General features: G+C 39.7%; 2 protein-coding genes, 1 long non-coding RNA gene and 1 other non-coding gene across 16 annotated transcripts; 3 read left to right on the forward strand and 1 right to left on the reverse strand.

Moving 5' to 3' along the window:
- The first annotated feature begins 37,925 nt into the window (after window positions 1–37,925).
- Window positions 37,926–83,136, forward strand: TFAP2D (transcription factor AP-2 delta). Its single transcript, XM_058164750.1, has 8 exons — window positions 37,926–37,964; window positions 38,952–39,449; window positions 42,614–42,674; window positions 60,688–60,853; window positions 63,677–63,795; window positions 71,961–72,102; window positions 76,258–76,371; window positions 82,917–83,136. The coding sequence occupies exons 1-8, from the start codon at window positions 37,926–37,928 to the stop codon at window positions 83,134–83,136; spliced, it is 1,359 nt and encodes a 452-aa protein (XP_058020733.1).
- A 23,789-nt stretch (window positions 83,137–106,925) lies between these two features.
- Window positions 106,926–172,961, forward strand: TFAP2B (transcription factor AP-2 beta). 13 transcript variants are annotated; one of them, XR_009155049.1, is made up of 11 exons: window positions 106,931–107,132; window positions 108,320–108,581; window positions 112,892–113,350; window positions 121,161–121,221; window positions 138,683–138,902; window positions 142,630–142,748; window positions 148,523–148,664; window positions 163,631–163,890; window positions 165,683–165,745; window positions 166,352–166,462; window positions 172,759–172,961. XR_009155049.1 is itself a non-coding variant. In XM_058182794.1 (10 exons), the coding sequence occupies exons 2-9, from the start codon at window positions 108,501–108,503 to the stop codon at window positions 165,721–165,723; spliced, it is 1,383 nt and encodes a 460-aa protein (XP_058038777.1). In that variant the 5' UTR covers window positions 106,931–107,132; window positions 108,320–108,500; the 3' UTR covers window positions 165,724–165,745; window positions 172,759–172,961. The 13 variants fall into 13 exon arrangements, 10 of the variants coding, with proteins under 10 accessions (XP_058038758.1, XP_058038814.1, XP_058038777.1 ...); XR_009155045.1 differs by lacking the exon at window positions 172,759–172,961 and adding an exon at window positions 168,519–172,725; XR_009155044.1 differs by lacking the exon at window positions 166,352–166,462 and adding an exon at window positions 168,519–168,665 and having other exon boundaries at window positions 106,932–107,132.
- Window positions 172,962–199,316: 26,355 nt separating this feature from the next.
- LOC131189413 (U2 spliceosomal RNA) lies at window positions 199,317–199,504 on the forward strand. The gene has a single exon (XR_009153026.1). It is a non-coding gene; the product is annotated as a U2 spliceosomal RNA (small nuclear RNA).
- Window positions 199,505–279,769: 80,265 nt separating this feature from the next.
- Window positions 279,770–283,433, reverse strand: LOC131198333 (uncharacterized). The gene is made up of 3 exons (XR_009155055.1): window positions 283,384–283,433; window positions 280,731–280,840; window positions 279,770–280,590 (listed from the first exon to the last, which is right to left on the reverse strand). It is a non-coding gene; the product is annotated as an uncharacterized LOC131198333 (long non-coding RNA).
- Window positions 283,434–288,358: the final 4,925 nt, after the last annotated feature.

Genomic DNA, 288,358 nt, shown 5'->3' on the forward strand with positions numbered 1-288,358 from the left:
GGTGTTGCCTTGAAATTTGGATAAAGACAGATGTAAAATAAAGTACAAGGTCAGCCAATTATGAGTGAGAAATTTTCTAAATGGTCAAAAATTCCAGTTTCAACTTTAGTCTCAGCATAAGAAATGAAAATGTGCGTATTATATACAGCTTAATACCCTTGTTTCTTTAAAGGAGACCCGGGTTTTTTACTATTGTGAAAATTAAGAATTCAGATTATCCTCAGATAGCAAAATTCTTGGGAGAAGCAAAAAAGCTTTAAAAGACAAGTTACAGCTTATATTATAGTTGTGTCCTGTGAACATTTCAGAATTATACAATATTCACATGAACGTACAGCTCAATCTACATCTGCCCTTTTTCAGTTTGCATACAATGAATCACCAATCCCCTCAATCATTTTTATTTGCACCATCTTCTGTTTTTTTAAAAAGCAAGATAATTGTCACCGAATCTGCCTATAACATTTCTTAATAAATGCATTTTATGTGCATCTTTCCCTGAATAGAAATATTGTTATTTGCAACTTATTATATACAGCCAACTCTATGGTATTCCAATTTGCAGATTATTTAGATCATCTTCCTTCAGAAGCCAATTTTTCAGTGAAATCAATCCACATACTGAGCTGGCAATCATTCAGCATATAGAAATGTGGTGATATGTGTGTATGCATGCTCATGGATGCATGTAGAAACCAATCTGTGAGGAAATGAATAATATAATTAACGTAAGAATAAATAGGTGAAACTACCACAGAATAAATACCAGGAATATGTGTCCAAAACCAAATGTCCTGTTTATTTGATAAAAAGTATCCTTTCATTAGTCTTCATTCTGATAGATAATTACCATAAAATACTAAATGATTAAGTATAAAAACTACATTGTTTGTTTGTTTGTTTGTTTGAAGTTAGATGCCACCCTACTATAAAACAATGTTTAAATTTCGATTAATTCTAAATAGAATGATGTTCAAGGCTGGTCTGGTTCTAAAGATTCCAAATAAAGCTACAGGTAATTGGATAGACTGTCTATATGCCTATGTGAGCAAGCATGTCTCTGATTTTAATATGCGGGAAATAAACGCTACTGTTCATTTTGCTGTGATATTTTTAAAGACACCTCTCCCGACATGAAGACACTCAGAAACAAAGGTGAAAATGATTGCACACCACCACACTGAAATATTCACACTTCTGTGTGGAGCCAAACGGGAACAGTAATATGTGAATGACTGAGCCACTGTGGAACACCATCTGTAAGAAAATTCTGAATAGTAAAAAATGACATTTACAGTCTGACAGGTTTTTTTTAAGGTTTTTTGGGAACTGGGATTAAGGGAGAGCTGCTACAACATGAGTAACAAAGAAGTGTCTACTAGTGTTTATATACAGTACCAAAGAGTATTATTAAAGACAGATAACAGAAAGTCTTTATGAGACTATGGATTTCCTCCTCATTTAATCAGAATTTTGCAGGATCAGACAGGATCAGATGTTATATCTATGAATTCTTGACAATGCTTGTATCTTTTTAAAACATCTTTTTAAAGTTTACTTTATTGTAAAGCTTTGTTATTCATTGTTAGGCTCATTGTTATGATTTTATCTTAAGGATTAAGAGGACTGACTTTTGGAAAACATATGGAGGGATTAATTTCTGAAGAAATAGAATCAGTGAAAGAATTGCTGTGAAATGACCAGAACAACTAAAATACAACCCCATATGAGAGGGAGGGAGGGAGGAGGGAGGGACTGTCTCATGATACAAATAGAAAAGACACCCAATTGATCCTATTTGAATTTTATGCTAGTGAAAAACTGCTAGTCCAAGGCCCAGAAATGGATAGAAGAGAAGCAGAGATTTTCAGAAAGAAGTAGACTGAAGCATAGGAAAACATCTATGCTTGCTTTGGGTCCACTGCTGTCCCTGTAATGGGATTAAATGATACATATAAAAGAGGGGCCTATTCTTCCACTGTAAATAATAGAAAGTCTTAGTTTTGATCTTCAACTAAAATACCAAGCTGTGCCGTTATATCTTACAAATACAAGTATTTGTTGATGGGTATATTAGAGAAAAGGAACTTCACACAAAACTCTGCATTCACAAATAAGTAGAAACATTGCTAACATGCTTTCAGCTGCATTTCACATTTAGTATTGCTTATATGAAAAGATTACACACAGGAAAAACTCATACTATTAAATGAACTGTTCAAGCACTGTCCACACCTTAGTCCCCCAAGCAGTTTGGTCTATAACTCCCCTCAACCTAGCTGGGGTTGACAGATGTTGGTGTCCAAACTATTGACAGAGAAAAGCTGCTGTATGTGTCTTCCAATTACTTCATATCAGGCATAGCAAAGAATAATGTAGTGTCGTAGTATGTTGTGTCACCTCATATTTATATTGGTGTAGGCTTTCATAGCCAGCATCAATCAAATGAAAGTGTCATCATTTGTCAGATAACTTAGGTGCTCTATACACAGTAGATGATTCCAGATTTCAGATGTAATGTGTTGTCTCAGCCATGAATCCTTAAATGAACATAGCTTCCAATGCTACATAATACAGTGTTGCAGGATACCAAAATTCATGACAAAGTCTATGTACAATAGAAAGAAAATAGTGTTCTAATGTAACCTCCATCTTTCATGATCTTGTTATGATAACATTACCTTGCATAGATGAATAGTTTGGAATGTGTAAAGTAGGAGAAAATATTTGTAACTAGCTGATAACCCAGCGTTGCCAGGGTATTTATTTATCCCAATCCTGTATTAGACAGGATTGTTTGTTTGTTGTTTGTTTGTGTTTGTTTTTAAGAACAAATCCCCCTTACCAGAGGGAGCACCCTTGTGGAGTACTGTGAAGCTGTTACCATGTGCTGTACAGTAGAAGCCATTTTAAGGCACAGCAGGCTGTATCTTTACAGAACTTGAATCAAAAATGCACACTATCACTGTGAAAAGTACTGTGATTTGACACTATAGATATACCGTATATACTCGAGTATAAGCCGAGTTTTTCAGCACATTTTTTGTGCTGAAAAACGTCCCCTCGGCTTATACTCGGGTCTATACGGCTTATACTCGAGTTTTGTTTTTTTTAAGCCCCTCGGCTTATACTCGAGTATATACGGCTTATACTCGAGTTGTTTTTTTTTCTTTTTTTCACATTTTACCGGACGGAAGCCCTGCCGGTGCAGTGAGAGGGCGGGGCGGGGGAGCCGCCAGCCTTCTCAGCTGAGGGAGGAGGTTTCAACCAGTAGTTGCCTCATTTCCCACCCTCGGCTTATACTCGAGTCCCCAGTTTACCCCAGTTTTTGGGGTAAAATTGGGGACCTCGGCTTATACTCGGATCGGCTTATATTCGAGTATATACGGTAATTCATTCCTTTTCATTTCAGCAGCCCAGGCATTCCAGGGTAATGCTGGAACATACACACACACACAAACACACACAGACACACACAGACACACACAGACACACACAGAGACACACAGACACACACTGAGGGGTGTTAGGGGTGTCTTACCCCCACAGTATTTCTTTCCAGAGAGTAAGTCATCTGTGTACCAAGTTTGGTTGAAATTGCTGAAGGCGTTCCGGAGTTATGCTGGAACATACACACAAACCATTGATTGATTGATAGATAGATAGATAGATAGATAGATAGATAGATAGATAGATAGATAGATAGATAGATAGGTAGGTAGGTAGGTAGGTAGGTAGGTAGGTAGGTAGGTAGGTAGGTAAGTAGATAGATAGAGAGACACTATGGGAAGGAGAACAGTTAGAGAACACCCTATGGTCAGGGTGGGGAGAGGAAATTTCAGCTGAACAAGATTCTGAGCTGGTCTTTGGTGTGCCACCCTTCCTTCCTTTCCTTTAAGGATCATTGCATTGTTTATAATAAGAACAAGGCATCTGAAAAGCTGATGGCCTACCTTCTTCTTTTCTTCCAGAGTCTTGCTGACTTCACATTCACTAAACAGATCCTGATTAAGGGTAAATCTTAACAAACAATGAAACATTAAAAATAACACCATCAAAGAACAAGGAAGCCAGAGGAAATAATGGGAGGCAAGGACAAACAAACCTTGAGGGAGGTTTCTGGAGATATTAATGGTAAATGGCTACTGATACTATTCATGGTTTTTATTTTTGGAGAAATATATATAATCCTCACTGGTAATGGAAGGGATATGTTTTTGGCATACTCTTAAATGTTGCCAAGGCAACATGGAACTCATTTCCAAGTTAAAGCAAGATCTTAGCTGGTTTCCCCACCCCCTTCCAAATAGTATGTTTTTTTAAATAAGGTATCACAGTAATACAGACAGACAATGCTTTTTTTCTAATTTTCTGATTTTCTAATTAGAAAATTTCTAATTTCCTTTTTTAGAGATAGATAGATCATCTTAAATTGAAAGTATATTTGTTGTGTTGTAATTCAGCTTGAGATATATATCATGTGCTCAGTGTTAATGATTAAACTATGATAGAGAGATTACATCAGAAATGGGGTATAATTCATGAATCAATGTGGTCCACTCTGAAGATTGCTCTAAATTTTTGATGGATACAATTGAATCTTCTTTGAGTTGGACTTGAGCTGGACAGATCTTTCTGAGTGTATTGACCCGAGACTTCTTCTGTTAGCTGTGGAGAATTTGAGCCTATAAATCTCTAATGCAATGTCCCTGAGGCTGGGGATCTACTGTATTTTTTAGGTATGTGACCTTCCTGCTGGTCAAGGCCCTCTGGGATAAGATATGTGGTTGGGTCCAAGAAATAGAAAGATTACACTACTAATCAAAGATTACACTACTAACCAAAGCATACAAAACATTTGCTAGACCAATTCTCGATTACAGCTCGCCTGTCTGGAACCCACACTTCATTGTGGACATTAATACAATTGAGCGTGTCCAGAAATATTTTACAAGAAGAGTCCACCACTCCTCTGACCACAACAAAATACCTTATGCCACCAGACTTGAAATTCTGGATTTAGAAAATTTAGAACTACGCCGCCTTCGGCATGACCTGAGCATAACTCATAAAAATCATCTGCTACAATGTCCTTCCTGTCGAAGACTACTTCAGCTTCAACCACAACAATACACAAGCACACAATAGATACAAACTTAAAGTGACCCGCTCCAATCTTGATTGTAGAAAATATGACTTCAGTAACAGAGTTGATAATGGAATGCACTACCAGACTCCATGGTCTCATCCCAAAATCCCCAAAACTTTAACCTAAGATTGTCTACTGTTGACCTCACCCCATTCCTAAGAGGTCTGTAAAGGGCATGCATAAGAGCACCAGCATGCCTACCGTCTCTGTCCTAATGTTCCCTTTGGTTGTATTCAATTTGTGTGGTTATTTCATGCTTATGCTTATATATATTGTGTTTGACTAAATAAATAAATAAATAAATAAATAAATAAATAGTGAATTCATCTTTGAGTGAGGAAATGATCTTGCTTGCCTTGGATAAAGTGATGTTACATCTCCTCTTCAACCCAACAATGCTAGTCTCCATCTTCTCTTTTTAGGGAAGATTGGGGAAAAAATGTCTAATAGTCACTTAAGTGAAATGGGTGGTATAGAAATTTAACAAGTAATAAAAAATAAATCCTTGCAAATTTGGGAGGCTCTGGATCACATCAATTCCATGCTATTTTATATGACTTAAGAGTTATGTTTTCTTGGTTGCTGTGTCTGCCCTATAGAGCTCCACTTGGTCCTCTTCTAGTGATCTTCAGGAAGGAACTCATAACCTGGCTTTTCCTACAAGTCTTAATTTTAGGTATGATCCTAAATTAGGTCTGATCTTATTAAGCATTACTAATGGTTGTAATACATCTGATTCATTCCTCCCTAGCATGGTTGTTTGTTAAAGCTTAGTTTTATTGCTTTAGCCCTCTGTAAGCCATTGTAAATACCTTGTTGTTGACAAGGTTTTGAAGAATGCAGCTAGTAGAATGAAATATTATTAAAATACTGTATGTATTACAATTAATACATTTAATAAGAATTGATTTAGCAAATCTCATATGCAATATCTATTCCCGCATATGCTACAATGGATTTTTGAAAATACCATTGCTAATAGTAAGGGAAGAAGAAAAAGGAGAGGGAGAAGGAGGGGGAGGAGGAGATGGAAGTAAACATGGTTCACACCAGGGGTCTCCAACCTTGGCAACTTTAACCCTGGAGGACTTCAACTCCCAGAATTTCCCAGCCAGCTTTGCTGTCTGGGGAATTCTGGGAGTTGAAGTCCTCCAGGCTTAAAGTTGCCAAGGTTGGAGATCCCTGGTTCACACAATACCCTGAGAATTTCTTTTGATCGATCAGAAATTGAAATGAAAAATCATAGGTTGCAATCCTATGATTTTGCAATCATAAATGCAAGCCATTCCAAATTCATCCAATATACTAAATCTTGTGTAAGCTGTAAGCAATTCCAAAAATATTGAATGGGATATGGGTAAGATGACTGCATAATATTAAACCTTGGGATGGCTGCTCATATCATACAATACAAAAATTCTCAAATTGATCTTCCTCTGTTTCTTCCCTGATCACCTGCTGAAGGAAGTCTACAGGTTTATCACCCTTCCTTGATTTGACAGGCATTATTAAACAAGTACTTTGCTTTTTATATGATCTCAGTGCTTATATCATCAACAAATGAACTCCAACAATTGAAATTTATTTTGATTATCCTTGCTTTGCATTATTTATTGTTAATTGTTTATATATGTATGTATAACATATATATTATTATTCAATTACTTAATTTGATATGCTTGTTGCTTAATTAACATTTTGAGACAGCAATAAAAATTCATATATATTTGGCCTTCAAGATAGCCTTGACCTATAGCTACAAATCCCTGCAGTTTACACAAGTGGTTTGCCCTTGCGTGCTTCCCAGGGCTGAGAAAGAGAAAGTGACTGGCCCAAAGTTGCTCAGCTGGCTTTGTGCCTAAGGCAGGATTGGAACTCATGTTCTCCTGGTTTCTAACCTGGCACCTTAACAACTGCATCAAACTGGATCTCTAATGAGAATTTAGACATATTATTCATACTTCTGTTTTTCTGTGTTTACAGATCTGGTCTTGACTTAATTCAGGTTTACCTGTATCCAGTTCTGAACTGTTGATGGATATCAAAGCAAACACAAATTTGGGGATTCAGATGAAAGAAAAGATGGGTTTCAGCAGCATCAATTTACTGTAGCAAACAACCAAAATTCAAATCCTTAAAAAAATAATATGTTGCTGTTCCATAGTTAAGAAAGTTTTTATGATTCATGGGTATGAAATTTTCATGACACCTCCACAGATCATAATTCTTATTAGAATGATTAATCTAAAAATGGAATTGATAATAAAAGGATGTAAAATGGCAATACCTATAATTATTTAATTGTAAAACCAGATTTTCTTTAAATAAAACTTCAACAAATTTGGAAAAGTTGAACTATAAAAATGTAGTGACTTCCAATAAAGTTGAAAATAATATTACCCTAAGAATTAATTTAATGCCCCAAATTGCAAGCATCTAATAAAAAATGTATTTACCTGGAAGGAAGATGACCTTGAATTTTAGACAATCCTGCTTGCCAAAAGGACGATTAGAGAGGAGGAGGGGAGCCTCATCTCTCTCCATTTTCTCCATTTTCACATTCTCAGAGAATCTAAAATGTTTCTCCTATTTTAAAGATAAATTAATGGGGGGGGGAGCATTCCTTTCAAGTCAATGCATTACCTTGGGAGGTGGAGGTGGAGAGAAGTCCTCCTTTAGAGCTTTCTCACCTTTCAGGTTTCAGAAACCAAAAAGTCATATGACAGACAACTGCCTGTTAGGATTTCCCATTAGGTTTGAGTGTGTGTGTGTGTGTGTGTGTGTGTGTGTGTGTGTGTGTGTGTGTGTGTAAGACATACAAAAACCTATTTCATATTTTTTAATAAACACAGTCACACGATAACCGAAGGAATCCATTATCCTTTCAAAATAAAGTATGTGCGATCCCCTTAATGGTGCCATTTTAAAAGCCTTATGCATTAAACATTATGGAAGGGAGTAGAACAGCTCCAGTTCAATCTATGACTTGTGAGCTATCACAGGGCCTCTGACTCAGGATGGTGAAGAAATGTTCACTGACTGTCACAGCAAAGGTAGGAGAGGGAGACTCTCTAAGGACCAATTAATGGGAATGGAAGAAAATTCTGGTGGATGGGATGCCAGTCGGGAAAGGCAAGGGAAGAATGCTGAGGAGTAACTATGTTTGTGGTTTACTTATTAGTTCCAGATACTGAAAGAAGAAAAGTAGTGGATGCCAAATGAGAGATAACGAAAGATCCTTTGTAAAGACCACTTTCATTATTTAAAGAATGTGTGAATAGACTGTCATAATCATTCAGCTTTCCTCCCTCCCTTGCTCTCTTCCACCCACCCACTCACCCACACACAATAAGAGCTTTATTGCTAATGAACTCCAAGGTCTTGCTGTGTATCACAGATTAGTAGTATTCTGCTACAAAGGAAGTTTATCACTCCAGTTTCTTACCACTTGTAGCCTTTAATCACTGCTGAAGTCATGGCAGTTTCAGACAGAGGTACTTGTGATGAGGTTTATTATTTGACTGTTTTCTCTTTTTAATTTTTTTAAAGTGCTGTTCTAGCATTTTTCTCTAGCTGAAGGTCTTAGATCTCCTAACAAACACTAAATTAATTACATTACCTGACACTTCGCAGGGCTCTCCAAGTGCAACTCACTGAATGAAAGGACAATATGCTGGAATCTGACAGAAGACAATTTTGTACAAAATGAGCATTCTGTTGTTTCGTGTTCATCTGGTTGTTTATGCACATTTTGATCCAAACTTTTCCTTGATGCAGTTTAGTGAGGTGCTTTGTCTCAGTGCCAGAAATGGTTTAGCATATGTCCTTCACTGATGTTCTCAGTCGAGCTGAGAAAGAGTTCTTTACTTAACTCAATCTAACCTCAAATTAGAAATCTCCAGTTTCTGGGTTTGGTTTCTTTAATCCTTTGAGTGCCTTCCACGCACACAAGTCATTAATGTCTGGTTCTCTTGTTCCCTTAAGTGTGCCAATGAGAGTAGGATGGAGCCACCTGCATCTATTGTAGAAATCAGTTGGGAAGAGACAGGAGTTAAAATACAAGAATGTGAGAACTTGGGAGAACTTTGATTCAAGCTGTATCCCATGTCCTATATCTATGAAGGCTAGGATTCTTATAGCATGTCTGGGTTTACAGAATGAACCTGAGTCATTTAATGATCCCATGTGTTGCATAAACAATGCACTCAACTAGTAGTGGGTCAAGAGAGGGTCCATTTCAACCCTAAACTGGGTTGTAGCGGATCAATTAGCAAATTATCTTCCTTCCCTTGTTGTGCTTACTCAAATCCCAGACAACACTGAGAGTCCAAGGTTCACTGAATCATTCTTAGAAAATGAGACAGGAGTATACAGCAGTCACAGGGCATGGCTGTCAGCCTAGCCAGGTTCTCCAGACAAGACCCATGACCAGATGGACTAATTCTACTTTATTTTAAGGTTACTTTAATAGAATCTTGCAAATCTTTTTTTTTTAATTTTGTCATAACAGTATACATAAACATTGACATAAAACAACAACACATCATAAAAGAAAAACATATATATAAGTAAAAGTATGCAGTAACTATATTAATTTGATATAATGAAAGGGAACAATAGGACAGGAACAGTAGGCACTTTTGTGCTCTTATGCACGCCCCTTATAGTCCTTTTAGGAATGGGGTGAGGTCAATAGTAGACGGTTTTTGGTTGAAATTTTTGGGATTTTGAGTAGAGACTATAGAGTCAGGTAGTGAGTTCCAAGCGTTAACAACTCTGTTACAGAAGTCATATTATCTGCAATCAAGTTTGAAGCGGTTGACATTAAGTTTGAATCTATTGTTTGCTCTTGTATTATTGCGATTGAAGCAATTTCTCCCCTTTCATCTATACAGCACAAGAAACTAGGAAGGGCCCTTCTAAGACATTTGCCTCACCCACATTCGTTAAGCTTCCTCTTGTCCAACCATTCCTCTGGCCATGTTCCTGTTCCTCACGTCTCCCAAGGTCATTCCACATTCAATTACGGCACTTCTTTATAAGGCCTAGTGACCACAGAACATACTGCCTAGCACTGCTTAGAGGAGCACACCCACTGTTTCCTGTTTGGTCAAGGGGGAATGGGGCATTAGTGCAATGAAGTCATGTGATACCAGATAGACAATAGGAAATAAGTGGGGATTTTTGTTTATTTATTTATTTATTTATTTTATTTATTTTTCGTATTTTTATACCACCCTATCTCCCTAGGGACTCAGGGCAGTTCACAGCCAGATAAAAATATACATATAAATACAAATAAAACATCCATTAAAAAACTTATTACAAATGGCCGAATAATTAAAAATGACAATAAAAATAATAAAATCCCCATTAAAACCAATTCGAATTTAAAATCTAGTCCAGTCCTGCGCAAATAAATAGATGTGTCTTAAGCTCGTGGTGAAAGGTTCGAAGGTCGGGAAGTTGGCGAAGTCCTGGGGGAAGCTCATTCCAGAGGGTGGGGGCCCCCACAGAGAAGGCCCTTCCCCTGGGTGTCGCCAGCCGGCACTGTCTGGCCGACGGCACCCAGAGGAGTCCCTCTCTGTGAGAGCGCATGGGTCGGTGAGAGGTATTCGGTAGCAGTAGACAGTCCCGTAAGTATCCTGGCCCTATGCCATGGAGCGCTTTGAAGATAGTCACCAAAACCTTGAAGCGCACCCGGAAGGCCACAGGTAGCCAGTGCAGTCTGCGCAGGAGAGGTGTCACATGGGAGCCACGAGGGGCTCCCTCTATCACCCGCGCAGCCGCATTCTGAACTAACTGGAGCCTCCGGGTGCTCCTCAAGGGGAGCCCCATGTAGAGAGCATTGCAGTAATCCAGACAAGACGTCACGAGAGTGTGAGTGACCGTGCATAGGGCATCCCGGTCTAGAAAGGGGCGCAACTGGCGAACCAGGCGGACCTGGTAAAAAGCTCTCCTGGAGACGGCCGCCAAATGATCTTCAAAGGACAGCCGTTCATCCAGGAGGACGCCCAAGTTGCGCACCCTCTCCATCGGGGCCAATGACTCGCCTCCAACAGTCAGCCGCGGCTGCAGCTGACTGTACCGGGATGCCGGCATCCACAGCCACTCTGTCTTGGAGGGATTGGGCTTGAGCCTGTTTCTCCCCATCCAGACCCATACGGCTTCCAGACACCGGGACAACACTTCGATAGCTTCGTTGGGGTGGTCCGGTGTGGAAAAGTACAGCTGGGTGTCATCAGCGTACAGCTGGTACCTCACACCGAAACCACTGATGATCTCACCCAGCGGCTTCATATAGATGTTGAACAGAAGGGGCGAGAGGATCGACCCTTGCGGCACCCCACAAGTGAGGCGCCTCGAGGCCGACCTCTGCCCCCCTGTCAACACCGTCTGCGACCGATCGGAGAGATAGGAGGAGAACCACCGAAAAACGGTGCCTCCCACCCCCAATCCCTCCAACCGGTGCAGCAGGATACCATGGTCAATGGTATCAAAAGCTGCTGCGAGGTCTAATAGGACCAAGGCAGAGGAATAATCCCTATCCCTGGCCCTCCAGAGATCATCCACCAACGCGACCAAAGCCGTCTCAGTGCTGTATCCGGGCCGGAAGCCGGACTGGAACGGGTCTAGATAGACAGTTTCATTCAGGTACTGGGGTAATTGACATGCCACCACACTCTCTACAACCTTCGCCGCGAAACAAAGGTTGGAGACTGGACGATAGTTACCTAAAACAGCTGGGTCCAGGGAAGGCTTCTCAAGGAGGGGCCTCACCACCACCTCTTTCAAGGCGGCCAGAAAGACCCCCTCCACCAAAGAAGCATTCGTAATCTCCTGAAGCCAGCCTTGTGTCACCTCCTGAGTGGCCAGTACCAACCAGGAGGGGCAAGGGTCCAGTAAACACGTGGTGGCGTTCAACCTACCCAGCAACCTGTCCATGTCCTCAGGAGCCACAAGGTCAAACTCATCTCAAACAATCTCAACAAGACCGCCCTCCGACGTCTCACCTGGATCTACCCAATTTTGGTCCAGACCGTCCCGAAGCTGAACGATTTTATCGTATAGATAACCACTAAACTCCTCAGCTCGTCCCTGCAACGGGTCATCCCACTTCCCCTGTTGAAGGAGGGAACGAGTCACCCGAAACAGGGTGGCCGGGCGGTTATCTGCCGACGCAATGAGGGAGGAGACGTAGCAACGTCTCGCTTCCCTCAATGCCACTAGGTAGGTCCTATTATAGGACCTAACTAGTGTCCGATCAGCCTCCGAACAACTGGACCTCCAAGAACTCTCTAGGCGTCTTCTCCGGCGTTTCATCCTTTCTCAAACTGCAGAGTCTTGACTCTGTTAAGATTCTTCCAAAGGAGCCTTGACCTACTGAAAGGCTGTTGAAACCTGGCTTTCACCCCAGGTATTAGGATGGGATGTTAGGATGTTAGTGGAACCACAGGTATCTGTTTTTGTGAAATTGCTATGCACTGCCTCAGGTTTTCTCTTTTGCGTAGGATTGTTTTAATTTGTTGTGGGATGGATAGAGGGAGAGAAGGAGGGATGGATGATTTTTGTAAGGATTGTTTATCACCCAGAGTTACATATTTAAGAGGGGAGCTATTTCATAAATTAATGTAAATAAATATGTTTGTCAAATTGTTGTCAGATTTAGGGTATAATCACATGACTATAGGAGTGCTGGGACAGCCAGAACTTTGAGGACTCATCGTAACAACTCATACAGCATCAGTTGCTGAATGAATGATCCTAAACTGAGCCCTACCTGTATGAAGATACTTTTAATTCTTTCAAAGTCAAGCAATGTGTCTGCACATATGCACGGAATAGCTTGTGAGGGTAAGGTTATGCCCAGAGTGCTATTTTGTATCATTGTACCACTGACAATATGGTGTAAGACATGGAAATAAACTGACAAAGCATGTATCCCTCAACAGGTGTGTAAATCAGTTTCTTGGAACCACTCTGGATCAGGAGAAGTCAAGAGATCACCACATGTGCTCCAGATGGCTGCTTCTCATGAGAAGACTGCAGAACAGTGGTTTTCTGTGCATTTTAGCACTGAGAAATGGTGAGATTAGCCATCTTGTTCACAACCACAGCAGACATTTAAAGGACATTAGGTTTGCAAGCCTCACTTTCTAATCACTTTCATAAATTGCTCATTAACTACTTGTAAGCTATTAGAGACCTTTGTAATGATGAGTTTGAAAATGCCAGGTGAGTCTGCTTTCAGTCCTGAATAAAACTTTAAATCTGAAGTTTAAAAAATTTAAAAATCTGAAATAAACAGAAAAAGCCTACAGATTTTGATCTTGGAATGTTATAAATGAACTATGGGCCAGATAAAATTGAAAAATTGAAACATGATTTTGGAACTTTTTTTAAAAAAAGAGTATAGCACATGTTAGCCAGGGATCACCAAGGTGGCCGGCTGCCTCTGTGAAAGGAATTTTTTTGGGTGGTGTTATCTTTACCCGAGGGATGCAATCAGTAGGCAATTGGGGAGGCTCCTTTCTTGTCCCTACGCTGTTTATTCAGTCACAGGAATCGAGCCTCCAACCTCAGGGGTGCACAGGCCCAGTGTCTTACCACATGAGCCACTCTTTCCCCCTCCCAATTTTGGAACTAATTATAAAGAACAAAAAACTTTATGTGTGAAATAGATTCCATTTTGACATAAGAAAGATAAGCAATTTCATGATTTCAAAAACTGGGCACTAAAGGGGACTAAAGATTTTACATAGATACACAGACCCGCAAGTGCAAACCATTATAACAATAAAAATATTAAAGGAGACTTTTGAAGAGTGGAATCAGAAAATAGTAGCCACAATATTGACAATGCTAGTACTAATATCTGCTTCTATAGATAGAGTTAGACATAGATGTTCAACTGTGAGATATTCAACTAAGAGGATATTGAAGAAACAACAGATGGTGTACAAATTTTATCTGACAAGATAGAGATGGTATTAAATGAGTATTTACAACTAACTGGCCAAGAGAATTATCTAGAAAAGTATGTTTCACTGGATCTACAAAATAAGCTGACTAAGGTTTCAAAATTTAAAAGAGAAATGCAATAATAAACCAAGAGACTGACCTGGATAATTTTTCCTATTGGATTTATAAAAGAATTTGTTAAAGCCTTGAAGAACTGTGTGCGACGGCATAAAGAAAAACTCAAGATAAATCAAATCTTATAACAATATTTGAATAAACTAAAGTTTAAGACTGTTACAAAGAAGGAAAAGTTCAGTTATTTGATCAAGTTTAAAACAAACTATGTTGTTACTTCTGCCAACCCTTTATGGACTTTCCTACTGATTCAAAATTTAAAAGTTTGTTTTATGAATTTGCTTATAGATAAGAGATGAGATATGATTCCTTGGGTGCAAAAAAAATGCAAATGTTTAAAGCTGGCATAATAATGTTTCATATTATACTATCCCTAAAACACAAAATTAAAGCATAAGGAAGTCTGACTTAAAAGATTCATCAGATGCTTTCAGAAGTATATTATAAATAGATGAAATATAATTTTAAAAAACTTACATAAGTAATTCATTAAAATAGGCGTTCCCACCTGGAATTGAATATTTGTTTACTGAAATAAGAAGCCAAAGCTCTATGTTTCTTAAGAATTTTGATGATCAGTATGACAAAACTTTTATGAGTCACAAATCATAAAATTTTATTTCAACCAAGCAATTATTTTAATTAAACTCCAAGCACCAAAGTTAAGTAAAATATACTATAATACTTAGCTTTTGTTTTAGTATCCTTTCTCATACTTGGCAATGCTATTTATTTTAGAGTAAACTTTTTGTTCAGGATCCAGAGCATTGGTTTTCAAGATATTAAAAGAGGCTTATCTATCCCCCATAGCAGATTTTAGTAGTTAAAATACTAATCCTAATTTCTGATAACATGAATAAATTTATTTATTAGTTTCCTTATTAATGATTGGATTGCTAATTGTACACTGTAAATGGGTTATTCTAGGAACATCTAAGAGTTCTCCTTGGAAATACTAACTCCAAAGCCTAGGAAATGTCAGGATTAGGCCCATTAGTATGGACAGCCTGAAACTGGTGTAAATATCTTTCTTTTCAACATTAAGGAATTAAAGACGGGACTTTGAACATGAAGACATCTTCTATTCCTTTTCTCATCTCCACTTAAGATTGTTCTGTATAATGGCAATCCACCCCTTATCGTCATGATCTTTATCATCACTTGGTTAACAAAATAATTTGTAAAATTATTCACTTCCCATCACATGTGATTAATAATTTCAAATTTAATTAGCCTAAACAATTTCTTGATAATAAGGGAGGCATTTATTTGATGATAAATGATAAAATGATTGCATGATTCACCTTGTACCTGCTTACAGGCAAAGACTTAAAGCCATAAAACCAATAATTAAATCAGTGAAAACCTGGACGGAGGAATCAGAATTAAAGCTACAGGCATGTTTTGACTGCACTGATTGGAATATTTTTAAAGATACCTCTGCAGACCTGGATGAACTCACAGATACTGTAACATCATATGTCAGCTTCTGTGAAGACCTATGTGTACCTACAAGGAACTTGCGAATACACAGTAATAACAAACCTTGGTTTACACCTAAACTTAAGCAGCTACGACATTCCAAAGAGGAAGCCTACAGAAAAGGTGATAAAATGCTGTACAATCAGGCCAGAAATGCACTAACAAGGGAGATAAGAGCAGCAAAAAGAAGCTACTCTGAAAAGCTAAAGAATCAATTTTCAGCAAATGAACCAGCAAACATGTGGAAAACTCTTAAAAATATCACCGGCTATGGCAAACCTCCTTCCCAGGCTGAAGGTAATCAACAACTGGCAGATGACCTGAATGAGTTTTACTGCAGGTTTGAAAGGAAACTACAGCCACCTATCTCCACAACCCCATCTCAGACACACCAACAACAGCCAAGCCTCCTACAACTGACCCCATTTCATTGGGTTCACAACCCTAGTGATCACAGAAAAGGAAGTGCAGGACCTATTTCACAGACAAAAGCCAGGAAAAGCTCCAGGCCCAGACAAGATAACTCCTTCTTGCTTAAAAGTCTGTGCTGACCAATTGGCCCCATCTTCACCCATATTTTCAATAAATCACTAGAGATGTGCTATGTTCCTTCTTGCTTCAAACGCCTACCATCATCCCAGTGCCAAAGAAGCCCACCATCAAGGAACTGAATGACTACAGACCAGTTGCTCTAACATCTGTAGTCATGAAAACCTTTGAAAGGCTAGTGCTTTCCTACCTGAAAACCATCACGAATCCGCTTTTAGACCCCTTGCAATTTGCATACCGAGCAAATAGATCAACAGATGATGCTGTTAATATGGCTCTGCACTACATCCTACAACATCTTGAGTCTCCAAAGACCTATGCAAGGGTCCTTTTGTAGACTTTAGTTCAGCATTCAATACCATCATTCCAGACATTCTTCTAACTAAGCTAAACCAGCTACAGGTACCGGAACAGACTTGTAAGTGGATCACAAGCTTCCTAACAAACAGGAAGCAGCAGGTGAAGCTAAGCAAGATCACATCAAATACCTGTACAATTAGCACAGGGCCCCCAAGGCTGTGTGCTCTCCCACTTCTCTTCTCTCTGTATACCAATGACTGCATCTCCAATGATCCATTTGTTAAGCTACTGAAGTTCGCAGATGACACAACAGTGATTGGTCTCATTCGAGACAATGACGAATCCGCATATAGACGAGAGGTCGAACGACTAGCCTTGTGGTGCAACCAAAACAATCTGGAACTGAACACACTCAAAACCGTAGAAATGGTGGTAGATTTTAGGAAAACCCCTTCCATACTTCCACCTCTCACAATACTTGACAACACAGTATCAACAGTAGAAACCTTCAAATTTCTGGGTTCTATCATATCCCAAGATCTCAAATGGACAGCTAACATCAAAAACATCATTAAAGAAGGACAACAAAGAATGTTCTTTCTGCGCCAACTCAGTAAGCGCAAACTGCCCAAGGAGCTGCTGATCCAATTCTACAGAGGAATTATTGAGTCTGTCATTTGCACCTCTATAACTGTCTGGTTCGGTTCTGCAACCCAACAAGAAAACACAGACTTCAGAGGATAATTAGAACTGCAGAAAAATAATTGCTACCAACTTGCCTTCCATTGAGGACCTGTATACTGCACGAATCAAGAAGAGGGCCGTGAAAATATTTGCAGATCCCTCGCATCCTGGACATAAACTGTTTCAACTCCTACCTCAAAACGACGCTATAGAGCACTGCACACCAGAACAACTAGACACAAGAACAGTTTTTCCCAAGGCCATCACTCTGCTAAACAAATAATTCCCTCAACACTGTCAGACTATTTACTGAATCTGCAGTAATTAATTTAATTTAATTAATTTAATTAATCGTTTCATAGTTCCCATCACCAATCTCTTTCCACTTATGACTGTATGACTATAACTTGTTGCTGGCAATCCTTATGATTTATATTGATATATTATCATCAATTGTGTTGTAAATGTTGTACCTTGATGAACGTATCTTTTCTTTTATGTACACTGAGAGCATATGCACCAAGACAAATTCCTTGTGTGTCCAATCACACTTGGCCAATAAAATTCTATTCTATTCTATTCTAAAATAAAAAATAAGCCCAAATCTGCAGGAAACCTTGAAATTTTACTGAACAAGTATAACATACACATAAAAATACTCTCAACCCTTCTCTAAATCTCAGGGGTGAGGTCAATACTAGATAGTCTTTGGTTAAGGCTTTGGGGATTTTGGGAAGAGACCACAGAGTCAGGTAGCACATTCCAGGCATTAACAACTCTGTTACTGAAGTCACATTTTCTGCAATCTAGATTGGAGAGATTCACTTTAAGTTTGAATCTATTGTGTTCTCGTGTATTGTTGTGGTTGAAGCTGAAGTAGTCATTGATAGGAAGTACATTGTAGCAGATAATTTTATGAGCTATGCTCAGGTCATACCAAAGGCGGCGTAGTTCTAAATTTTCTAAAGCTGGGAATCCTCCTTCCCCCTTTTGCACTTTTATTGTTTTTCGTTCAAATAAATATTCATGTTATTTTACTTGGCTCTATCTTTATTTTTTACATTGACCAGTAGCTGCCTCATTTCCCACCCTCGGCTTATACTCGAGTCAATAGTTTTTCCCAGTTTTTGTGGTAAAAATAGGTGCCTCGGCTTATATTCGGATCGGCTTATACTCGAGTATATACGGTAGAACTGCAGAAAAAATAATTGCTACCAACCTGCCTTCCAGACCTGTATACTGCATGAATCAAGAAGAGGGCTGTGAAAATATTTACAGATCCCTCACATCCTGGACATAAACTGTTTCAACTCCTACCATCAAAATGATGCTATAGAGCATTGCACACCAGAACAACTAGACACAAGAACAGTTTTTTCCCGAAGGCCATCACTCTGCTAAACAAATAATTCCCTCAACACTCTCAAACTATTTACTAAATCTGCACTACTATTAATTTTCTCATCGTTTTCATCACCCATCTCTTTTCACTTATGACTGTATGACTGGAAATTTTTGTTGCTATCATTAAGGGTTAAATTGCAACCTATGACCATCATTTGTGTTGTAAATGTTGTACCTTTGATGAAGGTATTTTTTTTTCTTTTTCTTTTCTTTTATGTACACTGAGAGCATATGCACCAAAACAAATTCCTTATGTGTCCAATCACACTTGGCCAATAAAAAATTCTATTCTATGAAGCATGCCATAGCTGTGTTGACCTAATTGCCTTGTAAGCACTGAAACTGCATTTGAAAATTCACTTGGAGGAATGTTCCTTCAAACAAATGAACAATATCATTCAAAGTGGATTTGGTCTAGATGATTATTTCTCTTTTGCAAATCAGCTTTCTATATATGATTAGTCTTTTACAGAATACAGGAAGTAATTGAAAATAATAAAACAATAGATTTCTAAACCATGCACAGAAATTAAAACATGCTTTTCAAAACTGTATCCATTCTTCATGCTTTATTTTATTTACTTATACATTTCAAGGCAATTCTTAACATACAGAACATCCTAATCTTACTAGGAAACCCATCTTTGGCCTGATACTTTCATTCTGATATGATGTGCTAATGTATTAATGCTCCTTATACAGTGCTGTCTTTTTTTCTGATCCACAATAATAAAATTAGATACTGTATATAAAAAGGTAAAGGTTCCCATACATGCTAGTCGTTCCCGACTCTAGGGGGCAGTGCTCATCTCCGTTTCAAAGCTGAAGAGTCAGCGCTGTCCGAAGATGTCTTCATGGCCATGTGGCCAGCATGATTAAATGCCAAAGGTGCACGGAACGCTGTTACCTTCCCACCAAAGTTGGTCCCTATTTTTCTACTTGCATTTTTTTTTTACGTGCTTTCAAATTGCTAGGTTGGCAGAAGCTGGGATAAGTAACAGGAGCTAACCCCATTACACGGCAGTACTAGGGATTCAAACCGCTGAACTGCCTACCTTTCTATCGACAAGCTCAGTGTCTTAGCCTCTGAGCCACTGCATCCCTCCAGATACTTTATATAGCCAGGTGATATTCCTCTGAGCTGCTTGTCAATGCTATTTTTCCACCCCAGCTCTGCTTTGGTAGAAGGTGAGATGGTAGCAAAGTAGAATGCTTATGATGGGAAATCTTCTCCCAGATGTTCTCTCTGACCCATCAGATATTCGTTCTGCTGTTGCTTCAGAAGTCTATAGCAGTGTCTCTCACCCTTGGTCATTTGAAGATGTATAAAGTTCCCCAGCCAGCATTTCCCAGGCTCTGCCTGTAGATACAGGAAAACTAAAGCTAGTATAAAAGGCTTTACCACTACATCATGGTTATCCCTGGCTACCAATGATCAGTGAATGGATTATGTTTAGAAAATTGTCTTGAGTAGCATTGGGCATCCTGCATCCAGGTATCCTGATTATAATTAGACACAATTATTGCAAATACAAGATAAATCCTATTTGGTGACTGCGTCAGTTTAAGATGTGAATGTAGATGAGACGACATTAATGCTTGGTATCTTGCTAAAATCCAGTGCATTAAACAACTGAATAGCCTTTATATGAAATTTGGGAAGGGGAGGCAAAGAGGAGATACTAACTCTGATGTGGTAAGATGGTGGAGCAACAGTCAAATCTCCTAACATTCCAAAACTGTTCTAGCCACTGAGCTCTGCTGCCTCCCTAGGCAACTTTTACAGATCCCTATAATAATCAGTCAGAGTCAGTCTGCTGTAGGGAACAGAGGATTCCCACTAACATCTTTTGTTTTACTTGAAAAGGCCCTTTGATATTTCTATGCCATCGGTGAGCATCCGGCTCTTTTTTTTTTTTAAAGCCTCTTCCCTCTGGATACATGGGATATATTAATATGATCCCTGTAACAAGCAGCAGAAGAAATAAAACATCTAGGTAAATACGGCAAATGAGACTAAAACCCGTAGCTTGCTGATCAAACTCTGTGACACAGAGTTTCGAACAAATTAAACTAAATGTGCCAGTGTTTAATGACTAATCCTTTTAAGTAGTTTAATGCCCAAATGAAGATTTCTTGGGAGTGGGGGGGTGGGGGGGAGAGGGAAAGCATATGTGGTTTCCGTTAGAGCTTGCCTCCAGGCGTAGAATTGAACAGATTGCTCCTCTCTTTCTTTAGCTCTCTTAATTAATATTTCACTGCTTTTGTTTTTTCGCGGGCAAGCACCACGTGGTTGTCTGGTTCTGAATGGACAGCTCCCTGCTGAAGTCGGACTGACAAACAAGAGGCCATGTGCTGCAGGGCTGGGAGGGTCACTAAAAGAATTGCTCCTGCAGAAGCCCAATGGGGAAGTGGCCTTGTGAGAGGGAGGCGACAAAGGCGTCTTCCAACCACAAGATTTAAAGGCAAATACACCGAGCAGATTTCCATCTATCTGCCTACCAACCAATTTACTTCTCCATAATCCTCAACCAGGTGTTTTTTGGGAGACAATAAAAGGGGGCAATACTTTCCACACTTTTTTTAAAGGTTCTTCCAGAAATGAAGTGACTTGATAGTGTCTCAAAAGCAGGCAAAGATGAGCAGATTGGGGGGAAAATGGGGGAGGGGAACCCAGAGGGTTTTGCACACTGACCGTTTGTTTTGCACTAGTAAATTAGAAGTAAAGTTGCTTTTCCCTAACCATCTCTAATCAACAAAGCAGGAGAAAGTAAAGGGAATGGAGGAAGCTGGTTGTCAAATTAAATTATCCACAGCTTGACTGTTGCAGCATGCACTGTCTGGGGCTTCTCTTGAAAAGTGCCTGAAAGTTGCAATTGGGGGAAAGTGCCATATGGCAGTTTGGCTGCTAATTTCTGCAAGGTAAATTGTCTCATGAAGCCTGTTCCAAAAGATACACACCAGTTATCAAAGGTTTGTCAGGCGCAATTTTAGGTTATTCATTGGAAAGGTGGGATAGAAATCCAAATCATAATAACAGTTTATTCTCCTGGGAGTTCCTTTTCTCTTTCTCTCTTTGCCCTCTTCCCTTCCTTTCCTCCATTCTTTTCTCAAGCTTTGTATTGTTAAATGATTCAGCTAGCGGTTTTGTCTTAATTTTGGTGTGTGGGTGTGTATTTGATAGTTACTTTGATCAATTGCTAGAGCAGAACTGTGGTTTATGATTCAAACACATAAATAAAGGAAACTATGGACAATTTTAAATTGTATGAATTTGATTTTTGCCAGGTACAAGATGAATACATACTCTCTCTCACACACACATATAATAGAAGCATGTGATTTTATCACTTATCTTCCAGTTCATTAAGTAAACCAAATTTTATATTTGCAAGTTCACAAACTTGTGAGCAGATTTATGCTCACTCTGAATAATTCACAATGACTCACTCCTGAGGAAAGTGTCACAACATTTCCATGGAATGAGTGTAGACAAAAATAACACCTGGGTTTCAAGTGTTATGTTGTTGTTTTTGTTTCAAAATGGGAAACTATGGACAATTTGCATAAGAAAGCATTTGTGTTGGTTGAAATATGAATTGAAACAATCATCTTGAAAATGATTCACCGTAACACATTAGACATTGGTAAAATGGTAAAATATAACAAAATTTTGGATAACGGGGGAAGATTAAAATCCAGCCAAGAATTGGATCCAACCAGGAGCAGGGAATAATTACAGATTAGTGGCCTTATCTCCAGCTACAACTGAGATACAAAAAATATTTAGAGGAATTTGGATTTGAATCAAATTTAACACAACTAGACAAATTATTAACAGGCTCAGAAGAGAAATTACTATTTAAAATATATAATTATTTATTTAATTTTGATTTGGAAGAGGAAATCGTAAAGGGGCCAATGATAGCTTGGTCTAAAAATGTGGGACATAATATTGAGTTAGAAGATTGGAAAAAAAATGGAAGAAAAATTATACATTAACAAAAACTGCTGCATATAAAGAAAATCAGTATAAAATGTTCTATTGGTGGCATTAGCTCCAACAAGACTTGCAAAAATGTACCCCAATCTAAACCCTAACTGCTGAAAATGTAAAAAAGCACAAGGTACCTTTTTTCATGTATGGTGGCTTTGTCCAGAAATAAAAAAATATTGGATTAAAATACAAAAATGGTTAAATGAAATTACACTTTGCCAAACAGAATTGAAGCCTGAGGATTATTAAGGGAAAATATCCTAAAAAGATTAAATAGTTGATCATTCATATTATTACAGCAGCGAGAATTCTACTTGCACAAGCCTGGAAAATGTCCACTACACTGACAGATTGTGTAATAATCTGGAAAAATTTTGAGTGTACAGAAATGGACAAACTTACTATAGAATTAAATAACAAGGAAGACTTGGAATATTACTCAACTTGGGAAAACTGGTATCAGTGGATAGAAAATAAAAATAGGAAATATATAGATTAAAATAAGACATAAATTGTGTTTACATATATTTGATCAAGATGGAATATCTGAGAATATATGAATAGAGTTGAGACTTGTGTACTGTTGGAACTATGTTGAATTGTACAACTATCATGGACGTATTTTTGTTATAGATGTATTTGTATTAATATTTTAAATTTTAATAAAGGTTTTTGAAAAATAAATAAAAAGAAAATGATTGTGGAGCTTTCTTTAATTTTCATCAATTAGCATAAGCTATTTTTAAAAAATATTTCCTTTACTCTAATTCTGAGCTATAAGATCACATTCCCATGTACGTTGGGCACACCATGTAAATAAAACATAGTCGCCTGAATAGATACTCCATGCTTATGATAATTCTAGGACTGCATATGTTTATCTAAATTTCCAAACTTTATTAAAAAGCTGGAGTTATTATTTTAGTGACAAAGCTACAGATTTCCAAATCTGTATTAGATACAGAAATTATTGAGACTGCATGTTACTTTTGTTCTTAAGATATGATCTGAAAGTAATTCTATTGAACCTTAGAATCAAATTGACTTTCCAAAGCAAATCAGTGAATCCAATTGAACAGCCTCAGATCAATATAATGATTCAGAATGGTTTTGTGCATATGCAAAAGATCCTGGTTAAAATCTATTTGGAAAATCAAATTACTGCTTCAAATTGACTCATTTTCTAAATCAATCCAAATCAAGTCAACAGTTGCGATTAAAATGGAGTCAATCCACACATCCTTAAAATTATAAAATCTTCCAAAATATTTACCCAAACTGATTCTTTTTTCCCGTTAGTGGCCACTTCAAATGGTAAATGAATTGGAATGTGCAAACGCTACTGTAAAATATTTTCTTTTCCAGTTTTGCAAAAGTCCATATAGGAGACTGGTAAAAACTTTAATGCTGATTATTTGGGTAGGAACTATAGCTGTCTCTAGTTTATTGCTCAGGATTGTAAATATATTATTTTGCATATAGCAAAACAGGTACCCTTTTTCCATTTGCCCTTTTTTTTAATTACAAGGAAAGCAGAAAAGAGGAATGTATTATTTTTTGTATACATTTCTTAGTGTCATATATTTCTCTGTGAATTTCCATCTCTATCAGTAATGTGATTTTCTCTCCTATGAAAATATTATACTATATTCAAGGCAAACAACTTCTCTAAGATGGAAGGATGCATCTGCATTCTCAGTTGCCATCTCAAGAGATAGCCTTTTAAATATACCTATAGCAAAGGAATTAGAGATCAAATATTCCTGTTTGTCTGTACGATGTAGCCTGTTCTCACCAGATGGCATGTCCAAGTTTAACTGTCATGTAAAATTACTTCCAAATGATGTGCCTGATCTCCTTAAAAATCAATTCTCAGATATTTATTTTCTATTTCTTCTTTCATTCTAGCACAGAATCTCAAAGATATGTTTGGGACCACATCTTGACCCCATCTCAAATCAATGGAAAGAATTCTATTTAATATGAGCTTTGGCCAAACCCTCAGTCTTCAAAACTGAGATTTCTAAAGTATTAAGGTTTTAATTGTTCAACCTTTGTTCATGAGAATCCACCAACTGTCAACAAGACAATTGGCTTAAAGTTTATGTGCTGACATTACCGAACTGACTCCATAGTTTGTATTGTCAGCACACACAATGAGGTATTAGTTATTACCAAAGAAAAGTTATTTTTGAAATCCCTCCTTTCTTCCTGTTAAAACAAAAACTCACATTCAGTAATGATCACTCGCTGATTAAAAATGAAATTTCACTGCCTATTTTATTGCTGGGCTGCTGAAGATGTGGTTTTTTCCATATCATATTTAATTCTTAATTTTAAGTGGTAATTCTCAGGGAATATCTTGATTTTATTCATGAGTTATGATCAATGGGGAAATTAAAATATGTTTTAAAAACATAAATACATATCCCCTGATGGATTCCACTATCTCTGAAGTAGCTGGTTTCAGTCTGGGGAATGCAGCATATGCATTTTAATAGCAAAAATTCAAGGAAAATATGTGCAATATATCTTGGATTCTTGAGTCAATAAAAGCCTCATGTTTCAAACCATGAATAAATATGTATTCAAATTTTGACAAAAACACCACCTTAATCATAGATTTATTCAAGCTGCTCATACCCTTGGGAGAATAATAGCTTAAAAATATTAATAGCATTGCCCTTCATGTAGTGAGCATTTACTGACAAACCCTAGATGTAGAGCAAAGCTACAGAAATCTGGCAAAATATATCCTTGTATGAAATATTGCAAATGAGTCATATGTGAAATGCAACTATTTATCTGAAAGGAAGACAACCCTGAATTTAAGGTGAGCCTCCAAATAAAAGATTGGATGGGAAACATTATAAATACAGACAAACATCACATCGTATACAATGCCTATCAACTTAGGTTGGCCAACTTATGTCACACTTGTGTGATCATGTGTCTATTGGACCTATCTACTGTATACACTGTACTTGTTAGAAGCCACAGTCCAGAGAGAAGGGAGATGGGGAAGGAGAGGGGAAAGAAGGAGGAGGAGGAGGAGGAGGAGGAGGAGGAGGAGGAGGAAGGAAGGAAGGAAGGAAGGAAGGATGGAAGGATGGAAGGATGGAAGGAAGGAAGGAAGGAAGGAAGGAAGGAAGGAAGGAAGGAAAATTGACTTTAAAATAAGACAGCTAATTGATAAAATAATTGATCCCCATCTGCATATGCCAATCAGTCTCTTTCACAAATCCAGATTACTCTTACATATAGAAATACATCAAGACATTGTATTCCTTTCTTCCAAGAGAAACAGGAAAAACAACAAGAAAGTGGGAGGAAGGTGGGAAGGAAGGAGCAGCTGCAATGAGAAAGAAAATAAAGAGAAAGGGGAGAGCAAAACTGGATGGAAATTAGGAGAGAGGAAAAGGTAGTTAGATGGAAAAGGAAAGACAAGAGAGAGAAGCCCTCTCTTTAGGGATTACAAAAAGGGTTAAAATTCACTAGGAAAGCAACCCTTCCCAAGCAAGGGCTAATCTTCAAGCTAATCTTCAAAGGCATCTAGGCTTTTCATCATCTTTGCACTTACAGCCCAATCCTTTGTTTTAAATAGCTTATCTATTCTTCTCAAGTAACGTAAAATGACCCCTCCCCCAAAATCCAATTTACAGGTGATTGGGAGGGGAAAAAATTATTTATATCAGTTAATATGGCAATATCAAAATGTTTCACATTTATGGGTGACTGTTAATCTCAGACGAACTATGGAAATCATAGCATTCTTTCACCTGTGTACTCCTTCCCAAACTGGATCTTAGCTAGTAGCTTTATATTTAGGTGAATCTCATTATTCACTGAGGTTCCTTTGACTCCTACCACATTCACCTGCAGTTGCCAACATTTGTGAATTCCAATGCTGAGCCTTGTCTTCCAATGAATTATTTTAAAGTAATGCCATAATTTTGATGGTCCTACCATTGTGCTATGGATTTAAAACGTATAAAATTTGTTATTACTAGGTATAATTCTCAATAATCTAAAGAATCTGATGTTAATCACACTTTACTGATGTTTTCTTTCTCAACTACCATAGAGAAATGTAAAAATTGGATCCTTAAAATGCATCTGGAAAATGACATAAGTCTAGGGTTTTTTTTTTAATGGAGCAACAGCTTGTCACCTGGTCTGATATTTTTTAACAGATAATTCTTTTATGAGAAGTATGACCAGGTTCTAGCTGAGAACTTGGAAGAGTCTGTGTGGAATCTTTTGTTATGACTCTTAGTCAGTTTTTCATTTTTGAGTAATTGGGACATTCTTTCTTTCTTTCTTAGTGAATATTAAGTAAGTCAAGATAAAAGCAGGTTGTCCCAAAAGAATTGAAGGCCTTTCTAGACGAAGGTCTTTGAGAATTTAAGGACAATGAATCAGCACATCAGCATTCACAGATCAGTTTCCTCTGCTCTTTTTCTTTCTAGGTAAGTATGGATAATGTCAAATTCTTTTATTAGTTGATAATCTTGAGTGACACTTTCTCTTCTATAATTGCTTATGGCTTGGTATAATGGATGAAACAGTCATCCGTTACTGTGCTTCTTAGAGCATGCCTATGTGATAATTCTGAAAAAGGCTTCCACATTTGATGTACGGTATATGGACCTTCACAAACCTATCTTGAGCAGATCCTTTGCCATTCTTCACTATTCCAAGCCTCAGCTACTGGATAACATCAATCTGTTATCCAAACTGGGCAATGTCAAACTCTTTTATGACTTGATTATCTTGAGTGACACTTCCTTTTCTACAATTGCTCATGGCTTGGCATAATGGCTTTGCTATTCCAAGTTTCATCTTGCAAATTTTGGACTAACCTGCATTTAACATTGTCATAGAAAAGGCTATATTATGAATTCAAAGTTGTATGATTTAGATTCTGTGAACCAATAATTTAGAATCTTAGGAAAGATTTGGATATTTTTTTTAAAAAATCTTATGCTGAAGGAATGGAGTCCTTGGACAACCTAGGCAAAAGGCGCCAAGAATCACATGTAAGATGAACCATGAAGATATGTGCACCAATATTTGCTGCAGAAGAAAACTGCAGGACCATTAAAAGTAAAGTAATTTGTTGGTAATTCTAATCGGCTGAAGGAGGGACCTTAAATAATACAGGTTAAGCAAAGCAGTGACATAAGCAAACAAATTAAACCAACAATTGATGTAGATGGAAAGATGAACAAATGCAGTTTTCCCCCTGCAGCATCAATGTAACTGCTGTGAAAACACGACAACCGTCCTCACACACTGAGAAGGCATTAGCATGGGAAAGGTTGAGCAAATGTGTACAGGAAGATTTTTCTTTACTTTTCTAACATTATTATACCTGAAAACTATTTCCGTCAATCCAATCTGCTATTGCTTTAATGTTGATTCGTATTCAGGAATAGAATTGTACTTTAATTGCTATCAATGAACTATGCTTATGTCAAACCTGCAAGGTAGAGAAGATGCTAACCACAGCCAGCATCAGGCCATACATTCTGGATCACTCAATATTCCTAAGGACAACTTTGCTGAGGAGCACTTTAGAAATTCCAGAAGAAGAAGAACTATAACCAGCAGAATAACAGATGGAGAGATACTGTTCGTTTTTTCACAGATACATTCAATGTTTTAGAACAGGGTCCCCAAACTTTCGGACCTCAGGGACCACTAAATTCATAATTTTAAATCTCGTGGACCACTCATATGATCTGCTTAATGACCAGCTGGGTGGGTGTGGCTAGGTGGTCATGTGACTGGGTGGGCATGACCAATTTGATTGAGGGGCACTCACCTTGCTGGCCTCTACTCGCCCCTCCCCTCCTACCCACTCCTCCCCTGCCTGCCCGGGCTCCTTAGGGCCCCAACAGGAAGCAGTTGTTGGAGCTAAGCAGCCACCATGAGAAAGAGTTGGCAAAACAGCTGGCTCAGTTCAAATTGGATCTGACCGAGAAGGAGGCTCAGCAGAAGCACCTCACTGAGGACTAGGAGCATAGGCTTTCCAAGCAGAGGGAAGACCTGCAGGAGTGTGAGGCCAGGTACCGGAGCCTGGAGGCTCAGCAGGCTGAGATAGTCAGCCAGTTCCAGGCCATGATGCAGTCCCACTGGCATAAGGTCCTCCAGCTCTTTGCCAGCCCACACAAAAAGACCCTGAAGGGGAAGACTCTCTGCAGCAACACAAGCATTCATTACATGTATCCAGTCCAGGGGCCGTAGTTTGAGGACCCCTGATTTAGTGCAATATAAAAAAATGCAAATAATTTTTCTGGGGACCACCAAAATTTTCTCGTGGACCACAATGGTGGTGACCACTGTTTTAGAAGCTTAAAATGTATCTTTTTTGACTCATTGAAGTTTTATTCCTCTCAACTTTCTTTTTTTCAATATTGCATGGACCTTCTCTGTACACCATGCACAGTCCAGTGCAAGAAACTCACCTGACAGTGAATGCTTTCATTTCTATGATGGCTCTAGTTTGATTTTATATGATGCATTGTTTTGCTCTTTTTTTATGGTCTTATCTTGGCTTTATTGTGCACTATTGTGCAATATTTAAAAAATACTTTCTCCAGTTATTGACTAGAGTAAGTAAGCGAGAAATAGATAAATAAATACTGCCTCAATTGGTGATGTGTGTTATTTCCCCCCCATAGAGTGTTCTGTGCATTTTATTTAATTGAAGCAAGATCTGCATGGAGTAATTTCATTGTAAAACCCATAAAGTAAATTCCAGATGTGAATGACCATCAATCTCAGCATCACGTTCTCCACATCACATTCTCAAAAGAATTTTAATTTTACTGTGCATCATAAGTCATGCATGTCTTTCAGTGAAGTACTGTAATTCATACATTATTCCATTTGTTCATCATACAGCATATGATGTGACATCCCTTTGTGAACAGTCTGTGAAATACTTGACGTAGGGCAGAGATGGCAATAGGTGAACCTAAAGAAAAATACTGATTTTTTTTTCACACACCCGTCCAAAGAAGAACAAATGTTATCGCATAGATATATCATAAGTTACAACTATTATTCCTAAATAAGATATTACTGATAGTAAGAATTAGGAGAGAAAATCTCCTTTGCTTTCTTGGAAAAAGGGAGGAGAACAGTCAGCTGGGCAAGAAGAATGATTTAATTGTAAAATATAAAATTATTTTTCTAGAGTTACAATTAATTTTATTTCTTTTCTCTACTAAACAAACCCCACTCTTTTATTATAACTACAAATATATATATTTTCCCTTCCATAGAATAGAATAGAATGGAATAGAATAGAATAGAATTTTATTGGCCAAGTGTGATTGGACACACAAGGAATTTGTCTTGGTGCATATGCTCTCAGTGTACATAAAAGAAAAGATACGTTCATCAAGGTACAACATTTACAACACAATTGATGATCAGTATATCAATATAAATCATAAGGATTGCCAGCAACAAGTTATAGTCATACAGTCATAAGTGGAAAGAGATTGGTGATGGGAACTATGAAACAATTAATAGTAGTGCAGATTCAGTAAATAGTCTGACAGTGTTGAGGGAATTATTTGTTTAGCAAAGTGATGGCCTTCGGGAAAAAACTGTTCTTGTGTCTAGTTGTTCTGGTGTGCAGTGCTCTATAGCGTCGTTTTGAGGGTAGGAGTTGAAACAGTTTATGTCCAGGATGCGAGGGATCTGCAAATATTTTCACGGCCCTCTTCTTGATTCGTGCAGTATACAGGTCCTCAATGGAAGGCAAGTTGGTAGCAATTATTTTTCTGCAGTTCTAATTATCCTCTGAAGTCTGTGTTTTTCTTGTTGGGTTGCAGAACCGAACCAGACAGTTATAGAGGTGCAAATGACAGACTCAATAATTCCTCTGTAGAATTGGATCAGCAGCTCCTTGGGCAGTTTGAGCTTACTGAGTTGGCGCAGAAAGAACATTCTTTGTTGTCCTTTTTTAATGATGTTTTTGATGTTAGCTGTCCATTTGAGATCTTGCGATATGATAGAACCCAGAAATTTGAAGGTTTCTACTGTTGATACTGTGTTGTCAAGTATTGTGAGAGGTGGAAGTATGGAAGGGTTTTTCCTAAAGTCTACCACCATTTCTACGGTTTTGAGTGTGTTCAGTTCCAGATTGTTTTGGTTGCACCACAAGGCTAGTCGTTCGACCTCTCGTCTATATGCGGATTCGTCATTGTCTCGAATGAGACCAATCACTGTTGTGTCATCTGCGAACTTCAGTAGCTTAACAAATGGATCATTGGAGATGCAGTCATTGGTATACAGAGAGAAGAGAAGTGGGGAGAGCACACAGCCTTGGGGGGCCCCTGTGCTAATTGTACAGGTATTTGATGTGATCTTGCTTAGCTTCACCTGCTGCTTCCTGTTTGTTAGGAAGCTTGTGATCCACTTACAAGTCTGTTCCGGTACCTGTAGCTGGTTTAGCTTAGTTAGAAGAATGTCTGGAATGATGGTATTGAATGCTGAACTAAAGTCTACAAAAAGGACCCTTGCATAGGTCTTTGGAGACTCAAGATGTTGTAGGATGTAGTGCAGAGCCATATTAACAGCATCATCTGTTGATCTATTTGCTCGGTATGCAAATTGCAAGGGGTCTAAGAGCGGATCCATGATGGTTTTCAGGTAAGAAAGCACTAGCCTTTCAAAGGTTTTCATGACTACAGATGTTAGAGCAACTGGTCTGTAGTCATTCAGTTCCTTGATGGTGGGCTTCTTCGGCACTGGGATGATGGTAGAGCGTTTGAAGCAAGAAGGAACATAGCACATCTCTAGTGATTTATTGAAAATATGGGTGAAGATGGGGGCCAATTGGTCAGCACAGACTTTTAAGCAAGAAGGAGTTATCTTGTCTGGGCCTGGAGCTTTTCCTGGCTTTTGTCTGTGAAATAGGTCCTGCACTTCCTTTTCTGTGATCACTAGGGGTTGTGAACCCAATGAAATGGGGTCAGTTGTAGGAGGCTTGGCTGTTGTTGGTGTGTCTGAGATGGGGGTTGTGGAGATAGGTGGCTGTAGTTTCCTTTCAAACCTGCAGTAAAACTCATTCAGGTCATCTGCCAGTTGTTGATTACCTTCAGCCTGGGAAGGAGGTTTGCCATAGCCGGTGATATTTAAAGAAACAATTAGAGAGCATTTCACCGAGGCAGCCTTCGTCGGCGCCATCTTAGGCATCAATTGTATCCTATTCTCTAACTACCTGGAAAGGATCCTGCAGTTTTCTTGGCAATGGTTTTCCAAAGTGGCTTGCCATTGCTTCCTTCCTAGGGCTGAGAGAAAATGACTGGCCCAAGGACACCCAGCTGGCTTTGTGTCCAAGGTGGGATTAGAACTCATGGTCTCTCAATTTTTAGCTTGATGCCTTAACCACTACACCAAACTTGCTCTCCAAGTGCATTTAATGGGGCACATATTTCATCGAAGGCATTTGCTTAAAGAGATATGAATGTGAACATTCAACATTATTGAAATGGTGAAATCTAGAAGGGCTTTAGGGCTAGATGGAATAAGTATAAAGTAGTGCAGAAAATTCTGCAAAAAAATAAGGAGAGAGTATATCCCCTCTAGTGTTGGAGATACATCATATTAAGAAATTAATATACTTGTAATTTTGAAATAGATTGTTTAGTACATTATCAACAGCCTTGATAAGAAAATTACATAATATATTACCTAAATAATACATCCGGCATAATCTTGTTTTATGAAAGGGCATCATCAAAACTCATATAATATAAGACTCTTGGGCTTTATAATACCTTTGCTGCTAAACATGAATCAGCAGTTCTAGCATCACAGAAAACAAGAAAAAACCTGTCATGTGGTAACAATTAACGCTTTGGATCAAAGGATGTTGGAGTTTAAATTTCCTATGTAATTTATTTCTTGGATAATAACTCCTCCAATCCCTCTACCTGAGGATTTCCTAACAAGAATATATGATTGTTAATCAAAATGCATTATGAAATGACTCAACCATCAACCTTTAACTCCTTTAATTTTCAGTTTAGTGTTCAAAACTATGGCGTGCCTAATAAAGCCAGTTGGTGGTAACTGGAAAATACAGGTAGCTGAATTTAAACATAATTTGATGCCATACCATTTAGGTCTTCTATGTCTCTACATAAGACCTTCCAAAGATCTTCACATAAGTTTATAATTCCTGTTTTTAAATGGCTGGTTTTACTTTTTTCTTTTCATTGTTCACAGATCAAAGCATTGGTATTTGCCAGAAGATTGATGTCACCATTAAAAAAATATAATAGGAGGAAGCCAATGCACTTGTTTGCCTTCTTTTATTAGAGTTATTTTCTCTTGGGCAGGGTGCTTGGCTGTGCTTAGGCCATCACCCTTAGACCTAGCTTTCTTTTCCTAGATATTGCTCAGGAGGGGCCCCTTGAGGGAGGCCTCATATTTGATTTTTAATGCCTCCTTCAATCAAGGGAGGGCGCTATGTTCTCTGTCGAAGGGCATCCTTGGATCCCTCCCCTGTTGGCAATTAAAAAGTGGTTTCAGTTTTATTATTCTTAGTCAAGCGGATGGTGGCTGCACCGCTCCAGGTAATTCTGGATGAAATGTCTGGAATCATATTTTAATATCCTGATTTCTGGTCAAGGTATGGTATGGAGCAGCCTTGATCAGGTGGACACTTTTGTTCAGAGAGTATGAAAGTGGTAGTGTTTTTCTGGCTTGCACTTCTTGATGTTTGGACAGCTTTGATACCATTCAGTATAATGTTCTCCTGAACTGTCTTGTGGAATTGGGAGGTGGAGGTGTGATTTTGTAACGGTTCAGCTTCTTCCATGAGGATAGGATTTCTGATGGAGAGGATCACTGCTCCACAGTCCTTGAACCACAGAGTCCCATCCTGTCCCCCATGCTTTTTAATAATTCAGTGAAGCTACTGGAAGTTGTTAGTGTGGATATAGAGTTGTGCACCATCTGTACATAGATGACTCTTAACATCTACTTCTCTGTTTCATCTGAATTACAATAAGTGTGGCAATTGTTAAGTGGGTCAGCCTGTGACTATGCCTGGTTTTCTGTAGCAGTCATTAAATGAACACAGCAGTCATTAAACAAATGCTACGATCATTGAGGAAATGCTGCAGTCATTAAATGAATCCATTTTATCCAATGGCCATTTTTGGCTGGAAATGGGAAATAAACACTGGAAACGGGCAAAAGCACAGAAATCATTTTTAAGAATGTTCATCTAATACATTTAAGTTTGAAGCAATTCAGTGTCTTGTTTTGATACTGCTATTATTTATGGATTGTGTAAATGTAGTTTGGGGTTGTAATATATTTTTGTAATTTTTGAACTTTTATGAACAGTTTTGATTTATGTTGCTAATCTTCTCAAGGAGTCGGGTGGTTATACATTTGATAAAGAAACATAATAATCAGAAAAGAAGCAACAGTAATATTTTCCCCACTACTTAGATCTTCCTTTGATTGCATATTGATCTTGGTTTATTTATTTTACCCTATCTTTATTACTTTATAAATAATTGAAGGTGATAAACATACCTAATACACCTTCCTCTTCCTATTTTCCCTACAACAACAACAACAATCCTGTGAGGTGGATTGGGACTGAAAAAGTGACTGGCTGAAAGTCACCCAGCGGTGGAGCTTGAACTCACCATCTGCTAATTTCTTGGCCAGCACCTCCACCACTACATCAGACTGGTTCTCACATGTTGTTCTGATAAGAAAAAACACAGAGATTTCCTTTTCCTCACCAACAACCAACACCCTGCCGCTGTAGCACAGGATTCATACTGGACCATGCTGCATCCCTCCTCATTCCTTCAAAATCCTTTCTCAGAGGCTGCCTGGATGAAAGCTGTGAAAACTTTGGGAGAGGTTGCTCTAAAGTAGGCCATTCATTTATTATCACCCATCATGTCCCAGCTTTACAGAATTGCTCTTGTAGCCAGGACAGCACAGGAGGGAATCAATTAGCTAAGTGAAAACTGTGATTCATTTCTTTAGAAAGATGGCTTTGGGGTAGCAAGTGAGAAGCCATTCTACAGTTTTTATTAATTACACTTGGATGTAGACAATTTTTGCACGGGGCGGGGTATGGGTAATTTTGGATGGTTTCCTTGAAAGGGTACCACCAAGCACGTTCAAAGCATGGAGAATGCAGCTGGCATAACAGAATTTTCCTATCCTCCTCCAGAGCCCAGATCATTTGTTTCAACCCCTGATTTCCCCCATTAGGGAAAGAGGCCCCTGTTGCTGTTCCTCTGCTGGACCAGAGGAGTTACATTCTCCTCTGGAGGAATCTCTCTTTTGCCAAGGAAGCCGAGGAGGAGATTGGCAAGGTCTGTGCACCTCCTCTGCCTTGTTTTGGCTGCAGGGAAATGAAAACTGCTAACCAGCCTAAACGAAAACAAGGAAGATTAAAATGTAGCACTTTCTGACTTCCTTTCCAGTTGGCCCTTTCTTCTCCCAGCTCCCGCTGCCCTCGCTTTTCTTGGGGGGTGGGGGGAGAACGAAGGAAACTTTCTGTGACAGCAACGATTATTATGGGAATCAAATTGAGAGAAAGCTCAACTGCAGGTTGGGGAGAAGATTCTTCTTAGAGCTGCAGGACGCTGAAGTCTTTGGGGCACCGGATTTAGAACTCTTGTGGTTTCATCTGGTCCTACTCCCAAAGCTTTGATCTTAAGGCCATCTTTGGTTCGATCTGGCAGGATTTCCTTTTCAGTCCAGTTGAGAAGGAAATCGGAGTATGGCCGCCTGATCCTAAGCGTTATTTTCACGTTTCCATTGGGGGGGGGGGAGAAGGAAGGAAGTTCCATTGAGATAGACAGGGCTTCTTTCCAAAGGGGAACGGCGAGGCATCTGGGATTTAAATCCATATAAAACAGCACCTCTATTTAGTCAAGGAAGGGTTTACAAAACTGTATGCAAAGTTCGGAGTTTCTATGAATTCCTACTGAGAGAAAAATGCTTAAAAATCCATACTGTACAGGGACGGGGCTGGAGGAGGAGAGGAGTCCTAGGACTCTGCGGTTTGAGTTGGGACTCCTTTAGGTTTCCGAATTGGACTGTTGAATCATTGTCATTATCCTAAGGGGCAGGTAGCTTTCCAGGTCTGGGTAGGCCACCCAGACGTTTAAAAGAGGAGGTAATTCGAAAGGAGTCAGCGCCAGGTTGGGAGGAGGGCTGCCGTTTGGGACGGGGAGGGAGAGAGACCCAAGGACCTTTACTCGGGAGCAAGCGGCCAGAGGGATGTCATCGCCCGCTGGAGAAATGTGTAGAAGGTTGCTCTGCTCGCAGAACATACAACTAGAAGCGTCCTAAAATAATTGCAGGGCAGCCTGGTCCATGCACCGATTTTTTTCCGCCCATCTTTATTAGTCGAAACTCGAACAGCGCCCGAAGGCTGAGAAACGATCGTCGGAGTCTCATTAATAAATAGCTTTTCAAGATCAAAATGTGAGGCGGTCTCTTTGTCTCCTTTTCTTTCTTACGGATGACTTAAGCGAGAACTCCTTTCGCCAGGATCTTTCTTCGGAGAAGTCTGGCCAAGCTGAAGGGTTTGCTACTGAGTCCTGGAAAGGGCCCGTATGGTAACTCGCCTTGGCCGTTTCCCGACAACGCATTGCCATTCTGGTCGTGTGCCCGGGTCCATTTGTAGAAAGAAAAACGGCTTGACTGACAGCTCTTGTTAGCCGACTCAAACAGATAGCAAGAAACCCTCCCCTACCTCGGACCTTCAAACAGAGCCCACCTGTCTCTTCGCCCGCGGCTTCTTCCGAAAAACCCTTCGCGGTTTAAATACTTAAAAGCCAAGCAAATTAAATGGCAATTAAAAACCAGTACCACCCGCTCCTTATCGCCACTGCTGGCAATATCAGTTCGCCGGCAGCAGAAGGGAGATGCCAGGTGCCCACGCGCCTGCTTTCGCCCAGGCGCGGCGACAGCGCACAGCGCAGAACCAGGCGGGCAGGCGCCTGGACTCAGGCAGCGGGGCTGGGATGCTTCTACCGGGCCACCTCCCGAAAGGAACTTGGCCGATTGTAGTGAATCAATAGGGGGATTGGTGGGGGGCAGCTTTGATTAGCGTTCCACCAAACAATATAAAGTATGTGGCACTGCCGGTATATTTATCCAGTGGAAAATGACCATCTTTCTCTTACAGATGTTCCACGTTCAATGTTATTTCCACTCTATGTCAGCGTGTGTGAGACTGCATGTGCAGTACATAAATAAAACGCATCGCAACAGCACCCAGGTTTCAGATAAGTTCTTCCTTGGAAACGCTTTCTTTAAAAAAACAAAATGTGATTTCATTTAGGATGTCCCACATTAAAGAGTTAGGCTGTGATGGGGGCCTAATTTCGATTCTGTTCTTTAAAACAAAAACAACTCGGCTAATTGGTTTTCTCTAATTTGGGGTGGGGGGTAGAAATTCAATTACATACAAAACAAATTTCCGCCCTGGTCAAAAGTGTGTGTGTGTGTGTGTTATGGGGGGGGGGACCCAAATACAAAACAAATACAGTGCGCTAAAAGAAGCAACTTACCAATTGAAAAGGATAGTTTAGCTTAAATTCATCTATATTGTTTGATGTAATAGATCTAGATCTTCCCAATAATATGAATTTTAAAAGGTCGGCGTGGAAGTGCTGAATGTGGGGATCCCACATTTGGCTAAGTACGGGTGAGAAAAAAGCGTTCTGAAAGAGCGAAGGGGAAAATGTATAAAAACGTTGAAAGAACCTCCAGTTCCTTATTAGGCGAAGATACAATATTTATTCCTTGTCTCCTGGGATGAAGCTGCTCTATCTATTGTCCTCCCAGTTCTCAGTGCTGATGCTTAATTTTCAAAACTTCTATATTACCAAGGGACCTACGACATCAGCCAAAGAAATACCCAGCAAGTACAAAATCTGATCCGGGGAGCCGCTTTTGTGCAGAGGGGAAAATTGTTCCTACAGGTTTTTAAAAGGCTTGTATGGCGGAAAAAGGGCTGGCGATTTCGACAAGCAGATTGGGGAACACTTTTGCATTTAGACAGAATATATATGTGTCTCTATTTTTTGCCACATTTGGGGGAAACGGGAGACGACGACAATTTTTCTAATATTTTTTTTTTAAAAAAAGAAATTATTCTTGGTTTGATGGTGGCTTTGGTTCTTTTCTTTCCTTTTTAAATTTGGAGAAGGAATTTAATTTTACGCCTCGTTCGAAGAACGCAAAATGTCAACTACCTTTCCAGGACTCGTCCACGATGCGGAGGTATTTTGTGTGTGTGAGCGCGCGGGTGTGTGCGCGTGTGAGTGTGTGTGTGCGTGTATGCTTATGCATGTGTGTGTTCGAATGAGCCTCTATGTGCGCGCGGGTGTACGGCTGGGTTTTCTTCTCTTTCTCTCGCGCACGCTTTCTTTTTTTGGGTATGTATGTTAATCCACGTTGGACCGTTACATTTAATTATAATCCGGCTTCAGAAAGAACTTGGGGAAATAAAGGGCGAAAATTCGTTATGACATCTGTCGCCGGGAACAGGCAAGGGGCAAACCGCTGCCTCATTCAAACGGTTGCCCGGACCAAAACAGACTGAGCGGCGCGAGAATATGCTCTGAAATGTTGGCAACGCTGGAAAAAGTAGTCTCTGGGAACTTGGGAGCCCAGCAACCCACAACTCCCCTTCAGATTGTCGGAAGGGGAGGTCTGGGTATGGGCTTGTTACGGGACGGGACGGAGATCTTTTTAAACCAGAAAGGGTAAAGGCGTGTCGAGAGCCTCAATACGGAGCCGTGGAACCTGCGCTCCAAAGTAAGGGGGCCCTGCGTCTTTAGCCAAGGAGTCAGGATCCGAAAAGGCGCCGGTTTGCGCCTGACACCAACGGGGGAACGGAGCGGCTTTTGTGTTGGGCGATTTCGCCAAAGCAACTATGGCGAACACGGGGAAAGAGTGACTTTTTGGCCAGTCGGTGTTGATTCTCGTTTTCAGGCGCAGGTTTTACTCCCCTTTCCTCCCCCACCCGAAAAAAAATACCATACTCACACTTTGATTTTGTCTCTCTCCTTTAAAAAAAGAAACCAAAGCAAAGCTCAGAGCTGCCCGGCATCAGCCCAAGGTGTAGGCGAGGGCCAAGGCTAAGAAAACCGGGCTGGGGGCGGGGAGAGCGTTAGACAGGACGGGGTACTTCGGGCCGCCCCGCTTTTTCCCCATGCCCGGCCTGCCATCCCTGGGTTACCTTTTTCCACCATTCTGCCTTTACAGATACGTCACGATGGATCAAACAGTTACCGCTTAATGCAGCTGGGATGCTTGGAGTCTGTGGCCAACTCCACCGTCGCCTACTCTTCCTCGTCGCCGCTCACCTATTCCGGCACCGGCACTGAGTTCGCCACCCCCTATTTCTCTGCCAACCACCAATACGCTCCCCTACACCACCAGTCCTTCCACTACGAGTTCCAACACAGCCACCCGGCTGTTAACCCCGACGCCTACTCCTTGAATTCACTCCACCACTCTCAGCAATACTACCAGCAGATCCACCACGGAGAACCCGCCGACTTCATCAATTTGCACAATGCCCGGGCGCTCAAATCCTCCTGCTTGGACGAGCAGAGGCGCGAACTTGGGTGTTTAGACGCTTACCGCCGGCACGACCTCTCTCTTATGGGCCATGGAACCCAATATGGGATGCATCCAGATCAAAGGCTCCTGCCGGGACCAAGCCTTGGGCTGGCGGCCACAGGAGCGGACGATTTGCAGGTAAACGGCATGCGCTTCCTGGGCGCGCGGAATCGCCCCGATTCTCCTCCACTAACTCTCCCCGACGCCTCGCCTTTCCTGCCCTGGATGTTCCTGCCCTGCCCAGACAGACTAGTATTCCCTCGTCCGCAGCCCTCGGTCCTACAGAGAACCCGGTATAAGAGTCAGGCAGGACGCGTCGCGACCGAATGGCAGCCTTTCCCACAAAGTGAGGGGGGGGATCGGCCCCCCCTCCAGGAAACGTTAAACACAGGAAAGGTGGATTTCCTACTAAGTCCCGAAATGAGGAAACCGCCAAAGGTTACAAAATAAGACCAGAGGTGTTAGTAGGTGAAGTAGCTCTGAAAGTAGTGCCGGGTGTGATTATATCTGAACTTCCATCCACTCACAAATCCAGCCAATTTCTTTTGTTTAATCTCTTCCTGGCCTTACGGCGAAGGGGGTTTATTTCTATGGGCGCCTTAGAAATGTAAACAATAAAGACCTCCCTACGTTTCGGCTTACCTCTCAGCTCTGCCTACCTCGAAGCACTCGACTATTTTTGCTTACACATATTTTCCATCGTAAAATTTCGGTACAGGGGAGAGAGAGAGAGAGAGAGAGAGAGAGGAGAGAGGAGAGAGGAGAGAGAGAGAGAATAATTTTCCCGGGTACATCTGATAAAGTGATTCTAGTTACCGCGCTTGACACCGCGATCGTTTAATGTCCTAGTTTTTCTTGCCACTATTTCCTCCCTCAAACGACATAGATTATAATACTTTAATATTAAATTATTCCTTTAAAAGTGGTTTTCTATTTTCAGCGAAAAACAGAAAAGAATTTCTAAGCCTAAAGTGAAAACCGACGGGTTAACTAAACGCTAACTAAACGAAAGCTTCTCACACTCATACACGGCGGAATCTCCAGAAGAATAAAATCCTCAGGGGCCATAAACTCCTTAAAACCTGACTTTCTGCGCTGAAACTCACTCAATAATTTTCTACGCGTCTGTTGCCCCCTTCCCACCCACCCCCGTTCCGTTTTCAACAAGAGCTTCCCTTATGTTCCTCCTTCTCCCAAATCTGCCATTCACTGTTTAGCTTCACTAAGACCTATTTACTCCCCTTTTTTATAACCACGTCTGCTGCTGATTTTTTTAGCTGTACATTTTTTTTCTATGCCCAAGCACAAAGCCTTGTATCTTTTTTCAAAAGAAGGGATTAGCGTCGTTTGCAAGGAAACCCACAATGCGTAAATCCTGTGCGAGAAAGCACCATAGTTTATCCAATTTTCGACTTAGTGCCATTCAACTGGTCACTTGTGCAATGTCATCCGACCAAACAACGTTTTCCCCCTTTGACCCTCCCTTTTCCCTCTCCAGCCTGGAGACAGAAGATTCATTTCGAAGAATCATTTCCATTTTTAAAAAAGTTTTTTTTTATTGTTTCTAGCTAAGAAAGGAGAAAAGAAGATCAATCTTCTCTCCTTTAAATAGGTGCGTGTGTGCTCATTGGGTATTTGACCTATGCAAGATTGTTAAAAAGCTCAGTTAAACAAAACGTTTCTCTGATTCTTTAATTATACTTGCAGCCTGGCCAACTTTCTAATCAGGATACAGAAATGCTGGTTTGTTTGGATCGTGCCACTGTGGCTACTTCCTTAGTTGCAAATCAGCAATAGAACTATATAAAGAGGGACGGGACTCCTGTAACTTATTTATGCAGCTTATAAGCTTATTGATGCTTTGTTCATTTCACTTCCAGGTTTTATAGGAGCAAATAATCAGATTGATGACCCAAAGTGAAAAGACCACTCTAGAAGAGTGTTACTCTCAAGTCTTTCAGTCTCTTTCTTTTTTCATCTCCTCCCCCCCCCTTCTTTGCCACTTTCCTCATCAACATATGTCTCATTTCTAATGCAACAAATGTAAATATACTTTCCCCTGCTCAGAATGTTAAGTGAAAGTCCAATAGTTTGGAAGGCTGTTTGGAAGGCTGTTTAAGTCAGCCTAACAGATGCAAGGATTCTTGAAACCACAGTGGACATCTTTCAGCCCCCTAAAAAGATTTTCCATGGGCAACAAAAGAAACTGTCACACCTTTTCCCATCATTGCTTTAATTTATGCTCAGTCGCCCAGTTTTGTCCATATTGATTTCATAATCACTTTAAGGCAGAACATTTAAACTCAAAAGAGGCCTTGGAAAAGGAGGGGGTTTTAGGCCAGCATCAAGATGGTGAAAAGGGGGGTGGGGTGAAGAAGGACCATAAAGATTGCTTTTGTAAAAGGGTTTTTCCCGGGGAGGGGGTAGTACGATTATTATGTACCAACTCTTTCTCCACATGAACTTAATTCATCACAGACTGCTGTGTAGGTGAAACACCTTTAAAGGCTTACTCCATACTTAAAACCTCATTTGTTTGTGGAGGGAAGTGTGTGTCTTTGTTGAAATTTGCAGTACTGAAAAAGAATTGGGGGATGTAATTGGACAGAGAATATAAGAACACACATGCATACACATAAGGAAAGGTTATTGTTGTTGTTTTTTTAAAAAATCAGAATTCTCCTTTGCAGTGATGCTCACTTTATGTACTTCCATGGGCAGTACCTAACCTGTCTTGGTCATTTTCCTGTTCAGCTTAGACTAGAAGTATATTGTTTAGTTAGAAGCATCCATTTTTATATGGGTACATCCCTCCAACTTAACTCCATTCTTAGATCTGTCCATTGTCTTTCTCTAATTTGATTCACTGGTGGCAATTTTGTGACACAGAGATGCTACATTTCCAGAGGCCGTGCATATTTTATATGCACAAATAGGGAGAGAGTCACTTTCATTTTTATTGTTTCTTTTTTTTTCATGTGCCAAATATCCCTTTGGCAAGTTCTGTCTGTGTCCATGCTACTCGTTTCCTCTTTGTCTGCCTGCCAATCAATCCGTCCGTCAAAGAACTGTCATATTTGAGAACAGAAAAAAGAAGAAAAAGACAGGGCTTATTTGTTTTGGGCACAAGCTGTGCTTTTCTAAGGCTTCTCCTTCCCATCTCACAATTCCAAAGGACAGTTATTATATCCATTGCAACGACTGCGGCATCTACTAAAATCCCAACCATTTCAGCCTTGCAGCTACATATGCATTTTACCTGTGTGGATTTTTGAATCTGGTTTTTCTCTTCTTTATTCAAGGGTTCGGTGGAGGCCCAGTGTGGGCTAGTATTGAATGGACAAGGTGGGGTGATAAGGAGAGGTAAGCACTTTTTAATATATATAGATATATATATATAGGTATATATCTCCTCTTCCCCTCCCACACACACAAAAAAATCAAGTTGTTTGCCTAACACGTGGAATTTGGGGCAAGTTTTGTGGGACAAGCCATGTGTCCAAAATTTAGTTTTAAAAAGTATTTGGGGATCTTTACAAAACTGTCTTTTGTATTCCTGTAACACTCTCTCTCCCTCCGCTCCCCATCGGTGGAATCTTGTAAGAAACCTCAGAAATCATACTGAGGGAAGAAACAAGTTTAAGTGATCTGTGCTGCTTGGAGGGCTTTTGAGTTCAGACATGGCCATATTGAAGTGGAAAATTCAAGAACGAAAGACATGCTCTCTTTGCGACTTCATAGTGATGTTGTGTGGACCTTTTCTCACCTACTGGCTCCATTTCACTGTTTGGTAAGTGTCTTGTAGCGTTCCAGTCACGCTTCTGGCTGGAACAATTTGCACCAGAAAACAGAAAGCCAGGGGAAGGAACATGATGACTGTTAGCAATTCAATCAATTCTATTTAAAATCGAAGGCAGTGTTTGCAAATGAAAACACTGGCAGGTGCAGGAAAAGTGCAGCAACGGTAACCTGTTGGGGAGTTTTTGCAGTCCAAATTCTATATTCCTCTCATAATAATTTAAGTGTATGGAGATATATTTGTCTGAATAGGAGGTGCCAGTATATGATCTTATGTCACCAATATTTTATTAGGCACAAGAGTTACTTTGTCAGGATCGGAATGAAGGTGAAGGAAAATATGACGGCAGAACCTTATTCAATCTTATCATGCTGTGAAATATATTAGTGAATAGACTAAACTGAAAGTAAATGAACAGAAATGCATAGGTTGATTTATCGCGTTCTCCAATTGGCTCATGTATACAACTAAGCAAATTCCAGATTTGCTTTTGTACTATATATGTTATACATTCAGTTTAATGTCATTGTGGAAGAAATTATTGGATTGAATTTTAATTTCTAGGAAGAATGGGCCACAATGAGCACAGGGAATTTAGATCTAGATCTATGAAATCATGATTGTTTATAAAAATAATATGAACTGTGTTATTCTAAAAGAAGCACAAGCTGAGGCTGGCAATGAAATCTCCTTTAAAACCGTCAAACTTCGAGGGTTCCAAAATCGCATTAATTGAGGAAAGACGATCGGGATAGCTTTTTGGTGCTGAAATGGACAGCGCCTTGACTAGACATTTTCTGTCGAAGACAATTCGGTTGACGGTTTTGGTAACTACGCCTTCAAAGTCGAGGTTTTATGGCTCTCTCAGGTCTCTCGGCTTAAGTCCTTGGAAGAGTGGGAATCTACAAGGCTTATTCCTGCTATGGCTTGCATGTTGTATTTCCCTAACTGTAGGCCGATGGAACTATCCATTCTAAACCACAGTCTCAATTGTAAATTCCTTCCTTCTTTCCGGCTTTTGACCCTTCCGACTTTTGATCCTCTGCAACCAAGGTTTTTGTTTTTCTGTTTGGAGTTCCACAAATAATTTTATTTGTGGTGTCCTGTGGTTAAACTACATGGACATTGGAAATCAATAGGAAAAGGGAGTGGCTTAAGAATAAAATACTTTTTCCAAGGGTTAGTTGCAGTTTAGATATGAAAGAGTCATTTATCTGGCATAAGCCACTTAAAATAATTAAAAACTACTTCTTCGTTCTCAGTGAAATAACTATTTCTCACCACAGGAGGGAGGGATTTTGAGTTTCTAGGAACTCAATATATCAGAGATAAACAAATGCTTTTGTCTTTTGGGCTAGATCATTACTGCCAAAAGATAAAGAAGTTGTGTTGCCTTCAACTGAGGTGCTACGCTTGTATGCTTGTATTGCTTGACTGCACTCTAATCTCCCATCTGAAGGATATTTTTCTTCCGATAGTACCATACAATTTCTTTAAACTCTTTCCTGATAATTACTAGAACTACTGATTGCAGGAAAGAAAAACTCTTTCTTTCTTTCTCTCTCTCTTTCTCTATTAAAGAATGATAATGAAGAAATCCTGTCTGAAAATGGAAAGCTGTTTCTTGACTAATCTTAAAAAAATTCATGCTCTGGCTCTATGAGCCACCCATCTGCCTTCCTAAGGAAGACAGCGCTGTATGTTTTAAATGTGTGCCTAAAATGTATAATAAATACTGTATATTTTTTAAAAAAACATGATAGAAATAATCATAACTGCTTCATTCAAAGAATGAAATATAATTTAGACGGATCATGAAATTTTCAGTATGGAATCATCCAGATTGTCTCCACTTTGGCCACTAATACTTTAAAACATATAGCTGGGGGGCATCATATATTTTGAACTCTTTGTTAAAACTCTCAAAGGTAGGTTAGGATTATTTGAAGGAAGGAAGGCACTGTAGGTTTTAGAAGGCATATGGTAGGAAAGAAGGAAAAGAAGACAATGCTTTCACTTAGAAACCAAGAGGAGGAAAAGAGAGGGAGAGAAAAATCTTGTTTGGTTTAAGAAAAACAAGTAATTTGAATTCCCAATTTGAGGGGGGGGTGAGGAAAGAAGGATACAAAGACTTGGCTTTAGAAACGAATAATTATTAAACAGATGGGGCAACTGACGAGTGAAGCATAAGCTACTCATGCGAAATAAAATGATGGGATATGATAGTGGAGACGATTTTACTCCGGATTTATCTTGGCTCTGGGCTGCTGCACATAGGGTTTTCCTGTGTTCTTGGAGACCCACTTTCCGGGCCCCCAGCACCTCCATCCCACCCAAGAAGCTGCCTCCTGCCCGTCTCTTCCTCTGACTTGGCTGGTCCGGGCCCCGTAATGCCTGGATTTTTTGGCTTGGCCTGTTCGTTGCTTTCATGAGAGTCGAGACAAGGAGGACGTTTCTTTTTGAAGATTGCAGTGGGGGAGGGGCGATTGGGACGGCAGGCCTTCAATGTTGGCGAGCTAATTACCAGCCAGCGCCAACAGTAGCCACTGATTAGGTGGCCCAGCTCCCACCGCTATCACTTCCAGTTAATGACGTGCAGGATTTCGCCTGGAGCTCAGCTCCTTGCACCATCGCAACCAATAATCTTTACTTTACCTGCTGCGGGCGTATCGATAGCTTCTCTAGCCTCAGGCATCAAGCTTTGATATGGTAATCTTTCTGAGGACCCAAATTCTGCAGAGATCATATTAATGTTGTACATACAGACTGGCACAGCTTTGCTTTAAAAGTTGAATATTCAGATCGGTTGTTTCAAAAGGAATCACTTGCAAAGATACGAATTTCCTATTTACAGAAGATGTCTGAGATTTTTAATCACAGTGGATGGGATGAATATATATATGTGTGTGTGTGTGTGTGTGTGTATGTATGTACGTATATGTATATGTATATATATGTGTGTGTGTGTGTGTATACATACATACATACATGTATATATAATCTCCAGCCATTCCCCCCTTTCTATTTTCTTATTTTTTTAAAAACCCTCTAATTATAAATCTAGGGCATGTGTGTGTATTTGTGGGTGTGTATGCACGTGCACACACATGGGTGTCTCTCTGTTTTCCTTAATTTTTTCCCTGGTTCTGTTTTAGTTCTTCTGTGGAGCCAGTCTAGGAATGGGCAACCAAATGCACCAAACAAGTAGTCTCAAGGAAGGAAGGAAGGAAGGAAGGAAGGAAGGAAGGAAGGAAGGAAGGAAGGAAGGAAGGAAGGAAGGAAGGAAGGAAGGAAGGAAGGAAGGAAGGAAGGAGAGAGGGAGGGAGGGAGGGAGGGAGGGAGAGAGGGAGTGGAGGGGTGGGGAGGGGAGGGGAAGATAGGCCAATGGTGATATTTAGCCCTCCTATGTCGTTTTATGAAATGGCAATCTCCCTCCCCCTCCCCCTCCCCAAAAAAAGAAAGGGAAAAAAAACCTGCCTCTTGTTTCACTTTGTGATCGTCTATCTTTCCCTGCCCCAGGCTAATTTCAGCAGCTTAAATACTGCTATCGCCTCTGGGCCATAAAAAGAAAAAGGGGACCCAGGCTATCCACACTGTCTCTTTCCCCGATTGCCCTTGGCAACGTGAAATACAAACTACTTTGAATCAAAACATTTTGGAGAAATTAATATGATCTGAACTCTTCCCGTTTTAAGAGATCTTGAGTTTGTCAAATCGCTTAGAGGTGACTGACATGAAAAAGCTGAGGTATTAATGCAGAGCTAGGAACATTGTCAGATCTTATTTGATTAAAAATATCTTTTTAAAAAAAAAAAGGCGTAGAAAAGGACTGCGCATCAGTCACCAAAAAGCAGTCTATCCAATAAAGCACCTCTATGGACAGCCCCCTTTCCTGCCTTTGATGTGTTTACTTAAGGCGCAGCCTATTCGGTTTTGATTGTATACCTTTGATCTACAATTTTAATTTGAGGCACTTAATTATGAAAACTAAGCCTAATGGTTATTCGGGATGGCGGAGAGAGGATGGAAGAGGGGGAGAGGAAAGGGAATTAAGGGAGTTTTCCAGCATGGGGTGGACTACAGCTCCAGGGGGCAATATCTCAGACCTAGCATTTTATCAACATTTTTTTTTTTGCTTATGCGTTCATTCTGATAGGATATAGCGCAACGACTCATCGCACATGCCGTATTGGGAGAAACTCAGCTTCTCCTCCCCGCCGCCCTCCTCGAAACCCGGGCGTGTGGAAGAGAGGATTAAGAAAAGGACGCAAGCTGGGCAGGAAGGGGCAGCGGTTCGTGGGGTTTAACCGAAACTTAAAAGACATTTGGGCGCAGTTTCCCCTCCAAATCAGGGCTGGAAAGAGAGAGGACAGATGATGGCAGAGTTGAGGTTCGAAGCGATCCTACGCCTGTTTTCTCGAAAGTCTATGCCTAGTTCCTCGCGACTAAGGCTGGCAGGGTCAATTCGCGCAGGTACAGCAATGCGCCGCCTGCAGCCCTTATTGCTTTGTGCTTTTGTTTCTTTCCCCAGATTTCGGAGCCCTTTTACTCTCAAGATACTACACACAAGCTGTGCGGGCCGGCCTTTTATTGCCCGTTTTGTAAAGAATGCTCTCTCTCTCTCTCTCCCCTCTCCCTCCCCCTCCCTCCCTCTCCCCCCTATTCTCCCCCCTCCCCCTCCCTCTCTTTGGGTTGCGCGCTTTCTTCTTGCCCCGTCGCGATCCTTCTTTCCGTTCCCTCCCCTCCCAATTTTGCGCTACGCTCAGCGGTTAATTTAAAAGCCACGCAGGAAACAGCTCCGGTGCATGGCTGGACTTCCACTGAGGAAGCCCTCGCCACCTTTAGTGACAGGGTCCGGCACTCTCTCCTCTCTCGCCGTAGGATCCAGGGCTCAAGGAGGATCGCCGCCCACCTTTTGCTGCGCCGCCTGGAAGGTTTAGTTGCGACTGGAGCTCGGCGCGAGGCCAGGAGAAAACAACGCCACGCTTAAACTGTAGCCTTTCTGCCTGTCGTCCCAATTCCCTCCCCTCTTTTCAGCTCTTGGCTGCCCGCATCTTGATAATCCCATAATACGTATAATTTGTCCGTACTGTATTGTCCTTAACGCGGCTGCCTCTTTTTCAAGAAGCTATTAATCTGCGTCCCATTGAAAAGCCTTTAATGCGCTAGGTTAATTAATAGCTCCAGTCGAGCAGATTTCAAATGGACTCACAACAAGGCAGGCGGGGCGGGGGGGACGGAGAAAAAGAGGAGCGTGCGGGGAACTGACCGGATGGTCTGGGGGAAGGACGAGGGAAACCTGGCGAAATGAGCGGGTGGCCGGCCGTGACGCCGCTGCTGGGGTTTCCAAGGTGGTTGGGCTGGCAGCTCAGGCCGGGTTGGTGGGTCACATGAGCCTTCGGAGTAGAGGCGGCTGTGGCTAGTGTTAATTCGTTGGATCCCTTGGTAAACAGCATTTTGAGACAGGTCTTTCACTTCCGAGCCCAAGGGTACAACAGAGCTCTCAACTCTGAATCACCCTATGCATGCAAGTCCATCGTTGGACGCTTGCAACCTGAAACGAACACAAACGTCTATCAGAAATTATAGCCAAAGTGCTTTGATAAATGGCTTTCTGAACATACAGAAACCACTTCATTCACGTTTGGTGTGAGCTGGTCAGGGAGGAAGCATACTGTATAGTGTGTGTGTGTGTTTATAGGTACATGTATAGTATGTATATATAACTAGAGAGAGAAAATGGAAAGTAAGATGGATCCTTGTTATCTACAGTTATATTCTTTTGTCTGGGAGGAATTCAGAGGAAATGTCCAGTTAAATTTCTGTTAAAATCAGTAAAATAAAATACATAGGGTGGGGGGGAAACATACTCAGGGAGTTCATCATGCTCTCTACTTCCACCCCAAAGTACAGGAAACTAATTCTAAGAGTGATTGATTTCCATAGGATTGAACCGTCTCTAAATATTGCCCAATAAAGTCTTCGAAGTCAATAGAATTTAATTAATGGAAAGAGTGCATTTAAAATGGAGGGGTTACAAACTTTATCAAGCGGCAGGTTATGAAGTAATTCATAACATAGTCAACCTAATTTGAAGCAGGTAGGATTCACTTTGAAAAAGAAATACACAACATTAAGATAGGCAACATTCAGGTTTAAGTCTATGCGCTGTTATTCTGATCCAAAGTGCAACTGTGGTGGATGACCCTCTCTGTAGATCGGGTCATATTAGGTAGCAGCAAATACCTGCATATATAAATTTGTGTTGTATTGAAGAGGCACGCTTCCAAAATTCTCATCTGTTTCCCCCCCCCCCTTTCAGATGTAAAAGTTTGGAATTAGATGAAGTACCTCTTGTATTTGAGAAAGCGTTTGCTTATTCAAAAGAGTGTTCCACAATTTTTAACAGGTTTCCAGTCCTTCGGTTCCCACATATCTTTATCTTGGTATGCATTTTCATTGCACGTGTGCATATTGATGAAGCACTGCAAGAAATAATATTCATGGCATTCAACTATGTATGATGTGTACCAGCAGGTCACAGCATAAAAAGAACCTCCGTGCCATTACAAAAAGATCGTATCAAGGCTGTTCCAGACAGTATTTCATTCCTGTTTGCCAGTATATAGCTGGAAGGGATATATGATATTACACCCCACAGGCTAAGTCCATTTAAGGTGATCTTTACTTTTTTTAAAAAAGGAATAGGAATATCACAGGCAAAGAACGAGTCAGAAGGAGACAATTTTTTACTGATCAGAGCATTGAATTCTTCCTTATAAAGGAAAATCAAGAGGTCAATCCTTTTTATTTAGAATAGAGATGAGGTTTTGTGACCTTCCAGACATTGTTGAATTTGACATTGTTGCATGTTGAGTTTCCAATATTCCGCAGTATTGCCAGAATTGGTTGAGACTGATGGGAGTTAGAGTTCATCCACCCACCCCACCCCACCCTCTCTCTCACACACACACACACAAAATAACGATCTTAGTCTTTATTGAACTGTTTTGTTATTACACTGATAACCAAAATGCCCTTCTTCCTTCTGCTGTCTCTCTGTCCCCTGGACCAAAGGGAGACAACAAAGTGAGAGCAAACATTTTGCCCTTGTAAATCCTGATAACTGGGATAAACGTTTGCAATAAGGATTGGAAGCATCTTTTTGAACAATGCAGGATGCATCATTGTGCCTGATCAAGGTGACCTGGCATTGAACGGGCATCTTTCCATTTCTTGGCAGCCTCCAAGAAGAAGAAACCTTTGCTGATGCTAGAGAAAATTTCAAGGGCCAGAAAATAGCATGGATTTGAAAGTAATGCTGCTGCTCCTGCTCCTGCTGCCCAGGCTATGAATAAAGTTTCATAATGAGTGTTATCTTTTTCTGGGCATCCTTATTGGCAGAAAAGAAAGTCTGGATGGTGAATGTAGAAATCTATCCATCTACAATTCACTTGTAGAGATTTCTAGCACAACCTTTCCATCCTTTCTATTGTTTGTAACGCTATGCACCAAAAACATAAGCTAAAAAAAAAACAACTCTTAAAAGAACTGATTGAGAATTATTGCTAAACAAATAAACATAAATCTGTAGCCTTAATATCTCATTTTATTTCACCCAATTGATTCACTGTAGAATTTATAGAATATTATAGAATATAGAAAAACACTTTTCTAATTTCTTAAAATGTACTTCCCTCCTAAATATACTTTCCTTTGGAGCAACTTTAATTATAGTAATTTATTTCAAGAATTCCTTAATTACAATTATTAATTAGATTTGTACGGTTGCCCAGGATTGTGTTTTTAAATGGGTTGCCTTACAAATCTTTTGATTGAAATAAATTAAATGACTCTAATCACTATGTGAGACGATGTAATTTAACTCCTATTCATCTTTTAAGCTAACGTGAATGTGTGTCTTAGAGTCAGCATTGATCCCTGAAACTGTCTGGACAAATCCATGCAATTTTCTTAGAAATAGTTTGCCACTGCTTCCTTCTTAGGGATGAAAGAGAAGATCTGATCCAAGGTCACCCAGTTGGTTTTGTGCCTTAGGTGGAATTAGAACTCATGGACTCCTGATTTCTAGCCTGGTGTCTTAACTACTACATCAAACTGACTCCTTCCTTTAAACTAGTGCACTAGCAAAAACAGTATCTGACTTTGTTTGCACGAAGAAGTTATCTTTTTCTTTCCTTCTCCTCTTTACATATGTATCAACTGGATATAGAGCAGAAGGTAACTCTTGATAGCAGAGGACTGGATCTGGGGTTGGACACTGCCTTTCCATCATTGGTACCAAGCAATATCCAGCAGGGATTAATTCTGTCTTGTGGAAGGGTGAGCTGCTCCATTGGGCAGGAGATGATGGCAAAATGGTCTCAAAGGAAAAGTTGCTTCTGTTGCATTATTGCTTAGAAGCTTCCTGCTTAATTCAGACACCTGAGAACAGATATAATGCACTTTTGATCAAAATGTATGAAAGGGCAGAAGTGTTAGGCAATGGAGGAGGTTGTTGTTGGCTATTAGACATTGCCGGTGTTCTATGTGTGGTGGAGGTGTTGTGTGAATCCAATCACAGCTGGTGGAGGAATCTGTAGCTGAGCCTACCGCACAATCAAGCAGGTTTTGAAAGTGTTCCACAGAGTGGACTGCAGCATTTGGAAAGGATAAATCAGATGTCATTGAGGCAGCTTGACAAAAGTCCTGGAATTCTAAGAAACTCAAGAAAGAATTCTTGTTCCTTCTTTCATTCTTCTCTACAAACTCAAGGCAAGGCCAAGAAGTGAAAGTGATGAAGCTGCCTAATGGAGTGAGCATATCAAAACTGTGATAAGGAACCCCTAAATGAATCAGGGAAAAATATATTTATAGAAAGATCTGTATGCTTTTAAAATAAGGCCACTGTATATATTAGCATTATTAAGAAACAAGTATTTACTGAATCTCAAAACACTGTAAGAAGTAAATGGAATTGTAAGCTAAAGAACAATAAAACTGTATGTCCCATTTCTTTTTCTGTTTCCTTCCCGTCAACACTTCACAATTCTTCTTGGGAATGTAGGGCTAAAACATTTGATTAAATATGTGTAAATTTAGTTTTATTTTTGTCTTCCTCCACTGCTTTTTTTTAGCATAATGTACTTTGATGAAGATTTCTAGAGAATTCAAAAACACTACCGGTATTTGGTGATATTATAGTCAGTTATAATAAAGAATTGAATGAACTAAAATCCATGTTAATAAGAAACATCATTAAGAATTTAGAAAATGTGTTTCAGTTGAGTTTGGCTATTTAAGAATAGGGAATGAAATAAAAAATGTATTGAACATAATAAACAAAAGTAGATACATTGACCACCAGGGGAAAAAATCCAAAATATTTTAGTAGAGAAACAGAAAATTTAGAAAATAGCTATAACCTTTTGAATTTCCAAATGGCACTGATTACAATTAATTGTCACAATTAAAATCCAGGAGATCAAAAGTTTGCGGAAAAGTTTATGATGAGTATTACTTCATAGGATGGAAGGCACAACTGAATGTTTTTCTCTTTCTTTCTTTTTTCAGTTTCTTCCTTGCATGTCTATTTCTTATTTTCTATCTCTCTTCTGATTTATTTTGTATATTATGTTATGTTCAAAATTTCTAATAAAAAAATAAAAAATGCCAAAGGGAAAAATGTGGCAGAAAAAAAAAAATACAGCCGGAGTCTAAGCCATGAGTCAGATATGCAAAAGTACCATTAGGATCCTCAAAGGGGTTTTTTTTTGTATGTAATATCATAAATCAATAAAATTGTTATTCACAGAAAAAAATCAAAGCTTTCAGGAAAGAAAGAACAAACAAAGAATTGGTTTTCCTATTTTTGAATATATAAAATATATAAAAACTATATTTTATTTGGGTGACATATTAAATCCCTATTAGACTGAAAACTATTCAGCTAGGTATCCATTATAGCAACTGCTACTTTAAGATGTGGAACTGAATAAGGCTAAAGAAAATACCAGAGCTGAATTAGAGTTGTTCGGCAGACAGCTGGAGCTAGTAAGATTATGATGTAAGTTAGTATTTTCCACTTGTTGTCAGTTGTTGCAAATAGATTGGGTATTGTTGTAGTATTTCAAACAACATAAAATTTGCTCGTTCTACTTAGTCAGACAGGAAAATAGGACCCAAAAAAAATGACACGTCCACCTTGGGCAGTTGTGCTTTTGCTGTTAAGGGGGGGGAAAAAGAGGGGAGACAGGGAAATTGTGCATTGTCAATTCTGCAGGTCTAGAATTGCACTTGGAAGCATCTCTGCTCATAACTGCAAAACAGGTCAATGTCAACATCTTCTATATCTTGACATGAAACACATGGTAGTCAAATAAAAAATGTCTGGTTAAGGAAAATGAAAGAAGAGAAACTGCGAACTGGAACTATTACCACCATATACGGAGGGAAACAGCAATATTCTGAAGGCCATTATGGTGGGCATGCTCACCATGCCAGTTTTTCCTTCCAGAGGCATTTTCTACCCTTCATTCAATGGCTGAGCCCTTCAGCTGGTACTCTCTTTGCTGAATAACAGCTGCATGGTACCAGCAACCAAAAAGGCTGCTTAGAACTTCACATTCCAGTTTACTAACTTAACTGGTGAATTGTCTAAATGGAGAAGATATCCCCCTATTTCAAGATGTGTCTTTATTCTTGCTGGCTGAGTTTCAAGGAAATGCACAGCTAGGTCTTCATGCCCAAAGCAAATTTGGCCTGGAGGTTGTCAAATAATAGCAGTAGTGGACATTCCATAAGGGAACTGCCTTTAGAATCTGAGGGGGCTTTCAAAACAAGTTTGGATCCTACAGCTGGGGGTGGGGGATGTGTGAGAGAGAGAAAGAGAGAAGTGCAGAATAAGTCATGTGATAGAACAGTCCAAAAGACGATCTGTAAGCCCACTAAATTCTGGAAGTGTACCTAGTACAGTCTTTGCGATTTCAGCCCTTTATTTTCTTTTTTAATCTTCACTACTTTTACCATTTCAAATGATACTGCTTTATGAGCCAGTTGTGTTTTAAAACTTTGCGCAATTGGTTGTGTTTATACCAAATGATGAAGTTTTCAATGAAAAAGGTTGGAACAAAATGTTGTTAATAAATGGTATAATTATGAATTCAGTACACATTGTTTGTACAAATAAGGCTGGACTATAAAAAAGAAATATTAATATTTCATTGATTTGTTTCTACCTTGACGGTAAAATCTGACTTAGTTTGTCTTTGACATTGCAATATAAAGAACCATACTGCAGGTAATATTCTACTTGCATGCAAGTATACAAATAACCTGTATTGTGAACTATATTGTGCCTTCAACTAAGTTCATTAAATATTTTTTGACTGGATGAAATCTAGTGTAGGCACAATATAACACTTAAATATTTATTTATTTTGTTTATTTATTAAATTTACATGCCAACTGTATCACTGACAAGCGAGCCTAGCTTTCTCTGAAATGCCAATTTCTATTGCAGGTGAATCAAACACACATTGTTTATTGCATTTACTGTTTAAAGTCATTAGAATGCTATGTTTTATTAACTTGTTGGTTTTACTGGGATATACATTCAACTAACTTAGTCTGGAATTATCATTTGAATCCCTTACATTTATTAAGAAAATTGGATTTCAGAAATAATTGTTTTTATTTATCATATTATACAAGAGGTGTTCTGTTTCAGGAAATATCTTTTTGAACATTCCATGTGGTTGTTTATATCTCTCTTGAAAGTATATAAGATGTTTTCTTATGCTGCTTCTCATTATAGAAATTCTTGGAATGTTTACAATGACTATGAAGTGATTCTAGAGTAAAACAAGGTAGAAGTAAGTAGAAGCTACATAGGTATAGACTAAATACTTGAAAACAATCACTTAAATGGAAATGATAGGGAAAATTAAGTTGGGGAATGCCAATTCAGGTGGAACACCTGAAATTTGTCAAATTTGTCCTTTGGGAAAGAGATTCCCAAACAAAGAAGTCCCATCTACTACCTACTGTCCCTGTCCTAATGTTCCCTTTAATTGTATTCATTTTATGTATTCAGTTCATGCTTATACTTATATATATTATCTAATTCAGGGGTCTGCAACCTTGGCAACTTTAAGACTTGTGGATTTCAACTCCTCAAAGCTGGCTGAGGAATTCTGGGATTGAAGTCCACAAGTCTTAAAGTTGCCAAGGTTGCAGGCCCCTGATCTAATACATACTCGACAAATAAAAATAAATAAATAAATAAATAAATAAATAATAAATAAGTAAATCTTTTTGTCATGGGCAAGTATAATAGAGAACAGAATCTTTTCCCTAAGAAAAGACTATATCTGATTGGGAGTCTGTTCTTGAAGGTCCTTCACACTCACTATTATATCTATTAGAGATTGTAATGCCATTATTGTGATAAAGCAAGTTAGGTGAGACCTATATACTAAGGACCAGGGGAGTCCTCCAAGGTATGGCCATTGTTTGGTCTCAAATAATGTCCATGCAATTTCTCAGTGGCAACTCATATAAAACAAGAAGCATTAAAATAGCTTCACTCAGCATGGCCAAAAGCATGAGGAGTGCTGGGATTTGTGGTTTAGCAACCTCTGGAGGCCACCAATTCCCCACTCCTATGATACTGGCTTGTTCTAGTGCAACAATTGAATGCCTGCTTTGTATGAAAATGTTTTTGGTTCCATTCCTTGCATCTTCAGGTAGATCCGAGAACAATTACAGAATTGCTATCTTCTAGAAGTTAAAATATGGTCGTCAATAAATCAGTGAATATGCTCAGTATAAAATAATAAAATAATAAAAATAATTGATAGTTGATCCTAAAAGGCAGAAGCCTTCCATCACTGCAATATCTTCACAGTTAGTTTTAAGGCTGCTGGTTTGAAGTATGGCTGGAAACTGTTGAGCAGAATTCTGGTTAACAGTGTATGAGAGTGTAAGAGCACAGCAGAATTGAGTATGCAAAGCAGATTTTTGCTCTTCACATGTAGTTCTCAACTTGTGGATGTAATTGGGCTCTGAATTATGGTCTTAAGTTGTTGGGGTCATTAAATGAGTCAACATGTGATCGGACCCAATTTTATGACATTTTTGTGGCAGTTAAGTGACATCAACCAGATCTATTTTATCCAATGGATGGGCTGTTTTTTTTTTGCCAGAAACCAGAAGTAAATGCCAGAAAACAACAGCAAATCTTAGTCACATGACCGTGGGATGCTGCAAATGGCTGTAAAGATGAACCAGAGGACAAGTATCCAAAATGCAATCATGTGACTCTGGCAGTATGACTATCATAATTTCAGAATCGGATCCTAAGTAGCTTTTCAGGGTCTGTCATATCTTTAAACAATTGCTAAGCGACTGGTCGTAAGTCAAAAACTACCTGTACCGAAAATGTGTGAATGAAAGTTTAGTTTAAGTTTTTTTACGTAAAGTGTGGGAAATAAATAATATCTTACCCTTTCCTTATGTTTCTGAAGTATATATTAACAGAACAGATGGACTGAAACAAGCAGATGACTCTGCTGGGGAAGGAGACTGATAAAAGAAATTGGATTTTTGCCTTTTTTCCTGATATAAAAAAGACATTATAGGGGTACTCTAAAGGACATTGTACATGTTAGAAGGTGCTAATATCAGTAAAAGCAGATGGGCTTGGAACCTTTTTTAAAGGCATCGGATCAGACCATAAATCTAGCTACAAAGGTCATAGAAGTTACAGTACATTGTTTTCTTTATTCCTGTGGAATAGTGCTGAAGTATATAACCCATTACATTGGTTAGTTGGGGACTGTTTTGCATTCTTTGGGCCAGGAGCTCAGTAATCACTATAGTTTTTATGCCATATATCTCCAAACACTTTGGTTCTTTTTTTAAAAAGTGAGCATTTTCCCACAACGAAATTGGATAGCTTGAATTATAAAATATTCCATTTGAATATGGAGTTAAAGTTGGTTGCCATATGTAAAAAGAGCAGTATGTAATGGAATTATAGCATATGTAAGAATGAATCTTATGAAGCAGGGAGTGTGCTAAGAAAGTACCATACCTCTTTGCTTGTTAAATCTATTCATGAATAAAGTATAAGGAATGTATATGGTGATATTAGAGGTGTGTTGTTTTGAGATATGAAGGTACATGTCACTTTGTATGGAGATGGAGGGCCGCGGTGTGGCTCAGGCTGTAAGAAGCCTGTTATTAAACACAGCTGCCTGCAATTACTGGAGGTTCTAGTCCCACCAGGCCCAAGGTTGACTCAGCCTTCCATCCTTTATAAGGTAGGTAAAATGAGGACCCAGATTGTTGGGGGGGGGCAATAAGTTGACTTTGTATATAAATATACAAATAGAATGAGACTATTGCCTTACACAATGTAAGCCGCCCTGAGTCTTCAGAGAAGGGCGGGATATAAATGTAAAAAATTTTTTTTAAAAAATGATGCCCTTTGCAGCAAATGTTAGATAGGCAGTATGATGCAATAAGACAAACGGATCTGGAAGGCAATATATTGACACCCAATATAGTTGTGTTGACAGACAAAAAAAAAGTAAGCGTTTGAAAGATATAGAAAAAACTGGAGGTTGGAGGAAAGAGATAAAAGGCAAGAAAAGATTAAATAATGGTTGAAATAGGAGTAGAAATACAAGAACAAATAGGAGGAAACAAACATTGCAGAAAGGAAATTGTGTACATGCTTATTTATATGTATATATGTAAATAAATAAATTAATATTAGAAGTATATGTATAAAAGATACATTAGAATAAGGAAGAAAAAATGTATAAGTAAGAAATTTGTTACCGACGGGAACCTGTTGAAAAGAAAAAATTGTCAAAATTTCTTTTTGTTTTTAAAAAATGTTTAATAAAAATATTTTTTAAAAAAGAAGAAAAAACTGGAAAAAAATAGATAAAATAACTAGTCATACTTCTTGATACAATGTTTATTGGAAAAATGAAGAAATTTGAAGAAGTGAATATGTTGATAGACAGACAGTAGAATGAGTATTTGACAAGAGAAACAATTTGTGTAATTGTGCTTCTGCTCACTTTACTATATAACCTGGAGAACTAGACAGGGCAGTAGAAACATAAATAAATGTAAATTGAGTGTAATGGGAATGAGTTGCTTCAGTATGAATGATACAAAAAGAGGTTGAGATAGGTTGAGAATAAATGTGTGTGAATGAATGTGATCCAGATAAAATAAATAAATAAATAAAACGAGGCCCTAGTGATTCGATCATATAGTGAAAATAAACGAGGATTGTGCCACAAACAAATAATGAAGGAAGAGTGGATTTATTTATTCAATATGTTTAACTGCCCCTCTCGACAAATGGTGGTGTATTAAATATAAATCAACCTGCCATCCAAAGTTCCTTAGTTGAGGGGACCCAATGAGAATGCCCATCCTGACAGATAGGATTGGACAAGAAGGAACAACTGGGGAAAGACAGTCCCTCCAATGATCCAGTTCCAACCCAAGAAGGGCTTCAAAGGAGACAAATGACACTTTGAATTGCACCTGGAAGCACACCAACAAACATTGTGCCTCGTGTGCTGAGTATTCAGTGCTATTTTTTATTTGTGCATTCTGCAGCAGTTGAATTGTCAAGAGGAAGGGAAGACTGGGAAAACCAAGAGTGGATGTTGAAGGGGTTAAAAAAAGGGGGACAAGAATTAAGAAAACAAAAGACACTGTATGAATTGATTGGTTGAATGCAAAGATGGCTTAAAGGAATAGAAAGCTATGGAGAGTTATGGTTATACATGGAGAGGTATGATGAGTGATGTTCATGTAGTTTGGATTTAAGTAAATTTTATTTTCTCTTCTCTTTCGCCTTTAACTTTTTAATCTTTTTACTTGTAACACTTTTTCTCTGCTTTGCATAATATTGCTTATTCCAAAAGGGAATAGCATTATGAATTTATATGAAGCAGTTCAATATCACTTCCTATTAAAAAAAATCTCAGATCAGGCTACAATTAAAACATTAGGTTAAAGGACTTAAAATATATATTAAAAAAAATTAAACGACACAAAAGAAAATGAAGAAAATATATAAGGTGAGTGACATATATAACAAGGCCCTTTCTGTGGGGATGTCCCAAATGTGGAACTCCTATGTGAAGAAATACATAAGTTATTGGTTCCATTGATATGGTGCTGAACCAATCTTTGATTCAACTTTCATGATTAATTGAAAACTATGATAGCAAATGTGGTTTTGGTTTCCCTGGTGCTCATTTTATTACTTTTTTTTTTTTTACTATCCTTCATGATATTTTTAGTTTTTAATTTGTTTTGCTACCTTTTTAATGCAGGATGGTTACCAAGTGAAATGAACAAATAAAATAATAATGTAATCACTTCTCTTCTTTTAAATTGGTGATGTCAAGGAAAGATAATAAACATCCATCAGTTGTGTGTTTCTGCGATCCTTCTCATCATATTGGTATTTTAGTATATAACTATTATTATTTACAGCTAAGAATTGGGGCAAATATCTGAAGTTAATGGTAACAAATTGTATTTCTTTATTTATTAGATTTATAACCGACACAATAAAAAAGACTCTTAGCAGCAATGAGACAGCCCATTTAATACATCAAAACAAAATAAAAAAGATAAAATTGATCTGAACGACACCATACACTTCCAAACCAATAAAAAGTGGAGCCAATTTATATCTCAAAGGTTTCCTGAAATAACTCGATTTATAAAAAATGTCAGAATGCCAACAACACTGACTGAATTTTTAAAAGGAGGCTATTCCTGAGTGCAAAGGCATGATAGATAGAGATGGCATAAATAAAGATGGACCTTTAAGTCACTTTTGACTCCTGGCAACTTCCTGGACAAGATTTTTAGAAGTGGTTTGCCTTTGCCTTCTTCCTAGGGCTGAGGAAGGAGCTAGAGAGGTACCAAGGTTACACAGGCCCAAGGTCACACAGCTGGCTAAGGCAGAACTGGGATGGATATATAGATTGGGGTACTGATTGTTTGTTTTTAATCTAAAGGGCCATGAATTTGTGTGCCACAAATTTAGATCCACGGCTTATGGATCCATACGGGAAGTAAAGGGGAAGCAAATAACACAGTGTAGTGACAGTATCCCACTGTTCAGAGGCTTGCACCAGACACTGGGACACAAGAATTATAATGGAATTATAATTTGGATCATGGCATCCTTGTGCATATGGCATTATGTGGGCTTAATTGCAATTTATTGTGGCTATTGCAGTGTGCTAGGCATTTCTTCCCACCCAGTATTTCTACCTTCTTCTGATACCAGCAGTTGTTTTAAATGGAAGCCCACATGTGTGGTTTTCCTTTGTAGGGACTCACTATAAAAGAAATGAAGATCTCCACCACAAATCTAAATTGTATCTCTATTTATGAATTGCTTATTGAGATGTGCTTTTGAAAGTGATAAAACTGCCAAAGATTTCAGTGTCACCAGTACCATTTCAGGTGACAAGCTCTTGGGCTGAACCTCTTAACAATGTATTTTAATCTACATTTCAGGTGGTACGTGTGTTGTTAATCCCACGGATCTCTTTTGCTCAGTTCCCGGTCGCTTATCATTACTCAGCTCCACTTCCAAATACAAAGTGACCATTGCAGAAGTGAAAAGGCGATTGTCTCCACCAGAATGTCTCAATGCCTCTCTTTTGGGAGGGATTTTGAGAAGGTAAGAAACAAAAAACAAGGCGCATGAGGGCAGATAAAGATCAGAAGAGGGAAGAAGAGCATCCATATCCTTGCTTATTCTTTTATTTTATTTATTCTTGTAGAAGTAAAGTTGTTAAGTTGCAAACTAAGAACATGCAACTCGTAAGCAGAGATCGCGGATATTTGTAAATTTATTATTTATTTATTTATTAGATTTTTATACCGCCCTTCTCCCGAAGGACTCAGGGACAGCCAATATAAAACAATAACAGTGTACAATTAAAACAGAGAATTAAAAAACTTATTATATAATTGGTCTGTTTAACCTAAAAACCCTTAAAATTCATATAAATTACAACCCCAGTTAAAATTAATATATATTAATATTTAAAATTAAAAATTAAGAATTTAAAAAATTTAAGCCAGTCCCGTTCGGATAAATAAATGCATTTTCAGCTCGCGGCGGAAGGTCCGAAAGTCAGGCAATTGACGCAAACTAGGGGGGAGTTCGTTCCAGAGGGTAGGAGCCCCCACAGAGAAGGATCTTCCCTGGGGGCCACCAGCCAACATTGCTTGGCAGACGGCACCTTGAGAAGTTCCTCTCTGTGCGAGTGTACGGGTTGGTGGGAGGCATGAGGTAACAGCAGGCGGTCCCGTAAGTACCCAGGCCCTAAGCCATGGAGCGCTTTAAAGGTAGTAACCAGAACCTGAAAGACCACAGGCAGCCAGTGCAGTCTGCGCAGGAGCGGTGTTACATGGGAACGGGTGCGGCTCCCTCTATCACCCGCGCAGCTGCATTCTGAACTAACTGAAGCCTCCGAGTGCACTTCAAGGGGAGCCCCATGTAGAGAGCATTGCAATAATCCAAGCGAGAGGTCATAAGAGCATGAGTGACCGTGCATAAGGCATCCCAGTCAAGGAAGGGGCACAACTGGCGAACCAAGCGAACCTGGTAAAAAGCTCTCCTGGAGACGGCTGTCAGGTGGTCTTCAAACGACAGCCGTCCATCCAGGAGAACACCCAAGTTGCGCACCCTTTCCATTGGGGCCAATGACTCGCCCCCAACAGTCAGCTGTGGTTGCAGCTGGCTGTACAGGGGTGCCGGCATCCACAGCCTCTCCGTCTTGGAGGGATTGAGCCTGTTTCTCCCCATCCAGACCCGTACAGTTTCCAAGCACCGGGACAGCACTTCGACAGCTTCGTTGGGGTGGCCTGGGGTGGAAAAGTACAGCTGTGTGTCGTCAGCGTATAGTTGGTATCTCACCCCAAAGCCACTGATGACCTCGCCCAGCGGCTTCATATAGATGTTGAACAGGAGAGGCGAGAGAATCGACCCCTGTGGCACCCCACAAGTAAGGCGCCTCGCGGTCGATCTCTGCCCTCCTGTCAAAACCGTCTGTGACCGGTCAGAGAGATAGGAGGAGAACCACTGATAAATGGTGCCTCCCACTCCCAAACTCTCCAACCAGTGCAGCAAGATACCATGGTCGATGGTATCAAAAGCCGCTGAAAGATCTAATAGGACAAGGGCAGAGGAACAAACCCTGTCCCTTGCCCTCCAGAGGTCATCCACCAACGCGACCAAAGCTGTCTCCGTACTATATCCGGACCGGAAGCTGGACTGGAACGGGTCTAGATAGACAGCTTCATCCAGGTATTGGGGTAGCTGCCATGCCACCACACTCTCTACAACCTTCACAACAAAGCGAAGGTTGGAGACTGGATGATAATTTCCCAAAATAGCTGGGTCCAGGGAAGTCTTCTTGAGGAGGGGTCTCACCACCACCTCTTTCAAGGCGGCGGGGAAAACCCCTTCCAACAAGGAAGCATTAATAATACCCCGGAGGCAGCCTCGTGTCACCTCCTGTGTGGCCAGCACCAACCAGGAGGGACACGGGTCCAGTAAACATGTGGTGGCATGTAACCTCCCCAATAGCCTGTCCACGTCCTCAAGAGCCACAGGGTCAAACTCATCCCAAACAATCTCAGCAAGACGCGTCTCCATCCTCTCACTTGGATCATCGCAATTTTGGTCCAAACTATCCCGAAGCTGAATGATTTTATCGTATAGATAACCACTAAACTCCTCGGCACGTCCCTGCAAGGGGTCATCCCGCCCCTCCTGATGAAGGAGAAAGCAGGTCACCCGAAACAGGGCGGCCAGGCAGTTATCTGCCAACGCAATGAGGGTGGAAACATAGGAACGCTTCGCCTCCCTTAGTGCCACTAGGTAGGTCTTAGAATAAGACCTAACTAGTGTCCGGTCAGCTTTGGAACGGCTGGACCTGCAGGTACTCTCTAGGCGTCTTCTCCGGCGTTTCATCTCTCTCAGCCCCTCAGAAAACCAAGGGGCCAGTTGAGATCTACGCCGGGTCAGAGGCCACAAAGGCACGACCCGGTCCAAAGCCCCAGCCGCGGCCTGTTCCCAGGCCACAACTAGTTCTTTGGCCGTGCCGTGGGCCAGATCCTTAGGGAATGGCCCAAGCTCCGTCAGGAACCTCTCAGGGTCCATCAGGCGCCTGGGACAGAACCAACACATTGGTTCCGTCTCCCTGCGGTGGTGGGTGGCGGTCCAAAAGTCCAGTCGAAGGAGAAAATGATCTGACCATGACACAGGTTCTATTACTAAATCTCCTAATTCCAGATCATTTAACCACTGTCCAGAGATATAAATCAGGTCCAGTGCGCCTCCCCCACTGTGCGTAGGGCCATCAGTTACTTGAATCAGGTCCAAGGCCGTCATGGAAGCCTGGAACTCCCGATAATCAAATAATCGAAAACAAATGCTAGCAAAGCTAAAGAGAAGATTGTCTTCACTTCCTTCACATTTCTTTCCCGATAGAGCAAAATCCAAAAATGGAGGGCGGTGTTTAAGAGAGAAATTGGACAGACTGGGCCTCAATTTGCCTGCTGGAAGGAGAAAAGCTGCCAATGTCACCCTCTTGACATCCTTGGTGGAAGGTAAGATTTGTTCTAACTGTGATATTAGACTTTTTAGCTTCTGCTCCTGGGTTACACTTAATTTCTGAGTAAAAAAGGTAAAGGTTCCCCTCGCATATATGTGCTAGTCATTCCCGACTTTAGGGGGCAGTGCTCATCTCTGTTTCAAAGCCGAGGAGCCAGCGCTGTCCGAAGACGTCTCTGTGGTCATGTGGCCAGCATGACTAAACACCAAAGGCACATGGATCGCTGTTACCTTCCCACCAAAGGTGGTCTCTATTTTTCTACTTGCATTTTTTACATGCTTTCGACTAGCGATTCGAACCGTTGAACTGCCGATCATTTGATCCACAAGTTCAGCATCTTAGCCACTGAGCCACCACATCCCCTACATTTCGGAGTACTCGGAAACAAATGAGAAAACTCTTAAAAATCATTAGACAAAGACTGTAAAATCAGGAATTTATTATAAGTGGCATGATTCCTGAAGATTCCCATGGTAATTCCCTTCTAAATTTTTATGTGAGGTGGAAAAATAATTGGAGAGAGAATGGAGCTGGGGGGGCAAGGATAGAAAGAGAAATTTTAAAAAAATAATAGAATCATGCTAATATTTATTGTAAATCCTTAGCAGGATGCACTCAATTACAAAAGTTAATTGACAAAATAGTCATTGTGGCACATAAATGTTTTTGTTGACACATGTCTACATTTATGATATTAAGCAATATGTAGAAATAAACCAATGATCAGCCTCCAAAATAGGTCTTAAAACACACACAAAATTAACACTCAGATTATGTTTTAGCAGTTTAAAGAATATTATCCACTTTTATTAGTGGAATTATCAGTTAATCTATGTATGAGAGAGACTGTTTAGGCACCAATGTGTTGTTCTTACAAGAGCAATTGAGAAATAAAAAAATCAGAAATGATGTTTTGTCCTAGCAATATGGCTAGCTTTTCTTTCAGTAAGATAGCAAGCATTTTTTTTCAGTCCCCCCCCCACAGCCTCAGTTGGGTAAACTGATAAGAAATAAAGTGTTTGTAAGCTAGAAATAATGTACAGCATTTTTTCAGCTTTAGTTTTGCAGGAGGATGGGTACAGAGTAGACAAGGGAGTCTTGGGTTTCTCCATCATTGTTTACATTTTCCTCATAGAGGACAGGAGAATATGAAATACATCCATGGTTTAGGACAGGGGTCAGGAGCTTTTTCACCCCTCTGCTGTGGCTCCTTGTCGCTCAAAATATGCGTCACAACTGCCAATGTGCGACACCCGCCGGCACCCGATTTATTTCAACCCCCAGTAGGCCAACCATGGATAAATCCAATAAAAGAAAAGTTTCAGAAGAAAACAGAATGTTTAATTCAACTACATATGCTAGTTTTGTGGCCTCTCAAGGAATAGTCAGGCACCGGAAGGGTTTTGGCTCCCGGTGTTTTCTTTTCTGTGGGAAATGGATCCAAATGGTTCTTTGAATGTTTAAGGTTGCAGACCCCTGGCTTAGGAGAAAGTGTTTTAATATTTCAGCCTTCTCCACAAATCAGATTATGGCTGATGTGGGCCTTTAGGATTTGATTTTTTTAAAAATTCAGTGCACAACTCCAGAATATTTGTAGGCAACAACAGTCTTTTTTGCTTAGCCTCACTTGATAAACTTAACTAACTACACTGAGGTCCCATTGTGAATTCTTCCTTCCTCTCAAATCTTGATAATGCAGAGATGCCTTTTGCACTTTATTCTGCAAAGCAAGATCATTTGTCAGGTTATTAGCTGGTTTTTCTTGGGGTGATAAAATAATTTGACTTTTATCCTTTATCTTTATTGATCTGCACAGAATAGATCATATATTGGCATCATCATCCTCTGTAGAACTCTAGCATTTTTCTCCACATCAAGTATCTTCAGCAAACGTCTTCAGATTTTCCTTGGTGTAACAAACCTTCAGCACATTGTTTTTATAACTTTAACTATAAATCAATAGCTAAGTTCATCTGGGTTGCTACTACTTCCATTCCGGCACAAAGGGATGTGGTGCAGGGGTAAAATCTACTTACCTTCCTTACTGGTTCAGAAGTGCAGGTGCCCTGCACACATGTGTCACATGCGCGCACAGACCTTCTGCGCATGCACAAAACTTTATGCGCATGCACAGAAGATAAAAAAACACATTACTTCCTGGTTAAAACCAGGAAGCAATAACACCTGGGCGGGTAGGTGGAGCTTTGCTCCGCAATCGCTACCAGATTGCCTAACTACCGGCCATGATCACCACTGGATTGCACAATTGAGCATTTCACCCCTGATATAGTGGTTGCGGACGAGTATGATGAGCCAGCAAATAGCCACAGCAGCTAGAGGCACATCATATTACTTCCTCCTGGGGAAGATTTATTTTTCTGAGGCCTTCACAATGTTTCATTTGTAGTTCTGCTATAGATAGGTCAGTTCCCTATCTAGGCAGGAAATGAGCAATGTGGTGCTGTTTTCCTGAACAAGGCAACAGAACAAATTTGTATGATTACAGTGTCAAATACCAGTTTGCCACTCCTCTGTTAAGAGTATTTCATTCTTTTCTAACCAAAGTTAAAGTTTGTGAACTGTGATTGCTGTGAATTTTTGATCCCACATACCCCTTTTCCCTTGGTAAGAACTTTTTGAAAGATAAAAGGTTCAATGTATCTCATTTTAATATTATTGCATTAACACTGCTCTCACCCTTACATCAGAAGCATCAATGCACAGAACAAAAGAAAGGTTCCCTCTTAACACAGGATGCTTGCACAAAGCTCTCTTTTAAATCTTGAAATGCCTGTTTGCACTTGGGAGTTTAATGAACTTTATTGAGGTACTGCCTGGTTACACGTAGAGAGGTTTTGCATTGCAGCAGGGATATCCAGCATCAAAATGGTGGATGCAGCTGGATGATTGATGACCCCCCCTCCTTTTAAGGTAAGTTATATGCATCATGGACACAAACAAAAAAGAGGCAGGGGTTTGATTGCCTAGCTGTGTTCACCGTTTTGATGCCATTGACTCTATACACACCCACTGAAAATATCCCTGCTTCGATTGAAAAATGAGGTACTAATCAGTCATAGAATCTCACAGCTCTGGGGATCTGGGATGTTGGAGGTTGCTGAACAGTTTGCACTTTCTACTCTTCTGTCTTAACTTTTTGTTAGTTGATAATGTAACCTAAGACAGACATTAAGCTAAAGGTGTAACCTAAATAAGACATAGGCCATCAACAGGCACATAGAAATAAACCATATTTATGCACTTTCAAAAGAGGCAATAAAAAAAGCTAAGAAGAAAAAAAAAAGACCATAACACTTCCTCTCTAACAACCGACATGCAAATAAACAGGGATTAACATTACAAGCAGAAAACAATACCCTAATCAAGGAACTGCCAAAAAGAAAACAACACTCCCACCAAAACTGGTAGGGCAAGCTATTGTATATCAAGGGGACGCAAACCCCACACTCACTCACACCGACTATCTCAGAGGTGTCAAACTCAAGACCCACAGGGCAAATCAGGCCCATGGGGTGCTTAGATGTGGCCTGCGGGGCCGGCCTGGAAATAGCAAAGGATCGGACCATGGTGCTTCTGCTAGCAAAAATGAGGTCCGGGGGTGTGGTGCACAGCCTCCCCAGCGCCCCTTTTTTGGCCTGGACAGCCTCCTGCAGCACCCTGCTGGCCAAAATGGGCTGGGGGGCATAGGCAGCCCCCCAAGCCCCATTTTAGCTGTCAGGGTGCTGCAGGAGGCCATCCAGGGTGCAGGGTGGCTGGCAGAATGCTGCAGGAGATGTCCATCCCATCTGCCGTCCATCCTGTCTCCCTCCTCCTCCCGGCCAGCCCACAGAGGACAACTACAATTCTGAACTGGCCATTGAAGAAATCAAGTTTGACACCCCCGGACTATCTCAAATAATTAGGAAATGAAACATCTGCAAGCAAGCAAGCAAACAAACAACCAAGTTCAGAAAACACCAAGGAGTCCCAAGTAATACAGTTCAGAAAAGCCCAATTGAAATTAATCTAGTTTAATAGTTAATTTGGCTACTTTAAGATTGGAAAAAATCTTAATTGTTCCCCATGTTCTTCTGCAGTAAATAACAATATCAGCCAAATATGGTTCATAGCATTTTCCCTGGCCCACAAAAACTTTGGAGGGTATATGAAGTACAGATAGTCCTTGTTTAGCATATTCCTCAAACAGCAGCAGTTTGCAATTACAGTACACTGGTGATGAAAATATACCTCTGCAATGAATCCTCACATTTATAAGCTTTGCTGATCTGTAAAGGAAAGGAAAGCTGAAGTTTATATGTGAAGTCATGGATTCACATAGTAACCATTTTGCTTAATGACTGAGTTGTGGCTCCCAGTTGTGATTCCTACAGTATATGAGGCTTGTACAGAAGCAGCTTTCACTTTGGGAGAGTCTATGGAGATTCCCAGTCATCCAGATTATGGTTGTCCCAAAGGTGCTTTTTTCAAGAGGCAACTGGACTTTCTGGTAGAAAGTCCATTTGCCTCTTGACAACCAGAAAGTCCAGTTGCCTCTGGAAAAAAGCACCTTTGATTTCACTTTGAGAGTTTTCTTGAAAGAAATTTGTCAATATTCCTTAAATACGAAGTAAACACATATTTTCCATAAATTTAACTTCTTTTTTGTCTTAGGAACTAAAACTATGTGTGAAGACCATTTTTACTAGTCAAGAACAGATTTTTTCTTTGTCTTTCTTCAGGGCATCTCTGTAATACGATATGTAATATGATCTCTGTTTCTGTGCTCTACTAATGTAGTAGTGCGTGGCTTATTTGTAAAAATATCATTGAAGACTTCTTAGATCTGCTTTTTGTTGTGAAGATAAGCTGAATTCTACCCATGTCTCAATGCATTCGGTATGAGTGTAAGTGACAAGCAGGTTTATAATTGCCCTGCTGAATAATCCAACCTATGAGCTCACAATTCTAGACTTGGCTCTTTTTCTTTCAATCCACTGCTTGACATGACAGGCTGTGGTTCCTTCACCCTCAAGTCTATTTTGCAGTTGGCAGGTTCTGCTTTGTGAATTGCATTTTGCATTCCTGGCAGGCAGCAGAAGCCACACTCTATCTGCCCCCTTCTAGTGATTTGTTTCTGCCTTTTCTATCATACCTTACCTGCCTTTTGCATATTTGGCAGTAGTTTTGGGTGTTCTTTGCCTTGTCACCTAGTTTCTGCAATTTTTCTCCTTGACTGAGAACTTTATTAGGAACTTTATTAGTCCAACTCTCCTTCACCCCATCTATGACTTTTCTTGATTTCTTCCACACAGCATAACTTAGGAGGGCTGCTTTCCTGTGGAAAGCCTGTGACTCTTCTCTATATAAGGAAGGCACACATTCCAGGGTTTGAATCATCCTGGGCAGGTTTCTTTTACATGTTGTTCAGAGTCTGATTTAATCATTCAGTTAATCCATCTGTCTGTGGGTTCTCCTGCCAGATATCCCCAGTGCTATATATAAATGCTTTAGCAAAGCAGATTGGAAGTTTGGGGCTTGATCTGTGAAAATCTCATTAGGTACACCCACTCTACTGAACAGTTTAAGCAACTCATTGGCACTGACTTTTGTGGTAACTGCGGAAGGGAATTGCCGCAGGGCATCTCATAGCATAATCAGAAATTACAAGGCTAGACTGATTTCCTTTGGCTGACTTTGGCAAGGGACCAGCAATGTCCATAGCAATTCTAGGAAATAGAAAGGGGGACAAAAGGATTTTTTTTTACATGGGTGTCTTGTTTTGTCCTTCCTTGGGGGTCTTCCCTAACTCTATAAGAAGAACCCAATTTTTCTCCACAAATCAGGATGTGCTACTCGCTCATCACCATTTTCAACCACTGCCCTCCTACAGCTTATCAAAGAAGGGTCTTTTTTCTTGGAGAAGTGTAATATCTACCTCCCATTTGTGCTTTAAAGACTGGATTTTGTGCCTGCTCACCTATCAGTCTTTCTTTATGTGGCTGCTTCTCTGGAGCAAAGATGTGGCTAGGATAGCAATACATCGGAAGAGAATTCTGCTCCTCGTTGCTTTTCTTGTTCTTGTAATTATTTACTATAAAATTTCTTTCCAGGCATTATAGCCAACATATATTCTTCTAGTACTTTGGGCTGAATGCACCCTATATCATCCTTTTCGCAAGTAAGATTGCAGAGTATTGAAAAATTTCACGATACATCCGTGTTCCTGATTAAGATATCGAATGAGGAAATCAGCCTGCCCATGTATTCACCCATGTATTCATGCATACATACAAAGCTCATATTTACTCACAGACCTATAACAATAGAGAAAGAGAAGGGATGATTGTGAATTGGCACTTTCCCAAGATTACCACCATTTTATCAAATAAGCCCAAGCTGCCAAGCATTAAAAATAGCAAATTTGTTTAAGAGTTCTCTCAGCAATTTTTTTCTTGAATAAAGTTCTTTCATATGTTATTTATATGTCAGTGGAGCCACAAGGCCACACTTCTGGCTGTGATAAGATAACATCAAAATGTGTTTGTCTTGTATTCAGATACAGAGTTTTCTACTTTCACCTTTATGACTAAATTCCTGAGCCATGTTGGACTTAAAAATCCACACATTTCTTAATTTTTCTGTGAAATTTTCCAATTAAAAATGTATGCAAGATAGAAATCAAATATATCAACACATACACAGTGCTAGAAAATATTTTAAAAGAATTGGGTATATTAGGCAAAATGCTAATTTGGATTGGGCAAAATGCTAATATTAGGCTGGGCATGCTGTGTCCCATCCGCCAAGGAATATCAGATGGTGGAGACTAGGTGATATGCCTTCTCTGCCACAGTCCCTGCCTTCTGGAACATTCTCCATTCAGAGTTGGGGATGGCCCAACCCTGTTGGCCTTTTTATAAGAAGACCTGGTTTTGTGCCCAGGCCTAAGGCTCTTATTAAGGGTCGTATTAAGGGTCCTGTTTTCTGGCTGTATTGACATCTATGATGACATTTTTTTCTTGGCTGCCACAGATAGATAGAAAGATAGGTAGATAGGTTGAGGTAGAGAGAGATATAGAGACAGAGATACATATATAATTTTGTAATTGTTTTTAATTGTTTTATGATTGTTTGCTGCCCAGGCTCAATTCTTTGAGATGGGCAGCTATAGAAATTGAACAAAGAAATATACAAAGAAAACTTCATTGTTTGGAGAGCTATGCCTTAAAACAAATGCAAATCTTAAACAAATCTTCAGTACGGTGAACTGAATTTGAGTCACACAGATGAAAAGTTGAGGAAAAATTGAATTCATCCAATTTATATTGGTAAGAAATTGTGACAAGCTAATATTGGCATATAGTTGCTTCAAAATTGGATTTCAATTCTCAAGAAAGACTATCAAGGCACGGAGTACATTCCTGACACCTGGGTGATGGGATGAACCAAACATTTAGCTCAAGGTTGGCTTTAGAGGTGAGGATTTATTTTTGGTCAAGCCACAGGCACAATCTTGAGCAAACCATCCAGCATCTCAGTCCCATTGGCTTATGGCGCAGTGTAGAGACCCTTCAAATGAATAATACATGAAAGATCCAAAGGAAACAAAACAGTGACAAAGTACACAGACTCACAAAGTGCTTGTAAGTGTTGAAAAATAATAGAAAACAGTAGGAAAATCCCGCAGAAATATGGTGACACCTAGGGAGGAGGTAATTGTTTCTAACTCTCTAGTTAGGGAGGGTATTAAATGAGCATTACAAATCATATTCTCACTGGGAGGTGACTGAGGGAGGTTCACTCCCCACTTTGGGCAACTTCCATTAGATCCCCCTATTAGCTTTTGGCTAGCAGCTTTCATTCCATCCAACTCCAGCACTGGAAGAGCTGGAATGGCAGCAATAATTCAGCTGACAAGTTAACTCCATTTCGTTCTATTCAGGTGAATCCTCCAATGTTAAGAACTGCTGCAGATTTTCCTCCTTGCTGTTTATGAATTGTAAAAGGATAAGAGGGTGCTGTCTTCTCATGGGCAGTGATATTCTTGAATGATTCATCTCAGGAAAAACCAATTTTTTTTTTAACTAACCAAGGTTTTAAAAAAGCCCACTTACAAAACATGCTGCTTGTATAATTCACTGGTATTTTGTCTGGTCACAGGAGAAGCTTTGCATTTGGCCAGGGACTTTGGCTATACGTGTGAAACTGAATTCCCAGCCAAGGCAGTCGGAGAACATCTTGCCAGGCAACACATGGAACAGAAGGAACAGACAGCAAGGAAAAAAATGATCCTAGCAACAAAGTAAGTTGTTTAAAGGCTACCTTGTTCACCTGTGAGTCTAGAAGCTAACTATACTAGGCTTCCAACTGGGATGTGGTAGCTCAGTGGCTAGGACACTGAGCTTGTCGATCGAAAGGCCGGCAGTTCAGCGGTTCATTCAGCGGTTCGAATCTCTAGTGCCACGTTATGGGGTGAGCTCCCGTTACTAGTCCCAGCTTCTGCCAACCTAGCAGTTCGAAAGCACGTAAAAAATGCAAGTAGAAAAATAGGGGCCACCTTTGGTGGGAAGGTAACAGCATTCCGTGCGCCTTTGGTGTTGAATCACGCCGGCCACATGATCATGGAGGCGTCTTTGGACAGCACTGGCTCTTCAGCTTTGAAACGGAGATGAGCACTGCCCCCTAGAATCGGGAACGACTAGCACTTATGCATGAGGGAAACCTTAACCTTTACCTTTTTAGGCTTCCAAGACAAATGATTTTGAAGTTGGGTGGATTTAACAAGTCAAATACATAAATAATAAAAAAAATAAATGCATAGAAGGTGAAAATTATTTATATTTTGGTACTTTAAGGTATTCACAGACCCAGAGGGGATGCTGAGGTCCCACAAACATGCACAAAGTAACAATCCTTCATATATGACTTAATATAGTCAGGTATGCACCTGTGGTAACTATTCTGACCATAGTTACTAATAAATCCATTTACATTGAACTGATTGAGATTTATTTAAAAATAACAATGGATATGCTCTATAAATAATTTCTAATAATATATTGGCAGTCGAAAGAAAACTTTTTGAAAGGTCTATATGACATTGTCAAATATAGGATGCCAAATCACTTGGCAGGGTACTTTTCCTTATCTTTAAAATGTAGAAATTCTTTCCTTTTCTTTCTCTTGATTTTATTTTCATAGGGGGAAAAATGCAGTTGCATCCAGCATCATACCTCTACTGTTTAGCTAGGCTAATTGGGTGGCAAAGGACAGTTGAGAGAGAATTAGACTTTTTTTACCCTCACAAACTTGCTGATGATGTCTAGAAGCATCAACCATCTGATGACTCATATTAAGTGATGAATGGATGGCTTTGTGATCTTATATCATCATTACCCTGTTGCAGTTAATTAGAACTTAGCCAGAAAGAGTCATATTTATTTATTTATTTCTTGGAAAGCTTTATTTAGAAAAAAAATGTGTAAATGGTGTAAGAATACAGCTTCAGAAAGTTCCCCATAGATATGTCCATTAGGGACTCAAAGCCTATATAATACAAAAGATGTTTCAAGTTCAAAAATGGGTTGTGCCACCTTTATCATCCTTCTACTAATACTTATTGATCATTCCAAAAGTTTTCTGAGCTTGAGCCTCCTTTTCATTCAGAATATTTCTGGAATATTTGAAACAGTTCCAGTAAAATTGGAGCAGTTGGTTTGAACTTTGAACAAATTTTTTTTGGATTCTAACATCATTAATGTCAGCATGTTAGATGAACAAATTGTAGATTCTGCAGTTAGCAAGAACAGTGAGGGACAAACCAGAGAGCTGAACTGCTGCCACAGTGATTTGCTCTTGCAATGATACATAGAAATCAATTATTCTTTATCCATGGCATTCTTATATTATTATGTAAATTAAGCATTTAATAAACAGTTTAAGAAATATTGATAAACTATGCACAGGTATTCTGGATTTAAGAAGGTATTCTTGGGGGGGGGAAACTTTCATACATACTTTCTGTAGTAATATAATAGCAATAGCAATAGCATTTTGACTTATATACTGCTTCACAGTGCTTTACAGCCCTGTCTAAGTGGTTTACAGAGTCAGCCTATTGCCCCCAACAATCAGGGTCCTCATTTTACCAACCTCAGAAGGATGGAAGGCTGAGTCAACCTTGAGCCTGGTGACATTTGAACTGCCAAACTGTTGGCAGCTGGCAGTCAGCAGAAGTAGCCTGCATACTGCATTCTAACCACTGCGCCACCGTGGCTCTTTTAATCAATAATAATCGATCAAATCACCTTAATCATAGATTTGAATCTAGTCTGATTCACAAGTAAATTCTACTGATAATTCTCAGGCCAGTTCTAGAGATTATGAATTTACTCAACCAAATATGCCCAGGTTTGATTCATCCCCCCCCCCCACAAATCTGTACCAAATCATGGGACATAGTAAGGTTTCTTTGATCTCCCAATTCATCATTTTTTATAGTACAGTGGGCAAAATATATTGGTTGCATTGAATGAAGTCATGCTGTTGGCATATAAACAAAAGACTCAGGTAGTTCCTTTGACTGCAACAGGACTTTAAAGTGGTTTCTTCACAACTCTGCGGTTCATTGTAAGATTATAATCTGATCCACAAACCATTCAAAGTATATGACATAATCCAGATTTAAGTGGTCTTATGCGACTGTATAGGGTTTAATTGATAAGAATCCAGTCCAATGTGTTTGTCAATCAGGCTGCCTACATTATATTGCACTAGTTCTAAGCATGTGATTATAGCCAAGGACAGCCATGTCCACTAAGGCGTGTCTTTGTATTTCTGCGTGGCCACGACTTGAAACCTGGTGACAAGAAGGAGGTTACTGAAAAGAATACATACAGTATCAAAGGGTTTCATAAAAGTAGCAAGCTTTCTGCTTCCTTTGAAAGGGAAACCTCTTCCCTACTTGATGTGTAACCCCTCTTCAAAGGATCCCCTTTGGCTATATCAGCATGCCACGATCCAAAAAAAAATCACCAAACTGACTTAAAGTGGCAGAAAACAAGCCTCCCCTTTTATTAGGCCACACGCAGGCATTACAATTGGAAGTTCTAAAATGCACAAACATACCAGAGGCAAGCTGGCCTTATTATAAAGGGCTCTGTAGCTTCCCAAAGGAACCGTAAAAAAAACAATTACGCTGCCGTGACCAAACAGAATCTTAAAACATTTACTAAGACAAAAGCAAGCCAATTGGTGCATCTGCATATGTGGCAGGGTACCCTTTCAAAGTGAGCCTTTTCTGCCAAGAGGTACATAGCTTTGCTTAATCTGCTCCCTCTGAAGGAAGGCTCACCCACTCTAGTGGTTTCCATTACAGCTTTTCAGGCTGTACGGTTTGAATAACACAACCTATGCAGGGGTGGGTTCTACTTACCGTTACTACTGGTTCACAACGGGATCATGCACATGTGCTTGCTTCGCTCGTGTGCACGCCGAGCTGCTGTGCCGGCGCAGATCGCCTATGATGACATCCGGGTCAGTGGGCGGACCCTCCTGCCAGCTTTACTGCTTGTTCTATAGAGCCGGTCTGAACTGGGGGCAACCCACCACTGAAGCTATGTGCATTCTACTTTCATTTTAAAGTAGTACTGGGTTTATTAAATTTGATTTTTTTAAATATACAGTTTAAGAGGTAGTAATGAAAAAGACAAGAAAGCCCTTTGCCAGGCATCTATGGGATGCCATCCAAATGTGTCCAGGAAGTCTTTGTGGCTTCTGAATGAATAATATTTCCACTTGATGTTGTGGGTGTGCATTGTGATAGTTTAGATGATCTTTTCTGGTGCACCCTACCCAGTGACTTACAATGTTTGAATGATACTACTCAAGCCATGAGTACCACTTGGCTTTTGGTTTACATAGCAGGTTCAGGAGCAGGGAGGGGGAGACTGGAGAGGAGGGGAGAAGATGAATGCATACCAAAAAGTGAACAGAGCCAGGATAATGAAAAATGCCATGACAAAAATTAACTTTTTCTTTAAATTTACACAATTGATATGATTCCTTCCCACCTCTTTCATAATGTCTGCCTTCTGGCACATTAAAAAAAAAATGAAAAAACCCAGTGACCACTTTTGAAAAGGTTCAGAGGGATATGCCAAAATTTTTAAGGATACACACTTGTTCTTGATAGTCTTAATATTTAGGTCATCCAGTATTTTTTTTTTCTATCGATCACTGACAAAGCAAGAAAGTCAGCTATTCTGCTATGTGAATAGCATTCATTTGCCTCTAGTGCAATCCGTTCTTCTAGTAGAAATTTACATAAAGTGGTATTAGTTATCTATTATATTTGTATAATTATGCTGAGGGAAGCATGTGTGGTACGAAACTTAAAGCATTTATTCAATGAATATGGTAAGTAACCTTAATGAGTATGCATCTATTTTGATTCTAGGCAAATATGTAAAGAATTCCAGGATCTCCTAAGCCAAGACAGGTCACCTTTGGGTTCCTCAAGACCTACTCCAATATTAGATCTGGATATTCAGAGACATTTAACACATTTCAGGTATGACCACCAAAATCTATCGAATGGAATAACTTTATTTAAAAATCAGTTCTGAAGTGTTAAGAGTACTTTCTCTGTGCAGAAGTATTAAATGTGTTTTATATATGAAGATCTTGCCCAAAACAGATGTTTTGGCCCTTCTTGCACATGTCTTCTTCCAAGACAAACAGAGGTGGGTTTCAGCAGGTTCTGACCAGTTCTGGAGAACCGGTAGCAGAAATTTTGAGTAGTTCAGAGAACCGGTAAATACCACCTTTGACTGGCCCACCCCCATCTATTCTCTGCCTCCTGAGTCCCAGCTGATCAGGAGGAAATGGGGATTTTGCAGTAACCTTCCCCTGCCACAGCCACTAAGCCACACCCACCAAGCCATGCCATGCCTACCAAGCCATGCCCACAGAACCGGTAGTAAAAAAATTTGAATCCCACCACTGAAGACAAAGATGAGGAAATGTCAGAATACTCCAGAGACTAGCGATCCAGGGAAAGCTACATCTTGTAGTAAATCTTTTGGTTTACAATGGTTGGGACCATGAATGCTTTTCAAGCTGCTCTGGTGATTTGCTGTTAATGTTTTTTTTTAAAGTAATTGATTCTTCATTTATCTCAACATACATAATCAATATGTATTTTTATAGAATTTGCATGGATTTTTGATGAAAAATTGTCTAGTTGAGTACACAGGGTTTTGTTTGTCAGAGAACACAAAGCCCACATCCAGGGAACTTCGCACTCAACTCACATAAGCTAGGATTCCACAGAGAAGTTTTCCTCAATTTGGTACCCTCAAAGATGAAACATCCCAAAATGCATGGGATTATGGCACATCTGAAGACCACACAACTGAGGAAAGCTACAGTAACAGAATAGATTGGTCAAATTTAATCCCAGTCTACAGTTTTGCTATAAATAAGTGGTCAGGTGCCCTCTAGTGATCCTTGAAATAACTAAATGTTTCTTGTTCGAAGGAAGTAGAGTTGATGTCACATCTAAGGAAGCATGAAGGGAAGGAATATTAATTTACACTTTCACTGTTGCCTCTAAAAGAGCATTTTATTTCAAATACAGTTCCACTTTTATCTAAGTAGAACAATGTGAGAAAAATTGCTTAGTTTTTCCCCAGATATCAGTTACATAAATATGGTGGAACAGTACCATGGTTGGAACAAATACATATGAAACATTATCTTATATCTATAATGGAAAGATGGCCTTGATTTTTCTAACAATTATTTTATAAATTCTAGAAATCATACAAATTTTAATTTAGTCCACATAGATGGTCTCCCTATCCTATAATAGCATGTAAGTTTTCCCCCGATTATTATGTTCTATGTTGTCTTCAAAACAAATATTAATATAAGCACTACCCTTAGAACACCCGTATTTTTTCTTGATTTAATTGAATTTCATGTGTTTATTCTAATAACAGCCAATATAATTTTTGGCTAAGATCAAGTATAGTACTATAAGAATAATTATGAGCTCCAGTTGCCAAATCTCCCTAGTAATCTCTTCATCCTCCTAATATCCTCTTTATAATAATGACACTATTAAAATGCATAATGTTTATAACTTTTGTGGGTCATATCAACATCCATATAACCCCCAGAACTGCATTTGGGATTAATTTGTGTCTTCAGAGCTGGTTTTGTCTAATGGTTAAGACATTTGAGTTCTAGTCCTACCTTCAGCACAAAGTTTGCTGGGTGACCTTTGGCTAGTCATTCTCTCAGCCTAGGAGGGGGACACTGGTAAATTTCTTCCCAAAATGCTGCTGAGAACTTTCATAGATTAGTCCATGTAGTTGCAAGAGTCAAGACTGACATAAAAGCATAAATAAAAAAATAATTAATTTTGTATGACTTCTGCCAAAGAGTATGACAAGAGGAAAGGATTCCCATTAATAGCCACATGACCGAGTTACACAGTTTACTCTGACTTTACTTCCAACATCAGGGTAAATGCCTGAAAAAAAGATGCCTACCCTTTGTTCTCTAAACTCGTAACTAATTTTTTTGTAAAGATCTATGTTCCCTGCTATAAACACGACACTATCTAACCTAAAATCCGAAGAAGAGCCTAACTGGATCAAGTCATTGGCCATTCGGCATCACACCATGGCCCATTAAATGTTTTCAAGGAGCTGATGAGCATTAATAAAGGGATGATAGCCCTTCTCTACTTTGGTTTTCTAGCAGCTAATATTTAGGGTATGCTCTTTGCAATTCCTCCATTATATTTTCTAGTTCCCCTTTTTGAAGCCATCCTAATTAGTAGCCATTACCGGGATTGGCATCAGTTTTTCATATTTCTAAATCATATTGTTTACATGCTAACTTCCTTTTTTCAATATTGAAATTGTCTGCCTTTAATTTCAGTGGAAAACCCTAAATTCTGCGGGATTAAAACTTAATTCCATCTATATTGCATTATTTTTCCTACCTTTAGCCCTGGGCAATTCATGCATGATTTCATGTACCTGTATCATATCTCTTTTTACCTATCATTTGTCTAAGCTAAAAAGTACAAGTACTAGGATGAGCCATTCTAGCCGCCTCATCATTTAGATTGCCCCCTTTTTTGTGTCTCTGCTGTATCTATCCACTAGATACAATAAGTTTTATGTTGGTTTAATTGTAATTAATCATAAGGACTAATCCGAGGACTATTACGTGATGAGTGAAACAATGATGGCCATCCATAATAAGCATGGCTGGTTAAAAAGGCATTTGTAATTTTTTTAAAAAAAATCTGAAGGTGTGGATTACTGTAAAGAATGGAGTAGTTTACTGCAGGTCACCATTTTATCAACTCCAAGGAATGCTGGTAGTTTCTCTGATGTTGAAGCCTGAGGTGAAACATTACAATTATCTTTTAAGATATTCTATGGTGTGCAGGTAGATTCTGTTGAAATCACATGGTCCATCCCTGGGGCCAGATGTTTTTCACATGAGCAAGGCGTAGCAAAAAAAAAAGTGAGTCTCTTTGAGTATCATCCACCAGCCACAGTATGTTGTAAATATTTGATAGCAACTTCTGCTGCTAACGATACCCAGACTTGGCCATTGTTGGAAACTGGAGATAGACAGATGGCATCCTCCTCTTCTTCTCCCCCTTCTTGGTGGAAAATGACAGTATTTCCTTTGCAGAAAGACTAAATTGTGTCAGCCTTGAAGGGTGGGGGTGGAAGGGTCGGGTAGGATGTGAGGTACCTTGTGGATGCTGTCAAAGAAGAGTCCAAGTCTTGAGGGCAGTTTGGCTGCTTTGACATACAATGAAAGAATATCATTAAAACATAACAGAGGCATCCCTTCCATCAAGCTCTGAGAAAACTGCATAATGACTAGAAAAGACTAGCAGTAAAGCTCCCTTTCTCTTTTAAGATCTCTGAAGATTCTTGGCAAATGTGAACAATCTGAGTTCATGATGTTCAGGAATTTCTCTATAATTAATCTCAGCTTTATCCAAGAGAAAGAGTAGACTTCTAACCTTTGCGGAGAACTTGCTAGGCTCATTGAACCCTTTCAGTATAACCAAATAATTGAAATGCTTTTTTTAAAAAAAAACCTTAATGGCAGTGTGAGGATGAGACACCTTCTTTGCCCACAAGAACTAAATCAGGTGATGATCCGTTTGCTATTTCTATAAAAGGAATGATATTGGCCCAGTATGGATCTGGGCATACTGGATCATACAATATATCAACCAATATAGCCCATCAGCACAGACAATTTCAAAAAATCCTGACAGCAATTTCCAAAACAATTCTGAGTGGAGAAAGCCTAGGGCTCCTAGATTTTGGTTACACAAATCTGGATCATCATTAGAGATGTGGAAAACACAAATTCTTACTAAGTGCAAATGGTCACCTGGAGTTTGTAACTCTGATCTAGTAGCCTTAAGAATTCCAGTCTAGGAAGTTTTTCCTAGATTCCTCCACAAAGGACTGGCTGCAATGCAGAGTCATGTATTGTTGAATACCATGGGCTTTTTGTTGGCTTGTCAGCTGATTTCCTAGAAAAGAGGCCACAAATCATTAAGGGAATAGCCATTGGATACTATGAAAATGTTCTATATATTCTCCTTGCAACATTTAAGCAGAATACAATTTATTATTTAACATATTTCTATTCCACCACAATTGAAAAGACTTTTGGGAAACTGAAACATTTGAGGTACCTTTAATCCATTCCCTGTAGATGGCAATGCAGACATCTGGGCAGGGATGCAGCCAATAGGGTTGTCAGCTCTTTTTCAAGGAGAAATAAATAGGCAGATATCTCACCTGGCCATTATGACTATTTTGTGCATCACTGTGATGCATTGTGTGCCTCACTTGTAGAGTGCCCAAAAAATTACTCTTTTGATCCTATTATTTAACATCTACATAAAACCAATAAGGAAAGTCATCCATCAGTTCAATATTATCACTGCACTAATAGCCAGTTGTGCATCATCACTCTGGGCCTTATGGTTGATGCTATGGGAATTTTGCCTGGAGACTGTAACAGTTCTGTCTAGGACAAAATTGACTGAAATTGGGCCCAGGTAAGATGGAGGGTTCATCAAGATTCTCAATCAGCTCCTGCCTGTTCATCTAGCACTGAGGGATTAGATCAATTATTTTGGGTCCTCTTGGAATCAGACCTACTACTGGATAGAAAGGTGGAGGCTATAGCCGGGTGCCAGTTTGTGCCAAGAGTCATACCTGAGGCAAAAAGATCTCACAAAAGACCTCATTTATTTATTTATTTATTTATTTATTTGTTTGTTTGATTGATTGATTGATTGATTGATTGATTGGATGCCCATCGTGTCTAGAGGTGACTCTGGGTGGCTTACAAACATTACTCTATGGTTAAATGGAGAAACTTCATTACTACATGGCTGGACTCCTGCAGTGCATTCTGTCTGAAGAAGCCCATTTATTGGCAGGTGCTCCCTGCAAAGAGCCTATGATACTATGGGCTCTCCATTGTTTACACTAAATTTCTTGTGCAGTCTAACAAGCTCATTTGATATATGAAACCCTAGATGCTGTGATGCCTATGTATCTGCTGGACTCCATTCTCTAAAAAGAATCAGTTTGTTCAGTGTGATTCTCCTCGAAGAAGCTCTTAATTGTACCATATTCTCTGTTGCACCACCTTATGGAATAAGTTCCTCTTAGAAGTGAGGTTTGCCGGTGATATTTTTAAGAGTTTTCCACATGTTTGCTGGTTCATTTGCTGAAAACTGATTCTTTAGCTTTTCAGAGTAGCTTCTTTTTGCTGCTCTGATCTCCCTTGTTAGTGCATTTCTGGCCTGATTGTACAGCGTTTTATCACCTTTTCTGTAGGCTTCCTCTTTGGAATGTCGTAGCTGCTTAAGTTTAGGTGTAAACCAAGGTTTGTTGTTACTGTATATTCGCAAGTTCCTTGTAGGTACACATAGGTCTTCACAGAAGCTGACATATGATACTTACCCCTTGTGCCCTTTATGTCTGAAACAAATGAAATACCTTCATTTTGAGGGTGGGAATTATTTATTTTGTGGAAATGTACCCTTTATCACCCAAGGAGGCAAATCCAATTGGTAACCATATGCAATTGGCAATCATATGAATTTCTTAGAGAGCATGCGTTTATGTAGACTTGCGTCCATGGGAGTTCACAGCATCTTCATTTAGAAAAAAAACATCTTTGACACCATATCTGCCTGGATGTGTTAATTGGGGGGGGGGTGTCAATCTTCTTTCTATCAAGAGTAATAAATATTTATAAATAGTAAGTAAATATAATAAATATTTTAGAGGGGTGTGTGTGTGTGTGTGTGTGTGTGTGTGTGTGTGTGTGTGTGTTTAGGTCTTGGCGTATTCGGGTCTTTTCCCATGAAAGGTTGAGAGTATCTTGGCAACGTTTCAATGAGGTCTCACTCATCATCTTCAGGCTGGTGCTTATAGCAAAAAGAGCTGAAGATGACGAGTGAGACCTTGTTGAAACGACGCCAAGATACTCTCAACCTTACACGGAAAAAGACCTAAATATGCCAAGACCTACATACCTATACCCGTGAAAACCTACGAATATATATATATATATACATATATATATGTAGGTCTTTGGTTATTCGGGTTTTCTCCTGCGTAAAATTGGAAGTGTCTTGGCGACGTTTCGACGAAATCTCATTCATCATCTTCAGGCTTCAGCTTCGTGCTTCTGGGAGCAATGTGTGATTGCAGTGTGATTGTTTCTTCCTTTTTAACTGCTAGTGGGAGTTTGAACTGATTGGGTGGGAGCTTGGCTGTGCTCTGATTGGATGGGGTTTTTTTTGTGCTCTGATTGGCTGGGGGTGTGTCCTGTTTGGGTGGGGGCTTGGTTGTGCTCAGATTAGTCTGAGTTGCAGGGGGATTTGAGCTGGTGAGCTGCATTGCTGTTGTTTGGCTTCGTGTTCGTGGTCGTACAAACAAACACCCGCGAAAACCTCAGAAAACATATATATATATATATATCACATATATAGTAAACTCTTCAATATTTCTCTCTTTTTTGCCTGCTTTACAGTTTGATTACTCATGGCTTTGGAACTCCTGCGATTTGTGCTGCCCTAAGCACTTTCCAAACTGTTCTAAGTGAAATGCTGAACTACTTGGAAAAACACACAGCGCACAAAAATGGTGGAGCAGCAGAATCCGGCCAAGGACACAGCAATTCAGAGAAAGTCCCACTGAGGAAAACGTCAGAGGCAGCAGTGAAAGAGGGCAAAACAGAAAAGACAGACTAGCAACATCAGACAGAATCTATTTCCAGAGAACTTTGCTGCTGTTATTTTTTTTAAAAAGAACATATATCTATCTAACTATATCTATATATGCCTGTATATTTCATTGAAGGTCATCTCGCTCCTGTGGACCAAACTGAAGGGGGGGGGAAGAAAAAAGTTGTAAAAAAAATCTACCAACTCTACGGACATCAACCATGTGATGAGACTATCCATTTTTAAGTGTTGCTCTTGAAACTGCTGTGTGTGTGTGTCTGTGTGTGTGTGTGTGTGTGTGTGTGTGTGTGTGTGTGTGTGTGTGTATGCACATGCGTGCACACATTCATTCAATCATTCCAAACATTACATCAATACACATTTTCTTGGCATTTCCAGACTCAAGAATGCCATTCAGGATCATGAAAATATATGATCATGGGATACACTTGTACTAGTGGGGAAAATTGTATCGCACCACCCATCTGATGAAAGAACACCTCTTTTCACTTCTGACAACATACAAAAGACCCCTGACTGAAAGATGAAAAACCTTAGAGCTCTTAAGAGTACAACCACCGCATTGCCAGGACTGATGATTTGAGGCCTGGGAATTTATAAATAATCCTCATCAGAGCTATGTCAAAGTCCACCAAGGTCGAATCCTTCTCATTCAAGGATCAGCCTCAGGATGACATCACAGATTAGAATGAATGAGCCTGGACTTTAATCTATCGCCTTTTTATTTCTGCTTAGTAGAAGTCAAATGACACATTCAATGAGTATCTTTCTTATTTGCGTTTCCACTTATTAGCCCATTTTCATCTCAGCAAGAAATGGTATACAGTCACATATTCTTCTGGTTCAAAAGAAGGGAATGGAGAAGACTATTGTATTATTTTGATATTTCTGGGGGGGTTTGCCTTCTTTTTCATAACAGCTCTGATTCAACACCATATGTTCTCCAGGTGGTGATAGAGAACAGGTCTAGGTTAGTCTTCCTTGTTCTAGTTCTCTGAGGCATATCTCCAGGAATGCTTGAAAGAATAACAGTATATGCTGAGTTGTTGAAAGTAAGTAGGCTCTGGGCATCATTGAATAGGCAAGGTTCTCCTAGAACAGCCTGCATAAAGAGTGCCCATTGCTGCAGATGTTGTCTTGTCATAGACAAACTAAGGATGTAAAAATAAACTAAGGTGACCATCCTTAGAAGACATACTTATGTATGGGTTCCTGGCTCTCATATTGCCATGGTGATATGAGTGATATGCTTACAGAAGCAGTGAAGAGTTCTTTTTAATCCAGGAGGAAAGTAAAACTTCAAAAAGTAAAATCTGCCCATTTAAATCACCCACAAAATTTATATGATAATAATATAGAACTTGGTTGCCATTGCCATTTTTCAAGGTTTTTTTAAAATATTATATTTATCAGGAAATTAATGCCCAGCTTCCTGTTTGTGGCAGTTTATAACTATCTAATTTTGCCTAGACTTGTTTGCCTACCTAAGTACTAATCTAACCTGCTCCCATTAACTTTTTGAGATCAGCCAAGATTGGTTAGATTTACTTGTCAGGACTGAGTCACAAATTAGCAGTATAGGTAATCCTCATTCAGCATACACAATTGGGATCAGCAACTCAATAATTAAGCAAAGCAGTCACTATGTGAAACTGCTACTGTGCTTAAGATTTTACTTCAGTTTTCCTTTGCTTTATAGATCTGTGAAGGTCACCAATGCAAGGATTGGTTGTAAAGTTACTTTTTCATCCCTGTCATAACTATGGTTGCTGAACAAGGAAGCAATTAAACAAGGACTACCTGCATTGAAATCTCATCTAGTATCCTGGCATAGTTCATTCAAAGCCTTTGATCTGCCTAAGCATATTACTGCCCTATTATACAAAGCAATTATGGGGCCAGTATGCTGCCATATAGTGAGCATGTTATTTCAGTTGGAGACATTTGTCTTCCCCCTCCCCAAAAAAGCAAACACACAATCAAAATTAAAAAGGTACAAAGGTAGTTCCATCAAAGTCAATTGATGCTATAGTAAAATCTACACACTAAGCAATAATTGTAATTTCACTAAAATATGGCTAAACTTATATGATTGTTTAAGTATTATAATCATGTCTGGTAGGCCATATGAATGTATTATTTGTACTTTTGGATTCAAAAGTGAGTTTAACAAGCTTATCTTTGTTAGGTAGAATTTCATGTCTTTGGGATGGGTAAGAGGCACAAGTATCTGGTCTGATCTGTCACTTGTTAGTTTCTGACAGCAACCAACAAACAATGAGAATAAGATCGTCAATGATTGCTTTTACTAAGAAATGTTATTCTACATTCAAGAATGAGAAGATGTTTTCAATCAGAACGGCTAGGTCTCTTGAGAGTGTACGTTCAGCATTCAGAGGTCTACTTGTCATTAAATAATTGCCTATATTTTAGATGGCAACAATCAAGACCCTTTCTCTAATTGTGAAATTCTGGTAAAAACTTCATTGCAACTTTTCAGTCCTTTCCTTGTTCAATCCACATTTAAATATCTCACTTGGTCTTTAATGACCAATTTGGCTCTTTTTGTTGTTATTATTGATTAATAAGTAAGCTCAGCATCCAAAGATCTCTGTCTGACATGCAACCATATTTAGGGCATCCTTCACATATTACATGTTTATAAAATGCATATCTAAAAACTAAATAGTGTGGAAACCACTTGTCTGAGACTAGGAGGTAAGCTGCGGCTGAATATAATATAGCCTGAGGCTTCATATCAAAGAAAAAAATTATTCGTTGCCATCTGATGTGTAGTATGACTGTTTCACCTATAACTTGATGATCTAACAAACACAAAGGGATCTAGTGAATGATCTCGCTCAAACCTCTGTGTAAATATGGCACCCTGTTCATACCTTGCTTTCAAGATTTCCTCACAAGCATGATTGTTTTGTAGAAGCACTAATCTGATGGCACCCTGTTTTGTTTCTGGTTTTTTTATATATATATATATACTTGTATTCTTCTCTACTCTTGGTGATTTTAATAAAAGAAAAGGGGGGAAAGCCCTCTTTGCTCTGGACACTAATCCACCAGAAAGGGATGAGGATTATTCTCCATCAATTGATCTTCAAAGAGATCGTGCCCCAACAGTTGACTTATAAAAGGGCAAGAAAAACCAGCAGCAAGAGATTTCAGGCCAATAGCAATGCTCTGAGAGGTGATGTTCAAATCATTTTTCTCCTGGCTGGATTGCAGTTCAGGAGGCTGAGAAGAGCAGGTGGTCTTCCCACATCAGATAAAGATCCGGTTTCAGTTCCAGTTTACGATGATTGTAATTTAAACCCATGGCTTTCCTTTTGTATGATGGACTCCATATAGCAATCATTGTACTTGTATTTAAATGTGAGTGAGCACATGGACACAAGCAAGACTTTGTGATTTCCCCTCCCATTTTGATGGGATCCTTTATAATTTGGCAATGAAATGCATAGTTTTTTTTTCCTGTTTCTTATATGACTTGTCTATTAGACATGACCCTAAGAAAATATGACCACATTTAAGTGAACATTTCACAGCAATAAAATCAATGCTGATTTATGTACTTGGAAATAATTTCTAAGCAGCAATAACATGTGAACGGCAGAGATGCTGCCTTTACCACCACCTTTCTGGGTAAGAGAAATGCAAGTAGAATTGTGTTGTCTATCAATCAATCTTCCTGCCAGGTTAAATTGATACCTTTTATATAATGGCTGTGTTCACACAACATATGAAACCAGGGTTTGTGAAATCATCTAAGCAGAATTTGCCAAACATTGTAAATTAGTGTTTAAAAACCAGAGTGATACAAAGAAAATTTTGCAAGTTGTGAGAATCCAAGCAATGTAAGGACATGCAGTTCATATTTATTAAGCTGGTATGTGGTTTATTTCAATATAACTTAGCAAGACATGTGAATTCAATTACTATGTCCTAGTGAGCAAACACTGCTTCAAAGTAATCAGTGGGATGTGTTAATCTAGCTAGAATGGCTTGCAAAACAGTATCAAGTAGAATAATGAGAAGACCTTGTCTTATTCTTCTGTATTCAAGAGTTCCACTAAATGTAGTGAGTCTTACTTCCAAGTAACTGTACTTAGGCATAAAGGTAAAAGATCTCTTGACTACTCTGAGCCCTGAAGACTTTGTTACAGATACCAGAAACAGTAGTCCTGGGAAGACTTGAAAGCTTTGTAAGACATAATATTCCTGGGTCTGATCACTTTCATGATCAGAAAACTGAGAAGACAAAATAATGAAATTACTTGGTTGGGGGTGTGTGTATTTACAGTACAATTTGAAGATATACTTCCAGGCACAACAATAAATTTAACCTCATCACTTAACGGTTGTGTTAACACAACCTACCACATATTGATGCTCAAATTTCATCTTCTTTTTTTCACAGTAATTCAACCCATCTCTCTAAATTACCACTCAGGAAGGTTGACATCCATCCAGAAACAAAAGGTCTATTTGATTCCTGAGTATAAACTGGGTCGGAAGGGTCTTTTTGCCCTATTAGATACCGTATTTTTCAGAGTATAAAACATACCTTTTTTCCCCAAAAAAGAGAGTGACAATTTGGGTGCATTTTATACTTCGAATGTAGCCCCACCCAGCTTCTCAAATGGAGGTTTCAGAGGCTGAAAAGAAGCTTCAGAAAAGAAGCTTCAGAAAAGAAGCCCCCAAACAGAGCTTCAGAAAAAAAAAACCCAAATAGAGTTTCAGAAAAGAAGCCCCCAAACAGAGCTTCAGTGGCTTTTTTTCTGAAGCTGTTTCAGAGGCTTTCAGAGGCAGAAAAAATAGTTAAAAAAAGCAAGGCACAGAGCTCACAACCAAGGAACCTGTTGTTAAAATTCACCTCTGGAACAGCTGACTGGGGGTATTCCCGGAGGCCGATCCACCTGCCAATCAGCTTTTTTCTTATTTTCCTCCCCAAAAACTAAGGTGCGTTTTATACTCCAAAAACTATAGTACATAGTATCACAAACTGGCTAAGGAAATGATTGTGGAGGGAGAGAAAGGTACTTTAGAGATATTTCAGATAGAATCAAGGAAGGGTGCAGAACCATTTCATGTTCACTTTTATCCCCTATGCCACTGTCTTTAAGCAAAACATCATGTCATGGATCTAATTTGGCCCATTTGCTATTAGTACTGGTGGAACCTTAGCGAAAAATGTATTCTCCTAGTACAAAATTGGCTGCAGGAAAATAGCAGAGGAAAAGACAGTTTTTTTCCCTACTTAGTGCTTCCTAGCTATATCGGAATAACAATCCCCAAAATTTTCAGTCACTAGGTTGGCCTGATTATATCTCAGCAATACGCAAAAGGGCAAAGATTTTCACTTTACCGGGTTGTATCACATACAATATTCCCTCTAGTGATTTGTGCCAGTAAGAATGATTCAGGGATCTTTGCACTGGAATTTGGGAAGGGTCCTGACGAACAGGTAGTCTTACCTTTTATGAACACAGTTGTCTGTAAATCAAATCAGGACGCAGATAAGTTTAGTCTGAAAGGAATCAATCAATCAATCAATGCCAAAATGAAACATTCCAGTACTGCTGGTGTAGTGACTAAACATAACTGATAGCAGTTAAATCTTTCTATAAGAAATGAATCTTTCAATGAAGATTCCCTAAATTTTCAAATGGTCCTTTAGTGGGCCAAGTTCCTCCATGGGTACAGCTGACAAAGGGACATCCCCTTGTGTTTCCAGTCTACCATGGACTACAGAATCACATTTTTTTGTGTAATTCCCATGCAATTCAGCTGCCCTAGAGATTTAGTAGCTCTTATGAGAATTTTTTTCTGGATATAGTGATCAACTCTTGCACTTGTAAATGCTGACAGTGCAAAATGAAATAAAGAATAACATTTAACATGTATATATGCTTGGGGGTAGAGCATATTCCACTCTTGTCTGGAACCAACCAGCATTCCAAGTGCACCCACTGACATGAATGAGACAGATTTCTAGTTTTTATGATTGCCATGTTGGCTGGCTGCCTTTCTTTATTCTGAGATGAACTTATAAATGGAATTACTCATACAGATAGCTGAATAGTGAGTGATCTATCCCCAGACAGAATAACAGAATAACAGAGTTGGAAGGGACCTTGGAGGTCTTCTTATCCAACCCCCGGCTCAAGCAGGGGACCCTATACCATTTCAGACAAATGGCTGTCTAATCTCTTCTTAAAAACCTCCAGTGAGGGAGCCCCCACAACTTTTGAAGGCAAGCCTTTCCACTGGTTAATTGTTGTCACCATTAGGAAATTTCTCCTTAGTTCTTAGTTCTCCTTCTCTCCTTGGTTAGTTTCCATCCATTGCTTCTTGTTCTGCCTTCAAGTGCTTTGGAAAATAACTTGACTCCCTCTTCTTTGTGGCAGTCCCTCAAATATTGGAAGACTGCTACTATGTCACTATAGTCCTTCTTTTCTTTAAACTAGATATGCCCAATTCCTGCAACTGTTCCTTTGTTTAGGCCCCTAAACATCTTTGTTGCTCTCCTCTGCACTTTTTCTAGAATCCCAACATCTTTTTTTATATCGTAGTGGCCAAAACTGGATGCAATATTTCAAGTGTGGTCTTACCAATTATACCAATTATAAATTGGTACTACCACTTCCCATGTTCTCTATTGATGTAGCCTAGGGCAGCATTGACATTTTTGGTGGATGCAGCACACTGTTGGCTCATATTTAAGTGGTTGCCCATTAGGACTTTAATTTTCTTTTCAGTTATTCACACTGCTATTACTGCTATTGTAACTCTTTCAGCTTGTCTTTATAACATGGATGCAATGTTATTTTACAACATGCCTCATGACATTGAAAGAGCTCCTCCTTCAACATTTCAAACTAACAGTTCTACTCTGGATAGGTGGCAAGGGAGAAAAGCTGGAGGAGCCAATGCACTCCATTGAAATTTCAGAAAAGAAATGATGTTCTCTTCCTAATCTTTGGTAGATTAGAAAACTTCCATAACTTTATTAACTTCCAGTGAATCCCCATCTCAGCAAGATCAAGATCAATTAATCCTAAAACTCAAATTGATTTTATTGATGGTAGATGGTAAATTTGCAGTATGTTTGGAAAGTGGCAAATCTAGGATCCATGAAACACAAAATCATGAAATCCCAAGGCTTTAAATTTGATAAAGATCTGGACGCCTTGAAGAGCATTATTGCTATTTCTCTTGAAATTATAATTAAAACTTTAAAGGAAAAAAAAAAGAACCAATCCCCTGATAAACTCATTACAAATTTACAAACTGCACTACATAGAGTGCAGGGGCAACTCTCCAGAAATAATTTAAAAATAATTAACCAACCTTTACACACCAAGCAGCAGAAGCTGCTGTTAAATTACATAGAAGGATGCCTTCAGGAAATCTTCTCACTGCTGGCTGATTTTAAACTTGAAATAATGGATGCTTACAAATTAAGGGCAATAGGCAATCCCTCACTGAGACCTGCCCCTATAATTGTTAAATTTCTAACATCTAGTATAGAGGTCAGCTCCTACAACTTTCAAGACAACCCACCAAGCTGAAATACCATGGATGAAAAAATGTGATTTACCCAGATCTTTTTTACAGTGTTCCAATTACAGCAAGACTTATATTTGGTGCTTTTGCTTGCAAGAACTAAGAGAGTGAAATATTTTTTCTGCATCTGTCAATCTTCTGTCTCTCTTGAGTATGAGATCCAAGTGGTCCATATGAACAAGTTGATAGGCTGCTGTGGAAGTTTTATATGCTCTGGATGATGAATAACAGTTTTGTTTCCCTTTCATCTCCTTCTTCTTCTATGTGAATTGGAATTGCTCTCATGACCACTTGGCCAAAAGATACATTTGCAAACCATGTGCTAAGCTACATGCACCTTTTAGAGATTTCAGAATGGTCTTTGATTTAATTTCCCAGCCTAAGCTTCTTCTCTTTATGTATAAATTATATGATAATTCAGTTATAAAATTCAACTTCAACTCCAAGGGACATTATACTAAGGAGATTCCTGTCAATAGTGGAGTCTGGAAGGGATACATTCTGCCACCATCACTGTTTAATTATTATATCAATCCTTTAGTTGCTAGAATAATTGATCTCTCTCATCATCCCTAGAATTTGCATAGGAACAGTTCTCTTATATGCAGAGTTGTTTAGAGTTCATCAGGTCTAAAAAGAACATTGTAGACCCTGGCTGTATATTATAATGCAGCGACACTAGGGATTAATTATAATAAAGCCAATGTGTTTGCCCTTTAATTTGATTCTACCAGGCAAGTCAAGTGCTTTTAAGCATCTCAATGTCATATGCCAGTTCACAACCAAACATTGGATTGCATGCATAGGGAACATGCAGTTCCAAAGGCCTGAAGATCTGCCACCGCCAGGCAAACATTTCTTTGTATCACACGTTCCTGCTGTACTTGCAGTACATTCAGTTCAACTTCATGCACAATTATAACATGGCCAGGTAGCTCTATAAACCTCTTTTGACCCCTTGCAAAAGGTCCAGGCTAAGTTTCTTAGAAGCATTTTGGAAATTCCATGTTACACTTCAGATGTAACTGTACATCTCCAAGCTAATATTAGTAAGATGAAGCTAATGCTTAGATATATATCTTTACGTCATTTTTGTCCCAGCATATATAACTTCCTATTTGGACTTGGGCTAAGACAGTTCACAAGCAACAAAATTACTAGCTTTTTTTAATCTAGAATGTGTGTTAGGGCATGAGCATGCAACAGAGATACTCAAACAAGGTCTTAAGAACATCCAAATTTAATTGAATATGATATTCCTCCCTAATTTTTAAAAGTAGGTCCCACAATGTTTCCAGACCTATTTAAGATATTTAAGATATTTAAGTCAAATTGCTATCCCTAAACTCAGGAAGGCTCTAATCCTAGCATGGTTCAATGCATCCCCATGAGTGACTTTAGTGGGGAGAGATAAGGGCATTCTATTCAAAATATAAATTACACCCATAGGGAGACTAGTGATATTGGAATTAATAGATATTGGGGCATAACCAGGGGTGAAATCTAAATATTTTCCCTACCGGTTCTGTGTGCGTGGCTTAATTGGTGGGCGTGGCTTGAGGGGGTTAGGTGACCAGGTGGGCGTGGCCAATAACAATAAATAATAAAAATAATAAACAAAGTATACAAAACAATAAGAGATACCAAAAACCAACTTTCACACTTTACACACACACACAACACAACTGACTCACACACAATGTAAAAGCAGCTGTACTTCACCCAAAATGGCCCCTGCTACAAGCAGGAACCTCACACAGCCACAAAAAGCTCAAAAACCAACTTTCACATTTTACACACACACAACACAACACGACTCTCTCTCTCTCACACACACACACACACACAATGCCACATACAGCTTTGTGAGATTTTGTGTGTTTGTGTAGTTAGAGTGAAACACTACAGAAACACACCTAATCTCAGAAAGCTGCACAAATATTTTATTTTATTATTTTATTTTTTTTATATTTTTAGATAAAAACAGCTAAATTTAAAACTTCCTTAACTTTAAATTGCTGTCTAAAAAAAAACTACTTAAAAAAAAACCCAATTAACTATTTTTAAAGCTCCCCCACCCCCCGTTACTTACCCAATTCAAGGGACAAGGCAGGCAGCTTGAGTTGCTCACTGATGAGATGGATTGCAGGCGGGCAGATTCAGTTGCTAGCTGATGCAATTGATTGCAGCAGCCGAAGCAAAGCAAGGCAGGAGCGAGCCTGAAAGAAGCAGCAAGAAGGCAAGTGGGGACCGGGCGATTGGGTGGGCATGGGCGGGGGCTGTTGTAAGAGGTTGTAAAAAAATGATTTTAAAAGCCTGTGATGATCAGGCAACTCAGCTGGGATTGCCAGAAGAAAAAAACCTTTTAAAAGGCTCTTCTGAATCTTTTTAAAGGATTTTTTTAATAACCTCTTCGGCTGAAGAGCTTGTAGAAAACATGCTTTTTAAAGGTTCTATGTTCTGTCCTCCCTCACCTCCATCCGAGTGATGGCTTAATTAGCCGGCACTATCAGCTCTGGCTGCAGAATAGCCAGCGTCTGCCAAGAGCCTCCGTTATCTTCCACAACGCTAGTGAGTCACCCAGAAACAAACTTCAGCTCTTAATCAGTGGGTTTGCCTGTTACAAAGAGACACAGCAGCTCTCGCTGCCTTTTATATCCTGTGGGGTGTGGCTCCATGACTTAGCACTTCCTAGGCCTGCCCCAACCTTGCTTCTGTTGTTCCCTCCTCTCCTGCCTACAAAACCTAGGGTTCAACCAAGCCTGATTGCTGTCAGCTGGGTCTGCAGGCATGGCCTGGGGGGGGGGGAGAGTTGGGGAAGGAGGCCTCGTTATCTCTTTCACCTGGCCTGCTTCTGGCTCCTGGAGCTGAGCCAGGGAAGCCAGTGCTCCCGAGGTAAGTCCTGACGGCCCTTCCCCCTCACTGTCCAAGTCACTTTCTGGCAGCAGGCCCGGCTCCAAGTCACTTTCTGGCAGCAGGGCCGGCTTTTAAAGGGTTCTGATGATCCCAGCTGAGCCGCTCGATCATCAAAGGTTTTTTTTTTACTTTTAAAAGCATTTTTTCGGCCGAAAAAAAAATGCTTTTAAAAGTAAAAAAAACAACACTCTGATGATCACGTGGCTCAGCTGGGGCAGGGGGTAGGGCCAAGGATTTTTGCTACCGGTTCTCCGAACCACCCGCCACCATAGCTACTGGGAGCATTTCACCCCTGGGCATAACCCAAATATGCATATGGCAAGGATTGAGTGTGGCAGAGCTGGGTCTGGCTGCTTTAGTGGCAAAGGATGTGAGCAACTTAATGGAGCAACTTGCAACTTTCCTTGCCACCTTCCTCATTTGTTTGTGAAAAACTGGCAGAGAAGGCTGCAATTGACAATTCTGTGACTGTGGGACACTGCAACTGTCATAAGTGCAAATAGGTTGCCAAGCACTCATACTGCAATCACATGACTCTGGGAGTGCTGGGAAGGCAGGAACTTCAAGGACCAGTCATAAATACCACTTATTCATTGCCACTGTAACTTTTAACAATTGCTGAACAAGTAGTCATTAAGCATGGACTACCTATATCAGGAGTGTCAAATTGGCAGCCCGTGTTGTGTCTTGCCCGCTCTCACCGCAGCCGGGGCCTTCTTATCTGCTCCCGAACACGGAGGAATGTATGCCTCCCAGCCCCAGTCCTGGCTCCATGCCCAGACAAGCTGAAGAGGAGGGGGCACCTCCCGGTCCCAGCCCTGGCTCCATGCCCAAGCAAGCTGCAGAGGAGGGAGCACCCCCCGGCCCCAGCCCTGGCTCCATGCCCAGGCAAACGGAGCAGCTAGACCCCTCCCCCTCCTCCACAGCATGTGAGCCTGAGGAAAGTTTATTTCCAACAGCTGCTGATTGGAGTGACCCTCGCATCAGAAGATTGGATAGGCGGAGGCAACAGAAGGAAGGGAGGGGCAGGCCTTAATGAGTGCTGAGTCATGGAGCCACACCCCATGGCCTATATAAAGGATCTGCTTTCTGGCAGTCTCTGAGTCAGGCAAAGTCGAACTTATCTTGCTGAAGTCACTTTCTGGTCTCCTGCCTGCTCTGAGGACTTTGCTAGGACTTTGGGCAGAGCTGCAGAGGCAAGCCTGATTCGGATTTCCCTGACCCGGCCGTCAGCGGAGGAGTGGGACACGACAGCCCGCAGGCTGGATGCATCACACACAGGCCACGTCCACCCCAGCTCTGCAAATGGGAAAAACATTATGAAACATCATGTTACAACAACATGACACCGCGAGTTTGACACCCATGACCAATATTATCATATGCGCATTAAAATTCTTCAGCCTTAAGATTTAGGTGGGGGTTTTTTTTTTCTATTTTGGTAAATCAAGTTATGGACTCTACAAAAGGCCCTATCATAATCTCAGTTTGTGTTCCAGTGATCCTTAATACTAAAATTTAATCATCATAAATCAGTCAATTCTAGATGGTATCAGAATATTTCCCTCCTAAGAGATTGTCGATTTGTGGAATATATTAAGAAGGAAATATATTCTTTTTCGGAAAAATAAACCAGACGCAACCAACTTGTTAACTCTCTGGAATGCATTTAAGGGATCCCTGATGGAGGCACCAAGGGATCCATTATCACTTGTGCCTTTGCAAAGGGGAGACTCTGAAACTATAATCTTATACAGATGGGAAAAAATGGTTAAAGATTCTGTTACATGCTAGAAACCCACCGATGAGCCATATCAAGCATTTATAATAGCAAAGCTTAAATTGGGTATTCCAAAGTACTGAGCACTATATGTTGAATTAAATATTTCTAAAAGTATAAATGCAATTTCAGTAGCTATAACCCAATAGTAAAAAAAATCCATCCTTTGGGGCAAATGTAATGTTATCAAAATGAACATTATATCAACCTAAAAAGAGGTTCTTATGTTACTTCCTATTCGATATCTTTCTCAGATAAGTAAGCTAATGAGAAAAATTTTATGACAAGCTAAATTTACTCAAATACCTTTGGCCAAATCCAGGTTATTTTATGATGATGGAAGCTTTAATCTTCCAGATTTTCAACTATATTATAGGGATATTATTGTAATGTCTTTTCCCCTTTGGAGTTAAACTTGTATTATTTTCTTCTTTGGGAGTCATATGAAAAGCAAACATGTAACATTTTTCAAATTTTGGCAAGTTTATCATCCAGGTATATTAAACAGGGATGATCATTTTTAGTTTTGAAACCTGACAGGCACTTTTCGTTTATTAATAAGTAGAGGTCACTTTTTGATCCAGAATCACAAAAGAAATAGACATTGTAGAACAAATACTTGGAAGATGGGATTTTTTTTTGTATGTTTGGACTAAACATTGATCAACATTTTACATTGATTTCTAATGGTTGTTTTAAAGGCTTTTTGAGAGATTGCACGTTGAGTACCAATTACCTGCAATATTCTTTTAGTAAGGCATACAATTGAAACATATACTAATTTAATTAATACCGTTCATCTACTCTAGCAGCCTCCAATTTTTTACCATTGGTAATATATTAAACCCCACAATTTTTTTTAATGTTGGGACCGTAAGCAAGTTGCAGGAGTTTTTAAAACTTGTATGATTCAGTCTTGTGCAGCTATAGTCTTGTTTGGTTTTAAATAGCTATATACTGTACACCAGTACAATTTTTAAAATAAATATTATGGTAAAGAATCTCAATGTGCTGTTGAACGATATTCGCAAAACATGGAATTTACTGGGAAATGAACTTATTTCTCTGATTTTGAGAAATGGATCTAGGATATGAGTTCATGACCTATTTGTGAAAAGTTTCTGTATTCCGAAAAGGAGGGGGGGAAAGGTGAAATATCTTTCTGTATCTTTCTAGATTTAATCATAACTTTCAGGACTGAATTGACTTTATATGATGATCTGTAATTATTACATGGGTCCTATATTGGTGTTTTTTATTTTAGTTTATTTTAATCATTAAATACATTTAGATTTCTTTTCTTTTTGTGAAATGACATTTTCTTTTGTGTGTGTATGTGTGTGTTTGTTTATTTTTAAAAAGGTATGAATAAGAGACAGGAGACATCAAGGTCATTTCTAAGAGGATGTCTGCTTTGATAAGTGTAGCCTTACAGCTTTCATAGGGAAAGATCGCATGCCTGGTATCATAAAGATCTCAGGTTGCTATTCTAAAATATCATGGGAACATGCTAGCAGTTTGCAGCAGGGGCCAAGGGGAAATGCCTTCCTGGATCCTGATAAATTACTATCAATTTTCTTCCACACTCGTGTGTGTGTGTGTGTGTGTGTGTGTGTGTGTGTGTGTGTGTGCACGTGCGCGCACGCGCAAATCATATATATATATATATGTTTTCTGAGGTTTTCACGGGTGTTTGTATGTAGGTCTTTGGTTGTTCGGGTTTTCTCCCATGTAAAATTGGAAGTGTCTTGGCGACGTTTCGACGAAGTCTCATTCGTCATCTTCAGGCTTCAGCTTCGTGCTTCTGGGAGCATATATACATACACACACACACACACATGTATCCGTCCTCTTCAAGTCATATTACATTACCTACTTTTGCAGTTGTACCTAATTTCTCCTTCTATGATTTCATGTATTTTTTTTTTCTATTTCCTTAACCAAAACTGTGATGATACCTTTTTCTTAACAATCTTCTTGCACTCAAAATATTATTTGGGAGATTTTCAGTGCCCCCTAGTGGTTAATGTATATTCATGAAATGAAAATACATTCCCATACAGAAGACAAGTATTGCACTACTGAGTCTATGAAAGCTATAAGACGACTACCTTTTTTAACCAAACTGCAGCAACTGAGAAGCAGTTATTACATTATGACACAAACAGGGTTGGATTCTTCAGGCGAGGCTGGAGATATTATGGAGATATTCCGTATTATAACGATTCATTTTGTAGATTAAAGCCTCCTTTCCCAGCTGCATTGGATTAAATGGATTACAGGGCACATTCTTTTTATTAAATTTTATTGGGGCTATGTATGAATTTTAGGGTTTTAAAATTGACTGTTTTAAATTTCGGCCATTTATATAATTATGCTTGGTTTTAAGTTTTTTGTTTTAATGTGTATATTGTACGGTTTTATTACCTGGCTGTACACCGCCCTGAGTCCTTCGGGAGAAGGGCGGTATAAAAATCTAAATAAAACTAAAACTAAACTAAACTAAACTTCAATTTACAATATAAAAAGGAGGCACTCTTTGAGTTGTCAAAAATCTGTTTGTTTTTATTGCAGCTGAGGGACCTAAACAAGACAAACTAAGTACATTGCTCAGTATTCAGTGACATATTGTACTATATTTCATCAACACTATACTATACAGTTTCTGGCTGCTTTATTTAAAAATATTAAATGGAGGGGGAATGATTCAGGAATATAACTGTAACTGTGTTTGTGCATTTAATTTTAAATCATTCTAAACTTTAAAAAAAAATTAACCAGGGAAGATACCGTATATAACAGGATGCAAATAGACAGATGGTTTGGAGTATTATCTGAAGGAGAATAAAATGACAAAACAAGCAAAACCATGTCTTCTGTGAAATGGCATAACCTAAACAATAAACAATAAAGTTTAATGTTTTGTTCCATACCGTTAAGAGTCAAGCCATGGCACTAAGTACTCATTATCTGCATTCTAAAATCAATAATTGAATTTGAAATGTTTGTGGCTCAGTTCCCATGCTCAAAAGATACAATCCCCTCAGTGGTGGGATTCAAGTAATTTAACAACCGGTTCTCTGCCCTAATGATTTCTTCCAACAACCAGTTTGCCAACTGCTCAGAAAGTTAACAACCAGTTCTCCTGAAGTGGTGCGAACTGGCTGAATCCCATCACTGAATCCCCTTTTCCCTAAGCAGATTAAAGGCAACACCAAAATTTGACCATTTTGACACCAAATTTCAACAATGCAGTTTTTGAGAACTTTGGGACAGTTGAGGAACAACCTAAGTGGGGAAAGAGCAAATTTCTTCTCACAAATTTCTTATTTCTGGCTTCCATTCCCACTATTAAACATTTGAATGCTGGTTACTTCTCTCTCCCCCCTCCACCCCCAGTTGTCATTTTTGGCCTTCCAACTGTTTGAGGGTAGGGAGATGGTATGTTTTCCATCTCTGAATTAGTCTATAATGTGTAAGCAATGAAGCTTACTTTCAACTGATGATGCACAGCATGAAGATAGCAGTAGGAGAAAATAATAGTTCTACCCTATGGATTGGATATTAATTATGTGTGGTGTGGGGGGTTTGTGTGCACGTGTGTGCATGCAGGATATTCCTCCTGAAATCCATTGTTATTGAAATTTGGTTGTCTGTAGATGGAGAGAGTCCTTTCTACCACATAGCACAAATATGATCACGTGTCCAGAGTTAGTTTGGCATAGTGTTGAAGGTGCTGACCTAGAAACAGGAGATTGTGAGTTCTAGTCCCACTTTAGGTATGAAAGCTGGATGAGTGACTTCGGGCCAGACCCTCTCTTTCTCTCTCTCTCAGCCCAATTAACCTCATGGTGGTTGTGGGGAAAATGGAAGAAGGAGTATTAAGTAGATTTGCTGCTTTGAGTTAGTAGGTATGTTTGCTGCCATGAGTCATATATGCATTGCTGCCATTCACCGCAGCCCATTTCCTGCAGTCCGTTTACCATGGCCCCTTCACCACAGCCCATTCACCACTGCCACCCATTCACCCTCTCTCATTCACTGCCACCACTGCAGCCCGTTCTAGAACAGCTAATCAGTGCCGCACCAACTGCCCTCTCCCCACCATAATATTTGGAGTATGAGACACATAGACATTTCCACCCACTTTTTTGGGGGGAGAAAGGTGCGTCTTATACTCTGAAAAATACGGTAACTGGTCTGTAGTTGCCTGGGGCTGCCCCTTTTTGCTGGATCTTCCATTATTGGATATGTTTTACTAGATGTTAACCAATCTTCAGTTGCAACTCCTTGCAGTATATTTAACTGCTTGACAATGAGTGTGTGTAGACCAGTCAGATGTTTCAACCAAAAACTATGCAATTCATCTTCTGTGCTGCTTTCGCCACCATTTCTGCTGTTATTACAAGTTCAGCTTCTTCTCTTTTTTTTTCTACTTTTTTCATCTCCTTTATCTAAGCTGCATTTTTGTTTTATTTCTTTGGTTTGTCCCATAGCTGTGCCCAGAATTACCCTGTTCCTTTGATTTTGCAGCCAAGGTATTCAACTATAACTGCAACCATGGTTTGTTTCTGACAAAGTGCTTATTTTTTGATATTACAGCATTGGCCTCTTTTAATAGTTGTCTAGATGTGTCTTTGTAACACATTACAATGCAGGCAACCTTATTCGGTTGTTTTGTGCTATTTTAGATGCTCAGTTATTCTTTGTTTCCATTACTTTTGCTTATTTGGGTAGATGGTGTTGTTCCTTCTGAGGAAAAGGTAGAGGAGAAGGTGCCTGGTTTAGAAATGAAAATGATGTTCCTTCTTGCTTCAAATGCTCTACCCATCCCAGTGCCGAAGAAGCCCACCATCAAGAAACTGAATGACTACAGACCAGTTGCTCTAACATCTGTAGTTTGAAAACCTTTGAAAGGCTAGTGCTTGAAAACCATCATGGATCTGCTGTTAGACCCCTTGCAACTTGCATACCGAGCAAATAGATCAACAGATGATGCTGTTAATATGGCTCTGCACTACATCCTACAACATCTTGAATCTCCAAAGACCTACGCAAGGGTCCTCTTTGTAAACTTTAGTTCAGCATTCAATACCATCATTCCAGACACTCTTCTAACTAAGCTAAACCAGCTAAGGGTACCTGAACAGACTTGTAAGTGGATCATAAGCTTCCTAACAAACAAGAAGCAGCAGGTGAAGCTAAGCAGAATCACATTAGATACCTGTACAATTAGCACAGGGTCCCCCCAAGGCTGTGTGCTCTCCCCACTTCTCTTCTCTTTGTATACCAATGACTGCATCTCCAACGATCCATCTGTTAAATTACTGAAGTTCGCAGATGACACAACAGTGATCGGTCTCATTTGAGACAATGATGATCAGAACAATCTAGAACTGAACACACTCAAAACTGTAGAAATGGTGGTAGACTTTAGGAGAAACCCTTCCATACTTCCACCTCTCACAATACTAGACAACACAGTATCAACAGTAGAAACCTTCAAATTTCTAGGTTCTACTATATCACAAGATCTAAAATGGACAGCTAACATCAAAAAACGTCATCAAAAAAACACAACAAAGAATGTTCTTTCTGCGCCAACTTAGAAAGCTCAAACTGCCCAAAGTGCTGCTGATACAGTTCTACAGAGGAATTATTGAATCTGTCATCTGCACTTCTATAACTGTCTGGTTTGGTTCTGCAACCCAACAAGACAGACACAGACTTCAAGGGATCATTAGAACTGTAATTAGAATTGCTACCAACCTGCCTTCCGTTGAGGACCTGTATACTGCACAAATCAAAAAGAGGGCTGTGAAAATATTTACAGATCCTTCACATCCTCGACATAAACTGTTTCAACTCCTACCCTCAAAACGACGCTATAGAGCACTGCACACCAGAACAACTAGACACAAGAACAGGGTTTTTTTCCGAACGCCATCACTCTGCTAAACAAATAATTCCCTCAACACTGTCAAACTATTACTAAATCTACACTACTATTAATCTTCTCATTGTTCCCATCACCCATCTCCTTCCACTTATGACTTTAACTTTGTTGCTTGTATCCTTACGATTTATACTGATATTGATATTGTTTCCTGATTGCTTATTTGTAGCCTATGACTATCATTAAGTGTTGTAAGTATTGTACCTTGATGAAGATATCTTTCCTTTTATGTACACTGAGAGCATATGCACCAAGAGAAATTCCTTGTGTGTCCAATTACACTTGGCCAATAAAAAATTCTATTCTATTCTATTCTACAAATGATTCAACAGCTATGCTGGCTTCTTCCAACTCCCCTGGTTTGCTTCTGAGTTACTTCTGGCAAGGCTTCAGTTTCTTAGCTCTGAATATATTGCTGCAGTTCTTCCATTTCTATTTCTCTGAATACTTTATTTTGTATTATAAATTGATGCTGATGTCATTGTCCTGTTATTTTTTCTTTGTTATGTTGTTTTTTAGAACACATATATACAAAGCCAGAATTGATAGCAATTGCTGCCTCTGCAAAAAAGCCAAAGAAACAGTGAGCCACATACTTAGCTGCTGCAAGAAAATCCTATAGTCTGACTACAAACAATAGCATGGCAAAAGAGCAGATATGGTGCATTTTAATGGATGCAAAAAATATCACTTGCCTGCAAGCAAGAACTGGCAAGACCACAAAATAGAGAAAGTAATAGAATATGAAGAATCTAAAGTGCTCTGGGACTTTATTATTCAAACAGACAAGCACCTGACACATAACACCTCAGACTTAATTATTGATCAGAAAGACCAAACAATATGTCTGGGTAGTGGACATTGTAGTACTTGGACATGGCAGAAGAAAAACAAAGTATTGTGGGGGGTGGGGGAGGTCACAAGAATCTATAAGAAGTAGAACGACTGTTGCAAAAGAAAGCAAAGATAGATGTGCCTTGGATACAATGCCAAAATATCAGCATTGTGAAGCATCACTTGAATAACATTGACAGTGATAAAATCACAAATTGATTGCAAAAGCAACTTTATTTGAAACAGTTTACATCATGTGACAATACCTTTACTATTATTAAACAGTATCTGCCTATCCTGTATCTATAGGAAGATTTCAGTGCCAAGTCTAGTCCAAGTATCTGGCTGACTGTGCACAATAATAACCATAATAATTATGTGTGTTTCAAAATAAATACTAGGGATATGCACATTAGCCCAAATTTGTTTCATTGCAGAGAACAGGACATTGCAGTTCTCAATATGGAAGCAAAGAAGAAACTTAATTTGCTTCAAAGGATGCTTGGCATAGCTTTTCAGTCTTGACTAGCATTTGCAACAGCTCACAGAGGCTTTATATTTTCGTACAGGAGTTTCTTTGGCCATTACCAGTGCCAATCAAGATTGCTTTGAGAAGATAGCAAAAACTGCTAAACTGAATAGGCTACAGTGTCTTATAACTCTATTGGGTATTTGGAAAAAACTCCAGGCTGATCTGCAAGCGGTGTCCTTTGCAGAGACAGCTCAGTGATTTAAAAGTTGATGCATTCCATAAACTCTTGTGCAAGAATGTTGACATGTTTGCTTTGGTGGTGGAAAGTTGTATGGACAGAAAATCTTGTCCTGGGTTTTTACAAAGTGGGAGCAGAATAAGGCAGTGCCTTGATTTATGACCTGACTTTCAAATATTGCCCATGGTATCTTCTGAATCAGCTTTTTGGAGGGATTGCTCAATTTTGTGATAGCTTTTTATGTGGTCCCTAGGGGTTGAAAGCCACTTGATGGGACATAATCAGTCAGAAATCTTTTCTTCTATAGAGATAAATATTAAAATGGTTCTGAGGGCTGCACAGCTAATCATTGGCCTGTGCTTTTGGCCTCTTTTGCTTTTCAATACCTGTTTAGATATCCTGGGAGGGAGAAAGCTCCACCCAGTGACAGGCACTGGATTTTCATTCTACTCACTGTGTTTGGTATTTCAATTCCATTGTATTCCATGGACGTTCTGAGTCAGCACTTGAAATGTGGCGGATACTTGGACAGGAGTAAACAAATTAAAATTTAATCCTGGTAAGACAGGGGCATACTGAATAGGAAATTTACAAAGTGGCAATGTCAGCTGTTGTACTGGGGAATGCACCCCCTTGAAGCGATCAGACTCATAGCTTGAAAGTTCATTTAGATGCTCAGTCATTGATTGGTATCAAGAGTTTGGGCTGGTGGCCCAGGCGCATCTGTTCTTGGTATACTTAAACAGTCTGGTGCTTTAGTTATATCCACTTTGAATTATTTTCCTAGATTTACATGGGACAGCTCCTGAAAAAGTAAGACATGAGAAAATTTATTTTATACCAACATCAGACCCTGTTCTTAAGTAGCCCATTCCCACTGTTTTCGGTTCTCCCCACCCCCAGGGATCACATTTCTAATGCACTCCCTTCCCAATTGTATTCAACGAAGTAAGAATATATTCTTGATCTAATGAATTGCTGCCTGAAATAGAAAGAGAACATTCTGGAGTTTGAGGCTATCTTTTATACAATCTCACACATTTAATCATTAGCCTCAGTATCCCGTTTTTTAAAAAAAATAAATGTCTTCTGCTAAAACGATACTTTTTTACATTTTGTATCTGAAAATCAGCTTTGCAGATGAATTTATGCTTCTGTGAAAATCATATGACATATAAAAATATGAGATATAAAGAATGTCTCCGAGCTGATTAAGATTGAGGGTAATGCAAGTTTAATGAAATAATTGGTGTATTATTCATTTCCATCCAGTGGCAGATTTTTGCACTCCACATATACATGTTCCTGAATAACAGCACGCTGAAATTTCAGTGTCACTATTTCCTACATTTTCTGGCATTTTTAGTAGTTAAGACGTTCGAAATAAATATGTTATTTTGAAAATGGGACCGAGGTCCAGCACTAATTTAGAAATTTGGTTCTGTTCATTCGGATTCGGATTAGCTTCAATAACGCCTGCGCCTGCTTCCATAAAACCAAAATCGGACCATTGTGCTGAACGGGATCATTCAGTTTCTAGACAACAGAAGAATGCAATTATTCTGAATCCTCCCGTTATCTGCAAGAGATTAAAATCGAGTTGCAGTTGTTTTAAAGAGCAGCGCGGGAAAACGCCTACGACCTCCAGCAGAGGGCGCGAAAAGAAATCGTTTCAAAACCAAGGCCGAATTAAATGGCCGCTTCTCCGATGACCTCGGCGTTCCAGGGCTGCGTTCGTCGACTCTATAGGGACCCGCTTACTCAAAAGAAAGAATGGGAAAACTCCCAGCTGATCTTTGGTGGAACCAAACAGTTCACTGCATTGGAAACGGCAAACGGGGGAAAAAATATCTTTCCGTGTCCCGTCCCCCTCCCCCCAAAGTAAAAGCGGGATAGGGTGGAGGAAAGAGCGTTTAGAGACGCCTTTGAATTGCGGAGTGGCCACAGGTGTCTTGGGTTACTACAGCTGAATAACTAGCGGTCCTCCGAACCTTTGCATACACGAACGTTCTTCAGCCACATCCATGGCTGCAGCTCGAACCACCGTTCTTTCTTTTGTCAGATTTCTGTTCCCCAGGAGCGCAAGTACAACATGCGCAGCGCTCCCGCTTCCATTTCTCTCCCCCACTCACAACAAACCACTAGATAAAGGTAGATTGGCTTCTTCTGTTGCTGAGGACGGGTTTGAATCTAAACCTAGCCAAACACCTTACACCAAAGCGTTGTTAAAATACCATGCTCGCTTTCATCTTTCTTTTCATAAAGGAGAGGACCGCTTCCTGCCATCCCCCCCCCCCCGTCCTCGTTTAAAAAAACTGAAGGTTGATTTCCACAGTTTGCAGCTTGCAAGAGCCCATAGAGGGCGCTGTTGTCCTGTTGAATTACAGGTTTCTCTCCCCCCACCCCACCCACCCCCCACCCCAGCCGCCGCCGCCGCTTGTTTCACACTCAAGCTTCCCATTAATAGGAGTTCGAAGATCTGTTGTAGCCCGTAGAAAGACAGGTCCCCCGACTGTAATTTTTCTGCCGTGCCAAGTTCTCTTGACATATTAAACCTGCGCGGCTAAATTGCCTTCAACGGTGTGTTGGCGTTTCCCACACCTTACATCGCATTTTAGAGGCAGTGCACTAAAATATACAGTGCGGTAGAAGTCCCAAGGAACGTGACTCTTACGGTCTTAGTGTGTTTAAATCCCAACTTTTATTCGCCCCACCCCCACCTGGAGAAACATTTCACGGGGAGACGAATTTCTCTGGTGTCTTCACCTAAATTGGATCGTGCAGTATTCTCGGGCCTGTCCAACAGCCAATTCAGCTGGAACACCTAGAGGCGAGTGAAAAGTGAAATCGCTACCTGTGTACAGTAAAGCATTGCCTGAGCAATCTTCCCCACGCTCAGTCCGAAGGAAGCCCCAATTCGTTCAAGGCATTTATTCCCAAGTTCGTGAGTGTAAGATTGCAGGCTGATCCGGGCGGGTAAGGAAGAGGAATCAGAACGCATTCCTAAATTAAGACTATGCTTTCTTTTTCCTATCCTGCAGTGGTGAAGCCTTAAACGCTTCAATTTCCTATTCGACCGCACTGCACGTCTAGTTGAGCTGCAGGGGAAGTTCGACCTGACTACTAACTGTCTGCTTCAGCGCAAATTGGGCCTTCTTTCCCCACCCCCGGGCTCTGGAGGAAGGCTGGAAGCCAGAAGCTCGCACGCTTAAGTTTAACACCTCCGGGGCACAGTTTCGTGCAGGAAAGGCAGTAATATCTTTTGTTGGCCAACCAGCCAATAAGGTTACAAATCCGGTTTACCCTTTGTAGTATTTTTATGCACGTGGGTTTTCCCAACAGGACCAACCTGACCTCACCACTGCGAGGACAACAGGGATCACTTCCACCTCAACACAGCCCAAAGGGATCGGCTCCCGTCGCAACCGGAGGAGAAACCGCGCTAACGATTCGGAACCGGGAGGAAGGGGGGAGGTGGAGTGGGAGGACACAGGGTACACAAATCATTTTCCAGTTTGTCCTCTGCCCGATGGCAAGGTCATAATCCTTAGCTCGAAAACTGGGGAGTCCATTCCCGGTGCCAAGGAGCGAGTCACACTTATTTGGGGTTGGCCCCATTGAAAGCGGCAGGACTAACTCCCCAGTAAGTAGAAGCTGAAGCGGCTGGAACCCAGACTTGGAGCTCGGGGTGAAGATTTTCACTTATTGTAATACTGGCAGCTTTGAAAAATGCACATTCCTCCTTGTGTGTGCGCGCGCGTGTGTGTGAGAGAGGGAGAGAGGGAGGGAGGGAGGGAGGGAGAGGGAGAAAGAGTGAGAGAGAGAAAGAGATGCGCGCGTGCATTCTCTCCTTCCTCACACCCCCCCCCATCCCTCACCAATTAATGGGCTCTGCTTGGAAGCCTGAAATCGTTTCCTCTCTCTCTCTCTCTCTCTCTCTCTTTTTTTTTTTTCCTGTCCCCAAAGCTGTGCACGGTGTGTTCAGGGCTGCGCCGCTCCCGTCCTAACGCCGCCGCCGCCTCTTCTTCCTCCCACTCCTCCTCCTCCCGCCCAGACCCGCTTATAAGACGACAAGCTTTGCTGCCGCGGCTCCCTCTTCCCAGCTTTCATCACTTCCGTGCAAAGGCCAACCTGCCTTGCTCCTCTTATTCCAGCTACCTGCTGGCTGCGAGAGCGTCTGACCTGCTCCCTCCTCCTGCCCTTTCCGACAGCTCCTGCTGGAAAGGTGCATTCTGAGGTTACGGGCACCGGGAGGGGGGAGAGGGAGAAAAAAAGAAAGTTGGATTTCTCACTGTTATCGGGGTGGGCAAGGACACCTGGACTCTGCGCTGAGCAGCTCACCCCTTTCCCCTTCCTAGAAGGCGACAACTCGATGGCTTGCCCACTCTTGCAAAGACCTCTAGAAGGGTGCGTTTTAAGGCAGCTGTTCTCGTCCTAAGTCACTTTGGAGGCTTTGCGAAATTCGCAGACCTCTCGAAAAGTCTCTCTGAAATCCGAGTGCGAAAGGCCTGTTTCCGCACCCAGCCCAGGGTCGGTTTTTCCCCTCCGTAAGGGGCGAAAGCTTACCAGCTTGTCTAGCTGAGATGGAGCTCGTTTTAAAACGTGCAGTTCGTTAAACGTCCGCTCAAAAAAAAACCAGGCAAGTGTGGAAACAAAATAAAACAAAGAGAAACCGGTTCATGAGAGGGAATCTTTGAAATTCGCTTCCCTGGGTTAAATACGGCCGGCCTGAGTAGGAATGGTCCTAGTGTTTGGACTGCCTTGGTTTTCAACCGAGGAAAAGAGAGCAAATGGTCTGAAATGAAAGGACACGGGGTGTAAACTTAAGCAGCGTTTTCGCCTCTGTGGTCGTTGCTGCCCCTTGTCTTTGCATTTGTCAGTGAATCGGAATTTATAAAACTCTGTTTCTCTCCCACCTCACCAAAAAGGAGGAAAATGTCTATTTACATCACAAATAATTCTCTGTGTTGTATGTGCCTAGGTGTGCGTGTGTGTGTGTCTTTTTGGTTGTAAATTTCACACATATGAAATAGGTGTGTGCGCCCGTATTACAGATAATATAAACTTATAACTTTAAATTATTTGAAAGAGTGCTTGGATATACTGCATAAACAAATCGATTTGTAGAAGTAAATGTGTGCAATACACACTCCTTGTGGTCAGAAAGTTGAGATCCACGTTTGTTCCTTCCCTTGAGTGTGTCCCTTACTTGTATGTATATATATGTGTGCAAACATATGCACAAATCGGAATGTTTACCTACAGAAATATCTCCAGCGTTCTTTTTCATAACTTGCCTGTGCGCGCGCGCGTGTGTGTATGAACATATAGCCGTATCAAGGGTGGGTGAGTAATTATATGCATAATCTATGTGTGTTCAATATGTCTATGTGTTCTATATAAACTCCACAGATGGGAATGATTTTTCCTCTCTGTCTGAGGCTTCCTTCTCCAGCCTATTGTTTCAGACAACAGATATAAGTTGCGATGGGAGAGGAACGTCGGATTTGGTGTCTGTCCCCCATTTCCAATTATAGATGGATCATTACAGACAGAGAAGTCCTGAGAATCCAGACATCTGCTCTTCACATGAATGCACTCACCTCCTAGAGGACAGCCCGCCATCATGCTCTGGAAACTGGTGGAAAATGTGAAATACGAAGACATCTACGAGGTCAGTATGGAGAGAAGAGGCACCTTGGCGGGGCAAAGAAGATTTACAGAACCGGGCAAGAATCTCGGGAAGGCAAACCAGAGAGAGAGAGGTCTGAGGCTAGCCGGGCGCTCGACTCCAGGAGTCCTGGAGTCGAGTGCCTGCCTCGTGGAGGGGAAAGGGAAACGGGGCGGAGGGGGAAAGGCAGGCAGGGATTTCGGAGGCTTTCTTTAACCGTCGCCTTAGATCCAAAGAGGAACTTTATTTTCTCATTATTATTTTTTTGCTTTCGTTTCCTTCTCCCTCTCAAGAAATGAAAGAGGCAGGCAAGCTGCACTCAGCTGGCGGGGAAAGCAGGGATTCCCTGGAACCGCCGCGCTCGCTTTAGATCCACCGGAATTCGATTAGACCGCAGCCACCTTTCCTTTTCCGTATATTTTCACAAAGGCAGCTTCCTGCGGAACCGAAGGGCTTGCTTTGCTCGGCTCGCTTTTCTTTGTGAGGCAGTGCGAAGCAGGGCGGAAAGGCACAAGTCCAGACGTGCCCCGGAGACCCCCCCCCCGCCCGCCAGAAGAGCCCTTGCTATGATCCCGGCTCTTTTCCCTGGGCTTTGCAGGCATCTTCCTCGCCCGAGAGGCAGAGAGTCGGGCTCGCTTACTTCCCACTTTCTGCTCTCTCATCTCGAACCGCTCGTCTAAATTGCCAGACGCTATCCGGCTTTCTCCGAACCGGGCAAGCGTTGCCATCCAGTTCCATTTGCTCTGCCACGAAATAAATCCATTTGCCCCAAGCGCTTAAGTTCCACATCCTTAGGTTAGACTGTAGCGTCTATTCCGGGCTGATGAAAAGAGAATTTTCTAATTTCCAACGTTTGGACTCCGGATAGTTTCGGGGTGATTTCCCACCCCCGAGACCCTTTTCTTTCGGGTGGGCGACCAGGTGGAGCCCCTGGAGAAAGCATCGCGCCCGAGGCAACAGGACGATCCGAGTCTCCTCCGGCCGGTTAAGTTGACCATTTCTTTCTGAATGAACCCAAAGTCTGCCGCCGGCTTGCCCCTACCAGTTAATGTTTGAAAGCTTAAACTTGTGGGAGAAATGGGACTGCCTCGCCACGTCTCCCTCCAAGGCGCTAGGCTGCGGTACTCGTGTAGCTTGCCTTGCAGCCCCGGGACAGCTCTCCAGATGTCAAAAAAACGCCCTTCAGGACAGGGATCAATGGAGCGCCGGCAAAGGTGCTCAGGTTCTGTTCCATTTCCCCACTGCAGACTTCTCTCCTCTCCGCACCGCTCTCGGTGGTCTTCCCCCTCGGAATCCCACTTCCCATCGATTCACTTAAATGCAAGGTTCAAAGTGAGCCGCGTCTCTATCGGAGGGAAAGCGAGCCAGCGAGGCAAAGATTCATTCCGCCTGTCAATTTCTGCCACCCTTCAAGATCAAATTATGGGTCCTTCAGCCGGCTAGCGAGGGTTTCTAAGTACGCCGAGGTATTTCCTTTGGTCAACTCTTTGTTCTTTTTCCTCACCCGAATAGTGTTGAACTGTCTTTGGATGGATCGACAGACACTTGCAAATTCTAGAAAGGGATCCGAAACACTAGAAGGACTCTAAAACCGCTCTATTTAGAGTTTTCTAACTATGCCATTCTTTAAGACAGGTGTGTATGTGTGTGCGCCGGCCCGGGCGTGTAAACGCACCCACCCTCGTGTAGGGAATCCTTCCGCTTTCCTTGCCTACATCAAATCGGCGAAGCTCTCAAATGCAAGGTTAAAATAGTGGTAAAGTAATGATAATTTTTTGGAACTCAAACATCCAAGTTTCTCCTGAAACTGATTTGGGGCTTTGCCGACCGAGGAGGCGTTTAGGAAACAGTGTTCGGTTGAACTTTAACCGGTGCGGTTACCAGAGTAGGACAGCGGCTCTTGTAACGTGAGAAAGGTTTTCTGTCGCCTCTGGCTTTGCGGCAGAACTATAAATTTGGTTTCTCTTTGGAATCATTGCATACACGTTCTGTCCAGGTGACTGCTGGGCGCCTTTTTGGCACAGCAGCTGCCAGAGGCAAAGTAAATGTACCTTGGGCGGGCGCACACTCGGCCAGGTACCCTGGCTGGCTTTCGGTAGCCCGCTGCAAAACGTCGCCAATCTCTATAGCAGGGTTCGGTTGAGTTCCCTTTTTTCTTTCTTTTTTTTCATAAGCTTAATTGCTTCTGTAAACAAATTGCTTTGGCTACTTTTAAATGCTTTTTAAAAAAATGATAAGATTGGAGAAGCTCTTATTTGCTTTAAAAATCAGATCAAAAGTACCGAGGGCAATCGATTTTCCTTCGTATTTGGAATCTATAATTAAATGTAAAAAACGGGGGGGGGGGAGGAGAGAGAAGGGAAATATGATTTTCTTCCTCCTTTCTTTTTGCCTCTAGCGTTGCTCCAGATCACTTCCTTGCTTCAGATCAGTAGTGCCTCGTTTACACGTCTTCCCCTGTTCAAATTAATAGAAGTTCTGCCTCTTGCCCGCTCAACTTTTTGTCCCTTCCCTCTCGCTCTCCCCCAGCTCTGCCTCCGCCAGCCCCCTCGTCTGATTACATCTAGTAATTCTCCACTGAATGAACGTCATTTACAATACGAGGGGAGCTCTCGAGCTGCCTGCAAAGCCTTCACGCTCCATTTGGTCTTGCATTCTCCCTTTAAAGTAGTCGTGTAATATTAATAGTCATGAATATCAATTATTATGAGGCGGCGTAGGGAAGGGAAAGGAGAAAGGGGCACTGGAGCAGTCTGAAGCTTGCCTTGGGTTGAAGAGGATTGCTTTTGGAAGCGCAACGGGCGGGGAGAGGGGGGGCCAACACGAGGACGCTCCTCGCCGACCGTAGACTGACTCCATACATATTTTCCTCCAAATTTTGGTTTTGATGGATAGACTCGGAAATACCTCCAGCTGTTCTCCTGGGTGCACCAAAGTCCTTTGCAGATTTTCTTGATACCGCCCCTCTCCTTGTTATTAGAATTATTAATATTAATTTATTTGTAGTAGTAGTAGTATTCTACTGCTATTTTATTTTTACCTGTTTCAAGATTTTTTAAAACAATTTTCCAGATGTTAGTCCACACCTATTCCGCTATGGTGAGTTGGGTCTGTGTTATGATTTAAAATTGCCCTATTCTCTTTGCCCCCCCCCCGGTGCCTTGCCTCTAGACCGTCTCTCATTCCTTCTCTCTTAGCCTCCCTCTCTCTCCTTCTCTCCCAACGCCTTTGGCTTGGTAATTTAGCACAATAATTGGAAGACGCTTGCAGCTGCTTCTCCATTTTGCATTGTGTGTTCTTCATTTGAACTGGGGATGGGGAGGGGGGATCAGTGAGGGGAAACTTTTTCAGGGAAGGTGGGAGATATTGCTGTTAAGAAAAGGAGCTACATTTTCTGGTGTGTGTGTGTGGAGGGGGTCTAAAATTGCAGCTTTGTTTCAGTTATATAATCACTGTTATCAGTGTTATACACTGTATCAGTGTTATAAGAATATTCGTTGACCTTTTAATTCTTTTTTTCAGGTTGTTAGGGATAATCGTTAATATATACTCTTTTTTTATAGTCATTTAGTAATTTTTTTTTCTGTTAGAGGCAAAAGTAATTTGGGGAAAGAGTGTAAAGAGTCCAAGACCAATATGTTTGTTTCGGACCAGACTTATTTGTCCATGGGACCATTTTCTTTTGAAGCTGAGTTTCTTCGAGAAACGTTTTGGTTAATGCTGTTTTTATATCTTCCTGCCCTTGGAATTATAGCCTCCTGGTCATATGTCCTGCCATCCTGAGTGGATGGCCCCTTTGTTGATTTCTTCTCACGTTTTAAAGATTGTTTTCCCCCCTGAAGCAATTGATGGTTTTATATATAGGTTCATATTTATTCATATGCTATCAGTTTGCTCAAGCACATTATATTGTTATTATTATTGTTGTCATCATTCTTCCTGGTGCAATTTAAGCCTTTTGGTGAACTTTAAAAAAATAATAATCAATTTTATCATCTTCCTCAACCTCATGCTCATTGTCCCACTTGAGCGTTGGACTTTAAAAGACCATTTAGGTGTGTTATGATTATAGTGGAATGTATGGGGAGAAGATAAGAAACAAACTGTTATTAATCCCAGGGAAATATTTACATTGACTGGTATGGTGGCACATGGCGACCATCACCGTCACTACATTGGGAGAAACAGGAGCACTTTAGGATGGGTGTTTGTTTGTTTTTTAATCACACAGGATAACTTTTTAAAACGCGTCTCTCTTTCTCTCTGCTTCTTTTGTTTGTATCTCTGTCTGGGGCCTGAACTGCTCCCTCCAGGACCGGCACGATGGCGTCCCCAGCCACAGTTCCCGGCTGTCCCAGCTGGGCTCGGTCTCGCAAGGCCCTTACTCCAGCGCCCCTCCGCTCTCTCACACCCCTTCCTCGGACTTTCAGCCGCCCTACTTCCCGCCGCCCTACCAGCCTCTTCCTTACCACCAGAGCCAGGACCCTTACTCCCACGTCAATGACCCCTACGCCCTGAACCCGCTGCACCAGCCCCAGCAGCATCCCTGGGGGCAGCGACAGCGGCAAGAAGTGGGCTCAGAGGCCGGCTCGCTGCTGCCCCAGCCACGGGCTTCTTTGCCGCAGCTCTCGGGCCTCGACCCGCGACGGGACTACCACTCCGTCCGGCGGCCAGACGTCCTTCTCCATTCGGCTCACCATGGCCTGGACTCCGGCATGGGCGACGCGCTTTCCCTCCACGGCATCGGGCATCCCGGCATGGAGGATGTGCAGGTAAGTCCTCGCGGGAGAGCTGTGAGGTGTTGGGGATCGCGCTCCGGGACCGGCTAAGGCTAGGGTCATTGCCCCGTCAGAGTTTCTCGGAACCTCGGGAGCCTTTTGAGGCTAGAAAGCCACCCTGATACCAGTACAAGCTGGATTGGATGCCACGATCCATCAGTCCGGCGAAGTGGCCTAAAAGGGCTCTGCTGCCCCAAGCAACTTTGACGGACCAGGCTCCGGAGGAGGCCTGGCGTTTGCAAGAGGCGAGTCCGCCGCCTTCGTTCGGCGGCCAGTTGCCGGAGGCGCGACTGGGTTCCACTGGAACTGCTGCGCTGCCAAGTTACAGACCCAAACCCAGTGCGGCGGCAAAGTTTCTGCCCAATCTTAGAAGGCCTTGTCCTGTCGCATTTTCCCTAGCTACAAGGAACTCATTTCTAAGGAGAAGCTGCTCTCAAAAACGGGGCGAACACCCAGCTGGCCGACTCCGGATTCTGGAGGATGGTCAAAGAAATGGCGAGATCCCAACTCCAATCTTGCTAGTCCTTGTAGTACGCTATTCCCTCCTATGTTCCTAGGCTGTCTTAGAACCGCCGGGTCTTCGAAGGAAAAGGCTGGGCAGGAAAATTTACATTCCAGGCCAGCTTGGGGAAGTCCAGGACTTTGTGTCCCAGTCCGTCTAGCGTGGGGTGGGGTGGCTGGCTCAATTTTAGTCTGGCTTTCCCCTTTTCCAATTTAGATAAACAAGTCTGAAGAACTTGACAGGTTAACCTGACCAAAGAAGCTGGCAGTGTTAATGTGGTGTCTTTTGGTGGGGAAGGGAAAAGAAAAGGGTGTCGCCTTCAGCCTATATTGTGTGGGGCTTCTTAGCTACTGAGCTTCGATGGATTCTGGCCTTGATTATCTATCTATCTATCTATCTATCTATCTATCTATCTATCTATCTATCTATCTATCTATCTATCTATCTATCTATCTATCTATCCCTATCTCGCCCTCTCTCTCCCCCAGCGGCTTTGGTTCCCATGGCCGGCTGCGTGTGTATATTTGTGTATATGTAAATAACCTTCCAAAACAAAAACTGGAGCTGTGAAAAGTAGAGAAGCAAACAGTATGGAGAAAACAGGGGCTCACCGCATGTTTAGCAGCTCAACCGATAGGAAGTGGGACGCGGGGAGCACGAAGGTTTTGCGTTTCTCCACAACTGGGGCGGTTTTCTGCTGCGTTTTCCGCTCACCCTTTCCGGATTTTGGCGTGCAATTTAATTGCCCGAGGCAAGCTCCTGCGATTTAACAGACATGATCCTGGCTTTTTCCCTGAAGGGAAACCTCGGCTAGGCAAAAGGGAGCCTTCCTTTTCTATTTCTTAAAACTGCCAGAGTGAATGGCAATGAACCGAGCCAGATCATAAGAAAAGGCCTTCTTGGAAAAAGAACCTGACTATCCACTTTGACCATAGATTTACCCCCTGCTCTATCCCAAACCTGGAGTCCCGGAGGGCTCTAATCGAGGATCGATATTCTAATAACCAGTTATTCCCTTACTTCCCCCATTAGGTGTAAGGGTCTTTGCAAAGGAAGGCAATTTAATTTTGAAATACACTTATTATAAAAAATTCTGAAACTATTCCTTTGCAGACAAGAAACTGTTTAGCAGGAATTATCGTAGAAAATCAACACGCCCGCTTAGAGATCACCTTCGGGAGTAAAAGCAGGGAAAGGGAAGGCCCTGCGATATGTTACATTTTCAAGGGTGTTTGCCAGATGAAGTTAGATGCCTTGTTTTCCCTTCTAGTAGTTCTTCTCATCCTTCTAAGTCGAGTGTCTGTTTATTTAGAATTTATAAGGAGAACCTGGGGCGGCTCCCATATTATAATACACGACTTTATCTGGCTTCTGGGGCGGGATGGGAAGGGGGAGAAAGCTGAAAGAAAATACATCTTGTTCCCTTTCACTTAAAGTCGGCTGAATTGGAATGTGTCTGACTGTGACCCAAAGAAATCAGGCAAGCAGAGATGGGAGAAATTAAGGAGAAATACGCATCCCGCGCCCCTTTCTGTGCTTCTGAAAGAAAGACGGATCCCCCCCCCCCCCCCCCGCCACCGGTGTGTAGATTTCTGCCCCTGGCCACGTGCAGCTCAGGCTTTTGCAGGCTTATTCTAAAGAGAATTTAATTGCGTTCCAAGCTACTGGCTTCTAAGCCAAAGGTGCCTAGAGCGGCAGAGCGGAGACAGTGCCCCGAAAGTTGATCCAACAGGGCCTGTGGGTTGCTGTAATCAAGACCGGGAGGGTGTAAGTTGCAGGGTCTTGGGTCAATAAGATTGGGTCCTCCACACATCGCCCCGGTCATGCAGCCTCTCTCTCTCTCTCTCTCTCTCTTTCTATTTTTAAAAAAATTAGATTTCTCTGTGAGAAGTAGTGGCAAGAAGTTATTTAAGTCATGGATCGGTTTAAAAACTATGTAATCTGGGGAAAGTTAATAGACTAGGATCTTTTCCATCAATTCGGTGGAAGTTGGGTTCCTCTAACAATGGCTGGCCTGTAAGGGTAAAACACTGTTGAAAGAGCGGAGAATAAGATTGTCCAAACATTCCGTTATCCCCTTAAGAGATCCGATTTTAATTTGCTTTAGACGATTTTTTTTTAAAAAAAATGTATGTTGGTGTTAATGGGTTTGAAGAAACCATTCCATTTATTCTGCTGTAAGTACACTGACTGAACTGAGGCTGACAGGTGCCATAGTTAAACGGATTAAATTTGCTGCATCTAGAGGTACCACTATATGACCTGTCCATTCTAAGCTGGATTCTTTAAAGAGAGTTGCAGAATTCTGCGGGCAGGAATTCATGAATGGTTAACAGTTTCGGTTATTAGGTGGAATTGTAATTTTCAAAATAAAAATTTCACTTCGAAGTTCAGTGAGACTTATTTCTAAATATAGGATTGGACTCTTAAAATATATGTATACCTATAGGTAAACAAACGTTATATCGGGAGCTTGGTATTTCATAATTTCCTTTGTAAATTAAAATTAGAAAGGAGAATATGATCGATAGAAGGTTACAACATACACACGTGCGAAGGCCAGGAAGATGCTTGCAATTCTGGCTCCTCTAATTAAAATATGAAGGTCAACTTATCTCTGATATCGAGTTTGATATATACTCATGCAGAGTGCTGTCTACATGACAGGTGTCTGTGTGTGTGGGAGAGAGATTAAGGTAAATATGTATGAGATTATTATTAGAAACATCGGATAGTTCTTTCAGGTACACATCGCCATTCACAGTTCCGTGTGAGCCATGCACTGGGTTTTGCTTTGCTTATCACTTCCGTTGCAAATTTTATTACCTGGAAGAAGATGAAAGGGAAACCAGGATGTTTACTCCCCACGCCACAGTTTTCAGCCGTGGGCCTTACTGCTTCCCAAGTAGATGGCGTTGCAAGTTTGCCAAGCGTGCATTTCGGCTTCTCTCGTTGTGGGTCAATTTTGTTTCAGAGACAGGTTCGCCGTCCAATTGGATGGAGCCTTGAACAAAATGCTCATTTGCAGCCGCGCGCTCTTTAGCCTCGAGAAGGGTAGCCCCAGTAATTTCCCTCTGGCAGAAATCCCTTGATGGGGCGTTCTCATGCACGTGTCTCCCACGGAGCTCAAGGAGCGTGCATCAGGTTGCAACCCCACTTTTGCAAATTGATGTGAAAACGAATCCCCTGGCAATGCAAGATGCTGACTTCCGAGCAAGCGTTCAAGAGGAAGCAAAGGGCTAGAGATGTCTCCCCTCGCGCTCCGTCCCTCCCCTTCACCCTGATTTTGTTAAATCGACTGGGGAGAAATATTTTCAATTGGTGGTGGGTCATTAGTGATCTCTCTTCTTCTGCGCTCCAACCTTTCTCCTCTGTCTTGCCGCCTCTCCTAACAGGAGTTGAAGAGATCAAGTTTTGTGGCGGGCGAAAGACTAGAATCTTTCCCAATCCGATGCCCACTTCAGCTTGGACTTCAGCTCCCATCTTCCCTCGCCGGAAAGGCCCAGGGAATTCTGGGAACTGAAGTGCCTCTGGACAGGACTTCTGGAACTGAACCCTGCAATTAAAGAAACCCAACAATTAAAAAGTGTGAGGGGTGTGTGGGAGTTTGTGCTAGGTGGGTGGGTATCCGTGCACGCGCATGCTGCTTTCCACGTTTCCGCGCCCAGTCCTAATTAAATCTTTACGATTCTCTCTGTGACTATTAACTGCCAGCATGCTGCGCGAATATCCTGTACAAAAACCCAGCAGGCGGCCGTAATTAGATAGAAAATCAGACAAGACTCTTCTCATTAACTACAACAGCTCAACCACATTGTGGAGTGGGGGAGAGGGGAGTGGGAAAGGAGTCGGAGGTCGTGTGTGACCCTTGTCCGAAGTTAGCACCACTCATCCGCCTTCCATCCCCTCGAAGATGGAAGGAAGTTAGTATAGAGAAACCCAGAATAATGCCAAATTGGCAGATTCGCATTTCGTTCTGCCCTGGAAGAAAATGACACACGCAGTTGAAAACCCACCTTCTCCCTCAAACACTGCCGACATAAAGTAAACCTACCAATGAAGAAAGTGGGATCTTGTTTGGACAACTCTGGGTCTTCGGAGAGTCACTATAGGACTGCTGAGCCAGTGAAACTCTTTTTACATTCTTAACAGCTCACCTGAAACTATAAAAGGGAGGAAGGGGGAAGGAGCATGGCAACACTTTATCTTTAATCACTTTATGGGGGCTTCTAACTTCCTCCCAGCTGAGAGGTTGCGGTGGGCAAGTTTTTCACCCCAGATTTAATAGCACTGCAGGTGCAAGAACTATTGGTGAGGTTCACCCATCACACACTGAGTTCTGGGGATGGGATACGGTGTTCCGGCTGAGTTTAGGGGTCAGTGTAGGATGCAAACCCCATGTGATGAGCAGCTATATGAATGGAAGGAAGAAAGGAAGTTTATGACATATTAGTTCTGTCATGCCAATGTGCCACTGCCAAGAAAAGCCACATAGTAAAATGTGGCCCAAGATCACAAGCTCTCTGGCAGTGAAATTTCCAGATGGTGGAGATGAGTCTTTGACATTGGAGCTGGAGGAAGGCTGCTTGGAATTCTGGTCTGTTCAATCTGTCGTGCCTGCTTCCAGATCAATGTGTTTGGGACCAAATTATAAGTGACTGGACCTGGGTGATGCAGAAAATCTTGAATTGGCATGGCATGGTGGCTGCCAGCCAAATGTAGAGTCAGAAATGTGGGCTGTGGTTTAGGACACAAGGTGCCTAGAACCATACTTGGCCTCTTGGCTCAGCCCCAAAACTCTGGGTGGGTTGATTTCATAGATAGATGTTCAGTTTACAAGTTCTATGTTGAATCTTATTTCTTGACTATCGTGCATAATTATTGGGAGTCCTGCTCAAAGCTTTCTTATGTTCTCTGGAGCAACTGAATGAGCCTAGGGCCTTGGAGGAACAAAGTTAATTCCTTAGATTTCAGCTGTCCTCTTCTGAAATAGGACTGTGGTTACTTCAAGGCATTTAAGGTTTATTGAACAATGGTTTACACAACACTGTTTTCTGAATTTCTAGGATGCACTGAATTCATTACCATGGTTGGCTTCACACAATGCCTTGATCTAAAATATATTAACCATTTTTGAGATAATGGGCAGTGCGAGACAGCCTATATTTTTTTATAAAACAACAACCTAAATTGATGTAAACTTAAGGGAACTTAATATTTAACTTGGGCTGAGAGGCAGAAGAGAAAGGGTGTGACCAGATTATGTTCTTGCCATCTGTAAGAAAGTGGGGAATGATATATTCTAGTTCCATATGGCCTTTCTATTTGTTCTTCTTTATCACTGAGCCACGGTTGCTAATTTGCCTATTTAATGGCGGAGAAAACAGGGAACCTCCTTCTGAAATTAAGACTCTCTGTTGATAAACTGAGGCAGATTCAGGCTGGCTAGGTTCATACAATTGTAGCAGGAAATGTTTCTGATACAAATGGGAGGGACTTGATTGATTGCAGGGGGGATCCCCTGCTCCTTTCAAGATGCTTCTGTCCACTGCGAGTTGCTACATGTAAGGAGTCTGCAATTATCATTCAGGAGAATGTTAAGAGCACAGCCCCATTGCTTAGCAGAAGAAGCCCCTTCCTTCCATAATAAGAGAGTACAGTATGGTGCAACGCTGCATCTGCCAATATAGAAAGGACACCTCCCCAAAATGCTCTTCTGAAGTGTTTGAAAGCATTTCATCAAAAGGCATGAGCTTTATTTGAGCTGCACATCACGAAAGCTAACGGCCTCTTATAAAATGTATTGGTCAGAAAAGATGCTGTCACTCTTGATTTTTTTTGCCAACTTACACTAAAAAGGCTCTCCCCCCTACAGTGTCCAAAATGTTGGTCTTCTATCATCCCTACTGACTAGTGATTAATCAGAGTTTACCATTCTTTGATTTGCATTCTAAGCATATCAGATGCAGATTTATCAGCCTTTGGTAAATAACAAAGCTCAGGCTATCTAAAGCAATATTAAAATTAAGCATCATTGGAGCTAATTCCGTTTTTATAGACATGGCAGTTCCCTGTAAAAGTTGAGGGGCCTCTTGTTTCCTTATCCTCAGGTAGCAGCCACAAGGTAGTAAGGAAATTTCTGCTGTCAAAAGTAAAAGTTGCCCTTATAGGGAGAATGATAAGTCAATCAGTTACTACTCCCATCCCATCTATTCTTTGTTCCCTCTCAAACTCCAGAAGGGCTGGAGTCCAACTGTACAGAAATAAATAAAAGCTGAAATCACCTCTTTACTCCCACTACGTGTGGCTCAGTGTCATAATGTATATTTGAGACCTGCCACAATTCATTTTCTTTGCATTGCCTTCTATGTCATTATAATTTCTCTCCCTCTCCCTCTCTTCTCATCCATTGAAGTCAATTGTCCCACAAAAGGGAGTGTGGCAATTAAAATGCCGAAATAACTCTTGAAATAATATTTTCTTTGTTCAGTTATCTGCTTTAAAAGAAAACAAAATCTTAAATGCTTGATCATGTTAAATACTGAACTGTGTTTGGGGTGGTGCCCCTCCTCCAGTCAGTAATCCTTAAAGTTGGTGGACTGGAAGGAGTTGGGTAACTTTTATGTAAGTTTGTGCTAATTGGTTGACTTCAGGGTCTAAATCCATTTCCAACATCCATCAGAGACTCAGCGGCATAAATTGTGCAATAAACTTATAGCAAGCCATTGATCTTTATAAGGAGGAATGCAGAGTCCCTCGTTTATTTTCTCCCAGAGCAAAACTCTGTACCTATTTTCTTGGGACAAAACCTACTGAGCACAGGGAACTCCAATAAAAGCTAGGTCAGAAGGGAAGTGGATAAATAGCAATAAATTCAAGAGTTTTCTTGTCGAGCAAACTTGCACCCACTGCTAATTTTTTGCCGCCCGTCAAAAGTTTAGTTGCAGGTGTCAGTGGGCTGCACATATACCAGAGCCAAAATTGTAAGGCTCCAGGGAATAAAGGCTGAGCACCATTGATGTGTTACTTGGCCTCTTAAATCATTACACGGATCACGCCGCTGCACGTTTTCTGTTCACCCTAAATCCCCAAAGAAAAGGAAGCTTCATTTTCATACCATTTTAACATGGGGAAAAGTATATTTCCCCAATTAATTGTTCTTCGTGGAAATAATGAGGGTTCATTAATGAATTTGAGATGGTGTGGGACTTTGTCCAGCTCTCTGCTCCTCTTTGTTCTTTTGCTAAGTGCTGGGAAATTTGAATAGTGATTTTTCCCTTCTTTCTCCCCCTCTGTCCTTAGGCAGTAGAAGATGCTAATAACAGCGGCATGAACTTGCTGGACCAGTCGGTCATCAAAAAAGGTATGGGTAACTTTTCAATTGTTGCAGTGTTTGTTGAGTATTTGTGGGCACTTTACAAAGGCCTACTTGGAAGTAAGCTTCACGAGGGGCTTTCTTCCAGGTAGCGTTGAGGATGGGGTTGTGTGCTTTGTATACAGAGAAAGCTATTCAAATCCCAGAAAGGAAAGCCCTTGTTATCCGGATTTGATTCAATATTTGCAACATAACGGTACCATTCTTAAGCACTGTAATCAGGAGCAGGAAGTAGAGATACTGAACGAAGCAGCCCATTGGCTGGGAATCTTGCCCACCACACTGCTTGCGTGAAGCCTTTTTCCTCTAGTTCTGGGAAATAACTTCCCCTCTTTGCCCATCGTCGTTGCGGAATTAGCTCAGCATCGCCTGCAAGAGACCGAATTCTTGACTTGGGTGCTTTTGGTTTTGCTGGAGCTTCTTTCCAAGCAATATTTTAGGGGTTGTGTGAATATGAGCGGAATCTGCTTCCAAGGAGGATGGGTGATTTCCAGGATGGGTGAAAATCTGCCCTGTTGTTTAAGTTTAGCTCCTGTGAAGAGGGAGGGAGAGCTTAGCACTCACAGAAAACGTCTTATTTGAAGGCTGGGGATTCCACCTCTCTTGTGCGGATGTACCTATATCTAGGTAGAAAAGATTTCATCCACCCCCAGAGCAGAAGGCTGCCCTTGGGAGTATAGTAAACGTACACTCTCTTCTGTATAAGCAGGTGGGGGGGAGGCGTCGGTCTTCCTTGGCGATATGTTGGATTTTTTATAGCCGCCCAGTACTTGTGGGCCGGAATGAGGGGACCGAGCATCTCTGTTCAGGATTCCACCCCACCCCCCCGCGCTTCATTTGTCTACACAGGCATACGTGATTTAGTGTAAGTGTGCGGCTTCGCCCCACTCTAGTAGAGGGAACGTGATCTTAACAAATGTTTGCAATCTCTTGTACAGCTGTAAGCAAAATAATTAACTAATTAAACTAATTAAATGTAATTACAATAACTCATTTTGGGCGTATTGCAGCTGCTTCATGCCCCCCCCCCATTTCCCGTTTTGAATTTCTTTGACAGGCTCGGGGAGAGACACGCCCCCTCCCTGCGCAAAGCTGCTGAAGGAGGGAAGGAGCGAGCTTTAATTAGCAGCGGAAAGGCGCGCTTGAAATTCAGCTGATCTCTCTCCCCGAGAAGTGGGGAAAGCTCATTCCTTATTATTTCTGTGCTTACCCCCAAATAGGAACAACCTTATCCGAACTAATGGGAGTTTTCCTCACCTAGAATGCTTGTTTGAGAACAAATCGAACAGGTCTCGGGGTTTGGGCCAGTTCAAGGGCTTCCTCTCCTCCCCCTCCTTCTGGCCCTTGGGTGGAATTAGGACCTGGTCTTGTCTCACGCGTGGGCCGTCTGCACGGTCCGCAGGCTGACTTGGATGCTCCAGAGCAGGGGTCTCCAATCTTGGCAACTTCCAAAGTCCGCGCAGGCGCAGGCAACTCGCTCTGCTATGGGCCACCTGTCGTAAGGTCCCACTGATCTCCCCAGGCTTAACTTGGGATCTAGTTTTCTGGCCAATTTTGAAGTCAACCTTCCAGCAGAGTTTACACAAAACGCCTGCTTAGTAAGAGGCGTCGTTCTGGAACGGCGAGGCAGAATTTGGAAAATAAATACCCCCATTCAGGAACGCTTGACATAAGTAGCTCCATTCTTTTCAGACCCTTAAGTAAATGATAGTTGGGCAAGAAGCAGAATGGGGGGAACCAGCGGCGATGTCATCCAGATGCTGCTTGCTACCTTGATACAGCCTTCAGAAATCAGAAATGGAAAATGGAAATAATGTCTGCTCATCTATTCAATAATTCAAATCTAGATGCTGTTGCTTGAACAGAAAGTGGAATCGGAAAGTGTATCTTCACCCATGAACACTAAGGGTGTTTAGGATTGGAAAATAGGCCTTGAGGCGTTTTCTTAGAAGTGATTTATAGCATCACCCTAACTATCGGTGTGGCCACAGAAGTCTGCCTTCATTATTCTGTCGGGCCCGCGATGGGTGGATAACGCTGTAAATCACGAGTTAAGAAATGGCCTTGGTGGAGCTTACTTTGGAATAAATAGCCTAGGAATAGAGTGTTTATCGGACATCTGTTTCACTGAAAGCCTCTGGGCTTAATTTCCAGGTGAATAAGTTTATTATCCTCGTCTTGAAATGTATTAACTATTCTTTATAATACCTCCTGGGAAGGTAACTCCTTCTCTAGCTTGAGAACTTCCGTCATCTCCACGCTAGTTACCACCTACCAGGCTCTATTGTCCACTAAATCTCGGGTCGTGGGATTTTTAACTTGGTTAACTGAACAGTAACTTGTCCAATTAATTAACTATGTTCAGGTTCGCACGACGCATTTGGTTAGAATACCTTGGCTAATTTACGGTTCTTCTGTTTTGTTGTTTTTGGGCGTTTGCTACAACGAAGTGGAGCCTCCCTATCGGAATGCCTCCGGTGGCTTCTTTCTCTCCAATCCGCTGAATCCATGGGAAATGGAGTTGACTCCTGTGTTACCCAGAACTCTCCCGGTTTTCCTAGCACACAAATATTATTGTGACCAAGATAGGCTAAAAAGATAAATTATTAAATACAAATAACCCATCCCTCAGAGCCTTGTTTTTATGGAACTGAGGCCTCTAAAACAGGGGTCCCCAACCTTGGCAACTTTAAGCCTGGCAGGCTTCAAATCCCAGTAAAGCTGGCTGGGGAATTCTGGGAATTGAAGTCCGCCAGGCTTAAAGTTGCCAAGGTTGGGGACCCCTGCTCTAAAAGCAATGGCCGTATCTGTCATTTTTTATTGCTTCTTTGGCCTCGGAATGTGTGGCCCTCCTTTCTCTCCCAGATCGCTTTTTGTACATTTTTAACAGCCCCCCCCCCGCTTTCCTCCTTCAGCTATCCACTTCTTCCCTTGTCTCCCAGATTAAAAAAATATACAGCTAACTGGATTAAAATTCAAGTAAAAGTTTAAGATAGCAACCTGTCCTGTAATCGGAGCAACAATAGTACATTCTACCAGCCATCACACACCAAAATCGCTCAAGCACAGCTCCATTTCAAGAGGGACAGCTCACTCGTGGCTGCCTTGGCACAAAGCGCTCTATTAATCATGGTTAACAAACCTCAGTGGGGGTGTTTAGTATTGTACTGTTTTCATTTAGCCTGCTCTTATATCTGAGGCCAGTGCAAGATCTGTTTTGCCTGACACAACAGCCCTGCGAGGTAGACAGCTGAGAAAATCTGACTGGCCCAAAATCAGTTAGGGGGTTTCCATGGCTGAGGTCTCCTCAGTCACAATCTAATATCTTCTACCATCGCCAGCAATAATAATAATTTTGCGTGGTTTGCACGATTTGCTAAGCCACAATGAACAACATGGTAATTTGGTTCCCAAACGTTTAATCGTTGGGTTTTAATTTAGCCAATGCGGTTTGTAAACCACGGTTTATCAGATTGCGTGAACCCAGCCACCAAGTACCGTAGGACACTTAAAGAGACAGCTTTACACATGAAGAGCAGGCGATCCGGATCGCAATACTAATTTTCTGCATTCTACTTCAAAATAAAAATTGGCTTTTTCCGTGGCATCCAAAATTCAGCTGCCTAGAAGTTTATTCCTGCCTCGCCCTGGTCAGACTTTATAGCAGACATTTAAAGTACAGGGCTTCTTTCCTAATACATCAATGCTAAATTGACACTGATTTTTCCGTGTTTTAAGACTTGGTCTTGCGGAGTCCTCTTAGGGCCTCGCTCTCTCTCTTTAAAAAAAGGTGGGTTCGTTGACTCTATTTGTTTGTATCGCTGCCGGGTTCAGATGCAATATGACGCGGCTGCGCAGCCCTCTCTTCACCACCACCACCACCACCCCACGCCCCCTCCCGGTCTGGTGATGTTTGCGATTCGGGCTTCCTTGACATTTCTGAAGTAATTTAGTTAAGGGGAAATGAGTTGTTCCCAGTAGAGAGAGCAAACGAATGGAGGGGAGGGTAGCCAGCGTGATAAACGGCGCTTTCATTTGGAGATCTCCAGAGCTCGTTTAAGGCTCATTTTCCGTATTAGCCCCCTTTGAGCTATTAAGGCACCAGGCGGCGAGCGTGACTCCTCGGCTCGGGGCGGGCCAGCCAGGAAAGCCCCCGCAGAGCACCTGAGCTGATTCCTGACCACCGGACTGGAGGAGAAGAGCGAATGGCTCTGTCTTGGGGGCGGGGGGAGACACCCACCCTTCTCTTAATCTAAAGTGGCGAAGGGGGGGTTAATACGATTTGGAGGGGGCTGGTCAATGAGCAATCAATAAAGTAATAATGAGAGGGACGCGCTACATTAGCAGGCTAGAAATCCAACGAGACATTAAAGAATCATTCCCAACTCTCGTCGCTACCGTGTTAAGACGGGCGGCTCGGCGAGGGACTAATGGTTGTTCCCAGAAAGAGAGGCACCCAAACCCCTGAGCCAAAGTTGACCGCGACGGGGGTGGGCGGTTCAAGGGAGGCTTCCCCCTTGAGGGTAGGGTGTGTGTGTGTGTGTGTGTGTGTGTGTTTCCTTGGGTTTAACAGTTTATGCAAATCCTATCTTGGTGGCCTGTAAAGAAAATCATAGCTGGTGGTTTCGATATTGTGTGAACTCAGGCAACCTTGCTTTAGTCGGTAAGCTAAGGAAGCCCCGGCTCTGTGTGATGCCAGACCCCGATCGCAGAAATTCTAATTTGCATGGCTTGTGGAACGAAATTTGCAGAGGTTCTCGCCTAGAGAGAGAAAAAGGGGTATTAGCTTCACCCATTCAGAGTGGGGAAAAAAGCGACTCCTCCCAGCCTTTACCTGACTTGGCTTCGCATACTTTCCAATGGAGCTTACTTCTGAGTAAGCATGTTTTCCAGCCCTGCACCCTCATGAGTCGTTAATAAGTAACTAATTCCCTTAAACTAATTGTATGTGTTTAAGGGAGAACTAATCTGAATTAAGCGGGAGAATTGGTTCTCCACTCAAGCTTTTTTTCATGCAATTATCTCTGCCAGGTCATGTGCTTCTTCTATCCTGGGATAATTTATCCACCCCTCCCCTCTCGTTCCCCACTTCCCAGCTCGGCTTCCTCATTGATTATATGGAACTGTAGATCGGGACCCCCCCTTCACGGAATGGAGTAGTCTTCCAGTCTTGGATGGGGGCGAGATACTTAGACTGCAACCCCATATGCCCTTACAAGGTGCAATAGGATTTGGAGAGGTTCGCTTTGGTGAGGCCCCTACACCTGGTCTGTGGGCGAGGAAGGGGTCTCTCGTTCAAGGATGGAGGGTGACCCTGAATATTTGGCCCGGCCCAGATGGGTTCCTTCAGAGACAATGCAGGGTTTTGACTCTAGTGCCATATCGCCGTTACTCTCGTAGGAAATAACAATAGGCTGGATGGTTTGATCGTTCTGGATGCGGCAAGGGTGCAATTATTCCCGGCCAAGTGGAGTTATCGCTGGAACTGGCTTTAGGGGGAAATGATGTTATGTGGATGACTGACAGGGGGAGGCAGCGAAGCTTTAAAGGAATCCCAGCTACTCATCCCGAGGCCGCGGGCAAACTGAGTGTCTTAAGAGGATAAGGGGTAGCCAGTAGCTTGCCATTCTTCACTCCCCGGGGGTTTTAAAGAAAGCTCCTGAAACTAGCGTTGGAATATGGGACCCGGTGATGACCTCGGCACAAGCGAATGAGAAGCATAATCCTAGGATGGCATTAACAGCCTGAGGGCGTAATTGCTGCCTGCTGCCAATACGAAGGTTGGCACCTTCCGGGTCAATAAGGAATAGTTAACTCTAGAGCTACATTGTCTGTGTTGTCAAAATCTGAATGGTCGCTAGTGGGCAGCCTAGAGTTCGCGGTTTTTTTTTCGTTTCACGTAGAGTCCCGGTATTCTGTAGCCCAGATCTAACCGGCCTTACTAATAATCGTCGCGGTCGGAACGGAAGTTTAGTTAAGTCTGCCTTTTTCGTACTACAGGTGAATCTGAAAACATTTAATCTTCCACCCACTCCATGCGAAAAGGAGCAGACCCAGTTCTAACATGCCAGTTTGAGATACTTATGTCCTCAAAAAAATTAATTGCAGTCTAAATCCTTTAATGGGATTTACTCTGAAAGGAGCTGGTATAGGATCGCAGCTGTGGTTTTTCACGCACATTCCAGGTCGTGCATCATGTGCGGTTTAGGATCGCCTATCCAGCACTCGGAATTTCCCCTGGTTTGGTTGGTTGCCGAAAGTGGCTGAGCTGCTTTTCTGCCAGCTAGTCAGAAGTGCCAAGGGATGAGCGAAAAAGGCTCCTTTTGTGACAAAGGACTGACTCGAGTAAATTTGGAGTTTGCAAGCCCAAGACATCGAACTAAACCATGCACATTTCTGCCTATTACTCCCCTACCTCTTCCACCAGGTTTATTAACCAAATTGAATTCTTTATAATCTAGAATTATAGATAAACTTAGATGTTCCTTGCAGTGTTTGTGGCTGGAGGGGAGGGTGAGAGGAAGAAGCTTTTTAAAAATGGTAGTAGAGATGTGCTGAGAACTTAGAGCATCTTCTACACTTCCCCAAATTATTCTGTGTGCTGAGAGGACAGATATGTCATATCAAAACTGGGGATGCTATGAAGACTCTCTAAGCTACTGGGAGTGGGGTGGGCGGTTTTTTAGTGGCCTGAAAGGGTAAGACTAATCAAATATCCGAAATCTTGCTTCTTAACTTTTAATCTTTTCATTTTTTATTTCTTTTTTAACACTTTTAAACTTTTTATTACATTGTAAGCCGCCTAAAATCACTGTCTTTGTGAGGTGGGCGGCATAGAAATTTAATAAATAAACGGGTGGCAATCGGCGGAGCCTTCATCTTGCCTACCTATGAGTAAGGTTAGACGGTTTCATATGGGAGGTGGTGCTGCTTCAACGAGTGTTTCAAAATATATTTCCTCGGGAGAAGGGGGAAATAATGAATCTACATGCCCCACCGCCAGCCCCATAAATACAATCTCTGCCGGATTCCATTTTGGGAGCGGGGTGGGGTGGGGGGAGAAAACCAAACCCGCATAAGAAACTCTTTCACTATTGCACACGTGAAGGTATTTACTTGGATAGATTAAACGTTTAATGTACGAGCCAAAGAGCCAGCCAAAGCCCCTCCCGCAGCACCACCACCACCCCGCGATTCGCGGAGCCAGAGACACACAGCGATCCTCTGAGGCGCAACTGCTTCCTGGGTTTCTGCTCTGCCATTGGGGGAGCCCCACCAAGAGAGATGCGTTTTTTGCCTTTTCGCCGCCGCCGCCGCCTTCCAACCTAGCTGTAATATATGCGCGGAAAATGGTAAACATGTCAAGGAGCGAAAAGTGTCACGCTGGGTTGCTTCATGCTCCATTTCCTTGCTGTATCCCGCTGCTGTCGTTGTAAAGCCAGCCTCGCTCGACGACCAGCTCCCGTTTTCGGGAACAACACTGTTCGTAATTACTAACAAACCAAGCGGCGACTGCGGTTAACTTACTTTCTCACTTTTATCGAGAAGCTCAAGAGAAATGGGGGGGGGGGGTTGGGATTGGGGGAAGGCGGCGGAACAAGAATGGGGACGGTCCCTATCGGGTGAAGAAATTAAAAGTAGCCATTCTCTTCACAAATTTGCCATTTAGAAAGGGGAACGGAGAGGAGAAACAGCAAAGCAAGCGTTTCCAATGTGAACGGAAGTTTGAATCTTGAAAGCGGAGGCGGTGAGGATGGATGAACGCTACAAATGAAGTTATGGGATCGACCCGCCCTCCCCTCCAGCATGAATTATTTGCAGGACTGAGGCGGGAGGGAGAGCTGCGACCGTTGCATCCTGTCCAGAGGCCCAATTATCGGGGTGTAAATATTTGTAACGATTTCTTCCACGCATAAAAAGCGTTGCGGGACAAGCCTAGCCTGGAGTTTATTCCGGGATTAGTGGGGTTACAAGTCATAGGCTTTGTCTAAAGGACGGACCTATGGACGTGCGGCTAGAGGAACATCAATGCCTTGCAAAATGAGGGGAGAGCACTCCAGATTGTGGATGAGGCTGGTATTTTTGATACCAGCCTCATCCACCTACACAAGGGATTTTGAGATTCCTGGCAATCGCAGCACACATTCATTGGTGGGGGGAGAGAAAGGATGATCGACTTTTTGGTCTGCTGTGCCTTTTCAAGGGTTATTGGAGAAAGCATTGAGAAATTCTGCAGTTTTGAAGCTGAATGCTTCTGAATGCTGTTGCCTTTTTGATATAATGCAAAGAATAAATCTTAATAAATCATATTTCTTAGAATGAGATTTTAATCTCGTGTATATATGGATATGTTTGCCCTTACAATTTTAGGACAGGAGCATACCCTAATTAGCCCTCTGGAACAATTGTCATTATTTCCCATGTTCTGAAGCTTAATTCTAGGATTTTAAATTGGCTTTGTAGCTTCAGCTAAATCTAGACGTCTGGAATCTTTACTGCATATTGAAACAAGTAACAAAATAAATGTCCCTTGATCTTAAAAAAAAAAAAACCGGCAAGAGAGACATGTAAATTAAAATGAAGCATCAATTACCAAATGAGCCTTGTTTTATAGCTTTATCTTATTATACACACCGCCTTGCTCTGATGTATACACCTAATGTGTGTATCTTGAGTAACTGAAATCACCAAATTGCATTACCTCTGGCAACAGCTTTAATATTAAAATAATTATACAGATCTATAGAATTTGATCCCCCCACTTGTTTCTTCCATGGGAAACTTGCATTTATTTTTTCTTTTAAGAAGCGTTAAGTAATGTACAAAAGATGGAATACAGATTAGAGCTCGTATCCCTGGTGCTATGAAGTAGCAGTAGATATGAGGCAGAGACTTGGAGGAACTCTTGGTATATTTGCACAAGTCATCAAGCTGTTTACCAAAGGACTGGCGGTTTTTGGGTTTTCCTTTCTCCCAAGATGCATAAAACAGGAAGCAGGCAGGCACAGTCTCATCTGTCTCCGTGGAAACTATTCCGGTAAAGATATATATTCGACAAAAATTAAATGCAGCCTGTAAATATTCAAAGCCAATAAGCAGTGTCTGCAGTACTGAAATTTCCCTTGTCCTCTCAACACAAAGCCATTAACTGGTTTGGACCACAACCTCTGATTCAGATAACTCCTGATTCAGCCAGGAGCTTGCAGTGCTTCAGTAGAATGATTTGGGGAGGGGAGCTAAGGACACCTATCCTATCTTACACTACCCACATTTAAATAGAATAGAATAGAATAGAATAGAATAGAATAGAATAGAATAGAATAGAATAGAATTTTATTGGCCAAGTGTGATTGGACACACAAGGAATTTGTCTTGGTGCATATGCTCTCAGTGTACATAAAAGAAAAGATACATCAAGGTACAATATTTACAACACAATTGATGGTCAATATATCAATATAAATCATAAGGATTGCCAGCAACAAGTTATAGTGATACAGTCATAAGTGGAAAGAGATTGGAAAAATGCAAACCATTTATCTGCTTTGAAACAGATTGGAACGCCAACATCTGGAGCCCACACCAGATTTGTTGAAGCATCATATACTGTAACTCCCAAAATTTCATGATGATTTGAGATCAGATGCAGAGCACCACACTGGAGAAAACTGAAGTTAACTTTTTTTGTTTGATGCCCTACCAGTAACAGGCATCTGGCTACAGTCATTTATCTGGGGGAAAGAGAACATGGACTGATAGCTGTTAGTCTTGCTATATTTTAATTTTGGCCTGTAGTTTAAGCAGGATGCGATTATTGATTTAACTAGACTGATTCTTTTTACGTGGCTGCGGATAAGCTTGTGCTTCTTTGATAGGAAGACCCACATAGCACAATTATGAGTGAGTCTGGACAGAATCAGGCTGAAGGAGTGTATTTTGTTGTAAATAGCAATCCTATAGTAGAAGTGTTAGTAGCTAAGACTTTCTCCTGATTCCCTTGTAAATCTTGTTGAAGGCAATGGGGTTTTTTCATCAGAAATAGGCAAGGCCTCTCTGAGCTGTCCTCTCTCACAACTGTAGCTGGCAAGGGCAATTAGCAAATCCAGAAGAAGCAGTTTCATAACGATTTCAATGATCAATGCCTATTATGATTTCATAATGATTTCAGTGCCTATTTCAACAATGACTACATAATCTTGCGATGGGGAAATCCTTTGCTAGTAAGCTCACCTAGCTAGTATGGAGAATGAAGGTAAAGATGGCCTCAGGCTTAACTCAACTTCAGCTAACTACATAGGTACAACTATGTGGGTTTTCTTCACATCAATACAGAAGTAGTTTCCCATTTTGTTCTTCATATTTATTTATTTTTTAGAAAAATGTTCCATCTAGCCTGGTAGTGTTCTGAATATTTAATCAAATGTGACCTTTCACAGTTTCCAAGAACTTTGGCCAGGGTTGCCACAATTCAGAATACACTGACTAGGGATTAAAAGCACAGCAAAAGCCATATTTTAGCAACCACTTTGACAGGTCAGGCGCAGGCTACCAATAGTGCTGTTCAGAAAGAGTGCTAGTTCCATGATGTTCAGGCGGTCAATTTAAGCTGTGAAAGAAAGCTAATTTCTGCCAAGTGCAGATTGCCATTTCTGCCATCCCAAGTACATTACAAGTTTTCTGCTGCCTCTGCCAAAACAGTTTCATAGAACTACACTTTTTATTATTTTTAAAAAATGATCTCCAAAGACTCATGGAAGAGTGCTATACCTATTACCATGACCTGTTAATGAACCATTTAATCTCCCTGGTCCGATCTTGGTTCCTATCTCTCTGTCTGTAACACATTGTGGTTACTTCTGTCCTTGATATATGGGTGCCAATTCCAGAAGTCTTTTTAGCTATTCCTTGGCTCCATCAGGATGCAGCTGGGCACAAGATCAGAATTGGAGTCCTTGGTCACTCATTGTCACTACCACCTTTGCTTTCCAACATTAGTTGAAGACCAAGTTTTCATGCTATGGATTGTATCTTCAGTGATCCTTCTTCTTTCTGTCTTGCTTCTCCTTCGTTACCAAGGAGTTATCTGGCAGTTGGGCTATTTCTGAACATAGGTTTAGTGCTGCACCCGTGTCCTGAAATAGCGTGACTGGCAGGTAACAGATGCAAAAGAAAGGACTGAACTTAGCAGGGGTATTGAGGAAACTCCTATTCATTTCACACTTCTTTCTATGCCTGTTACCTGGTCTATTGAAGAATATGGTATTGAGGGTGATGAATACAAATAGCCCAGTTGACAGGAGCAGAGACTGGAGGAGGGATTGCAAGAAGCATTTTGAGAGCTCCCTTGTCTTTCATCCCATGACTCCTCTGCCCCTAATGCCTGCCATATGTTAAGTGAAACTGGACAAAGCTTACCTGTTTAGATGCTGGTGCCTTCATCCTAGATCCTGATTTGAAAGTGAATGCTTGGTGGTGATCAGAAAGGTTGGCCTCGAAATAGTTTAGGATGGAGAATGAATTGGCTGAAGTTTCAGAGTTTCACCCTAGAAGACTCAAAGTTCATCTGCTTAAGTATGAGATCACAGTCAACAGCAATGGAAAAACCAACATCAGAAACATAGCCAGTTTTCTATGAAGAAGGCCCTTTTGGTCATTTGCTTACACTGAACTCAGATTTAGGACATTTCTCTCAGAGCTGGGATTTCTGTAATTGTCACAGGCTATATTGAGAGCCTCTGTCATGGTAATAACATAGAATTTGTATAAAACAGTGGAAAGTTTATTTTCTGCTTAAAGGTTCTAGTACTGCTATTCCACACTACTTGTGCCTGATAGTGTTTAAGTTACTTTGTCTTCTGGCATGAATACCCAGGAGGGTGATGATTCTTGTATCCAGATATTTCACTACTTATCTTATAGTACTTCCATTACGTTGTTTATTAAACACATTCTTAAGAGTCAATAGTCCCAATTAAATAAGCGGGATTTCCTTCTCTGCTTACAAGAAGGCCCATGGTGTACTACTCTTTGCTAGGAAGATGTTGGAGTAGATTTGGAAATCCTGTTGTAAGCGCTTTTTTCTTTGCTCTGTATAGATTGGGATTCTACCAAAGATATACAAATATATCAGAAACCTGAATACTTTGTTATCAATGACTGGCAGAAAAAGAAATAAGGAGAGTGGAGATATTCAGAGAGCCTTTATGTAAATTAAAGTGATTTGTTGGTTGATCAGCATACTTGCTGTTAAACTATACACAAACCTCCAAAACATGACAGGGTTTATTTTTAGATTCAGTTGTAAATAAAATTCCTGTCAGAAATAAATTGCTTATATTTGTTTTTTGTGAGGTTCTTTTCTGAAGGGGAAAGAGAGGACTACAGAGAACTTTATATCTAAATCACCTTTGAAGAAATAAATTTGTTTTAATGTAATTGTCTTAGCATTCCTAGTTTCTGCAAGAAACATGTTGACAAAACATGTTACTCCTCTTAAGGAGTATGAATAGTATATTTTACAATTTCACATATGCCACAAACAATTTTTATTCATTTTGCATAATTAAATTTATTCTCTTTGTTCCCCTTCCCAGTTAAATATATACATAAGAAAGAATGTTTTCAAAGGAGATATATTGGCTTTTTTGGCTTGTTAAATTAAAAAAAAGAAAAAATATTTTAAGGCATATTAAGTCACTATTGAATGAAAAATGATCTAGCTAGGTCATTCTCTTTCTCAAATTTAAATTACAAGCTCTTTGGGTTATTTTTCTTCTCTTGTTAGTGGAATAATAAACAGCTTACAACAAAATGTGTTTTTTATCAGTACATATTAACCTTTGCAACCTATTTCATCAGCAGAGATCCCTAGTTAGACAGGATTGTAGTTATTATTATTATTTATTCACACCCTCATTTTCTCTGGTAGCTCAAGGCACAGTAAGTTTTCCCCTAATTTTTTTCCTACAAAAACAACTTCTTCTGACGAGGGCTGATTTGAAAAAGAATGAAGTTGCCCAGGGTGCATTGTGGTTATTTGTGAACTCAAAATGGCTCCCCTGGTCTAAGAGCAACACTTCAGCTACTATACTGTACTGATTATAGTTTAATACTTTCTTAGTATCATACTTTTTTTTTTGCAATTGTTCTGAACATTATGCTCTAAAGCAAAATACAGATACCCCCCAGGGGTGGGTTCTAAATTTTTTACTATCGGTTCTGTGGGCGTGGCTTATTTTATGGGTGTGGCTTGATGGTCATGTGACAGTGGGTGTGGCTTGATGGTCATGTGGCTGGGTAGGCGTGGCCAACTCAATGTCTCTCATGTCAAGGGGTACCTTGCCTGGCCCCTCCTCTCCCAGCCATTCCTTGGCACACCCAGCCTCAACGTATCTATAGTTCTGCAAAAATGTTCACCTTTTTTCAGCTTTATTATCTACATACTATAGATCAGGGGTCTCCAATCTTGGCCACTTTAAGACTTATGGACTTCAACTCCCAGAATTCCTCAGCCAGCTTTGCTGTCTTAAAGTCTTAAAGTGGCCAAGGTTAGAGACCTCTGCTATAGATGCACTTTCATGGACCACTGAAAGGAGGAAATGGCTCACATGCTTTGCCTAAGAGTGTGATAGGCAACAGTCTTTTAAGGGGCTGCTAGAAAGAAGGGGGGGGAAAAAGTATTTTCCAAAGCACCAGAAGGCAAAACAAGAAGCAATGGATAGAAACTCAACAAAGAGAGAAGCAACCTAAAACTAAGGACAAACTTCCTGACAGTGTGAACCTATATAGGTTTCAGTCATAATTTCACATATAAAATAGCCATTCATGTAATACAACCTGCATATTGTTCAAAACAATCATTAGTATTATGGCTGATGTTTGACAGCAAGCCTAAAATCCCCACTCCCTCCCCACTCCAGGGGAAAGTTACTTCAAAATCCCCATTTCCTCCCCACCCCACTAATCTATTCTGGGAAGGAATCAAACTCCTCCTCTTCATTTCCCAAATAAAATATCCCAGATAATTAAGGAATAATCAAGCTGCTAGCAAGGAACCTGCCTGGAATTCCACATTCCTGCCAGCTGCATAAAGGAAACTTTGTAAGCAGAGATCATAGAAAGTGGAAGCCGGAAGTTTGGCTCCATTTACAAGCAGAGAGAAAACTCATTCAAGACAGGATACTTCACAATGGAAATCGCCCCAACCTTTTTAGAAACACAAAGCCCATGTTGCACAACCCTTAAAACTTAAAAACATCGAACCATATAAGAATTCCTCCTCTTATCCAATTTGTTGTTCAGCTGACCCGAAAGGAGCTTCTAGCCGCTCTGTCAATTTAAAATGACAGTGTTTCCCCCCCTCCTTCTTCTTTGCCAAGTGATTTCCTGGTTGAGAAGCGAGCCGATTAGTTGGGAGGCTTCTTGGCTTCTCAATTTAAAGGGACGGTGTCTTGTTTTTTTTTCTCTTCTTCGACAAGTGAGTTTTGATTTTTTCCTTCTAGCCGATCACCTGGGAGTCAGGAGGCAGCAATAGATTGGGGGCGGGGCCAGGCAGAATTTTTACTGCCGGTTCTCCGAACTACTCAAAATGTTTACTACCGGTTCTTGTGAACTGGGGAGAACCGGTAGCAACCCATTACTGGTACCCCCTTAACTTATGACTATTCATTTAATGACTGTTAGAAATTACAATGGAGCTGGAAAATGATCCTTGCACTTAACAGTCTCTCAGCATCCCTGCAGTCATATGATCAAAATTTGGGACATCGTGTATTTATGATGGTTGCAGCATCCTATGACATGACTGCTATTTCCTACCTTCCCATGGGAATTCCGACAAGCAAAGTCAATGGGGGAAGTTGAATTTGCTAAATGACTATACGGTATACTTAACCTCTGCAGCAAAAAGGTTGTAAAATTGGGCATGACTCACTTAATGTCTGCATTGTTTAGCGACAGAAGTTGCAATCCAAACTGTGTTTGTAAGTTGAGGGCTACTTGTCGTGAACTAAATGTTTATGGTTTTTCTATTTATTATTTGTAATGTTGTAAAAACATTACCCAGATGCAATAAAAATAGGTACATGTTTGATAAAGATATATATGTAAATTAGGGGTGAAATCCAGCAGGATCTAACAGGTTCTGGAGAACTGGTAGCGGAAATTTTGAGTAGTTCGGAGAACCGCCAAATACCACCTCTGACTGACCCCCGAGTGGGGTGGGAATGGAAGTTTTGCAATATCCTTCCCCTGCCACTCCCACCAAGCGACACCCACAGAACTGGTAGGGAAACATTTTGAATTTCATCCCTGATTTAAATGTATAATTAAAAATACAATATAACCAAGGTTAGTTATGGCACAGAAAAAATATGTCATTTCTGACTTGAAAACTAGCAGTTATGTTATAAATTGGAAGATGGAGTAAGTTTTGTTCTAGCTATTTGCTGAGGAAAGAATCAGTAAGGTTGGCCTACAGCAAACTTTCATGATGCTGAAAAAGTGCAAACATTTTTTTATCAGAATCACCTTTTCTCTGTAATATTCTAATATAGGGAATATATTCTAATATGACTAACAAAAGGGAATGTTAGGGCCACAGTATACATTACTTTCACTGTTAAGCTACAAAGATTGTTATAAGAAAAACATGTAAGAGGTTAGGATCCATTAAGATCCGTGCTGGGATTCAAGTAATTTAACAACCGGTTCTCTGACCTAATGATTTCTTCCAACAACCAGTTTGCCAAACTGCTCAGAAAGTTAACAACCGGTTCTCCCGAAGTGATGTGAACTGGCTGAATCCCACCACTGACTAAGATATACAACATAGCAAGCATATCTTTTTAATGTTACGGTATATAACTTAGTCCGTGGGGCATGTGCCTGTATTTGCACATCTGCTAATTTCACATATGCAAGCATGGAATTCAAAATGCAAAAATCAATCTCTAAATCTGGGGCCAATCAGAACTGCGATTTCCCCTATTTCTCCATGGCATAATCATAAAGAGTTTTTTTTTCTTGTCAAGTGCTACTGAATTAATTTTATCAGATAGACCAGATTAGAAACATGACCAGATAAGCTAATTCTCCTTTACATTAATGGTATCTTGTAAGTCTGAAAGTAAAATCCCCCCCATCCCTTTATAGCCTGATAATTTAGGGATGGCCCCTCCTGAGAGCCTTGCTCTGCCTGCTATGCAGGCTATTTTCTCTCTTATTTGGCTGGTCTCCAGACAGTATCTCTTTATTGGTCTCACAAGATCATTCTCAAATACTATTACATTAATAGAACATGATCACATCTACTTTACCTACATACTCTTCTTCCTGAGCAGAGGGTAAAGTCTTCAATAGAGTAAGTGCTTTGGTTCCTCATACATAAAGAGAAAATTACTTTGGGGTGGCTTACTTTTCCAAATGTATGTTTTCTGAGGTTATCTAGTCTGCTGAGAGAATTAAAAAACTGAATCAGCATTCCAGTTTTTTTTATTACAGGTAGTCCTTGACTTGTGGCCGCTTGCTTTTAAAGTTCAAAGTTATGAAATCACTGAAAAAATGACTTGGAACCAGTTCTTCCACTTATAATCATTACAATATCTCCACTGTAAAATTCTGGCCTTTGGCATTTATTTACAATGGTTGCAGCATTCTGGGGTCACTTGATCGCCATTTATCACCTTGCCAGGGTAGCTTCCAGCAAGCAAAATTAACAGGGGAAGCTGCATTAAAGTGAATCTGGCTGAGTGATTTGCTTAATGACTACAGCAAAAAGATTGCAAAATAAAGTGTGACTTGTTTAGTAATGGTGATTGTAAGTCAAGAACTATCTGTATACTTTAAACACATAAGGAAAATGCTTACGCTCACTAATCATTTGACTTCTCAAATGATGATTATGTTCTACAATTCTAAACTGGTAATTGCTTTTTAATATATTTCTAATTGCAACTATTTCTTTATATAATGTAATGAATTTATTTTGATGTTGTATGATACCTGAAGATGTTTTCATGAGAGGCAACCAGAGGTGGGTTTCAGTAGGTTCTGACTAGTTCTGGAGAACCGGTAGTAGAAATTTTGAGTAGTTTGGAGAACCAGTAGTAAAATTCTGACTGCCACCACCCATCTATTCTCTGCCTCCCAAATTCCAGCTGATCGGGAGGGAATGGAGATTTTATAGTATCCTTCCCCTGCCATGCCCACCAAGTCATGCCACGCCCACCAACCCACACCCATAGAACCGGTAGTAAAAAATTTTTGAAACCCACCATTGGAGGCGACATAAATAAATGAAACATGAAATGAATGACAGCCATTTCTCTAAAAATAGTCTGAGAGCCTTTTTATTAATCAGTAGGAAACTCTTCAGGATGAATGCAATTATGAGCTATGTGGGCTGCCTTGACAAGCTGATCTTGCCCATACTGCTTTCCTCTCTTCCTAGTTCCAGTTCCTCCAAAATCTGTTACTTCTCTGATGATGAACAAAGATGGCTTCCTTGGTGGTGTGTCTGTAAACACAGGTGAAGTGTTTTGTTCGGTACCTGGGAGGCTCTCCTTGCTCAGTTCGACGTCCAAGTACAAAGTCACTGTTGGAGAAGTTCAACGGCGCCTTTCACCTCCTGAGTGCTTAAACGCTTCCCTCCTTGGAGGAGTCCTTAGAAGGTAAGTCATGAGGCAGGCCAATCTGTACTTTCTGATGGGATTAAAACTGCATTAAGATTACTACAAGCAGCCGTTGAGGCTAAGAGTGAATGCATATGAGATATACATAACAGTCTGGAGGTCATTGCCACTGGCACCCATTATATTATCCCAATCACGTTTCATGGTTCATTAATTCTGTAAGACTGGCCACTTTCTTTAAATAATCAAACTGGCTATTTCTGTATGTTAGAGTTCAGATCAATATCCTGGAGTTTATCTTTTAAAGTATCTTGCAGCTTCACGAGTATTCCAACATGGAGCTGCCTAGATGTTAAGCAGATATAGGTAACAAATGGCAAAAAAGCTTTTTCACTAATGTCCCACCTTTATTGCTCACCCAGGGTGGCTGAGTTGTGAATGGAGTTTCTTAGGTCACCTGGATGTTTATTTGCCTTAGAAGGAGGTGGATGTGCTTCATTACATTGTGCCTCACTTTAGGGTTGTTCCTCTTTGCATTTCTGAATATTGTTATAAGCTATGCTGCAAATTGTCTGGAAGTTTTAACTGAATGTTACGATTGAATTAGTTTTAAATAATTAATGGTTATGAATTTTATAATTTACCATTTAGTTTGGTATATTGCACTAGTGGAGAATGAAGGCACAGATGAGGTTTCAAATGCACGAAATGTCTTAAGCAATCATTTAGAATTCTGTTTCTCTTTCCAGTATAACTTTATAATATTCACTTCTTTTATACAATTGCTATAAGAATTATAAATATGATTGGAAACTATGAAGAAGGAATACGTTTCTGATTATTTTTGTACATCTTTAATTTTAATGATAGCATTATTGGCAAAATATTATTATTGTGACTTATAGAATGCAAGTCTTTCATGAAAAGCCCTTGAGTAAATATAGACACAGTATTTGTCTTAAACATCAAAAAGAATGGATAAAATAGAACAGTTCCACAATGGACAAGAATAAACAATCAATTAGGAGTTCCCAGTTAGTTCAAAAGCAATTTATAGATATGTGACCAAACCAGAAGACCCAAAACTGATAAGGTATTAAAACAAAAAGGGATTAATAAAAACTGAATGGATATTTTTAAACTGGAAAAATGACTATAAAATGTTATTCATTTGTAAGTAACAGTAAAGTGATGCATATGAGAGTGCGGAAAATTATTTTTTTATAGAAAATCAGAATAAGAATACAGTCTTGGTTCTGTTAAATATCAATTTAATGTGAAAAAGCTGAATTTCAGAGCTAGGCATTCATTGGGAAGGATTCTGAAAATAAAATTTCCAGTATCAGTTCACTGACAATCTATAATACAACTACATTTGGAAAACTGCATCGTTCTTATCATTCAATTCTCAAGAAACAATATTGTAATGTTGGAGAAAATAGGGGGGAAAGGAACCAGAATAAGTGAAGGACCTAATACCATTATTAATAACATTATTATGAAGTATCAACTTAGGTAAAAATTGAGTAAAGCCGATATAACAGAAATATAAAATTACACGTGATAGGGAAGAAGTTGATAGAGAGGAATTCTTTTATCTTTCTCAGAATGCCAGAACTTGGGATCATCAATATAGTAGAATGATAGAATATGCAGCAGAAATAAAATGGAGTCACCTACCGTAGTTGAAGTATGGAATTATCTATCATAGGATTATTAGCATGGGTGGCTTGAAAAGAGTAGAAAAAGATTTATTTCTTAAATTTTTATCCTGGAAATTTTATTTTTTATTAAACAAACACATAATGCTGGCCAGCCCAAACATAGGTGACTCTGGGTGGCTTAGAATATTTAATTTTTCTTTTTTTAAAAAAACCCATCATATAACAAAACTCCTAAAAACAACGAACACCTACCTTACCTCCCCTGGAAGCAATAATAGTTAGATTAGCCAGAGAGATTTCCTCCAGATAGTATACACAACTCTCTTTCCTCCATTTTCTCCACACCAGCAACCCTGCTACATAGGTTGGGCTAAGAGACTGATTGGCCCCAAGTCACTTAGTGAAACTGAATCTTCCTGATCCTAATCCAGCACCTCAACCACAACACTGTGGCTATTAGTCATGATAGTAGCTATCTCCAGCATTGAGAACAATAATAAGAGACACCTTTGCTCTTATATACTGGCTGGAAATTCTCAGTTTAGCATTTGAAGGCACGAGGTCAGAAAAAGATTGTCCTAAAATCAACACATCCAATTTTAGAAAAACTGTAAGGTCTTCCAGAAACAACCAGAGTCTAATCACAATTTTCCAAATCTATGTTATCTAGTATACCTGGGGCTATGTTACTCAACTGTTTGGACCATTTGCATGCTTGTGAGCATGAGTATATCTCCCTAGTTTTGTAAGGTTATGATCATTTCCCCATTAGTGATTTCTAGTATTTTTCTGGCATCACTCAGGCAATATAAAATATGTCATAACTGCTACATTCGGCCAGTGACGGTTGGGACGGGGTGGGGTTGGGGGGGTTTCATCTGTGGTTCACAAACATTAAGCTCCCTTTACATTCTTAAAAACGCTGAGGATCGCAAAGAGTTTTGGTTTATGTGGGTTATATCTATTGATTTTGACTATTAGAAATTAAAACTGGGAAATGTTAAAATATTTGACTTTGAGGTCCCCCGAGACGGCCCCCGACCACTCTTTGAGAACCACTGCTTTAGTCTAGAAGATGCTAGTGGAGATCCTGTCTGTAGTTCACAGGCAATGGTTGGCCAAGTCAGTGATCACTCTTATCCTTCCAAATTGATCAACCACTGACCACCTCACTAGATTTCATTGGATCCCTGCCTTGGGAATGAGTTCATTTGCCATAAAAAGCATGCAAACAGAGGGGAAGGGGGTGATGATTATTTGAAAAACAATACACATATGGAACCCTAAACTCCTTGAAAGGCACTTCCTGCTGCCCAAACTTCTCCTAGCTATGTTGCCTTTGAATTGCTTCCACTGATTGTGCCAGGCAGCTGCTACAATAGGATTGCATCTTTTCAGGCAGTGCTAAACCCTCATTTCTGAAGTAGCATTTGTTGCCTTGCATTATTACTGTTGCTGCTTTGAAACTATTATTATATAAAACACTTCTTATACAAAAGCATGCAGAAAACTTACTGGATTTTGTTATTGCACACCATTAATACATACTTTCACAAATGTGCCCTATGTTGCTGGGGGTTATGGCATAATCTGTCTTTCCACACCAGGCAATTCCTCGGCTTCAATCCAATCTTTTTACTTCTTAGCCTCTTTGAGTGTTTTGTACGCATAATTACAACAGACACAACCACAACCCTTATGGCAAGGCTAAATGCTGCTGGTGACGCAGCTTTCCAAGAACAGCCAGTTTGTTCCTGGTAGTAGTAGCAGGGCCAAAGCTGACATAACCCATCCTCCTCGTCCACTTGCAGCCAGCAAACCCGAGCGTCGCTGGCGGCCCAAGGAGCAACAGGGGTTCAGGTTGCAACGGGCCCGGCGAGACTCTCTTGCCAAGGGCGGCGTTTCTTTCTTTCTCGCCCTGTGGCACCACGAAGCCTCCGCTGTGCTCGTTGCTTGTACGCCAAGCCTGGTGCCCAAAGCCAGAGCTCTGGTGCCTACCGCCACTCCCCCCCCCCAGCCCCCTTCCTCTTCTCTCTCGCTCTCTCTCCCGGGGACATTCGTCGGAGTTTTAAATCCCCGCGTTCCTTTTTTCGTCACTGCAGAGCCAAATCGAAAAACGGGGGGCGATCGTTGCGAGAGCGGCTAGAAAAAATCGGTTTGAATTTACCAGCCGGCAGGCGCAAAGCGGCAAATGTCACTTTACTCACCTCCCTGGTGGAAGGTAAGCAGACTTTCTGTCCATTTCGATTTCTTCTCACCCCCATCCCCACCCCCAACCTCCTCTGGCGACACTTCTGGGCGAGGAAAGGTTTGACATTTTGTAAAGTTGCATCCAATCGTTGTTGCTGTGGCATGAAAAATCTGCCATGCAGAAAATCAAGGCTCATTACATATCCCAACTGGGCCTGTGTTTAAGATTCAGCAAGATTGGCATTTCCTTTTAAGTAACAGTGTTACATGAATTCTGCAGTTGCCAGCTAAATTTTATTAATGTTTAAACGGTACTTCTAAAATTAAACACTGTTGTCTTGTTAGGATAAACTAAGGAGTGGCTATGATATATGCCTTCATGGAAGAGGAAGATACTTTAATTAAAACATTTTGAGGAGGGGGGAATAACAGTCCCTCCAAACTAACTTCACCACCATACTGAAATTTATATACAGCATAGAAAAGGAAGTGCCACAGTATTTATAGATTCTCAAATAAATAAACAGAACTAAAGAGCTCTGGAAAATATTTATTTATTTTTAAATTTATTTGCTATATATCTCACCAATGGGGTTACTTTAGGCAGCTTAAAACCAGAAATGAAAAGAAATATAAACATAACAGTAGCAAGGTAATAAAAGTATAAAATAAACAATGAAATAAATAATGAAAATACAGGAACATGAGATTAAAAGATAGGCCAGGGGAAGCAGGGAATTGAGGGGCGGGGGGGCAAGGTGGGATTTGCTATCAAACTAGTAGCTACCTCCAGTGTGGTACTCCCCCTTTGGGTCCCCAGTAAAACAAACTGTCATATAATACTTAGAAAAGAAATAAATGTTTATGTCATGTATTTTCTTGGACAACAGAACATTTCATCAGCCTAATAGTTAAATACTGAATATACCAGGGGTTAAAGAGGAGTAATAACAAGAGAAGATATAGGGCGGTGAAATAGAGCTGAGACCAGAATAATTTTTATCAATAGTAACTATTTGCGAAACAACAGAAGAGTGTATGTATGTATGTACAGTATGTATGTATGTATGTAGAAACCTTCTTGGAAATTGTAAAAAATATATTAGGTTGCATACAGAGGCAGAATGTCAAGTGCAGAAAATCAGGAGTCCATCAATTCAAATTTATATATAAGTTTATTGTAAGTTAAAGCTCTCTACAAGAATCTGAATTACTAATGGTCAAAGCAAATAGGCGTTAGATAAGAGTCAGTGGAATTTAAGGTGGGCTGAATTGAACTGAACTGAAACAGCAGAAATTGAGAAGTTGTAGAAATCCAAAGCATAGATAGCATGGTTACTCCAGTAATAAATAAAGAACTTAGCACTACCATAGAGACAAGACCACTTTTAGTAATCTATTAGGTTCTGACTATTGCATAAAAATTTCACGTAATTTCACAATTTTAATTGAGATTTTCAAGCCATCATTTAATGAGCAATTGTGCTATTTTGGAGCAAATAAAATGCTTGTTAAAAATAAGGTAAAAGTAAAAGAAGTAAAAGTAAAACAAATAAGCCCTTTTTGATAGAGATAAATAGCAATTATGTTTGGAAGAGTTAACGGTTAAAGGAAACCAGTCCGCCAAAGAGCATGATGGCTGGACACTATCAAAGTTGAAATCAGCCAGAGAATAGAAAAATTCAAAGAAGCAGAGCAAGATCAGGCGATGTGAAGAGACCTGGCCCAAGAATCACCAAGAGTCAGACATGACTGAATGGATAACATCATCACCATTGAATAGCAGTTACTTAGAACTGTTTGTGCTGTGCTGAGGGCCAAAAGCAGAGGTGGGTTTCAGCAGGTTCTGACCAGTTCTGGAGAATTGGTAGTGAAAATTTTGAGTAGTTCAGAGAACCGGTAGTAAAAATTCTGACTGGCCCCGCCCCCATCTATTCTCTGCCTCCCAAGTCCCAGCTGATCGAGAGGAAATGGGAATTTTGCAGTAACCTTCCCCTGGATTGGGGAGGGAATGGAGATTTTACAGTATCCTTCCCCTGCCATGCCACCAAGCCATGCCATGCGACGCCCACCAAGCCACACCCACAGAACTGGTAGTAAAAAAAATTGAAACCCACTACTGGCCAAAAGCATAGTTTCAATACATTCCTAGCAAATCTTTGTCATTCGAGTCAAACAAATTTCTAAAAAGCAGGCATTGATTTTATTGAGTGTAATCTCCAGTGTAATCACTTTAAAGTTAATGGGAAAAGATAATTGCTAGTAAATACTATGATGATTTATTTTTACTTTATTTATTTATATCCCACCTTTATTATTTTTAATAAAACTCAAGGCGGCGAATATACCATTCTACATCATTCTCCTATTTTCCTCACAATAGCAACCCTGTGAAGGTGAGTTGGTTTGAGTGAGAGAATAACAGAATACCAGAGTTGGAATAGACCTTGGATTTCTTCTAATCCAACCCCCTGCTTAAGCAGGAAACCCTATACCATTTCAGACAAATGGTTGTCCAATCTCTTCTTAAAAACTCCCAGTATTTGAACATCCACAACTTCTCGAGGCAAGTTGTTCCATTTTTTTAATTGTTCTCACTGTTAGGAAATTTCTCCTTAGTTCTAGGTTGCTCCTCTCCTTGATTAATTCCTATCCATTGCTTCTTGTCCTGCCTTTAGGTGCTTTGGATAATAGTTTGGCTCCCTCTTCTTTGTGGCAGATATTGGAACACTGCTATCATGTCTCCCCTAGTCCTTCTTTTCATCAAACTAGACATACCCAGTTCCTGCAAAGTTCTTTAAATGTTTTAGCCTCCAGTCCCCTAATCATCCTGGTTGCTCTTCTCTGCACTCTTCCTAGAGTTTCAACTCCAGACTAGAGTGACTGGCCCAAAGTCACCCAGCTGGGTTTTTTGCCTAAGGCAGAACTGGAACTCACATTCTCCTGGCTTATGGCTGATATCTTAACCACTAGAGCAGACTAGCTCTATTATGATTGTTAATATATATTTTATAACAATGTAATTTCTCATCTGGGCTAACCAGTTTTTTCACTATAAAGCTAAATGTCAGTCCATCTGGCAGAAATTGGCACTTTCCATCAGTACTATTGTATCTGCTTTTAATAGTCCCAAATATTTACAACCTATATATGAGTTATAGAACAAGAGAAAGTTAGCCAATTGATGGAATATACTGTAAAAGATGATAGAGATCTAATTAAATATTCATGAGAAATAGAATATTTACTAAATAGTAAGTTAGTTACTTTAGTTAATTACTAAAATATATTTGCTTTTATAGATTAAAATTTAGAGGCGTATATTCTGATTATCTTCTTCCTTGGAGTTTAAATTGCAATATAGTGTCATAGCTTGACAGAACAATGAAATAGGAAAATAAGTAGTAATGTAAGTTTTTTAATTTTATACTTACCTCATCTTTTGTATGTCAAAGTAATTCCTACCAGCAAGAGGAGGACTTTGGCAAGTATGTCTAGGATCATGGCTTTTAGATTAGTTTTGAAGAGTTGGCAGAAGCTGTGTATTTGTAGTCTACAGAGGCAAAAGGAATGGAATAGAAATAACTTCAGCTGTATTTGTTTATAATTTATTCAGTCCATTGAAATATAATTTTTTTCTAAAAAGATAATGCCAAGTATAATTTCAGATTATACCCTTAATATTTGTGAGAGGATGATGGCAAGAGGAGGAGGAAACAGACAAGAGGCAAAAATAACAAGAGGCCAATGTCAGCAAATTCAGACATGTATTGTATATTTAGACTTCACATGAGTAACCTGGCTGTAAGATTACATTGATCTCTGTATTTGCTTTGGAATTAATCATGGATAAGATGGTTATCGAGTGAACATATACTACACAGGAAGGCTTCTATTCTGGGTGTGTGTGTGTGTATCTCTGTGTGTGTCATTATGTGTGTTTGTTTGCTTACACAACAGCAATAAGCCTGTGCTGGCAGAAGTGAGAGGCACCATGTGTTTTTTCCCATTCTGCTTCTGTTCTCTTTCTACTTCCATTTCCAATTAACCTATGGGAGATTAATAAAGGAGGATCAGTAGAGATTCTGCTTTGTAGCTTCTCACATGGCAGACATTGTTCTCTTGGAAGACTGTCTGCTAATCATAATCAGTCCATGATTATGCATTATGGTCAAGGTGTTCTAATTAACCATTAACTTAGGCGTTCTCCTGGATGATCGACTGTCCTTAGAAGAACATATGACGGCTGTCTCCAGGGGAGCTTTTTATCAGGTGCGCCTGATTCGCCAGTTTCTTGACTGGGATTCCCTACGCACAGTCACTCATGCCCTTGTCACTTCCCGCCTGGACTACTGCAATGCTCTCTACATGGGGCTCCCCTTGAAGAGCACCAAGAGGCTCCAACTGGTCCAGAATGCGGCTGCGCAGGTAATAGAAAGGGCACCGCGATGCTCCCATATAACACCTCTCCTGCGCAGCCTGCACTGGTTGCCGGTGGTCTTCCGGGTGCAATTCAAGGTGTTGGTTATCACCTTTAAAGCGCTCCATGGCACAGGACCGGGTTAGTTACGGGACCGCCTGCTGCCACCTATAGCCTCCCATCGACCTGTGCGCTCCCATAGGGAGGGCCTCCTCAGGGTGCCGTCAGTCAAACAATGTCGACTGGCGGCCCCCAAGGGGAGGGCCTTCTCTGTGGGGGCTCCAGCCCTATGGAATGAGTTGCCTCCGGGGTTGCGTCAACTTCCTGACCTCCGGTTTTTTAAACGCGAGCTCAAGACCTTTTTATTCCACTGTGCGGGGCTAGCCTGATGAAATTTTTAAGTGGAGTTTTAGGATGGTTTTATCTTAGTTTTAATTCTATTTGGCCATTTAATAATCAGTTTTTTAATACGTTTTTAATTTTTGTCTATGTTTTTTATTTGGCTGTAAACCGCCCTGACTCCTTCGGGAGAAGGGCGGTATAAAAATCTAATAAATAAATAAATAAAATAAATAAACCATCATTTGATCTAAGGTTTGAGTGGAGATGGTATGCTAAGCCAAGCCACAGTACTGTATTACTTAGTAATTCATGTGACCCAGGTCTCTAGTAACTCATTGAGATCGATAAGATGGATTAATGTATCACAAACTTTATTTCTAATGGACGAATAGTGTGCATGAATATTCTGTTGTGTGCATTTATGCTGTTCTATCATTGCACTTCATGGCACCTTGCTTCTAATTATTGAGCTGCTGGGAACTGATGGGGACCAGTGCTTGGAACATGTCCTTTGATTTGTTATATACTGTATGACCTGACTTGAATAATTCAGAATATGAATTGCTTGAATTGTGCCAAAAAAGACAAATGTACAAATATGTACAGTATGTGTTCAGAGGCACTATTCCTTGTTTTTCACAAACTTTGCATTTTGAGGCCACATCCTAAACAGAATTGTTGCTTTATGAATAAGCTACATTTTATGCACTGATGTTTATTCAGTTTTTTATGTTTACTTGTTATGTCTCCTTCATATAAAACATGTTTTATAATGTCAATATCCCTTGAACATCTCAAGATCTTTCACATTAACTGGGCTTCCTTCATAGCTTTTTTTTTTTTAAATTGAGGACTGTACGAGCTTTTGAAAGAGTGAGCTAAGGCCCACATTTCCAAATCTGGATTGGGATAAAATAAAGTTTTGAGGTATTTTTTTCAAGGTAAAGTTTAATTGAGATAGTAAGCACCAGCGTTGGTTTTCAGGTGAATTGCAAATCGTCCTGAGCTGGTTATGATGACCAAAGCTGCTTGTTTTTTCCTAGGAGAAGCTGTACATTTAGCTCGGGATTTTGGATACATCTGTGAAACTGAATTCCCAGCCAAAGCAGTTTCTGAATACCTGAACAGACAGCACACAGACCCTACTGATCTCCACTCCCGAAAGAATATGCTGCTTGCCACTAAGTGAGTAGAAATACAATCCTTGAACTTGCTTTGCTTTCAAGGCCCTGCCTTATTTTATTTTCTCTTGCATTAGCAATCCATCTGGTTTCATTTCGAGGTTCAATCTAAACATTTTCTTTTTCATATATCACAAGTAATTAGCCAGTACTGGCCCAAATCTATTTCAAACTGAAAAAAGGAAAACAGGAAAAAGAAGAATAAATGTGAACAAAGAAAGAAAAGACAGATAGGAAGATTTATCAAAGAGAAAGTCAGATGTAAAAAGAATGAACAGAGGTATAAGAAAATATGTTTCCCTCAGTTTCTCTTCCAATTCTATTCTGTGGCTAGGTACTGAAAATCCCTCCCCAAAGAGTATAACTGAATAAATACAGTGGATGGGTTTACAATCTGGTAAATTGTTTTTAAAGAAAAAAAGTGTGTTGATATTTCAAGTTATCATTACAGCTAAACACGAACACTTCTGACCATGACCAAATCTGGTTCCGACCAAAAAATTCACAATTATTTTTTTTTGTAGCCGATTACCCCTTCCACGCCATTTTTTTTTTTTTTTGTAAACTCCAAATTTCCAAATTAGGTTTGGGTCATGACCAAATCGGTTTGTGACCAAAGTTATGGAACAAATTATGATCGTGACCAGAGGCTCTATTGTATTAGGGAGATAAATGGAGATTTAGCCTGCAATGACTTGTCAAAAGTAAATTGTGGTTGCCTGATATTAGCAATTTCCTGCATCCCAGGGATACAATTTATTATTGTATCTGATTGTCCTTCATTTGGTCTGCTGAACCTAGTTGTTGTGTCTGCGCCCCCCAAGCCGGGACTCCTGCCAGAAAGTGACTTGGAAAGTGAGGGGGAAGGGCTGTCAGGACTTACCTTGGGAGCACCGGTTTCTCTGGCTCAGCACCAGGAGCCAGAAGCAGGCCAGGTGGAAGAGATAACGAGGCCTCTGTCCCCTGACTCTTCCCCCCCCCGGCCACGCCTCCAGACCCAGCTGATGGTAATCAGGCCTGACTGGACCCTAGGTTTCGTAGGCAGGAGAGGCGGGAACAACAGAAGCAGGGGTGGGGCAGGCCTAGGAAGTGCTGAGTCATGGAGCCACACCCCACAGGATATAAAGTCAGCAAGAGCTGCTGTGCCTCTTCATAGCAGGCAAATTAACTGCTTAACTAAGAGCTGAAGTTTGTTCCTGGGTGACTCATCAGCGTCGAGGGAGATAAGAGAGACACTTGGCATACGCTTGCTATTTTGCTGCCAGAGCTGATAGTGCCGGCTAATTAAGCCATCGCTCGGACAGAGGCGAAGGGGGGGAGAAACTGGAGATTGTGGAAGGCACGGAAGGCAGGAGGCAGGTCAGACTCAGGGCGGGGGGAGAAACTGGAGATCGTGGAAGGCACGGAAGGCAGGCGGCAGCTAGGACTTGATGTGGGGAGAAGCTGTGGAGATCATGGAAGGCAGGAGGCAGCAAGGACGTGATGGGGGGGAGAAACTGTGGAGATTGCGAGCCCCCCGATGCCCCATTTTGGGCCTGAAAAAGCCTCCTTCACCAATTTGGAAGCCAGAATGAGGGCCTAGGGGGCATGCGCGGGGGGGGGGGTGCATGCACAGGAAACGTGCATGCATGTGTGGGGCGCATGCGCAGGAAGCGCTCACATTGCATTTTGGGGATTGTGGCATGCACGCTTGTATTCATGTGTGCGCGTGTGTGCTTTGGGCACTTGGCACCAAAAAGGTTAACCATCACTGGCCTATAGCATACAGTAACTGCTCTGCAGAAAAGAAAGAAGTTCCAGAGTATTTATGAAAAGCTCCAGAAAATGAGAAAGGGCTCCTGTCCTGTGACAGGCTGCAAGCTGAAATGAAATACTACTGAATAGATGAAGCCCTCAGTTCAAGGGCTGAGAAACACTGTGTGTCTGGCCTGGAAGCCGTATTACCTTGGTGCCTTCAGGATTCAGGCCTGCCACAATCCTACCGTGGGAAGTTGGCTATTGAAAATGGTTTTGCATCACAAGCTGCCAAAGTAAATTTTGCACACTACTTTTTTGGTCAGACAAAAAATAAAAGTAAGACACAGATAAAGAGACAAAGTGGTTGTTCTGTTTTCATGTAAGTTATTGTAAATTGACATTTTAATGCTCGCTGTTTGTATATCTTTCTTAGGGGAAAAAATTCTTTTTACAAATCAACATATGTCACTTTGATCCACTCTTAAAAATAAAAATAAAACCCAAACCACAAATAACAAAAATTATGTACCAAAGCAAATGTCCTGTGCTTCTAATTATAGCAATAGCACTTAGACTTATATACCGCTTTACACTGCTTTACAGCCCTCTCTAAGTGGTTTACAGAGTCAGCATATTGCCCCCAACAGTCTGGGACCTAATTTTACCCAGCTCAGAAGGATGGAAGGCTGAGTCAACCTTGAGACTGGTATGATTTGAACTGCCAAATTGCAGGCAGCCGGCAGTCACCAGAAGTAGCTTGCAGTACTGCACTCTAAACACTGCACCACCGCAGCTCAATCATATAACACTACCTGCAGTGATGATGTTAGCCAATAAGCCTCACCTGCCAATGGAGCTTTTGTAGCTATCCACTTGCTTATAAATGTTATAAATCTACAGATGCAGACCTTGCTGCCAGTCAAATAATCTATTCCTCCCACCATTATCAAAAAGAAGCTGGAGAACCTTTGCTGAGAATATTGTTTGTAAGTCAATCAAATGTGAAGTTTCAAAATATACAGGTCTGAAAGACCAATTGTAATTTCCTTGAACATGTTCCTAAAAAGTCTAAAAAGATCATTTTTATCAAATGAACAAGATTATGTTAGCTGTATAACTAATGGTTAAAGTAATTTTAAAGTAACAATTCCTAAATTGGTAATCACAGCAGAATATGGTACAATTTTCAGGTGTGGGAACCATGAACTGCAGTGGTAGTGTTCAAGCTTTCTTATTACTAGACTTGACACTTGTGGAAACTGCTATATTCAGACTTTTTAGAAGTGAAAAGCAATACCTAAAGCCAGAGAAGAAGAAAGATCCACTAAAATGGGGCTTTTCTGCATGAAGATGCAAACCTATAGAAGCTGATTCTCGCTGTGTAGGATATTTGCCCTTTCATTAAACAGCACATATTTGTTTAATATTAAAAAAAGATGTTAAATATTTGAATCTATATGCTCATGGTATCTTTATGATGTCAATCATAGTGAGAGACTCTTACTGAAGACATGAAATACATTGTCCTTGAGATATGACAACATTGTAGGCTTGACAAAAATCGATATGTTTATATAATAGCAAAAGTCATCCGAAAACTGGATAATAATTGCCTTGGCAGGGAATTTTATAGCTACAGAGCAAAAGAGATAGGGTTCACAATTAGACAGGTTGGCTCCAAGAAAATCAGATATATCTTCCTGAATGCCTCTTCCTTGATTACAAATTGGACAGTCACCAGCATAAGTGGAATAGTTGGTTTGGGGACTCTCCAATCTCACAACCAAAAGAGAGACGGGGGAAAAAGAATATGGCTAAGAACATTCTATCCATCAACTGAAGAGCTGAAAAGGAATCACTTGTTAACAAATAATGTGATCAGTATATGAGAGTTGACAGATAATGTGGTGAATGAATTTGAATCACAAAGCATATTTGTGAAGCTTAGCACATTTCCACAAATCAGACCTCAGATTCAGAGGACTTTGAGATATCGTAGAAGCCAATAACTTATGTCATGCATTTTTGAAATCAAAAGATTTCCTTCTCACTAGTAAATTCTTTTTTTTCCCCAAAGAAGAATTGTTATGTTTTCCTCCTTGGTTTTTTCTTATCCTTCTTTGCATCCTTTGAAGCTGGTCTAAATTAATGGTCTAAATTGGCAAATAAAGCACTAAAATAGTTTTAATAATGACATTACTATTGCTGACCTAGAGAAGCTGACTACACATACACAATATAACTACAGTATAGAGAAGCCAGTATTTTTGTGATACAACAAAAATGTTAAAAGGAATTCATCTCAGAAAAAAATGTATTTGACAATACAAGGAGCACTACCAATACATATGTGACCAAAGAGATATTAATTTTTACTTCAATGAAGCATTTGCATACTTATTAATATTAAAAGCAGTCTCTGGGAAGCTTTAATTTGGATTCCTGCACTTAGCGTTAGATTGGACTCAATATCCTAAATGATTCATGTGGTCCTGTTTCTAGTTATGCAACTGTTTGCCAGTTCAGTAAAACTAGAAGCAATTCAAACCCTCTGTTTTACCCCAAGTGCCTTCTGGATTTCCCTCTAGCCCTTTAATCTGTCTTCTATCAATTGCTCAATTCATGCTAATGGCAGTAGCTACTTACTTCATAGCCTCTTAAATCCTAACATCCCCTGATGCCTAATCAAGCATGGGTGCAACCTGTTCAAAGAGATCCTAGAATTCCCTCAAAGGACCAGATGTCTGGGGAATTAGAAGATCTGATCATCAGGCATCGGGACTCTTAGAGCAGCTGAAATCACAACTCTTTTAACCTTATCATTCCATACATTCTTGATGTTCTACCTACTATTTCATCCTCTCATCTTTCTGTGAAACCAACAGCTGTTTTGAACTGAAAGTATCTTCATTTGCATTTCTGTTGTACTATGCATCAATCTATTTAGGTAGTTGTTCTTATAAAACAATAAACTTTATTTTGGACTGTAATACACTGGAATGAAATGAGTGGGTTTTAATTTAATTTAAACATGCATTTTTAAATGTCAAAAGAATATATTCTTCTCATATGAGAAGAGATCACCTCCAGCCTGGCAGACTTTTTATAAAGTTTTTGGGAAGCAACTTCACTTTGACAGCATTAGTAATGTTCAGATGATGACATTCTCCCATTTAATTAAGTGCATTATGTGGAATATACAAAAATGTGACAGTGTTCATCAAGATTTTCTGGTAGCAAAGTCTGACAGTACTATTGTTAAGTTGAAATTTTAGGTATTAAGTGGAAATCCATCAGCAAAATGCAATCAGTAGAAGTAGACTCTGTTGAGTAGAAAACAGAAGCTTTCTATATCATACTTATATTGTTATTCTTGAAGATGGTTCTAAAGCATCAGTCATCATATGGATTACAAAAATGGAGACCCAGATGCAAAGATATTGAGAGATCAGAAATGTTTAAGAATACTTTTACAGAGACTTTTAAGAAAATAGTTCATACTTATCCTTGCCAAGATTGCATTTTGGCAATATAGTATACATCCATTTAGATATTTTTTTTTCATGCTAGATAATGGAGGTTGTAGTTTGAGTTTTTTGAACACAATAATGCTTGGATGGCTATGTGACTGTCCTCTGCATAAACAGGTCTAGATCTGGGGTTTCCAATCGTTGGAAGAAATATCCATCTGGGTTCAGTTCCAAGTGGGGACAAAGACACTGGAAACATGGAGGCTGCTTGGAAAGATGGTTTAATGGTGGCCAGGATCACATGGCTTGAGATCCTGAACAGAAAAAAGGGCTGAGATCCTGTGTGCTCCCTGGTTTTATGCTTTTTCTGAGCTTTGACCTTTCTGGGGCACAGGAAGAGTATCCTGATTGGCTGTCAGACTCCCAGGGGGTGGGAGTCTTAGCTAATGTAGGTTGTCCCTCAAGCTTGCCTGAGCCTTGCTGGCTGATGTAATCTTCCCAGGTGCCATGTGGTGAACTGGGTAGATGCTAATCCTATCATGTCCTGTAGACAATGGACTGGCTCAGGCTTTAATGGCCCATTGACAAAGGTGGGGAGAATGAGTGAGCTTAGCTGAGGCTTTTAATGGCCCATTGACAAAGGTGGGGGGGAGTCAGGAAGCTCCTTTGTCTTTAAAACATGTTTCTCCATTTCTCATCCAGGGAAATATATTTTGCCTTTTAAAATATTTCCTAGAATATGTCATTCTTCTAGGAGGGGGGTGGGTGCTAAATTCCTACACAATCTTGGCAAATTTAAGCCTGGTGGACTTCAACTTCCAGAATTCCCTAGCCAAATTCCCCAGCCAGCAAAGCTAGATTCTGGGAGTTGAAGTCCACCAGGCTTAGAGTTGCCAAGGTTGGAGACCCCTGGTCTAGATAACTCTCGAGTTGATGATCAAACAATAAAGTGGGTAAAAGGGTTCCATCAAAGCTATATAATATATAACTACATGAAGTTTAGTGATAGTCAACAAATGCATTTCATTCATAAGTTCTAGACTGTATGATAGTTATGAAGAAAAAGTGAATGTAGGCAATATATTCAATTTTCTTTATAATACAGTGAAAGCTTGATAGAACTGATTATGCATGCAACAAACCCCATTTTGATTTGCAGTGCTTGCATACCTTTATTCTTATGCATATGATGCAAAATACATAATTTGGCATCATTAAATGATGTGATTTGCATCACTTTCATAATGATGTCATTAGACAAATGACATATTTTGCATTGTTGCCATGAAATACTCCTTGATTTGAGAGATTTTCCAAACAATGGAACCAATTGTCCACTGAGACTGTTAAAATGAGTTTTCAGTGCTTCTTCTTATTTCTTGAAATTGACAAATGCCTTATTAAACCTCATATACCCCTCTGTGCAAAAATATTCTTCATACTGAAAAAAGGATACTTGGATACTTTACAAATTGTGCAGTTGCACGTTAGATTTAAATGCTGTGTCTTTTTATGAAATAATAGAATGTAAGCTATTACAAATTTATTATAGCTTCACAGTTAATACAGTTTTGTAGCATTCACATACCCAATAACTGAAATGTTAAATGTATTTTGTTTACTTGATCTTCAAAGTGGCTTACATGTACTGCTCTGTATATGTTTACAGATCACACTTGATTAGTTTCAGAAGTAAGATTGTATTATGTACTTTCAGTCCATGTTCTTAACATGCTACAGTGCATTCATGATGTTGATAAAATACTGTAGTTCTTTTGTTATGAGATCAGACAATTATGAGAATTCACTATTTGAAAGAGAGAATATTTATCCACTCTGGATCTTTGTAGCAAAATAGCAAAAATTAGTATCAAATTAAACTGCCAATTTAAGAGGGGCAGGGGTGCATCCTGAACAGAATCATTTTTTATGCTAATTCTAGCAGAAAACTAGTAATAAAGAGTTACTGTGAAGATATATTTAGCCTTTGAAAAGGGTCTTCTAGTGTTAGTCCTGGGGCTTATAGAGAATCTGTTAACCCAGATATTTGGCAATGCTATATCACCTGATTTGGTCTTGTGTTGCAGTTTTAAGGGTACTGTTTTTACTGTATTTTTACTGAATTGACATTTATAAACAGTGAGTTTTTAATGGTCCCTCTTAGAGACTTGCTTTTAATTCTACAAAAGGGGAGTGCAGATATTACAAATGAAATACATAATAAAATATTACAGATGTCATAACTCTGACAGTTTATAAAGATTAATATTTTTATTTTTCAACATTACTTTCTAGGGTCAAATGCACTAGCAAAGGAGTTCTAGCGAGTCATTGTTTTATAGCTCAAATTCTAGATAGAAGCAGAAAAAAATACCGTAGAAGACCAAAACAACAAAACAAAACAAAACACTGGCTTATGGAGATAGAAGAGAACCAATTTATTACTGTGGTTAAGGTACCAGGCAAGAAGCCAGGAGACCGGTTACCAATCATATTTTAGGCACAAAGCCAGCTGGGTGACTCTGGGGCTGTCACCCATTTTAGCCATAGGAAGAAGGCAATGATAAACCACTTCTGGAAACCTTGACAAGGAAACAATAGGGACTAATCCAGGCAGTTGCCAGGAGTCAACAAATAAGTAAATGAGTAAATAAAATAAAGGAATAGAACTTAAGTGAGAGTACTCAGTGCACTGTACAAAACAAAGAGGTTTAGCAAATGAAAGCTGAGCTTGAGTAAGAAGATATGCTCTGGAAATTAGGAGAAGATCGGTGGAAATCATCTTAAGAGGAAAAAGTACAGCTGGAAGAACAAAGGACTAGAGTTCAGATTTGCTTACCAATTGCCCCGTTTAACGACTATTTGACATTACAATGGTATAATACCCCCCCAGCTTTGTGACCAATTCTTGCATTTGCAACCCTTACACCCAACAACAGTCACATGATTGTCATTTGTGTGCTTTGTGAGTGGCTTGTGAGAAGCAGAGTTAATGGAAAATGCGAAATTAAAATCATAAATCAAAGTCATGTGATGTTTTGCTTAACAACCACAGTGATTCAGTTAATGACTGAATGGGAAGAGAGGTTGTAAGTCAGCCACGGTTATGTGATTTTCTGCTTAGTGATTGCTAACTCCCAATTGTAGTTACTAAGTGAGGACTATCTGTAGTCCTTGGTTTATGACTGGTTACATAGCAACCATTCAAAGTTACAATAGACCCCCCAAAAATGGTATTTATGACCCAGATTTGAATTTGCAACAGCTTCCCCCTGTGTTCATGTGATTGCATTTTGGGTATTTAGCAACTGGCCTGCACTTATGAGTTTGCAGTATTCCACGGTCATAAGACTGTGAATTATGGTTTTTTTTTTTACCAGAAACTTGTTTCCTGCAAAAAAAAAAATCCCATTGTGGACAATGTTTCACTTAATGAGCATTAATTTATTTAAGAACCATGGTGATTTGCTTAATGACTGCTGCAAAAAATATCCTAAGATTGGATCACTCACTCACATGATGGCACAATTTATAACCATAATTAATTCCGGGCTGAATTATGGTCATAAATTGAGGACTACCTGTACTAGCAAAATCTTTGGTTTCAGTCTTATAGATTAGCATAATATATATTCCAATATGTTCAAAATCTTTAAGTACAGGCTCATCACAATGTTCTAGACATTACTTTTGTGGACCTATTTAAATATATTAGGTAGATTACTTGGGGTGCCATGCAGAAAATTACTTCATCTCTGCTTTCCTGAAGATGGCTGCTAGAATTTAATAGAGGTTTGCATATGTGGTGGCCATGCCTTAGTACCAGGAGCTCTTCTACAACACTGGTGAAATAAAAGCCAGAAAAAATGGTCCCTCCCTCCTTCTCTTCCATACTTACACTTGGAAGGAAAACGTGTTATTTTCAGGGAAGATAATATGTAGATACACTTAATAAAAGTCTTGTAATATTGGCTGTGGAAATAATAAACATGAAAAGCTTAGATTATTCAATATGTTATTATAAACTTTTGGGGGGTCTTTTGAGGCATGTATTTAGGAAATAAAGTAACAATGATAATTGTTCTTGGCCTGGTAGTTATATCTTGTCTAGGAATTGTAGATGCTATGGCTCATGATGTTCAAAGTTATGATGACGGGTGAGGAGGCTTATGAGTGGTTCTTTTAGCCTTGTGGCCATTGCAGCATTCCCACAGTAATATGATTGTAACTTGGGCATTTGGCAAACCAGTTTACAATTATGACATTGCAAACATCCTGTGATCACATGATCTCCATTAGCAACCTTCACCTCCACCTTCCAACAAGTAAAGTCAATTTGAAAGTTGGCCAGAGCTTGCAAATGGTGATTACCTGATCTCATATCTAATGACAGAATTTGGGGCAACTGGAATTGTCATTGTCAGTCAGTATGGTCACATGACATTGTACTTTACGATGGGTTGCTTAGCAATAGAGCTCCCAATTCCAATTACCATTATTAACTTACATTGTTAACAATTACAATTGTTAACTACTGAGGACTAACTATACAGTTGTCTGTGAAGTGGTTAAGTTTAATTAATATGCTAAGCCAAAACCAAACAAATCAGATATTGGATCAGTGTGGTATGTGAAAAGTATGATAAATGACTGTAGATTATTGTGTGTTGTTCAACTCCTAATTACAGCTTGTTCAATAAAAATGATTCAGCAAGATGTGAACAAAGTTCACATTTTAATTTGAAGTTTCTATATCAGGGGTCTCCAACCTTGGCAACTTTAAGCCTGGAGGATTTCAACTCCCAGAATTTCCCAGGCAGCAAAGCTATATCACTGATATAGCCCTGATCTATATCACTTCTACAATAATTCCTTAGCCACTCCAATATTTTGATTTTTTTCTGAATGGTTATGTTACTCCTGTTGTTGTGTAACTGGTGCTTTGGTTTGATATTCTTTCTTGATGTACTGAAGAATTATAAAATCAATTACAATTTTGACAATTTTGATAAGATGATAATTTATCCCACAGTGTTACCCTTGTTCTTGAATTATGACTGATATTGCTTAATTAAATGTTTTATTCATATGAATAACTTTCTATTCCATGTACTGTATGTTAGATAGACTTCATTCCTTGTGAACATTATTGCAGTTTCCCCCCTTTTCTGCTTGAGTGTGTTAATTCACTTGGTTTGAGCTGTGAGTAACCTGCCTCATGTATGGATGAGATTAACACAACCACAGTGAAATTATAGGATTGTAACTAAGTAGACCTGGCTTGTTTTGTAGTCACTGCAAAATGAGTGTGTCAGAACTGACTTTAACCTTTTCAACACCTGAGGCAAAAAGGTTGAGTAGTCCTATTGTATGGTTGCAGAGAGCATCCTGTTTCTATTACTGCTGAGGTAACCTTTGCACCCAAAGTTTCTGATCACTGCTGTCTGATTCAGATATGGATGTTGCAAGAAAATATATAATCCTTCACTGTCCTATACTATTGCTGCACTGAAATATTACCCTGAGGTAATGAGGCAGGATAATGAGGAAGCAAAAAACATGCAAAATTTAGTATTTGGCATATAAATATTCTACAGTGGTTGTTACTTGGACATTGAAACAACCACACAAGCCATTTTTAACACATTTCAGCATGCCAGATGCCATCATGGAGGACGTATTTCTTGAAACTGAATATTTCTTGATTCGGAAATGTGAGTGTGTGTGCCTCTTCTGCACATACGCAGAGGGTCAAAAACAGGACGTAATGATGTCCTGGTGGGTAGATGGAGCCTCCTGCTGCCAGCCCTACCGGCTCACGCAAGCTGGATAGATCCACCTGGATTTCACTGCTGAGTCAGAGTCCCATGCAGCTGGGACAAAAATGTATCACAACTCTACCTTATTATATGGATAAAATAGTTCTAAATAAAGTAATGAAAAATGTGGCTTTAGCTACTGTGCCATTCTTCCATAACAGTTGAAGTATTGTTAGGTGTACTGCTGTCATCCCAAATGTATTGTGTAGACCTAGGAGAGTATGCTACCTTCTCTGCCTCATTTTTCCTTAGGAAGGTTGACCTTGGGCCTAATTCCCTTTCACATAAAAATCTACATTTCAGTAGACTTCCTGGCTTGTAGCTATCCCTTCAAGATGGCAAAATAAATTTTAATGCATGTTTCCCAATATTTACAGTTAATCATCCATAGATCTGATGCTTTTACTACAGCAGCTGGGAGCCGGCAGGGGGGGAATATGAAATCTGTGGCTATATTTAGATATTTTTCCCTAGTCCATTGAAACTTTTACAATAGCATTTCTGTTTATTTGATTTATGCCTCCCTTTGGCTCCCCTGCCAATATTGTTTGGTGCTTTATGTCAGACTTAGGCCTTTCGCAGTATGTACTGCCTGTTTCCCCACTTGTTCTATCTTGCAGGCAAGTCCCAAAGAGATCTCATTTATTTTGTGCCTTAGAAAGAGGTTGCTTTGTTGACAGCATAATTTAAAGAGATATATGGATGACTGAGAAATCATTTGCCCAAATTTGGCCAGATGTTTTTTAGACATGACTGGAATTACATTGCCCTTGTCTGCAGGGCCAGGCAATATTAATGTCTCAAAACTTCAACTGCTCATGGACCCCAACTCCTGCCTTTGGTTTTTGAAGATGCAAATGTGTTATCATTTGGCATGTAACTTCAACATTTCCATTTTTAATTTTTTACTGTTTTAATACATCTAACAGTTGAGACCCACAAATAGGATTCTTTAAATTTTCACTGTCACCTGCCGTCACTTTCGAAGTATCACAACTGAGCCATCATATTGTAATACAGCTTTATTTATAACTTCATTTCATGCTGAATTAGTATTTATATACAGTGCCTTCCTGTAAATCACTTTGCCCCGTGTAGAAAATGGATGTTGCAATCAATTGCCTTGCTCCATATTTCTAAATGCTTGTATAATGGATGGATTACACTGGCATGCACCCATCTCACTGGCACATCTGTCATCTCAGCTTCTGGATTGCATCAATTTGTCAATTTTAATCAACTTTCTAAAGTCAGCATAAATTGTTGAGTTTAGAAAATGTGACACATTTACCCTACTTATTATTTACTTTGGCACCGCGTTTGCCTAATTGAAGTCTTGAACAACATGGAAGGAACTAGAGTGTTACCAGTGGGACGTTAATGAGCAGGCATGACTAACGTTCTGTCTGAATTTTTCTATGCATCAGAACTAAGAGCAAGGTCAAAATAGTTACGTATCCATTAGCCAATGGGATTTAACATTCCTGATAATTAGTTTTTCATTTAGTACAGAAATTGGGATGAAAATTGTTCTAAGGCTAATCAAATAAATAAAAATAAAACAGATTTTAAGGAATTGAATCCAACAGTTGAATGATCTCTGGTGCCTACTACTGGTCTTACTTATTATTTACTTACAATTAATTAATTAATTAATTAAATTTCTCCCTCAAAGAGATAGAACTCATGGTACATGGCCACCCAATTCACACATAGATTACTCAGGTGGCTTACAACATTTAAAAATCCACACATAAAAATCTCACCCTACCCATCCATGGCCCCAGCAACACAATCAAATCAACCACTTGATCAGCTCCATCTCCATCCGTGGTCCCCAGGCCCACTGACAAAATCAGATTTTTAGGGCCTTTTGGAAATGCAACAAGTGGAGGCTAAGTTTACCTAGGGGGAAATGATGCTCCATAAAGAACGGGTGGCCATCGAGAAGACCCTTTTTCATGGTCCCACTAGGTGTACCTCCCTAATCAATGGGACCCAGAAGATACTCTGCCCTCTTGTTCTGGTGGGCCAGGTGGATATAATAGGGGAGAGGCAATCCTTCAAACCCCTGGCACCAAGCCTTGTAGTGTTTTAAAAGTGGTAACCAGCAAGCATTGTACTTTTTTTAAACTGAACATTTGTTTTATGGGTATGTGTGCATGCTGATGTATTCTGTTTAGGATTGATAGGTAGCTGTACAGCAATATCAGTAAAAATTGTATGCATATCTGTGATATCCAAGTCTCTCTATGCATTATTGACATCAGTGAGAAATATTAAATAAATTAATAAAATGAAAACAATTGCATTTCTGACTTATGCATGAATTCAACCTGCATAGCTTTCAGTGTCATATTGTATGTGTGTGCATACATATAAAAGCTCTTTCTGTTTAAAATTTCTATTCTCATAATGACTCCAAATCCAGAAAGCACATTGGAGATACAACTTCTGGTATCTCTGGCATTATTGTTTTTCAACTCTCCTAATAAATACTTATATATTGTTGAGGAAGGCGATACAGGATTCTAATTCTAATATAATAGCCCTGCTAAAATTGATGGTTCAGACACAGGATGTCATAGAAAGAAAGAAAAATACATGTTGGTTGCAGTTTAAGAATTGGTTTGTTTATTTTGGGCCAGCAAGCTTGGTGAACTAAGCCACTATAGTTTGTGAACCATGATTTATGGTGAAGAGCCAGTCACTAGTATTTTATTTAACTAATGACAGTTAAAGAAGCTATGGAACGTATAAACCTAGTCTGCCTTGGCTGATGGAACTAGAAAGCTGACACTGAGTTATGAAACTAAGAATGGCCATTCTGGTTAAATCTTGGAAAGACTAATAGGGGTGTATACTAGCCTGGAAGTTTTTTTTAAAAAATGGCCCCAAAGAAGACTCTGTGGTCTCTTCCCATAATCCTAAAAGCTTTAACCAAAAACTTTCTACTATTGACCTCACCCCATTCCTAAGAGGAGCATAAGGGGCGTGCATAAGCGCACAAACGTGCCTACCGTTCCTGTCCTATTGTTTTTTTCTTCTTCTTCCTATATATATATATATATGCTGATACCTCCTAATATTTACTCATATATATGTTTATATACTATATAATCTTTTTATATGATGTTGTGACAAAATAAATAAATAAAATAAATAAATAAAGGCAATACCAAACCACTTCTGTATTGTTTCCAGAAAACTATCTGTATCAAGTTCAGCTCAACTTGAAGGAGATTTTACCTTTTTCTTTAAATTTTGTGCAGGTTATGCTGATAAAAGAATTGTTGACAAATGTCCAGCATGACTCTTTAACCATTCTGCTGACTTGCATAAGCATTGTTCACTTGAGCAAGTCAGCTTGTGTTATCTCTGTGATCTATAGATTACCCGAAATGTCAAACTTCATAAGGACTTTTCCCCTTATTACATTATTACAGCTACCAGATTTGAGCTGCAGCAAACCAGATGATTACTAGAAAGTGCAGAGATACAGAATGCTCTAACTCTTCACCATTGTTTGATGACTGTCCCGATTTTTACAGTCTAGATCGGGGGTGTCAAACTCACGTTGTCACGGCATCGTCACATGATGTATCGGGACTTTTTTCCCCTTTGCTAAACCGGGCGTGGGTGTGGCCAGCGCGTGACGCATCCGGCCCATGGGCCGGGAGTTTGACAGCCCTGGTCTAGATGATTAATTAGCTTTCATTGTTCTGAATGCAAAGGATATTTGAAGTGAGATACTTGGTGACACAAGTACAAATTTTAAAATAATAGAATTCAAAGGAAATCTCTTCACCATAATAATGAAAGAATGCTTTAATTGTCAGGTTTTGGTAGGTTGTTTCCCCCCCCCCCCAAAATACCGATAGTCATCAGAGTACTCTAATCCTGACTGATCTAATCCTCTTGTCATCTTTTTTCTTCAACTCCAGGCAAATGTGTAAAGAATTTACTGATCTTTTGGCCCAAGACCGGACACCCATTGGCAATAGCCGACCAACCCCCATCTTGGAGCCAGGGATCCAGAGTTGCTTGACTCACTTCAGTCTCATCACTCATGGCTTTGGCTCCCCAGCCATCTGTGCTGCCCTGACTGCTCTCCAGAATTACCTGACGGAAGCTCTCAAAGGCATGGACAAGATGTTCTTGAACAACAACTCTGCTAACAGGCACACTTCTGGGGAAGGACCAGGTAGTAAAACTGGAGACAAGGAAGAAAAGCACAGAAAATGAAAAAGAGAGAGAGAGAGAGAGAAAAAAAATCAGAAAGCAAGCTAATGAAAATTGGGGGTAAAACAGAAAAAAAAGGAGAGATTGAGAGCGATCCTTTGGGAGGAAAAACATTTAATTTTAGCTTTAAAATATTGGATTGGGTTTTGGAAGAATTACGCTAGGTAGGTCACATCTGCAAATAATTTTAAAAAGAAAATAAGGTCAGAGGCGCACAGTGGAACAGGAAGAGTGGCTCAGTGGCTGTGGCAAAGGAACTTTTGAAGATAACATCCAGGATTTTCCACTTCTGTCATCCCACAATACTTTTTTAAAATAATTTTTGGTGGGGATGAAATTATAACAGATAAAAGCAATCAATAATTTATTGGAAGAATCATTTTGATAACGTTGCTATGTTGGCCGAGGTACACAGTCTGTTTCTGTATTATTACTATTTTAAAAAACCTATCTAAAGTAGAAAGAAAAACCTAAGGGATGGATATATTTTATATTGGACTGTCCCATTCAGAGCAAGTTTCCTGATTTTGTGCAAATTTTTTGCTGTTCTCTCTTTGTGTGGTCTGAATAACTGGGCCTCATATTGGTCAGTAGCATTTGGCCAAAATATTTCCTAATAATGGAAAGAAAGGGGGAAATCTGGGTCTGTCCAAACTATGAGTCATTAAGAAGAATTGTTAGTAACTACGCGCAGAGATGATGGGTTCAGACTGTGAAAATGTTAAAATGTAACCAACTACAGTATATGGATGAGTAAGTGGAAGAGCTAATGGATTGCTCTCAGGTGCCTCTGCTTGCTCTGGATACCTACCTAAAGTGTTAATCAAAAGCTGCCCACTTAACATATTTAATCCTGAAACTTGGGGGCTGCAAATAATCATTTTTTTCTATCCATAAGGATGTGTATAATTTGTGTATATATGCTCCATTAAGGTATTGGATTGGATCCAGACTTGGTCATATTTGGAAGAGACCCGTTGTAATCAAAATTAGCCATTACTAACTTTAGATCTACAACTCAGCATGACTAAGTCTGAAACCAAATAACTGACCATGAGAGTCAACCCTTTGTTTCATAATAAAATATGCCTATCATGAAGTAAACATTTTCATGAAGTTGTACCTGTGGAAAAAACGTTGCACAGGCATGCAACAACTGTGAAGAACAGGAAAGCGAAAAGGAACATTTCTTTTTTGTGGATAGATATAAAGATCAACATGCCTTTTCTTTTCAATTGCAACTTTTTTCATAACTACTGTTGTACGGAGGGCAAATGTTACTACTGAACTGGCCCTGTGCCTGAAACTGGTAATCTTTATTCCTAGTTCGTTTGATAAAAAATTTCTAAAATACACATGGAGCTCTCACCTGGAACACTACCTTTTACATTTCTATGAAATAACTTGTCCTATTGAAGGGGAGGGCTCGCAGTGCCCCACAAGAGGCACAAATGAAAGTGTGTGCTATAAAAGTGAAAATCCATGTATGGAAGAGATTCATGTATGCATTGGAGTGCAGTTAGGCCTCCTAGACTGGGAACAGTAACAGTAGAAGATAAGGTCACAGATAATGGTATCAATCTGTACATTTTTATACTAAAATTTGAGCAATGACTGCCTCTCTTTAAAATGTCTCAGATCACAGCCACACTCTTTGTTCTTTGAAAGAAATGTTAATAAGAAGAATGTCTTGATAAGTATGTTAAACCTTCTCAGGAGTATGCACCTTTTTAATTTTCTTCTGTTTCCCAAAGCTTTGCCCGCTTGGCTTATGAGCTTCTTCAAAGAGGACTAGAGCTCCGTACACATTTCATCAGGTACTGAGATGAAAATCCACAATTCTGACACTTTTCCTTTTCAAATCAAAGTCAGTTGTTTTGGAATTCTGCAGGTGTACTTCTTTAAAGAAGCTCAAAGGGAATAGATTAAGGCTTCACTAACTAAGCAAGTGATGCTGATTTAGAAGCAAATACTATGTCCTCCAAAATTATATATATTAAAAAAAAGAATTGGGAGGTGGGGCAATAGTGTTTGATGCACAGAGCAAAAGCAGATTTGTTAAATATTACCTTCTCTAAAAGAGGAAATATAAGAATCATGGTTCATTATTAAATTAGTATCTAAATTTAAGGAAATCAGTTTCCCCTTGTTATCAAAGGAGTGTTGCAAATTTTGACTTGGAAGACAAATAGTTGTCTTGACCCTGGGGTGGAAGAGGAGGAATTGGCCATTTTCCAATAACTTGCAGTGATTAAGTATAAATTACATTTTTAAAAAAAAACATTTAACTCCTTTTTTGGAGTAGGTAGGAAAAGAAACCACCCTTAAGGGGAAAATGAATGTCACCCTGCATGTTATCACTTTGCAAAGGTTTTGTTGGTATTTCATGCATTTTGAAAGATTGTTTCCCTTTGTCACAACAGCTTGTGTCTATGCTTCATTTTGGCCTCACATACTGAATTCATTCTAGAAGATGAGAATAGGATAAAGATGTATTATGCCTGCCACCCTGATCCTAAACACATTATATGGCTGTAAGTTCCATTAATTTTGGTGGAATTTAATTCCACTTAAGGGAACATTGAAGGCTTGGGTCTATGGCTAATCATCCATGCGGAAGTCAATTTTTTATTTGAAATGCAGTTTTCAAATGCTATTTGGGTACTTGCAGTTTTCAATAAAAGTTAGATCATTTCACACTATAAACTGGGATCACATAATACAGCAGTGGTTAATGTTTCATTTGAAGCAACTGCACATATTATATGCCAGAGAGTTGCATCTTTTGCAGCATTTATACAGATATATTTCAATGTGCAGATGCTTGAAATATTTTTAATTTATAATTATCAGTACTTTTTCCATATAGGAAGCTATATACCATAAATGCTAAATTATGTATTGTGCATTTAAAAGATGACCCTGTGATTCCTAATTCCCAACCAAGCCAATTTAGAAGTACTTAAAACTATTGTTTCACATTGAATGATTTTGGTGTCATGAATTCACCTTTTTGTTTGTTTTTAATGAGACAAATTCCCAAGCTCTTAAATAGGACTTGTCTATGGACATCTTAAGGCACCATTTTTGAGTATATTTATCTAGGCAGGAAAGTTCATCAATCTGTGGAGCTTCCATCCATATGTAATATCTAACTACTAAAATTGCAGTTCTATTGAGTTTAATAGGAATTGATTTAATGCCAACTATTAGTTCAGTTGTGGGAGAAGCTCTGAATTCTGTTCTTAATTCATACCTGTCCAATTTCAGTGATATTTTAGGAGGATGAATGATTAAGCACAGTATTTCTACAATAAGATTGTGATCATGGCTATTGCAGAACTTGAAAAATATTAACTAACTTCCATATGACATTAATTCATTTTAATTAGGAATATAGTAAAAACAATAGTTATGAAGTCAACATACTTTTTATTTTTTGGAGAGTGATATTATCTTAGTGTAGCAGCCATTCTATTTACTTGAGGAAAAAGATATTGGTTCATTTTTGCTGTCTTTAGTTCTAGTTTTTTTAAGCTGCCCAATTTATCTAGGCAATTAACAGTTAATATATTAAATATTGTGGTTTAATAGGAACTGTCCCTAAGGAAAAAGACATGTCTTCATCATGAAACACAGTAAAGTCAAAACTGCAGTTCCATCTACCCAGTTTGCTACATTTATTTTTCAGAGAATCGAGTATATGTTTGACTTGATCCTATTAAAGCCAATGGAATTTAAATGTGCTTAATATTGACTGGATTATATAGCATACTTTTAAGATAACTTCGTTTATATGACATACTTTAAAATTGTATCTTGCTTGTATGTCTTGTCCATTCCAGTATCCAGAAAGAAAGAAGAAAGGAAAGACAATGGATCTTTATGTTCATACTATTTTAGAGGACACTTTATGGTATTTGAAGGCAATCGCAGTATTGATTGCTTTTCTATTTTCTCTGAATTTAGGCTTTCTTGGCGAATTTTATAAATATAGCAAGTTCCCTTTTGCAAAATAAAAATAATTTACTATTCGTCCTGTTGATGTGAACATGAAAGATCCAAATTGAATTAACATTAAAAAGGCCTACTGAAAAAATATTCCATTAATTAAAATTCAACTGTTTGTGCCTAAGATACAGATTATCATTAAATTAAACAAGACATTGAGGCAGAAGAATTGAAAAGTTGAACAGCTAATCAGGAGATATTTTTCTCTTAATAGACACGTTACTGAATCACCTGCCTTTTACTTTTAAATGCTGCTAAAGTTTGTTGCATAACAACCCAGAGAAACCTGATTTGCTGTTTTAGAATAAAATTTGAAAGATTATTTGGGTATGGGAAGACAAATTATTATTTAGCTTTAAAGAGCAGGTGGTTAGAGGCATTATTTGGTAAGCGTGTCCCAATCTCAGCTTGCTGACCTTCAAACTAATTGTGTGTATGCATATGAACGACAGAAGGAAATAGAAAGAAATGCCAGTGGTTTTACTGGATAGGGTCTTCTGCCCCAATAACTTGTTAACTATTCCAGGAGAATATTCTTTCACAAGGTGTTTTGTTTTGTTTTTTTGGTATCACCAACAGATTCTGTGACCCTGCAGCAGAATGCACAAATGGATTGAGCAGTATTGTCTACACACTGATTGGCATCTTCATATTTTCAGAGATACATTTTGTGCAATCCATCCTTTGCTATGCCAAGCCCTACTCTTCCCCCATCTCTTATTTTTGGTAATTTTATTCCTCATCCCATCAGTGTTTCTAGAAGCCAATAATCTACTTTTAAGGTTTTTTTTTCTTAAAGAGCTTTGTAAATTACTCAAGTATATAAAAAATTGGCTGCCCATTCTACTGTTACATCACAGATGCAGGACCCAACTTTTTCTTGAAGTAATGTATTAAAATATTAGTCATCAATACAGTCTTAAAAGTAATTGATGCCATTTAAATCTCATGAATAAGATTAATTTATGAGTGAGATAAATTTATGAATCAATGATACCTTGGTCAAATAAAAATAAAACAGCATTTCTCACTTTTCTAAACCCTGTAAAACCATATAACATTTAAGCACTACCTATACAGTTTCACTACTGATCTTTAGAATTACATCATAAAGTCAATGCACAAAATTTTGTCTTACATAGTACTTTTGTACTGCGTCCCCTGCTTAAAGGGCAGTATTGTATTACTGGATGAAACAGTTTGGTATCCCCGTGGACTGCAGTTGTAGAAAAAGCATCTTTGATCAAAACTCTTTAAAATGTCTGAGGAAAACTGAATGTTTTGTTTACATGGGGAAAAGCATAGCATTGTCATTTTAATTCATTTAATTTCCCCACTATTATTGCAGGATTGGAGGTGAAGGAATGAAGTTCTTGTTGCAGCTATTACCTAAATAGGAAGAAACAAATTTGCAGTATCATTAAAAGTAGCCCATAATATAATCCTTAGCAGAAGAAGCTATTTGAAAATTCCTGTGTATCAAACTGCTATAAAAGAGTCTAGTAGGAGAAAATTAGCAATTCTAAATTCAGAGAAAATTCTGTTGAAAAATAATATAGTTATTGAGATTATATACATTTGTGGCAGTCAAAAGCAGGTTTCTACTACTGTTGGTTCTCTTGCCATTCATTTCTGTTCTTCGATGAGAATGTGAATTTTTCCCATTCTCTGCATTGTGATGCTTCATCTACTGCACTTACTGGAATTCTTGTAAGCAGCCATTAAAGGCACAAGATTTTTGACAGACAAGAAGATACAAACTGAATAAGAAACCAGTGTTCAGACTTTTCCATTTTAGGCTCTTTTGCTCAGTCAGTGGAGAAGGGTAAATTAAACTGTATTTTAAAGGGTAAAAAACAGCATTCCACCAAAGACTGTGACCTGCAATAGATCACAGTCTTTGGTGGAACAGATCCTCCCAGGCATAGAAATGATGTGAGGCTTTACCAAGGGCTCCGCCAAAGTCACTTGAAATAAAGTAATTACTTCCCTCTGTAACAATCCAATTGTTAAATCAACCTTATTCTCCATTATTATAGAATTAAGATTGGCTGCTACTTTGTTGTATCACTTAAAAGCTAAATTTGGAACACACTGACACATACTTTGCCCAACACTGTACCCAGGCTTTTGTGCTTCCTGCACATCTTGTTCTATGCTTGGAAATTGTTCTCCTTTGTTTAAATATTCTATTGTATATGAATAAATACACATATGGCTGCAGTAGCTTTGTTATAACACACATACACACCCAAATTTAAAAGAGAGACTACTGGTAGTTGTTCTAAAGCCAAACAGGTGTGCTATTGTCGGGTAATTTGAAATGTCCCTTTACATAGCTCTCCAATTCTGACAAGTACAATTAGTACAGTTACAGTACAGTCAATGGCACTGCTGGCAAGAGCTGATAGAGTGGTCAATACTATCTGCAAAGCTACAAGGTATTATTACTCAGGAATCTTATTTCTGATAGTTACCACTCTGGTTCTCAGCTACATGAAGTAAGAATTGATGCTATGAATAGCAGAGGTTCTTGGCACCTGTTGTTTCTTCTGGCTGTCAGTAGCTTCACATTCAACAGGTGCAACTTTTCCTATTACTGTCTTCTGGCCAGTTTTGCAGTAGATGAAGTCTCTGAGCCACATAGTAATAGAATCGCCTTACTGGAAACATTGTTTGATTTCTGGAGTAATTTAGAGAGGAAGGTTGCATTAGTCATGAGTATTTAAGACCTGCATCTTAAGGAAAATGGTTTGAGAGGGAATTTCTGAAATGTGTTTTAAATGAAACTTTCTTTCACTTTAGGTTTAGTATATTGGTGGACAAGTATGTGATAATTTCTCACATCAGGCTTCCTTTAAATGAAACCAGCAATCGTGAAAGAAAGGACTCTTTGACTCTTTCCCTTGGGGTGGTTTCTCTTTGAAATGGCCTCCTTTTGCTTTCTGTCCAAGCTCTCTATTGCAACCACTTTGGTACACCTGGGGAAAAAACTACATGTTATTGTAAGGTATATCCCATAGACACGGAAGGAAAATGGGAAAGTACAACTTCCCTATGGCCAGGCTGGCAATCAGTCTTAGTGAAGGAAAGATCTGAATTCATAGCTTTCTCTTTTCACCTTTGGCTCAATCAATTCATCCAGTTAGCTGGCTGAGTTCTCAGCAGTTTTCCAGTGGCAGGGGGCAATACATCACCCTTGAGATAGTAATGGAACGACAATGGCAGCATTACTGGTAGGGAAGGACAATGGAACTGTAGCAATTCAAGACATTTCAAAGGGAATGTGTGTGTGGGGCCAGAGGAATGAATCATCACCCAACCCTAAATCCCTCCCCCAAAACCCTGAATGATCACTGGTGATCTAAAGAATACTTTGGGAAAACAGTGTCTTCTGTTGACAATTTAAAGGCATCCTCCCATTCCATCCTAGCCCCCTCTTTTCTGCCCGATTATCTACTTAAATTTTCAGTAAAAGAAGAGCTGCCAAAGTGGTAGGGATAACTATCCACTGTGGAACAAACTAGCTGCTAAATCAATTACAAGCATCTTGCTCTAGAGTTGCTTATTAGACCAAGGTGTGATCCCTGCTCTTCCACTGGATTTACCTTAGAGGCATTTCCATGTATTATTAAAACCTTTGTCTTTCTTTTGCTGAGTGGTAATAGAAGTAATGGAGTGGGGGATTCTTACAAACATATTGTTAAATCAAATATATAGCTGGTTGAAAAAAATCTGGACAATGCCTAGATGGCAGCAGAGTTACAATAGAGATTTCTTAGCTATTTCTTCCATGTAGTGGATTTTTGTTACCCAGAGTGTCTCTAAGGGAGTCTCCTCCTTTTTCCAATGATGATGATATGTCTTCAGCACTGAATGCCTCCCCTTTTTTTGTGGGACAGCTCTGACTAAAATTTTCCACCCTTCTTAAAAGCAACTTATCTGCAATTAACAACTTAATGCTTTAATTGCACTGATGTATGTTCTCGGCCATATGTTTATTAAAATATAAGTGTGAGTGTATGTTTTCCAATACTGGTATTTGTTTTCTCCAATTTTCTATCTTATGTTTTTTTAAAGAACATTTAAAATGAACAATGATGTGTGCTGAGAAAGAAAACATGGGTGACTAAAAGCCTGGGCCGTGTAACCCCTTGCCACCCACCCGTTCTATGAAACCCATTCTAGGAAAGTTAAACCCTTGTGAGTGTAGAAGGGAATCTGTGCTCCCACCGTGAATTTTTAAGAACTGAGGACTCAAAGAGTAAAGCTAAAATTAGGCAAATTCTTAAACAAAAAATAAGACTGGGAAATCAATTACATTCTCTTTTTATGTTATCACAAAACATTTAAAACAGTAAAACTGACTCCTATTCTTGAATAGTCTTTTCATTAACAGTGGGAAAAAAAATATATCAATTGTTTTAGGGGTCTCTTCCAGAAAAGTAATGGGGTGGGTTAAAAAAATGGGAAAGGTATTCAATGATGAGTTTGTATATATTTATTTATGCTTAATTTAATGGGATTGTGTAAATACAGCAAGCAAGTAGTTTGGGGATTATTTATCTGTGACTATACCTCTGTGAATGGGTGGGGAATTTAAATCTTGGGAGGGTTGAGATCAAATAGAGAAAAAGACAAAAAAAAAATTACAAGCGCTTGATACTAGATAGTACCCAATCTGATTTTTTTTTTCATTCTTTATCGACAAACTGTTATGGTAATGGGTAGAACTTGGTTTCTTGTCCAGTGATGACCTGATTTACATAAATAAGAAGAATAAAAAGATTGTTGTGTTTTGTTGTATTTTCCTCTTCAGATTTTTCCCTCTCTCTTTTTTAACAAAAAACCAAAACAAAACATTGGTGCTGCTTCAGTGCTGAAGATGGATTTACTTCTGCAGCCGAGAAAACAAACAAAAAAGCTTTCCCATTCTGGGCTACTGGGAAATTCAGGACCTGGTTCTACGGTGAAAACAAAAACAAGCAAAATAATAATAATAATAAACGTTGCTTCTCAGAAGTGTTTGGCCATTTGACTTTGTCTGAGCTTGCTGACCGTCTCCCCCCACCCAAGCAGCCTCCCCTTTCCTTTTTTTTTTTCTTGACGAGTTTCTGCGTCCGCACCACCGCCCAGGTGTGCGAGGACCCAAGACAGGGGTCGGGGGCGGCGATTATCCGTGCTCCGAATCCCACAGTCCCGTCGCCTTGTCAGCCAAACCCGCATTTACAGGCAGCCGCAGCCGGCTCCTTTTGTTAACCGCTCTGAGAGTTGTCAGCCTCTTGCTGCAGAAAACGCAGGCTGTCCCTCGAGTCGAGTCTTTATTAAGGGAGGACTTGCTCCACCCCCAACCAAGTTTTAAGTGCGACCCGGTCCACCTTCTCAAATGGCTACACGGTAGAGCCTATGAACTGAATGCTGAAAACAAAAACACGGAGAGTGGGAATATTAACGGAGTTGGGTTATACACAGGCATTTTGACTGCATTGGATTTTTGCCCCATCTCTGGGAATGAACTTGAACTTGATGCCTGTCACTTAAATCCAGTTGGGGAGCTTGGCGGGACCGCCTTGACAAGCCTGTTGTGTCGCCTGAGCTCCAGCAAGGGAACAAAACCTCCGGCCGAAGGGCTTGTGGAGGCGATTGGGGGTGGGGGAAGGAAGATAAGAACCCGAATTTAACCTTGTTTACTTTCTGCAGAGCCCAGCTTTGAATCGAAGCGAGTGACGCAGGAGTAATTCCAACTGAGTTCGATTAGTTTTATTCCCAAAACTGGAATCGTTTGGATTTTTTTTTCAGTAGATGGGAATAGGATTGAACACCTTGTTAGAGCAATCCTTTATTGCGAATTTAAAGGCGTTGGATTCTCTGGAATTGACACCTGCGCCAAGATGCTTCAAAAGCCTTCGGGTTTTTTTTGCTTTCCCTTGGAGTTAAATAAAAGATTTGAGTCGTATTGTCGGCTGCCTTTAGATTAACTCGGCAATATCACCGAGTGATACTGCAAGATATTTTCTCACAACGGAAATGGCCCCTATGAAGTGAAATGAATCCTTACTCATTTTTAGACATCTTTCGAGGGGAGGGCATGTGACTTTCACGAGTAAATAAAATTGTTAAATGGACATGATCCACCAATGAGAAAGAGGCCCCAATGTATTATTTTCCACTGAAATTAATAATACGGGCGTATGGGTGTGAATAAAGTCGTACTCTGCTCATTTGAAAAGAAAAGTGGTGGTGGGAGGGAAGAAACCCAGTTCAGCCCTAGGACTGTAGTTTGGCGGTTCAATCAGATTGTGCAGAGCGTTAAGCCCAAGAGACCAAGCCCAGTAAACTGCCGCATCGGGATGTCTGCCAAAGAAAACCTTTTGCATTTCAAGGCGAGGGTAAGTTGAGGGCAAAGACTGAAGGAAGCTTTCAGTTTTCATTTCAACGAAGATGTTCATCTTAATCCTCCTCCCGGTTTCGCGGTTTACCTTTTTATTGCTCAGTGTCCCAAATAGCGGAGTGGGGGGAGAGAGAGGAGGGAACTCCTCAAGTTTTATTTGAAAGTGCATCATAGGACTGATGTCATCTACTTTGATGTTCTTGGAAATGCATTTTGTAACAAGTTTATTAAAAGGCCCTTAGCGAAAGGGTGAAAGCCTTTTTAAAGAAGAGGAAGAAAATATGACCAAACGAAGGGCAAATATTTGGAATAACAAATTTGTATTGCATACACATACCGTTTCAATTCTAAACAAAATAATATGCAAATATTTAAATGGCTACATTTTTTATTGTTCTAATGGGAGGGGAGTGCGGAAGAAACCAGAACATTTCACTACTTTTCAATGAACTGTTATTCCTGTTGCAAATGAATTTTCTGCAAAAATTCCTGATGCATCTGTGCAATCTTTGCCAAATCTGCTTCCCTGAGATATTCAGTTATAACTCCTTCCTATCATTCTTGCGCAGCATGGGCTATGATTAAGGATGATGGAAGATGTAGTCCAGCAATCTGTAGGATACTGTGCCAAAATCCAGTCATTCACCCTTCCTTTCTTTTTTTCTTTGAATAATCCCGAGCCCAGTGTTCCAAATCAACTTGTTCCAAACTGGGGTTTCCAGCTATGACGGACTACAACTCTCATAATCCCCACTCAACAATCCTTTCCCGGAACTGAAGTCCAACATGGTTGGCGGGCACCAAGATAATGGGATGTTGGAACGCTTTTCTTGAGGTGTAAAGTTTTGTAGACTTGATACTTTCTTAAATGGGTTAGTTAATGAAAACGAATCCTGTGTAGAACTTCATAGAAAGAAGTTCTTTTGTGACTGAGAAATAATTCTTTTAAACTTGCAGCATAATAGCACCTCCTACTAGGCAGGGAGAGAATGTCTCTTTCCCATGCAAATTTTGCCACTGTAGCACATAGAACAGGAGAAACAGAATCAAAAGTACACCAAAGAATGAAATATTTTTTATCCAGAGTTAATTGCCCCTTAGACTGTGATCCTCAGCATAGTGAGGTCATAAAGTATACATTAGGGATTTATAGTGGTATTTGACAATATTGTGACAATATAAAACTGCCTTCATTCCTGAAAGGATATAGAGTTGTTTGGGTGAGTCTAGAAAAGGCTTCAAATCAATAAAGGGGGAATGGCCATAATACCAAAGCAAGCTGTAGAGCAGAGCAGTGTGGATTGTTGAAACCTTAAAACAGGTGGCAGCAACCAGCTGAATGGGGCTCATCTCCATCTCTAAACTGGACCCAATTACTATTTGAATAGGAGATCACAAGATACCCCAGGGCTATAGATTATACTGTGAAGTTGACTAAAAACCTCAGAAGGCAATTGTATTGCTGCCAAGGGCCATGTTGCCAGGAGCTGAGTTCCAATTAATGGAAATTTTACTTTTACTGAAAAAGTTGAGGTAGATGAGGCAAAAGCAGTTTGGATGTTTGAATAAGTAAAATACAGTCTTGACTTCTTGTGACAGAATTGGGTCAAGAGTTCACCATCTAAAACAGACTATGCTCTTAAGCTTTTCTAGTAACTATTCAGCTTTTGTACTTACAGTAAATGCCCTCCTATGTGATGGCAGTCTAAGAACTCTTATCTAGCCAAATTTAATCTTGACTTAAGTGGAATCCAGGACTGATTTCCAAGGAGAACTTGGCCAAGATTATCTTTAGTTAAATTGGAGAACGATTATATAAAGAGAGTTAGAATAAAATTTTGATTTACATGTGGTGCCCTCAGTGTTACAATTTTAAACACGTTTATCCAGAAATGAGTTTATTTCTGAATAGGCATACACTAAACTGTTATTTTCTCTGTTTGAAGTGGCAATGTGATCATTAAAGCTTTGCCTTAATGTATATAGCTATAAGCAGCCTTTTGTTCCTTAAAAACCTCAGGGAAAACTCTCCTCTAGGCTTAACTTGAACTTAGCTTTGTAAGGTTTCCTTGTAAATAGTTTCACTGAGTGATGTCATGAACAGCCAGTTTGAAATAATTAGGAATTTTGCTTTCATTGTTTGAGAAAATACTTATTTTCTAAGATGTACATTCCATTGGAATCAATGACATTTACTGCTTTGTCAATCTGTTTGCAAGGAAGACAAAAGATTGAAAGCTTGGATTCACCAAGTGTTTATTTTATCACTGACTTTAGTGGAGCAAATCAATCCTCTATTCCTCCTCCCCCAAACACAGGCAAAAGTGTGCTGTAACATATAATTTATATTTGAGTAGTCCCACTCAGTTCTATCTGACATGTCTTACAATATGTGCCTCTGGTACATAGCCTTATATTTATTACTATTATAAAAGAGTTATCTGAAGAACTGTATCAATCAATTAAACACTCATAATTTCCATTGTCTTAAATAAGGGAAAAGATGATGTGGCTTAATTATTCCACTTCAGAAAAATGTTAATGTCTTATTTTCATTAGAAAAATATGATCAAATGAATTTTGTTTATTACTGATTTTAAATAGTTCAATTAAACTACACCTTATCTGAGATAATGAAAAAATGTTGAATAAATTGCACTATATATAACCTAAGACTGCAGAGCTATGCAGATTTACTTGGAAATAAACATAATTATTGTTGCTGGGATTTGTATGATGATTAAATCAGAACAGTATATTAAAGAGGCTAAAATTAGACTTAAACTTTAAAAAACGTGTGCCTCTCAGCTCCATCCATTAAAATCCAACTTTACCAACAAGTTTTCCGTTCCCTTAGAACAGTCCATTAACAATATGTGAAGACTATCAAATAAAACTGTAAGCTGTAACACCTTTTAGATTATTTCTAGCTCTATATATCAGTTATTACCTTGGGGGAGAGGGGAGAGAGGGAGGGAGGGAGGGAGAGAGAGAGGGGGGAGGAGAGAGTAGAATGCAAAGATTTCTCACTACCACATAAAATTATGTTCTCAAACCAGCACCCTCCAGATATTTTAGATTATAAACCCCATAATTCACAGCCATAATGGTCTCAGCTACAGATAAGTACAGAGGTATTGGTACAGGCAACCATCATGAAGTTTATAAATGGTGATGAAATCTAGTTCAACCCCAATTTCCTTTGCAAGATAGAAGGGAAGGTGCACTTTTCATTTTTATCCTGCTGAAACTGGTTTCCAGGATTAGCATACTCTTTTAGCTGCTTCCCCCAATGGTCTCCCCTGGATATTTATTGGGGCCCTGTATCTTCTTAAAAACGGATTGTCCAATTTAAACCTGCAAGACTTGGCACAGTGCCAATAGAAATGGCTGCAAATTTAGATAGCAACTTTTATGGAACCCAGTGGGATTTTACTTCCATGACAATATAGAAGGTGGGAGAGAAGCAGCAGGGAAAAGGAAAACTGAATGAAACTCCAGACAAGAAGGTTCCTGAGCTTGCCTGCATCTCATTTTACAACTATAGACTAAAAGAGCCAGTGATTCGTTTTAAGAACTACTGTCTCCAATATGCAAACTTCTGCATCTCTCTGCAAAATACTCTTTCTCCTGAATAGAGATATGGCATAATTCCTGGAAGTTTTGTTCTGACCCCTGCACTATTGCTAGAAATTTCCAGTGAAATTAGTCCTTGGTAAGAGGGTGTCTGGATTCTATACCCAGGTACAAATCAATTGGACATACTTAGAGAGGTCTGGTGCTGTTAAGTATGACTACAGCAGACTGGCCTTCAACTCTCATAAATCTTAATCATCATGCCCAAAGCAAGGGCAAGCAATCTTAGATCTAGGGCCCCACACCGCTTAAACCAAAATCATGTTTCTTGGGGACATATAAATATCCTTACTTTGACCTATTTTATACAATCATCTATCCACACATCCATTCCCTGTGCCTTATTAAGTGTAACTATCACACCCCACCTCTTCAACTTGCCCATTGCTAAAGTTCCTGGAGAATTTTGTTAGTTTAGTAAATAATGGTTTCTCTAGCCTAATCTTAGCAGACAGAACCTGTCATTTGAACCTGTTATTTGTAGTCAAAGCAGTATGTTTAAAACTGGGTGATGTCATAAGTCTGACTTAATCTTCAAGAGCTCTTATTGAAGACTCCTGCTGTCATCTGATGGCTAACATGGAAAGATGAATATTTTCAATGTATGAATTCCTTGTTTTTAACAGTTAGGGAACAGTCAGTATTGTTTTGTTTTCTCATCTCCAGGAATAAACTTTGTTTAGAAAGGCAATGTACCAATGCCTGTTTCTAATTGCTACAAATGGGTTGGTCTTTGAAAACATCCATGCTTACTTAACATGCTCCTTTGGGAGCTTGTGGTTTACATTTCCATAGATATCTTTATGTGACTCAAGAAAGTTGAAATACTTTATCACCCACTTTCTGGATAAACCTTAAACCAAAAGATTTTTTTTCTTATCAGGTTTGTGGAAAAGCTTTCTAGAAAGCTTTTTCTGTCGGTAACTGAGAAGCAATCCAATGTTAATAATAAACCAAATGTAGATACATCAAATTACTTGCAAGATAATATAAGCAAATCTTTGGATTTTTACATGCTTCCTTTTTTATTTCAAGGAAGCACCTGAAATCCCAACTGGCAAAGCCTGTAGTTCAGCCCACATTCTTTCCAGTTTGAATTGGTTTTTAATGTTTTTATTAGTTTTGAACCGTCATCTTTTATTGTTGGGTGTCATGCTTTAATGAGCAGAAAGGGAAGGAGGAACACACACACACAAGAAATTAGTAGATTTCAGTCCCCTTGAAAACTGTTGTTTTTTTGTGTCTAGATGTAAATCTGACTGTAAAAGTAAAAACAACCAATATCCTTCTGTCTTACAAATGAAATTACCCTAGTGTCTACTTCCACTGGCAAATTTGCTAAGAAAAAGAAGCTATGTATTGGCTGAAGTCCAACTGAGTGATTTTGGACTAATCAGTCTCCCTCAGCCCAAAAGGATTGTTGTTGCTGTTGGGGAAAAGGGAGGAGGAAGTGGTAGGTAGGCTGCCCTGAGCTTCTGATCGAAAAATGGGATACAATCAAACAAAGCAAATAAATAATAATTTATGATAAAATAATAAAGAAAAGCTAAGCATGGGATGTTTGTTTTGCCCTTTAGATGACATTGGGACCATGGGTTTGCTTCCTTTCAGAGAAAGGTAAAGGGGCAATAACTACAATTAAACTGAATTTTGGATCCAGTGTTTTTAGGAATCAGCAAGTCAAGGATCCTTATTATTCATTTTAAGCAATGCAGCCAAAAGTATTCCTGAATAAAAGGATGTTCTGGGATCAGCTTGCCACTGAATTGGGTGACCTGCTCAGAATCTCAGGAATGCGAACAATGGGATCTCCCTAAGATTTTAAGACAGGAGATGCAATAAGATTTGTGAAATATATGGCAAACTGTGACACTAATATAATAATAACCTTGTTATTGGGAACATCCAATATTCATCTTGGAAAGATTGCTCTACCGAAAACAGAACGATCTTACTACATTTATTTTCACTGCAGATAAGTCGTTTAGGCTTCCTGTTAGGGTTTGCATAACAATAATCATATCTTAAATGGGAGGCAATTGTAGAAGGGGAGGCCTCGCTTTGCCTGAAGCTGTCCTGCCCCGCAGACATGTCAGCACAATAATCCTGTCTCTTGTGCCCCAAAGGATTAGGAGGAAAGGCAAGGCCCCGTCCTATCTCCTCAGCAACCTTTGCATAGTATCGGGACCAGGGCTGGATGGTCTATTGCCACAGGAGCACAGCGCCCGGGGCCTGCGAATTCCCAATAATCCCAGGAAATTTTTTGCCTCGCGGCCCACGATTCAAAACGAAGATACACAAGCTACTAAATCGAACTTAATTCGCTTTATTTCGATTAGTTTGTAACACGATTTTTACAACACGAATGAAGGAGGAAAGGAGGGGTACGCTCACGGGAGGGCCCGAGGCTTAAAAAAGTTCGCGGGAGCTTGACAACCCTTTGCAAGAATTGCTGTAATTCAGGAGCAGTTGCGCCTCCTAAACTCTCCAGCTGGAACGCGCGGAACGAGGGAAACCGGAATGGCCTCGCCTCTCGCCCGGGCTGGCGCGAACTCCAAGAAAGAGCGCAGCTTTTCCCCTTCCCTTCGATCCTGCGCAACGGCAACAGCTGGAGCAAATCCAAAACCTGCAAAGCCGAAGCTCGACGGCTTATCCGGTGGACCTGCCTTTCCTGCCCCGGCAGGCCGTGGGGAAAGGGGGGCGAAGGGCGGTGCCTTTGGGGTGCCAAGCCGCGCCTTTCCGTTCCCCTAGCTTGGACTGTTCTCGCCTGCGAGCGCCTTTCCCCGGTGTTGTTGATTTGTAAAGCAACCTGCGAGTGTTGATTACTATGGAAAGATCACGCCCGCTACCTTTACTCAAGGCCGCTCTAATGTGGTGTTTTCGGGAAAAGTTGACAAGGGGACGCTGGGAGGTTATCTGTTTCCGCCCCGTCTTTCTGATTCCCCCCCCCCCCGCCCTCCCGTCAGCGCGGAGAGGCGAGCCAACGCGGCGGTTGTACGCCTGCCCTGACTCTGGTGCGGAGGCCCGAGATTTTTGAACGTGTTTGCTGGGAATTGTAGTTTAAATACCCCCTAACGTTGGGAAGACTGCTATAGCTGCGAATTATTTATATTTATACACCTTCCTTCCCTTTCAGTGAGACCAGGGACTTAGAGAAAGCATTGAAATCACAGCGTTCCTGTAGAAAAATAATAATAAAAAAAAACTGCAGGAAAAGATATAAGTAGCAGATCGTTCTTCTCGGCCTGAAATAGTCAGATTCAACCTCCAGGCTGTTTTTCAGGTAGCTGGATCCGAATTCAAACTCACAGCTGCTCCCGCTTCTTCTCCCACTTGTCCCCCCCCCATTGTTTGGTTTTTTTATAGCATCTGTGTCCGCCGGCTCCCCGCCATTGGAAGCAAGGTGGTATTCAGGTGTTGCGCTGTTTCTCTTTCTATACAGGTGTGCCCTCGTTCGTTGTTTACCTGCTGCTGCCGCCCGAAGCCTTTTAAGGTTCACTTGGGTAGAAATGAGCGTTTGAAACAAATCTAAGTCTTCTCGAGAGCTCTTCCAGCGACTGATACCCATCTCCCCTGCGCTTTTATCCAGATCTTTTTCTGCCTCGCAACGCCGTGGAGTTTCCCAGTGTTAAGGCTCTTCATTCTTGTGGCAGGCCGCAAAGTAATAACTAGACGGGCCCGCCGGCTTCCTCTAGTCTTCCCCCGCCCCGGCTGCTTTCTTTCGGCTACTTAGCTTCCCCCCACCCCCGCACCATTTCCATCCTTTCTCCCTCCCCGCCTATTCTGTCAGGCAATAGGCTGTAAAATAGTTATCCAGCCCAGCAGACAGGCAAGCGCCGTTTGAAAGTAATTTTTGCCCCCGGCGTTCAGCCTGGGGCCAAGCAAGCGTGCTCTCTAACTGATCAACCTGGATATTTCATTATTCATTAATTTACTGTTTAACCAAATCCCACTCATTATCAGAGGCAACGCTTGGCAGAGCCCAGCGAACAGTAGCAGTTGGTGTCAGGCGTGGAGAATTGGCCCATTTGATCCTGAGCTGTTTTATTATTCAGCACCACCGACTGAGAAAAAGGCCCATGAATAATAAAGAGCCAAAGCGTGTTTGAACTGAGAAGCATGACGTGGGCCCGGCAAAACAGCACTTCGGAAATGAAAGGCGAGCTGGCCGGTCCCGTACACGGGATCTCCCAGGCTGTGGACTCCAGAAAAGGGCACCGTGATCTCACAAGAGCAACCACCAACTTGTCCATTTCTTATTATTCTGCAACAGCTACTGTTCAGTTTCCTTTCCTTTCTATATTTTTAATGACTCAGCCATTACATGGAGGCTGAGAACCCCAATACTATAATAGCTAGGTGACTGCAAATAGAATCTAAATAGAATAATAATGATATAAACAGGATTGAACTATTATTAATGCTACTCTTGTCTTTCCATCTCACATGGCAATCCCTACTCCAAATCTATCTACTTTACAATTTCCTTCTCTAGTGTATTGTCATCCTGTTAATACGCATAACATCTTGTTCCTATTCACTGAACCCCTATGAAGCAGTATCAGTGAGTCTTTATTAAACTATTAAGGTAAATTTTATTTCGAATGGGTTTACTGGCTTCATGTCAGTAATGGGAGTTGTAGTCAAACTTATAGGGAGATATAAGTGGCAGCTGAGTGAGGTTTGCTACAAATAGATCCTCAGCAAATGATTGTGTCTGGACCATTTCTGTACAAGTGAACTCCATTGACCTATATCCCCCAGATCACCAATGGAATTAGTCTAGGTTCAAGGGCATGCAGGCTCGAAGTCCCACTCAGCCATAAAATTCATTGGGTAACCATAAGCCAGCCACAAACTCTCAGTCAAACAGAACACAAAAAATTGTTGGGATAAAATGTTTTGAATGGGGGTAGAGATAAATCATATATACCGCTTTGTGCTTCTTAGAGGAAAGGTGGAATACAAAACTACCTCACAGAGCCTCCCTAACTTTTAAATTCAACTCAGGGAAGCATGTATATTATGTATAACTGTATTTAAGCATAATTAGATTTGTGTGTGTGTTTAAGTATACTTTTATGAGAAGTTCATATGTTTCATCAAACTCTCAATGAGATCCAAAGCACAATTACAAGCCATTCCCTTCTGTATTTAATTCAGATTCGTTCATCATTCATTCTTGATACTTTTTTTTTTTTGCTTTACATATACCTTTAAGTAGTCTGTTCTTGCTGCTTCTGTTTCACCTGACTTATAGCACTTCCTGTTCTATATAACAAAGTGGGACAGTCATTATTCACAGCCATTTTCATTTCTTTTAACAAAAATGAATTACTTGCAACACTCCTCTAAACCCCTTTCCCTTTCTACAAACATTTGCGTATATTATAATTGCTTTACCCATTTTCCATCTTTAGTAAACTTTCTACCAAAGTAAATTTGCAGTTTCTGGGTGATGGATTTTTTTTGGACAACTTTTTTGACTTTTTTTTTTGATAATTACTGTAAATAACTTGTTCATAAATTCGAAGTAACATCTTTTGTCCATTCAGTAACTATGATCATAAAATTATCTTCCTGATGTTGAAAAATAAGTCTCTTGGCAATAATAGGGGCAGAGAGAATCAATTTCTAGGTAGCAGATATGTAATTCATAGGAATTTACTTATATGAAAATATTAAAAATTGTCCCAAACTTAAATTTTATGTATTTTTTTCCTGGAATGTAAAAATGTTAGGATGATGCAAAACCTGTTTGAATCTTCAACATTCCTTTTCCATACATTCACAATGGGGTCCAGTTGCCTTGGGTACTTTCTGTTGTTTTGTGGCATGCTCTGTTGCCATTTTATATTCATATTTATATTTGTTTGTTATGATATGAGTTTTTTTCTTTTGATTTACTTTTTTGTTTCTTCTTCTGTGTGAAGCTCAGAATCACAATGTTTGAACCGGCCCAAACTGAAATGCCAATAACTGCTGTAATTGTACATAGTGCAAATGGGTTGCAAACAACAAATGATATTTATCTTTAATGCAAGAAATGATGAAGATCTATGGAATAATTGTTCTAAAATCCCAGCATTGACCAAAAAGGGCCTCTGGTGGCTCAGCAGACTAAGTCTGTCTGTTATTAACAGCAGCTGCTTGCAATTACCGTAAGTTCAAGTCCCACCAGGCCCAAGGTTGACTTAGCCTTCCATCCTTTACAAGGTAGGTAAAATGAGGACCCAGATTGTTGGAGGCAATAAAAGTTGACTTTGTATATAATATACAAATGGATGAAGACTATTGCTTAACACTGTGTAAAGCTGCCCTGAGTCTTCGGAGAAGGGCGGGATATAAATTCAAAAAATAAAAAAATAAAAAAAAATCTTCCATATAACAGAGTATTAAAAAATATTTTCAGATCTAAAATACACCTTTTAGTTAACTGTCTAGTTAATTGAAGGTGCTACTCAATGAAATCATACAAAAAATGGTACTAAAACGGTATGATTGAAGATTCAGAAAACAAACCCTCTAACTTTAATTGACTCTTTTTCAACATATTCTTTTTCAAGAGTATATTCAAGATTAAAGAACCTTTAAAAGTAGTCTTTAAAAGCAGAAATATTTTTTCAGAAATACAGTAATCCTTTATATTAGTGACTGGTAATAGACAGTCTAATAGGCTCATTTTAGTATTTGACACACATATACATTTACTGTCCCTGCAGACTGAAGGCAAACATAAAATTTAAGAGCAGTAGTCACTATAGATGTTGGCATCTGCATCCATGCATTCATTTTTGTCCCTTCATACAGTGCAGTATTTAGGTACTAAACATTTGAAAATAGCAGATACTTTATCTGCAGACTGTGAAAAAACTTTGTTCCTATTGATTGAACTTTAGGGTCTTATTAAAGGCACAGAAAGATGACAGGCTGTTTTCATTTTATTTTATGTATTTTTTTCTTTTTTTCCTTTAGTCTGTTAACAATCTAAGCAGAAGTTCTTTGGGTCTTCCGCATTCCAGTTTTGGACAACTGCTATGAGGCCAGAAGACAATATGCAGCCACAAAGAATGTGTGTGTGTGTGTGTGTGTGTGTGTGTGTGCGCGTGTACACAAAGTTGAGTTTGAAATTTCAGATCAAGACCACCCTTACTAATGGAATTAGACTACAATCCTAAAGTTAATTTGGGAGCAAATCCTATTCAACGCAGCAGGTTTAACATCTTGACTAAATATACTCCCAGAATTGGGCTGTCAGTCTAGAAGGTTGTGGTTAGGGTCAACAGAAAGGTCTCAGTGTGGGTTTGTTTAAGGTCTGCACAAAGTACTTTTGGAAAAATATATTGCTGCATGAAGCTGTAATCCTTGTTGTGGCCAGCGTGATGAGAGGTTTATATTTCCTAACCATGAAGGACTTTCTTTAAAGTGAAAAAGATATCCCAAGATTTTGCCAGTCAGTTGGTTCCAAATGTTTATTTAAAAGCCTTTAAAAACCCTGGGGAGCCTTTTCATTCATTCCTAGTGGTAAGGTTTAGAAAAACCAGCTTTCCTCTGACTTTAATTTTTTGATATATCAAAACCAGGGCTGGGTTTGTTCTGGTAACCTGGTACAATTTCTGTGACCAGATTATTTATTTAAATGTTCTAGCTCTTTACTAGTGCTTCAGGCAATTTACAGAATATGTGAACAGTCACAGAAAAAAAAAAAGCAGAACTGCCATATAATAAAATTAGATCATAACAATTAAAAATAAGAACAATAATAGACAAACAATTACTGTAGTTAAGAAAGTAAGCATCTCAGCTGTTGTGCACCTGCATCCCTTCAAAAGAACAATGGACTCTGCACATATTTCTAGAATTCAGCAGTGAGGACCACTGATGGACCTCTCAATGTCTAGGAAATTCCAGAATCACATGGAGACAAGGGAACAGATCTTACATACAGGAAATAATCAAGTGATAAAGTTTCTAGATCACAGCTTTTTCCTGTTAATACAGTGCTCCGATTCCTTCTCCCTCCCTCCCTCTCCTCCTGCAGAAACAGCTTTATCCAAGCCAAGTAGCTAAGAATCAAACCCATCTCCTTTTTGCAAGGAAAAGTCCAAACTGTGGCTATTTGGGAATAGAAATTTCAGAATAAAATGTGCAACACAGTAGCAACAATGGCAGTAGCAAAAAAAAAAAAAAAAGGAACAGGTAGGATGAGTAGGAGAGGCAGACAATATTCAGCAGATTTGTTTGTTAGTGACAGTATGGATAAGATCCAGCTAGCAAGATTAGCAAAATAGAAAATAGTAGAACTGCAGCATCAAAAATTAGTGCAAACTATATACATCACCTTTGGTGGTAATAAGGCTTCTATGTATACTAATCTCTCAAGATGAATACTAACTATAATCAAAACCTGCCTTTGCTCTTTAACTTTAAAAATGAGCTAGGGATCAAGAACAACCATAACGCGTGTCATAAAATGTGACAAACATTGGTGATTGGTCCCACAAATTAAGTTTAGATTGTGACCACTGCCCTCCCCTCCTTCTTGCACACCCAGAGGCTCAACCAGTTATTTGTTTAAAATGATCCTCCATGACTTGTCCTCCACATTTCTACAGCAGAGTGTTGGAGTGGTTCTATTTTGGGGCAGCACACTGGAAAGTGCTTGATTTGTTGCAAAGAATGCTAAATGATAAAAAACCTGAACATTCTAATCAAGAATTCCAGAAGAACAGTTTGTGTGGTCTGTGTTTTATGATGAAAATAATTTAATCGGTAGTGGTGGAGGAAATGGCTGAAGCCAATTTTATCTTTAGGAAATATTGTGCCAGAGGTGAATCCTAATTCTGGTTGTACACAAATAACTGTCATGCTGGCATAAGCTCCTTTTTTTAAAAAGTGTCAACCTGATGACATCTGTTTATTTGAAACATAAATGAAAGAGGAAGGATGTTGTTCAAATAATAAACCCTTTAATATCCCTGTTACCAGAAGCGCATTGTTAGCTGTTAAAATAATCCAAGCTGTTACAGCATCTGATCCCGCTGTTGTTATTATCTGTAAGAAAACTTAAATTATTTCATTGGAAGTGAGATCAGACCATAAATTTATTTAGTGCCATGCCCCATCAAAGAATGATTTGTTTCTTTCCATTCTGAAGCACTCTAATGCAGTACATGCCTGTTACTGTTGTCATAGCACTATGCTTCATACGCATATATTCTTGTTTGGGTTTTTCCCCCCCTAGTGATAATGAAGGCTGTACACTTCACTAGAACATTTAAAAGGGAATTACGGTCTTTCTTACTTTCTGGTCTCTTCTACTTCTGGCCATTGCCCAGTCAACTGCTGTTAGAATCTGGTTGTTCTTATATAGAAGCCTTACTTTTATCGGGACATGATTTTTCATTCAACTATTTCTATGTCAGTAACTAGTCAGAATGACTTTTGAATGAAGGGCGATAAATCTCTAGTAGTAATTCTAGTAAATAAATAACTCATGCAGAGGCACAATGGGTAGTTTTGTCACACATCTTCACTGACATTGCTGAAGTTGATTACTACTTTTCAGTTCTCTGCTGGAGGTGATTGATTCATTCAACCATTCTTGATTATGAGATGCAACAGAAGTATCTATTCCAACCAGAGACTAAGGAGATAACAGAATAGGAGTGCAAGAGGGTAAAAAATAGAAGTATGCAGGTACAGCTAGGATTTTGTGTGAGTGCATTCAGTTACCTAATAGGAGGGAGCTCAGCTTTGTGTTCTCAGGATTCACTGTTTTCAACTTTGATGATTATAATGATTTTAATAAATATACCAAAAGTGATCATCCAGTCATTTGGGAGGAAGTGGTGTCAGCAACTAATGGATCTTGCAAAGCCTTTTATGGCTTGTTAGTGAGTACTGGAAGATTAGTAGGGGTTAACATTGCTTGAACAATCTGTTGTTAACAGCAATAATTCCTGTAAAAGATTTCGATTATTGCTTTATTTATGTTTTAATTGTGAAATAAATGATATTACTATTGAAATGAAGAAAATGCTATGCAATGTACTTACTCTTTTCATGTATCCAAATTATGTTTATACTTTTACCTGTTATCTTATATATGATTGACAAAATAAATAAATAAATAAAATAAAATAATGGCCCCGCTTGCAATTTGATCTGACAGTAAGATAATTTATAAACTTCACCATCCCCTTATCAGCCTAGAAAGCAATGCAAAAACTCACATAAACAGAAAATATATAATTAAAGGCACTCATTAAAATTTTATTTTAATTTGGGCGCTATTTTAATGAATGTTTTTAGAAGATAATGCAAGTGTGCTAATTGCATAAACTGCTATATCAATCAAGCCTAAAAAAAGAGAAAGGTAGCATATTGGAAATATGGAATCTATGGAATACAACATGCAATGTCTTCCAAACATGTGTAAAACAGAGTAAAAGAGAAAAGGACTGTTATGGGAACTATTTCCAGTAAGGGAAAGTAGAAAAAACAAGCAAGAAAGCAAGTCTAGGTTCCTCCAGCAGAAGCAAAAGTAATACCAATCTGTGTTTTCAGAGACTGGTTTGTAATCAGAAATCTCCAGTTATGTTTTAACTGATATCACAGCCTCATATGTCAATGACTTCAGTTATAACAAGAAAAACAAGGCTATAATAATAAAATAAAGAAGCCTTTTTCTAAAGGCCTGAATTTGAAATTAAATTCATTAAACGTTCATGCAGAGTACTTCTGTTTCAAGTGGTAGCTGTCTTTTCCTTTTAGTTCCTTTCTCATTTAATTCTTACTTATTAGATTAGGCAAACACTGGTTTGTCATTCCAGTTATATACTACGAAAAATGCAAGCTATCTTCACTCTTGCTATGTTTATTTTTGTAATAACATGAGCAAAATACTGATCCCCAATCCACTAATGTGAAATGAAAGGACCAGAGCAAGAAAGTAAGAAGAACCATATATACATTGATGAAAATTTATGTTTAACAAATAAACAATTACAATACACTATTGTAGAAAAAGAGGATAACTGACACTCTTAACCATACAACAAGGAATCTGTACGGGCAGTAATAATTTGTTAGAGCTTTCTATTGTATCTTCTGAAACTCAGAAATGGAAATAAAATCAAGACTGTAAACATCTGAACATAAGCTCAAACAGACTGGAACACTAGAAGTGAAGTACTATAAACATCAACATTTAGAGCTTTATCCCCAAATATCATAGAACAGGGATCTCCAACCTTGGCAACTTTAAGACTTGTGGACTTCAACTCCCAGAGTTCCTCAACAAGTCTTAAAGTTGTCAAGGTTGGAGACCCCTGTCATAGAAGCTGTTTTGCCTAAGATTGTTATAAAGTAACTAGAGTAAACCAATTAAATAAAATGCACCTGGTTTCTTTATTGTTTATTCCGTGTTTTACCTGGTTAATGCTTGGTTGGAATAGAAGACTATTCAGAAATTCTAGGACTGGAAAGTCAAAAGAGCTCCCCGCCCCCGAAAAAAACAATAGTAAACTATTTTTTTTATCTTGCCAAAAAAGAATATGTCCATGAAATTGCCGCTACTTGAACTCAAAAAAGATTGCTTTTTACCTTTATACCTATGCTGTTTACAAGTGAAGCCTGTTTGTTTGCATTTTAATTTGAAGAGGAACCTTCCCCCACCCCCACATTTTTTTATTTCATGTGATCTAGAAAGATTGAATCCATCTTGCTTTTAGTGTAGAAGATCACTACTGGTAAACACAAGAATCCAGTATTGCAGCCTAATTCTGCTGACTGCCAGGAGTTCAATCCTGACTGGCTCAAGGTTGACTCAGCCTTCCATCCTTCTGAGATAGGTAAAATGAAGACCCAGATTGTTGGGGGCAATAGGCTGCCTCTGTAAATCACTTAGAGAGGGCTGTAAAGCGCTATGAAGCAGTATATAAGTCTAAGTGCTATTGCTATTAAAGTTCCCACAAAATAATTCCAGGAGAGGTTTCAGGGTTATTGCGGTTCCAGAATAGTGCTTGAAAGCCATTGACCTAAATAAACAGGGTTAACTTCGGATAAGTCTTTGTCAAAGAACACAGACTAGTATTTGGTTTATTTAGTCCTTCTGCAATCTGTCTTTGTTATTGTCATAGCTGAAAATCCCACATTATTCTGCATATCTCCTCCAACTATCCAGATTGGTGGCTGCACTCAAAGTTTTATGGAAAATGGTTCACAAAAATATCTAACTTTCCGTTTGAAATATTTTCTCCCTTTTGCCCAAGAGACATATTAAATAGTTAAAAAGGTATCTGAAGTTTGAAGACTCTTTGGTCTTATCCACTTCTCATAGGACTTTATGAGCAGGAAGGAAGGTTAGGGCAGCTTTTCATTTCCTGTGAGAATGTCAAAGCATGGAACAATAATAGAGTCTGGAATTGCTCTTCATAAAAAAGAAATACTGAAATTATCAGCAGAATAGAAGGAAAGAAGCAGAAAAGGAGATCAGAGATATAAAAAATAATTTTCTTATTACAAAGTAGTTTTCTTTCTTTAAATGGCAAGAGAGGGCTAATCCAGTGGGCAGCCAAGCAAGGCATTTTTCTGGTAATGTATTTCTTGCAAATAATTGCTTCCAATATTATTATGGTAATACATTTTGGGAACTTTATCTCTTCCTGCACCCCAAGTTGGTTTTGAATGCTAAGGGAAACTATTTCATGCCTTTCTTTTGCAATGTTTGTTGTCTTCTAGGAAAAAGCTCATGAACTAAAAGCTTGCTGAACAGAAAACTCTCTGCAAGGTTAATTTGAATTATGAATTCTGTGGAGAAGAAACAAAACATATTAAAAGAAAAATGTGATGCAGCATCATCTTAGAAGAAGTCAGCACTAGAGCTTGAGAGGATTTGTTCTAAAATAACACAAATTGGTAGTAGATGCCTTAGTCAACGATTAATTAATTAAAAAAGGAAGCAGGGTTTTTTTTAAATTCAAACTTTGGAAGTCATAAAATTTCTACAAAGGGAAATATATTTTATCAGAAATGTATTTGAGGTATTATATAAGCAGAGTTCACACCCTCACATGAAAGTGAGTGGTTGCTTGGGTAGTTTGTTCAGAACTGAAAACTAATATAAACAATATGAAATTGTCTTCCTCTGAGACAGAGCATGGTTTGATGCTCCCAGTATTAGAAATTTTAATAGAGCAGAAGCTGTTTGGCAATCTTGAGCTACCTCTGCTTAAAGATGAGATCCCAAATATCCAAATGATGTGTTTTGCACTGAGTAATGCTTTCTTATAGCCCAAATTCAGCTGTAGCAGAAGGCATAGACCAAAGAGGATTCATGTTTTACAAATGAATGTAAATGTGTTATCGGAGTGCCTGCTGTTAAAATTAGTGATCCTACTAAGATTGTGGAAGCATCAGGATAAATGCTACAAAGAGAAAGTGGGCAAGAAAATTGAGTGTTTCTGATATTGAAATCTGAAAAACTGTATGGTATATGGGGGAAATATACCATATAATATAATTCTTGAAATCAACAATAGAATTTAGCAAAGAATAAATCTTGTATCGTTTTGCAACCAATTCTTGGTTAAAATCACAACAATCACAACTAGGACAGATTTATATTTGCTATTCTGGATATGGATGTTCTTTGGTTTGGACATTTGCAGACATCCTTTTGCATTACTAGTAGCTTGCCTTTGAAGCCCATGAAGTATCTTGCACAAAATGTTCTGATTTTGCTAATCATGACAAGAACAAAGGCTGAAATTCAATTCAGTCTGCAATCGTTTGAATTTTTACTAAGCAGCTCTGCTGGTTTCTGAAGTTTCATTAAACATTGTTCTCATTTCTTTGCATTATAAAGGTTAGTGAGATTGCTCCAATGTCAAATCAACCTGTAAACACTTCTACAGAACTCCAGCATTTCTAATAGAAAATTTGACTCAGTGCACAAACACTCTGTGTGTACAAATGCCCATTATGTATGTTCTAGCATCAATTCATTAAATTGTTTTGGTTAAGATTCTCCTGAGATTCCATTCTTAAAATGATTTTGAAATAGAAACCACAGGTCATGGCTATAAAACATGCTTTTTGAAATCTGATACTGTTTTTCCCCCATGTGAATTGAAACAAATTATAATCTCAGTTATGTGTTTCTCAGAACAATATATGTTGAAGCATTGAAACTGATCATATATAAAGTATTAAAAATGATGTCTTGAAATAAAACCAAATGGTAATTATTCAACAGGACTAGAAATTTAATTCACTAGGAATTGCCAAAAATAAAATATAATAAAATAAGTTTGCCTATCATCCTAATCAATATTTATTTTCTGCATATCTTGGTTAAAATGCATGCTCTGGGATGCTGGAACATCTGGAACTTCTTATGTATTCATGAAGATCATGGTTTAAATTTGAAATGCTGTTCAAACAAATGTATTGAGACAGAGAATATCTACCATATAGATATGTCTATTAAAAAGCATCATTGTTAACACGAGCTTTTGAATGACTGCCAACATTTTGCCAACTGGGACACAGTGCACATTGTTGGCATGTATTACAAAAGCTGTCTTTGAAATTGGAACTTCCCTATGCCAGTTCAAAGGTTAAGATGTTGGTTCTGTTCTTTTAATAATAAATCATTTAATGAACCTTGAATAGACAGACTTTCTTTCATTCTTAAAAAGTATCTCTGCATAGACTTTTGTCACATGAGATATTTCACAAAGCCTAAGCAATTTTCTGTGTAATCCATACTTTTTGTGGAATATTTCTAACAACAAGGACACGTGAGTGCAGAGATTTGCATAAACTGTACATATGTTAACATATATATGCAAAGCTAGAAACAATTGCTATCATTTTAAACAGAAATACAAGGTATTTCAATTTAAGGGGGAAACATGCCTATTCAGTCTTTTTTGCCAGTGTTAATGTTGAAAGTCCCTATTTTCAGAGGTGGTATTCAGCTGATTCATACTGGTTTGCGTGAACCGGTAGCAGAGATAGTGGCTCTATGCCATCCTATTTAGGCACGGTTTTGAGGCCAGGTGCATGCGCGGAAGGTGTGCACGTGAGGCAAACTGGTAGCAACAAAATGTGAAACCCACCACTGGCTATTTTCCATTCTGTGGTCCTTACCTTTAACATGGTAGCTGGATTAAATAGCTCTTTGAATATTCTTTGACAACTTCTCAAATATAGAACACCCCTTTGTAAAACCAAATAAACTCCATATATATGGCTGGCTTGGAATAACCACCCAGTCCATTTAAATATACCATGTTTTGTTGAGAAGGAAAACTCAAGATAAACACAAAGACCAGATTTGCTTCCACACAGTGGAAAGGCAGTCCAAAGATCCTGTGCAGCTTTTTGGTAATTTTTACATTCTTAAATAGTATATTTGGTAAAAGGAGAGTTGGGGAGATGGAACCCTCCATGGGAAAACATTGCAAAGGGGGAACATTGTTGCCTGGGTGCTATGTAAAATTTTGAGAATACAATGGGCACTTGCTTCATAAGTCAAAATTCAGTGTGATAGCATTCCATGAGTACAATAATTCAGTGGGTCTTCTAGGATGGTATTTGATGAGGCACAGAGATTTTCCTGTAATGGAAATTTCACCAAGTCTACCTGGTTTTCTACTTTTAAAAAACTTATAAGTAGCATTGCTGAAGAGGAGAAACACTGCTTCTTCATCTGAAAAAATACTGTTCTTCAAGCCAACTGCCTAAACAATCAATTGCATTGACACCTTCCATATTAACAAATTAATATAAAAGCTGGATGGAAAGTTGCCCCGGTGGGCTTTATATTTAGCACTAAATAGTCTACTGAATATCCATTCATATATACCAATCCCAATTTACTTTCTTCCCCCTCCTCCTCTTCCTCTTCCTCCTCCTCCTCCTCCTCCTCCTCCTCCTCCTCCTCCTCCTCCTCTTCTTCTTCTTCTTTTATTTTGTCAAATATATATTAAATAATATATATAAGTATAAGCATGAATTGAATACATAAAATGAATACAACTAAAGGGAACATTAGGACAGGGACGGTAGGTATGCTGGTGCTCTTATGCATGCCCCTTACAGACCTCTTAGGAATGGGGTGAGGTCAACAGTAAACGGTCTTAGGTTAAAGTTTTGGGGATTTTGGGATGAGACCATGGAGTCTGGTAGTGTGTTCCAGGCATTAACAACTCTGTTACTGAAGTCATATTTTCTGCAATCGAGATTGGAACAGTTCACTTTAAGTTTGAATCTATTGTGCGCTCGTGTATTGTTGTGGTTGAAGCTGAAGTAGTCATTGACAGGAAGGACATTGTAGCAGATGATTTTATGAGCTATGCTCAAATGGGCCTCTTGTGGTTCAACAGACTAATGCAGTCTGTTATTAACAGCAGCTGCCTGCAATTACTGCAGGTTCTAGTCCCACCAGGCCCAAGGCTGACTCAGCCTTCCATCCTTTATAAGGTAGGTAAAATGAGGACCCAGATTGTTGGGGGCAATAAGTTGACTTTGTATATAAATATACAAATAGGATGAAGACTATTGCTAACATAGTGTAAGCCGCCCTGAGTCTTCGAAGAAGGGCGGGATATAAATGCGAATAAAAAAAAAAAGTCATACTGAAGGCAGCATATTTCTAAATTTTCTAAACCCAAAATAATAATAATAATAATAATAATAATAATAATAATAATAATAATAATAATAATATAATTATTCCTCCTCCTCCTCCCCACCCCCTCCTCCTCCTCCTTCTCCTTCTTCTTCAAAAGAATAACTTGTTAAGGACTGTGTCATGTAATTATGCCTGGAGAGGAAAGCCTTGACTGTATGAAGGTTTCCTTCAGGCATATCAGCACTACTGATTTTCTTTTAAGCACTACTACTCATTCAGTGGCCATCTCTGAAAAGAAGGGCTAAGAGTAGAAAGCTCTGAGGATTCATTAGGAGAAGGCATAGTAATACTATATTATAGTATTATAGTATATAGTATTTGATATATGATTGTCAAATACTATCATAATTAATAAGGCATTTGACACCATGATAATAAGAATACTTTAAAGAATATGCTGAATGGAGTCAATTTTGTACATCAAGTGGAAGAGATTTATTTTAAAATTAAACCTAAATGTTGGGTCAGTGTAATTTCCTTCATTCAGCATACAGATGTGCAACAATGCCTAAGGAAAACAGCTGATCTAAATATCCATTCTTTTGGAGACGGAGTATGCTATTTATATAAGTACTGCAAAGGGGAAATGTTTCTGAAAATCCAGATCTAAGTTTGTCACATCTCATTGAGTTGGATTAAAAGATGATAAACCTTTAGCTGAACTGAATTTTCAACATTTGGAAAATTCTGGACAATTCTGGAGAATCCTAGTTTGCTTGCATTGGATGTTCTTTCTTAGTAATTCCAATTTGCTTGAATGGGTCTTACAACAGCAAATTATCTGCAATATTTAGTCCCAGTCCATAAGCATATGTTAGAGTAGCAAAATATCTTTGAAAAAAGCCTGTCTTTTTATTTTATTTTTTGAACCACATCTGCTTCCTATCCAACCATGAGAACTGTAGGCCTTTTGCTAACTATGGCATTTCCGTTTCCTTTCTTGGTTTTTCATCAGAAAGCAAAGAACATTTCAGAGTCACAATGCAGATCTGTTTTGAGTTTGTGTATGTAAAATGGATAAACATTCATCTGTTTTGTATCTTATCTGAAGTGGTAGCCTTCACCAATGTTTCCAGTCAGAATACGACTTAAGCCTTCCAAGAACATCTTGATAAACTGGATTCAAAATGGGGCAGTAGTATTATCTGATACTCTATTCCCTCTTAAGGTACTATATGTGTCAGATGGCTCTTTGCATGTGCAAATAGAATAACATTTCCACAACCATTTATCTTCTGCATTAACACCCCTCCCCCATTAATTCATGGATTGATTGTTTATTTACAGTACTTATACTTTCCTATTAAAATGCATAAAGCATAAAATATATAATTGCAAACATGCATTACTCTAAATGGTTTTATAAACAAAGTTTATAGACCAAGAAGCAACATACAATAAAGCCAGCCAGAAAAGTTATGGCTTAGTAACTTACTGAAAGATTAAGCAGAAATGAAGCCAATCAAAACTTCCAATAGGATGTGGAGACGTAAGTCACTTAAGAAAAGCCAAGGAACTTTTTTTACTCAGTTACAAACCTCTGCATATTTCTTGATGCTCATATGTTTAGTGAGAGAGGATCTTATTAAAAAATGCTGTGGACCATTGTACTACCAAGAGACTATGGTGACAGAACTGCAGAGCTCCAAAAGGATAAATGAGCATCAAGCAAAGTACAATGTAATGGAAGAGGAGATCAATTTGGACTGCTATGCTCACTCACATCATATCTTCTCTGGAGTCAATGGCCATCAACACTAAAAGATTTGGCAGAATCTTTACATACACTAAAATGCAGTGCTGGATAGTTGAGACAAACTGATTGACAGCCGATTTCATATCATCCTTTGCTCATGGGGAAGTAACAGGGGCAATTTAATTAAAAAAATAACTTGGAGGGAAAGGGTAATAATATTCTTCTCCCAAATACAGACTTATGCAGTTTTCATGCTCTGGAACTTCATTTGACCCCTTGTAAATATCTGTAGGAGATCCCGTCTAAGATCTCTCTCTGCAGCGTCTATTTTAATTATAATACAACTTTCATGCGCAACTATGCCATAAGTGGCCCATTCTGTGCTGCTATCTATTGTGCAGGGATTAATAGCAATTTTTTATTTCTGAAAATAGCTAGTTAGGTAGAGATACTTCTAGGACATTTCTGGTGGGTTTTGCACAAGCTTATGCTGATCAACTCCTTCCAACCACACATATTGTCCCTACTTGCCTTTGCTTTGCTAAGTGATCCTTTATGGAGGTAGCCTATTCACAGACTCACTACATAACCAAATCAAATGCGAAAATGGGCTATAGATGCCTTGAACTACAACTTCCATCATCCATTTTTACCATGAGCTGTGGCATGGCCACCAGCTTGGTTAGTTTCAAAAATGGGTTGGACCAGTTGATGGAAGTTATGGGGATCATTACTACCTCTGTAGATCATCTTCTGGGGGACTTCTGCCATTGGTTGGCCATGGTGAGAACAGACTGTTAGACTAGATAGGCCAGGGATCCAATCTAGCTGGGCACGACTTATATTCTTATGTTCCTTACCAAAGGCCCCTTTGACTGTAATAATAAATAGTGGTCACTAACACCTTAGAAACACAGAAGCTTTGGGACGGCTGATCTAATATAGTACTCCCTTCATTTCTACAGGAAATTGGCCTCGCTTGAATCAATTGCATATCTAAAATGAGGACATAATTTTTCTGTATTTGATCAATTAGAATGTGTCCTGTTAGTTTCAGTGATATGTAACTCGAGGTGTATATTTGTTTCTACCTCCACTTATGCTCATAAAAACACACAAATAATATGAATAAAGGAGATCCACTTCTATACAGAAATCCTGGGCATGCAAGGGGCTAGGTAGAACTTCCTCTACCTGGGAGCTTAGTTTAGTTTAGTTTAATTGAACTTTTATACCGCCCTTCTCCCGAGGGACTCAGGGCAGTTTACAGCCAGATAAAACAGAATTAAAAAAATTAAAAACATTTTAAAATCTAATTAAATTAAAGGCCAAAACAGATAAAACAATAATAAAAACTATAATAAAACCCATATTTAAAATACTTCAGGCCAGCCCTGCGCAATAGAACAAGAAGGTCTTGAGCTCGCGTCGAAAGGTCCGGAGGTTGGGGAGTTGACGTAACCCCGGAGGCAGCTCATTCCAGAGGGCAGGAGCCCCCACGGAGAAGGCCCTCCCCCTGGGCACTGCCAGTCAACATTGTGTTTTTTTTTTTTTTATTGAAAGAGTTTTAAAAAAACAAAAACATTTCCCCCCCCTTTTTTTCCCCCTCCCTCCCAAAAACAAAACAAAACACCCCCCTCCCTCCCCCACCCCCCGGCTTCCCGGGTCAATCACAAGGTAAAGTTATACATAAACCAAACATAGAATAAAATTTTCCCTTCCAATCCAAATAACCACATCCAAAGCTTTTCGTCTCCCAAGCCCCTCCCCATTACATAAAATAACTTTCTAATTATTCAAAGGCAATCTGATATTTCTTAATCTGATATCTGTTTTGTAGATAATCAATCCATTTTTCCATTCAATTAAATATCTTTCCTGCGTATTGTCTTTTAAAACGCTGAGATTTTAGCCATCTCAGCCAAATTAATAACTTTCAATATCCATTCTTCTATTGTAGGTATCTCTTCTTCTTCCAGTATTGTCCAATCAACAGTCTTGCTGCTGTTATTAAGTTCAAAATCAATTTAGTCTCAATCCCTGTACAATCCATTATAATTCCCAAAAGGAAAAATTGTGGCAGGAACTTTATCTTCTTCTTCAGTACATTTTGAATAATCCACCAAATTCTTATCCAAAAGACCTTAATTTTCTTGCAAGTCCACCAAATATGAAAATATGTAGCATCATCACAATCACACCTCCAACATTTCGCTTGGATATTAGGATACATACATGATAATTTTTTGGGATCTAAATGCCATCTATAAAACATCTTATAAAAATTTTCCTTAAATTCTGTGCTTGTGTAAACTTAACATTTCTAACCCAAATTTTCTCCCATGTTTCCAACATTATTGGTTCCTGAATATTCTGTGCCCATTTTATCATACAATCCTTTACCAAATCCTTTTCCGAATCTATTTCAAGCAACACATTATACAATCTCTTTATATGCTCCTGGGTCTGATTTCTAATTTGCTTTATTAAATTTTCCTCCTTTGCATTATACCAATTTTTGATCTTCTTTCCATCTAGCACTTATTTGCCCATATTGAAACCAAGTATAATTCCTCCCTTCTTCATTTAATACCTGTAATGATTTTAATTGCAATCTACCTCCTTCAGCATACAAAAGTTCTTTATATGTAATCATTTCCTGTTTCTGTTCTATATTTATATTCTCTATTGCATGTCTAGGGCTCGCCCATATAGGAATCTTGTATTCTAATTTATAGGAATATTTTTCCAGACCATAAAGAGCACTTCTCAACACATGATTCTTAAAAGCCCTATCCACTTTTTTTCATAAAATAAGTACGCATGCCATCCATATAACAAATCATAACCTTCTATATTCAAAATTCTTTCCTCTGTTAAGTTAAACCAGTCACTTATTACTGAAAGGGCTACTGCTTCATAATATAATTTAAAGTTAGGCATTCTTAAACCACTTCTCGGCCTTTTGGCTAAGATCAAGTGTAGTATCTGTTCTTATCAGTTTAATATCTGATATGTCCTCCAATCTTCCAAATTTTTATCCTTTTTAATTATTGGTATCATCTGGAACAGAAACAAAAATCTAGGTAACACATTCATTTTAATAGCCGCAATCCTTCCCAATAGGGATAACTGCAATTTCTTCCAGACATTCATATCATTCTGAACTTTTTGCCATAGCAAGTCATAATTATTCTTATAAAGTTTCTTGTTCGATGAGCTAATATAGACCCCTAAATATTTAACCTTTTTTACTACCTCAAATCCTGTCATTTCCTCTAGTTTTTGTTTCTGTTGTATAGACATATTTTTAATTATCACTTTTGTTTTATTCTGATTTATTTTAAATCCTGATACCTTTCCATATTTATCAATTACTTCCAACAAAAATCTACTTGAATTTATAGGATTCGTTAACGTAACCACTACATCATCTGCAAAAGCTCTAACTTTATACTCATATTGTCTAATCTTAATTCCCTCTATTTTCATTAATTCTCGTATTTTATCTAATAATGGTTCCAGAGTCAAAACAAACAATAATGGTGATAAGGGACATCCCTGTCTTGTTCCTTTCGCAATCTTAATAACTTCTGTCAAACTACCATTTACTATAATCTGTGCTGTTTGCTCTCCATAAATCGCTTTAATTATTCTAATAAAACAGTCTCCAAATTGCATTTTCTCTATTAATTTAAATAAAAAATCCCAATGCAATCGATCAAAGGCTTTCTCTGCATCCAAAAAAATAAGTGCCGCTGAAGTATTCTTCTTTTCCAAATATTCCAATATATTAATAATCTGTCTAACATTATTCCTCATCTGCCTCCCTTTTATAAAACCAGATTGATCAGTATGAATTCTTTGTTGTAAAACTAACATTAATCTATTTGCTATTATTTTTACAAAAATCTTATAATCATTATTTAAAAGTGAAATCGGCCTATAGTTACCAGGTTTAGAGCAGTCTTGCTCCTCTTCGGTATCAGTGAAATAAAAGATGTTTTCCATGATGGGGTATTCCACTCCTAATTGTATCTGATTAAATAATTCTTTAAGTGGGCCTAATATTTCATCCTGTGTTTTTATAATAAGTTGCTGTAAGACCATCTGTACCAGGGTTTTCCCATTTTAATTGTTTAATTGCCTCCACTATTTCTCCAGTAGCTATCGGCCGGTTCAGCTCCTCCTCTGTTCTAATGTTAGAATATTCACCTTATAATCTTTCAAATAATCATAAATGTCCCTATCCAATATTTTGTCTTTTGCATATAGTGCAGTATAAAATTCTGAGAATGCCTTTTAATTTTATCCTGTTGGTATATCTCTTTACCTTTATATTCTATTTTTTGTATGACACGTGCTTTCTGTTTCTTCCTTAAATTATATGCCAACCATCTCCCAGGTTTATTTGCATTACAAAAGGTATTATGTTTAGCATATTGTATATTCGTTGCCACCTGGTCTGCCATTAACATATTAAATTGACTCTGTAATATTTTTATAGCCTCTTTAAGTTTATGATCTTGTGGGTTTTGAATTAATAACTGTTGCTTCCTTTGAATTTCTTCTTCCAAATATCTACGCTGCCTTTGTTTATTATTCCTTTGCCTGTTGTCCAAATAAAATCAATATCCTCTAATAAACGCTTTGCTCGCTTCCCACACAGTTCCTATAGGTGTCCCTTTGTACATATTAAAATCAAAAAATTCTTTTAACTGTTTCTTACAATAAGTTACATTATCCTCATATCTAAACAGATTTTCATTCAACCTCCATGTTCTACCACCTTTTTTCCCTTGTAATAATTCCATCCATACTGGGCTATGGTCAGTTAAACACCTCGGAAATATCTTCGTTTTCTTCACCCTAGAAAGCAAGTCATTAGAAATTAAAATAAAATCAATGCGTGAAAAAGATTGATGCCTATCAGAAAAAAAAGTAAAATCTCTCTCATCTGGATTCCGTAACCTCCATATATCTCTAAACTCAAAGTCTTCCATCATTTCAAAAAAGGATTTTGGTAATTTTGCATGTATAGGTATCTTCTTGGAGGAGGTTCTCTTATCCCTTCTTGTATCAATTACTCCATTCCAGTCTCCTAATAAAATAAACGAACTATAATCCCAGAGGGTCAACCTCTCATGTAACATTTTGTAAAACTTTTCTTGTTGCTGATTAGGTGCATAAATACCTATCAACAAAGTCTTTTTTGCATCTATCACCAGTTCAATAGCAATAAATCTTCCTTGAATATCTGCCTCAATTAGCTTAGCTGGTATATCCTTCCTGATATATACAACAATTCCATGCTTCTTTTCCAAAGCTGATGCAACAAAATGGTTACCCAATTTTGAATTAATTAAATATTTTTGGTCTGATAATTTTATATGTGTCTCTTGCAAACAAATCACATCATTTTTAAATTGTTTCAAGTAGTGAAATATTTTCCTTCTTTTCTGAGCTGAATTCAAGCCATTAACATTCCATGACAAGATTCTATTTGCCATTATTGGCCTCCTGAAGCTTTGAAGCAGACAACGGAAGCTCCTCCTCCGGTATCTTCCGTCTAGCTCCTCCCACAGCTTCCATAATGGGATCCTGACTTTTACTTTGAGACTGTTGCTCTTCTTTACGCTTAAGGGCTCCTCTTGTCACCCTTTGCTCTTGTGGTTCCTCTAATACTGGCAGCAATAAAGGCTCTTGGATCACCACGCCTTCTTGAGTCTCTTGAAGTTTTTCTATCACTTCTATTTCGACTTTCAAAACTGTAGAAAGAAAATCCTTTGCCTTTAAAACAGTGTCAATTCTATATCTCCTTCCTTGATAGAATAGTGTCAGTCCAACTGGCACCTCCCATCTGAATTGAATCTGATGTTTTTTAAGTTCTTGTGTAAAAAAAGCAAATTCCTTCCTGTCTCTTAACATCTTTGAAGGAATCTCTTTCAACACCTTCAACTCCTGTTCTCCAATTTTTAAAGTTGTCTGATATGAAACTTGCAGAATTTGATTTCTCATAGTCCTTTTCACAAAATAAACCACAATGTCCCGAGGAAGCTTTCTCTGTCTTGCAATCCAAGAATTAACTCTATATATTTTATCAATTTGGTAAGCTACCTCTTGGGGTCCACTTCAATAAATTCAGCCAATGCTTCTGATATAATTTTTCTTAAGTCTTCTCACGCTCTTCTTGCATACCACGAATTCTAAGAGCTCCTTCCATAAGTTTATATTGTAATATCACAACCTGATCTTCATTTTGATCCACTTTTTTTTTCTGAACACCTTTCATTTCGTCTTCTAAATGCTTATTTGACTGAGAGATCTGTTGCATTTCCACTTCCAATCCTTCAATTTTTACTCAGTCCTTGAACTGCCATAAGAATATCTTCTTATTTTTGCATTAAAATTCTCCATCATCTCTTTTTGCCTATCTTCAGAAAGTTTTAATTGTTCTTTCAATATTTCCTCAAGACTTGGTTCAGATCCCCTTCTTCCAGAAGGCTTTAAAGGTTTAGCTGCCATTCTGTCTTCAAAAGAATCAGGAATTCAAACTTAATAACTCTCCTTCCCTCCTTTCAGTATAAAAAAACTCCGTTTGTAACAATCCACAAGTAACGCTGTTTCATCGTACTAAAAAATTTTTACTTTCACTTTTAGACGCCATTTTAAAAGTCAATTAATCAAAGACAAAGAAAGGTTTCAAGTTTCAAAAAGGGAGTCGGTACTTGCCGTGCTGATTCTGCATCAAAGATCGAACGCTTGTGAAATTCCCGTCTGCTTGGAATATCAATCAATTTAATAAGTCCTCTAGAGCAGAAGCGACATTCCTCTCCTTTTTCCTGATAAAAACAGGAGCGTGCTGAAGTTGGAGGGAGTGGAATTCGGTGGGGTCATAAATCCAGGAAAATTCGCTCTTGAGAGCAAACCCCCTGTCAGACCTGCCACTCTTCCACAATTCTGATAACCTCTTTCACCCAGAGATTATGCTAAGCTCAGTGAACAGTGATTTATTTTCTGTTTCACTGACTTTTACAATCTTCTAACACGGAGTGCTCTGTTAGAGCACCCAGCAGGAGGGTGACGTCACTGGAGCCTCCCAGTCAACATTGTTTGACTGACGGCACCCTAAGGAGGCCCTCCCTATGGGAGACCCTCTCTATGGGAACATAACAAGCAGATACCTATGGATATCTGCTTGTTATGTCAGATCAGGAAGAGTGATAGATAAACTTCATTCCTAGTCCTTTCCTTTAAAGGTTGCCATCAGTGGGACCTAGGAACTATGCCTTTTCCCTGACAATCCTTCAACCTGAGATCTGGCAGGTCCCCATTTTTTTAACTTTCCAGAAAGCTATAAAATACTGGCTGCAGAAGTGGTATTTAGCAGGTTCTGACCCGTTCTGGAGAACTGGTAGCGGAAATTTTGAGTAGTTCAGAGAACCGGTAAATATCACCTCTGACTGCCCCCCCGCATCTATTCTCTGCCTCCCAAGTCCCAGCTGATCAGGAGGAAATGGGCATTTTGTAGTAATCTTCCCCTGGAGTGGGGAGGGAATGGAGATTTTACAGTAACCTTCCCTTGGAGTGGGGTGGGAATGGAGATTTTACAGTATCCTTTCCCTGCCATGCCCACCAAGCCACCCCCACCAAGCCATGCCATGCCATGCCACGCCACGCCCACCAAACCATGCTAAACCCACCCAGCCAGGCCCACAGAACCGGTAGTAAAAAAATTTGAATCCCACCACTGATTGGCTGGTCTCCCAAGCACTAGGACAGGTGAAGTTAGTGCTATTGGCTCCAGTTAGGGAGATAGGTTGTGACACCATCTTTGTTTCTATTTTTAGTATCTTTTTGCTTTTATCTTTTGCATGATGTATAATTGTTGTGAGCTGCCCAGAGTTGTGGTTCTGAGATGGATGGCCATACAAACTTTGGAATAAATAAATTAATAAATTGCTTCCAGTCAAGAGGTGTTGAAGACACAGAGAATGGCCTTGAAGAACAGGAGGAAGATCTGCTACCAAGGCAACAATTGGAGAAGCTTGAACCCCATTCTAACAAATTAATTTGAGAAAATACCTCAGATGGAACCTTGCAAATTCACATGATCAATTATGTACATATGCGCATGTGGGAAGAACATTCAGGCTTGTAAGAGTCTGTCACTGTGGCTGTTCCAATAAAAGTAGTTTTAGGCCTTATATGGCCTTGATTTCTTGATTGAAAAAGGAGGCAAAGAGGCATTAGAGCAGAGGAAGTCATGACATATTGGCAACTTTTTCTTCCCTCATTTCAGCTGAATTTCTCACTCGTAGGCCTGTTTGAAACTGCCTGGTGTGTGGGTTGGTTTCATTCAGTTCTGTTTGGTTTTGCTTCCCTTTGCACGAACAAAAGAAAGGTTGTTCTGGATCAGGACTTCAAGCTGGAGGCATCTGAAGGATTATGTAACCAAACTCACCGTAAAGAGAGGCTTTACCCAAGCTTTCAAGCAACAGCGGAGCGTTTCTAGGACAGTGCAGGAATATAAAAGTCCCAACCACAGACCCGAGTAATTTGACAATTACTGACAGAATTGTGCACTGGTAGAATATAAGAGAGAATAATTGGAGCAGAGGGGCTCTCCTTTCTCTCTTTCTGCCTCAGTTTGCTTGGGTTGCAAATAAAATGAATACATTTTGAAACAAGTGAATGCACAAACACACACACACACACACACACACACGACCCCGCTGCCCGAATGCTTTCCTTGTGTCTACAAAGCAGGTTGAAAGAGAAAAAGGGTGATGGAACAGCAGTATGTGAATTCACTGGGGACGTTACAGTTGCCATTGCTGAACCAAACTCTTTTGACTTTGGGAGAGAAGCTTAAATGCAGAGTGAGGGCCTAGGCTCTCTTTCTCCCTGCTGGGTTCATTTAGGATAAAACCCCGGCTGCCCTGCATTTTGAGCTGGAGCCTCACGCAGTGGGGGAGATTGGACTTTCTCTGCCCAAGGCGGAACATATGCTACTTCCCATCACTTTAATAGGCATTAGTTCCACAGACAGCACTGGTCAAATGTACATTATTCACAATCACTTTAATGCAAATGTGCAAGGCTGAGAGAAAAAATATGTCAGAAAGAGACAATCAACTATTTTGTCCCCCCCTTTTTTTGGTGGAACAGGCATTTCATAAATGTGTTTATGTGTGCTTTTGTATTTTTTTAAAAAAATTAATGTTAGAACTGTTATGTGTTCTTTTTCCTGTTCAGAAATACCAAGAATTAATCGTACCATTTAAAAAACTTGCATACATTAAAAAAAAGAATTCAATGAGGTGCTGCCTGAGCTATTTACATTAATTTAGAAGTAAAACCACTTATTCTTCCTGCCAAATAGGTTGTACAGAATAAAATCCACAAGGCCAGATTTTAGAGGGAAGTAAATGGACAACTACAATTTTAAGCATCATTCTTTTGTATGTAAAAGGAAATAAAATCATGTGGCATGTTGATCTGAATTAACATGCATAAGATCATAGTGATTGTTAATTGCACTCCCCAACTGCCCTAATTATTGTCAATATCAGTATCAGGAGTATCCAGTTGTGTCCATCTGCTGATGAAATGGCATCTGCTAGCAGAACGGAACCCCCCTTCTTGCACCCCCCACAAATCTTATTCCAAAGCAGATTTGGGGGAATCCTGGGAAGATGGAGAGAAGGACAGTAAAATGAAATCCTACTGTGTGAATGAAATTTGCTTCCATAATGTTGGATGCTGTTCAATATTTGTTTGTCTGCTTTTTTTATTTATGTACATCAAGGGCTATCCTTATTTCAAAATAGCCATTAGGAATCTATTTATTTCTGCATCCTTTCTTGTTTTCCTCTATAATAGGTGAAAGACAAGCCAAGAGAGACCTGCAGCACAATAATGCAGTGTAACTTCAGTTCTTAATCTTTCCTTCCTGTGCAATGGTAAAACACTCAAGAGTTTTATTTTACAGAGATAGGGGAAGAAACAGAAATTGAACAACGTTAACATTACTGTGCTTGAGCATAATAATTATAAGGCCTTCCTTCCTTCCTTCCTTCCTTCCTTCCTTCCTTCCTTCCTTCCTTCCTTCCTTCCTTTCCTTCCTTCCTTCCTTCCTCATTCCATCATGGGTTTGCTCTTAACTAAAGCATTATTGGATATATTACATATGTTATATGACTTTCTCTTATAATTTTATTGCTTAAGTATACAAAAATAAAAACAGAAAATTAAGTCATTACAAAAATTTAGAAAACCATGTGCTTTTTTAAGATTTTAAATTATGTAATAGTTTTTTCATTGAAATAAAGCACTTTGACTACAGTCCTTGGACTAGAAATACAGAGTCATTAAATTCCAGTAGAAGAGAATTTACTGTATGTAGCTCAGGTTGAACTATAGAGTCCTTGGTGCTCTCTGAACTTGTTGTTTCCTTGTAGATGTTTCATTACCCAATTAGGTAACACCATCAGTACATCATTGGATTACATTAATTGTTCTCTGTCAACCATTAGCATTCTGTTAAAATGCAGGAGCACCAGAATCATTGTAATACTATGGAATTGTTGGCATATTGTGAATCAGACCACATGGACATTTACTCATTGATCAACAAATTGCAGAACTTTGTTAGTGAAAAACAATCTTATCCTTTCTTGATGGGGATAACTACAAGGTTTTTCTTCTATTCTGAATTCCAACCTCATAGGTTTTCCAGCTATTTTCTGGCCATTCTACATGATTTTATTAGCAGTTTCCCTAAGAAAAAGTTTGAAAGTTATATAACATTATAGTCCTTTTAACCCCCTCAACTCCCTCAGGTAAAAGCCCTCAAACCTGTCATGATATATATATATATATATATATATATATATATATATATATATATATATATATATATATATATATATATATATATATATATATATATATATATATATATATATATATATATTTTCTGAGGTTTTCACAGGTGTTTGTATATAGGTCTTTGGTTGTTCGGGTTTTCTCCCGTGTAAAATTGGAAGTGTCTTGGCGACGTTTCGACGAAGTCTCATTCGTCATCTTCAGGCTTCAGCTTCGTGCTTCTGGGAGCAATGTGTGATCACAGCTGTTTCTTCCTTTTAACTGCTAGTGGGGGTTTGAACTGATTGGGTGGGAGCTTGGCTGTGCTCTGATTGGCTGGGGTTTTTTTTGTGCTCTGATTGGCTGGGGGTGTGTCCTGTTTGGGTGGGGGCTTGGTTGTGCTCAATTTAGTCTGTGTTGCAGAGAAGCCATTGAGATAGAAAAACGCCCACACAGCATGAACAAACGAGATGATACCTCCCGCCTACCAGCCATTTGGAAACCCGCCCTTATTGACAAATGAGTCCTTAACACGAGGAATGACACCAGACCCACACTCACGAGGTCCACACAGGATGTCACCACCGCACATCTACCCAGAAAGCAGACCCAAACCCACACTGATCATGAAGCACGACCAAGGACCAGAAGCCAGACTGCAGCTGCAACATTAGCCATTTCAAACCCCTCCAATCCATACATGCAGCAGACTGACACCCACTATGAAGATGTAGCACGACCACAAAGCCAAACAACAGCTATGCAGCTCACCAGCTCAAATTCCCCTGCAACACAGACTAAATTGAGCACAACCAAGCCCCCACCCAAACAGGACACACCCCCAGCCAATCAGAGCACAAAAAAACCCCCAGCCAATCAGAGCACAGCCAAGCTCCCACCCAATCAGTTCAAACCCCCACTAGCAGTTAAAAGGAAGAAACAGCTGCGATCACACATTGCTCCCAGAAGCACGAAGCTGAAGCCTGAAGATGACGAATGAGACTTTGTCGAAACGTCGCCAAGACACTTCCAATTTTACACGGGAGAAAACCCGAACAACCAAAGACCTACATACAAACACCCGTGAAAACCTCAGAAAACAAATATATATATATAACACTATCACACACAAACCGCTATCTGCATGCACTCTCACACCACCACCCAGCACAGATCAACTCCGTAGCCAAGACACTCATCTCTAGAACAAAACGCTTAGCTGACGAACAACACCTAAAAACCGAACTACACACTCTCACAAACGTACTAACATCCAATGGATTCCAGAGAAATAAGATTACCAAACTAATCCAAAAAGAACCCCCCACTAAAATCCAAGACAGAGAACAAGAAAACGGCACAGCCCTCCTCCCATATATAAAAGGCACCACAGACAGAATCAGCAAGATCCTCCACAAACACAACATCAAGACAGCATTCTGCACAAACCGAAAAATATCCACCATCCTAAGAAACCCCAAAGACAAAATTGAGTTAGAAAATCAAGGAGTATATGAAATCCCATGCACTGCCTGCCCCACCACATACATTGGACAAACCAACAGAAGAATAAGTGCATGCATTGAAGAATACAAGAACTCAGTCAAAAAAGAGGAACCAACTTCTTCCTTGGTCCAACACCTTAAAGCCACAGGACACGATATTGACTTTAAAAAGACCAGAACTATCGCCAAAACTGAACACTTTAACAACAGAATAATAAGAGAAGCCATCGAGATAGAAAAACGCCCACACAGCATGAACAAACGAGATGATACCTCCCACCTACCAGCCATTTGGAAACCCGCCCTTATTAACAAACGAGTCCCTAACCACGAGAAATGACACCAGACCCACACTCACGAGGTCCACACAGGATGTCACCACCACACATCCACCCAGAAAGCAGACCCAAACCCACACTGATCATGAAGCACGACCAAGGACCAGAAGCCAGACTGCAGCTGCAACATTAGCCATTTCAAACCCCTCCAATCCACACATGCAGCAGACTGACACCCACTATGAAGATATAGCACGACCACGACCACGAAGCCAAACAACAGCAATGCAGCTCACCAACTCAAATCCCCCTGCAACTCAGACTAATCTGAGCACAACCAAGCCCCCACCCAAACAGGACATACCCCCATCCAATCAGAGCACAACCCCCCCCCATCCAATCAGAGCACAGCCAAGCTCCCACCCAATCAGTTCAAACCCCCACTAGCAGTTAAAAAGGAAGAAACAGCTGCAATCATACATTGCTCCCAGAAGCACGAAGCTGAAGCCTGAAGATGACGAATGAGACTTTGTCGAAACGTAGCCAAGACACTTCCAATTTTACGTGGGAGAAAACCCGAATAACCAAAGACCTACACACATACACACACACACACACACACACACACACACACACACACAATCATGAAGTTTTAGTGCAGACTCATCTTGGATAATTGCATTTCTTTCTTTTTTCTTAAAAAAAAAAGATATTTCTGTAGAAAAACTCATTCATCTCTTGAACTCAGAGAGAGACTGATCTTTCCATACTAGTGCTGAGTGATTTATATAAGCAACTCCTATTAATGCTAATGTAAGGTAAGTGCGTAAATCTCTCTTCCCTGGATGGTTAACAGCCTTTTTAAAGTGGCTGTTTTGGTAACAAATCTAAGTAATGATTAAATTAGAAGATGGAACATCAAACATAATTGAATACTTGCAGAGATCTGTACATGTGATGCACAAAGATTAATGAATCAAACTAATCCCTGGTGTAATGTTCTCTTGAAATACATATTGCATTGTAAAATTGAAAAGACATAAAAGCCTGGATGGGCCCCAATTCAACAGAAAGTGCAATTAAGAAGTTTTTCCTTTGCAGGCTAGCGTAATATTGTGGAGAATGTTCTGAATTTACACTAAATAAATCTTAGAGAATAGAATACAGTAGATGATCCCAGACTGCTTGGAAGAAATGCAGAAGAAAAACATCAGAAGTCTAGGGAACTAGGACTGCTAAGACTTGAAAAATGCATTCAATTGGTGCGGTACATTCACAACTGGTAAACACTCATGAAAAAAAATCTGGGGCTAGATATTCCAGCTGTGGTAATTTCTGGTTAGAAGTATATCTGGACTACATGTTAACTCAAGCAATAGGTAGGGAAAGAAGCATTTGAACTAGGCCGAGAGTCCCAATTTCCCTGTTTCCAATAGCTGTGAAATGTTGTGGTTTCAGTTTTCCCTAACTGGCAACAATGGTGATGTGGATGGCAGAAGGGATGGACAGGAGGAAGAGCCTCTACTAAGGCAATGGCCAGATAAAATGATCCTGAGTCCAGGGCAAGAATGTAACATGAGTAAATATCTCAGATAAGCTTCTCCCAAGTTCATACAAAGATAAAAGGAGGGAAGGTGTGGGGGGGAGTGCATTCAGACTTGCAAGATTCTGTTACTATATTTTTATAATACAATACCTAGATGGCACTTGTTTCCTAGTCTGATTTGTTTGTTTCCTTCCTACCTTTATTATTTTTATAAATAACTTGAGACAGGGAACATACTCCTTATTCCTTCCTCCTCCTATATTTGCTCCACAACAACAACCCTGTGAGGTAGGCTGGGTTCAGAGGAAGTGACTGGCCCAAAGCCATCCAGATGCCTTTTGTGCATAATGCACAACCACAGTTCACACACTCTTGATGTCTAACCTGGTGCCTTCACCACAAGATCAAACTGGCTCTCTGACTCACCTTGTAGAGCTGACACAGTAGTCAAGAAAAGTCTGGAAATGAAAAGAGAAACAGGAAGACAAGTTAAGAAAAGTCCTTTTTCCCAGAGAACTGTAATTAAAGAGAAGAAAGGTCTTCCCTATAAAGCTACTTGTGAGCAGCCAGAAGAGTTCTTGGTCTAATCTATATCTGCCCTATAGACCCCAATCCCAAAACAGAGTTCTGATAGACAGAAGGACAATGTTGTCACAATTTTTCTCTTTCCCTCTAAATGTAAATGTAAAATAATATAGCATATTTTTTTTTGATGCAGACTATGTTGTGGGGATAGTTTCCTTCATGAGTCAAACTATTATAGCTAAACTGGGATTTATATGTTAGGTTAAGTTCAAACAGATTTACAACAGAGTTCCCAAGATCTAAAAGATATTAGAATATCAGGAACATTTTTCAACCACATTCACCCTTTTTCAAACCTTTTTCAATTATGCCTAAGCAAAGTTGTCCTTTCCAGCAATATCTTCATTTTGTTTTTGCTGCTAGAACAATATTCATTTTAGTGCTGCTTGATCTTCTCTTTGTCCTGTTTATAAAGGACTTCACAAGGTAAATGGAGACCAAACATATTCTCATGCACTTTACAAATCCAGAGAGTCATGTTGCCCGGAGGGGATGGCACTTCCTAAGATCTGTGTGATGTTTTGCCTGCAGCATTTGGATTGAGGCAATATATGCAAAAAAAAAAAAAAAAAATCACTGCATTCCAATGACTTTTTCAACAGGCCAGGCAACCTGCATTTGCTTTCTCATCCCTATGGGTTCTTCTTTGTTTTTCTATTTATATTTATTTATATATTCTTATGGACTCAAGTAGTTATAGTGAAGGGAACTTATGAGAAGAAAACCTTTATTTGTGGGAGTGTCCTTACTCAGACTCTGAATATAAGGCGTATGCACTAAAGCTTCTTTGGGAATAAATTCACCAGTTCATATTTATTTAATTAGATTAGTAAAAAAAAATCAGGATAATTGAAATTTCCTACTCAGAAATATCAGAAAACCCTGAGAAATCATAGTATTTAAAGAAAACCCACCTGGATCTGATAACAACAATAATTTTATAAATTTCAGAATGTTTATCTCCATATTGAAAGAGTGTTTGAAGTTGAGGGATAATGGCTGCTTAATCAGCTTGTAACTAAGACAATGTTTGACTCATGATGTTCTGCTTAAATCTCATCTCTGTATAGAACTCATTTGGGGGACAAACTGTGTTTGATGTGCAGTTAATTACTCTCCCTCGGTAATGCTTTATTTTATTTAAAGGATATTCTGCCTGAGAAGGCCCTGCACTGGAAAAGTTACATGTGGTGTGAGCTTTTCACTCTTTTGCACTTTTCTGCTTTATTTTTTTCTCCCAAGGGGGAAGATATAAGACAACTAGAGGTATGGTTTATTTACTTGGCCATATTTGCAAGAAATCTACCTTACCCCTCTGCCTATCCCTCTTCAAGAAATACTGGGAACTGCTTTAAATCAGATTATCTGCCCACCTAATGTGCAGCTATATTCTATTCTTAATGACACTGATTTCATGATATTTCTGGATGGGATGTTTCACATCATCTGTTAGATTTCTTGCTGGAACACACTAGATTTTGGGGCTGCCTACATATCAAATATATCACTGAGCTATGATTCCTCCCTAAAGACATGGAGAGCATGGATGTCTCTTGTGCACACAATGATAGGCTGGAAACATTAAGCTAATTTCCTTTTTGCTTTTAGAACTCACGAGAACTTCAGTTATAACCAGAATATTATAAATCAAGCTAGAATGTGGAAGGTACTCTCCTTTTGCTCTATGTTGTCATTTAGATGCTTATAGAATCATAGGCTTGGAAGGGACCTTGGAGGTTTTCTAGCCCAACCTCCTGTCCACAACAGTAATTCTCATTCCATTTCTGACAAATGAAGGAGCAACCACAACTCTGTGAAGCAAGCTGTTCCACTGTTTAATAGTTCTCACTGTCAGGAAATTCCTACTTATTTCTAGGTTGGATCACCCTCTGATGAGCTTTGCTTCTTGTTCTTCCCTCACATGTTACGGAGAATAAACCAACGCCCTCTTCCCTATGGCAGCCCTTCAAGTGTTGGAAGACTGCTATCATTTCTCCCCTCAGTCTTCTCTTCTTTAAACTAAACATAACTAGTTGCTTTAGTTATTCTTTTAGCCTTCATACTTCTTATCATCTTTGTTGCTCTTCTCTGCACTCTTTCTAGGGCCTCAGCATTTTTTTGTATGGTGGTGACCAGAACTGGACACTGTATTCAAAGTATCGACCTCACCAATGCATTACAGAGTAATACTATCACTTCCTTTAATCTTGATACTATTCCTCTATTGATGCAGTCTAGGACTGCATGGGTTATGGAGTGCCTTGATGCACTCTGTGTGGTTTTTTTTTCACTACCACAATTATAGGCACTATTAAAAATGTCTAATTTACTTAAACACTAAGACTTCACTGGTCTTACAGATTTAACAGGGACTTGGGTTGGCTCCATGAAAACAAAACTGCTGGAATGTCTTTAATCAATGGAAGAGCAAAGTAGACCTCACGGTAACTTACAGATTCCTTTCACTGACAGTGCTTTTACAAGCCTGAATGGGGATGGAGGGAGGAAGAATCAAGAGCCGTAAACATGTACATGATTTCTATCTGTAGCTTCTCTTTTTCATAAAATGTTGGAAAAACAATCTCAGTTCAGAAGAGTGACATACTGAGCAATAAGCTTCCATTGCAGGAAGTTCATTTTTCGCTCCTTCCTTGGCACTTAGCCCAGTGCCATCAGAACTAATTAAAAACAGAACCATGCTGGTAGAATCTCAGCATTTGGGTTTTATAATAACAGAGGAGCTAACCAGGGGGATGTCTAATGAGAATAGTTCTCAAGTTTATTTTCTAGCATTGGGCAACTATGTCAATTACTCAAAACTGCCGTTTGGGGCCAGAGCTCTTGCTGAGCTGGGGAAGGATATCCCTGCCATACCAATGAAGCTGCAGCTTTGATGGTGTGTGTGTCCCTTGCATAGGAGTGTCTTGGCTTTGGACTAAAATGAAAAGAGATGGCTGGAGCTGCTGCTTTGCTCTTCATGCAGGAAATCAAGATCAGAAACTCAAAGATTTGGCTTTCCTCCTGGATTATTGACAGCAATATTTCCTGCATTGCAACGGGCTCACAATAGAAAATGTAATTTATAGAGAAAAAAAACAAACCTTTATCAGCAAGAGAATTAATTATTAGGGAGGGTAAAGGGTGGTTGCATAAGTAAGAGAAATTATAGACAAATACATATTTGAAGACTATGCTTACAACAGGCTTCATTGTGATTCCATTCCACGTCCAGTGGATTCAAAGTTCTTAATGGCAGGGAGGCCATTTAGAGTTTCAAAAGAAGAATACAGTGATTTCAACTGCAGGCAGTAATTTCTTAAAAGTCACCATTTTTATACTGATTGATATATTAGTAAGAGTAAACATCCCAATATTCTGAAACAGCCCTGCTTTATAAAGTTTATAAAGTTAACTTAAAAGTCAATTTTTCTTCTTGAAGGTTGTGAAATTTGGCTTACTCCTTACTGAAGTCCCTGTTACACACAGAAGGAGATATGTATCAGGTGGTGAATGGGTGAGCAGATCTGCCCAATCCTACTTCGATAGAAGATAATCTTCCTTAAAGGTGGCTGTCTTGAAGGGCTGTCTCATCCAAGTCCAGCATATATTTTCAAAAAGAGAGAGCAAGAACTTTTCAATTTGTCTACTACATGGACAGCAGACTGAGCACACACACGGATCATGTAATGCCAATTCATCTAATCAATTTTGCTTTCTACCTTATTTCTAACATATTCACGATAGCCACTTCTCTCTACTGCATCTTTTCTGGACTTAAACAAAAGCATAGTATCCTCAGGGCTGCTCCCAGATATTTAGAACTTCCTGTCAATGGATGTTAAGGTGAAATCTTATTTCTTCTACTACTACTGGGAGTCAAGAATATTTTATATAGGTGGGCCTTTGAGGTATAAGCTGGTTTGTTGGGTGGGTCTGCTTGTGTTATAAACATGTATTTTAATAAAGTTCAGGAGCTACTTTTTATTTGTTTGTGTTTTTGATTTGTTAGCTCCCTTTAGGGCCAATTCTTAGGTAGAAATGTCAGCTAAAGTTTGAGTAGCAAATAGAACACAAATGCCCACAAGGAAACCCAGGACTCTTTTTTTCTTTCCTGGTTTTGTGGAATATCCTTTCCTTCCCAGGCATCTGAAAATGGTGTCCTTTCTTCAGGCCAATACTCCACAAGTTTGCTGAGAAACAAGATCCTGCTCAGAGCGGTTTCTGTAGTCAGTGCACCTAGCATTGTGCCTTTGTCTCTCTTTCTTTTTTTCCTCATGTAACGGCTTTGTCTCTTCACAAATAAATAAATAAAACAAAGTATTGAGCTATACTATATTTCCAAGCTGTGCTAAATCGGTCCCTTGCCTATTCTGCTAAGCAGCATTTTATGTCAACAATGTATTAGGAAAAAAAAGCTCTATTAAAAGCAATAGGATACTATTTCTCTAAGGTCAGGAGCAAGCAGCAATGAGTGTTCAGGGGACTATAATGTTGTCAAATGAAAGCAAAAGCCATATCTTTCTGAGTGATCTTAAAACTGCAATGTCACAGGGCAGCCATTTGTAGAAATCGCTGCCTTTATTTCAATGGGTTATGAAAACGCGAGGAATAAATAGAAGCACTTTCACCTGAAAACAGTTGCACTGCCAGTTGATGTGGTGGGAAGAGAGGAGGGGAACTCTGCCTGCTGCTTTCTTCCTTGCTGAGCATAAAGTGCTTCTTGAATTATGAAGCTGCAGCTACTTGGCCAGATTATTTATTTATTTATTTATTTATTTAATCACATTTTTATACCGCCCTATCTCAGGGCAGTTTACAGCCTAATAAAAACATACATATAAATACAAAATAAAACACCAATTAAAAAACTTATTAAATAAGGCCGAATATTAAAAAATTGCGATAAAAATAATAAAACCCCGTTAAAACCAAATTTAAAATTTAAAATTTTAGTCGAGTCCTGCGCAAATAAATAGATGTGTCTTAAGCTCGTGGCGAAAGGTTCGAAGGTCAGGAAGTTGGTGAAGTCCTGGGGGAAGTTCATTCCAGAGGGTGGGAGCCCCCACAGAAAAGGCCCTTCCCCTGGGTGTTGCCAGTCGGCACTGCCTGGCTGACGGCACCCTAAGGAGTCCCTCCCTGTGAGAGCGCACGGGTCGGTGGGAGGCAATCGGTGGCAGCAGACGGTCCCGTAGATAACCCGGCCCTATGCCATGGAGCGCTTTGAAGATAGTTACCAAAACCTTGAAGCGCAGCCGAAAGGCCACAGGTAGCCAGTGCAGTCTGTGCAGGAGAGGTGTCACATGGGAGCCACGAGGGGCTCCCTCTATCACCCGCGCAGCCGCATTCTGGACCAACTGGAGGCTCTGGGTGCTCTTCAAGGGGAGCCCCATGTAGAGAGCATTGCAGTAATCCAGACGAGATGTCACTAGAGCATGAGTGACCATGCATAGGGCATCCCGGTCTAGAAAGGGACGCAACTGGCGAACCAGGCGAACCTGGTAAAAAGCTCTCCTGGAGACAGCTGTCAAATGGTCTTCAAAAGACAGCCGTCCATCCAGGAGAACGCCCAAGTTGCGCACCCTCTCCATTGGGGCCAATGACTCGCCCCCAACAGTCAGCCGCAGCTGCAGCTGACTGTACTGGGGTGCCGGCATCCACAGCCACTCTGTCTTGGAGGGATTGAGCTGGAGCCTGTTTCTCCCCATCCAGACCCGTACGGCCTCCAGACACCGGGACAGCACTTCGATAGCTTCGTTGGGGTGGCCCGGTGTGGAAAAGTACAGCTGAGTATCATCAGCGTACAGTTGGTACCTCACACCGAAACCACTGATGATCTCACCCAGCGGCTTCATATAGATATTGAACAGGAGGGGCGAGAGAATCGACCCCTGTGGTACCCCACAAGTGAGGCGCCTCGGGGTCGACCTCTGCCCTCCCGTCAACACCGTCTGTGACCGATCAGAGAGATAGGAGGAGAACCACCGATAAACGGTGCCTCCCACTCCCAATCCCTCCAACTGGTGCAGCAAGATACCATGGTCGATGGTATCAAAAGCCGCTGAGAGGTCTAATAGGACCAAGGCAGAGGAATAACCCCTATCCCTGGCCCTCCAGAGATCATCAACCAACGCGATCAAAGCCGTCTCAGTGCTGTACCTGGGCTGAAAGCCGGACTGGAACGGGTCTAGATAGACAGTTTCATCCAGGTACCGGGGTAATTGATATGCCACCACACTCTCTACAACCTTCACCACAAAGCGAAGGTTGGAGACCAGACGATAATTACCTAATACAGCTGGGTCCAGGGAAGGCTTCTTGAGGAGAGGTCTCACCACCGCCTCTTTCAAGGCGGCCGGAAAGATCCCCTCCAACAAAGAAGCATTCGTAATCCTGCCTCCTGCGGGGAAGCCAGCCTCCTGTCACCTCCTGCGTGGCCAGTACCAACCAGGAGGGGCACGGGTCCAGTAAACATGTGGTGACATTCAACCTCCCCAATAACCTGTCCATGTCCTCGGGAGCCACAGGGTCGAACTCATCCCAAACAGTCTCAACAAGACAGCTCTCCGACATCTCACCTGGATCCACCCAATTTTGATCCAGACCATCCTGAAGCTGAACGATTTTATCGTATAGATAACCACTAAACTCCTTGGCACGTCCCTGTAACGGGTCATCCTGCTCCCCCTGTTGAAGGAGAGAGCGAGTCACCCGAAACAGGGTGGCCGGGTGGTTATCTGCCGACGCAATGAGGGAGGAGACGTAACAACGTCTCGCTTCCCTCAATGCCACTAGGTAGGTCCTATTATATGACCTAACTAGTGTCCGATCAGCCTCCGAACGACTGGACCTCCGAGAACTCTCTAGGCGTCTTCTCCGGCGTTTCATCTCCCTCAGCTCCTCGGAGAACCAAGGAGCTGGTTGAGACCTACGCCGGGTCAGAGGCCGCAAAGGCACGACACGGTCTAAAGCCCCAGTCGCGGCCAGTTCCCAAGCCGTGACTAGTTCCTCAGCCGTGCCATGAGCCAGACCCTCAGGAAACAGCCCAAGCTCCGTCTGGAACCTCTCCGGGTCCATCAGCCGCCTGGGACGGAACCAATGTATTGGTTCCGTCTCCCTGCGGTGTTGAGTGGCGGTCAGAAAGTCCAGGTGAAGGAGGGAGTGATCTGACCATGACAAAGGTTCAGTGACTAAATCCCTCAAGTCCAGATCCTTCAACCACTGACCAGAGATAAAAATCAGGTCCAGCGTGCCTCCCCCAATGTGAGTAGGGCCATCGACTACTTGAGTCAGGTCCAAGGCCGTCATGGAAGCCATGAACTCCTGAGCTGCTGTCGATGACATGCCGGTCAATGGCAAGTTAAAGTCCCCCATGACCATAAATCTGGGGGTCTCAACTGCCACTCCAGCAAGCACCTCCAGGAGCTCGGGCAGGGCTGCTGTCACGCAGCAAGGAGCCAGGTACGTGACAAACAAGCCCATCTGACACCTATGACCCACCTCACAAAGAGGGATTCACAGCCGGCAATTTGAGGTACAGTGGTCTCCCTCGGCTCTAGACTCTCCTTAATAACAACCGCCACCCCCCCACCCCTACCCTGGGCCCTCGGCTGATGGAATGCTCGGAAGCCCGGTGGGCACATTTCCACAAGGGGCACGCCCCCTTCTGTGCCCAACCAGGTTTCCGTAACGCCCATAAGGTCCGTGGAACCCCCCTGGATAAGATCATATATTAGGGGGGCCTTGTTAACCACGGACCATGCATTGCACAACATCAGCCGGAGGCCCAGGCTCTGAGGGACTTGACCATCCGGGGAACGGGAGAAGTCTAAGGGATTGGGGCGCGTGATTGCCTTCAAACATCGAGCGTGCGCCCCCAAAAAATGATGCGAGCCCTCACTTCCGCCATATCTGCCCCTCCCACTTACCGTACAAATAGGACCACCCTCACCAGAAGGAATGCAATCCTCCCCCATAACCTTCGAACCTGTTAAATGGACGCCGCGAGCACACGCAGGAACTGCCCCCCCCGACGGGCTACCCCCAGCACCCACCCTTACCCTCCCACCCCTTAAAAATTCCCTATCTAAAAAACCCCAAAGGATCTTCCTCGACGCATGCCACCTCTGTGGGTCCCAAGACCCGTCATTGAGGCCGGCCCTCGGTAATGAAGCGGGCCATTCCTGCGAGGCGGGGGCACCTCGCAGGCGCAAGAGTTCCTGTACCGAATATTGCATAGATAAGATAGAAGTCGGCGAGAGGTGATACTGTCCCAGGATGGCAGAATATTACACAACAGTTCCTCAAATGGATACCCATTATCTGATGACTCTTCAAATGGTGGCTGGCTTATGATGACAAAAATAATATAAAGATGGAAAAAAGATGGAAGAAAATAGGCAGATAGCATTTATGGCAACAAGTCCATAACAAAGTCCTGGTCCAAAGATCTTAATAAGTCCAGGATATACTGCTAATCCGCCCATAGTCAGTCCTAAAATCCTTAAAAATGAGGTAGGTGGCTCTTCTATCACCGCCATCGGTGTCCACCGTTGTTTCCGGATAAGTCCCCCGGCAGATCGCAAACCGGTCTCCAGACATCTTCCACAGCAGTTCCAAGGGAACAATCATGGCCAAAGAGTCCCAAAAGGCCATGTAAAGTGCAGATGACATTGCACATCGTAATAATGGGAAGAAGCAGGCCAAAGTAAGCCAGGACTCCTCCGACGCCCACCACACCGCTGCCCTCCGCCAAGATGGTCCAAGGCTAAAACCTCTCCAAGGCAAGCCACTCGCTCCAAAAAATCCAGGTCCTGTCCAAAGGCCTGACCACTCCACAGGGGCAGGCCTTTTCCAAGAGCCAGGCCAGGCACCTCCAAGGAGGGCCGGCACGCTGTAAAATGCCGCAGATCCCAACGTGGCAAGGAGCGGAGCATAACATCCTGGTAGAGAGTCTCAGGCAGGGAGGACGATAGGAGAACCGGCAACAACCCTTCACCCCCATCGCCGTTCAAAATAAGGCTGGGGGGAAGGTCGGAACACCGCAGATGTTCCACTGCGGGAAGAAGAACAAGCCGCGGCCTCGATTAGGCTGTGGGAGCTTGTACTTAAAAATTATACATGGAAAACTGCAGCCAATCACTTGTGTTGCAGTCACATAATTAAAGACCTTGAACTTCCTGGTCCTTTGAAGGCTCTTTAGAAGAATGTCTGAACTGAGAAGCACTGAGGTAACATGGCATGATACTCATTTTGTTCCTGTCCTCCATCCCATATTTACAAACCCCTCACATCCTGGACATAAACTGTTTCAACTCCTACCCTCAGAACAATGCTACAGAGCACTGCACACCAGAACAACTAGACACAAGAACAGTTTCTTCTTGAACACCATCACTCTGCTAAACAAATAATTTCCTCAACACTGTCAAACTATTTACTAAGTCTGCACTACTATTAATCTTCTCATTGTTCCCATCACCCATCTCCTTCCACTTATGACTTTATGACTGTAACTTTGTTGCTTGTATCCCTACAATTTATATTGATTGTTTCCTGATTGCTTATTTGAACCCAAGACTATCATTAAGTGTTGTACCTTAGAATTCTTGATCAATGTATCTTTTCTTTTATGTACACTGAGAGCATATGCACCAAGAAAAATTCCTTGTGTGTCCAATCACACTTGGCCAATAAAAATTCTATTCTATTCTATTCTGTTCTATTCTGTTCTATTCTACTCTATATGATTCAAAGCATTACAATTGCTTCTGCCTTCCTAGGCATGTTGGAGCAGAAATAACCAAGGGAAATTTGCTTACAGACTTAACATGGAAAAATAAATAATAATAATAATAATAATAATAATAATAATAATAATAATAATAATAATAATAATAATAATAATAATAATAATAATAATATTTTAATTTGTATACCGCCCTTCTCCCGAAGGACTCAGGGCGGTGAACAGGCAGGTAAAATACAAATATACACAATAGTTAAAACAACCCTTAAAAAACTGATTAAATTAGCCCAAGTATTAAAATAACTTACACCCCTATAAAATTACAAAAATTTAAAAAACCCATCGAATTCAATTAAAATCTAAAGATAAAAATCAAGCTAGTCCAGCCATGTGAAATAAATAGGTTTTAAGTTCGCGGCGAAAGGTCCTAAGGTCAGGTAGTAGTCGAAGTCTGAGGGGAAGTTCGTTCCACAGGGTCGGAGCCCCCACAGAGAAGGCCCTCCCCCTGGGGGCCGTCAGTCGACACTGTTTGGCTGACGGCACCCTGAGGAGTCCCTCTCTGTGGGAACGCACCGGACGATGGGAGATAAAGCCCCTTGAGCTTGGGCTGTTTCATATTTTAGATACACTTCAGTTGTTGCACCATTCATGACTAAGGAAGAAAGACAGCTTTTGTCCAGGCATACGCAGCATTTTATTGTAGAGAAGGAATAGTTGGTTTTATAGCAGAAATAATACAATGGATACCTGTAAACAAACACCTCCTTGGCTGCCCATGCCTATATCTATGCAATTTTTAAAAATAATAAGGGAAAAAAAGGAGCATATAATAATTTATATGGGTTTTAATTGTAAACTGCCCAGAGTCACTCTGGGAGTGAAATGGGTGGTATCATAATTAGATTAACAAACAAACATGTTTCCACCCCAATGAAGTTAATCTAGGTGGGTATTTGACTCTGCTGATGTTCCCATCAATTGCTCTGCTCTGAACAGTAAGTTGAATCCAACTAGGTTGCAGTCTCTTGACTGAGGCCTTGTAATAACACTGCAGCCTTTGCTATATTTCACTCATTGTGGCCCCTAATTCACTGAGTGGCTTCAGAATGAGAGATAGAGAATCTGTACTGTTTTAAACTTTTGTAGCTATGATATCCTCATCAAACCCAATTATGACTTAAGTAACTTCAGCCCCAGCCCCCTAAAATTGAGGACTCCAGTATATGTATCAGCCTGAGACCACTTTCTCATCAATGTAGCTTCTTTTCCAAAAACACCACACTACTGACCAGAGCATATAAAACTTTTGCTAGGCCAATTCTTGATTACTGCTCGCCTGTCTGGAACCCATATCATATATCTGATATCAATACAGTTGAGCGTGTCCAAAGGTATTTTACGAGAAGAGTTCTCCACTCCTCTGTAACCAATAAAATACCTTATTCCATCAGACTTGATATCCTGGGTCTAGAAAATTTGGAACTTCGTCGCCTTCGAAAGGACCTGGGTTTAGCTCATAGAATCATCCGTTATAATGTCCTTCCTGCCAATGACTACTTCAGTTTCAACTACAATAACACAAGAGCTACCAACAGATTTAAACTTAATGTCAACCGCACCAGTTTAGATTGCAGAAAACACGATTTCTGTAACAGAATTATCTATGCTTGGAATGCATTACCTGACTTTGTGGTCTCTTCTCATAACCCCAAAAGTTTTATTAAAAATCTATCCACTGTTGACCTCACCACATTTCTAAGAGGACTCTAAGGGGTGTGCATAAGAGCACAAATGTGCCTACCGTTCCTGTTCTATAGTTTCTTCCTATATATATATGTGTGTGTGTGTATATATATATATATATATATATATATATATATATATATATATATATATATATATATATATATATATATATATATATATATATATATATATATATATATATATATATATATTAAAATTGGAAGTGTCTTGGCGGCGTTTTGAAGTCTCATTCGTCATCTTCAGGCTTCAACCGTGCTTCTGGGAGCAATGTGTGATCGCAGCTGTTTCTTCCTTTTAACTGCTAGTGGGGGTTTGAACTGATTGGGTGGGAGCTTGGCTGTGCTCTGATTGGATGGGGGGTTTTTTGTGCTCTGATTGGATGGGGGTGTGTCCTGTGTTGGTGGGGGCTTGTTTGTGCTCAGTTTAGTCTGTGTTGCAGGGGGATTTGAGCTGGTGGGCTGCATAGCTGTTGTTTGGCTTTGTGGTCGTGCTACATCTTCATAGTGGGTGTCAGTCTGCTGCATGTGTGGATTAGAGGGTTTGAAATGGCTAATGTTGCAGCTGCGGTCTGGCTTCTGGTCCTTGGTCATGCTTCATGATCAGTGTGGGTTTGGGTCTGCTTTCTGGGTGGATGTGCGGTGGTGACATCCTGTGTGGACCTCGTGAGTGTGGGTCTGGTGTCATTCCTCGTGTTAGGGACTCGTTTGTCAATAAGGGCGGGTTTCCAAATGGCTGGTAGGCGGGAGGTATCATCTCGTTTGTTCATGCTGTGTGGGCGTTTTTCTATCTCAATGGCTTCTCTGATTATTCTGTTGTTAAAGTGTTCAGTTTTGGCGATAGTTCTGGTCTTTTTAAAGTCAATATCATGTCCTGTGACTTTAAAGTGTTGGACCAGGGAAGAAGTTGGTTCCTCTTTTTTGAATGAATTCTTGTGTTCTTCAATGCATGCACTTATTCTTCTGTTGGTTTGTCCAATGTATGTGGTGGGGCAGGCGGTGCATGGGATTTCATATACTCCTTGATTTTCTTGAGTTAGAAAATCAAGGAGTATATGAAATCCCATGCACCGCCTGCCCCACCACATACATTGGACAAACCAACAGAAGAATAAGTGCACGATTGAAGAACACAAGAATTCATTCAAAAAGAGGAACTAACTTCTTCCCTGGTCCAACACTTTAAAGTCACAGGACATGATATTGACTTTAAAAGACCAGAACTATCGCCAAAACTGAACACTTTAACAACAGAATAATCAGAGAAGCCATTGAGATAGAAAACGCCCACACAGCATGAACAAACGAGATGACACCTCCGCCTACCAGCCATTTGGAAACCCGCCTTATTGACAAAACGAGTCCCTAACACGAGGAATGACACCAGACCCACACTCATGAGGTCCTCACAGGATGTCACCACCGCACATCCACCCAGAAAGCAGACCCAAACCCACACTGATCATGAAGCACGACCAAGGACCAGAAGCCAGACCGCAGCTGCAACATTAGCCATTTCAAATCCCTCCAATCCATACATGCAGCAGACTGACACCCACTATGAAGATGTAGCACGACCACAAAGCCAAACAACAGCTATGCAGCTCACCAGCTCAAATCCCCCTGCAACACAGACTAAACTGAGCACAAACAAGCCCCCACCAACACAGGACACACCCCAGCCAATCAGAGCACAAAACCCCCATCCAATCAGAGCACAGCCAAGCTCCCACCCAATCAGTTCAAACCCCACTAGCAGTTAAAAGGAAGAAACAGCTGCGATCACACATTGCTCCCAGAAGCACGGTTGAAGCCTGAAGATGACGAATGAGACTTCGTCAAACGCCGCCAAGACACTTCCAATTTTACACGGAGAAAACCCGAACAACCAAAGACCTATATACAAACACCGTGAAAACCTCAGAAAACATATATATATATATATATATATATATATATATATATATATATATATATATATATATATATATATATATATATATATATATATATATATATATATATATATATATATATATATATGCTTATACTACCTTGTTTCTCCCCATATATATGTTTATATATTATATAATCTTTTGTGTTATGCCTGTTATCCTTGTGTATATTGTTATGACAAAATTAATTAATTAATTAAATAAATAAATGTAGTTCTCCTTATACCATGAACTGGCAACCCCTTTAAAGCCAAAATCTGCTTTTAATAATATTGTTTGGTGACCAGGAATTTGTGACATTACTCGGGAAGGCATAAAAGGATTTTTTTTGGTCTCACATTTTTTATTTGTCTCACATTTATTTTATGAGGTGGAGAATAGTAAACATTCATAGATCCTCCAGGCCATTGTTGGAGGCCTCATGCTTATGGACCCTTCAGAATGCATGGCTGTAAGGCAACAGTTTCCCGCCAAATGTTGATGGTGTGACCTTTAGGATTTTGGAGGCTGCAAAAAGGGGAAATTAGTTGTTACATATGATCACAGGCTGCTCACGCTTGCTCTAGGACTCATCCTGTTTTAATGTAAAATATTTGGCATCAGGAACTGATCATGTAACAGTGATGTCTATAATTGTCACGCAATATAGGAGGAGCATAAACAATTAGGTTTCTATCTTGTCAGAAATCCTAGATGAAAAAAAGTTTTGAAAAGCATGCATTCGTTTTCAGCAGATGGCACTACCTGGTCCATCTGGTCTAAACTTGGAATCTAAACAATGTTGGGTTGATTAGAACTTGGATGGGAAAATACCACAAAATACTATTTCTAACACCAGAAATATGGTGACCTTGAAGTTATCAGGAATTTAGCCTGACTCAAGGACCAGAAGCCAGACCGCAGCTGCAACATTAGCCATTTCAAACCCTCCAATCCATACATGCAGCAGACTGACACCCACTATGAAGATGTAGCACGACCACAAAGCCAAACAACAGCTATGCAGCTCACCAGCTCAAATCCCCCTGCAACACAGACTAAACTGAGCACAACCAAGCCCCCACCAACACAGGACACACCCCAGCCAATCAGAGCACAAAACCCCCATCCAATCAGAGCACAGCCAAGCTCCCACCCAATCAGTTCAAACCCCACTAGCAGTTAAAAGGAAGAAACAGCTGCGATCACACATTGCTCCCAGAAGCACGGTTGAAGCCTGAAGATGACGAATGAGACTTCGTCAAACGTCGCCAAGACACTTCCAATTTTACACGGAGAAACCCAACAACCAAAGACCTATATACAAACACCCGTGAAAACCTCAGAAAACATATATATATATATATATATATATATATATATATATATATATATATATATATATATATATATATATATATATATATATATATATATATATATATGCTTATACTACCTTGTTTCTCCCCATATATATGTTTATATATTATATAATCTTTTGTGTTATGCCTGTTATCCTTGTGTATATTGTTATGACAAAATTAATTAATTAATTAAATAAATAAATGTAGTTCTCCTTATACCATGAACTGGCAACCCCTTTAAAGCCAAAATCTGCTTTTTATAATATTGTTTGGTGACCAGGAATTTTGGACAATACTCGGAAGGCATAAAAGGATTTTTTTTGGTCTCACATTTTTTATTTGTCTCACATTTATTTTATGAGGTGGAGAATAGTAAACATTCATAGATCCTCCAGGCCATTGTTGGAGGCCTCATGCTTATGGACCCTTCAGAATGCATGGCTGTAAGGCAACAGTTTCCCGCCAAATGTTGATGGTGTGACCTTTAGGATTTTGGAGGCTGCAAAAAGGGGAAATTAGTTGTTACATATGATCACAGGCTGCTCACGCTTGCTCTAGGACTCATCCTGTTTTAATGTAAAATATTTGGCATCAGGAACTGATCATGTAACAGTGATGTCTATAATTGTCACGCAATATAGGAGGAGCATAAACAATTAGGTTTCTATCTTGTCAGAAATCCTAGATGAAAAAAAGTTTTGAAAAGCATGCATTCGTTTTCAGCAGATGGCACTACCTGGTCCATCTGGTCTAAACTTGGAATCTAAACAATGTTGGGTTGATTAGAACTTGGATGGGAAAATACCACAAAATACTATTTCTAACACCAGAAATATGGTGACCTTGAAGTTATCAGGAATTTAGCCTGACTCAAGGACATCTTTACTTTTTACATTTGGATAATAGGTCAAATTTTGATCATTAGGACTTTATATGTTCCTTTTTCTAGAAACAAATTACTATTATTCATTTTTTTTAAAAAAAATCTTAGGTTAGCCTTGCTTAATTACATTTACTTAAAATGAATCGAAGTAAAATTAGTAGTTTCTTTCAAAACTGGAAAAAATGACTAAAAAACTTTGGAAATCTTACTTTAAAAGAATATGGTATTGAACATTTCCATCAGGAATGCTCATGCCCATTCCTGTATAAAGCAGAATAGAATCAAACATACAGTTTTAAGTGTTCGAGCAGGAGAGTTGAGTTCCATGTTGTGAGTTTCAGGAATATGCTGTGGCCTGAAGCATTCTTGGCCACTGTTTATCTGATTTTTATTGAACCCATTCATCCTGTCTCCTATGAAAAGCTAGCTTCCTTCTGCTTGTGATTTTATTCAGTTGCCTCAGGTAGAAATCACTGTGCTATTGCTTGCACACTCTACACAACTTTTACAGAGGAAATCCATGTAATAATCCAAAGGAACTTAGATTATTACGACAGGCACTATCTTACTTTTCAGCACTGCTGTTCCTGCCATTTAATTCTGAACTGCTATGATCTGCAAGGATAAAGCTGCCTTCCAATGCTACTACTGAGCTTTCAGGTGAAGGACCCTGTCAGGTGCCACGATTCCATATACCACATTTGCTTAGCATGCATCGTTATTTGGACAATCCCTCTACTGATCATTGAAACTGAGTGGGTATTTGCAAAGCAAAATTAGTTCCAATGTCAATGTAATATTCATGCGAGAAGCTCTTGAATAAGCAACTGGGAAAGTAGAGAAGGCAAGAATGAGTACCATAGGTATTTATGATGCATCTGGATTAAAGCTAAAAAACCACCTAGTTGCTGATATATCCAAAGTTTTATATTTTAAAGATACAAATATTATATTGGTAGATGAGGCCAGAACTTGAAATAGTCAAAACCAAAATATCAATACTGAACATTGACATTCTGGGAATCAGCAAACTGAAATTGACTGGAAATGATCACTTCACATCAGGTAGCATCAGATTATCTACTGCAGAAAATAAAAGAAGAATGAAATAGCCATCACTACTTAAAATAGAGTGTACAAGTCAGTGGTTGGATGTACCCCCAAAAACTGAATAATCTCAATTTCATTTCAAGGCAACTCAATCAGTATTAATATGATCTAAGTCTTCATTTCCAAAAAGGAAGTGGATAAGTTGAATAGTTCTGTGATGACCCTGTGGATGAAAGCATCACTGCAATTATAGGACATAGAAATACTAGAAGAAAAATTGCATCTGAAATAAGGGGAAAATATGTTATTGGGATACAAAATAAAACAGGACATAAACTAATTTCCTTCCAGGAAATTTCAATGTTTTAACAAATATCTTCTCCAGCAATGTAAAAGATCACTTTGCAGACAAACATCACCAGATTGATTATGTACTTTGCAATCAAAACTGTGTATGTTCTGTTCAGTCAGCAAATTGAAGACCTGTGCTGCTGTCTGCAGAACAGCTCATGAAGTCTTCTTGCACACTTACAATTTATACAAAGGAAAGCAAATTAAATCATCAGACCAAAAAGATACATGGCAATATTCATATGATTATGCAGTGAAAGTAAGAATATTTAATAGGTACGATTAGATAAATTGAGGGTCTGGAAAACTCTGGACTGAAATTCATGACATTATTAAAGATGAAACAAGCACATCTATCCCCTAAAGCCAAAGGGGGCAAAATATCTGTGCTGATATGTTCAAAATAGCTGAAGAAAGGTGAAAAAGTGCCACAGGGATACAGCAAAATTTGTCCAATATAATATGGAGTTTAAAGAGAGAACAACAAAAGACAAAGAGTTATATCTAAATAGGCAATGCAAAAAAATGGAAAGGAGAATATGTGCCTTTGTAAACATTTAAGATAGCAAAAATAGGGACTGTAAAAGATCAAAGATGTACTAGAGAAAGAAGATACAAAAAAAAGAAGGAATGAATTTGTAGAAGAGCTATACAGAAATATCCCAAAATGATGATACCCATGGTTTGATTACTGAATTAAAGTCAATCACTTTATAAAAATGAACTTAAATAAGCCCTAAAACTATTTTTTAATAACAAAGCTGCAGAAATTGATAAAATAATTGTTAAAAATCTTACAAGAAGTTACAGTTACTTCCTTGCAGCACATAATCAGGATTAGAGGACACTCTAGTGGGAAAAAGAACTGGAAAAGACAAATATCCAAGAAGGGGAAGTGCTGAAACTCAAATAATTGTATTTTTCTCCCATGTTAATAAGGGATTTTTAAAAAAGATTTGGCCATCCAGATTCCAACTGTACATGGAACAAGAACTGCCAGATGTAAAAGTTGGCTTTAGAAGAGGCAGGAACTCTGACATCTGCAGCAATATTTATTGTCAGGGCTATGGTTTCCCACGCATAACATACGGCAATGAAAGCTGGGTCATCAGAAAGACTGGATGAAGAGAAACAATCCTTCGTATTGTGTTGGTAGAGAAAATAATTGAAGAATACCTTGGACTGCAAGAAGAATCGGCCTTTAATATAAGGTGAAATAAATCCAAACTGCTAACTGGAAGTGCAAAAAATAAATATAAAATATTTTGGACAAACAACGTAAGGCAAAAATCACTGAGGAAAACTCCAAAGGTGATTAAAAAAGAGATTGTTGGAAGACATGGTGGCTAGACATCATCAATAATGAGACAAACATAAGCTTACAAGAACACAATCAGTTACTGACAGACAGTCCTGATGAAATAAAGTTGATTGGCTCATACGGTAATAAGTTGAAAAGATTAAATGACAGAACAATAATATTTAATGTCTAAACAGAACTTTTAGACAATGCATGTTGAAGGTTCAGATTTTAAATATTGTTCTGTCATTTAGTCTTTATGAACCAATCAACTAATATTTCCCTTATTTGTTATTTCTACCTCTATTCTAATTTCTAATCAAGTCACCATTGCTAATCCTAGTATTAATACACATGTTTATATTAAGACATAGTCCTTCATTAGTTGGTTGTTCAAAGTCACAATGCGCCATTCAAGTACCAGTCTTCTTATTTATTTAAATATACCTAATAATACCATCTTTCAACCTCCAATTGTTCCAGCTAACTATTGCTTCATATATTCATATACATTCATATACATTCCAGTCATATACATTCATATACATTCCAGGCATATTGTTAATGCCTGGAATGGACTACCTGACTCTGTAGTCTCTTCCAAAATCCCCAAAGCTTTAACCAAAGACTATCTACTATTGACTTCACCCCATTCCTAAGAGGTCTGTAAGGGACTTGCATAAGAGCACCAGAATGCCTACCATTCCTGTTCTGATGTTCCCTTTGATTGTATCCAATTTGTATAGTTATTTCATGGGTGGATGTAGCACGACCACGAAGCCAAACAACAGCAATGCAGCTCACCAACTCAAATCCCCCTGTATCTCAGACCAACCTGAGCACAACCAAGCCCCCCTCCCAAACAGAACACCCCCCCATCCAATCAGAGCACAGCCAAATCCCCAACCAATCAGAACACACCTCCACTCAATCAGAACACAGCCAAGCTCCCAACCAATCCGTTCAAACCCCCACTAGCAGTTAAAAGGAAGGAACAGCTGCGATCACACATTTCTCTTAGAAGCACGAAGCTGTAAACACCTAGCCTGATGATGACAAATGGGATTTCGTCGAAGCGTCACCAAGACACTTCCAATTTTACACGGGAGAAAACCCGAATAACCAAAGACCTACACACACACACACACACACACACACACACACACACATATTTTCTGAGGTTTTCGCGGGTGTTTGTATGTAGATCTTTAGTTATTCGGATTTTCTCCCGTGTAAAATTGGAAGTGTCTTGGCGACGTTTCGACGAAGTCTCATGCGTCATCTTCAGGCTGGTGTTTACAGCTTCGTGCTTCTAGGTGCTTCTAGGAGAAAAGACACACACACACACACACACACACACACACACATATATATATATACGGGACGCGGTGGCTCAGGGGCTAGGACGTTGAGCTTGTCGATCGAAAGGTCGGCAGCTCAGCTATTCGAATCCCTAGTGCTGCCGTGTAATGGGGTGAGCTCTTGTTACTTGTCCCAGCTTCTGCCAGCAGCAGCTGCTAGCAGTTTCGAAAGCAAGTAAAAATGCAAGTAGAAAAAATAGGGACCACCTTTTGTGGGAAAGTAAAAGCGTTCCGTGCACCTTTGGCATTGAGTCATGCTGGCCACATGACCATGGAGATGTCTTCGGACAGCGCTGGTTCTTCAGCTTTGAAACAGAGATGAGCACCGCCCCCTAGAGTCGGCAATGACTAACACTTATGTGCGAGGGGAACCTTTACCTTTACATTTTGTGTGTGTGTGTGTGTGTGTGTGTGTGTGTGTACATATATATGTTTTCATAGGTTTTCACGGGTATAGGTATGTAGGTCTTGGTATTTTCGGGTCTTTTCCTGTGTAAGGTTGAGAGTATCTTGGCGACGTTTCGACGAAGTCTCACTCATCATCTTCAGGCTGGTGTCTTTGGCTTCGTGCTTCTTGAGCAAAGAGTAGTCGGAGCTGCCATCTCTCTATAAATACTGGTGGGGAGGTGGGTAGTGTTGCTGTGAGCGGGTTGGTTGGCTGTGTGGTTGCATCTTGATTGGTAAATGGAGTGGGTGTTTGCAGATTGGTCGAGGTGGGGAGTGTTGATGTGAGCGGGTTGGTTGGCTGTGTGGTTGCATCCTGATTGGTAGATGGAGTGGGTGTTTGCAGATTGGTTGGCTGTTTCACAGCATCCTGTGTGGGTGTGATCCTGGTCTTTTGTTCCTGAGCTTTGGTGTTGTGGCCTCTGAAGTTCTGTGATGTGATGTCTTGAGCAGATGGCTGTGATGCAGCATTCTGGGCCCTGGTTTGGCTCCGAGTCGAGGTCCTGTCATGTGTTCCTGGTGTGTGTCAGCCTGCTTTGTGTGGGGATCAGAGGGGGATGCAACAGCCAGTGGTGTCAGCATGGTCTGGCTTCTGGATGGTGGTTGTGTTTCATCTGTGGGATGGGTTTGGGTTTGAATCTGGTGAGGATGATTGGTGGTGGCGTTGTTTGTTGTCCTGGGTCCGGGGTCAATTTTCATGGCTGGGACTCATTTGTTGACCAAGGCTGGTTTCTAGATGTCTGGTAGGTGGGAGGTGTCATCCCGTTACACGGCATCCCGTTGTGGGGGCATCCCGTTGTGGGGGTGTTTCTCTATTTCAATGGCTTCCATAATAATTCTCTTGTTATAGTGTTCAGTTTTGGAGATTAATTTGGTTCCTTCAAAATCAGTTTCGTGTCCTGTGGTTTTAAGGTGCTGGAAAAGGGAGGAGGTTTTTTCTTCTTTTCTGACTGCGTTTTTGTGTTCTGCGATGTGTGCATTTATTGTCCTATTAGTTTGTCCAATGTATGTGGCTGGGCAGATTTTGCATGGTATTTCATAGACTTCTTGGTTTTCTAGATGGATCTTGTCTTTGGGGTTTCTTACGATGTTGGCTATTTTTTGGTCTGTGCAGAAGGCTGTCTTGATGTTGTGTTTGTGGAAAATTTTGCTGATTTTATCTGTGGTGCCTTTGATGTACGGGAGGAGGGCGATGGCGTTGTCTTGTTCTGTATCTTGGTTCTTGGGTGGTGTCTCTCTTTGGATTAGGCTGGTAATTGTGTTTCTTTGGTATCCATTGGAGATTAATACGTTTTGTGAGAGTGTGTAATTCACTTTTCAGGTGGTCTTTGTCGGCTAGGTGTTTGGTCCTGGAGATGAGAGTCTTGGCTACGGAACTGATCTATGCAGGGTGGTGATGTGATCGTGCATTTAAGTAGCGGTTGGTGTGTGCTTTTTTCTGGTAGATGTGTATCCTAGGGAGCCATTGGGTTTTTTGTAGATTATTTCAGGGTTCAAAAAAATATAAGACAGGGTCTTATTTTGGGGGAAACACGGTATGTGTATATATACGTATACATATATAAGAATTGTAGTATTAAAACAGATGAGAGATGATGGATAGAAAGGAATTTTATATATATTTATATAAAGAAATAATTTTTATATATACATACATACATACATCAATTCTTATTCATTTTTGGGCTTTTATCTCTATCAACATCTGTATCTTCACCATTCAGACTGAATATTTTTCCCATCTCTATTCTCCTAAGATACCAGGTCTCCAGAGTATCCGCCCAAACCCCTATCTCCCTTTCAAAAGTATCTTCCAGATTATCCGATTCCATTTTTAAATCTATTAAAGTTCTTTTCCTTTGGTTTATTTTATCAATTATTATTGTCTTTATCATCTTCTCCTTCTCATCTTCTTGCTTTGTTTGCTGATTTGTCTGTTCTGTCTTTTCTTGCATTCTTTCTGCTATCTCCTCTCTTTCCTGGACTCTTTGATCTTCATTCACTATCAGTTGTAGCATATTTTCTATTTTCCCATATATGCCTTGCATTAGCTACTGTATCTCTCTGTGATTCTTTTCCATAATATCCTAATGCTTTGAAACATCAACACCATTTCTCTTTAAATCTCACTCATTTCCCCCTGATGGCACATCTTGTCCTAAGTTAATAAGTCCCACTCTTACTCAAGTCCAAAAACAATATATTCTAGTCCAATGTTATTCCTTAGAAAGTTCAATAATCATAGTCCTGTACATCTCAGGATTATTAATCAATTCCATTTGAATAGTCCAGAAAGCTTCTGCAAATCAAAAGTCACTTTGCTTTACTTAAAAGTCTTCCTTATTATTACAACAGAGTCTCAAATAATCATAAAGTAACTAGTTATAGAACAGTAAGTGTCACCACAATCCTCCAGATGAATGTTGTTTATTTCTCTCATCAATTTTTTTCTAAACTTGTAAGGGTCTGGTATATTCCATTCACCAATAGATGGCATTCTCAGCTTAGGTTTCAGCATAGTTTCCAGTCTTGCATATTTAATTAATCAAATTTAATTCAGTTTATGGAAGCAAAGTCAGCTATTCAAGTAGATTCAAGTAGATAGTTCTAGCATTTTATAATGGCTTTCCAAACGACTGCCCAATTTAAAAGTCCAATTTTCCATGTTTTAAAAGGTCTGTAGCTTTTCTCCCTTTAGTTCCTTTCTTTTGGGTCTAGGATTTTTCCCGCTATGGCCACTTTGAAAAATAGTTCTAAGAGTCTCTTTTTTAAGCTTTTCTTCTTTCTTTTTTTCTTTAAAGTTAGAGTCTAAATAAAAAGGAATCTTCTCACCCAGCTCCAATCACTATTCATCTGCACCACTCCTGCACAATTCTTTGTTGCCTCGGCTGTCCCAGCTTTGTGGCAGCCATGAGGCTGCCTCTTCCCATCAAGGGAGAGGGAAGAAGCCCTGAGTCCAGCAGGAGAGTTGCTGCTCTCCGCAAACTGCAGGGCACCCCTCTTTTCTTTGGCACCCTGCTTTTCTTCACCACCCCTACAAGGTGGCTTTAGCTCCTTTCGGAGCCCTCCAACAGGGAGAACTTGGCATGGGAGCATGCAGATCCAGTCCTCATGTCCGATAATGCTGCGATGTCAGCTGGAAGTCTAAGGTTTCAAGTTCTTGAGTAGGCTTTATGATATTCATATACTGGTCCCCAACATGAAGCATCTCTGACAACTTAAATGTTGCTTGATGTTAAGGACATATTAAGGACATATTTAGTATTTTCAAAATATAGTATTAGTATTTTCATAGATAACCCTATGAAAAGGTAGCTGTAATGTATGTATGAATGTATGTATGTATGTATGTATGTATGTGCCTATGTATGTAATCCCATCTGCATTATTTTTACAAATAATTCAAAGCAGCAAACACCATCTAATTTTCCTTTTGCCTCTTATATTTCCCACAACAATGAGGTGGGCTGGGATGAGAGAGAGACTGACTGGCCCAAGGTCACCCATCTTGCTTTCATGGATAAGGCAGGACTTGAACTTGTGATCTTTTGCTTTCTAGCCTGGTGTGTTAACCACTAGACTAAACTGGCATCCATTTAATAGACAGAAAGTATTCCCTAAAATGTTCTTAATAATATTCTTGGATTCTAGTGGAATCCAATGCTCTGAGGCAAATAAATAGGATGCTGGAAGGAAATTTTGGAATTGTAAGCTACCCAGAGTCACTTGGTTCAGAAACTGAATGAATGAATGAATAAAATAAATAAATAAATAGATAAATAATATTTTGCTTTGCACTATGCCAACTCCCTATATTTATTTTTATATTTTAACAAAAGGAAAGGAAAAAAAATCAGAAGGGACAGGAAGCTTGATAGGCACACGAGTGTGTTTCAGAGAAGGCTGATGCCCACAGGCATCATTTTACCTTCCCTTGATGCAGAAGAAAGGCCTCATGCTGTACAGCAGGCAAGCACAGGTCATGATTTGACAGGTAATCACCAAGCTTGTAAAAATCTTGAAATTCCAATGCATATTGGTGTTTTGCTTTTGGCCAGCTGGTTTTGCAGTTTTCACAGGCAGGCATTGGATTTTTGAATGCCTTTGCAAATCTGTGAGTCTGATAATCTCATGAATGGACTCTGAACCACCACCCCAAAGAAATTTGAGATTACAATCCCAGGTCTGTCAGTTGCAAAGACATTTCTAACAAAAGGCTGCTTGCTGCTTTGTTAAAGTAATCCTAATGACTACTGAGAAGTGAATAAACTTATTTACTGCTCTGGATGGCACTCTGATGCAAATGGGCAGTTATGTCAACACTACAGCCACAGTTAATGTTGCTGCTGCTGTTTCAGCTTTGGAAGAACAACCCAGTCTCCTGGATTAAGGTCGGACATTGGCCCAGCACACTCTGGAAAACCCAAATCAATGTTCTCGTCATGCTTTGGAAATGTGCTGCTTATTGGACCTTGCAACTTGTAGAGCCAAAGCCCTGTTTGCAGCTGTCTGGGTGTAAATGTGCTTTTTGGCACACACAGAGCACTGGCAAAAGTCCATGTGTTACACTAAACCAAACCTGCTGACAGTTAATGGGCATGCTGTTTCCCTTGCCTCAAGCACCACCATAATAATTTGGAATGGACTCACGTGACCTCTGTTGCATGGCAACATGTGCCCAGAGTGATTCCTTATTCAAGATGGCTAAATACCATATTTGGCCACTCTGCCTGCCAGTCAACACATTGTGCTCACTGAACTGAGCAAAAGAACAACCCCCCCTCCAAACCTCAGTGTTTGACAAAGCCACACATACTATCCTTTTGGCAACTCTTAGATTGAAGATGATCTTTCTGCATCCACATCTTGGTCAGCTCTTCATTCAAAAGGCAGAGAGATTGGCTAGCATGCTTTGAATTTCTTTTCATATGGCACTTTCCAATTCCACAAAGGCAATTTTGTGCAGGCAATATATAGCCCAGTTCAAGTTTTTGCAAAGAGATTGGAAGAAGTTGCATTTTTCCACACAAAATAACAGTGGTTCATCTTTTTTGAAGGATCTTCATTCCCTTCTCTATTTTTCATGCCGCAAAATTAAAGTCCATAAAAAGCTGATATTTTGGGAAATTGCTATGCCAGTGTGACAATTTAAATAACTGAGAATATCATGATGATAATGATGATGCTTTGATTTGTAAATAGAAGTTTGTTAACTGATTCTGAGAGGCCTTTTCAAGTGTTCATCAGGTACAAAAAATATTTCTGTATCTATAAACCTCAGGATAATTTTATCTTTTTAAAGAAGAAATAATCTAAAATATTTTTTTAAGTGAAGGGTACATATAAGATGAAACTGTGAGCAAAAATGCATGTAGTTCCATAAAAGATAAGGGAAAGAGCTCACTGATTTATTTGTCTGAGTCTCAGGGCAAAACTCCAACCTGGGTTAAATCAGACCAATTGATTTTACTTAATTAAGGTGAGAAGTGCAGCTCTTAGCTGCCCTCTTTTAATTCAGAAATTTTTATGCAAGACTCCGCACCCACCACCCATGTCTTGCTCATCGACGTTGATGACGACAGCCCCATCACATCCACCGAGATTGTGGACCACATCAAGAGAGACAAGGTACTGTCCAAGGTCTTGAACTGGGTGTTGAGGGGATGGCCGCTGGAAAGGGTGGAAGAAGAATTCAGGCATTTTGAATAGAGATAATCTGAACTGTCAGTGTTAAAGGGCTGCCTGCTGTGGGGGGAAAAGCAATAGTCCCCCAGAATTTGTGAAGACAGGTGCTCAAGACATTACATACCGGGCACCCAGGCACTGTGCACATGAAAGTACTCACCCAGAGCTACATCTGGTGACCCAATGTGGACAGAGACATCTCAGAATGGGTGGCAACGTGCATGCCCTGCCAGAAAACATGTCCAGTTCCATCCCACACGACCCTCAGGGAGTGGGAGGAACCAAAAGGACCCTGGGCCAGGGTGCACATAGATTTTGCAGGACTCATGGGGTGGCAAAACCTTTTTAATAGTAGTGGATGCCTACTCAAAATGGTTGGAGGTCATCATCATGCCCAATTGCACAACGGAAGCCACTACAAGAGCCCTGAGAAGGCTGTTTGCCACCCACGGACTACCGGACACACTGGTGTCAGACAAGGGACCTCAGCTGACAGACAAGACCATGGAGGCATTTATGGGGGGACTGGGGATCCGACATATCCTGGTAGCCCCATTCAGGCTGGCCAGTAATGGGCAAGCAGAACAAATGGTCAGGCTGACCAAGGAGACCCTCACATGCATGGGGCTAGGGAACTGGCAGGAGAAAATTGACCAGTTCCTCCTAGTGCAACACATCACCCCCAGGGCTGCCACTGGGCACAGCCCCACTGAGCTTTTAATGGGTTGGAAGCTGAGGTCCCAACTAGACAGACTGCACCCCAACTACCACCCCGACACAACCAGACAACAACCCGAAGTGAGCAGAGAGTTTGGGACAGAGGACCGAGTCTTTGCCCTGAACTACTCTGGGCCTCCCACCTGGATTGGCCACCGGCACCACCATTACAGGATCTAAATCAGGCAAAGTGGAGCTGGACGATGGCCGAGTGTGGAGGTGACACATCGACCAGCTACGAACCCAAGTACGAGAGTCACAACTGAGGAGGCCCAGGAGAGAAAGCCAGGAAAATAACTTTAACAGGCCTGGGTCTCTGCCCCAAGGATCATACAGAAATGGCGAACCTGACCGCAAAAGACTGGTCCTGACTGCCACAGAAGAAAACATCCTAAACTGCAAACTGAGAAAAGTTCGCGGCAACTTATCTGAGTCCAGTGAGGTCCCTCAGGTTGGCCAGGATGAGAGCCCTCTTGACGCCGAGCCTGGAACTGCAATGTGGGAGACGGAGTTCCAGGCATTTCCATTGCTGCTGACCGGAGATGCAATAGGCCCAATTTGAGGAGGCCAGAGAAGAACTGATTTGCGCAGACCCAGTGTTCTGTTTCCCTCCCCCCAATACTCCCAGCAAAGAGTCAGTCAGAGGCCTCCTTTTCTCCTTTTATTTACATAGATATATGTCCTGGCCACGTCTACCCCCGGGCCTGCCAAGTTTCTGGAGATAACGAGGAAATTATAGATAAGGCCAGAATTACTCACAAATATATTCTTCCCTCCATTGATACAGTTTGCCCGCGCAAATTCATTGCTTTGTCCAAGACAAAAAACCAGGAAGTCCCGCCTCCTATTTATAGTCTCTGCAGATGTCACTGCATGACAATTATGACTTGGCTTTATCCCAACGCTGCTTCTGCTGCGCGCGCCGGTCACGTCTGCGCAGTCTTGCATCACTCCAAAACTGTTCTTGTGGCGTTGCCAAATCAGAAGAAGGCTCCAGAGAATCAGGCCTTGCCGGCCCCTTCTCCTCCCTTTGAGTGGGTGCCAGGGAGGGAAAGGGCTCAAGAGAAGCAGGGCTTGCCAGGTCTTCTCCCTCACTTTCTGAATCATCCGAGTCCAGGAGTCTGGGTCCAGGAACCTGGGTCACAACACCCAGTAGGAAAGCTGGCTGAGGAACTCTGGGAGCTTAAGTCCACAAGCCTTAAAGTTACTAAGGTTGGAGACCCGTTTTAGATAAAAGCAGCTAAATTTAAAACTTTCTTAACTTTTAATTGCTGTCTAAAAATCCAACTCCTTAAGAAAAAAACAATTAACTATTTTTTAATAGTTTACTTACCCAATTGAGGCAGGCAGATTCAGTTGCTCACCAAGGAGATGGATTTTAGGCAGGCAGATTCAGTTGCTAGCTGATGCAACTGATTGCAGAAGCCGAAGGAAAACATGGCTTTGCAGCCCGAAAGGAGTAGTAATTACGTAAGTGGGGGAGGGGGCGATTGGGTGGGCATGAGTGGGGACTGTTGTAAGAGGTTGTAAAAAAGTGATTTTAAAAGCCTGTGATGATCAGGAAATTCATCTGGGATCTCCAGAGGAAAAAAAGATTTTAAAAGGCTTCTCTGACGATCCCATGAGGCTTGCTTCATGGCAGCCCAGAACCTCTTAAAAAGATTTTTTCTACAAGCTCTTCGGCTGAAACATGTTTTTAAGGTTCTGATGCTCAGGCAACTCAACTGGGATCGCCAGAGGAACCTTTTAAAACCTTTTGTTTTTACAACTTCTTTGGCCAAAGGAACCGGTTCGGGGGCGTGACCAGCTGGGCATTATTACCGGTTCTGCGAACTTAGCCAGATTTTTGCAAGCGGTTCTTAAGAACTGGTCAGAACCGGTAGCAACCTACCACTGGTTTGCACATTTTCAGTTCAAAATATATTTTCATACTTTGGTAATCAAATCACAATTATTTGAAAAACATCATATTCTTTCAAAGATACATATTATTACTCCCTTTGGTTTAAGATGATATGAAGTGGATTCATGTATGCTTGAAAAATCCAGCAAATAATTAACCATTGATTAACCATTCAATTATCAACTAGGAAATGTTGTTGAATTTTGTATACTTCATGAATTTAAAAATTACACTTCCTCCAACCATTGTTTATGTTGATGTTTTAAGTCAAGTTTCAGCTGGGGAAAGTTGTTTCCAGGCAGACTCTGGTGAAAATATGCCTTAATGTATGGGTGCAAGGCGAAATTCCATCTGGGCTAATATTCAGCAGGTAGAGTTAATTATTATTCTTATTAATTATCAAATGGATGTTGACAGTTGGCCCCTATCATTATTGTAGCAGCAGTATTGTAAATGCTATTTCAAGAAAGCAGTAATTGGAGAAGGAGGATGAAGAGGTCGAGGAAGAGGAGGTGCAGAATGAGGTGTTATAATGAAGAGGACAAACAACCTATCTTTGCAAAACAACAACTATGCTAACATATTGAGGATAGTAAAGTAAAATAAAGGAAGGTTAAGCTATTGCATGAACAGAAATGGACTCCCAGTCCTACAATGTTCACAGTTATTCTCTGCATAGTTAATGTAAGAGTTATATATGAGACTGCAGATTTCTCAAGAGCAATTTTTGCAAAGAAATGGTAGCACACAGGGAGATAATGAACTAGTGGAGAGCTAGTAATCTATAATCCATAGAACTGTGGACAACTATGTACCATCAGAAATAGAGTTAGCAGAAAACACTTGAGCAGAAAACAGCATAGCTGTATTTTAATAGAAGGTTCAAGTACACTAAATGTTCTTCACAAGTTACAGAAATTCCTCATTAATGGCAATAGATGTGTTAATCAGGTCAGTTGTGCTAGAGAACCAATGTGATATCAGTGTTATTTCTTAAATATGAAATAATAATAAACTACAGGTGGACAATAGAGCTCTACAGTTCACAGGATTACAGACTAGGTAAGCATAAGAAATCCAATTAAAATTTTTGAAAATAATTGCGGATGAATATTGTACCTGCTGAATTTCTGGTTTCACATATAGTATATAATAAACAGAACTACTTAGAATAATGAAATTCCATCAGGTGTATGTCTAGGTATCATTTTTTTTTTGTCTGTGAAATTCTGGTTTTAAGTATAAATTTAGCATATCATCCTATCATGTTAAATTGAAACTTCTTTATTAAGGAATTAGTTTATATTTTATAGCAGAATATTTTATAAAATAAATCTATAAAAAATGCTCCTCCCAGTTGACATTCTACCTTCTAAGTTTTACAAAAATATTTGTCTTCCTTCCCTATTTGTTCCACAGATAACTTGGAATTCAGCTCCCAAACATCCCAAGTAATAAACAAAGAGATTGTCAGGAGATTTTAAATAGATTAATTTTTCAGTCTAATAAAGCAACTAAGGTAAAACCTTTCCTTTTAATCTCCAACATTTTTTGTTTGTCTTAAGCACATCCAAAGTTGGGCACATCCAAAGTTATCTTTAATAAACTTTAAGAAAGAAGACTGGGATTATAAAATGAAATTATTATTCCAGATGAGGATGATTTATATTTTTGAAATTCTTTCTGAACACGTTGAAAGTATTAGGTGCCATGAAGGAAATTACTCATTTTTATTCTGATTTTAATACCTCTAATGAGAGGAAGAAAAACATAAGAATATGTTTGCCCTCCTCTCAGTAGAGGAATTAAAATTGGATATGAACAAAGGGCAAACTGCATGGCCACCTAGACATTAAAGGGAGCTGGGAGAAAGGCGGGGCCCGGGGGGGAAAGAATTGACTATTTTATGTTATAAATCAGTTGTCGTCAATTTTAAGTGTGATAGGAATATGATCTAAATGTATGAACATTGCTTAAAAGCCACTCTCCTTTTCAACAAAATCAAAGGTGCCCTTTTACTTTAAGATTCTGTGCTATTGAATGACATGTCAGACTTTGGCTACATAGGTCACATTATAGGCTACTGTCACAGGCAGGAAATGGTGTAATTCAACATGACACATGGCAAGCCGAGATGTGTTGAAATACCTGAGTCTATTAGACCCAGACAGCCTCCTTCTGAAGTTTTTTACTGCCACATAAATATTCTCCTAGCGAACTCTTGTCTCAGAGGGATAAATACTCCATTACAGCAAATACAAGAGCACAGGTGAGGAAGTGGAGTTCTATGCAGAGTACTGAGTAATGGCCACCCTCCTAGAGATGCCTCTTTCTCTCCTTAATTCACCTCAAGCTAAATGGGGGGAATTGCTTTTACATTCCTAATGTGCTTGGAAATAATAGAAACCACATATATTGATCACACATGGCCAGACTGAAGAATTCAAAGGCCAACTAAGGCCTTCTGGGTAAGTAGTGCAGCTTGCTCTGCCTCCATGCAATTCTCCTTCAGATTACTTTGATGCCCTTAGGCTCCTTGATTGCAACTCTTTGTGGGCCCAACATCCAAGAAGAAATAAAGATTTGGGAGCCTTGAGAGGCAGAGCCACCCTATAGGTTATGCAGATGAAGGAAGTCAAATTCTGACCTATACATTTCCCGTTAACCTGATATTTCTGAAAAATAATCTGATATAGTGAAGAGAAGCCTAGTGCAGTCTTCTCTTTAAAAAGATGCCTTATGATAAGTATTTTATCTAAACAGGGGTATGTTCAATTAACAAATGCAAAAAGAACTCCTTCTAGGATCTAGCCTGACACCTGCATTTCAACTGAAGCCTAGATGCATATTACCCCGTGAGTCAATTAAAGACATGCCAGTAAAAGTTGAGGAGAACAGGTCCATTCCCTTGCACATGTATTTGCTGAATTTAGAATCCAAATCTGAATAGGATTTATCGGGTTTTCTTGTACGCTTCATGAACATAGCAGTGGTGAGTTTCAGCAGGTTCTGACCAGTTCTGGAGACCCGGTAGTGGAAATTTTGAGTAGTTCTGAGAACTGGTAAATACTATTTCTGACTGGCCCCGCCCCTATCTATTCTCTGCCTCCCGAATCCCAGCTGATCAGGAGGAAATGGGGATTTTCCAGTATCCTTCCCCTGGAGTGGGGAGGGAATGGAGATTTTACAGTATCCTTCCCCTGGAGTCAGGTGGGAATGGAGATTTTACAGTATCTTTCCCCTGAGTCAGGTGGGAATGGAGATTTTACAGTATCCTTCCTCTGCCACCCCCACTAAGCCATGCCACGCCCCCACCAAGCCACACCCACAGAACCAGTAGTAAAAAAATTTGAAACCCACCACTGGAACATAGGCAGCATCATGTTTGAATTCGATCTCACTGAAAGGCTGTGAGGCAGTAATCTCACTTGGAAGGGCATGTTCCTACAGGCAAGAGTGCTTTCAGTAAATGGTCACATTTGAATGTCATGTTTGATATATGTGGAAGTAGTTGTTGCTCTTGAATTGTTGTCTTTCAAGAAATGTAAAGCAGTAAACCATAACAATTTTTCCTTTCATAGCAGGATGTATCAGATAGGCTCTTATTCTATAATTATATGTAGGTTTATATAGATCTCTCTGTCAAGGATAGATGTTTTGCATCAGGATCTGATGACAATTCTTGAGAAGCGATTCCTTTGCATAACTTTGAAGGAGTTTCTTTTCTTTTTTTCCACCAATTTGGCAGTCTGAAATCAAGCAAAAGAAAATGTACCCAATAAGCACATTCATTTATATCACTGTGGAATGTCTCCAATCTTTTTACTGCTACTTATATGAGGGTGCTATAAATAGTTTGCTCTGTTAGCAGGAGGAAGAGAAACTGCTTTAAGCAATGGTTCTATGTGTTTACCAGAAAGCTCATGGCCATATCAGCTAAGGTGACTTCAAGGTGCTGATTAGTTTTAAGCATGGCAAAATGTGTCTGAATTTTAATCCAGTTAATATACCCATATGACTGTGACCCAAAGGAATAAAGACATGCATAAAATTCCATACAATCCTCTCTTTTCCTTCTTCTGGGAGCAAGATGGGAAATAAGGAATCTGGGATTCCTGAACAAAAGATCATATACAATACTAAGTACTGAGTATTAAGTTGCCCCAGTGTACCAAGGTGACTTTTTCATTTTGTTTTGTAGGAATAAATGCAATCAATGCTTTGCTGTTGCAACAGTCAAGCAAATATGGGTTGAACACCAAACTGGGTACATGGTGAAACATGGTTTTCATTGCATAAGGATGTAATACAATTTAAAGCAGATAAAGTTCTTTGGAAAGGTAATTTTGGAGAAAGTGCTTTTGTACAAATTTATGGGAATGTCTTTGTTTACTATTAAAGAGTGCAGATGATTGGTGAATTTAAAAAAAACCCAAAAGATTAAGGTTAAACCAGACTATGATACTATCACAGAATGACATTACTACTACTACTACTATAAAATGACATTTGAGAAATGTCAAAAATACAAAAACACCAGGCGGGGGGAGTTTGTTTTTTCTCTTTTCCTTATTTGAAATACTTTAATTTTTGGATAATAATATAATGGCAATATAATAAGTGGCAAAAATAGTAGGTAAAAGGGGAGGATTGCTAGAGCAACTTGCATAGAGAGGAATTATACTAGATTTGCTTCAGAAAATGTTTGAGCAATTGGGGAGTAGATTTGGTGAATCACTTGATACTAAATTGACTAAATTACTTGGTAATTTAGTCTTGGGCTGTGGTGGCTCAGGCTGTAAGATAGCCTGTTATTAAAACACAGCAGCTTGCAGTTACTGCAGGCTTGAATCCCACCAGGCCCAAGGTTGACTCAGCCCTCCATCCTTTATAAGGTAGGTAAAATGAGGACCCAGATTGTTGGGGGGGCAATAAGTTGACTTTGTAAATATACAAATAGATTGAGACTATTGCCTTACACATTGTAAGCCGCCCTGAGTCTTCGGAGAAGGGCGGGATATAAATGTAAATAAATAAATAAATAAATAAATAAATAAATAAATACTTGATATTAAATTTACCACTTTTGGAACAAAGAATGGATGAAGAACTTGTAAAGATGAAAGATTAAATGAAAGAACTTAAAACAAGTGTCTGGAGATGTAAAACAATGACAAAGTGAAAATTCTGGGGAAAAAGAGAGGTTATAGATAGAGAGTTGGAAAAAAGAACTAGATAATCTGGCTCTAATGTAATTATTTAGAATACTCCCAGAGGATTCTGATGACGATAGTAAAGAAAAGGTTATTAAAGTTTAAGCTTTAGCAATTTTTGGGGGGATTGGGATAAAAGGATACAGAGGCAGAAATCAATAAAGTATATACAATAAATGCAAGATTTGTACACTGTCAGAAAGAAGAGATCAAGTTGTACAGCAACAAAATTGAAGAGTAATAAAACAGATATAATTATTCTTAATTATATTATCCTATTGGGATTTTGATGGGACATTTTGGAAGGTGTGATTTTATTTTTAAAGAGCAGAGTTTTCAGTTGAATTCTATCCATAAATCAAGGGTATTTCTAGAAAAAAATAAAGAAGAATAGGGATTTCAAATGAAACGATATAACTATAGTACTTCAATAGATGCAACAGGAAATTGAAAAAAGATGATATTGAGGAAGGAAGGAAAGAAGGAAGGAAGGAAGGAAATGGTTTTGTATATAAAACTCTAACTCTAAGCAGTCTATTTTCTGATCAATAGAAAATAATTTGCAAGGAACTAAGACTCTGATTTGGGAATTTAAGCCACAAATGAGAATAAAGAACTGTTCTAAAAAGAACCTATGAAGAGACTAATGGAGTTCCCTTATTAAAATTGCTGTTTGATTGGAAACTGTAATGGTGTGATCTCCCCACAATTGACTAGAATTTCTGAGAAAAAATATTAAAATCACTCAAGGCAAATTATCAAGTGTGATTTGATGGACAGTTTAGGGCTGGTTGATATATGGGGAGAGAAAAGTAGCAATTCAAGAGAGTACACTTACCGTACTTTTCTGAAAAGCATAGATCCTTTTCAAGAATAGATATGATTTGGATTTCAAAAACTTGGCTACTAAGATTTCTAAAACAGAGATATTACCAAATTTTTGGATCATAATCCTGTGAACTTGGTGTATGGAAGAAAATCCAGTTCTTTTAGATGGAAACTAAATAAAATGCTTTTAATAAAATCAAGATTAAAATTCCAAATCAATCTGGACTCTTGAACCATTGTTAACTTTCTGAAATCTATATTTTGGGCATCCTTTTGCTATTTAATTAAATAAATTTCCAGAGAGAATAAATATTTCTCAACAAATTAAGCTTTTTCAACAACAGTTAGCTATGTGAATAGTAAGAGAAATGGAAATTCTGAATTATTGTAAATTCTGAATTACAAATCATGTAAAACAAAATATTGGTTTACAAGCAAACTAGAGAAGTGGCTGGTACATAAATTACAAAAAGAAAAAGATATTGAAATGATAAAAGAAAGGTAGTGTATTAATAGATAACATAGCCATACCCACAAAATAATCAATATTATTGCAACTTATATAAAGGAAGTATAATGGTATGTGGGAAACACCTTGGGAGAATGAGCAAAAAGATTCCACCAAGGGCATTTTTTGAGTTAGATAAGAGATAGCATAGCCCACAACTGGATAGTGGCTAGTTTCTTGGCCTGTAAAAGAGATGGAGGGAGAACTGTACTTTCAGACTTGCAAGATTGATTTTTCACCCTGTGGGATAAACCAGAAAGAAATCACAACCCGATGAACTAACTCTGCTTTATTGCAAAGCTCATTCACAGAATCTTGCAACTCTGAAAATACAGTTCTCAACCCCACTTGCCTCATGTGTGTTGAACGTACAATATGAACCCTATGTTACTTAAAAAAAAAAAAGCTATGATAAGACATTGAATGAAATTTAAAAAGTCATGTTAAGATGGCAGAAACTATAACTGTCATTGTTGGAAAAAATTATGTGATAAAAATTGTTGTATTGCTTAGAATGACGTTTTGATTTCAGACAATTCCTGTTATGATGACCACTTAACCATTTAAACAGTGGCAGAAGGTTATTTTCAATTTGTGTGGTAGGGAAAAAATGCAAAGAAAAGAGGAGATTGGGTCTGCCTAATTTGAGCTTCTATTTTGCAGCTTGCTTTTTATTTATTTTTATTTATTTATTTATTTATTTTGTCAAGTATGTATTAGATAATATAATAAGTATAAGCATGAATTGAATACATAAAATGAATACAATTAAAGGGAACATGAGGACAGGGATGCATAAGACGCTGGTGCTCTTATGCACACCCCTTACAGACCTCTTAGGAATGGGGTGAGGTCAACAGTAGACAGTCTAAAATTTTGGGGGCTTTGGGATGATACCACAGAGTGAGATAGTGCATTCCAGGCATTAACAACTCTGTTGTTGAAGTCATATTTTCTGAAATCGAGTTTGGAGCGGTTCACTTTAAGTTTGTATCTATTGTGTGCTCATGTATTGTTGTGGTTGAAGCTGAAGTAGTCATTGGCTGGTAGGACATTGTAGCAGATAAATTTATGAGCTATACTTAGGTATAGCTCATATAGCTCATATGTATAGGTATAGGTATAGCTCATAGGTATAGCTCATATGTCAGTTTCTGTGAAGACCTATGTGTACCTACAAGGAACTTGCGAATATACAGTAACGACAAACCTTGGTTTACACCAGTAACGACAAACCTTGGTTTAAGCAGCTACGACATTCCAAAGAGGAAGCCTACAGAAAAGGTGATAAAATGCTGTACAATCAGGCCAGAAATGCACTAACAAGGGAGATCAGAGCAGCAAAAAGAAGCTACTCTGAAAAGCTAAAGAATCAGTTTTCAGCAAATGAACCAGCAAACATGTGGAAAACTCTTAAAAATATCACCGGCTATGGCAAACCTCCTTCCCAGGCTGAAGGTAATCAACAACTGGCAGATGACCTGAATGAGTTTTACTGCAGGTTTGAAAGGAAACTACAGCCACCTATCTCCACAACCCCCATCTCAGACACACCAACAACAGCCAAGCCTCCTACAACTGACCCCATTTCATTGGGTTCACAACCCCTAGTGATCACAGAAAAGGAAGTGCAGGACCTATTTCACAGACAAAAGCCAGGAAAAGCTCCAGGCCCAGACAAGATAACTCCTTCTTGCTTAAAAGTCTGTGCTGACCAATTGGCCCCATCTTCACCCATATTTTCAATAAATCACTAGAGATGTGTTATGTTCCTTCTTGCTTCAAACGCTCTACCATCATCCCAGTGCCAAGAAGCCCACCATCAAGGAACTGAATGACTACAGACCAGTTGCTCTAACATCTGTAGTCATGAAAACCTTTGAAAGGCTAGTGCTTTCCTACCTGAAAACCATCACGGATCCGCTGTTAGACCCCTTGCAATTTGCATACCGAGCAAATAGATCAACAGATGATGCTGTTAATATGGCTCTGCACTACATCCTACAACATCTTGAGTCTCCAAAGACCTATGCAAGGGTCCTTTTTGTAGACTTTAGTTCAGCATTCAATACCATCATTCCAGACATTCTTCTAACTAAGCTAAACCAGCTACAGGTACCGGAACAGACTTGTAAGTGGATCACAAGCTTCCTAACAAACAGGAAGCAGCAGGTGAAGCTAAGCAAGATCACATCAAATACCTGTACAATTAGCACAGCCCCCCCCCAAGGCTGTGTGCTCTCCCCACTTCTCTTCTCTCTGTATACCAATGACTGCATCTCCAATGATCCATCTGTTAAGCTACTGAAGTTCGCAGATGACACAACAGTGATTGGTCTCATTCGAGACAATGACGAATCCGCATATAGACGAGAGGTCGAACGATTAGCCTTGTGGTGCAACCAAAACAATCTGGAACTGAACACACTCAAAACCGTAGAAATGGTGGTAGACTTTAGGAGAAACCCTTCCATACTTCCACCTCTCACAATACTTGACAACACAGTATCAACAGTAGAAACCTTCAAATTTCTGGGTTCTATCATATCGCAAGATCTCAAATGGACAGCTAACATCAAAAACATCATTAAAAAAGGACAACAAAGAATGTTCTTTCTGCGCCAACTCAGTAAGCTCAAACTGCCCAAGGAGCTGCTGATTCAATTCTACAGAGGAATTATTGAATCTGTCATTTGCACCTGGTTCGGTTCTGCAACCCAACAAGAAAGACACAGACTTCAGAGGATAATTAGAACTGCAGAAAAAATAATTGCTACCAACCTGCCTTCCATTGAGGACCTGTATACTGCACGAATCAAGAAGAGGGCCGTGAAAATATTTACAGACCCCTCGCATCCTGGACATAAACTGTTTCAACTCCTACCCTCAAAACGACGCTATAGAGCACTGCACACCAGAACAACTAGACACAAGAACAGTTTTTTCCCGAAGGCCATCACTCTGCTAAACAAATAATTCCATCAACACTGTCAAACTATTTACTGAATCTGCACTACTATTAATCGTCTCATAGTTCCCATCACCAATCTCTTTCCACTTATGACTGTATGACTATAACTTGTTGCTGGCAATCCTTATGATTTATATTGATATATTGACCATCAATTGTGTTGTAAATGTTGTACCTTGATGAATGTATCTTTTCTTTTATGTACACTGAGAGCATATGCACCAAGACAAATTCCTTGTGTGTCCAATCACACTTGGCCAATAAAAAATTCTATTCTATTCTATTCTATTCTATTCTATTCTATTCTATTCTATTCTATTCTATTCTATTCTATACCGAAGGCAGCATAGTTCTAAATTTTCTAAGCCCAAAATTTCAAGTCTGGTGGCATAAGGTATTTTGTTGCAAGCAGAGGAGTGGAGGACTCTTCTTGTGAAATATTTCTGGACACGTTCAGTTGTATTAATGTCCGATATGCAGTGCAGGTTCCAGACAGAGGAGCTGTATTTGAGAACTGGTCGAGCAAATGTTTTGTATGCTGTGGTTAGCAGTGTAATATTACCGGAGAAGAAGCTATGCAAGATTAGGTTTAAAACCCTTAATGCCTTTTTGGCGATGTTGTTACAGTGGGCTTTCACACTTAAATCATTTGATATGAGTACTCAAAAGTCCATGACAGAGTGGGGGTCATCTACAAGGTCGTGTCCACTCAGCTTGTATTTTGTGTTCTGATTCTTTTTGCCAATGTGTAAGACGGAGCATTTCTTAGTTGAGATTTCGAGTTGCCAATTTTTGACCATTCTGACATAAAGTCAAGGTCTTTTTGAAGGGTATTAACATTGTTGTTGGTGTTAAATAATTTTACATCATCGGCGAAGAGAACACAGTTACTTATAATATGATCACAAAGATCATTTATGTATAATATGAAGAGTGTTAGTCCTAGAACACTGCCTTGGGGGACACACCTATTAACAGGTGCAGGATTTGATAGGGCGCTCCCTATTTTGATCACTTGTCTGTTTGACAGGAACACGGTTATCCAATTATGGAGGGGTCCGGAGATGACATAGGATTTTAGTTTTAGAAGTAGTTTGTCATGTATTATGAATCAAAGGCTTTACAGAAGTCTATGTAAATTGCATCTATTGCTTTGCCCTCATCAAGATTTGTAGTCCATGTGTTTTTGCAGTGTAGAAGTTGTAGATTACAGGATAATTTTTTTCTGAAACCAAATTGCTTAGTAGAGGGTAGGTTGTTTGTTTCTAGGTGAAGGGTAATGGATTGGTTGATGATTGATTCTAAGACTTTGCAGGTGATGCAGCATAAAGAGATTGGTCTGTAATTTTTGACTAGGCTGGGATCTCCCTTTTTGAAGATAGGGATGACTGTGGCTAGTGACCATAGGTTGGGTATGGAGCTGGTCCTGAAAGATTTTTCAAAGATTATGCTTAGGGGTTCTGCTATAACAGTGGAAAGCTTTTTTAAGACATATACACATAGTCTGTCAGGTCCAATAGATAGAGATAATTTTAGTCTACGCAGTGCATTTTCTGTGAAATCTATTTGTGTTAGTTTGTTGTAGCTATTAGTGGTACGACTAGGAAATGTTGGGCATGAGCCATTGCTGTTTACAAAGACTGAGCTGAAGAATGTGTTAAAGAGGTTTGCTTTAACTGCATCATCATTGTATTCTTTACCATTAGGTCCTTTTAGGGGTGGGATGGATCTCGAGTCTTTAAGTTTGTTATTTACAAAATTATAGAAGGCGCAGGTGGATTTTGTGCGCAGAAACTTTTCTTCTTGTTTGATGTGGTAATTAGTGCGTTCAGTCTTTATTTGGTGGCATATATTTTTGTAGCGGCTTTTAAAGTTAGCTACATAGCCAGTTTTGTTTTTTTGCCAGAGGGATTTTTTTTGGGATTGGAGCCTTTTTTTGATATGGGTAATTTGTTTTTCCTGGTTTTGGTGGTGATTAGTGGTACATATAGTTTAATAACTCTATTGAGTTGAAGCAAGAAAATATTATTATGGTCTTCGGCAGTGTTACAGTCAGAAAATAGAATTTGTCAATGAAGAGATTAGAGGTCAGTGTCTATGAGATCATAATTGGCTTTTTTGAAGTTGTAGTTGGGTATCCCAACTTGATTTGGATGTAAGAGTGCGTGCTACTGAGCAATAGAAGGTTCTTGACTCTAAGATCTAAGATTTGGGTGATATTGATATTTGTGGCACAACAAAGTCAAGGTTAATGTGGATTTCATTATCTTAGACATATGTAATATTGAGAATAGAACAGATACAAGCCCAATTGTGCCTGAAAACCCCTAAGCTCAAGAAGCATTTTATAGACAAGAAATAATAGGCAAACACAAATAGCTAACTTATTATGAGATACTAGAATTTTGTCAAGGGGAATCAAAAATAAAATCAAGAGAAAAACTGATGGCAGAGGAATATAATTGTCAAAGGTTTTCTTATTTATAGATACCATAAAAATTTAAAGAAGAAAAAAGATGTGGTATGATTTTGAATATTGTAAGACTGAATTTGAATAGAATTGTGTGCAATGATGAACATATAATTGCTAAATTGCTTTTGTTGAAATTGGAAACAGAAGAACAAGTGAAATAATGTATGATAAATTGGGTTAAAATTGTGGTTATAATACACAGATGAAACAATGGGAAAATATAGGCTATGTAATAATCTTAAAAAGAATTTTTAATGTGGTTATAATACACAGATGAAACAATGGGAAAATATAGGCTATGTAATAATCTTAAAAAGAATTTTTATAGAATGATGTACCATTAGTACATGTCATCAGAGAAATGATCTAGTCTGTATAAAGGCAGATTTATGTTGAAAATATGAACAGCAAGGAGACATATTTGGTGGACATAAAAAAAAGCTAGAAATTTTGGATTCGCATTGATTCAGAGGATCTTAATGACTATTATACATTTGAGGAAGGAGGTTATTCTTTTGAGATTGAGGGACAAACAGTTGGAAAAAAGTCATAGAACTTCGTTTTTGTACATGATAACTACAGCAAGATTATTGTATGTGAAGATGGAAATATTCAGCACTACCCACAATGGAATGGTTAGTGAAGATGACGGAACTTGTTGAGATAGCTAAATTGACTTCATTCATCAGAGAAAAGACAATATCTACATTTATTGCTGACTGGAAACTCCCTATGGACTTTTTGCAAAAAACAAAAAACAAAAAAAACTCATGATTTATGGCTTTGATGATTAGACAGGATAGATTGTAGAAAGAAGAGAGTTATGTTGTAATCATAGAGTAAGTACGTATAACTGCTGTAAAGAAAATCAAAAGCTACTTCTTTATATCTTTTTTCTTTCTTTTCTATTTCTCTTTTCCCCTTCTTGCACCTTAGGTTTCTCTTTGACTTTTTCACCTTTTTCTTAGTTTGTACTGTTTCTTTATCGTACTTTAAAAAAATATTTAATAAAATTTCGCACACATGCATGCACATGCACGCATACAGAAACACTAAATGATAATGGTTTTTATGTATATGGAGATTCTCAGTCATTCAAGCCATGATTGTCTCAAAGGTACTTTTTCAAAAGGCAACTGGACTTCCTTGAAGACGTTTCTCTTCTCTTCCAAGAAGTTTCTTCAGTTCTCATTGAAGAATTTTCTTGGAAAAGGAGCGAACAGTCTTCAAGGAAAAACAAAATCCAGTTGCCTTTTGGAAAAGTATCTTTGGGATAAGGCTTTTTAGTTTTCTTTTCCCAGTTTCTTGAACGTTTTGAAATGATTTGGAGCCATTTGGCCAGATGCTCAATTAAATTGTAAATTTATTGAGACTATTGTTATGTTTCATTTCATACACCAGAAAAAGTTTTTCTCGTCTTTATTTTGTTGTTGTTCAATCATTCAATCACTTTGTGTCTTGTTGAAAAGCAGCTTGCCAGGATTCTCCAACGGTAACTGAGTTCTTGTAAATGTAAGATTTCAGTGATAACACCTAGGCCAACCTATTGTACCTTCTGTCACTGTCTTTTTCTGTTGATTTTGATTTTTCAGAACATAAGAATTCTCTCTAAAGCCTCTTGACTCTGCAAAATATTCTCCATTACTACCAGTTAAAACATCCGTTTTTAAAATTCAGTTGTTTTTAATGGTTTGGTTTTCACAGCCTTACATTATGCCTAGGTAGACTGTGGATTCCACAGAAAACACCTTCATTACCAATATGTTGTTTCTACCTACTATAATTTTGTCTAGCTTTGCCATACATTTTCTCTAATGATTTAATGCCTATTTCATATTTACAGTGTGGATTTTTAAGCTTTAGAAGGTAAAGTGTGATACAACTTTAATCACTTATTCATCTAGTTTCATTTGGTTGCCAGTAGCAGTTGACAATAATCTTAGGTTGCTTGCTTGCTTGTTTGTTTAAATATTGTGCATCATTCTGAATTTTACTCTCCTATCTTTCACATTCAACAAATGAGTCCTTAAGTCTTTCTGACTTCTAGTCACCAAGATGGTATCATCAAGTGATCTAAGGCTATTAATATTTCTTCTTTCAGCACATTTAATGGCAAGTTCTGTTTTTTCCTAGTCCACCACTTCTCATATTATATTCTGCATGTAAGTTAAATAGTGTGATAATATGCAACAGTGACACCATTCCTTTCCCAATTTACTTCCTCCATATTGAATTCTAAATGTTTCTTGATTAGCATACAAAGATGTCAGCATTTAGATGAGGTAGCCTGATAGTTTTAAAGGGATCCCATGATTTGTTGTGATTGGTGTGGTCATATAATTAATAAAGCAAAATTAAATGTCCTTTTGACATTCTTTTGTATTTTCCATTATTCATCCACTGTTTGCATTGTAATATTGGATTCCCCTGCCTTTTCCGAAATTGGATGTACCTGTAATGATTCTTGGTCCATTTAAAATGGAAGACTAGCTTACAAAATCTTGAACGTTACTTTTCCAGTATGTGAGATAAATGCAGTGCATTTTTATGCCTTTTTTGCTATTGGAATATAGACTTTTCCACTTGTCTTGCCACAGCAGTGGTTTTTTTTTCATACCTGCTTACAAACAATGTGATTTTAATAGCATCATTTTGCAAGATTTAAACAGTTCAGTTAGTATTTCATTATCTCCTGCAGCTTTGTTGTCAGTGATATTTTCCAGGGTTCATTTAACTTCACTTTCCAGAATGACCAGCATTAGTTCAGTGATCAAACCTATATGCAGTATGATATTGATTTTGGGATCGTTTTTTACAATTCTTCCATACATTCATATCTTCTCTCTTTTATATTTGTTTCTTGCTAAAACTTTGAGTTTTTCCCCTTTTATTATGCTCATCTTTGTATAAGCTGACTTTGATTAGTATCTTGTCCTTCCTATTTCTTGTTCTCAGCTGCATTGCCTATTTAGACATATAGTATCTCCTTGTCTGTTCTTTTTCTTCTCTGGAATGCAGCGTTCACTCAGGTAAAATTTTTCTTCTTTTGCTTTTGACTTTCCTTAGATATCTTCATTGTATTATTTGACAACCATGTTGTTCATTTTGCATTTCTGCAATAATTTTTATTTCATATTTAATAATACCATGACTTCTTCAAACACTTTATTTACCAGTACATTGATCCTTTCATTATTATACTCTTTGGAAGAGGACTGAGATTGTATCTTGATGGCTTGATGGTATTATTTACTTTTTTAAAGTTGGTACTTGGTAACCACAATCTGACCATGGTCAGAAACAGGTTTTCTTTATGTTGAAGCAATAGAAATCCTCCGTCTTTACTGTAACATATGCGGTCAATTTGATTTGTTGTTGTTGCTAATGTCTGTCTTTAGAGGCATATTTTAGATGTTTGAAAGGGTATATTTTCTGTGAACTTCCTCTTCTTCTTCTTCCTTTTTCTCCTCCTCTTCTTCTTTGTCTCCTCCTCCTCCTCCTCCGCTTCTTCTTCTTCTTCTTCTTAGCCTCCTCCTCCTCCTCCTCCTCCTCCTCCTCCTCCTCCTCCTCCTCCTCCTCCTCCTCCTCCTCCTCCTCTTCTTCTTCTTCTTCTTCTTCTTCTTCTTCTTCTTCTTCTTCTTCTTCTTCTTCTTCTTCTTCTTCTTCTTCTTCTTCTTCTTCTTCGCCTCCTCCTCCTTTTCTTCTTAGCCTCCTCCTCCTCCTCCTCCTCTTCTTCTTAGCCTCCTCCTCTTCCTCTTCTTCTTCTTAGCCTCCTCCTCCTCTTCTTCTTCCTCCTCCTCCTCTTCTTCTTCTTCTTTGCCTCTTCCTCCTCTTCCTCTTCTTCTTCTTCTTCCTCCTCCTCCTCTTCTGGCTTGGGACACCGTCCAAAAAGTGAAAAACCCTCACTGGGCGGTGGACACCACTATTTAGTATATATCCTCCATCCTGAAAGATCTTGATTGAAGTCTCTTGATTTGTTTTGTACACCAAGGCCAGATTTCTCTGTTATTCCAGATATTATTTTACTTCCATCTTTACCCTTCCAGTTGCTGGTAAAAATGTATTTTTTTATTCATTTTGTATCAATAAGATGTTGTGTCACATAGGAGTTTTCAGTTCTTTTGCATGTATAGCTGGAGCACAAATTAGGATTACTGTAATACTGAGAGACATGCCTTGGGCTTAAATGGAGATTATCCTCCTCATGGGGAAGAGGTTATATCCAAGCACTGTCTGGCATTCTTTTATTAATAACAATGACAACTTCGTTTCTTCTATGTATTTTTGTCCAAAGATCTTCTCTTCCTCTGATGTGAAATGACCCATTCCAGTCCATTTCAGTTGGCTGATTTCCAGAATGTCAGTGTACAATCTTGACATTTCTGCTCTGACAACATCAAGTTCGCCTTGGTTCATGATTCTGACATTCCACCTATCAATTGTGTGTGTGTGTGTGTGTGTGTGTGTGTGTTTAAAATCAAAGTTTCCTTTTGCCTCTGGGCACATCAGCAGCTGAATGTCCTTTTGGCTTTAATCCAGCCACATCATAAAAAAAAAATTAGTGCTACTCAGATTTGCCTTCTGTTTTCCCCAGTAGTTGCATACTTTCTGTCTTGGGGGTGGTGGGGGTGGAGGGGTCATCTTCCATTATTAGATTGTAATTGTCCTGATCCTGAATCTAGTTTGGTGTGGACTGTGGAGGAGGAGACAAGAGATCAGTTTGGTTTCCTTGGCAGAGTATTGGAATGAGTTGCCATTCGTTTCTCTAGAGAATCATATTTAATCTGACTTCTCTATAACTTTCCCATTGTGGGTGACCCTTCTAAAAGTCTATACTCCCAGTCAGTGGTGAAATCTGAACCAGTTTGCTACCGGTTTGTTGGCCGCAGATGTGCGCTTTGCACCAAGTGCATTCTGCGTGCATGCGCATGCGTGCTGCAATCAAATGTGTGCTGTGTGTGCATGCACAGTGCACGCATGTGCAGCCAACACCAAACACGTGTTGCGCACCAAAATGAGGCTTGGGAAGATAAATAGAGCAGCGAGGGGGGGGATCAGCTGTGCCGCGTGATTTAGATTCACTAGAAAGCAGAATTTCCTGCTTTCTAGCGATTTTAAATTGTGTGGCACAGCTGATCGTCGGAAATACTGGTTCAGAGGAACTGGTAGCTTTTTTTTTTACTACTGGTTTGGCCGAACTGGTAGTTTTTATCACTACTGGTTCACCCGAACTGGTGCAAACCGGTAGCATTTCACCACTGCTCCCACTACACATAGTGTTATTGTGTTGAGAAAGCATCATCACCGCTACAGGGTAATGATTTACAAAGTAGAGTGACTATTACAATATTTCTAATTTGGACCCAGCATTGATAAAACAAGAGATCTTATGCTATAATATTTTTTGATCCATAAATATATGCAATGTGACTGAGGACTTGTAAATTGTAAATTTAATCTGAATGTATCTGAAGAGTTTATACAACAGTCTTAAAATGTTCTAGTCTCTCTCTTCCCCTCTCCCTCTCTGTGTTGGGAGGGTGGGTATTCCTAGATATTTATTTTAAAAAACCTAAAAAAGACAGTCAAAACTACTGAGGTATAGATTTGCCCTTAAGGCTTTTGTACAGCAGAAGTTAACTTAGATTTTATTTAATTTCCCAGAGTTTCCCAATTTCCCCCCCATTTTTATTTAATTTAATTGTAAGATTTACAGGGTGCTTTTAAATTCACATTTCAACAGTGATAATAAATAACCACAGTATCAACATCAAAGCCTACCTGCTGAAGAATAAGTATATTTTATGATAGTTAAATGTTCTTGCTTGGGATCTCCGGGATGGGATTCAGAAGTGGGTTTCAGCAGGTTCTGACCAGTTCTGGAGAAATGGTAGCGGAAATTTTGAGTAGTTCGGAGAACCGGTAGTAAAAATTCTGACTGGCCCTACCCCCATCTATTCTCTGCCTCCCAAGTCCCAACTGATCGAGAGGAAATGGGAATTTTGCAGTAACCTTCCCCTGGAGTAGGTGGGAATGGAGATTTTACAGTATCCTTCCCCTGCCACGCCCACCAAGCCATGCCCACCAAGCCATGCCACGCCCACCAAGCCATACTCACAGAACCGGTAGTAAAAATTTTTTAAACCCACCACTGATGGGATTGGCTTGCACACAAACACAAAGATCACAAAAACAATGTCCTGATAACAACTATTAAAAATGTCATTGAAGATAGTATGTTGTTAGTTGTTTACAGTATCCACAAGGCAAGCAAATGAGAAGCTGATCTCAGTTCTTGTTTGTACTGTTTCCAGGACATTATAATCTTTCTAACGTTTAGTTTCCTACAATGTGGAGTATCAAAATTGTTGTGGAGGATCTCCCTTTTGACCCTAGAAATAATTTTCAGAGATTAAGCAGGATGAATGTGACATGAAGGTCATCAAGGCATTCTCAAGAACACGAGAAGTTATAGTAGTGCTCTATGCTGCACTAGTGAGGCCACATTTGAAATACTAAATCCAATTCAGGTCACCAGAATATAAAAAGATGCTGAGGCCCTAAAAAGAGTACAGAGAAGAGCAACAAGGATGATAAAGGGCCTGGAGGCTAAACTGTATAATGAACAACTAGGGAAGTAGGTATATTTAGTTTAACAAAGACCAGGCCTAGGGTGACATAATAACTGTCTTCAAATATTGAAGGGCTGTCACAGGGAAGAGAGGGTTGGTTTATTTTCCAAAGCAGGACGACAGGACTACAAGGAGTGAGTGGAAGCTAGTCAAATAGATATACAACCTGGAATTATGGAAAAACTTCCCAACAGTGAGAACAATTAATCAATGGAACAGCTTGCCTCCCAGTGTTATGGGAGCAACATCACTGGTGGTTTTCAAGAAAAGATTGGACAACCATTTGTCCAGAATGGGATAAGAGGGGTTGGACCAGAAGACCTCCAAAGTCCCTTTCACTCGTACGATTCTAAGATAGGGTTACTAAATATGTGAACAGGTAAAAGGAGGACATGGACAATTAGAAAGGAGAAAAAAAAATGGGAAAAGGACACACTAACTGTTTGGCATCAGTGACAAAAAATATAGCAAAAAAAAATAATCTTATGTGAATATGAAATTACTTTTTCCAGCATCAGAAAGACTGATTGTTCAATTGCAATATTTTTCCAACAAATCTTTATTTTCTACAATATATAATAATATAGAATCAACAATGACATGATTTTCAAATTTCACTATAGAAATAAAATTATGATGAAACATGATTATAGAGTAAAATGACCATAGATTCCAAGGGACTGAATTAAAGCTGATTGCTGGAATCAGGAGATAATGTAAATCTAGTCTAGTCTGTGGATGGATGCGGGAAAGCTAGAAGTGGACAGTTTACAAGATCACAAAATATGAAAGTTTGAATGGCTTGTGTTATAAAAACGATACAAAAGAACAAAGGAAAAGCAAGGTACTCAAAAGGCCAGACAATATTTAATTTTGTTAGGCCTGCTGGACAGATGCCTTTTGCTAGATGATAGTAGCTCTAATGCTGTAATTGAGTCCACTCCTCTTCCTGTTGATTGCCCTCTCACTTTCTCTCCTTCCATATTTAGCCTGGGCATGCTGCTAAATTGTCACATTCTCGCTGCACCAGTAATAATTTTTAGGCACATTTTACTTTGTGTTTCTATCTCTGCAGAGAAAATTAAACCATATTGTTAAGCATGCCAAAATATTATAGAAAAAAGGATGGTACACATAGCCCTGGCATTCTCCTAGCATGCTTTTCAGAAGATGCTTCCGAATTCCAATGTCATTTTGGAATCTGTTGTGTCCTAATAAAAGCGGAGAAGATATTTCTTTTAAATAGCTGTCAAAGGCCCTGTAGGGAAAGTCTTCAAGGATTCAAACCAGGCTGAAATAGCCTTTTGCCCTTCAAATCCAGCTCTTTCTTTTCGGCCAGCGGAGAAACAAAGGACCAGGCCAGCCCTAAATAAACAACCTGGTTGAGAAATGGGGAACAGCTGCTGGTGGGTATTGGGAATGGGAGAGAAGGACCTACAGGGCTTGCTGCTTTCCTGCCATATTTCTATTAATGACTAGTGACTTAAAACACCACCAATCAACATTTGCTTTCTTTGAAAGTCAGCAATATTTTTGATAGGAGCTGTCCAAAGAGAGGAGGAGAGAAGCTACCTGCAGCAGTTTGGGATTTTTGCCTCACTTACATGTCCTCTTCTTGCTTGATGATTTGTATACTGGGGGATTCAGCCAAATCAAAGCACTGACTCTTAAAAAAAAAAGACGAAGAAGAAATTCAACCCCACATAAGGAGCCTATCCCCTTATTAACATCTCCCCAAGCTGCTCCATTTTTTCCAAGCTTTATTTTCCATCCTGGGTTTATCTAGATTTGGTCACATAAACTCTGTTGCATTCATGCAGTTGTTTTGAATATTGGGGGCATGAAAAAGAATAAAAGCTGGAATCAGGATTGCCCTGTTAGATTGATAAACAGATGCTGAGCTGATGTGACACAGCTGCTGTTGCTGCTGCTGCTGAGCCAGGAAAAACAGGTCAAGGTTATTAGGAGAGAGTGCAGAATTGTCTCATAGCTGTAAGCAAAAAGCCCCCACATGGTTCTTCCCCGCTCTCTCTCCCTCCCTCCCTCCCTCTCTCTCTCTCTCTCTCTCTCTCTCTGACTCTCTGACACTCTCTCTCTTTTCTCTGACTCTCCCCTCCCCCCTCACTTTCCCTTTGGACTTTTCTGATGGCAAAGAATAGCACTGTCTGTCTTGGGGATTTTTAAAATTGATTGCTGAAAGAGTAGAAATGGCATATTTTTATTTATGTCATGTTTTTATTTTTATTTTCCAATCAAGGCACTATCCTGAGGAGCAGAATTTACAAAAGAGATATTAATATTAATTACAAGTCATTTGTAAACTTTGCATTTCTGAGGCTCTGATTTTCTTCTGTGAAATAAAGTACCTAGCCTGTCCATCCCCCCACCCAAATCATTGGCCTACAATTATCAGCAAGCAAGGAAGTATGAAGCATGTCCTTTAATCCCATCAAACCTGTGCAAATTTTTGTGGAAACTCTACAGCCCGTGCTATGCAGGAAGGGAGATTAGACTATTCTAATGGTTCCTTCTGACCTTAAATTCTGTGAAATTTGTAATATGATCCACCGGTAGGAGCGTCTTATGTAAAGCAGTTTTTCTGTAAAAAGGATGAGGCAATATTTAACTAGGGATACAAAAAAACCTCATATATTCAGTGCTATCTATATTCTTCCTAACCATATGCAGACTCTACAACATAGAATTAAATACAGTTTTAGCATTCCAAGTACTTCAGCTTCTCAGTGTCTATTTCTGGAAGGCAGAGAAAATGTGGAGACATATTTTATGCTCTGGATTTGAACCACCAATAAAAAATTTCAAATTATTTACTATTGAACAGAGATACAGATTTATGGTAGATTAATTCTGATGAAGTTATTGTCATCAGATTTCTGTTATAACTTGAAATTGGACTGGCTAGCACTATGAAATCTGTGGGAAGACTTTCAGTTTGAATTCTCTTTTCCAGACCCATGGAACCATATCTATATTTTCCCTAATAATAGCATATGATGTCATGACATCTATTAAAATGAAATATACGTTCATACAAAGCATGAATCCTTACATATATTTTGATTCTGGACAGTACTTCCCATTAAAATTCCTAAAACTTTGATAGCCCTGAATGTTACAGCCGATCAACAAGAAGGCAAATGAATACAATGGACAATGTTTATTAGCACTCTCTCTGAGAGTTGTTGAGGCCACTTGGAGATTTATTTATTTGCACAGGTTTGATAGGATTAAAGGGCATGCTTCATACTTCCTTGCTTGCTGATAATTGTAGGCCAATGATTGGGGGGGGGGATGGATGTGCTAGATACTTTATTTCACAGATGTAGGGACACCTGAATAGTGCAAATAGGTGTGGAACCTTCTCGGAACTGTTTTGAAAAAGCACCTTTGGGACAACCATGACCTGGATGACTGAGAATCTCCATAGACATTGTTTGAATGTTATGTATTTTAGTAATACAAAAGATTGTTGTGAGTTGCATTGTTTTTAGAGAGTTGAAACATCAGATATACAAAATGTTATCTTTTATTAAATAATATTTCTCTATTAAACTGAGGTTATCCCTTAACAAACCATTTCTAAGGCTTGTATTTTCATGCACTCAGCCATAACTCTGATCAAATATATAGTACATTTGATATAGAGTTTTTAATGATTCTTTAAAAAAATAGTATCTAGAGATATAGAATTCTGTCAGGTAGAATGTATATTTGACTTAAATAGTGTTCCTTGTGTTAAGCAATGTTGTTTAAAAATGTATTCTACCCATTGTTCAGTTGTAATGCTCAATTTTATTTTAGTACATGAATGTTCAATTTTATCATCACCATAATTCTTCAATAGCTTAATTAATAGATCGTGCAAAATGCAATTTTACAGGCAAAATAGAGTTATTGTATGTTTAGGGAATCATCGATGTGTTATCATCTAAATTTATTGAATGTACAAATTCCACTGACGAATATGGCATTGGAGGCTATACTAAATGATATTCACCTTCTCAGTCATCATTCATTCCCAATGCAAACCATCACTTCTTGAACGAGTACCGATCAGCATGTATGAAAGACTTAAAGTCTTATGGGCTCTCAAGAGAAACTTGTATGAGAGGAAGAAATTAGCTCATTATTGTGAATGCCTAGATACTACTCCTAGGTACAATACTAGATACTTGTTTTGTATCTAGTCCTATCTTTGTCAGGAAAGTCAATAGAATGACTTTTTGTCAGTTGTTCTCTCATAGCCATAGTAAAAAGGCAATGACAAAATACTTGCCAAATGTCACCAAGAAAAATGCAGAGCCTTGTCCATGTATTCACCAAAAGTCAAAACTTATAGAAGGCACAAAATAGAAGAAAAAGAAAAGAAATATTTGCATCTTGGTAGAATGTTTTCTAGAGATGATAAAGTAGATAAAGACATTTTAAAACATACAACCTGGAAAAGATATTAGTGAGTAATAGGTAGTTTTTGCAAGAAAAGTCTCTTTGTCATAAGAAGTGAATATTTTGGTGTAAAAGAATGAACTTTTGCCCACTTTATTATGTAAAAATGAGAGTTGAAAAAATAAAATAAAGCACAGGAAGAATTGGTTATTTAAAACTGAAGTATTTGTGTGGTGAAATAAGAAGAGATAGGGTCAAGAATGAATGGTTGCTGAATGCATAGGAATTGAATATAAAAGGGGCTAGTGTAAAAGAGCCAGTTTGGTTAGTGGTGAAGGCATCAGGCTAGAAATCTTGAGTTCTAGTTCTGCTTTAGGCATGAAAGCTGGCTGGGTGACTTTGGGACAGTTATTCTGTCTCAGCCCAATCCCCCTCACAAGGTTCTTGTTGTGGACAAAATAGAATAGAATAGAATTTTTATTGGCCAAGTGTGATTGGACACACAAGGAATTTGTCTTGGTGCATATGCTCTCAGTGTACATAAAAGAAAAGATACGTTCATCAAGGTACAACATTTACAACACAATTGATGGTCAATATATCAATATAAATCATAAGGATTGCCAGCAACAAGTTATAGTCATACAGTCATAAGTGGAAAGAGATTGGTGATGGGAACTATGAGACGATTAATAGTAGTGCAGATTCAGTAAATAGTCTGACAGTGTTGATGGAATTATTTGTTTAGCAGAGTGATGGCCTTCGGGAAAAAACTGTTCTTGTGTCTAGTTGTTCTGGTGTGCAGTGCTCTATAGCGTCGTTTTGAGGGTAGGAGTTGAAACAGTTTATGTCCAGGATGCGAGGGATCTGTAAATATTTTCACGGCCCTCTTCTTGATTTGTGCAGTATACAGGTCCTCAATGGAAGGCAGGTTGGTAGCAATTATTTTTTCTGCAGTTCTAATTATCCTCTGAAGTCTGTGTTTTTCTTGTTGGGTTGCAGAACCGAACCAGACAGTTATAGAGGTGCAAATGACAGACTCAATAATTCCTCTGTAGAACTGGATCAGCAGCTCCTTGGGCAGTTTGAGCTTACTGAGTTGGCGCAGAAAGAACATTCTTTGTTGTCCTTTTTAATGATGTTTTGATGTTAGCTGTCCATTTGAGATCTTGCGATATGATAGAACCCAGAAATTTGAAGGTTTCTACTGTTGATACTGTGTTGTCTAGTATTGTGAGAGGTGGAAGTATGGAAGGGTTTCTCCTAAAGTCTACCACCATTTCTACGGTTTTGAGTGTGTTCAGTTCCAGATTGTTTTGGTTGCACCACAAGGCTAGTCGTTCGACCTCTCGTCTATATGCGGATTCGTCATTGTCTCGAATGAGACCAATCACTGTTGTGTCATCTGCGAACTTCAGTAGCTTAACAGATGGATCATTGGAGATGCAGTCATTGGTATACAGAGAGAAGTGGGGAGAGTACACAGCCTTGGGGGGGGCTGTGCTAATTGTACAGGTATTTGATGTGATCTTGCTTAGCTTCACCTGCTGCTTCCTGTTTGTTAGGAAGCTTGTGATCCACTTACAAGTCTGTTCCAGTACCTGTAGCTGGTTTAGCTTAGTTAGAAGAATGTCTGGAATGATGGTATTGAATGCTGAACTAAAGTCTACAAAAAGGACCCTTGCATAGGTCTTTGGAGACTCAAGATGTTGTAGGATGTAGTGCAGAGCCATATTAACAGCATCATCTGTTGATCTATTTGCTCGGTATGCAAATTGCAAGGGGTCTAACAGCGGATCCGTGATGGTTTTCAGGTAGGAAAGCACTAGCCTTTCAAAGGTTTTCATGACTACAGATGTTAGAGCAACTGGTCTGTAGTCATTCAGTTCCTTGATGGTGGGCTTCTTCGGCACTGGGATGATGGTAGAGCGTTTGAAGCAAGAAGGAACATAGCACATCTCTAGTGATTTATTGAAAATATGGGTGAAGATGGGGGCCAATTGGTCAGCACAGACTTTTAAGCAAGAAGGAGTTATCTTGTCTGGGCCTGGAGCTTTTCCTGGCTTTTGTCTGTGAAATAGGTCCTGCACTTCCTTTTCTGTGATCACTAGGGGTTGTGAACCCAATGAAATGGGGTCAGTTGTAGGAGGCTTGGCTGTTGTTGGTGTGTCTGAGATGGGGGTTGTGGAGATAGGTGGCTGTAGTTTCCTTTCAAACCTGCAGTAAAACTCATTCAGGTCATCTGCCAGTTGTTGATTACCTTCAGCCTGGGAAGGAGGTTTGCCATATCTGGTGATATTTTTAAGAGTTTTCCACATGTTTGCTGGTTCATTTGCTGAAAACTGATTCTTTAGCTTTTCAGAGTAGCTTCTTTTTGCTGCTCTGATCTCCCTTGTTAGTGCATTTCTGGCCTGATTGTACAGCATTTTATCACCTTTTCTGTAGGCTTCCTCTTTGGAATGTCGTAGCTGCTTAAGTTTAGGTGTAAACCAAGGTTTGTTGTTACTCTATATTCGCAAGTTCGTTGTATGTCTTTACAGAAGCTGACATATGATGTTACAGTATCTGTGAGTTCATCCAGGTCTGCAGAGGTATCTTTAAAAATATTCCAATCAGTGCAGTCAAAACATGCCTGTAGCTTTAATTTTGATTCCTCTGCCCAGGTCTTTACTGATTTAATTTTTGGTTTTGTGGCTTTAAGTCTTTGCCTGTAAGCAGGTATAAGGTGAATCATGCAATGATCAGAGTGTCCTACAGCTGCACGTGGTAAAGACTGATAAGCATCTTTTAGTGTTGTGTAGCAATGGTCTAGAGTATTCTTGCCTCTGGTGGGACAATTGACATGCTGAAAGTATTTTGGTAGCTCTTTCCTTAAGTTTGCCTTGTTTAGATCTCCCAAAACAATGGCCAGTGAATCAGGGTGTTTGGCTTCAGCCTCCATGATTTGGTCAGCTAGAGTTCGTAATGCCTTGTTTACACAGGCTTGTGGTGGGACATAAACAGCAATTAGAAGAAATGAGGAAAATTCATGAGGCGAATAGTAAGGTTTGCAGTTGATAATTAGAGTCTCTAAATTGTTGTCACAGAATTTGTAAATTATTTTAAAATCTTGACACCAGTTTCTATTAATATATAGGCATAAGCCTCCTCCTTTCTTTTTACCAGATGTTTCTGGAATCCTGTCTGATCGTTCAATTTGAAATCCTGGAATGTTCAGGCTGCTATTTTCAATTGATTCATTTAACCAGGTTTCAGAGAAGCATAGGACTGCTGAATTGCGAAAATCAGAATAGTGTTTGTTTAAGAGGAGTATTTCATCCATCTTATTTGCAAGTGAGCGTATATTTGTTAGGAAAATTGAAGGCAGAGGAGTTTTAATGCGATTTCTTAGCTTGATTAAGATCCCAGATCGTTTACCTCTCTTCTTTCTCTTCCGTCGTTTGGTTTTTTTAGTAGTCCATGGCTCCGTGGGAATTGCCTCCTCCTATGTTAGAATCTCCTCCGTGTTTGTAAAGACAGGCGGGGGTGAGATCAAAGAAAGCTGCTCCTTAAAGAAATGTTCCTTAATTTTTAGCAGATGGTCTCGTGAGTAGGAAATCCGTAGTGAGTCACAGAGAACAATTAGAAATAAAGAAACAATTAGAGAGCATTTCACCGAGGCAGCCTTCGTCGGCGCCATCTTGGCTAAAGGAGGAGGAAGGATTATTTATAGGAAGGATTAAAGGAGGAGGAAAGATTATTTATAAAAATAATAAAGATGGGATGAAAATGTACGTACGTATGTATGTATGTATGTATATTGTGGTAGTGTTATTATAGAGAGAGAGAATGAATGAGGATCAAACTGCCAAACATGTATATTAAGAAGTGTTGATGGATATGAAAGAAAGGGAAGACCATGGAAGCCATTGCTGGAATGACATAAGATTTCAGAGGAAAAGGGGTGAGATTTTTAAAGAACAAAGGTGATATATGAAGTGGTATACAGTGGTTTGTAAGGATAGAAAGGCACTGAAAAGAACGAATGGGGTTGGTGTAAAGTAGTTTTTATTAAATTTCTTTTCCTATGATCTCATGCCTTTAATGTCTTTTGCTTATTGCTTCGCACTTCATTTTCCTTTCCCCTTTCCCCCAAAAGGAAAGCAACCAGGGGTGAAATGCTCCTGGTTCAGACTGGATCGCCCGATCCGGTAGCGATGGCGGTGGATGGTTCAGAAAACTGGTAGCAAAAATCCCTGCCCCCCACCCCAGCTGAACCGCGCAATCATTAGAGATTCCCCCCCCCCCCACTTTTAAAAGCATTTTTTCTTCAACCAAAAAAATGCTTTTAACAGTAAAAAAAAAAAAAATTGGCTCACCCACCCAGTCACATTACCCCCACCACCAAGCCATGCCTACAGAACCAGTAGTAACAAATTTTACATTTCACCCCTGAAAGCAACAATATGTGGATGGATGAACTGGGACTTCCAATTAGAATATTGCTTTCTTAACACCTGTTCAGTCCTTTTGGGGGCTATTGAAGTATTAATACTTAAGTAATGTAAGAAACTTACCTCAGTGGATTTTAGAGTCCTTACCAAAGCGACTTTCATGGAAGCAGCAATGTTGAAAGGAATTGCTGATTTTTGTCTTTTGTGTGTAATGCCTTTTATCCCAATCCAAATCAATTCCCCCCCCAAATCCAATATGTTGCATCTATGCACACCTATTGAGTGTCAATTGTTAGATCAGGCCCCCTTTCCCCAGAGAAGAAAGATCTCTTAAGAATGCAAATTTTGTCCAATTTTGCTGAAAATCAGCAAAATTGTAAAGCAGTTCCTTGAAGAAATAACTTAAAACCCTGAATCTGTTTTACAACTTTCATCCATTCCAAAGAATCTAATTTCTGCCTAATAACAACAGTAATAATTTGATTTTTCTCCATTGGAGTTAATGGGAGTTATCTAAAGTGACCAGATTTCAGAGATGGCAAAGCAGGACACCATTGACGATGGCGGGGGGGGCTGCGCATGTGCGCTGGGTCTCGCCACCTGGCTGAAGGAGGAGGAGCGGCTCTCCTCTCGGCTCTCAGCTCTTCCAGGCACCTTCTCGGCTCTTCCAGGCAGCCTCCGGCAGGCGAAGTCAAGCGGCGTCTCTCCTTGCGAGAGCGGGCAGAGGAGAGACGCTGCTTGACCTCTGTAACACCCACTCCGCCGCCTCTGCCTCCTCCTCCTCCTCTTGCGTTGCCACCTCCCATTTTCAGAATGGGAGTGAATGGAGTCTGCGTCTGAAGGTGGGACTTTTTTAAAAAAAAAATTTTTTTTAAAAATTGGGACTTTTTTGAAATGCTGCGGGACAAATTTATTTATTTATTTATTTATTTATTTATTTATTTATTTATTTATTTATTTATTTATTTATTTATTTATTTATTTATTATTTGTATTTTTATACCGCCATTCTCCGAAGACTCAGGGCGGTGTACAGCAGAAATAAAACATCAATATCAAAAACTTTAAAATACAATAAACAATTAAAAATCTAATTCAATAAGCCGAAGAATTAAAAATATCTGAGTAAAAATAGTAAATAAAATCAATTCCCTTAAAATCCCATTAAAACATTCAATTTAAAACTGTATCATTAGGCCAGCCCTGCTTGGTGAAAAAAGAAGGTGTTGAGCTCGCGCTTAAAGGTCCAAAGATCAGGGAGAAGGCGTAGCCCCACGGGTAATTCATTCCACAGGGCCGGAGCTCCCACAGAGAATGCTCTCCCCCTGGGGGTCGCCAGCCGACATTGTCTGGCCGACGGCACCCTGAGGAGGCCCTCTCTGTGGGAGTGCACAGGTCGATGGGAGGTTACTGACGGCAGTAGGCGGTCCCGTAAATATCCCGGTCCCATGCCATGGAGCGCTTTAAATTATTAAAAAGCGGGACTGTCCCGCCAAAAGCGGGACGTCTGGTCACCTTAGAGTTATCATGAACATTGAAAACTGAAATCAAACTCCATGTTCATTCTGAGGTAAAGTGAGTTTTATCAACACTAGCTTGAAGCATTAAAATGGGTTCCAAAATTATTTATTTTCCCACCTGTGAAATCTTACCAATGGAGACTTAAAACCAACAAAAAAATACAACTGTATTGCTAGAAAGAAAATGCATCTTAACTATTTTTCTTTCCTTTAGAGTACATGAACTATTTATTGTCTTCATGACAGTATTAAATAGCCTTAAGGAAAAATAGTTTTTTAAAACAGTCTTATTGGGAAAGGGCAGGCTTAGAAGAGACACATCAATGCTGATCTTCAAATGAGTGTGGCCTATTTGTGCTGCCTTATTGAATTCTCACTGAAAAGAAAATGCAGTTGTATTTTATCAGTTTCCTGTAAGTATTCTGCACTGCATAAGAATCCCACATCAAGAGCCGGCTGTTTTCCACCTATTAAACTCAAAATATCTGGGACATTTGGTCATATGAAGGTTTTCCCAGGAGATTTCATGTCACCCACTTTTCTTTTTCATTCAAGTACTCAGCTGTGAGAAGCCCCAGTCTAAATCAGACATTCACGTGGAGGGAGACCAAAGGGGTTTTCCCCCTTATCTTAATTGTATTCTGGGTACTTTTTGGCCTGCAACAGAAAATACAACAGGATTTGTATCTTTTTACTCCTGAGACATTTAAAAAATAAGAGCACCCCTTTCCCATCCCTGGTCTGGGTGAACTTATGTTCCAGATTGCAATTTCCCACCAATTTTTTGGGATGGAATAAGAAAAGAAGCAGGAAGAACATTCACAGAAGCAAGTGTTGCGTATAGTTTGAACTTAAACTGAAATGAAGTTTGAATCCCTTTGATTTCTCATCAGGCCATTTAAGATTTGCAGGAATCAGAAGGAGTTTAATTTCTTTCAGGCTTGAGTCTCAAAACCCGACCTTCACTCCAGAAGATCTGAATTGAATTGGTTTTAGAAGCAGGAGTTTTGAAACAATTCTTCATGGACTTATTCATGGTTTCTAACTGCAAAACAACAGTTGTAGCCAGAAAGCTCTCACAACTCAGCAAAATACTTGCAGCAAATTGAATGAGTAAAAATCTGGCTAATACACAAAAACGTTTGAAAGGAATGCACTACTTCAAATAATCCTGTTAAATGGTGGGTTGCTTTAGTGATAAAATGAGTCAATTCTTTAAAGCAGAAGCCAGGGGATTTTTTTTTAAAAAAAGAAGATACAGCTGCTTTAAAAAAGTGCCAGATTCACTTTCCTAAGTATCTTTTCCAAATAATTTCCAAAGTATTCACAGCCCTAATGATCAAAATCTTGTTCAATCACCCAAGGCAGAAACTTTTACAGGGTAAACTTTGGCTTTCATCTCAGAATGATCAGAGAAAACTGCAGAAGCGCATCCATTTAAGAGTAGTATTCTACTTCCTGTGTAAATCACCATTTCAAACTCCTTGTCCAAGAAAACCAATTGTCATCTCTACATTTTGGCTTCTGGTGCAGTGGTAAAGCTGCCTTCCAGGCCATTCATTTTATTGGGACCAGATTCAGAATTGGAAAATTATGAGTAATGAGAAAAGTTCTACCATAATCTTAATACTGGATGCTGGTGTCATTGCATGAGATTCACCAAACTCACTAACTCTTCCTCCTCCTTGGTAGAGAACTTTGACAAGGTGGACAACACTAGAGCTATCATATCTAAGATGCTAAAATGCATTCAAGTTTTTTTGTCTCTTGTTGTCCTCCAATGGTCATCTGGATTTTGGCAGCTCAGATGATAGCCCTAATCATGACCAGAAACACTTGCAGCTTACTACACAGGAAGTGTATATAGGATTTGCAGCTTCCATGAAACAAATTCCAAAGTATTGAATAAACATTTCTCAATAAAAATACGCTCTTGTTTAATAAGAGATATAAATTTTTAGAAAGGACACCAAAATCCTCAATCTTCAAAATTCCTCATCATGTCTGACTACTTGACAAGTTTCTTTGATTTTGTGGCAGCTTCATAGCCCTGAGGATTGCAATTTAATGAAGATACTGACATTTGTAAGCCACAGGATTGTATGAAAGCACTATGCAGTTTCCACGAGAAGAATTAATGATCATTAAACTGGCTTAAGCTGGTGATAAAGTTATGCCACATTAAAATAAAAATACTTTAGGAATTTAACAAAAAGATGTATAGAGAAGTAACTCAGGTTTAACATTCTACTTCTGAAACTTTCATTTTGCTAAAGATCTATAGGATGACCATCTGTGTTTAGACTCTATATTTTGGTCAACTTTTTATTTTTTAAATGAGAAGCCACTATAATGGTAGCTCTTGTTTTATTTTGGTGAGTGCCTGTTTAGGTGGCATTACTGACAAAAATAATGGAAGCTGCCCTCCTAAAACTATGCAGAGAGCTTGGTTGGGGCAAAGCTGGCAGAATCATTTTGCCAACTCCCAGTAAGTTTGCATCTGAAATGTTTCCAGGACTCTTTTTAGAGTCCAACAGATGTGATTCTTCTTGTTCTCTGTAGTCGGAATCTGAAGGCATTTAAGATTCTGCTGGTAGTGGAATTGTTGATGTTCCAGTAAGGAAGGAAAGTGACAATCTTTCTCTTTTGCAATATCTAAAAAGAACATAGGCCTGTAAGACAGTCAGAACAATTTTCGCTGGGAAAAAAATATATATGGCATGCAATTTTCCAAACTGCTATTTTCAGGGGCCAGTTCAATTATATTGCTGCTGCTCTAATGTGATAGTTCAGCCATTTCAAGTTAATTGTTAAGCGAGCCCAGAAATAATCTCTCTTACAGTGAGCTGTGAAATGAGGTTGGTAGGAGAGAGAGAGAGAGAGAGGGAGGGAGGGAGGGAAGGAGGGAGAGGGAAAGAGAGGGAAAGAGAGAGAGAGAGAGAGAGAGAAACAATTCTTTTATTACTTTTGTCATCTAGACAATTGGAAAAAGATCTTGATAATAACAACTGGTACAGCATTAAAGTTGCTATAAGAACAAAACAATCTCAGCAGCTTGCCTGGATTCCATTTATATATCATTCCCCTGTTAGAAAAAGGAGGGGGGAAGCATATCATGCCTCCCCAGCTTAACTCCCCCCCCACACACACACAACCTGCAGTCTGACAGAATTATTAACTCTTGCAGCAGCAAACAACCGAGGGTGCTCACTGGGTCTCTGGAGAAAGCCACTTAATTTATAATTATCAAACAAGTTAGGTGGAAATACAATAGCAATTAATCAGGATTTACAAAGTTACAGTTTTCAGTCAAACTAATAAAGAACAAATGATCAAAAAGGCATGTCTTCTAACTTGTTATTAAAAACGTGGCATTTTTTTCACATTTAAGGAGTTTCCTTTTGGTATTCATGTAAAATGCTATTCAGTTAATAAATACTCCACCTTTCCTGTACACTTAGCGGATCTCAGGACCTGTCTCACCTCATCTAAGAATCTAAGAAGGGCCAGATTTAATTAGGGTTTGGATGGGAGACCTAAAGGATCTCAGGACTTTAGGCAACACTAATAAATTGAAATAAACATTCTGCAAGAAGGCAAACCATTTCTATATTGTTCCCAAGACAATTACATGCATATGTTCAAAATGTGCTCAGGAGTTAGATTCAATGTAAAGAGTCTTTATTTTTACCATATTTTCTTTTTTCTTATGATTCCCCCTCAATTCCAAGACCAATTAACACTAGTGTGACAGAAAACAAAGCATAGACAACAATATTTTAAGGGGACTGGCTGGCATAATATGTATTTTCCACTTCGTCTCCTAAGATATTAGCTGGGAGTCCACTAATCATTGATCAAGTCTGTCAAGTCACATGAACATACCTCACTTGAGCTATATATGTATGTATATTTGTGTGTGATGTATGAAAAACTAAAAAAAACCCAAAGTGAAACACAAAATAAATTGTAATTGATGCAATTGTAAATTGTATCAGAGCTTTGTCAATTTGTACAATTTGTAGATTGTAACAGAGCTTTCTCCCACTGAGAAGTGACTTGTAAATAATAAGAGGAAGATGATGATCCCAACTTTAATACTTTTACTGCCTAACAGAAATCATTTTTATTTTATTTATTACTAAAAGTTTGTCAATAAATTGCAGAACTTTCACTTGATAACCTTCTCAAATTATCCATACCAGTGGTGAAATTCAATTTTTTTTTTACTATCGGTTCTAGGGGCGTGGCTTAGTGGGTATGGCAGTGGAAGGATACTGCAAAATCCCCATTCCCTCCCCACTCCTGGGGCCCGCCAGATGTGGTATTTGCCAGTTCTCTGAACTACTCAAAATTTCTGCTACTGGTTCTCCAGAACTTGTCAGAACCTGCTGGATTTCACCCCTGATCCATACCTAATCTTTCCATTATCTCCTCCTGAAATTCCTTTTTTTTGTTTTTGTTTTTTGGCAAAAAGAAACTTGCAGGATGACATACAAATTCACAGTGCCTAGGACAGTCATAAGCCTGCAAAGGGCTGGAATCCAGATAACAAGGAAGAGTTATTTTTGAACAAGGATACACATGAACTGTTTACTCTAGCAGCCTTGGGAAAAGTAATATTTTAAACAAATAAATTGCATACAACGGGGACTTTGCAAGGTTGCAATGACTTGAGCAGAGAAAAATTACGCACTGTTTATACTGGTTGAATGAACTATCCCAAATATTTCCTTTGCCATGATATGATTTGGTATGGTATACTACAGTATGTTATGGTATAATGGCAGCCACTAACAATAGCTGTTAATTCTACTTAGTCCATAAAATCTCCTGCCCAAGAGGAAGCCCAAAGTATCAAGTGTGACAAATACTCAAGACAGGACACATCATTTCTGGAAATGATTTGTTTATCTATGTAAGAGTTATGTGGAGTGAGAAACGTTTATACAAATACAACAATACAAACTAAGCTGGCACATCTTATTTGGATTTCAATAAGAGATTTTGATCTTTGGCATTTTAAAGGTACAGACACTTTTTTAAATTTTAGTTATATTTCACTTAAAAGAGACAAGCTAAAGGCTTATTTAATTTGTAGGCACTTGTAATTTCTGAGACAGTGAATGCTCTCAAAAATTGTCTTTTACAGGACCTTCAGCAAATGGACATCATCACCAGTCAAAAAATACCGCTTTCTCAAATGGCAAACTGGTTAGATTTCTTCTCATACTTCCACGAGCAACCCACCCAGTTTAGTTTCTATTATGGGGAGGAGGGTAAGCACACTTTTATGATCAGCTTGGAATATATTTCTAAGAGTACCTATCAAGCCTCAAGGAATTCTTGGAAGTAACAATAATATCAGAAGATGGTGTTTTGCTTGGCAGTATGCACCAACCCCATTTTTTTTAAAAAATAAGTGTTTGTAATAGCAATGCAATTAGATACAGCAGAGAGATGATAAAGTGGTTGTTTGTAGACAACACATTGCCTGTTCTGTCCTCCGTGTGCATATTCACACACACACACACACACACACACACACACACACACACACAATATTTAAGTTATGTAGAAGTTATTTCCCCCCATTCATTACACATGCATACCTACCCTGAAATATTCACTAGATCTCAGCCAGCATCCAATTTGCAATGTACATTTCAGAATAACTGGAAATATAGATGTATGATTTTTTAAACATAGGTCTTAATATCTAAATATTTTCACCTCTGTACATTAGCATGGAAACCATTTCCATTTATTTTTTTAATTATCCATCCATTATCTTATCTATGCCTATTCCATGGAGCATCTTTTAAAGCTACTTGAGGTCCAGCCAAAAAAGAGAGATCCCAGTCCTATGCCAGTTATAAGAAGGCTTTTTACACTGGAGAGTGAACCATGAGCTGTCTTTGCCTTCTTCCTTCTGGTTCTGTGCCAAGCACACCCCAGACAGGAAAATGAAGCTACCCTGCAGTTTTATTGCTTGCCTCTAAAAGGTATTATCTCTGCCTTAGTACTCTTGGCACCACAGCATCCTCATAACCATCAATCATAACTTTTCATGTGAATGAAATCAGAGAAAGTTGAAAGTAACATCTATAGCCATTGCTCTCTTCTTCATGCAAGAATAAAAATGACTAGAGGAGTTGCCTTTCTAAAGACTGCTTTAGAAGCCAACAATTAATTATTTCCCTTTAAGCATTGCCCAGTTTTCTGGAATAATGTTCTGTTTGCCAGTAAACAAAGCCAAAAACGGGTATCAGGGAATTAACTTGGAACAGCGATGGGTAAGTTTTAAATTCCAGACAGGTATAAATTCAATCAGAGGAAGACTTGTATATTCCAAAAGGTGTTCCAGTGTTAAGTGAATTTCCATGCAACTTTGTTAACATCTTCTAATTTTTGTGTGGAACCTCTATGGTTTCTCTGTCCAGTCCATGAAGCTTTCATCCAACACAGCACTGGGATGAAAAGGACACCACACTTACATTATTCATTCTTACTGTGGACTGATTATTCAGGGTTATAAACTGGTTGTTGTTGATAATTGTCTCATTCCAATAAAATCTATCTACTCTATCTTCACTGCTATGCCTTTCATCCTGATATATTCACTCTTTTTTTTAGGGATTACTTTCCCTCCCTTTTCCATTTACATTCTGCCAACCTCAAAGCATGTGGCTCAATCTGGATCCAACCCAGTGTATAGACTTACTGTCTAATGACTTAGTGGATATAAGCATACTAATAGGAACAAATTTATATTTATTTATACTTTATATTTAAACTAATTATAAATATACTTTATGTTTAAAAACTACCCATAGTTGCTCTGTTAAAGTGATGGGCCATATTTAAATATGATATGTGAATAAATAAATAAATATTAATTAATTAATTAAGTTTGTTCAGATATCTGGGAAATCAGTCCATAAGATGGGACAATATGGACTCATGGTGCACATATCTTCCAATAAACTTGTCCAGGAAGCCAATGTTTTTGAATTTCTTTCTCCAACACTCCCCATCTTTTCCTCTCTACTTTATTTAAAAGAGAGCAATAATGTTTCTCACCCTTTGGCACCCAATATTCAAACTTGGTAAGACTATGAATGCAAATGAGCTGAGATTCTAGTGTAGCAGCAATCTTTACTGTGGAGCTGAGGTCTGTTTGATGTTATGTTGAGTAGCAGAATGGAGGGAGCTTATTTGAGGCCTGATTTGGAATCCGCTGTCAAAGACAGCCGAGTCAGCTGATGCTGTGAAAGACACGCATTGTCAATTCTTGCTGAACCTTAAAACTGGTGCAAAACATGAAATGAAGGGATATTAAATGAACTGACAGTTTTGAGGCTTCTCTGTAAACCTTCAGGAAATAGTTATTTGGGTTTACAATTTTAAAGAAAGATAACTTTCAGCAGAGGAAAAATAGAAGCTTTCTTTTAAGAATTGAGAGATTACCCAGAACCAAAGGAAAATAAAATTGTTAAAAGCCCCCCCCCCAATTTTTTTTAAAGGAAAATGCATTTTAAGAAAGATGACAAAAAAGATTTATGAAACTTTCGCTAAAGAACTAGTGTAGGATCAGAAGAGCCGATGGCGATTTATATGACATTACAAAATATCACAGATGTGACCCGGAAGAGTGGAGAATTTGCTGTGACCGAGAAAATGCAAACTGGGTTGTGCAATTGTTGCATGAGAAGTAAGAGTGATGTCAGACAGTTTCTTTGCAGATATTAGATAACACGGGTCACTGAGACTTCTTCATCACATTTTTGAGTTTATAAAAAAAAATCACCAATAAAATATCAAGTATAGCAAACATCTTACTAGAATACTTAATTAATAACAGTAGGTTATTGGTATAATTATGGCTTTTTCCACAGCTGGCCTGTGCAACTTTGTGTTACAGCTATAAATGAGTGAAACAGAAGATCTGGACATGGATATCAAGAAAGAATTGAATAATCATTAAAGTTGTGTGGAATAAGTGTCTCTTGGGATTAAAAATCAGGAAAGATTGAGCTGCTACAGGTACCTAAGAACGTTTAGTATTCCAAAGAAATGCTGTTTCAAACATCAATTGCAACTGAATGTTCTGAAGAAGAAGACATAGTATCTAAGGATGTCTAAATAATTACAATGAGACATTGTATAGCATTAACACTTTTGGCAGAAGTTCTGAAGGATGTCGTGTCACTAATAGCCTTTTAGGCTAGAAAAAAAATGGTAATTCAACTGAAAATCATCAAGTGAAGCTAGAAGTAGTTGAAGCATACTTTCTTTCATGATGACAAATTCTTGCGAAGTACTATAATTTAAAAATCTATACAGTTTTAAATAATAGGGTCATGGTGGCTCAGTGGCTAAGTCGCTGAGCTTATTGATAGAAAAGTCAGCAGTTCAGCGGTTTGAATCCCTAGTGCTGCGTAACAGGGTGAGCTCCCGTTACTTGTCCCAGCTTCTGCCAACCTAGCAGTTTGAAAGCACATAAAAAAATGCAAGTAGAAAAAATAGGGACCACTTTTGGTGGGAAGGTAACAGCGTTCTGTACACCTTTGGTGTTTAGCCATGCCGGCCACATGACCGTGGAGACGTCTTTGAAGAGCACTGGCTCTTCGACTTTGAAACGGAGATGAGCACCGCCCCCTAGAGTCGGGGACGACTAGCACATATGTGTGAGGGGAACCTTTACCTTTTTACAGTTCTAAAAGTCTTGTGTTTGTCTCATCATTTGTAACTCTCAACTGGGTGAAATGATGGATCACAAAATAACAATTTTTGAATAAATGTATCTTAAATGGGCTAATTTACAGAATGCAAACAAAATCCGGGACCCATGATTCCTGTGGGATTGAAATTCGGCAACACTGTGTCACTTCAGGACTGCGTCTTCCAATTACACTTCCCAGAAGCAGTTAGATTGTATGGTACAACTCAAGATAAGACAGGCATATCTTCACCCTCTTTCCTATTGGCCTCTGGTTCCTACACCCAATCAACTGGTGGCAAAGCCTCTTGGGCAAGCATCCACTGACTGCTTTGGAATCAAGACCAACATTTGAAATCTCTTAATGGCGATAGCTGGTGAGGGAGAAATGCAAAAGCAATACAGGTACCTGTTGGCAAAGTAGAGCTAGTTAGTGACGGATGAGTGAGCACTTTTTCTGGTCCACCACTTCTTCCCCCCCTCCCCCTCCCATGGGCAGTTCCATGGGTCAGCTGAGGAGGAGAAAGAGGAAGAAGAGGTGGCTTCATGGAGGTCTTCCTGAGGGTCATGAGAGGAGTGAAGACAATGCAAACCTATGTTATATGTATAATGAAAAATGAACCAATGGGTCACAGGTTGCCTAGTTATATATAAAAGTAATGTGACATTATATTTTTCTTACAGTGCTGGAGTATGAGCACAAAGGAAGTTAGCCTTTAAATTAAAGTGACCAGATTTCAGTGATGGCAGAGCGGGACACTATTGACGGGGGGAAAGGGGGGGCTGCGCATGCGCGCTGAGTCTTGCCACCTGCCTGAAGGAGGAGGAGCGGCTGCTGCTTCTCTGCTGTTCCAGGCAGTCTCGGCTCTCCTCTCGGCTCTTCCAGGCAGGCTTGGCTCTCCTCGGCTCTCCTCTCGGCTCTTCTCTTCCTCTTGGGTGAAGTCAAGCGGTGTCTCTCCTCCCTCTCATGCCCCCTTCTCTGCCACTCCCCCTTCTCCTCCTCCTCCTCTTGCGTTGCCACCTCCAATTTTCAGAATGGGAGTGAAACAAAAAAAAACCGGGACTTTTTGGAATTGCCGTGGGACGCGGGACAAATTATTAAAAAGCGGGACTGTCCTGCCAAGAGCGGGACGTCTGGTCACTATACTTTAAATCCATAGATTTCTGACACATATTTTCTCTACCCAGGAATGAACAGGAAGTATAGATCAACTTTCTGGAAAGTGATGAATGTTGTTGACTCAGCCTGGGGAAGTGGCATGTCGAAGACAAAGCTGAGAGAAAAGGAGTGGAAACAGACAAAGTTCTAACCTGGCCTACAACTACAGACATATTATAATGAGTTTTCCTAATTATGCATTAAAATGTTGCTTAAATAAGAGTGGTAATTTTAGAACTCATCAAGTCAATTTGGTTTTATAGTAGTCACCCTAACAAAATATGACATTAAGTACCTGCAGAAATATACATCTTCTAAATTCTAAATTAATAGTTAAAGGTAAAGTTTCCCCTCGCACATACGTGCTAGTCATTGCCGACTCTAGGGGGCGGTGCTCATCTCTGTTTCAAAGCCGAAGAGCCAGCGCTGTCTGAAGATGTCTCTGTGGTCATGTGGCCGGCATGACTCAATGCCAAAGGTGCACGGAACGCTGTTACCTTCCCACCAAGGTGGTCCCTATTTTTTCTACTTGCATCTTTACGTGCTTTCGAAACTGCTAGGTTAGCAGAAGCTGGGACAAGTAACGGGAGCTCACCCCGTTACACGGCAGCACTAGGGATTCGAACCACTGAGCTGGTGACCTTTCAATCGACAAGCTCAACGTCCTAGCCCCTGAGCCACCGCTCAGCATGTCTGCAGGATCCTGCTGTGGACAGGTGCTCCCTTGCTCCCCCAAGAGTCCCTGTTTAGTAACCGCTTTAGCTTTACTAAACAAGGCCTTAAAATAATTAACTAAATTAATAGTTCTGCCTTTATTTAAAATTGTAAGTGAGCAAGTCATTTTTCAAAGTTTAATTCTGAACATAGTCCATTAAAATATCAAATTATTATGCATATTTTATTTATTTTTACATAGAAAACTAGTAGTTCAGATGCAATGATGATAATATTAGTAATATCCATTTATTACAACAAATATTCATTATTTTTATTGTAGTGAGAATATTGGCTCGTATAATTCATAAACAAAATGACTGCACTTAAGTTGCTGCCATTGTACAGACACAAATAGTTGCCTCATATTGAATCAGACAAATTAGTCACCAAACTTGTTTTGTATGTTTAGATGATGGGTGATGATTTTTGAAAGTCTGAGGCAGCAACTTTTCTCATTCCTACCATGCTTAAGTGGAAAAGATGTGGAAATTAGTGGAGAAGATAAGGTGCAAATGTGGAACTTTGTGCCCGCAAGGAAAATCCTCGGTGGTGCCTTATTCCCTCTCACGCCACCATTTCTCTTTGAAATCCCAGTATTTCAAGACTCACAATGTCATTTTTCTAAATACTAAGAAAATCTCCTGAGATAAATGGAATAAGTCCAGAAGTTTGAGTGGAATGAAAGTTATTTTCCAATCACCTTTGGAAAAGGGAAAAAAGGACAGGAGAAAAATGGGATAACAAATCTAAACAAGTACAGCTAGGGCTCTCCATATGAAGAACCTGGTTGCCAGAGAGGATTAACGATTGGGCTCACCGAGTCTGCCCCAAGGCCTTCTTCTCATGCTCCAACTGGCAGAGATTGGGAGATCTACTGCTCTAGTTCTTATTTGTGTTTGGGATGCAGAAAGAAGAAATATTACCATTTTTAAACCATGTGTGACCATGTGTGTATATGCATTTCTTTTTTAAAAAACAAAGTAATTCCTGCTTTATAGGGGAAATTGTACTAACATTTAAAAAAGTCAGAATTTATATATTTGAAAATCCCCAGGCTTAGAAATACACAACATTTAAGCCAAATATCATTAAACGGTATGAATTATTATTAAATGGATGAAAAAGCAGTCTCTTGGCAAAATCTGACCTTGAAACAGAGTGAACAATTCATTTTGCTTTCTTCTTTATGCAGATATTTAAAAATCCCAAGGTTCTTCCCACCACATTTCATTCTGGTTTCCCTTGTGTTGGCTGCAGCTGTGTGCAAAGAGGGTCTGTATGAAGCCAGAGGAATTTGTATATCTTTTTATTATCATTATCATCATTGCTTTGGAAGTATCTGCTGATTCATGTCAGGCTGTAACAAAATTGATATTCCAGTAGTCTTCTATTCAGATATTAAAGATGCCCCCCCCCCCAAAAAAAACCCCAAAACAAAACAAAAACACAAACCAGCAACAAACCCAAATCAAAACAGATAAAGATTTAGGAATTTACCTCACAATATTCCAATTCAATCACTGCATGTATGCAAATGTCCATCTTATCTGCCATGCAGCCAGGTTTGTTGGTTTATTCAAATTTGTTAGAAGTTGCTCAAATCCAACCTGGAGAGTGTACAAAAAGCAAAAAACAGATAAAGCATAAAACCACACAGACTCCTTAAACTAAAACAAACTTAAAAACAAGACAAATCAAACAAAACAGATATCAAAAATACCACAACACGTTAACCGGTAACAAAGCCAGATTTTAAGAGGTGTCCAGAACCCAAGGAGAGTGCACTTTTCTGATCTCTGGGAGAATACTGTTTCAGAGGGTGGGGCTACAACAGAGAATGCTTCCTAGGCCCCATAAGATAGCAATGATTAATAGAGGGAGCCTAGAGAACACCCACTGCCGGAATGTATTGGCGAGCAGAAACTGTTGGAGAGAAGCAGTCACTCAGATATCCAGACCCAATGCCATGTAGGGCTTCATAGGTAATAATCAATAGTTTGAATTACACCTGGAACCAAATATGCAGCTTGTGTAGCAATGATGATACATGGGCATACCCAAAGGCGCCCATTATTGCTTGGACCACTGAATTTTGAACCAGCTGTAATTTCTGTGTTATCTTCAAGGGCAGTCCCATGTAGAATGAATGTAGAATGGGCCTCTGGTGGCTCAGCAGACTAAGTCTGTCTGTTATTAACACAGCTGCTTGCAATTACTGCAAGTTCAAGTCCCACCAGGCCCAAGATTGACTCAGCCTTCCATCCTTTATAAGGTAGGTAAAATGAGGACCCAGATTGTTGGGGGCAATAAAAGTTGACTTTGTATATAATATACAAATGGATGAAGACTATTGCTTAACACTGTGTAAGCCGCCCTGAGTCTTCGGAGGAGGGCGGGATATAAATTCAAATTAAAAAAAAAATCAACTGTGAAGTGGACAAGGCATGAGTAACAATCTGAAGGGCCTCCTGACTGATGAAAGCACACAACTTCAAATGAAGCCATGAAAAGGCCCTTCTAGCCTCAAGCACTAGCCGTGAGTCCAGAAAGATTTCCAAATTGTGCACCAGTCTGGAATGGAGAAGTGTCAGCCCCATTCAAGACCAATGATGGTAGCATCTCCGAGAAGAAAAGATACTCATTCTGATCGTAATGAATCCTGGAATGGCAGATGACCTCATGCAGTGGTTTCATGTAGATCATGGGTTTCAAACTTGCGTCGTCACGTTGCTGTCATGTGATGTATTGTGATTTTTTTCCCCTTCCATAGAACTGGGTGGGTGTGACCTGCACATGATGCATCTGGCAGGGTGAAATGCTCCTGGTTCGGACTGGATCACGTGATCCAGTAGCGATGGGGGCGGGTAGTTTGGAGAAATACCTGCCCCTCTCCACCGCCCACGCCTCGCTGTTCCTCTTCTCTATCCCTGAAGCTCTCGGTGGTGATATAGTTCCAAACAGCCTTAAATGACTGCCGCGGTGCTTCAAAGGGCCGCACTACAACTGATCAGTGCTGTAGGTGGCTAGTAGACCGATGCCTCTATTTTTAAAGAAAGTAGACTGGTGCGCTCCCAAAAAAAGGCAATTAGTAGACTGGTGCCTCTATTTTTAAAGAAGGTAGATGGGTGTGCTCCCAAGTTTTGTATAGTTTATTATTTTTATTATTTATTATTATTGGCCATGCCCATTCAGTCACCTGAGCACCAAACCATGCCACTGGGTCACCTGACCACAAGCCACACCCACCAATTAAGCCACACCCACAGAACCGGTAGGGAAAATTTTTAGATTTCACCCCTGGCATCTGGCCCATGGGCCGCCAGTTTGACACCCCTGATGTAGATATTAAACAGGAAAAGAGAAAGCGTTGAGCCCTGAGGCATCCCATACACAAGAGGCATAGACATTATCTCTTTCCCACTGTCAATATTGATGGGAACTGACTACTGAGGAAGGATGTGATTCACTGAAGCACAGTTTCTCCCACCCCAACACCTGCAGACAGTCCAGAATAATATTGTAGTTGACGATATCAAAAGCTGCTGAGAGATCAAGGAGTACTAGGATGGCTGTACCACCTCCATAAGGATACGGTTAGTGGAAACAGGAAACAGATATTCTGAAAAGGCATTAAATTCTTCTGAAGGTATGCAAACAAACACATTCAGCATTAAGATTTATCTATTTTTAAGAGCCGTGGTGGCGCAGTGGTTAGAATGCAGAATTGCAGGCCTGCAGCCTGGAGTTCAACCCTGATAGGACTCAAGCTGGACTCCACCTTTCATTCTTCTGAGGTCAGTAAAATGAGGACCCAGATTTTTGGGGGCAATATGCTGACATTTATAAACCACCCAGAGAGTGCTGTAAAGCACTGTGGGGTGGTATGTAAGTCTAAGCACTATTGCTATTAAGATTTATTTCACTGGGACCTGAAATATTCTCCTGAATATGTAACCTCATAATAAGAGATGTGCTGCTGATTTTAAATTTTGAAAGGGCTTCCTATGCAAAGAGCAAATGATAAAACCACAAGAGCAAGTCTTTGTGGCTGGGAGTCTTTTCAGTCTGGATTTTCAGGCTGTTAACATATCTGCCTGGGTAATAACTTATTCAGAAAAGGAAAATGAAAAGAAAGAAAAAAAAATCTCACCTGACATCAAGGCAGCTTTCATTTCACATGGGTGTGCACGTGTGTGTGTCTTCTGCTTCATTTTGTGTGTGCAATGTGGGAAATTCACGGATTTTCAGTCCATTAAAACACATTTCAGAGTCGTGTTGTTTGAAGTTACTTTACTTCAGAAACAGCTCTTTTCAATTAACTCTGAAACCTCTTTCAACAGCCGTTCATAAATAGGCCAACATCAATGGCATGCTCTGAGTCAGTGTGTATCTCTAATGGAAATGCACAATGGGCCGAGCTCCATGCCTGCAGGGAGAACATCTTCCATTTCAGACACAGTCAATGAGAAGTTTTGCCAGCTATTCTAGGTCTCTCACTCACTCTCCCTCTCTCTCTGGTCTCAGCTTCAGCTCATAGCTGATCAATGGTTGTGCTTTTTAATTACACTGTACAGTAATGATTTGTCACTCATTGAAAGGGGATGTTCTCTTGAGTCAGCATGTGTAGAAACAACCCAAAGAAGGAAGAAGAGTTTCATTTTTGTAGCAAGTGGCAAAGGGTATGGCACGAGGAGGATATCTTCTGGAAGGCCTATCCCATTAAGGTGAAATCTCAGTTAGAAAGAGAGGATGTGAAAGACTGTCAGCTTTGAAAGAGAAACAGGAGATATAAAAGAAGAAGAAGAAGAAATCTGTAATTAAAACAGGAGCGAGCAAACTGTTCCTCTCTGATATTCTGAATTACAATCCCAGAATTCCTCACTGGACAACAAGCTGGACAACATCTGGAGAAGAGAACCACATGTGAGTCAAAGGGACAAGGTTCAATCTGACTGGGCTGGGTACAGCATGGGAAAGGGCTCGTGGCAATAACATGAGATTTGAAGGCATTTGATGTCTCATCTTCATTTAATTTCTCAGTTTCTGCGTCCTTTCATTGTAATCTTTACTTTTTACAAACTCTCATAAAAACTCTCCCCATTTTCTATTAAAAATCTCCCAAATCCACATTTTCTATTCTAGGGCAACATCATAAGAAAAACAAAATATACCATTAATGTGGGTGAAATACCATTAATGACATTGAAATAAAGAGCCCATCTTGACACGATGCAGGAAGTTGGATTTGGAAAGGCCTCTCTTTCAGGCTGGAAGAGTCCCCAGCACGATCCATAATTGTGATATGGGAAGGCCAATGCAAAATATATCCATCCAAACTCAGGAAATCTTGAAAACTGGGTATCTTCTCATCCACCCAATCCTTTTAAATATACTAATAAATAATCATTAAGAGACCATTTTGACTTCTGTTAACTTTGAGTAATCCCTTTCTACTGTTTTCTCTGCAGGTTCCCTCTTTTGCCATCTAAGGGTGTTAAGAATAAGCAGAGAGATTCAAGGACAGGAATGGTGGTTGATGATAAAAATATCCTGAGGGGATGCCATTGTGAATCAATACCATGAACACATACATTGAGCTTTCTGCTCACGAGAGTTAAGTGGGTACAAGACATTAAACTCCATCTACCAATTTTAAAAAGTAGGCATCTGTTTTGAAGAGATTACAGTGGTTTGCTGTCTTTGGTATTAAAGTTCATTTTTAACAGGCCAATTCTAGAAGCATCGCTACTCCATAATAGCCAAGAAATCAGTAGGAGACAGAGAGAGAAAAGAAAACTGTCCAAATGGGGAAAGTTAGGTTAGAATGAGAGATGATGTTTCTATTAAATTAATTACTGAAAAATATTAATACTAATGGACCAGAATATTGGCCCCCAATTAACCAGAAATATTTATTTAATTAAAAAAGCAATGTAAGAGTTTTAAAATAGGCATTATTTCCCAGGAGAACAGAAGAACAGGCTGCTTAGTAACATTGCAGGCACCTGTTCTGCTTTCTTTTCTCCCAACTGAGTTTTCTTCCCAGCATCAGCATGGCAGAGTTGCCAATAAAGCAGTAACCTTGACACAAGTTTAGAAAGAGATGGGGGAGGGGGAGAATGGGGAAAATGTATACTTCGTGTTCTGCAGCCATCAACAGGGTGTCAGGGTTCCAAGGAACACCCCCAACAAAATAAAGCTTTGAGGCTTGAGGTTCCTCAAAGTTCCAATTTATTAGAGATGTCATGTTCGCACAGCTGGGAAAACCCGAATCTGAAAGCTTCCAGGTTTTCCACACCCAGTTGACAGTTCACAGCCCTGCCCCACACCCACAAGTTCATCACATTGTCCAATCAACTCTTCACACTCAATTGTATACAGTCTTCAGGCAGTCTCCATCAGACACAGGCAAAAGTCCTTGAATACGGAATGTTATGACTAACTTTCTATCACTCCAACAACAACCCCCTCCCAACTTCCCCAGCTAAAATATGTGGCAGTTAAGAAGCAAAAAAAAAATTGCCTTCCAAAATGACACAGGGTACAGCAGCCAAACCAAAGAAGACATTTTTCCTATAGAAGGAGTGGATGGTAAAAAAGAGAGGGTGTGGGAAGGGGAGAGAGAGAGAGAAAGAGAAAGAGAGAGAGAGAGAGGAAAATAAGTATATTAGTCTAGTAAGATAAAGCACATCAGAAAAGGTGAAAGAGTTCTGCATGCTGGCCATTAACAGAAAAAGAAAAAAATTGCAGAGAGAAGGGACTTAAGACAGACTTAAGCTTAAGAATTTTTTTTAATGCTAATAATGATTCTGTATTAGTAGTAGCATAGAGCCTAGAATATTGATGATAGATTAATAGGTAAAAGAATAATAGGTAAGAATAATAGAGTATAAGATACTATAGTAAAAGTATAGTGCATGGTATAAACATTGTCATACTAATAGTAACTAAAGAGTAATTGTATATTTTAATAGTAATTATCATAGAAATAGTATAGAAATAGCAATAGCACTTAGACTTATATACCACTTCATAGTGCTTTACAGCCCTTTCTAAGTGGTTTACAGAGTCAGCCTATTGCCTTCAACAATCTGGGTCCTCATTTTACTCACCTTGAAGAATGGAAGGCTGAGTCAACCTTGAGCCAGTGAGAATTGCCAAACTGCTGGCAGTTGGCAGTCAACAGAATTAACTTGCAGTACTGCATTCTAACCACTGTGCCACCACTGCTCTTAGCCATAGAAGCAGTAGTATAGAATATAGGAAGCATTCACAATGTATATATAAGCTTTTACATCACTTTAATATATTTGTTTTCAGAAAAATGAAACACCCTTATAGGGAGATATAAAGATGTAAAGAAACCACCTGTTCAGAATCCAGTACTTCTTTTCTCTCTCTTAAGAGAGAGAATTAAGAGTCTGGGGCAGGGATGAAACCTAAAATTTTGTTCTGTGGGTGTGGCTTGGTGGGTGGGTGTGTCCTGTGACTGAGTGGGCGTGGCCAACTCAATGTCACTCACAGCCATGCCCACTCAGTCACAACCCTCCCACCAAGCCACGCCCACAGAACCCAGTAGGGAAAAAAATTAATTTCTATTCTGCCTTTTCCCTTTTTGCGAGATGCCTGCAGCTGCAGCCTCTCTGCCCGCTTGCCACCCACTCGCCACCTGTTCTCTCCAACTCCGGCCTTTCTCCGGAGCTGCTGTCCACTCACTGCCCGCTCGCCGCCTGCTCGCCCTTCGCCTTTGGTCAGGGGCCGGGGCCCAGGGACACCCCATTCCCTGAGGCCCCGGAGTTGCCCCCTGCTCGCCGCCTCCTCAACTGGGTTGGGGAATGCACCATTCCCCAACACCAACCTTGTCCTGGAGCCGCCGTCCACTCTTCCTTCGCCACGTGGCATATATTTACTTTCCTCCAGCGGCTGGCTGCCAGGAAAGGCAAGCGTCCAAAGGTTATCAGAGTTGCTCTCCTTGAATATGCTGCCTTGTTCTATGCGCCGGCTGCGCAAGCGCACACCCAACCTGCCGCTGATAAATAAATGAAATAATCGGTGTACGCTTGCGTAGCTGGCGCATGGAACAAGCAGCAATGGCGGCAGCATATTCAAGGAGAGGGACTCCAGTAACTTTTGGACGCTTGCCTTTCCTGGCAGTCAGCCGCTGGAAGAAAGTAAGTATACACTGCATGGCGAAAGAAGAGCGGGTGGCAGCTCCGGGGCAAGACTGGTGTCGGGGAATGGTGCATTCCCTGGCCCGGTTGAGGCAGGCGGTGAGCAGGGGATGGCTCCGGGGTCCCAGGGGAATGAGGTATCCCTGGGCCCTGACCAAAGGCGAAGGGTGAACAGGCGGCGAGTGGGCAGCAAATGGGCAAAGGAAGAGCGGGTGGCAGCTCCGGGGAAAGGCCGGAGTCGGGGAATGGTGCATTCCCTGACCTGGTTGGGGCAGGCAACGGCTCCGGGGCTTCGGGGAATGGGCCCCGGCCCCTGACCTAAGGGCGAGCAGGTGGCGAGCTGCCTTCCTGGTGTTCCAGTGTCCAGCTTGCGAAGGCTGGACTGCGGGCTGTGGACTGGTTCGGGGGTGTGGCCAGCCAGCGATTGCTACCGGATTGGCGAACCAGAACCAATCTCCACTACCTACTCGCCTGATCCAGTCCAATCCGGTAGCATTTCACCCCTGGTCTGGGGCCAACTAATTGGGTACAAGTTAAAAAAGAACTTGTGATATTAAAAATACTAATAATCTAACAAAGTTATTGTTTGGTTTGTTTCTTGAATTGCAGTATTATTCCTGATACAAATAGTACTTGATAGATTAACAGAAAATACTATATTAAGCATTTTTTTTTCAGATGTGAGACCCCATGAATTCACAACCTATAATGAGCCTATAGCAAATATTGGCAACTTTTTTCCTTCAGGGATTGTAATGAGGGTTTTTTTCTCATTTTTTTGAAAGAAAAAACCACTGGAGGTTCTGAGGATTGAATAACCAAATAATAAAACAGCTTTATTAGAGTGGACAAGGCTGAATTTTTCAGTCTACTTTTTCATTTAAGGAGTTTAAAACCTTCCGTTGTTTTTAAAAAATGAGTGGGGAGTTAAATCAGGGGTGAAATCCAGCAGAT

Source organism: Ahaetulla prasina, chromosome 1 (assembly GCF_028640845.1).
Source record: "Ahaetulla prasina isolate Xishuangbanna chromosome 1, ASM2864084v1, whole genome shotgun sequence".
NCBI classification, from domain to species: domain Eukaryota; kingdom Metazoa; phylum Chordata; class Lepidosauria; order Squamata; family Colubridae; genus Ahaetulla; species Ahaetulla prasina.

Excerpts from the sequence above, each read along its gene's own strand:
- TFAP2D (XM_058164750.1), top strand. The coding sequence starts at position 37,926 with ATGTCAACTACCTTTCCAGGACTCGTCCACGATGCGGAG. Across the intron at positions 37,965-38,951 it reads GACTCGTCCACGATGCGGAG|ATACGTCACGATGGATCAAA; the intron begins GTATTTTGTGTG and ends CTGCCTTTACAG. Across the intron at positions 63,796-71,960 it reads CTTGACATCCTTGGTGGAAG|GAGAAGCTTTGCATTTGGCC; the intron begins GTAAGATTTGTT and ends GTCTGGTCACAG.
- TFAP2B (XM_058182775.1), top strand. The coding sequence starts at position 108,501 with ATGCACTCACCTCCTAGAGGACAGCCCGCCATCATGCTCTGGAAACTG. Across the intron at positions 113,351-121,160 it reads CCGGCATGGAGGATGTGCAG|GCAGTAGAAGATGCTAATAA; the intron begins GTAAGTCCTCGC and ends CTCTGTCCTTAG. Across the intron at positions 148,665-163,630 it reads AATATGCTGCTTGCCACTAA|GCAAATGTGTAAAGAATTTA; the intron begins GTGAGTAGAAAT and ends CTTCAACTCCAG.